We start from the raw sequence: 288,358 nt of genomic DNA, 5'->3' as shown, positions 1-288,358 counted from the left end.
CTCATGCGAGTTTTTACTTATATGCCTAAACAAGATGACATACATCTAGAATATTCCAGGCAGAGCATGAGTAGGGTCCCGAGGGAGAGGACCATGAGATGATTTTGAAGCAAGCAGGGACCATTGCATCAGACTTCTGTCCGTGAGGACTTTGTGGTCACTGTCACCAGGTGGCCACCAGTATCTTAGATGCTGCCCGCAATGGCCACATAGACCATTTTTATTTGAAGTGGGGCACGATCTGCCTTCAGCCTCTTTCTTGCTCATATCTGTCCTCTCTCCTACTTCAAGGGACTGGTACCTGGGCCACAGTCCCAGAGGCCTTTTGTTGCACTTTAGAGAGCCCTCAGGCAAGATTTGGAAGGTTCACAGGGAGCAAAAGCTATTCTCCAAGTAGACAGCAGCAACCTCGATTCTATACTGTGCTCCGGGAAAGGTCCTCTCTCAGCCGACCGGACCTCCTCCTTACTGCTGCCGACTGTGAATGATGACCACTGATGACAGTTTCTGGCTATTCCTGGCTTAGGTGGTAGTGCTCAACTTCTGGATTCTCTGAACTTAATCAGGGACCATTCCCAGCCCTCTTCCAGCTTCCCAAGTGCTTTGTAAGTACCCAATTCCCCGTTTTAAATCCCTGCCTGATATACCAAGAGTGGTTTCCGTTTTCCTACCTGCCATTGATTACTAATGAAGATCTTTCCACATATTCGTTGGCCATGTGCTGACCTGCAGGGGTCATTTGCTTTTCACTTGAGGATTTTAACTGTTTTAAAGTGTTTTGTAACACTTAAAAATTATTTGAAATCAGGTATGATCAGTACGTAGATTAAAATTCAAATGACAAATGTTTTCGACTAGAAATTAAGCATTTTAATGCTTAAAAAGTGCAAGCCTCAGAACAGAATAAACAAGCTATGAGATGTTCCTGGGGTTCTAATTGCCATTGAGCCAGCTGATTCTTCCTAGTGGGGACTGTCCTGTACAATGTGGAGAGCATTCCTGGCCTCTACCCACTAGATTCCCATAGCACCCCCTACCCAGTTGTGACTACCAATGCTATCTTAGATGTTGCCGTGTACCTGCCCCCACTCCCTTGTGCTAAAGATGCTGCCTATGACAATCCACCATATTTACTTGTGTCCCAAATTCTCTGCACGTAAGAGTCCTAGTAATATGATTCCCCAGCATGCTAGGGGTCACTTACTATCAATAATGATGTTCTTGCTGCAGTCTACCAGTGATAGAAGTTTCTTTCAAAATAGGAATCTAGAGTTGGGTCTGTCAACTGTCATGGGTATGGTTGCTCTAGAGGAAATTGCTAAGCAAGTATCCACAGGCTAGGTGGCTATTCTTTTCCTTTCCTTTACCAGTGTCCTGGGATTATCTTCCATGTAAAGGGTACCTCATTGAGCAAGTTAACCCTGCAGCTTAATACCACTGGAAGATTCTGGGAGCCAGCACAGAACCTGCAGCTCAGGGTCACCCCAGCTCAATGGCAAGGGATTTGGAGTGTTCACGCATTGACAATCAGTTCCTGGCTATAGTGGTTTCCAGGGGGCAGATTTTCAGGTGCTTCAGGGATGCGGTTCATGCAAGCAGAGCAAACGAGTGGTTGGAGACAGCTGTGTGTGAAGAGGGAAGATGCGGTGGTCATCACCTGCACTAAAATAGGAAGGCCCAAGGGCGGCATTTAGCACCTGCTGTCATGAATCACTGGAGTTCCTGTTACTGGAAACTGGAGCCAAAACTTTCTGGATCCCTGAGGGAATATGTAAAGTCGTTGGGATACGAGTATAGTTCTATATGCTGTCCCTGATGGCCAGGAGGTAATTGCTTTACAGATCCAGGTTTGTACTTGAGCTCAAAGTGGGGATGCAGATTCCTGCAGGCAGCCACATAGGAGTTCTAGGGGCAGAAACCTAGGTGTATATGGTGAGGTTCATTGAGGGACATTAGACCACCCTTACGCAACTGCTGCAGCCACTCTGGAGCAGAGGGAGGTTGAGAATGTGTGGGATGCGCAGAAAAGAGTAGAAGTCCACATCCCAGCATTCCTATTCCTAAGCCTTTGGATTATTCCACATTTTATGAGGAAGTTCTGGCATCTTAGCTGGTGGAGATGGGACTTTGGAGACTTGCAAGGGCACTTCCTCAAGTGAAGTCTGTCGGGATCTTTAAGCAGGGGGTCGAGTCTTCAGACAGGTGAGAGGAGATCCTAATGCATGATGGAGCTTGGTAGGATTGGGGAGCTTGCAACTGAGTAACCCAAGATTTAATTTGAGGGAGTCTAATTTTACAGAGGAGCCCTAATATGGATATTAAGCTAAGGGTTATGATTATTTCATCACTAGAAGGATCAAAATCTGGGTTTGATTTCATAATACATGGACTCTATAGTTAAAGAATTTCTTTTAGGGAAGTCTTAGAAGACTTTCAGTTCTCTAACAATGTCTTAGATTTTCCATGCAAGATATGAACTTGTCATTTTCAATTCTTAGGCGCAGTCAGAAATAGCTTCTTTTTATTTTGGCATCAAATGTCATGTAATTCAGGGTACAAAAGCCTTGGGCTGGGGGCTGTGTGCGTACATGCTGTATAAATCACTGTAGGATTTTCAAGCAGTAATTATTTAATTCAGGGAATCACATACCCAATGAAACCACCCAAATGTCTAGAGCACAAAAATTAGGGGGACAAACTCTGACTTTGGGTTCGCTGCCATAGAGAGCCAGATGGCAGCTGCTACGCAGAGTTTAGGTCCTTAAGGAAATTGCCAGAAATTTCACAGCTCTTCTACAAGCCTGGGGCAGGATAACAGCAAAACTCGGAGGACACTGAAGTTCACATTTAGCAAATAAGTACATTAGAGATGAAGAGAGATTCTGTCTCAGTTTCACATTTCTAGGCTTTGCATGAGCATTTCTCATTAGCAAAATGTAAATTATGTCTATGATCTCAGAGGTAAGGGACTCTGGCAGATGGAGTCACTAGACTTCTGCAGCCCCCCGGGAAAGCAAGACGAATTCTGGTTGTCTTCCCCCAAGCAAACAAGAGCCAGCACAGAGAAATAGCAAGTATGTTCCCGAGTTTGCAGAGGTTCTGAAGTGGTGAAAAGGGAATTGAACAGGAAAAGCAGTTTTTACTGAAGAATTCTGATCTTACACTTTGTTTTGTTCAAATAGATAGATAGATAATGGGGTTTTAAGTCATTGCTTAGCATTTGCAGTTTTGAAAGCAATTGTTCAGAAAGATGTCTTATCAATTATAATTGGAGACATGAGATTCCCATTGCTAAATTTGTCAAGTGCTTATTTTAGAATCTTCTATTTATAATGTTTGCATCTTGGCCAAGTTTAGTGTTTGATAAATCTTAGAGCTTCTTCATTTTTGCTCAGAAAAAAGTGATTAATGGCTTCCCAGTATCCTATACCAAAATAAACTGAATAATTTAAGAAGCTTTAAATATAAGGTAAATGATTTAATTTAAAATAATTGTATTTCTCTAAATTTAATTTCTCTTTTAATAAAAGAAACTTTTCTACAGAACATTCAGACTTGAATAGGGACCAAGAGAAAAAAAAGCTTTGAATAAGGGAAAAACAAGTAAAAATGTCAATCTTAAAACTCAGTTGAAGCTCTCTTCAAGCTGAGAGGACAGCAGGGAGTGGGTAGTCCAGTTCTCCTTACCTCCTCCATGACCTGTAGTAAAGCAATTATGAAAATATTAAATTCTACAATGTGAATAATCAGAAAGCGATTAAAATATGTACTATAATACAAGTGGGAAATTTAAAAATTCACTTTGATAGCAACCTCTGATTAGGAAACTAATTGCATTAGGGAAAACATTTCTTTTTGTAGTAAAGTGTTAATAGGTTTCAATAATGTAATGGTAATTACTTATCTCACCTGTGTAACACCTATAAAGTTGCTAAAAACAAAACTGAATTGCAAGTCTGTTTTATGTGAGACCATGCAAAGATTTAAGTATGTGCACTTCAGATGAAGTTTTAGATATCTGCACTAATGGTTAGTTTCTTCTGTTCATGTAAAGGATTTTTGTGAATCTTTCTGTAGAAATTCAAGCATATATGCATTACTTGGTTTGTTATCAGGAGCATCTAAACATAACAATATGTACCTTATATACTGTGTTATAATAAAATGTTGGATTTTGTAGACCTAAGTGTCATAGAAAGTAAATGTACATATTAAAGAGTTAATCCATATGCCTTGGAGTAGGTTTCCCCCCAAAAAAACTTTTTTCAGTCATTTAAATTAGTACTTCCAATCTCTTCCCTTCTCTACTTCCCTTCTCTCCAGGGAGTACTGAAAAATGGTCGAATGCCAAAATCGTTTGTGGAAAACTACTTTTGAATTTTAAAGGTTATGACTTGTTCACATATGGAGTAATATGAAGATAACTGGCTAAGAAACAAACACCAATGTCATCTTTCTTAAGTGAGGGAAGTCTGATCAATAGACTGATGGGGAAGCACTCTGCTGCAGCTGGGACCTTTGGCAATTCAGTCCTCTGCAAAGCAATCAACCCTGGCACAACTTGTCAAAGGCTAACTTTTCCCAACTCTGGAAATTAACCAAAGGCTTATAGTGGTATGAGGAGCCTGTTCAAGAAACATGGCTAGATCTCAAATGAGGTCCTGGACATTTTCACTTGTTCCATTCCCGTTTCCGTCTCAATTCCACAGAAGTCCTGCAACTAGGAGTGCTTTGAAAACCAGCCATCTACGGGGAGGGGGAGGGGCAGGGGGCTCCAGAAACTTCACCTGAGAGTTTACCATTAGACCTGAAGTGCCACAGGAAACTTGGGCCAGGTTTCTAACAGAGCTGAGAGACCAGACACAAGCCAGGCTTCATCAAGATCAGGCCAATTCCTGTGTAAACAGAAACTGACATTGAGACATCTGTTGCCTAATGCTCAGACCCCCTCCAAAAAAACAAAAAAACGCAAGAAGCAGTCATTAGACAAAAGGGTACATAAAATATTCATGGATACCCAGTGCCTTAATCAGGACTGGATTGGGGCCTAACTAGATTTATAAGCCCCTAGACAACAGACACCCATTGGCAACCCTCTTGGGACTCCTCCAGCAGGCGCTCTGCTTCTTTCTATTATAAATCCTGTTCCTTTGTTCTCACCCTTCACCTCGTATGTTCAAAGAATGAGATCCACATAGAACCCACCCAACGCCACACTTAGTGCTACATTCTTACTCAAAACCATGGAGGACAGAAGGTAATGGAATGGCCCAGAGTGTCAAAGGAAAGAGACTGTCGCTCAGGATTCAACACCAAGAAAAAAAAAAAAAAATCCTAATACAAGTAGTTAAGACTTCCCAGGTCAAACAGGTGCCAGTATGCCTGCCCTATAGGAAACACCAAGAAATCAGAGGAGACAGTAGCACAAGTCCACACAAGCAAATACAGACCACCAGGACACACAGCTGCCCGGGGACCATAAAAAACAGTGAGTGTGTGGTCTGTTTTAATATTTTTTCCGCACGATTAAAAAGACAAATTCATCCAATTCCAACCAAAAGTCCAATAAGCCATTTGTGGATATTGACTGGTGATTCTAAGGTTATAAGAAAAAAAAAGCCAATGAAATACTAAGGAAAATGAGGTCTGACCTTGTCAAGACTTTGAAAGCTCCTGTGACCAATAGAGCACACACTATTTGTGAAAGAATAGACTTGTAAATCAGTGGAGCAGAATAGAGAGCCCAGGGGCAGATCACTCAACACAGGTTACTCATCTTTGTGAAAAGGCCCAAAGTCAAAGGAGAAAGGATAGTCTTTTCAACAAATGGCATTGGGATAACTGGATAGGAGAGAACATCCAGATGCAGATGTCATACCTTCCCCGACGTCACTTCAAAACTGAACATGGACGTAAGGGTAGTGCAAGATGGCAAAGCTGTTAGGAGATGATCAGCGGAAGGTCTGCAGGATCGACACCTTGACAGGGGTTAGGGCAATGCCAGAAGTACCACCCCCGGGGGTGGGGGGCAGTGGGGGGGTGTTCAAAAAGCACCAATTTGTGAGAGATTCTCTTAAGATAATGAAAATGTAGCCAGACTGGGAGTAAAGTCCTTCATGATGTTTTGAAATTATTTAAAAAATATATACAGAACTCTTAATAAGAATTCAAAAATTGTCAGCCGCCCCCCCCCCAAAAAAAACCAACAACACACCAAGCTCTGAACAGATACTTCAGCAAGGACGATACATAAAAAACAAATAAGCACATGAAAAGATGCCCCATATACTTGCTTTTAGGGAATTGCAAGTCAACACAATGAGTTCCTGCTGTACAGACTATTTGAAGGATTAAAATCCAGCACAGAGACTATCAAATACTGGCAAGGAAGAGCAACTGGACCTCACACTCATTGTCGGCAGGGAATGTAAAGACAACGCCTTTGCAAGCTAGTTTGGCAGAGTCCTACAGATGTAGGCATGCTACTACCCAGTAACTTTGCCCATGAGCATTTTCACCCAATTGTTTTGAAAGTTTACATAAAAACCAGCATGTGAGTATTATAGGAGCTATCATAATTGCCAAGAACCAGAAGCAACCATGGTGTCTTCCGTGGAAGAAATGGATAAACTGGTCCATCCATACAACAGACAATCATGCAACAGTAAAAGCAAAATGTATCCTTGCTTGTATAATCTTACCAGAATGGATTCTACCATCATGTAAAACTAAGAATCAAAAAAAAAAGAAAAGCACTATTGAGTTGCTGAAAGGCACAAAGCAATCCCAAATGTATGTTGCCAAGTTGAAAAAGCCAACTTAGAAGGTTATGAACTGGGATTCCAGTTACACAATGTTCACAGCAAGACAGATCTATAGAACTGCAGAAAGATTAACATTTCCTGGGGGTTAGGGGAGTGAGGGTGGGATAAGTAAGGGACGCACTGGGAATCTTCAGGGTGGAGAAACTAGGGGTGTGATGCTTTAATGGATATGTGACATCATTTGTTGCAGCCCCTGTCTTGCTGTGCTGCCATGGTGTTTCATCTTTATTGTCCTCTCCACTCACTTCCCGTCTCACGAGAAAACCACCCGCTATAGCTTGGATCTTGAATGTCCCCCAGAGACAGGGGTTAAAGGCTTGGTCTTTAGCCCATGGTGCCATTGGGAGGTGGTACAGCTTTCAGGAAGTGAAACCTAATGGAAGAAGTTAGTTCACTGGGGGTGGGCCCTTTAGGGGGCTCAAGTCACTGACCCCTTCTTCAGACACCATGAGATGGACAGGTCCCCCTGTGTTCTTGCCATGATGTGTTGTGCTGCCAGGGGCCCAAAGCAACAGGGCCAAGTACCTATGGGCCACATGCAGTGATGCCAGTGAAACAGACTTTTCTTCCTCTTCAACCAATTGTCTCAGGTATTCTGTGATAGCGTGAGCATCTGTTGGAATTACTTTAATATGTGTTAGTCAGCTTTCTATTGTTAGAATGTGTCCAACCTGTTAAAGTTATTAAAAAGGAAATACGTTTCTGGGTTACGACTTTTTTTGTGACTTAAGAGACCTGGCAACTGAGTGTAATATGGTATCCCAGATGCATTCCTGGAGTGGTAAAAAGACACCAGGCAAAAATCTAAGGAAATCTGAATAGTCTGTGGATGTTAGTGTGTTAATGCTGAGCAATAAGAACATGACCATATGAGCATGATCATACTAATGAGAAGCTGTGATGGGGGATATTTGCATATGTATATAAGGGAATTCTCTGAAGTACGGGCTCCATATTTCTATACTGTATTAAAACCAGTCAAATATAAAGTCAAGGCTGAGGATATAACTCAGTGTTGGAGCTCTCACCTAGCATGCACAAGGCCCTGGTTCAATCCCCAGGAAAAAAGTGCAGGAAAAGAGTGTCTAGGACGACAAGCAGAAAGTAAACACTTAGGAAATTGTTGACCTGTTTGTAACATTTAGCTATAACTTGTATGATAATAGCATGAAGAAATGCGATGAACACAGTTATAAGGTTTTTAAAAATATATATTGAAGTCTAGTTGGTAGATCTGAACTAGATTAAGATGCTAATTATAACACTTGAGACGACCACTAAAGAAAATCTAAAATATAGACAGTAGAAGGAAATACATGTGATGTGCTGGAAAATACCTAACCTAAGACAAGGCAGCAATGGGAAGAGGAACAAAAAGATGTAAACAATTAGAAGTAAATCCCATTTTCTACTTAAACACTTTCCCCCTTAATTCAGGGTCAAGGCATGCATGACTACTAAGCCTAATAATGTAGCAATGCTTTAGGATATAAAAAGCCACGTACAGAGTTATATTTCTATATGCTAACAATGAATTTGAAAATGATTTAAGAAACTGACTTCATTTACAATAACATCAAAAGGAATAATGAGTAACTAAAGTGCAAGATTCAGAGAAAGTAGACAAAAAAAATTGACATCTCGGGTCCTATGAATTAGAATTAGAAGACTGTTGTCCATGTAGCAATAGTCCAAGTTGACCTATGTATTTAATGCAGTCTATTAAAACCCCAGCTGGCTTGATTTTGCAGAATTTTAAAAACTATCCTAAAATTCATAGGAAAATGTAAGGTCCCAAAATAACCAAAGCAATCTTGAAGAGGATAGTTAGGAAGTTCATTTCCAAAACTTACTGCAAAAATCATATATTACATAACAAAAGCAAATGACTAAGTGTAAAAATCCAGTGAAGGACGTGAAGAAGTTTCTCCAGATCAGACATCCACAGGGAAAACACATGTATGAAGAGGCATCCTAGCACCGTCGCCAGGGAAGTGAGGATCAAGTCTGGCAGGGTCCCACATCATGTCCACCAGGGAGGCCGGAACTGCAATCAACTTCAAGCACGTGAGAGTTGGTCAGGGTGAACTTAATATGTACAACCATAGAAGTCAGTAAATTAAAAAAGAAAAAAGGCACAATAGCAAGTATGAGGAGATGGAGAAATTGGAACCAGCTGTCTCTTTCCTGACCATGTCTTTAGTTGTCATCTTTTGGGAGACTTTTGGGAAGCTTCTTTACACTGGCAGATACTCCTACGGCTCTTGTCTGATCTGTGTCCGGTTTATTCCTACAAAGATAGCTCTTTTCTGGGAGCAAGCACCCAACCTGGAAAGTTAAATTTGGGTGTCAGGTGGGACACAGAAGCAGCAACTCAACCCACGTGAAGTGATAGCAGCTAATTTCTTACAGGGTCAAAGAAGAGGGTGGCAGATGGCTCCCTATCCCCTGGGGGGACATCCAGGACAGGCATGATTATTCATCACAAGTTTAATTGAGCGTTCTATGTTTTTATTTGTGAAGTCTAGAAAACCTACTTTCAGCTGCAGCCTGGTTGTAGTTCTGGGGAATGAGAGAAAGGGGTCCTCTGGGTTGAAGCTGTTCTTGGGATTGAGAGCATTACCCAGTCAGGTTTCCCAGTGGGATTTGCTAATTGGTGGCATTTCATGGGGTCCCACTATTACCAAGAGTTGTCACTGTAGCGTGTTTTGCAGTCCACGGGGCAAGTTGAGGAGGTGATGTCTAGCTGTCTCATGGTGCCTCAGCTCTGAGGTTCTGTGGCTGCCCTGAATATGTAAGGGCAAGGGGCCATGAGACCCCATGGGTCCTGCCTCATGGTGCATTTGGTCATGACCGACCCTTAGCAGTGTGATAAAATAAGAAGCATGAAGAAAAGGTGAGGGAGTCGCTTAGGAATATGTTGGACTATTTCCCTAGAGTAAACAGAATTCTTATTACCAAAATATATAGGAACCATTTGACAATAACCTAGTGAAAAACATGAAGAGAAATGCTAGAAGAGACCCCAAATTCACCCAACCAAGTAGGGGCAAAGATTTAGTGAACCATCTCAGAGGTAAGAGAAAGGGCTGTCATGGAGTATGTATACAGTGAGGAGTTAAGACACATGGAGGATCCCCAATTATTGAAAATGAAGGTGGCTCCATGGGGTTTCTCTAGCCCCTGGAGGAATCCCCTTTGCTGTACCATTGATGTTTGAGTCCCAGTGGCCTGCTTCATAGTCTAGGATGGTCCTGACCATCCCTGTGCCCAGTGCCAACAGAAATGCAGGCATTGGGCAGTTCCTGGAGTGAACCTCATCTAGGTTCCCCTGTGCTGGAGCCTGGAGGTCATCCAGAGTCACCAGATCTGTCAGGAGAGCCTGATCCCAGGGTCCTGTTCAACAGGTAGGTGGCTAAGCCGCCTGGCTTTGTGATTGGTGGGCAATACTAACTAACAACTGGAGAATGGTTTGAGGTGAAGGCTGCAGAGATCCCAATTATTTTTACTGCCTTAGCAGCTAAAGGTAAGTTTAGATTTAGCAAATAAAAACATAGGAGGCCTGGTTACATTTAAATTGGAGATAAATGATTTTTAGTGTAAGTATGTCTCATGTAATTTTGGGCAGCCGAGTTCAAAAGAGATGTACTAAATTGGATTCTTCAGTTTGGAGATTCTATTAGCGTAAACCAAATTAAACTGCAATATACTTAATTGGTGCTAAATAGAAGCGAGTACAAGGTTGAAAGAAAGTTTAACACTGCCAAGAAAGCAAATATAGTACATAAATTGGTGACCAATTATGTACATCCATTCAGAAATTGTAGACTGCTGGTGTGAAGAGAGGCCCTTCTGAGCTATTTCTAGTTTTTAAATAATTGGACTGAGACCCCATGTGAGACCAAACATCATCCTGTTTTAATTTTAATTTTTAAAATAAATCCCAGGCAGTCAATATAGTATGGTGAGTAAGTTCTTTAAACCTCCCATGATTCCAAAATAGAAACGATAACAAGACAGCATTCAGAAGTGACAGCCACATACAGAAGGCAGGATGATGGGTGGCCTGCTGGGAGTTGGATTTGGAAATAGTCAGGTGGCCAGCACTCTGCAACCTGAGCTCTCAGGGCCCTAAACTCTGCATGAGTAGAAACCAAGCCAGGCCTCCTGCAAATATGGGTACGGTGGGAGATTCAGGCTTCTAAAACATCACTGTGGGGTCCCTTCTGCATTCACATGGAACCTCATGAACACCCAAGCCTGACCATGCAACCGACTCATCCTTACAGTTGCCATAGGCCAGAGACGTTGTTCAAGTTGATTCCCTTCCACCATCCAAGATCACTAGGGTGGAGTCTTTGCTACTTGGCTTGCACTCATAATTCCCAAAAGGCTCATGATGATGGATTACTGGGCCATACCCCACAGTTTCTGATTCAACAGGTCTGGGGTGGGGCCCCCAGATTCCCATTTTCAGTTGATTTCCAGGAGATGTGGATGCTGCTCATCTGGAAAACTACTCTAGCTCTACCAGTGCTATCAATATGCCACCTACAACCAATGAAGGGTCCTTGTCAACTGGCTGGTCAGTGGGCCACTTTAGAACATCCTATTCTGGAATTCTGCTTCCTAGGACAACTTTTGGCTACAAGTGTCCTAAGTGGATTTTCCCCAGAAGCATGAAAGGAAGGTATATGCTAATGATTAAGAAAATGCTTCCAGAAGACAGCAGCAAGGGGGCAGGGAGAGCCGCAGTCGGAAGGAGAAGGAGTAAAGGGAGTGCAGTTCCAGGGAGATCCCAGTGTAGTGGGTGCTGAGCCTCCTCCACCAGGATCCTCCTCCCAGGCTCAGTGTTCCCATCTCCCCCTTGCTCCCTGTGTCGGCTGCTAACAGTTGCCCTATTTTCAGGGGAATTTACCTCTGTCAAACCTCCCCACTTGGGAAGGCTTACCGCAGGCAGCCCTACTGGTCAAGTCCAGCGACTAGCTGATTAACTGATATCAGTACATGAGGACCTGGATCCCTTGATTCATGGCAGGACCAACTTCGTGGTATGTCTAGGGATTCCCAAGCCCAGACTCCGGTTCAGTGATTCCCCAGGAAGGACTCAAGTCAGAGATGCTTATGCTCATGGCTACAGTTTATGACAGTGAAGTGATAAATTAAGGTCAGCAATGAAAAAGGTACATCAGGCAGGACCCAAGGACAGACCAGGTACAAGCTCTCTCTCCCAGCACAGGAGGAGTATTGCCATCCAAGCAAGCTCACTGAGCCTTGGGGTTCACAGTATTTATTAGCAGTGGACATGAACATTATTGCTAAGTAATCTTGAGGGGAGGATGCTTTGACAGGAAAAGCCAATACAGATAGGAGTAACTAATATACTGGAAGGAGAGTCACCCTTCACTTCTAAATCATGAAGCTAGTCACACTTGAAGAAAGGATGTGAATAAGATGTCACTGGGTGTGTCTTCCAATGTTCAAGAAGTTTTAGGGGTGGTCTCAGCCTGGATCATGGTGGCATCCATTTGAGGAGCTGGTTCTTGTACTCAAAATTTACAACTGGATTATCAAGGTTGAGGGTTGAAACTAATTCCACCTGGGTCAACCAGTTTTGCAAGGGTAACCCAATGTAGGTACATGTCCCCATTGTTCCAAAGTAAAGATTGTGTGACTCAAACACCTCGAATTTGCTTATATGGTATTCTTTGGGACTATGATACCTCAATTGGGAAAATCTTAATTGGTTCCTCAGTTTATTCTGTCTCAAAGACTTTCCAATTGAGGCAAAAATCACAGAACACAAAAAAATCATCATTTATCTAATTGTAATACTCTAATGGCTAACATCAGTATACTTGAAACATTGTAACACAGCCATGACCATCAATGGTTCCAGAATTCTTTCTTCACCTCAGAAGGAAACTACGGTTTTATGGATTTGAATTACAGTGGCGTCTCCTTTCACCTAAGCCTGAAGGACTGTTCGACGTTTCCTAAAGCAGGTCTACTATGGATGAACCCCCTTTGTTTTTATGAATCTTCATTTTCCCTTCATTTTTTGGTGGACAGTTTTGCCAAATATAGAAGTCCCCACTTATCTACATGGGAGACGTTTCAGGACCCCTTCATGGATGCCCGAAACTACAGATAGTAGATACAGGGTTCAGTGTGTTTGGTATATGACATTTTATAAGTTGGGCATGGTAAGAAAACAAAAATAGAACAATTACAATATACTACACTAAGATTCATGTGAGTGGTCCCTTTCTCCAGAAAGCTTGCGTCACATTCACCCTTCTTGTGGTGTGGAAGATACAATGCCTGTGAGAAAATGAGGAAAGAGATACTGAGGTGGTGTTCAGTCACTGTGCAAGGTTACTTGAACAGGAGGCATGTGATGTCATGAGTCTTCCTCTGAAGACCAAGATGGATACTAAGTGATGGATGGATGGGGAGCATACTCCATTTTCTGATTCAGCAGGTCTGGGGTGGGACCCCCGAATTCCTATTTTCAGAAGATTTCCAGGAGATGTGGATGCTGCTCGTCTGGAGCTCACACCTTGAAAACTACTCTACAATGTGGATGTACTGAATCATCCCCTTGGTGAGATGGGTCAGGACGGGTCAGGATAGTATGAAACATGCTACTCACAGGGTGCACAATTTGAGACATGCTTGAACTACTGCATAGCATTTTACTTTTCACCACTGTGTCATCTTGCTGCCTTCTAGCTTCTGTAATGAAGAAATGGTTAATTTGTGTATTCCTCGTAAGAAATGAGTTGCTTCTCTTGATTTCAGGATGTTTGACAATTTGATTATGATGCTCTGGTATAGACCAGAGTTTATCCTATCTTGTATTTGTTGATCTTCTTGGATGTGTAGATTCCTGTATTTTGTCAATTTTGGTAATTTATGGCCTTTAATTCTTCCAATATTCTTTCTGCCCGCTATTCTCCTCCCGCCATGTGGCTGCTAAGATCTCCATTCATTTAGTGCTGTGGTTTAACTGGGAGGTGATCCCAGAACTCCTGTGTTAATGCAGGAATTCTCTGAGGTAGATGATTGGATTGTGAAAGCTACTACCCAGTTAGTTCTTTATTGTTTGAATAGACTGGTAATATAGGGGTGGGATGTGGCTGGAGGATGTGGGTCACTGAAGGCGTGCCCTGGAAGTATGCATCTTCCTTGGGGCTCCCTCCCTGCCCTGGGTCTGCTTGCTTGATCCCATGATGGGAGGGGCTTTGGCCTGCCACGCCTCTCCCTCACATATCTGTCTCACATTGCTCCACAGCCATGGTGCTGGTAGAGACCTCTGAAACTAAGCCCCAAGCAAACTTTCCCTGCTCTAAGCTGTTCTGAAGTATTTGTCACAGCAATGCAAAAGCTGGCTAAAATACCTTAGTGTTCAGCTGGTGACTTAAGGATTTCCTTAAATGCCTCTAGCTGAAAAACCCCCCAAGACCAAAAAAACAACAAGAACTCTTCTCCAAGTTTTTGCCAACTGGCTCTGTTAGGCACCCCATTTACACTTAGTCGACAGCATTTACAACTTTGCCTTAGCTTCCATTTCCTGCTTGCACAGGGTCTAAAGATCATCCAGAGGCCAAGTGTAGGGTCTTCTCAGGTCTTTTCTGAACATGAGTCCTGTCCCTACATGTGTAGGGCATTCTATACTCCCCACTATACATGGGAACTTTCCAGATTCTTATGTTCTATTACAAATCTCCCCACCACACTAGAAGTTCTGTTTCTTATCTATTGCTCCATCAGCCAACATTTTGACAATGTCAGCCACTTCGTCAGGTAAACGAAGGTGAGACCAGGACAAGCCCTGGAGCTGAAGTCCACCAGATAGGTAGATATACACAATCACAGTTCTTTAAGAATGAAGCCCATGCTGTTCTCTCTGGTACAGGTAACCTCTTCCAGGGATGTGGGTTGCTGTCAAGTTGGGGAATGAGAAGGTAATAAGCAGGAAGGGTCAGATGCCACAGTTCTTCTCTTAATCAAGTCCAACATTTTAAGTTTTCCCGTTTTTGTAAGTTTCATTAGCTTCTAGAATTAAAAAATTGCTTCAGATCGCTCTTACCAGCATCTTAGTTGCACTGGTGGAAGGATGAAGCTGTAGATTTCCCGACTACATCACTTGCAGTACTCGCAGTGACTTCACATTTTAACTGCTGACCAGGCTCTAGTGCACAAAGGAACCAGCTTTACAAAATATATGGGGCTGTCCTCGTGGTTGTAAATTTAGGGCCATATATGCCAAGCAGAGAACTGATGTGCCAAGGAGAATAAATGGATCAGATCCTTTCTCCTATGGAAGATCGTAACACCTTGAATGTGGCTTGCTCTCAGTCCTCATTCTAGCCATCCCCACAGCCCTGGCAACCACTGCCAGGAGAGACTTACTTCCTACCAATACCACATTCTTTAGCTTAGAAATCTTCCAATCTGGATATCTGCCATTCTCTTACAGGCTGTGTTCAGCAACCGTTTGGTTAGTAACCAAGGGGAAGCTGTGCAAGCTCTCCTGTAGGACTCCAAAGGGTCCTGTGTTTCTTCACCTAAAGAGCCCAAAGCTGTCAGACATGGCCAGTTGGCAAACTCTAAAGCCTAGCTTTAAGTTGCTCATCTTCCCGAGAGCTGGAGAATCCTAAGCAGTAGTAAGGGAGAGAGGAAGACGGGGAGAGGGATGTGGCAGTTCTGTTAGAGGGGACCATCTCCTTGGATTGACTGTTTAACAGACACCACCAGTGACCAGACCTGCAGTTTTGTGACCCAGTTTACCTATGAATCCCACAGATCCAAGGATGAATTTAGTTATGAAAGAATTCAATGAAGGGCTGGCTTGAGTCAAGATAGAACAAGGCCCTTGCCCGATAGGAAAGAAGAAGTTCTTGGGTGGCGATTTATGTTTAAGGTATGAGATTCATGAAAAAAAAAAATCCGATATAGAAAATGACAACCCAATGCACTTGGATGCTATTAATATTTTTGAAAACCATTGTAATGCAAAAGAAAATCCACCTTTATATTCAGGCTGATAGTACATTAACAGGTGCCCACGGTGCATTATAGATAGCACCTAAAGGAAAAGGGATTCATCTCTAATGCCCAAGATACAAGCCCAGCACAACACGTCATTAGCCATCTACCCATGTCCCTTGGGTCCCCGTACATCAGGCTGTGCATTAGGCCGATTTTCCTGGATGACACCTGTATCTTAGGAGGGCTGCCCACAGGCCACCTTGTCTGCATGCATAATGCGCTGAAGTTCTTTGGGATGACCACCCAGGAGGCACATGTTAGTCGACAGCAGATACATGTCAGAGGTATGTTTAACCCAGCTTCTTGACCCAGGAACAGTCCAAAGTGTTTTATACAAATTCCTGGAGGCTCCCTGAAGGATCACTCTCCTCATTTGTGTGGTAGCTGGCTCATTAGGACGCCTCTTACTGGCTGCCTTCCTTCTCCCATAGCACCTCCCCACTACCTGACAGTCCTACTGCATTTCAAGTAAACCCTTGTCTCAGGGTCTGCTTTTGGGGAAATCCAGATAAGAGAATTAGACAATTCCATTAAGGCCTGGCTGGGGTGTAGCTTAGTGGTAGAACATTTACCTACTGTGTGCAAGGGCCCGAATTTGATCCCCAGAAACCATGCCTGAAGATTTGGTCCTGGCCAATGTAAGAATTAGCTGCTTAAGAATTAGATGGCATTTTTACCCATGGCATGTGGCATTTAAGAAGAGGGGATAGGTAGAAGAATCGTCCCAAGGAGTATTGTCAAAGGCCAGACAGCAAGTGCTTGGGACGGTGCTGGTCATACTATACGGGAAGTAAATTTGGAGAAGGAATAAGGCAGAGGCTTGTCTGAACTATGATTTGATTATTGGGCTTTACAACGTGATGTAGGGGAGGTGAAAGGGACTTGAAGTCAGAGGAGAGGAGGTGTGCAGTTGGAGGTCCCCTCTGTTGGGAGTCCCCCCGGCTCCAAAGACCAACTTCCCCATCCTCCAAGAAGAGTTGTCCAATGGTGAGCCCTGCTGGTTCACATGATCCTTACCCACCAATCAGAGCCCTGCTGGCTCACCTGATCCTACCCACCAATCAGACTAGCCCTACTGGCTCACCTGATCCTTACCCTCCAATCAAAAAGCACCCCATGCCAACTGTCAAACCACCCCTGGCTCTATAAATATGCAGAACTGTTCCTCAATAAACGGGCATTTGTTCCAAAGACAAGCCTTGTTCTTTCACCCTCTAGCCGCTAGCTCCGGTCTTTCCACAGCTTCTATTAGTCTCTCCCATTAGGTGCTCCATGGGAGCATCCGTCTTGTTCTGATGTGTCCCTGTGCCTGGAACAGGATCTAAGGCATAGCAGGCACTTGCATTAGGTCAACAAGAATTTGTCCTCTGCAGCCCTGTGAAGTATTACTTGCAGAGACCCCTTATTTCCTAGGGGAGGGGTGAGAAGCATGATTTCAGACAAGCAGGTCAGTGACAATGTGGCTTACGGCCACGTGGCTGCCAGTGGCAGGACAGTGCTGAAGGCTTCAGCTCATGCCGTGCAGGTACAGCAAGGACTTGTGCCTTTTCACCAAAGGAAATTGGTGAAGATTCTACAAATAGAATTTCTAGAAGTTGAACCCAGGGCCTCATGCCTACTAGGCAAGCACTCTACCACTGTGCCACATCCCTAGCCCACCTCTATGGGCCAAGGCTATTCACCTGGTCTGGTCATCTACCATGGATCTACCCACTTGCTTAGCTACTAGCAGGATACTGAAGTAGCTATTGGAATCATTAGCTCATCTCCTCTCTAGCAGGTTAGAAACTTCTTATTTCGATCAACGTCTACTATGAACCTTCAGCATGGACACAGGGACGAATGCCAGCCCTTCTCGTCACGCACACAGTGTTAAGTACATGAAGTCTTGTGGCCCCTAAGCCTTCAGACTAAGTAGCCCCAGTGTAAGCTATCTCCACAGGAGACATGGCCCTGAACACCAGAACATGTTCATGTCTGAGGCCAAATGACTCATTTTCCGTTAGATATGATGGCTTGGAAGTCTCATCGTTTCCTGTGGGACTCCATTTGGCCACATGAGATCCACTGAAGATCAGATCACCTTTCCACCTGGGGTGGTCCTGCTAATGTCACTGTCACGTCTCCACTTCCCAGGGAGTTTTGTAAGTGTGCATCTTCAGTGCTATGGACCTTGGTGACATAATCTGCCAGGGACCGAGCATCCCTCCCTGAGACAGGACTAGTTCTGTGCTAGTTCACAGACTAGTTCTGAACCCAGGTCAATTCTAGGGTCAGTTGACCCCATTAACTGCAAGATCCTATGCATCCTGGACTCATCAGATTCCACAGGAAAACATGGGTGTTACTAGGAAATTCTAACTCAGAAACACACATGCCCTGGGAGCACATGGCCCCAGACTTTAGATTTCACAGCTAAAACTTGAAGTTTGAGACGAGATCAGGTTATAGATTTTGGCAAGACTAAAACTGATCTAGTTAATGTTGTATTTCAAAAATATGCCCCAAATGCAGAATTCAAGATTGTGCTGCTCGTATGAGTCACAGCATTTGCCTTTTTTTTTTTTTTAAATTTTGAGGAACATGAGCAGAGATTGTTTGTGCTGGCAGAGGAGCACATGCCGTTTGAGAATCATCTTTTCAACAGGCAAGATCCTCTTCAGCATCACCCTCCTGGTCTCTGACAATTCTAGTAGTGCTCACCGTGGAAACAGAGGGGCCAGAATGGGAGCTAGGCTGTGACCGTGGTGGAAGGGGTCTGGAAAAGCCCCCGACTCGGCCACAGGAAAGGCCTTAGATTGTGGTACTGCTTTCTCAGGCAGCTTTACCATCTGCTCTAAGAACTACCCAGGGAATGACCCTGGCCTAACCCCAAGACCTGGACTCGGTCACTTTCTAGAGTTCCTCTATTTTCCCTAGTAAGGAGCACTGGACCCTATCCAATCCCATGACCAGCTCCAAAGGAAGCTAGCTTCCTTTCCACTGTATTCTTCCTGGGAGCCCCTGGGTTTGCAGAAGTGGGAAGGTCAGTAACACATCACTTAGGATCCTGGCATGAAGCCACAGGGGTCTTGCTAAACCTGGACAGTTCCATGCCCTGAATCCCAGCACCAAGTAATAGCTGCATTCCCATCTAATTAGAAGACCTGGGACTCCATTGGTTTGGTAAACCTCATGGAGTAGAGAGAATGATGCCGACAGGCTCCTGTGTTCCCAGCCATGGTGGCCCAGGATTGTAGATTCATGTTGCCACATGTTCACTGATAGACTATGGAGATTGGGAGTTATAAAGACAAGTTCTGTCCAGGCAAGGGGAAGATTAACCAGAGTTTAGCCGACATTGAGTCAAGTTTTAATGGACCCACAATATTTACCCGAGTTACAGGAGTAAGCTCATGCTCTGTAGTTGCTATTTGATTTAATAGCACTGTTCCCAGTCGCTACCCGCCCTCCCCCTCAGCTGAGGAACCTCTTACAAGGTCCCTGGGGGCAGCCTGTGTTTCCATTGTGACCCCTCCCTTCTCAGCCCAGGCATGTTAGTGTGGTTGTATTTCTAAGAGGCAAGGGCTTTGATGCTACTCATTTACTACCCAAATAGCCAGCACTGAGAATTGTAGGCCACACCCTGCTGTAAGCATCCTCACCCTTAAAATTGCCCCACGATTCATTTGGGTGAAGCAAGTAACACACGGACACTTTCCATAGCCGGCTGTTGACCAACCAATGGCAATGATACCCCTCACTGTTAACCCCCACAAACCCCAAGAGCCATTGAATGAAGTCGCATTCAGGACACAGGCAACGCCACACAGCTACTTTCCTCCTTATGCAAGGGAAGGAGGAGTCCCCAGTTAGAGAGCTGTCTTCTAGCCTAGGGATCACACGACAGCTATGTTCAGAGTAGCCCACAAGGTCCACTGTAACAACTGCCAGGTTAGATGGAGACTTACAAGGGGGAGGAATTAAGTGAAGGGCATCAGAAAAAGCTTTGCTTCTGCTCTCCTGCTTGGGCACCAGGCTCCGTCCCCCAGTATTTCACGACACTTCCTTGTGCACTCATGAAGCTCCTGCCTGGCCCTGGTTTCCGCCACGTGGAACCCCTGGTTGTGGCCATCTCCACCCTGCTTTAGTTTTACGTCAGTAATCCAAGCTTTTCTCTGACTTTTAAACTGGGGCTGCTCAGTTCCCCCAAATCCTTTCTAAAAAGGATAGAAAAGGACAGCACAGTGAAGAAGGGCTCGGTGTTTGCAGGCGCCTGTGGTGGGACCTCCCTGGAGTATCCCTCTGGGTCTCATCAGAAAAGGGCCGCCACGCTTGCAGACTCCCAAGGACAGGAGACGCGGTTGGAGAGGGAGAGAGCTGGGGAGACAGGCTCCCCAAGGAAAGGAGGTGGCCAGAAGCCCTGACACTTCAGTCTCATGATGCTCCTGGAACTAAAAGCAATGCAAGTGGATTTATAGCGACTGCAGCAACATCAGGGGCTTAAGTGCATAGAGACCGGTTAAAATGGCACACGTGATGCGACACTGGAAGCCAGGAGTGGGATGATGCCATGGTCATCTGAAATTCTCCCATTTCTCTGGAGAAGAGGCAGGAGTCCTGGTTTATTTTAGATTTTGATGTCGGTGTTATAAATCCCTAGCAAAACTATCAAAGCAGCTAATGCATGGAGGGGAAATAAGGGAAAATGAAAGTTAACCTAATTAAAAGCAGTAAAGAGCATTGGAAATTAGTTTATGGGCTAGAGTATGCAATGTGATGTTAATTAATTCACACTATTTACACTTATCAGTAAACAAAGCTCACATGGGACTTCTTCCATGACCCTCTGGATCCAGGGTCTCAGGCTTCACTAGCTGCAGTCTGTTCTGGGGGACAACAGGCTATGGTGTAGCTCATCCTCTACTGCAGCCCAAGGGCCTCAGCGAGGGCTCTCTGCAGTACCTGACGTGGAACAAAGCAGGACTTCACCTCCATTTCTTAGTCAACTCTGGCGTCTTCTAGTTTGGACTAGATTCCTCTGCAAGTAACCAAGAAGCTGCTTTCTCTAACTCTCCCCACAGAGGCCAGAGGGGACCAGTCTGGAGCCCCTCTGGGTTCTTCAGGTTTCTGGAGCATCACTGGACTGGGTTCCAACCAGGCAGGCACTATGGACAACTGGGCTCGGTGGTCAGCTGGGCTCTCGTGTGGCTCAGCCTGGTTATACTAGTGGAATGCTGGGGTCGGACCTCCATGGCATCCTGCCACTGAACCAGCGACCTTATGCAGTGCTTTTAGGAGTTAAATCAGTGGCATTCCCAACAGAAGATGCCACTGCCTCCCTCCTATAGAGCCTGGAACATACTGTTCTGCTTTCCTAGGACAGTCCCAGGCCCCATCAGCATCTTTGTGGGCATCTGTCCCCCTTTCCTAGATGGGGCTAGCTTGAGTCAAGATGGCTCCTCCACAGGAGAATCCCACTTCCCTGCTCCTAAAGCTCTATTGGACTTTGAGGACAGGAAGAGAAGCAGAGTATAGACAATGGAGCGAGGAGCAGGATGTATCTGCCATAGCTGGAAAGATGGCTTCCAGTCTGCAGCCCATGTTCCCCTGGGGGTTCAGTGAAGGGTTAGGCAGGATACTGGGAGCATTTGAATCATGTTTTATACAGTAATTATATATTTGAAGTAGGAGTTCTTATAGCCTATCATACTCTTCACATCTATTTCAAGAAAACACTATTTTTTACATAAATGGCTATCACTTTAGTGTTTTCTATTATAAAGGATATATTCCTTTCCTGTGCCTGCTTAGCACAAAGGAATGCATCAGAAACTGAAAGCAGGTGGGATGGAATTGAAAAAACGTTTGCTGGTCTTTTATTCAGCCTTTTAATGTCATTTTTCCCCCCTTCAACTTCTATCACAGAAGATAGTTAGCATCACCAAATTCAAGGTCACATAGAAAAGGTAAGCAGCCTCAGCAAGACCAAGAACATCTGGTATGTCCTCCCCACCTCTTGCGCCTATGCGCAGTGCACATGAGCCCGAAAAGAGGTCAGGTAGGTGGAACTCAAGGAGGCTGTCACCTAAAGTCCAATGCCAAGTGGGAAGTGGGAGCCCTCCCCGACACCAGGCTCCGGGTCAGAGGTTCCAGTGGAGTGTTCCCGAGCAGCCGTCAGAGCTCTGCACTCTGGTAAGCATGTACAGCAAGTCCGTTCAGGATCGGCCCCCCTGGAATGGCAGCCCTCGCTAGACCGTGTGTTTCCAGCCAGAGCAGCCCGTCTTCTTCATGGAGCCCGACTGCCCCGCCCCCTCAGGTGATCCAACTTCCTTGGAAACAGGACCTCTTGAGCTGTTTAACTTGGGCGAAGACATGGTCTGCAAGTCCTGGAGTGGCCAGGGCTATGGCAAGGCACAATGGTGCCAGTGTCCGCCGTTTGGAAGTGGGTGGAGTCATCCCCTGGGTGGGCTTTCTGCCCTGGGCACCAGCATTCCTGGGCTTCTGTTCTGCCGTGTATGAACTCTCCTGCACACATTGCACCTCAGCCGGCTCTGGCAGCATCTTCCCCAGGGTCTCCTTACCAACTTCCAGGTCAATGATTGTTTCATCCTGAAAGGAAACTGGTCCAGCCTTGATTGGAGTCCGGGGAGTGGCTCCTAGCCTCACAAAGCCATCTGTGGCTGATTGCAAGACAAGTGCTTTTCACAGCTGGAGACACCAGGCCTCCTTCCTGCCCAGCTTGAGTCAGACAGGGCAAAGGAGGCTGGGCAAGGCGCAGAGCAGGAACGGAGTGTACTTCTTCCAACCATGTGTGATGTGGAGGCTGAACCTTCCCAGGGATGCTTGTTCGTGACCTCAGTGGACTCCTCTGGCCCATGGTACAAAGACCTTTGATTGGAAGCTCCAAAAGCCTGAGGCCTCTCCATCTCTGGAGATCAACTAGCAGTGGAAGAATAAGTGCCACTACTTGCCTTGAACAAATCAAGTTTATCATGGTACCGTTGTGTCTGGAGGACGCCTAGAGTCTGCTGAGGTCACAACCCCACTATTTTGGGAGAGGCTTCCAACTGAGAAAGAAGCTGGCTCTGCAAGCCTTCAGTGCTTCTGTACAAAAAATTTCTTACTAAAGGCTGCCATCAAATCCAGATGAATCGGTGGGGGCACGGGGTGGGGGCACGGGGTGGGGGCACGGGGTGGGGGCACGGGGTGGGGGCACGGGGTGGGGGCACGGGGTGGGGGCACGGGGTGGGGGCACGGGGTGGGGGCACGGGGTGGGGGCACGGCCTTCATGTTTGACCAATGTCACAGGATGAATCTTGACAGCGTCATGGTACCCGAGAGAACGAAGACAAGAGAGGCCACATATGCCATGTGGTTCTACTCGTAATGTCCAGGACAGGCACACAGACAGCAGACTACTTTCCATCTGGAGCAGGGTGTGGGGAATAAGCCACTGCCGATGGTGGTATGATTTGAGCATGCCCCCCAGTGTTCGCATATCAGAAACAGGACCCTCGGTGTAGATGTTGAGGGGTAGGAATTTTAACAGGCGACGATTCATTCCATCATCATGTGTCACGGTTTAGATGAGATGACCACCAAGAGCTTATGGGAGCAAGAATGCAGAAGGTTTAGAGGTGAAATGACTGGGCTATGAAAGTCTGAAACTAATCAGAGCATTAATCCACTTGAATGGATTAAGTGGGCAGCAGCCATTGGTAGGTAAGTAGGTAGGGTGTGATTGAAGAAGTAGGTCTCAGGGGGGTGGCTTTAGGGTATACATTTCTAAAATTGTTCTCATTAGGTCTTTTGTTCCCAGCAAGGAAAAAGCTGACTAAAACCTCAGGGCAGTGGGCGACACCCGCTGCAGTGACAAGCTGCAGTTCCTCATTCCAACTCCCTCTTTTAAGTGTCCCCCAGAGAAAGCCCACCAGAGGCTGGGAAGCCCTTCTGCACACGTGGAGAAGTGGCCGTGTGGTAGACACCGAAGGGTGTGGCTTGGCTCTTCCAGGACAAGGGCATTGACAGCCAAGGAACTGCCAGACACCTTCCAGGGCTCCTCTCCATATCTAAGGGGAAGATATATTCTCCCTGCGGCCTCTGTCTGCCAGGATTAGGGCTGCAGTTCTGCAGGGCCTAGAGTTTGAGATGGTAGGCGAGGTCACCATCACTCCCAGGGGCTCATCTCATGGAAAGAGGGGCCGTGCCTGCTTCAACACCTTGGTTTCTAGACCGTTTTCCCTATTAGGGTCAAAGACCATGTCGCACTCCGACAGTGTAAGTCCTGTACCCAGGAGGCTGGCATCTGTCTTCAGCATTACCTCTGCACTGGTGCTTTGGCTGCATGTGACAGGCCATTACTCTACTTCCTCAGGACTGCCATGTGTGGAGCCAAGGACACGGTGTGGCTTGCTGTAGAGCCTCAGGGACCCTGCAAAGGTTTCCCTGGGGCTCTGCCATCAACTCCACAATTCCCTTTCCCACTACTCAACTACAATCCTTAGGGTCTGCATGATCGTGGCCCAGGCATCAGGGCCCTTTGCCCCACTGCTGCAGAGTCCTTTCCTGCTCAGCCACACCCAAACTGGAAGCCTCTGGAGGAACACTATAGCTGGGCTTGGAGAAGGGACTTAAATCCTTAGAAACCTGCCAGGCATTGTGCTTCAGGGTGGTCACAGGTGCGAGTTGCTACAGTTTGTTCTTCGTCATTTAAGTAGTTAAGGGCAGATTGCAAAAGCTCTTTCTGGAAGAGTCTCCCCCAGCCTGAGATACGTGTGTTCCCCCGAGGCCACCTGCTGGCTAGCCCTCTCCTTCTGTAGGACCACCATGGCTCTGGTGGTCTAGCTAGCTATCAAGTCCTGCAGGACTCAGTCTGCTCGAGAGACAGCGCGACAGTGGGGAGGTGCACAGTTGTGGAACAAGACAGAAGGCATATTGAGCGTTCAGTGCATTCACATGATTCTCACCCTCCCCCCACCCTTGGGTACAAGGTGGCACATTTTATGAGTAGAGGGCGCACACGGGCCAGCTGCAGCCATGATGCAGGCCTTCCTCATCGAGCTCAGTGGTTTAGTCATTTCACTGGTTCTTCTCCTTTCTTAGGAACAAAACGGAGAGGTGGTAGGGACACCCGCTCCTGCACCCTTGGTCTCCTGAAGAGCAGCGTCTCACTGGGCCTCTGTGTGCGATGTTTGGGTTTGTTCTCTTGGGGAAGGAGTCAGTTCGAGTACCTTCTTCACCTGGCTTACCATGACATCTCTTACCTCCCAGGCCAAGGGCCCAATGTGAAGTCACTGCTGCTCAAGTCATTAAGGGACCAGAAAGTTGACTAGGTGTGTCTGTAGGCGCAGTGGACCCATTGGGAGCTCACCTTGTCCACGTGACCACTCAAACTGGCCTTTCAATGCTTCCATCTTACTAGTAAGCATAAGGACAGTAGAGAGGGACCAGTATAAACTCGTGTCCATCTCCAAAAAAAGGGAAGACACAACTATTCGAAGGACTTAACTGGTTATAAGACTTTGGGATGTTGGCCAGATCCTGAGACTACACTGTGGCATTGCAGAATCTTTCTCTGGGTGTCTCATATGTTTCTAGTCAGTGAGCTCCGGCTCTAAAACCCTCTGGGGTTCTGGGATTAGAAGAGAGATGGAGCCTATTGTGGTCAGTGCCTCGGCTTCCTGTTCTCCCTTATTCATGGGGCAAAAATAACTGGCCAAGTATTGTTCTTAGCCCATCTCCTACCCCTCATCTGCCGTCTTTGCAGGTCATGACCTCCTGCTCACATGGGCATCTTGCCTGCCATCAGGTGTCAGATGCTGGGCCTGATCTCAGCTGTGTGGCTGGGGTAGGGGCGTGGACATGGCCGTCAGCAATCTGCTCTGTGGGCATCTCTTGATCAGTCCTGGCTGCCCAGGAGCTGCCACTGCACTTGGAGATGCTGTGTCCTCCCTACAGCCTGTGGGACACGCGGTCCCGTCCTTGGCACAGATACACCTCCGTCCAGCCTCCAGCCTCACAGCGCCCTGTCTTGCAGCATACCCAACCACAGCCCTTCATCCTTTCTCCTGTGGCAACCCCAATATCTTAACCAGATGAAGGAAACGGGTTTCCCCAGGCATCAGTGCCACCTGGCAGTGAATTTGCACCATCCCATGGGGTCCCTCCTGGAGCATTAGGTCCTGCATTCCAAGAAAGCGCAGAGTCAAAGACCCGTCAATTCCAGACCCGAGCGGCCTTCCTTGCACGCCAGCCCCGGTGCACGGTGCGCTGCACACCGCCTGCCTTCAGCTGCCATCAGTGGTCTGGTTTCTGCCGAGACCATTTGCCTTGACAATTCCCTTACCTGTTTGTCTCCTGGACACATTCCATGGGGCTCTGAGCATCACTCCAGAAGGGAGGCTGCTTGGTAATAACCCCTGGCCTCTGTCCCCTGAGGCTGCAGCACACCCTGCCTTCAGAGAAGGCCAGGTGGGCACCCGGGCTGTGCTCCAGAAGCCTGCAGAGTTCTCGGGGATGCTGGCCCGAGCCCTGCTGTGCAAAGCTGAATGACTAAGAGTTAAGGCCCCTTGGGCCTGTTCTGTCTGTGGAAGAAGTGTCCTGGGGAGAACCTTAGATTTAGAGAGCCTCATGAGCATGAGGTTGGCTTTCTTAGCATGAGGACCACCTTGGCTTTTGTAGCCATAAGCAGCCATCTGACATGACCATGGGTATAGAGGGCAAGCCAGACTGGCCCCTCGTGCTGCTCCCCCTCCTTCTCGTCTGGGCCAGGGATTGGTGTACCCTCATCTCCCCGAGCGTTGCACTCACTCTCACCCTGGCCGAGTCAGGGGGCCCATGGCTCTGCCCAGAAGCCTGTTTCCTATTAGTGATGTGTGGATATTCAGACTTGCCATACTCCTCAAAACCAGAGAAGTGCTTTTACCTCGCATTTCCCGGAAAGAGAAACAGTGGACATTTCAAAACCCCCTGTAAGATAGTTCAGCACTGGACGTGGACTTGGACGTGAACAGTCTTGACCTATCTTCTACTTCATTAGCTGAGGTCCTGTGGAGGTATCCCTCAGCGATGGGGAAACAGCCCCCAGAGCTGGCTCAAGACCCCTCTTCACACGAGGCTCCTTTTTGCACAGAGACCAATTCTCTTAACGCCAAGAGCAATAGAGAGGAGCCCATAGACCCGGGGACTCTGTCAAGCTGAGAAACATAGGTAGGAAAACCCGAGCCAGCAGCAGCCACAGCAGAGCCGACACCTCGCAGCTGGCTGAGCTGCCGGGGCTCCTTGTCCCCACCACCTGCAGGTCATGTCCTGGCCACTCGCCCACAGCGTCCTGCAGAAGGACAACTTGCTGCTCCACTTTTCTTGCTAATCAAGTTTCCTTTAACTCAACTGCCACGTGGTGTGCGCATTCCAGGGACCATCAGCACATAACTAAGCTATTTGTACCAACTTCCCCTTTGCTCCCAGTTACTAACATTACATCTGAAATATTTCTATAGAAGTGGTAAACTAGGCCTATGTTAGCCTATAGGGGCTTCTCACATCCTGGCCATAACGAGCCTCTATGTTCATACTCTATTTTTCTATTTCACCATAAGTTGGAATTGGTTGAATCTGCGTAGAATTGTGATAAGTTAGGAGTTTTTCTGGGCAAAGTGCTTTTAAAATTAAAGTCTCATGTCAAGACCAATTGCACCTGGCTCCAGACTTGCCCAGTAAGTGAATCCTGTAAAATGATGTCCAAGTCTCCAGTTTCCCGATTAACTTAAGGCTGAAGTTACTTATGCCCAAGTTTCCACATGAATAAAGTGGATTGAGAGTAATGGCCTATGGAGTTTATCGAAAGACTTAAGGTAAAGTACTGACCAATTAAGTGGCTTGTGTTTTCATTCTGCTATTAACAACACTGCCTGTGGTGATTGATGATGATAATTTATTTCTACATAAACTGCAGTTCCTTATTTCCAACAACATGATGATGATTTATGGCTTTATGCAATCAGGTAGAAGAGAACCATGGAATTTAGCATTTTTCTATAAAGTTAATAAACTTTATGATAACGTATAAGGTGTTAAAGCTATTAACTTTGATTTCCAGTACCCTTTTTGTACTTTATAATATTAAATGGAGGGAAAAAGAACTAAAGAATTTGGTTAATATGGAAAAATTGGCAGTTTAGTAATATACCAGTTACTATAATCATGTTTCTACATGTTTTATTTCTGCCAAGCAATTGATACATTCCAGTGAGTTAGAGATGTTAACTCTCGCCCCTAAGTACTTGGATTACCTTAGTTAATGCTTACTTTGAGGTTAAAAAAAAAAAAAAAACCACACTGTGAAATCCTCAGACCTCACACCATTTGATGTGTTTCTTAAGCATACCCCCAGTCATCTGGACTCCCCCCTACCCCCCCAGTCACCACTATCCCAGAAGTTTGCCTAGGGACTTTGGCAAATCCGCTTTTCTACTTCCTTCTAGGGGATCACTGTTGGGAAGCCCTGTCCCCACTACAGGCTGCTTCTGCATTTTCTATAACTTCATGTAAGTGAGGTTGTATGACGAACCTTTGTATTACACTTGTTTTTGCAGTTATTGTAGGAGTTTGTTTTCAATAAGTCTAGGAATTTTATCTAGAAATCCAAGGTTTTGGCTTTTGTTTAAAAAAAAGCCAATAACCTAGCAACACGGGTCCTGAATTCATATACAGCACACGCAGCTTTAAACTGAGAAGCTATTTCTCCCTTCAAGAGAGCCAAGTGCCTTGACTCGCCATCCATGGCCCAAGCACTCTTCCTGGGCCTAGACCCCCTGCCCAGCTTCAGGGGTACTTATTTGTAGTCACTGCATTTAGGAAAGGAGGATGGAAATCACCCGTGGGACACATTCCCTGCAGTTTCTCTGGTCTGAGCCAGTTCAGACATGCAGCATTTTGGCAGGGTGGGGTGTCTGGACAGGGTACCTGCATCGTAGGCTTAGCAAATTGGAAGTTTTGTCCTCAGAAATCACTTCTAGTAGTATTTCAGGATTTGAGTGTTGACCAGACTCAAGATAAAGACTTGCTAAGCTACCTCCATAGAGAGATCAGCTGACAGTTTAACTTTGAGTGAGATACACCTTTCCAAGGTTCATCTGGGGACCTTATTCTTTGAATTTCCCCAAGCACAGCCAGCCTCCTCTTCAGCTTCTGTGGTCCTCCTGAGCCTCTATGGTTGGTCATTCTAAAACACAGGCCACATATCTGAGATCAATGCAAGAGTGATTTGATCAGGAAAGTGGTACTTTCTGATCAATGACTCTTGATCACTTCCTGATGAAAGGTGAACAGCACCCAATATGGGCCAAATCTGTTTTATTCTTTTTAAACTTAGAAGTTGATTTTTTTTAAATACATAACAAAAGAAAACGATGACAGTGGAATGTATTAGTTCTTATGAAAAATTGTGTTCTATGTGTGTAATATCTTCGTGTAAAGTATGTTTATGCCAATTCTTGTCTTTATACATGTACTTTTTTGCGGTACAATTCTTATACATATACCACAATTTTTCATCTGTTTGTATATAAAGTAGGCTGACACCCAATTCGTGTCTTCATACATGTACTTTGGATAATGATGTCCATCACATTCCACCATCCTTGCTAATCCCCTGCATCCCTTTCCCTCCCTCTTCTCTTCCCTTCCCTATCTAGAATTCATCTAAACCTCCATGCTCCCCCTCCCTACCCCGTTATGAGTCAGTCTCCTTGTATCAGAGAAAGCATTCGGTATTTGTTTTTTGGGGGATTGGCTGACTTCACTCAGCATCATCTTCAACACCATCCATTTGTTTCAACATGCCCAAGGGATGAGGCGAGATGGATACAACACAGAAAGGTACAGATCCTCAAGAAAAGGCTCGCCTCTTCTTGGGTCATGTCCATAAATTTGACTCAGTGTCTCTTGTAACTGCTGCAATTTATCCCCCCTCTTGCATCTCTAAAACCTTTTCTTTCTAGTTCTATTTAGGAACTGCCTTACAGGGAGGAGGAAATAAAAAGCACAGACCGTTTTGATTTCTTGTTCCTACTTTTAAGAGACAAAGAACTAAACATCTTAGTTCATCCAATATAAAGAGTATAGCTCTTTATTAATTTCAATGTTGCCACTTCAGAAAATGCAGATTTTGTGAATTTTCTCATGTTCTTTAGAAATTTAGTTAAACATGCACTGCTGCCATTTGGCATCCAGTTTACCACACCTGTCAATTCTTGGATTCTTTCAAGCCGTGAAAGAGTTTACTTAGCACTAGACAATCATCTCCTGGTATGTCAATCATGGCATAGAAGGGCCACTGTATGAAACTGAGCAAGAGGGTTAGGAGCAACACCCTACAGCACTGAGATCAAACCTACATTTCACACCTGTAGGTCCTTAGCCAAAGAATTCCTGAAAGGCGACTTCAAATATGTGGAGGTGCAGGTAGATCTGAGATTTCTCCTTTTGACTTTTCCTAGAGCAAAAAGTCCTTTTATCTAGCTCTGCAGAGTACATTAGAAGCACATACCTAACATGGCCTACTGTCCATGTTTTTTGAAGAGAACTGCATTTGAGTCTGCAACTTGGGAACCTCACGATGGGGGAAAACTACATAAAAAAAGTATCAGCTTTGGGACACTGGAGCAGGCAGAGCTTGTCATGTACCTCAAGCCTTTAGTCTTGTTGGTACTCGAGTTAGGATTTCATTAGTCCACACAAGTAGATTTTTTTGAACAGAGTTTGGGGCATGGGGGTCTGGGAACCCTTCTGTCTGAGTGTATGGAACTCAAGCCAGGAAAAATGCAGGTTTTGGATCTTCCCATCTACCATGGACATGACTCTTAATCCTCCTGCAGGATGGAGGGAAGAAGTCATATCTAGAGCCTTGCTAAGGTTGCCCTTATTCCCAGAGGGGTCACCAACTGTATATTATCCAGCCTTCTAGACAAGTGGGCTCCTCTAGCCCCCTTGTCACTGAGGTTGGCAGGGATCACGGAGTTTTATGAACCTGCTGCTCTGAAGTAAACCCCATCATACCCGCACACTGTCCCAGCTGCTCCAGGGTTTTTCCTTCCATTTCTGTCAACACTACCCATTCTCCAAGGCCCACCGCACTTGCCACCACAGTCTGGTTGGTTCTAGACCCAGAACGCCCCCCTTTCCATGGGCTTCAGGCACTCATACAAGGCCCTGTAGTGAATCAGTGATCAACAGAATTCTAGGTGTGTCTTCAGACTGGCTCCGTCTTTCACAACCAGCTGCCCCAGGTAGGTGCTAGCGGTCCAGCCTCGACTTTTCAGGGTCCCGTTGGAATCTGAGGGAGGGAGCTCAGTCTAGTCCGACTCCTGGTGCTTCTCACCTCCTTATCCCACGGATCACAATCAAATGGAGATCTTTCCAGTTGGCTTTGCTCACCGCCTTCTTTCTCCATTCATACCAGGACCCAAAGGGCTCATTGAGGAACAAGCAGCATTTAAATTTTCCTCATCCCATCAGCCAACTCTTCTTGCTCTCCCGCCATTCGATTCTGTCTTACTAAGCCATCCTCCAGCCTCATAACAGGTCACACTATTCCAAAGTGTGGCGACTCTCCACTGAGAGACTGTTAGAAGACTTACCCTGATGTTTTTGTAGTGGGTTGAACCCAGGGGATGCTTTACCACCCAGCCATCCCCAGCCATTTTTAGTTTGAGACAGGGTCTCACTAAGTTGTTTAGGTTCTTGCTAAATTGCTGAGGCTGCAGGAGGATTGCAATCCTCCTTGTAATCCTCCTGCCTTAGCCTCCCAAGTCAGTGGGATTAGAGGTGTGCACCACTGCAGCTAGCTACCTTAGCACTTCTTTGGTCTTGGCAATTTGTACCACTTCATACTGATCTGTGCTTACTAGTCCAGCCCAGATTCTCCACAGTGAGGTTTCATTTTGAAAAAAAATGAACAGACCTACACAACATGGAAACTATCAAGTTTGTGTGGGTCTCTGAGGTAGATCCTTCTCTCTGAAACTCGGCTGACATTACTAACCATTCTACATTAGTATCCGAGAAAAGCTGTCCCCCTCTCTTGGGCGAGCTCCACCGTCCAACATTCCTGTGCATCTTGATCTCCTTAAAAGCTCTTAGTGCCATGGAACAGAGGCTAAGAGGTCACTTCTGGACGTCAGCTCTGCCAGGGCCTCATTTGAGCCACTTTCCCAAGCCGTGCCTTCCTCAGGAGTCCAACATCCACTGAGGGAGAACGGTTGGGGCTGTGAGAGGATCTGGCCATTCTGACCCCAGGCCTGTGACCCTCAGTTCCCCTGCCCAGTCGTGCTTCCTCCCCCTTTCCCCAGTTTCTAAGCCTACTCGACTCCTTATCAGAGACTGCAGCCTGTGACATATGGCGACGACAGACAAGAACCAAAACCCACACTTGTCACCTTGGCTTTTTGCATCTTCTGCGTTCAGACATGGTGAGGCAGTCTTGCCGTGGCACCACCTTGCCATGGCTCAGGTCACCTGAGCATGGAAACCAGTGGAATCTGTAAAGGGCCAGCACTGTCTGGATGCCTTCCACCCCGTCACCTCCTTTTGGCCCAGGGCAAGTGAAGACAGACCATCGGCGTCCTCACCGTTGCATCTGCTCCAGCGATAGCCAAGTGTGCCGTCAGCTCATCTCACACCCCTTTTACCAGGTAAGCTGCAGCCCTCTCACTTAGCTGTGATAGATTTGAAAACTCAGGACATAACTCAGGAATAGAGGAAGTTGGAAACACAGGCTGCCGTTGTAGAGAACCAGTAACCTTTCATTTATTGGTCGGCCGTCGTCCTCGACTGACTATTACCTATGGAGTTCCAGCAAGAAGCATTATGTGCTAGCCCGAGTGTTGCCTTGCCTAGCAAAGAAAACCAAGCAGTACGAGTTCACACACTGATGGCCAACATTTAAACTGGATTGTTGGGCCCCGAGAGATGAAAAGGGGCCTCTGGGGCGAGGAAAAGCACCAGGTTTTCCATCTGTCACCCCTCCTATGGGAATCCGAGCTTGTGGGCGAGTCACTGCTCTGGAAGTCATGGGCAGCCCCAGCGTGCCTCATTTTGGGCATCTTCAGGAAGTATGGTCCACCGGAGGGGAGGTGTTGGGCTCACACAAAGTCCAACAGTGACTCCAACACACCGGGTAAGTCGGTGCTGGGGGAGGGAGCAGCCAGATGCAAGCCTGGTGCCTGTGTAAGTTAGTTGGAGTTGGACACTGCTGTCTGGGGTGAATAAGCATTATTCAGTCAGTTTTTAGATGGGAAGATTTTGAATGAATTAAGCAATTCTTGCAGAGTAAATAGAAATATTTCTAAGTCGAACAAACTCACTATTGTAGCCCACATAACCCACTAGTATATGTCTCTGATGGAACTCGGTGGTCTCAGTTGTTAGAAGGTTGGAGATTGGGATTAATGATGGGAGAATTCAAGTGCTAGATGGGATCTGTGAAAGAAAATCTCCCTCCCAAAGCCATCAGAGGAGGGGCTGCGAGGTTGGTTCCCGGGTCAGGCCCAGAGTTAAGGTCCAGTACCGAGTGTGGTCTCAGCATGGGGCTAGACTGGGAGGGCCTGGCACGGCTCCCTCAGGTGGCCCCACTGCTCCCACTATGCGGGAAGGTCTTCCAGCCACACAGCTCTCCTGATCCTGGGGTCAGGTTCAGCTGCTGCTCCCCTTCACTTCCTGTCAGCCCAGGGAACTTGGACAGCTTCCTGTAGGAACGAGGTGTGGCACCTTTCCCTGTTGTCACTGCTGTTGCTTCCTAAGGGCCCCTAGGTTTGTCACTGCTCCCAAATGAAAGCCCTGTGTGGTCCTGACAGATGGCACAGAGTCGGCAGCTGGCTGGTGGCGTGTGACGCGTTGCTGTGGCTCTCACCGCCTGTGCCCAAGGCCTAGGGCAGAGTCTCCTCACCAGTGGGAGGAGGGGATGAAGCATCAGTCAGTTGCACAGCACAGCCACAATCCGAGGACACACACCGTCTTTGTCACTTGTTTCAGTGCCTAAGGAGGACCCTGGTGGTTGAAAGGAGAATGCAGCAGAGGTATAGCAGGTCACTAGATAGTGACCAAGTACCACTGCAGCCACAGAAAAGGACAGCGCAGTGCTGAGGAGGTCACAGCTCAGGTTTCATCGTCCTGGGTGGAGCAGGCTATTCTCTACAACCTCCGCATAACGTGGCTGAGTGCCTTCTACCCTGCAGAAGTCACCACCAGAAGCCACTGCAAGGTGGCTACAGGAGGACATGCTGGTGGGGACCTCAGCCATGAACAGGCAGCAAGTTGATCAAGGTTGGTCTGACACAGGGAACTGTTGACAGGACAGGTAAGGAATGGCCCTAAGGAAAACCTGATGGAGGGCTAGGAAAAGGACACTGGAGGACAGTCTTCACACCTGCCTAGGGCAAGGAAGCCGCCCCCCCCCCCCCCCGCCCGCCTTCCATGAGGATAGCGGCAGCAGACCCGATGATGAACTTGCTCACTCCCCTGCAGCAGGGCGAGGCTGCCCAGCTGGGCATTGCTGCCTTGTGCACCTTGCCCTCCTGTCACAGGAAGTCCCTTCTGCCCCCTGCAGACTGCAACCGAGACTCTGGTAGGGTCTCTCCATCCAGGAGACACATGGGAAGGGCCAGGACAGGGCTGCAGGGACTTCACACCCAGGATGCTCAATGCTTTGACAGTGGTGGACCAAGAGTTCCTCAGTTTAACAGGTCGACTAGTGCCAAGATGGACAATTTCAGCAGGAAGCCGAGTTCCAGACAATCAAAAGCCCAAGGCATAGTCCAAGGTTATTTCATACCAGGGGCCGGGGATACTTGCTCCACCTGACAGTAAGAAGCACTGCTTGGTAGACTTAAGAATTGGAAGGTGTACAACAGTTAGAAGTGCTGCTCAGACACTGAGCAAGCTGCCGTTACCAAGCTGGACAGAGCAGGGGAAGGCTCTTGCGGGCTTGATCTCAGTGCATATGCAGTTGTCATCTAAACCCTAGTGGGGTGATCAGACCACAGGAATCTGGAGAAGTGTGATGCCCACTTCTAGCAAATAGTCCCCATTTAAGAGTTGTCCTTGGTAGAATGTGGGACAAGACTGGCTTCACAGATCTGTCTAGGAGACTTGCCTCCAAGGCCCTCCCAGAGCTGCCCTTTGGAGCTAGTTTCTGAATGCATCTCTGACCAGCTACAAGTGGCAGTGGAACTCCTGGCTCCCTGCCTTTGTCACCAAGGTCAGTAGCCTCCCAGGTCATCAAGACCACCTTTAACTGACAAGGAGATGTTCGAGCAGAAAGGACAGCAAGATTTGAGGGTGTATCTGCATCTCACTGCAGAGTACCCCCTAAGCTGGTCTCTGAAGAAAATCCACCTGACCAGTCACAGTTCGATGGTGGTGGCAGCAGCCCTTACAGATCTCCAGGCAGAAGCCAGGTGCCCCATCTACCTGGATGACCTGGGACCTCCAGTCACCATCAAATGTGGGCACGATTTCTGTTGCTCCTGCATCCAGAAGTCCTGGGAAGATCTGCAAAATAGGTTTCCTTGGTCTTGGTCAGTGTGAAGGAGGGCACTTCAGGAGCAATACCCAGCTGGGAAGGATGATTGGATTTCCAAGCTACTCCATGTCAGTATGAGAAGAGGGAGAACAAGACAGACTTGTATGAGGAGCATGATGAGGTCTTGGCCTTTTTGTGAGGAGGACCAAGAGCCATTTTGTGTCTGTGCTCAGTCCCCTGACCACCAGGGCCACTACATGAGGATCATCAAGGAAGCTGCCTCTCACCACAGGAGAGCTTAAAAGTTACGTTGAACCCTTGAAGGGGCAAGTAGAGTGTTCAAAAATTCCTAGTCACCCAGGACCAAGGACAATTAGAACAGAGAGAAGATGGAACACCAGAGACAGATTACCCTCTTAATTTGAGTATCTGAACCAGTTTGTAGAATATGCTAACCTTAACAGAACTGCCTGTTGCTCAAAGAAGAGATTGAAAAGAAACTCATTGTGAACAGGAGAGTATTTTCAGGCCACATTTCCAAGATCAAAGGTCCAATAAAATCGGGGTGGCAGAGAAGAGCATGATGTCAGAAGTGAAATTGCTGATGGATGTTGATAACGTCTCCCACAGTGAGACAGCCTCAGATGCCCAGGTCTTTCCCTTCTGGTTAAGGAAAGGATGCAGTCTTCCTTTACAGTTTTTAGCTCCAAAGAAAATGAGTAACTTCTCCAAACTTCTGTCTCTGGATCCCGAAACAGCACATCCTAGTCTGCTCGTCTCCAAGGATGAGAAACACGTGACATTTGTGCAGAGAGAAATTTGTTCATGCAGAGAAACTTGTTCATCTGAATCTAGTAAGAATCATGCCTTATCCAGTGGTTCTGGGTTCAGAGAGGTTCAATTTTGGCTGGCACTGCGAAGTCCAAGTGGAGACAAGCCTGAATGGACTGTGGAGGTTGGTCAAGACTCCATGAGACATGGCCACTGTCAGGTCTGGGCAGATGCTGGACGGTTCAACTGCATAATGGTGTTTACGCGGCTTAGTGCACTGTCCCAGTCACTCTCTAGTGGAAAAAACCTAGATGGATTGGCATTTATCTGGACCTAGTTGGGCGAGATTTCCTTTTACAATTTGGACATCAGGTCTCACATCCATTCTTTCATAGATGGATTTTTCTGAAGCATTGAAGCCTTGGGTTGGTATTGGCGATGATCCAAAGCCTTTTATTATCTGTGAGGTAGCAGACTATGCAGGGTGAAGCGCAAGATGCAGCATTGCTTCATCTTTCTGCCATTTATGGCTAAATAAATGGCAGTGAATCTAGCAGTTTTTTTTTTTTTTTTTAATTTGAGGCAAGTCTCACTATTGTCCAGGCTGGTCTCCAATTCTGCCCGTCTCCTGCCTCAGCTTCCCGAGTAGCTGGAATTATAGTTGCACATTCACCATGCCTGGTCAGCAAAGTATTTGTTGTACTGTGGATTGAACCCAGGGGTCTTGAAATGGTGGCCTCGAGCAGTCCTCCCACTTCAGCCTCCCAAGTAGTTGGGCATGTACTACCACATCCAGCATTCTTTCATTTTGCTCCAAAGGAACAGATGCTGTGGGAACTGACAGATGTGGAAATGACCCGTGTTTCTGGAGTTAAGATGTAAAAAAATTTGAGTTGCAGGATTACGAAGTCAACTTTTCAGTACTTATGGCCACCAAGGACATCAGCAAAAGCCTGGAATTCCTAGTTGTGGTTTGGATAGAAGATAGTCTCCAAAAGCTCACGTGCAAGACAGTGCAAGAAAGTTCAGAGGTGAAGTGATTAGGTCAAGACTCTCAAACCACAGGAGGATTAATGCACTGATTGGGGTAACTGGGTGGTAACTGTAGACATCCTGGAGGCACGTGTCCAGTGACCCATTTTGTCCTTGGTGCGGAGCTGTCCTTGTGGCTGTAACCTGGGCCACTGTCTTTTGCCATGTCCTTCCCCTATGAGGTTCTGCCTCCCCTAGGGCCCGGCACAGCCATCTGCAGACGAGACCTCTGAAACCATGATTGCCAGATAAGCTTTTCCTCCTTCAATTGTGCTCAGCAGGTCTTTTGACCACTGAGACAAGAAAAGCTAACCATGGCTGAAGAATTGTGAGCTGGATGTCAGTGATGTGCTGCATGAGTTTCTCCAGCAGATACAACGTAGAATCGTCACTTAGATGATGGTAAGGCTCAGGACTGGAAGGCCCAGGAGACGTCTCACAGAACCTCAGAGGTCATGGTGCCTGCTGCTTGAGTTCCATCTTCATCTTCTGCCTATGGCTCTATGGGGGGAGGCAAGGGAACCCTGACAGCATTTAAAAAAAAAAACCAAAACCCCACACTAGCTCTACCTGAAGAAGCCGAAACTGATCCCACAGTGTTGGGGCGAGACCTCTACCCCTTCTGATGCAATCCCTCAGGCAGACTCCTCACCAACTGAGGACTTGGGCACCCGAGTCCAAGGAAACCAGAGTGACAGGACATTGCTCTGGACTGGAGGCCAGCCAGGGAGGGTAACTACTGAATTGCAAAGGTCTTCTACTGACAGGTTGTACCCAGTATCAGAAGCATATAAAAGTCTTGTTTCCAAATGTGGTATAACCCTCATGTTCTGAGCTTAAAAATACAATTCAGATGCTACAGAAAAATCAAAGTTCTCAAAGGCTATAGTTCTGAGTGACAGAACGACAGAGTTGGAAATCACAGCTTTCCTGTTTAGACCACAATATTACAGAATTATTGTAGTTAATGAAGCTACCCAGGTCCAAGAACATCACAGAAGAGGGATTTCATAATTCAAACACAGGCCTCCCAACCCTGGGCTTCTCCCGACTCCATCTCTTATCTGCTGTAGCTCGAGTTGAGCTGCCTGACTGCTATAATCAAGGTGGCTGAAGTCATTTTTGGACTTTCCCTTCCCAAGGGCTATACCCCAAATAGGGTCTGTCCAACTCTGCTGCCCACGTTACCCAGTACTCATTGTCTGCCAGATGACACAAGCTCCGAGGCATTGCTGAGGCCTCAGAGGACCACACAGAAAACACAGGGCTCCCTGAGCTCAGGGGCTCAGGAGGGACTCTAGTCAGGATCTGCAGGGAATAATGGGAGCCCAAGGGGACTCACAGTAATGTCACTCTGAAGTCTTGTCACCCAGAGCAGTTTGACAAGCATCAGAATGTCCAGAGAGCTGGTGCAGAACAAGCTGCCAGGCCCTCAGGCCTTTTGCTTTAGGAGGATGTGATGGGGTTGGCGATACCTATTACCAGCAAGCGCTCCAGGAAGTCTGGGAGACTCCCTTGGAGAGTCACAGGCACAGAGTTGAACCATCTGAGGCCAGGAAGAGAACAGGAGCCCTGCTAGGGTTGGGGAGTCAGGAGGCGTGGGATAGATTCTAGAGGAACCCTAGAGATGCCCTCCTTGAAATACAGCAACCACCATCAGGGACACAGCCAGCTGGAGAAGACTGCTGGCACACTGAGGTCACTTTGACCCTCCACATGGCCTCACGTGGGACCTCCCATTGGGCACAATCCCCGAGAAACAAAGCTCATGGGGAACTGGAGTCAGCACTCAGAGGCAGTAAAGGTGCATGAGGGAAGGTGGAGATGCGAGAGACACCCAAAAGGTTCCTGTCTGCTAAGATGCATCTTGGGGGAATTTCCAGCAGCCAGTTATTTTAGAGGAGCCGCTACCCTCGACAGCACCAGGTCCAGTCCTCCCACTTCTCGGCTACGCCCATTGTGAGATGCACCATCCTGTGCTTGGAGTCCCATCTCTGCACCAGCAGGGGGCCCTGGGGAGACCTGCCCTCCTGGAAGCTGCAGAAGGCTGGCACCAGCTCCTTCTAAAGGCTATAGTTCAGGCCGACTAGCTGCTGCAGGCCCAGCTCGACTTGTTTTGAGGGGAAAAAAAAAAAAAAAAAAAAAAAAAAAGATCTCTTGTCACCATCCCTCAAGCTGGTGCCTCTGCCCACCTTCCTAGTGCCGTTTGCTCTGTGTGCCCCAGGACCACGGACATCACAGAAGCTCACCTTATCCCGACATGAGATCCACCACTGACAGGTTTATGGTGGAATCTCAAGTTCTTTGGGGTCTGGCTATGCCAATCTTCCCATCCTTATGGTCAGCAGGTATAAGACCCCCCCCCCCCGCCTCCAGTGACCTAGGCCTAAGGAGGGATGTCAGACACTATATGGGCCTGGCCACAGCCCCTCCATGACCTCTGGGAGCCCAGCTCTGCACTTTGCACTCCCATGACCCAAATCTGACTTTTCTAGGCTGGGAAGGACAGGCCAGTGCATGGCTCCAGAGGTGGTGCTTGACACACCTGTCCAAGTGACGTGTATGAAGGGGTATGAAGAGGTGCCCGTCATTCCCAGGAAGTGTCTGGCCTATGCTCAAGGTGAAGTTGATGGACACCCATGAGGTTTCCAAATGTGGGACTCGGTGTATTAACACTTTTTCTTCCTGCTGTGTCTCTGGAGAGTCCCTTGGCCCCCAAATTCATTCAAGTTGACCTGTTTGCAGATTTTATGAGCTAAAGGAAAAGCAAGGCAATCCCTATTCATGTGGCCCTCAGTTCCATCCTTTTCTTGCACTTGACAATGGAAGTACTGCCGTAATCTTAAGCCTTCTGTCCGTTTGGCAGTGTCTGAACCAATTCCACTGTATGTGGGGGTGAAGTTTCTGCCCCATTTGTGGATAGGCACTGAGACTCAGGAAGCTAGAGCCTGGCCCACAGAGAGAACCTGCTGCCAGACAGGTCATGTTCCGTGCACGTTGTGCTTGTATAGGCCGCCGGTGGAGGCCCTATCTGTGGGGAGCCATTCTCACACGTGACTGGGCGACTCCTGGTTTGTGTCTGAGCTGCTCTGGCTGTGTCGGAGCTTTCCCGGCCCTCTCCTGATGAGAGAACCCGTCCGTGTGGGGGTGTGACTGACCACTGACCCCCGGGGGCCCAATCACTGACCCTGACCTTGGAGTGCAGCCCCCCTTCAACCTTCATCGGATGGAATTTTCCCCTGAATTTCTTGTTCCCCAATAAAAGGCTACTCCCTGGCATGCTTGCTCTCTCTCCTCCTAGCTGCCCTACCGGGCGGTTAGAGGTGAGAACCAGAGAGGGGAGCCGTCTCGGACCTGGTCATAGAAAAAGGTAACTGAGTCTGTTTATTTCGATCTCTGCTAGCTAACTTTTATGCCAAGAACTTCCTTAATGAAACCAATGCGCTGGCCGCATGGTGGAATTGGCGCCCAACGTGGGGCATTCTGGATTATCTTTATAGCACACTCCCACTCAATCTAGCTAAAGATAAAAATAAAGATAAAGGAAGTGGTGACAATTTGGGTCACAAAAGTACCTTGAGATATTGAAGGAAAGAGACGTTAAATTAACTAAAATGGGAAATTCAACTTCTATGGATAAGGAAATGTATCTAACTATTTTAGACAGTATAATTAATCAGAAAGGAAAACATAAAAAAAGCTCAGTTATTACAATTCTTAAAGATTGTAGGTGAATATTGTCCTTGGTTTTGTGAACAAGAGTCTCCAGATTTACTTACTTGGGAGAAATTAGGAAGGAAGTTACAAAAAGTTTGTCTTTCAAATGAATTACCTGGAGGCATAGACAAACTTCCAGAGCTGTCCAAGTTTCCTGAATGTTGTCTTTTTGAATATATGGGCCAGAGTTTGTGGCCCCCTGAAGACCTGCTAAAAGGCATTCAAGGAGCTATTAAGTATTCAAATGGAAAATCCACCTGAGGCTAGGTTAATTCCCTTTCCCTTAAGCCGTTTAAAAACAAAGGCACTAGGGGCCAAGCCAAAGGTTAAAAATGTGAACTTAAACTTGCAAGTTCAGGCTAGCCTGCAGGGAGATTATAGAGAGCAGCATAATAGAGGGGAAACCTCTGAGGTCCTAGAAAGTCCTCCAGAAGAGGTAGACGATCTTCCTGGGGAAGAAAATCTGGAAGAAATTTCTAGAGGGGCTCAGAGTTCTTCTCTGCTGCGTGGCTTACAAGCCCAATTTCAAAATGGCGACAGTGCAGAGTCTGACCATGACTTGCAATCAGAGGGAGAAGAATCAGACGTTAAATTTCAGGACTTAGAGAAATTTTAACAGGCTGCGTTTAACACCACCTGGCCGAAACACAAACTTCCGGTGGGCCCTCCCCTGGGCCGAGAATAAGTACGTGGTCGCGCAATGTGACGTTATCGCGCCGACCATGGGGGCCGCCATCTTTAATTTTACTGGATCGAGACAAACAGTTTCTGTACAAACCCCTAATGATTTTCAAGGCCTTTAAGAGAGATTAATTGGCTGAGGCCATCCTTAAAAACTAACTACTTCCGAGTTAAGTCCTTTATTTCAGATGTTACAAGGAAATCCTTCTCCAACCTCTCCATATCAGCTGAACTCAGAGGCTAGAACAGCCTTAAAAAGGGTTGAAAATGCAATTAAAAATGCACAGCTTACTAGAGTTGATCCTAAGAAATAGTATATTTCTTAATATTTCCAACTGAGCATACCCCAACAGGAGCCATATGGCAAAGATTAGGAGTTATTGAGTGGATTTATTTATCCCACTCCCCTCAAAAAAACATTAATTCCTTTTCATGATTCTATAGCTCAATTAGTAATTAAAGGTAGTACTAGGATTTTACAATTAATTGGATCTGAGCCTGATATAATTATTCCGTTTTCTGTTCAACAGACTAATTGGCTTTTTCAAACTTCTAGCTCATGGCAGATAGCCTTTGCCGATTTTCCTGGTCAGATAGATAGCCATTATCCTCATAAGGTTAGCCATTATCCTCATGATAAGGTTATACAATTTGCATCATTAACGTCACTTATTTTTCCAAAAATTGTACGTGCACATCCTATAGATGAAGCTTTATCAGTGTTTACTGATGGTTCGAGCTCAGGTAAAGCAGGTTTTTATAGTCGTTTTCACACAGAGGTAATACAAACTTCTTCTGCCCAAAGAGCAGAGCTTCAAGCTCTGATTTGTGCCTTAAATTACTTTTCTAATGAGCCTATTAATATTTATTCTGACAGCTTATATGCAGTCAGAGTTACTAAAAATATTGAAACCTCAGTTATTGAGTATACTTCATCACAAGAGTTATTTGAATTATTTCATAATTTACAAAAGGCAGTGCTAATTCGAAAATACCCATGTTTCATAGGACAATATGGGCTCATACTAATCTTCCAGGACCCTTAGTTTCAGGTAATTAAAGGTAGAACTAGGATTTTACAATTAATTGGATCTGAGCCTGATATAATAAATTAGTAGCTTTTTGTCAACAGATGTCTTCATATTACTGTGCACTAGCTTCCCATTCCTTGCATCAAAATGCTTCTAGCTTACGTAAAAAATTTATTACTAGAGATCAAGCTCCATCTCTGCCATCAGAGGTAGATACCCATGGATTAAAACCAAATCAAATATGGCAAATGGATGTAACTCATATTCCTCAATTTGGTAAGCAATGTTATGTGCATGTCATAGTGGATACTTATTCTAGATTTAGATACTTATTCTAGATTTATTTTTGCCACAGCACATTCTAAGGAAAATACTCAAAATGTAATTTCTCATTGCCTAGCAACTTTTTCTGTGTTAGGGTGCCCTATGCAGATTAAAACAGATGATGCTCCAGCTTACGTAAGCTCTTCTTTTCAAGAATTTTGCCAAGAGTTTCAAATTAATCATAAAACAGGAATTCCTTATAACCCCCAAGGTCAAGCCATTGTGGAACTAGCTCATTTATCTATTAAGCTTCAATTAGAAAAACTAAAAGGGGGGGATAGGGTTGTGACTCCCCAAAATAGCCTTAATCATGCCTTGTTCATTTTAAATTTTTTAAACTGACACTGAAGGTCACACTGCTGCTGAGAGACAAATGTCTCCCTCAGTAACAGGCCCTTTAGGCAGAGTTTTGTGGAAAGATTTACAGACCGGTCAGTGGAAAGGCCCAGACCCGGTGCTTATATGGGCAGAGGGCATGCTTGTATTTTCCCAGAAAGTGCTTTTCGTCCTATTTGGGTGCCTGAACGTGCTATCAGACATGGAAGAGATAGAACCCAGATTCAAGCAACTGAGGATCGACCCGGAGGAGCCCCTACCCAGAAGGGGAGATATCGGAAAAGGATGAAGAAAGACCAGATTGACCCAGCCGAAAAGCTGATTTCATGGAAAGACGTGAAGAAGCTAACAACCCAGGCTTCCCGAATACTTTGACACCTAGGAGAGAACAGGACCCCAGTGATGATGGTAGCAACAGTAATTGCCCTGCTGGGCTGTCAGGTAAAAGGGGATCGAGTAGACACTTACTGGACATATTTCCCAGATCCACCCCTGGTACATCCAGCTGTGTGGACTGGAGAATCTATTCCAGTATTTACTAATGACTCATGATGGGAGGATTTACAGATACTCATATTACTCCCAATCATGTGACTAAATTTAATTATTCTGGCTACAGTGCCCAATTACCTTTGGGTTGGTCACATGATAAACATGCTGGCTGTCTAGAAGTATCATTTGAAGAAAAGACAGTGATTGGTAGACCTAGACTGACAAATAATTCTATTTATGGGGACTTAAAACCTTATACTAGATCAGTAATTAAGATGGGACTTTCCCATAATAAGCCAGTCATTTCTGCAAAACCTCCACGGATACACCACTGTCCAAGTAGTTCTACAGTTGAGATCGGCACCTTTCCTAGATGGATGGATTGTATAAATCCCTTTCCTGTACAACATAAGGTGTCTAAAGATAGTGGGTATATTTTAGACTGGTCTCCAAAAATTGATAAGACAGTTACAAAAAAAATTCTGCTATGACACCTGCAGGATTTGTTAGTAATATTTTGACTTATAGTGAAGGTGGTGTTCAAAGGGATATTTGGCGTTTGATTGTAAAATGTAAGAATTCTGAGGCAGCAAACAAACCTTTACCAAAATTTGTTGGCAAGAACTGTAAAGAGGGATCTTGCTATGGCTTACGAGCCTGTGTCCAATCTCCTTATGTTTTAATTATTGGAAATGTAAAAGTTAAATGGATAGATATATTGTTACTTGTAATAAATGTAACCTAACCAATTGTATTACTAGGTATAATGGAGGAAAAGGAGTGCCGATACTTCATCAGCCCTCTTTCGTTTTATTACCTGCAAGTATTTCAGAGCCATGGTATGCCGATACTGGTTTACAAGTCTTGCAGCAAATTCATGCCCAGCTAGCAAGACCTAAACGTGCTATTGGAGTTATAATTGTTGGCGTTTTGGCGCTAGTCTCTTTTATTGCCTCAACTGTCTCTGCGTCTCTGACATTGTCTCAGAATATTCAGCATGCAAAATTTCTTAATAATTTAGCTCAAAAATACTTCCAAGGCTCTGCATAATCAAGTAAATATTGATGAAAGGATTGAGACTAAATTAAACGCCTTCGAGGTGACTGTTATAGACATAGGTAATGAACTTTCAGCCTTAAAATTTAAAGAAAGGCTTAAATGCCATGCTAATTATAAATATGTGTGCGTTACAACTGCCAAGTACAATGCTTCTCTCTGGGATTGGGAGAAGGTTAAAAACCATTTGTTAGGTATTTGGCAAAATAGTAATAATAGCTTGGATATTCTGGAACTTCATCACCATATCCAAGACATTCAAAATAATAGAGCCGATTTTTCAGATCCTTCTTCCTTGGCTAACCAAATATTAAAGGAGTTAAATGGATTCAACCCTAGAAATACTCTTAAACACTGGACCTGGTATATTATTGGATTATTCTCTTTGCTGTTAATTCTCTTTTGTGTTGTAATCATAGGATGGCGAGTCTTCGGAACAAGAATCCAGAAACTCCAGAGAGTGAACCGCCGCCTCATTTTTAAGAAAAGAAAGGGGGGATATGTGGGGAGCCATTCTCACACGTGACTGGGCGACTCCTGGTTTGTGTCCGAGCTGCTCTGGCTGTGTCGGAGCTTTCCCGGCCCTCTCCTGTTGAGAGAGCCCGTCCGTGTGGGGGTGTGACTGACCACTGACCCCAGGGGCCCAATCACTGACCCTGACCTTGGAGTGCGGCCCCCCTTCAACCTTCATTGGAATTTTCCCCTGAACTTCTTGTTCCCCAATAAAAGGCTACTCCCTGGCATGCTCGCTCGCTCTCTCTCTCCTGCTAGCCCCGAGTAATCCTTGCTGCCCTACTGGGCGGTTAGAGGTGGGAACCAGAGAGGGGAGCCGTCTCGGACCTGGTCATAGAAAAAGGTAACCGAGTCTGTGTGTTTATTTCGATCTCTGCTAGCTAACTTTTATGCCAAGAACCTCATTAATGAGACCCATGCGCTGGCCGCATGGTGGACCTATCAATGTTACCTTCATCCTCTGTCCTAGGCCCAGATGCCTTGCTGTGCAATGACACGTGTTGAGCCCCTTTCCGTGGCTCTGGAGTCCAGGCAGCTTCAGTTCCCATCAAATAGCAAGCTTGTTCCAAGGATGATCTAGAGCCCCAGATCTACTCCAACAGCAAGCAAGGCCAAAGTGAAGAAGGCAGAGGCCAGTGAAGGTTACCTGAAAGCACCATTTGACCTTTAGATGAATTCTAGGTTCTGACAGTCATCTCTCTGACACTTTGTCATTCCAAGTGACTTACTCTGGGCCCCCTAATGAGGGCCACTGTAGGTATAGAGCCATTATGTAATATATAATATATAATCACTCAAAACCCATCTGCCCTTCTGTCCAGCTCAGTGCAGATGAGCCATTCCCACACCGTCTTCCTGTGTGCCCCCCCCCCAGTTGAGCTGACATCAATATTCTCCCACCATGCTCCATGGAGTTCACTGGAGCTCCAAGTAGCTAGTTAGTGGCAGTTTGTACCTGCCCTTTGGTTTTCTGCATCTCAGACTTGCCGTGTCCAACTCCGGCTCTGACTCTTCCCCACACAGGCTGCCTCATCAAGCATCTGAATTGGTCAGTTCTTCCCTCACGGTATGCTAGAGTCCATCAGTCCCCTCCGCCATGCTGCCTAGACTAAGCCAACACTTCGCTCCTTGATGACTACACCAAGTTTCTGACTGATCCTTCTACCACACAGTCACTGTGTGCAGCCAGGGAATCATTTAAAAGTCAAGCCACATCACTCCAGGCTCACCAGTACGTCCACATCTCGCTCCAAGTGAAAGCTGAAGTGCTTACACAGGCCTCACGAGGCCTTGCGCTGTCCCTGCTCCGACTTGAACCCTCAGCTACATGCATGCTGCTCTGTCCCACTTCACACAGGCCCAAGCTCCCAGCTGGCGGGCGGCGCTTGTTCTCCCGGCTCCGCACTCCCCAGGCAGGCTAGCTCTAGAGGGTTAGGCTCCGTGGTCTAGGTTGCCTCACTCCTCCTCAGGGGTAAGTCCTAGTACTAAATTTTTGTCTCTTAGATGAAGGAAGTAAATACAAGAGGGAAGATGGTCCACAGGAGACATTGGTGGCTTTAACTTTGTGGCTTGATGAGTAACATGCTCTGTTATAGCCACATGAGGGGATGCTCTAGGGGCAGTGAGTCCAGCTGGGACCCCAGAATAGGAGGCAGCTCGAGTAGGTCGGAGAGGCACACCTCCTGTGGCTTCTGCTGCCCAGTGAAGCCCTGGGGAGAGTCAGCCCTTATTGGGCTTCCGGGAGCCTTGGTGCCGCCCCCACCTCCAGGGCACATGAGGCTTGCTCTTCGGCACATGGCTGGCTTGCAGCGAAGGAGATGGGACTCTTCCACATGGCACCTTCCTGGGCCTGGCCCACTACCAGGCTTGAGCTGGTGCTGCAGCCAGGGTCTTGGCCCATTCTCCTGTGGGCCTCACTGTCCAAGTGTGACCTGTCCTAGCTGTCCTGGTCTGTAGACTTCACATCATCGGATGACACCCGAGGCTCAAGTTGCCGTCAGCTCTCTACACAGCTGGAAAGTTGTGTAGTGTTCTGCCTTCTCTTTAAGGGGCACAGGGCTCCCAAGTCCTCAGCCACACACACGTTTTCCTTGTTCATAGGGCACAAGGGGGATCAGGGTCTTGCTCATGAAACAGGCAAGAGAAGGCCTGGATAGGTCCCTTCAGCAGTAACAGAAGGCTAGCACTTCAACTCCATCTTTACTGTGCATTTTAGGGCACTAGCAAGGGTCCCTGGACAGTCAGTGCCTCGGAACAGGTTTTGCATTTTACTCTAGTCTAGGAGGGCAATTGGGAGGAGACCTGCCATCATTTGGTCTGTGAAGATGTGTTTGTATTCTAACCTTGCTGCTCTTGCTGAGCAAGAGGCCCTCATGTTGTAACCTCAGAGGATACCCTGGTCCTGGCTCAGAAGGGTGGGGGAAACTCCAACTTTAAGCATCCTATCACCTGCCACAAAGATTTTAGCTTGAAACTCACAATGATGAGTATCTCCACTTCTTTTGTTTACTATCTTCAAAGCCACGAGCGACTCCCCTGGCCGCCCCCCAGCTGATTCAACGTGGCTAAATTAAGAACCATTGTCCTTCCCGACTGCTCCGGTCAGAGGGGATTTTTACTGCAGGTTGCACAAATGGAGGATCTACACATACAATCTACACTGGAGGTAAGAATCATCTCTTCCAGAACTAATTGACTTTTCTAGACTCATCCTTGCAGCCACATTTAATAGTCGAGTTAGAAGTCACTGATTTTAGACTATATTCATCCAGTGAGTTTAAAGGTCATAGATATTCCCTACAAAGAGGGAGCACAAATTTGTAAGAAAGGTTGAGTTAGAACTCTGAGGGAAAGACGTAAAGCCAGCCAAGGGCTCACCATCCGTGTGCACAGAAGCCAATGCCACAGCACCAGCTTTTACAAGAAGTTATTAAAGGTTAACCGATAGTGATAGGAGGCAAGTTCAAATCTGTCTACAATTGGCCAGTGGGGTTTAAGGGCTTTGGAGTTGATGGGTGTGATGTTTGTCTTGGTTGAATGCAGTTAGGTCTTTTAATGTTTTCGCTCCGTTTTAAATTCCAGGTCACACCCTTGCTCTTGGATGTAGCTCCCAGTCCCCAAACTTTTAGCTTGAACCTTCTAGGGCATACATGTTGTGCTCATCCTTAGGTTAGGCTTTAAGGTGCCTGTCCGATGTGTTCTGTAAAACATTTCCACACCACAGTTATGAGTGAGGAATTGAATTCCTATCAGGAAAATGCTGAGCCACATTTTGATTTGTGTCCTAGAAAGTGGGCAGGGACCCACTAGCATTGGAATAAGTAAAGGCGGTGGGTGTGCCCGAGATAAGGCTGGTCATTGCCAGCCAATGCAGCCAAAGTTAGGACTCACCTCCCATGGAGTCCTTGAGACCCCTTTGATTATGTCTTGGAAATAGTTCTCAGGTCCTTGAGATACTCCTGAGGTGTAACAGACACCCATTTACAGTTGTAAGCCCCCTTTAGTAAATATCTAACAGGACTTTGTGGTCTAACATGGGCTCGGTTTCAGATATAAAGGACAAGGTTTGAGGGTTAAAGACAAGGCGACAGCCACCTTCTGTAAGTTTCATCGCAAATCACTATGGTCAGGTCATCTAGGGCCAAGGACTGCTTCACCCTCTCAATCTTTCTCATTTCAGATTAGGTTTCTGGTCATCTCTTCTGAAAGAGAAAAGATGTGTTCAGGGTGAGGGGCTTGTCAGTATTTGGGGAGAAAGGTCTCTAACATTTCTGTCATGACCCATGGTTCAATCTTTCCATTCACTGACATAGGAATTTTAACCTAAATCCATTGGAGAGAAATACTGCTTGTGTTCAGAATGCCTAACATTTCACACCAGTACCATTACCCTTACCTCCCCTTGAAAAGGAAGTTCAGTTATAGCTGCATATCAAACTAAGTCACTTGCAGCAATCACTGGAGTCATTCAACTGTAGTGCAGCTATTTTGCCTTTTAAATTCTGCCTGTGGACACCACAGCAGTGGAGCTCATGGAGACCCTTCTAGCCCTCTCTGCAGTAATGAGGGACTGCCCTTCTTCCCTGCAGAAGGGCACTGCCCTCCATTAGCAGTGGGGTGACCATGCAAGCTGGCGCCGAGATTGGGCAGAGCCAACTCATCTGGGAAACGGATGGGATTGGCCAGAAGAGGACCACAGGAAGTATGTTCAGGAAACATAGCAGGGCCACAGGGCAGGGGTCAAGTGTCCACAGAGCTAACATGTTGGAACATACCAAAATGTAGAATCACAAGGGATAAGTCCTGGAACCCCCAAGGCCCTGAAGTCTAAAGCCACCCGACACCAAAAGCCACACATGTTGCAGCTGGAACAAGGACGCAGACTTGACTCCTGAAAAGGCATGTCAAGTTATCAGGAAAGTGAAATACTCCACTGGACACTTAGAGATCATCTTGAACAGATGAAAAAAAATCTGATAGAAATAGGAGATCTCGGGAGGAAACATTTTCGTATTGAAGGGTATGAAAAAGTTCAAGCTCACTGGATGAGCAAAATAGCAAAATGGAAATGAGAATCCACGGATTTGTAGATCAAGAGAAGCGATAAAATCCAGACTGTATTTAAAAATACACTTTAAGAATACCCATGTTTAGATTCCTGATGTGCTTCCCCTCCAGTTGTAGGTAGGGACTTTCCTCAAACCAGATCTATTCTCCTCTGTTCCAATATTGCCACATAGAACTCAAAATATTCTAGGACAGCAAGAGATGTTCCCCCAGGAGAGTTGAGTCTCCAGGTGAATCTGGCCAGTGGAGGGAGAGCAGTTGCCTTGGGCAGGACATGTGCAGTGCTGTGCCATCCCATGTCACCACTTCAAAGGCCCGAGGACAAGCTGGTAGTCTGTTCCTAGCATCCCCTTCTAGTCTACAGGTTTACAGGGCAGTGTGAAGCTGCATTGCTACATTCTTGAGGCTTGGGGGGTAGGAAGAAGGGCCTCCCCACTGCCCCTGAAGCATCCTGAACACATACCTCAGGGCAGGTACATTCTCCAAGCAGTTCCTGACTGTGGGGCTGGAGGTTCTGGGTTCTTGGGCAGCTGGGACCTCAGGATATGTGACCAAGTGGGACTGGACACCATCATTGAGAACATGTGGTTTTCCAAAAGCCAAACACATTGCAGCTGGAGGAAGGATACACCAGACTTGACCAGTACCCTGTGGCGGTGCCTTGTGCCTGAACATGCTCTTCCCTGGTCACGGCTTTGCTCTCCTGGGTCAACATAGACAAAGCCTTTCTAACTCCTCAAAGCAAGAGTCTAAGAACTTGGCTTCACTGGAGATATGCAATAAGGGTTCTCTAGGGAGAGGGGTACCTCAGTCACTGGTGGATACAAAGATTGGGACCCTTACCTAAGGTAGACAAGGGAAGAACAAGGGGCTGCCTTTGCTCTACCCAGTAGAGACATTCCTCATTGTGCAAGTTGGATGTGAGGCGTCCCCCCAAAAAGTCTTACATTAGGCAGATTCAGTTCAGAGCTGAATGATTAGATTATGAGAACTGTGACCTTATCAGTGGATTAATCCACTTGATGAAGTAACATTTGAATGGATCATCGAGTGGTAATGGGCAGGTGGAGTATGGCTGGAGGAAGCAGGTCACTGACGGCATGCCTTCGGAGTCTATTTTGTCCCCGGCACCTCCCACTCTGCTTTCCAGCTGCTATGAGGTGAGAGATTGTCAGGCTGGTCCTTCCATCATGGCGTTCTGCCTTCTGAGGCCCAGTGTGATGGAATCGGCAGACCACGGACTAAACCTCGAAACTAAGCCCAAGTAAATGTTTCCTCTAAGTTTGTATGGGCTTGGTCACAGCAATGAAAAACTAGGACATCTTTGTAGGTCCCTGGAGTCATGGAGGACATGACATGTGGGGCTGCTGCTCAGATGCAATGAACAGGTCATTCTTGGAGCTCCTGTGATTGCGTGGGACCCAAGTCCAGAGAAGGCTTTGCTTTATGTCTGGACTGATGAGCCATCCTGCCATGATGATATGGTCTCAGTGGAAGCAAGTCTGGTAGGGACAGTTGCTATATGGATCCAATGTATCCAAATGAAGTTTCCAGTTGGATAGTCACAGCACACACTTCAGGAAGAGAAGAGCTATGGTTACTTCTGCCAGCAAATATTGCATAACTGAAGATCAACTCCTAGCTGGTTTCTGGGTCCTGCTAGCCACAAACACCTAAGGGCAGTTTAGAGGTGCCTGGTAGCTAACCTCACGTGAGCCAAGTGCTATTTGAAGTTCTGTGTAGTATTGAACTGCTCAGGATTCCAATGCCATGAGGAATTATAGAGTGGTCAGGCTCAGACCAACTTCACTAGCAGGAAATTCAGATGTCTTGGTGCTTGATCTTATACTGAGCTTCATTTTCTTCATCTCATTGCCAGGTTACATGGGGAACCACATGGTTCCAAGCATTTCTCCACTTTATCTTTAAATTCACGGTTCTCCATATTTACAGAAGCCAGATTCTGATCACAAAATCTTGGGGGAAAGGCCAAGCCAATGCCCTTTGCATGTTCCAATAAGAGGTCAAGAGAAGGCTTTCTGCCACTTTGCCTAATGTATTTCAGCTCTACTCCTTAAGGCCCACGTGGGTGGGTTTATAGCATAAAACTTGAGGTCTGCAAGGGCAACTTTGGTAGTTCCCAATACCTCCTACCTATAGGTTGTGCCCGATGACTGCATCACTCATAGGACTTCTTACCAAGTAATGTGTGCTGCAAGTCTTGGAGGAAAACATCTAAATGGGATTCTACCAGGAATTCCAAGTTTGGATCTCCATTTCTGATGTTAGGATGATCCTGTCAATGTTGACCAAGTTGTGATCAACTGCCAAATGGAACTGGCAGCTCCGTGGCATTGCTGAGGCCTCACAGGACCACACAGGAAATGGGGCTCCCTGAACTCAGGGGCTCAGGAGGGACTCTAGTCAGGATCTGCAGGGAATAGTGGGACCCAAGGGGACTCACAGTAATGTCACTCTGGAATTTGTCACCCAGAGCAGTTTGATAAGCATCAGAATGTCCCAGAGAGCTGGTGCAGAACAAGCTGCCAGGCCCTCAGGCCTTCTGCTTTAAGATGTGATGGGGTTGGTGATACCCATTGTCACAGGCACAGGGTTGAATCATTTGAGGCCAGAGAGAACAGGAGCCCTGCTAGGGTTGGGGAGTCAGGAGGCATGGGGTAGATTCTAGAGGAACCCTAGGGATGCTGGCCTTGAGGTACAGGAACCACCATCAGGGACATAGCCAGCTGGAGAAGACTGTTGGAATAAAGTGACCTCAATGTGACTCCACATGACCTCACGTGGGACCTCCCATTGGCCACAACCCCCAAGAAACAAAGCTCATGGGGAACTGGAGTCAGCACTCAGGGGCAGCAAAGGTGCATGGGGGAAGGTGGAGATGCGAGAAGCACCCAGAAGGTCCTGCCTGCTGAGATGCATCTTGGGGGAATTTCCAGTAGCCAGTTATTTTAGAGGAGCCACTACCCTCGGCATCACCAGGTCCAGTCCTACTTCTTGGATATGCCCATCGCGAGATGCGCCATCCTGTGCTTGGAGTCCCATCTCTGCACCAGCAGGTGGGGCCCTGGGGAGACCTGCCCTCCTGGAAGCTGGAGAAGGCTGGCACCAGTGACTCTCCAGCGCCCATGGCTCCTTCTATAGGCTACAGTTCAGGCCAGCTAGCTGCTGTAGGCCCAGCTCAACTTGTTTTGAGGAGGAAAGAACTCTACCTCTCATCATCACCCCTCAACTGGTGCCTTATGGTCAGCAGGTACAAGACCCCTCCCCGCCCCCTCCAATGACCCAGGCCTAACGGGGGATGTCAGACACTAGATAAGCCTGGCCGCTGACCTCTGGGAGCCCAGCTCCTCACTTTGCACTCCCATGACCCAAGTCTAACTTTTCTAGGCTGGGAAGGCCAGGCCAGTGTGTGGCTCCAGAGGTGGTGCTTGACACACCTGTCCAAGTGACGTGTATGAAGGGGTATGAAGAGGTGCCCGTCATTCCCAGGAAGTGTCTGGCCTATGCTCAAGGTGAAGTTTGATGGACACCCATGAGGTTTCCAAATGTGGGACTCAGTGTATTAACACTTTTATTCCTGTATTTTGAGAAGTCTGTAGTGCCCCTTGGCCCCCAAATTCATTCAAGTTGACCACATTTGTGGTAGATTAAGAAAAGCAATCCCTGCATGTTTTTTGGCCCCCATTGCGTCAATCTCATAACCCTGCGGGTGGACATCAGTTACAGCATTGCCTGCTCAGCAGTGTCCGACCAGGGCACGAGGAGAATTTCAAGATCTTGCTGCTGGCCAGATCGTTTTCTGGGCATGTTGTTCTGGGATAAGCTGCATGAGGAAGCCCCATCAACGTCCCTCAGCTGGAGCAGGGGTCCTGTGTGTCATTTTGTCCTAGACCCAGCTGCCTTGCTGTGCAGTGACAGATGTGGAGTCTTTCTGTGGTTCTGGAGTCCAGGCAGCCTCCGATTCTGTCCCGAGGACCGAACTTGAACTTGGACCTGTTTACTTTTAACTGATCTTTTAGTTCTACTGAAAGGCAAAGTGCTGCTGAGCAAGATTTTAGGATGTCAAGCATGGGTGCTCGGAGCCTTCGGAACCAAGGCCAGCCTGGCCGTAGCCCTGGAGGGGATGGTGGAGTGTTTGAGGACATTGCCCTATAGCTTACTGACACTGAACCTTCCAGAATGAAGGTCTCAGAATTTTCTTGGGATTTGCAAGAGGCCCGTGGGACTTCCAGCCATTCTGAGAATACCTCCAAGGAGGTCGAGGGGAGGCAGGACTCGTTCCCAGGCAGCTCAGCTTCTCCACTGCTACCCACACCCAAACCACTGCTCCCCTTCCTGTAGTTCCCTCCAGAGTCTTGGTTTTGGTACATATCCATTTACAGGAGTAGTTGAACAAGATCTTTCCATCTGAGGAATACCGATGTCTTTATCCTGCTTTCTGTCCCTTAAAGACAGCATGAGGTTTCAGAAATAATCCCTTTGGTCTTTCTATCCAGGCAAAATGTTCTTGGAGGCAGTGGGACCTCTTGAGTAGGCAGAACATGGTGGAGCTTGCAATTAAGCCCTCACCGAGAGGCCAGAGGAGGGACAGAGACCAAATGCCACAGTCTTGGCCCAGACAGTGACACCACAGACTCATGAATGAGTCATGTCTGAGCTCAATCTTCCAAGTGGCTTATTTCCTTTTGTATCTTGTTTAGATTAAAACCTTGGACAACTTGATGTTTGGTCCCTGACCCCACTTGGAAGATATTTTGGCCAGTTTCTTATATGTTTGGGGATTGAACCCAGGGGCTCTTAGCCACATCCCCAGCCTTTTATATCTTAGAGACGGGGCCTTGCCACATTGCCGAGGCTGACTTTGAATCCACGGTCCTCCTGCCTCAGCCCGACAGCTTCTGGAATTAAAGGCAAGTGCCATGGCACCAACTCTTTCCTTGAGTTGGGGAGGGTGGTGTTCCAACAGGATTTGAACATGCAGCTGTGAGGCGAGGATGTCTGGACCAAGCAGGGCAGGGATGCTCCCGCCCCGAAGGTCTCTGCAGAGCAGGTGAGATGTCCTTTCTAGACTTTCATCTTTGGTACCTATTGGGTGTCAGTGGGATGATTAAGAAAAAGCAGGTAGACAGAAGGTCATTGATATTCCTTATGATTAAGAGCTTCTGTGACGGAAGGGATTTGAGTGGAACTCGGGCTCTAGACCAGGCTCAGGAAACAGTGCTATAGGACAAAGAAAAGGTTGAAACTCATGGTCCCCATGCCCGATTGCCTGGATTCTCACTAGTGACAGCCACTTGAGTGCCCTGGAGCGTTTCAGTGGTGGACACCTCTGCTCAAGAACAGGAGTCCCAGATTCTCATGGGTCCTCATTGATTGGGGCGGGGGGGGGTGTGTGGAGGTAATCTTGGCTTGCCTCTAGTGTAACTGCACCTGCCATGAGGATTGCAGGGGGAACCTTACTCTTCCTGTATCTTTGTTGTAGGCATTGGACAGGAGCATGTTTTGAGTGTCCCTAGTACCTCCCCCCTCACAAATTATGTAACTTTTAAAACAGTTATTTCTGTCCGCTTCAAGTATTCTGGGAGCTACTCCTTCTCATTCCTCAAGAATGTCGCCCCCCCCCCCCTCCCGAGCACTTTGTTCATCCCACCTAGAGGCAATTCCCCTGGCTACATGGAAACCACTTTGACCTCTAGAGAAAGTATCTCCCGATTTTGACCTGCTCTTCCTGTTGTGCTATTTTGGCATTCTGTGCCACCTACCCCGATACACCTATTCAAAAGAAGGTATCAGCTCCTGAAGGGACAGCCACTGGGACAAGGGTTCTCCGTGGGAACACTTGACACTCCCAGCTCTGATTATTCAATGCAGTCTCCGCCAGCACCGCTGCCCGTCTCCCTTGGTTTAACTGACATGAACATCCGTCACTGAAGACTAAAGTAGAGCTTAAGATGATATCAATAGCAACTTGCTTTCAACATCTGTTCACTCTTTTGCATATCAAACCCACCATGCCTGGCTTCTGGCTTTCTCCTGTAACTCTCCCACAGAGGCTTTGCCAGGTCTTCCCTCAAGGTGTGCTAGTAGCCGATAGGCAGACTCGGGACGGGGCTAAGTCCCAGAATGTGTAGGGATGGGAACTGAGCTCCTAGCTGGTCTCTCCCCCACTTTCTCTGCATGGAGCCAGCGAGAGCTTTCAGGACTCGGGACACTCACCCCGGTATATCTGCATTCGACTCCAGGTTAAAGAAGTCCAACAACCAATAAAAAAAAAAGTAAAATACAATGAAGCTCAATATATGAAAAAAAGGGGAAAAAAGTCCTTTCGAAGGCCACCCAGTCTTTCATGGTCTCCGCCCCTGCGACTTTGAGCCCCCTGGATGTGGCGCGTGCCTCAACCCCTCCTCCTGAGGGCACTGTTCCCATTTGTTCTGCTGCTATGCTCCAGAGTGTGCCACCGTTGAGCAGGTCGGGCTCTGCTCTCAAGGTCATACCAATTCTCACTGGCGGGAGTGTTCCAGGAGATGTGTTTCAACAGACGTTCTTGCTATTCAGATGAGGGGACTGGACACGAGGGGAGTGGGCTGTGTCTCGGGGTGGCAGGGCCGAGGCCCCCAGCACGTGCCTGCTTCCGAGATAGAATTGGAGCAGCTGCAATGGAGCCGCTCCTTGAGGCGGCTGCTAGGGGAGAAGGCCAAGTGCAGTGGGCAGGGACCACAGCGGGGGAACAGAGCAGGAGAACAGTCCGAGGGTGGGGAGGGCCCCTGGGGGCAGGATTCAGCACCCTGGGGGAACAGTCTAAGCAGACAGGTTTCCAGAGCGCTGGCTCTGGAGCGGTTTGGGCTCTTCGCAGTGTTTTCAGGACACCGTCACTACGAGCCATCTCGGTGGCACTGAAGCTACGAGTCATCAGGAAGGGTTTACTCTGAGCTCACTGCTCTGGGGGTCAACAGTACTTGCATTTTCCCATCTCTGGGACCCATAGGCAACACAGCATTTCTGCTCAGTGGGTGGCAACAGGGTGGGGGCGCCAACAAACTTGCCGAAGTGTTCTGAGAGGGTAGACTGCAGAGCCTGGGGAAGACAAGGTGCTGCCCTCTGGGATCCGTGGCTCCCCAGGCCAGCTCCCAGTCTGAGGAAGTGAGCATGCCGTAGGCCACCTACCAGCTGACACGGCTTGTGTGACCATGGGGGCCTAAGGGTCATGCCACAGCTAGCATGGCCTCCCCTCCAGTGTGTAGTACAGGAGACTGGAGGGAGTTCTCCATTCTCTAGCTCCTTAACGTTGTATTGGCGTTTTCCCTCTTCCCGGGCACACGATCCAAGTAGCACTGGAGAGTCCGGTTCCCCGGCCTTCAGCCAGCCGTCCAGCAAGCATAGCTGCCAAGAGGTCTTCCCACAGACGCCACCCAAAGTCACTCCCACTGGATATCTGATGGCCATCACTGCAGAAGAAGGGTAGCAAGTAGCCCCAGCCTTGGCTTCAAGGGACACAGCCCAAGACAGGCAGACAGAGGCCAGGTTCCCCCCTGCCCCTCGTTCCAGTGCCTCGGTTGAGGAAACTTATTGCCATTTGTGTTTGGCTGCTATTTTATTCCCGCTTTCCCCCGTTATCACTTTTCTCCTGCTACATTTTGATTTTAAGTTTTATTCTAGATAATGACACCATCAACAAGTAAAAATGGGGAGATAGTTTGGGCTCTTTAAACCTTCTCAGTAGCATTGGGCATGAAGCCCAGCACATTGATAAGGTAGGGCAGGGGCTCTGCCACCGAGACCCATATCCCGCCCCACTGAGATCATTCCTTACTTCAGCCCTGTTCAAACCTTGGCAGACTCATCAACTCAAGTAGGAGGGGAGGTGAAAGCCCCAGCAGATGACCCCAAATAGGCAGGGCCAGGGGGCATGGAAGTCTGACCCTTAGAAAATGACTCCCATGGCAGTAGCAGAGAGAAGCAGACGTGGCCACAACAGCCTGGGGACTCAGGGCCGCCATTCTCTATCAGATCATATTGGTGACAAAACTGGAGGAAAGTGCTACAAGAGCAGGGACCTGTGACTCTGGTATCCATCCGCCTTTCCCCATGAAATACCCCACACTGAACCACCGACTCAACAGAGGATGGGTGCTCCAGACCCGCTACTGTGACTGGAACATTCAGTCGCAGACATGCTTTCAAGTAACAAAGGTAGTACCTACAGAGCTTTAGGGAGCCCCCAATACCCAGTCAAAGCTTCGGTTCCCATCAGGGGTAAGCACAGATAATGCACCCATCTCCCCACTGTCTACATTCCACCTGCCTGAACTACCTGAAGGAGCGGTTCTTGTGAGGCCTACAGAGAAAGCAGGTCTTTTGGAATCTGAATTGGAACATGTCAAAAGCCACTAGTCCCAAAGAAGCCACAGGGAAGCTGTCCCGGGATATCGACTTGTTGTGCACATGAAGGTGGAGGAGACACCCCTCACAACAGATGCACAGAAATAGAAACAAGAACTGAAACAGGGCAATATGACCCTCCTAGAAGTTTTTAACTCTAGTAGGAGATCCCAAAGAAACTGGCAGAAATGCTGGACAAATAAGTCATTTTTTGAGAAGCTCAATGAAACTTGACAGTTGACCAAGGAAGACAAGACAGGATATGAGCTTTTCAATAAACTAAGAAACTAAATCTTGAAATCTACACAAAACCGAGTCAGATAAACTTCGTTGAAAGCCTCAGACTAGATCAAGCGGGAGATCAGAACTTGAGGACAACTCTGCCAGAATAGAGTATCCATATAACAGCGAGGAACACACAGGATCTCTAGATACCATTTAAAGATCAACCTTCTGAGTTGTTAGCAACAGAGGAAGAAGATCTATATGCTGAGGGCATAAAGTTCTCTTAAGTAGCTGAAAACTTCCCAGATGTTGGGAAAGATGTGGACATCCAGGTAAAATGTACATTTAGAACCCCAAATAGACATGACCAGAAGAGAACCTCTCCAGGATGTCGAGGTTGCCAAGAATGAATAGTCAAAGTTGCAAAAGAATGTGAGTGTGATAGTGCACACCTGTAATCCCAGCAGCTTGGGAGGCTGAGGCAGGAGGATCATGAGTTCAAGGCAGTCTTAGCAACTTAAGTTGAGGTCTTGTCTCAAAAAACTGGCTGGGGATGTGGCTCAGTTGGTTAAGCACCCTGCCTTCAATCCCCAATACAAAAAGAAAAAAAAAGGTTTCAAGAAAGCAGTGCCTGGTTGGTCACACTGAAAGTCAAACCCATCAGAACAGGCTCACAGAACAATAAGGTTATGCGAGCATGGAATTTCATGTGTTTTAAGTCATGAATGAAAAGTTCTCACCGACTAAGATTATTGTATTCCTCAGAATCAGGAGAAATAAAGGCCTTTCAAGATCAACTAAAAAATTCATGACAAGCATTACAGAAGATATTTAATGGAATCCCACACCCAGAGGGTGAGGATCAGCACAGTTTCAAGATCCTAGGAAAGAACAAGTCTACCAGAAGATTAGACATGCAAATGAGAGATAAGTCAAATGCTTTCACAGTGTAGTAAGCCATCAAGCATCCAAGATGAACAGTACAGGAAAAAATGAACATGGGATATTTAAAACCACTCAGGTAAAAGAAAATGATAGGGACCTACACTAACAATGAATGTAAGTGAGTTCAGTTAAAACTGACCGATTAAAAGACAATACCCAACAGCATGCTGCCTGCACCTGACTCATCTCTAAGAGGGTCTAAGTGAGAATGGAAAATATTCTAAGCAAATAGAACCTGAAAGCAAGCAGGAGTAGCTGTACTGATAAATGATAGAGTAGACTTAAGCTAAAATCATTTAGAAAAGCAGAAAGTCACTACATAAAGTCATGAAGATATTATAAATATGTATGCTCTGAATGGCAGACTGATCCAGTTTTAAACACATTACTAGACATAAAATGTAGACTGAGTACAGTAGAGGATGACTTCAATAACCTACTCACCATTAAGCTACTCAGACCAAAGAAGTCAAACTATACTTCCAGATCAAGTGATCTTAAGACACCAATAGGATATTCCATCTAACAGCTGCAGATTATGCATTCTTTTTATCCCATTAAATGGATTCTAAAATAGATTAGGCCATAAAACACATCTTAAGATATTAGATGAGGGGGAAACATTGAGATAAAAGTGAGGTTTAGAATGTGATCTTTGAATTCAGGAGGCCATTACACAAATTTTGAGGGCGGGTGGTTATTTCAAACTGAGACCAGCTTGCTTTTTGCCGATAGATTTCTAAGGGTTTGGGGGTGGGGGCAGTGCTGGAGACGGAACCCATGGACACCGTCACTGAGCTACATCCCCAGACCCTTTAAAGTGTCTATTGAGACAAGGCAAGCCTTGGCAACTTGTGATCCTAAGCTTGTGATCCTCCCGTCTTGGCCTCCCAGGTAGCGGGGATTACAGGTGTGTGCCATATGCCTGGTCATAGGTGCTATTTAGTCGGAGATGGGTATTTTTGCCATGAGTGACAGTGTTCCTCTACATCACAAAAGGTGTTGTTTCTTTTTAATAAGGGTTTGTTGACAGGATTTGTATAGACAGTTTTAACCTGGGACAAAGGTGGATCCTACAGAGAACCCGAGTGACATCCTCATGATGAGATCCCATGGAAGAACTGGCTGCCTTGAACCTTCCTGCTTAGATCGAGGACTTAGTTACGAGCCTCATGTTCCGAGCAGGCTTATGGGTTCTCACTCTTGTCATTAGTACCAGTATCCACATGAGAGTTCCTCTAGTTGTATGCAAGATATAGGATAGGTGAGGTAGCAGGTTCCCCAGAAGGTGTTCAGAGCAAATAACTATTTTGCTTAAAGTGAAAGCATCAACAAAGGAACCATCTGTTCCCTATGGTCATGTGATCCCACTCAGGCAGTTATCCTGCCATTACCTACAGCATCAAGATTCACCTGGAAACAGGTGGTATGGCCAAGGCCAGCAGCAACAGTAAGAACCGAGGACCACACCATTCCTGAAACCTTGTTAGTGTCCCCTTATGTGGCTTTAAGATTCTCAGCTTTTTTTTTTTTTAAATGTGAGAGTTTAATATTTCAGTTTTTGGTGGACAAAAGTCTTTGTTTTTATGTGGTGCTGAGGATCGAACCCAGGGCCGCGTGCATGCCAGGTGAGCGCATTACCGCTTGAGCCACATCCCCAGCCAACTTTTCTTTCACTCAAAGAAGTTAGACACCAATTTAGGCACGCCCCACACTGAAAAAAGTTGAAAGGAGCAAGTCCTTCAACCCAGGTTGTGGTTAGCTTCAAGCTGCCCAGTGCTACCCTGGACACATGACCTTCATGCAGAAGCTGGAAGAGAAGCAGCACATGATCCATCAACCACAACTTCAAGTAATAAGTAGTCAGTTCCAAAATCCGAGTGAAAGCAAGAGCTGTTTTGATCCAAACCCACAGTGAGAGCCCAGAGGAGGAGAGACTCAGTTCTGGGGATGGCACCTCCATCCTCCATTCATTGTAGCCCAGTAAGTATACCCAGTTGGCTGCCACAGTGACCATTCTAACATGGCAAATAGAGGCAACAAGAAAGCCGATTCTAAGACCTTGTGCATATATTGACACAACCTCATGTATTTTGGATATCCAACAGCTACTTATGATCGAGTCAATCTTCGAAACATTCCAGATCCTAGATCTTAGTACTGCTGCAGAGCCACAAGGTAGCCTGAAATCAGACATTATGACGTACTGGCAAGCATGTTGAGCAATGGCAACCATCATACACCAAGAGAAAGCACATCCTTTTGTGTGACTGGGGTGACACCATAAGCCAGAATCTATTAGTGACAAAGATTTTACTGCAGGGTGCACACACACACACACACACACACACACACACACACACACACACAGAAGAGTATACGCATGCTCACCAGCTGTACTCCCAGCCTGGTTAGGAGCACAAATTGCGAAGCGACCAAGCTTCTGCCCAAATGCCGCTCCACACCAGAGTGGGTAAGCTGGAGCTGTGCTCTGCAGAGCAGAGCACAAGTTGGAACTGGAGGTGAGCAGGTCCTGCTGCACACAGCATGCCTAGGTCGGACCAAGGGCACCACCTGTAGATGGAGCCACTGCACGCCAAGACAAACACCGTCGGCATCAACTCGACATTTGGGGACAGCGAGTGTGGAGGTGGGGACAGCGAGTGTGGAGGTGGGGACAGCGAGTGTGGAGGTGGGGACAGCGAGTGTGGAGGTGGGGACAGCGAGTGTGGAGGTGGGGACAGCGAGTGTGGAGGTGGGGACAGCAGCTGGGGTGCTGGCAAGGTCCCTGTCCTCCCCATTGTGGTTTCATGTGTGTCCACTTGAGTGTTCCAGTCTCACTTTTCGTGAGGGCACTTCAGAAAGGAAGTGTAGACAGACTGGCGAGTTTCCAAACACCAACTTGGGGAGCCTACCTCTTCTTGTGGTTACTCCCATGAACTGAGGGGTCTCAGTCTGGAGAGCTGCAGACCTCTCAAGGAGGTGACTCAGGCTGGGCTTGCTTCTGGAGCAAGCAGGATTCCTGGGGCTCCAAGATCTGCCTGAGAACTGTCCTGGGAGATTCAGTTGCAGAACCTGTGGCCACCACCTGCTGCTCTGGATCTTGAGGCCTCACGGGTACACGAGGGGATACAAGATAGGCCTTTCCCAACCCTGCAAAAATCTTAGCTTCCACTTCAGCCTTACTTCTGGTAGTGCCCCCGTGGGTGCCCACAGCATGTAAGAATGCATTAGAGCCACAATTCATTGGCTATAAAAAGTTTCACCATCACTTGGCTAAACTTACTCCTCTGATGCGAGTTGCAGCAGGCTGTGCTGAACACTGCACTTTTCTGCAGCACAGCCCTCGTGCCTTGGGTAGAGGCTCAAAGGCCGACATCTTAGAGCCCATTCCTTTCAGTTGCTGTTTCGCTTCTACAGTGAGAAGCTACACCTAACCCCTCGGGATGCTGATCCTGTTCTCAAAGCCCTCGGTTGGCTTCAGCTTCAGGCCTTCTGATGGAGAGTAGTGAAGGGGGCAGGGGACTAGCTGCCTCAAAGGAGCAGTCAGTGCACATTCAGAGAACCGATATGTCTATCATTGTCCCATTGAGACCCCAATGAAGGGGACCCCAATGAAGGGGACCCCAATGAAGGGGACCCCAATGAAGGGGACCCCAATGAAGGGGACCCCAATGAAGGGGACCCCAATGAAGGGGACCCCAATGAAGGGGACCCCAATGAAGGGGACCCCAATGAAGGGGACCCCAATGAAGGGGACCCCTCCTAGCCTGGCTTCTATTACCCATGGCGAGGCAGACTTAAACCCAAGACATCAGCAAAGCCGTCAATGAAAAGGAATGTTTACCGTTTCCAAACAGCAGAGCTAGATGGTCATCCACTCCCCTGGCTTGGGAGAGTCAATAAGTCAGAGCCAGTGTTTGACACACACAAGGGAGACTTGAAAGAGCAGGTTTTTTTTTTTTTTGTATTTGAGGCCGGTATGTAGACCATGTTAGTTTCTTCAGTTTATGCAACATTTTACATTGAAGTTACTCCCTCTGCCCTTAAAAAAATTCCAAAGCCCCCTGTGGTCCTTTACAGAAAGCCTTGTGTTTGGCCAATCAAAGCCAGTGAACCCACTTCTTTTAGTGGTGGCTTCGTGACCTTGACCTCACCCTTGCTTCCCATTGTTGGGATTTTCTGCTAGTGGCACTGAGCTCTGGGGACAGTACATGCTGGTCTAATCATGTCCCCGATCTTGCACTGGGATCTACCGACTCGATTTGCAGGAGTAAAAGCAAGTTCTAAGAACAAGTTTATTCCCCGTACCCGTCTAGCCACAGGCAGTTTTGCTCGTTGTGTTAGGTTGGTACTTTAATACCAGTTAAAAGCCGTCGTCTACAGAGCCAGGCTCCCACAGTCGGGAACCTGGGAGAACTGGGGACTCGAGGATCATGCTGTTCAGAGCATTCTTCTCACTCACAGCCCACCCCAGAGGTGCACCGATACCCCAAGAATGGCACCAGGCTCACAGAAGTCTTTTCACAGCTGTCCTGCGATGGCTCCAGAGTCCGCTGGGCAGGCGATCAAGGCCGACACCTTGAAAGCGAGTTGAAGACTGAAACAAAGTTTCCAGAACAGTGATCTTCCATCACAGAATTGGATCAGGAGCGAGACGCCACCCTTTGTTCAGGTGACAGGGATGCTTCTTGCTCAGTGAGAGATTATCAGGAGACACAGGTCTTCAGATAGGTCAAGAGACAAGTTTTTAGGGGGGCAATTGGTAAATGGTGAGTAGGATAGAGATGAACTACCCCAGAGGTCCTGAGGCCTAGCTCTAGAAGCCAGGATCAGGGACTGCGCCATGACCCCCTCCCTTGGGTGCATGATAGCATTGATGTGACAGACTAGTCCACATCACTAGGAACCTGTCGTGGTTGTCTTTGCTTTTGAACACAAGCAATTGACTCAGCCAACTGGACTGATGCTGGAACGGAGGTTAGAAAGGGGTTCTCAAGACCCGAGTCTCAAAGGCATCCCCGGCCTCCCGTCAGTGTGGACCCAGCCATTGTATCCACACGTAAGATGCCTTATGTTTGGGCAGTGCCTGGGTGTCCTGCCATGAAGACAAGGTGTTGACCCAGCCACAGAATACTCTGCCAGATGTTAGGTCACCCTGTCCCCATGTGGCACAGCTCGGCCAGATGTAGCCATCTTCAGAGGCACAGCTGGCATAAGCTTTTGGCGTGGCCCGATTTTCTGGACCTTACCTCACCAACACCTCGGGGTTGTAACGCTCTAGCTGGAGGACAGGTCCCTGTTTAGGTCTGGTGACCTTAGCATCCAGTCTAGCCCAGCAAGGTGGCACCCAGGATTTCGGGTATCCTGACCCAGAAGGCAGTCCCCACCTGGAATACACAGCCAACACCTGCGCTTCACGCCATGTCATGTTTCGTGGTGCTCATTTGAGAGCAAGTCCTTCCCTAGTCAGAAACGGGGACAATCAGCCTCACTAGGGCCCCTCAGACATGGGATGGGCCCGACTCAGCAGCGTTGCCATCCGACCTCATTGACCAGGAGCCAGCCTGAAGCAGAATCTGGTGGCATGTCATTGATAGCTATCCTGACACCCAGGCTCACCAAGTGGAGTTTAGGGTCAGCAAGGAGGACCCCTGTAGCCCCAGGTTCCAAGTCCTGCCTTTGGTGTCCCAGTTTAGCTGCCAATGCGCAGAGGTCAGGAGAACAAGGAGGGCCCTGTGTGGGGGCTTCTCCGTAGGCCCGGGCCCCGTGTGGGGGCTTCTCCGTAGGCCTGGGCCCCGTGTGGGGCCTCTTATAGCACTTATCTAAGCTGGCAGTCACACTGGTCTGAGGACCAACTGCTACTTTATAGCAGATACTACTTACAGCTCCTGATCAGGACTTTGCACAACCATATCTGTTAGCATCAATAATTTCACTTGCAGTCAATATAGGCTTTTTCCAAATGGAATCTATGTAGCTGCTAGGCATGACCCAAGCCCCAGGATTGTAAGCCACAGGGAACACAGTTTTAAAGGGCCCATGAACATCTTAGCCTATCACTTCAGTGCGTTTTTTTTTTTTTTAATGTGACAGTGGAATGCATTACAGTTCTTATCATATGTAGAGCACAATTTTTCATATCTCTGGTTGTATACACAGTATATTCACGATTTGCCTTCATACCTGTACTTTGGATAAATGTGATCACATTCCACCATTATTAATGGCCTCTTGCTCCTTCCCCTCCACTCCCATCCCTCTGCCCTATCTAAAGTTCATCTATTCCTCCCATGCTGCCCCCCACCCCACCCAATCCCACTATGAATCGGCCTCCTTGTATCAAAGAAAACATTCGGCATTTGGTTTTTGGGATTGGCTAACTTCACTTAGCATTACCTTCTCTGACTCCATTTACCTTCAAGTACCATGATTTTCTCTTTTATTCTGTTGTGTATGTATGCTACCTTTTTTAGTCCATTCATCTGCTGAATGGCATCTAGGTTGGTTCCATAGTTTAGCTGTTGTGAATTGTGCTGCTATAAACATTGATGCGGCTGTGCCCCTGTAGTATGCCGTTTTTGAGTCCTTTGGGTATAGACAGAGGGATAGCTGGGTCAAATGGTGGTTCCATTCCCAGATTTTTTTTCCATTACAATTTTTATTACACATACCAGTTTCTCATCTGTTTATGTGTAAAGTATGTTGACACCCAATTTGAGTCTTCATACATGTACTTTAGATAATGATGTCTATCATATCCCACTGCCCTTGCTGATCCCCTGTCCCCTCCCTTTCCCACCCCTCTTCCCTGTCTAGAATCCACCTATTCCTCCCATGCTCTCCCTCCCCCCCCCACTATGAATCAGCCTCCTTGTATCAGAAGAAACATTTGGCATTTGCTTTTTGGGGATTGGATAACTTTGCTTAGCATTATCTTCTCCAATGCCATCCATTTACTTGCAAATGTCATGATTTTATTCTCTTAATGCTGAGTAAAATTCCACTGTGTATATGCGCTAGTTTTTAGAAGTCCATTCACCCAACTGAAGGGCATCTAGGTTGGCTCCACAGTTTAGCTATTGTGAATTGTGCTGCTATAAACATTGATGCGGCCGAGTCCCTGTAGTATGCCATTTTTAAGTCCTTTGGGTATAGTCCGAGGAGAGGGATAGTTGGGTCAAATGGAGGTTCCATTCCCAGATTTCCTAGGAATCTCCATACTGCTTTCCATATTGGCTGCACCAATTTGCAGTTTCACCAGCAATGTATGGGTGTGCCTTTTCCTCCACATCCTCACCAACACTTGTCTTCATAGACGAACTCTTCCTATCCCTAGAGATTAGTGCTCTGATGTGTGATGGGTAAAGATTGCTCCCAAGATGTAGGCTCTCTATTCATCCCAGATTGTTTTTGCTGAGAAGGCTTTTTATAGTTTGAGTTCAACCCATTTGATTCTTGATTTTAATTCTTGCACCACAGGAGTCTTAAGGAAGTTGGGGCCTAATCCCACCTGATGGATATTAGGGCCCACTTTTTCTTCTATTAGATACAGGAGCTCTGGTTGTAGTCATTGGTCTATTTTGAGTCAAGTTTTGTGCATGGTGAGATAGGGGTTCTCTCTCATTTTGTTGCATATGTATTTCCAGTTTTCCCAGCATTATTTGTTGAAGAGGCTATCTTTTCTCCAATGTATGTTCTTGGTACCTTTGTCCAAGGTAAGAGAACGAATTTTGTGGGTTAATCTCTATGTCTTCTATTCTGGAGCATTGGTCTACCAGTCTGTTTTGGTTTCAATACCATGCTGTTTTTGTTATTATTGCTCTGTAGTATCATTTAAGATACCTGCTTCACTCTTCCTGCTAAAGACTGCTTTAGCTATTCTTGGTCTTATTTCTCATGATTTTTTTCTATTTGTATGAGGAATGGTATTAGAATTTTGATCAAACTGCATTAAGTCTGTGTAGTGCTTTGGGAGTACAGTCATTTTGATAATATTAATTCTACCTCTATCCAAGAGCAAAGGAGGAGATCTTTCCATCTAAGATCTTCTTTGATTTCTTTAGGGTTCCGATTTTCATAGATCTTTCACCTCTTATTAAGTTGATTCCCAAGTATTTTTGGGGCTATTGAAATTGGGGTGGTTTTCCTCGTTTCCCGAGGATTTGTCACCGATACACAGAAATACCTTTGATTTGAGGGTGTCGATTTTATATCCTGCTACATTGCTGAATTCATTTACTAGTTCTAGAAGTTTTCTGGAACTTCTAAGGTCTTCTAGGTATAGAATCCTATCAGCAAGTAGTGCCAATTTGAGTCCTTTTCCTATGTATATCCTTTTTTCGTCTGTCTAATTGCTCTGGCCAGTGTTTCAAGGACTATGTTAAGTAGAAGTGGTGAAAGAGGGCATCCCTGTCTTGTTCCAGTTTAGAGGAAATGCCTTCACTTTTTCTCCACTTACAATGATATTGGCCTAGGGCTTAGCGTAGACAGGAATCTCTCTACAGACTGTTATCCCTAGTTTTTCTAGTGTTTTGAATATAGAGGGGTGCTGTATTTTAACACCAGGACACAGGTGAGGGAAAGATAAGGGGCTGAATGAGGTCCAGATAAACCCAAAGCCATGGTAGTTGAAGCCAGTTGTAAGGGGCCCACCTTGGTGCAAAGTCTTTCAGTCCAGTCCACTTAGGTTTTGTTCCAAGATGAGCGGCCTCATACCTGACATCAGATGAGATTCCCAATTTGAGAGCACTGCCAACCCTTAGTACTGTGGATACAAGTCAGGGCAGCAAATAGACTGTTATCCTTTACCTGTGCTACGTGAACCTGCAAGCTCTGGTTTTTACTGGGAGACACTTGAGAGCCTTCAGCTGGGATGTTCTAAGCACTTTTTAAACTAGCGAGACCTGATGTTCAGGTTTTAGATTGTTTGCCCTTAACTCTTAAAACCTGAGGAGTCCCCTCAGTAGGATGGGACACACGACTCATTTTGCAGAGACCAGACATCTGAGCCGGCACACGCAGGCTTCTGAACTAGCCGTTACAAGTTTCGTTTCTCTGTAGGGGCAGTAAGTCTATTCTCTAGGACCTTAGCAACCCCCAATTCAAACATGAGGAGCCCACCAGCTTCTTGCAGGATTGCACCCACTGGGCCCCGATGCGTCAAGACACTAGGAATGTTCACCTCCCAGGCACACACCACCATCTGACAAGTGGCCTCTGCATTTACACCTCACAGCATTTGACTGTGGCAAGGGTGGTGGGTGCCGAGAGCAGTGTAAAGTTATGGGCACTAATGTGAGTGATACCAACCATCAATCCAGCACTGCATATGCTAATGTTAGTGCTAAGCTAAAATGGGGGCAGCTTAAAGCTTTACGGTAGTCTTTATAACTGTTACTTCATTGAAGATTAGAAACCGTCTCCCAGTGACTAGGTCCTTTGACTGCAGTCAGTCATTCTCAAAGACTAAATCTCTCTTCAGTACAGATGTCAGGATGCTGAAGCCAGAGCAGAAAGCCAGGCTGTGACCAACGGGGACGATGTTCTAGCTTTCCCTAAGCACATGAGTTGTGCTGCATCATTTTCTGCACCAGAAGGTAACTTCGGGACATCAAATATAGTATGTCGGTGAGAGCGAGGCTCACTCTAGGAAGCTCACTGAGGCCTTTCCTGGCCCTCTGCTCTTGCACATTCTCCAGGAGCAGCATAGACACCATCTGAATTTGAAGCCAGCTGCACCTGCTGGCTGTGTGCAGCCCCAGGGAGGGGCAGTCTCTAGCAGTCTAGTTAGCATCTCGCTTCCAGCTGGGCGCCCCTTCCCACACCCGCAGAAGTCGTTCAGCTGGCGCCCTAAAATTAGGCATGCTGAGCCAGATCTGAGAAAGCCTCGGGAATGATCAACTCTCCCGGTTTCTCAGATGAAGGCAACTTAGCATTAATGCAGGTAATAAGCCCCGATTTATATGGCTATGAAAGCCAAGCCAAATCATGTTCACTCAGCTCCCGGCTCAGGGACCAAGAAGGAGCAGACTGAACAGGAGTGGGACTAACTCTCCTCTACCTGTCACTAGTTATTGCCTTGGGAAGTCCCAACTTGATTTTCTTCCGTTTTAAGATAGACTCATGTGCTACTGACGGGTGTAGCAAAGAATGAGAGAGGAGTGTGGAAACATAGCTATAGGCACTGGGGTCACTTCTCAATGGCACAAATACTGATCCCAGTAGTACCCAGGATCAGCAAGGGACATGGAATTCCCTGGGTCAGAAGTTCTGGCATTCTGCCCTGTGCAGAGCCTTAATGGAAGTCTTACTTTACTAGGGTTTTAGAGTACTAGGAGGTCCTCAGCTGTCTGCTAAGTCTGGAACCCAGATGGTCAAGTACTTCGAATGATGACACACAGCACTAGCTATTCTTTGCTAATTGGGGAGACGTGTTCAGAAGGGTTCCTATGGCCGGGTGCAGCCCCAAACAACCTGCCACTCCTTAACTCTTCATTTTAGGAGTATTTAATCCACTATGTTGAGAAAGCCATTCACTGGCTAGAGAATGAACCAGAATCTTGAACTTTAGGTAAAGCTGTGGCCAGATCCTTGCACATCTCAGTTGGGTCAGGGGACCCATCTTTTTGGGGTTGTAGGGATCAGGTAGTTAAATGGCTGACCCGAGATGACTGGGTTGGGTGTTTTGTTAACACAAGCCGGATGCTCCCAAGGAGCCCGGGAGGTGTGTCAAATGAAATAGCAAAGAGAAAATGCCGCAGGGCTCCTAGTGTGGCAGCTGCTAGCCTCGCTGCCCTGGAGGGGTCTAGGGTCTCGGGTTGAGCTCCCTAATGCCTGGCACTTTCCCTTTGAGCTGGATTTGAGGGATCGGATCACCCCGATTCACAGAGAGCACACGCTCTTTAGCGTCTCTCCTGCAGGACTCCTCTACCCAAGCCCTCGTCTCCAACTTCCCAGCTTTGGGGGTCACGTGATTTGCAGCAGCCCTGCCCACACCCCCAAACACGGTTACTCCTGGTGAGGAGGCGTTTCCCCTCATCTCCACCCAACCAGGTTGTCGGGGCTCCAGCCAGCTCCTTCCCAGCCTGCTGTTTTGCATAAAGTAAGCTTCACCTATGGCTCTCAGAGCTGAGGACAGATTGTTGTAAAGCCTTTTTGTGGGAAGGAAAGGAAGTCGTTGAGGACAAGGAGGGTCTTTTGGGGTCAGGGGGCCTCTGGCAGTACCAGGGAAAGCAAGAAACCCAGCTTAGCTTGTTCAGGAGCCGCACCAAGAAGGGTCTTTTGTTTGGCTGTAGTCTTGGGCTTTGAGAGAGAGAGCTGAGCAGCTTTAGGAAGAAAGGATCAAAGGAAGAGCAGACCTCACAAGCTCCAGAGAAAACCTGGGACCCACCCTACCACCCCAGCAACCGGATAGGACAGGCAGAGTCTGGCACACCTCAGGGCTGCAGCAACTAGTCACCCACAGGGGCAGCTTTTGCTGGCCAGGAAGACCGAGAGAAGGGTGTGCCTGTAGCTCCCTAAGTATACTTCTTCCGCCCCACCCACCTAGTTAGCTGGAACCACAAGCACCTGGCCCACAGTGCCTTTCTGCCTATCCCGTCCATGAGCCTCCTGTTGGGGTTTTTGTGTTGATGAGGGGCAGCAGCTGTGCTGGTGGTCAAGCAGGGTTAGGGTGAGGATTGCACACCACTCTCAGAGGCTCAGCAGCTAACTCCAAAGGAGATACTCACCAGAGACCCTCACCATTAAGACCATTAGTGTTAGCCAGCTGGAGGGTCATTCTGGGAGAGGAACTTGAGGATTCAGGTAGGGTGATCAATTTGTGCCCACAGGTCCTACTGTTAGCACCAAAAATTCTGCATAAATCCAGGTGAACTGGGAGGTGGTTTACCCCAGCAGAGAAGGACAGGACAGCGAGAGTGGGCTGGTGACTTTGGACTGGCCCACAGCAAGTAGGGTTGGGACAGGCAGCAGATGGAAGGAAACATTCTGCAGCAATTAAACACTCTTGAGTTTTTCTAAACTTCTTAGCCTTAAAAGTTACCTGAGATAGATTCCAACTGAGTCTGTTTACATAGCAAGCATTTCCTATTACCCTCAATTCAAAGTATTTTAATATTTGGTAGGAAGGCTAGAGTTTTTATGAGATTTATTAAATGGATACCTTTGAGCATTTATTATGAAAAAATTCACCAGTTGTGTGCACAGAGATTATTTTTTAGAAGTTTTATCATCTGCTAGTTGAGGAGATAAATGTCAGATTTTTAGTGTTAGGATTCTGCAGGCATAAACAAGAGTTGATCCTGCAAACAGAATGCAAATGGCTAGAGTTAAGAATTTAGAATATTAACTATGCAAAATGTGTGGGTTTGTTTATTTCATTTTGTTTGTCCTCAGGACTGTGAAATACAGTGAGTTTGATGAATTAATAGTTTTTGTTTCAATTCAACTTTGGTGTCAAAGCATCTGGAATTACATTCTATTTGAAAAGTTTCTTGTGATTGGCACATGAATTGATGATTGTAGCCAACAAACTTTAAACTTAACATAGAAGGACCCATTTTTACCTTTCTTTGTGTAATTTACATATACAAACAGTGTAGCCCCTTTGAGTACCTTTAGTTCACATTCAAAATAACTTAATGAGATTCTGAACTAAAAGAGAATACTAATCGCTTGAAACAGTGTCACCTGTTCCTAGTACAATGAGCCAGGTGAGACTGTGTGGCTCCACCCGCTGGGTGCAGGCTCCTCCTCCTCAGCTCCCCACCTCCCTGCCTCTCCAGGGTTCCCCTGTCCTGAGGAGATTGGGCTGGTTCTACTGTGAGGCTATCTTTGCTTCTGAGGGAAAGTTTGGCCCTAGTTTTGAAGTGCCTGTGGGCTGACGGCAGAGGTGTCTCTGAACTACAGATGCAGGGTATGTGACAGGGGCCTAACTGCTACAGATGCTTCTGCATGTTGTCAGAACTGGCTGTGATTGTCTGGGTGATCATTTCCCAGTGTAGACATGTATCAAAACATCACCTTGTACATGGATAATATCTGATTTTTATCTGTACTTTGCATTTCAAGAGAGCTGGAGGAAAAAGGAATGGGCTCCAAGACTTTGACAAATGACCTGGTGGTAGGGTTGTGGGACCAGATAGACCTTCTACCTGTCCCTGTGGCCTGACTTTGGATTTTAAACACCAAAACATGAGCAACACAGGAAACCAATTGCTGAATGTTCCAAACTGCCCTAAGTAATTTTGCAATAGGAGTTTTTGAAGTCCAAATGATTTTCCCCTGGGCTTGGGTGACCTGAGCTCATCCATTTGCACAAAGGAGATTTTCTGCAGTTGGTTCTTCATGCCTTGCTCAAGAGGTGGTTTAATGCCAGTGATCAAAGAATGATTGTCAGGCCGCACTCTCAGATCAGGGCATCTCCTTGTCTTTAAACATTTATTTTACACATTTGTTGAGCACCTCCTATGTATGGGAAAATGATATCACTGCCGTGAATAGCAGCCCGTGTAATAAACACAAATCTCTGTGTTCACAGAGCTTACATTTCAGGAGGAAGTAGATAATAAGCAAATGATATGTTTCCTTGCTTGTCAGATGAAGACAGCATTGCGGAGATAAACAAAACAGAGCAGACTGATGGGCTTGGGGCTGTGCGTGGGGTGCAATCTAAAACACGGTGGAAAGGTGGCATCAAGGGAAGGCTGAAGGAGTGAAGCACTGACCCCCGTATCTGTGTAAGGAGAATAATTTAATCAGGAGGAACCATTTGTGCAAAGTTCCTTGGGTGGAATTGTGCTTGGTTCCAGAAACAGCTATTTTGCCTGCATCTCTTGAAAGTGCAGAGGGGAGGGGTTTAGGGACTGAGATAAGGGGGGATCTCCATTGCCCATGGACCTTTAACAGTCCTTGGTAGTACTTTGGCTTTTCTTATAAGGTACTTGGAAGGCCCTGGACAATTTTGAACACCACAATCTGACATGTTTACAAAAAATAGCCACAACAGTGTTTCTCAATATGTATGTGGTCCCTGAACCAGTTAAGCCTGGGAACTTGTAAGAGGGGCGCATTCCTGGACCCACCCTGAGCCTAATGAGTTAGAAACAGTAGCAATCTGTTTCAACAAGCCCTCCAGAGAGGAGACAAATGACAGGACGCCCAGTTCAATTTGAATTTCAGATCAACAATGAATAATTTTTAATATGAATGCTCAATATTGCATGAGCCACACTTATTCTGAAAAAATCACTCATTGTTGATCTGAAATTCAAATTGAACTGGGAGCCCTATGTCTTCACTCACTAAGCCTCCAGGTGATTCTGATGCACACTGAGGCTTGAGAACTACTGCTCTAGAAGTGGTCAGTGTCTTACCCAGGGGCTTTCCCTTGGCCAGCGTGGTGTGTCAGGTAGATACACTACTGCAGGCTCCCCCTCATCTGTGCCTGTTGACTCTTGATGGCTTTCAGCTGCCCCTTCTGCAGACACTCCCCCTAGTGACTAGAACCACTACTGGTCTGTGGCTAGTGACTGACGGGGATTACAAAAAGCTGGATCTCTGCCTAGAGGTCTGCCTGAATGGTGCTGTCTGAAGCTCAGAGTCCCTCTTCACACCTCTCCCCACCGATCAAGCCAAGGCCCTCCTCACTCCTCTCTTTCTCCTTCCCTCAAACCTTTGCTGATTATTTTCCCTGAGAGTACTTCTGTAATAAATCACATGCACTGAAAGTTTCCATCAGGATCTCTGCTTCCAGGTGACCTTGCCTAAGGCAGAGGGTCACTTAGTTGTTTTGAGGATAGGCCCTTAAGGGAGATAAGTTGACATTTCACTGCCAAAATCTAGTGGTTTGAATATGGTGGTTGCAGTGGAGGGCTGGGTTAGGGTAGGTTTGAAGATACAGCCAGCTTGATTTGCTAGTGAGTTTGGATAAGATGAGAGAGAGAAGGGGGTTGAAGATGGTGCCAGGGGTTTTGCATTTAATGAGGTAGATAAAACTAGAAAAGGAGCAGGTTTCTTGGGGAAAGATCCAGACTTTGGCTTTTGCATGATAGATTGCAAATGTCTTTCAGCCATGCAAGGAGATGTGTTAGGGAATCAAGTGGATACCCCGCTCTGATGCTCTAGATAAACTTGGGGGCTTTCAGTGTGCAGATGGTAATCAGAACCATCTTAGGGGTAAAGATCACCCCAGCTGAAATCATGGAGAGAGTGCACATGTTGAAGTCGTGAGCTGTTCCCTGATCAAAAGGCCAAGGAGGAGCTAAGAGCCACACAGGAGAAGGCCAAACAGCGTGTTTCTATGACAGAAGGCAAGAAAGCCATCTTGGCCGTGTTGTAAAGGAAATCAATTTTTAACTCCTTATTGAAGTTTATAAACACCATTTTACACCCCAGGATGCTTCCCACCCCCACAAACATTCAAACACAGGCACTCACACGTGTATGCTCACACACACCCATCCTGGTGACCACCACCAATACCTGGCACCAAAGTGGCAGTGGTTGAAGAAGAGATGAGCTGGGGGAGGGAGGGAAGAGGGTGGAGGAAGGAGGCAGGCACCTCCAGGTGCACCTTAGGTGCGTGGACCTTTAAGAGAAGGAATTTGCATTGTGCTGGCCTAGGTTTGCAGTGGTTAGCTACTGTGGGACCAGGACCTGATTGGGGGCGGGGCAGACTCTTAGAGGATAGGTACAGACTTGGGACAGGAGCTCTGGCCCCTGCCTGTGCCCAGAGGCTTCCCTGAGGTCTGACTCTGTGGCTCTTGCTTTCAAGCCTGCTCCTGCCTGTCCTGCATGTGGTTAGTAGTCCTTGCCTGGCCCAGAACCTACCCCGGGCTTTCCAGGGAGCTGGGTGCTACGTTCCTGTCGCTGATCTGCTGTGCCCTCTCCATGGCTGATTTAAGATTTCCTGTGAAGACCCTTTGGTGGCTGTTTGGCTACTCCTTCGCTGGACAGGTTATTTCTGCTTTGAAGACTAAAGAGATGAACTGATTCCCTTTGAAGAGTTCATCCTTTAGAAAACACCCAGAATACCGATTCTCACCCATTTCTTAGAAGGATCGTCTGACAATAATCCAGAAAGGCTTTGCCCTCACGGACACAAGGTCCCCTTGAGTGTTCTGTGGCTACACAAGGCTGAAGGAAGGGGTCTGTTTTCCTCAGTGTGACCTGGGTTCAGAGCCTCCGGGGAGTCGGCACCACAGGCGCGATGGAGAGGAAGGGACGCAGGCTAGAGTTTGCTTCCTTAGGACTCGAGCTGGGGCTCTACTGTGCTGAACGTGTCACGCTGCTGTTCTCCCGAGTAAACCAGGATTGGGGTGCAGGGTGTGCGGCTCAGGTCTGTCTTAAGCAGAAGCTACCTCCAAGGGCCGATCGGCCTCCCGCTTTTGCACCTCTGGGATCAGCTGTCCTTCTTAGGTCTATGCTGGTCCCCAGCTGCTCCAGCGGATGGCGAAGCACAGTGAGGACACCAGGGCCAGATGTCTTGGCACCATGTGGGCTCTGCTGTGGAGTGGTCTTTGCTCTGGCCAACCCGTCAGCCTGAACGAGACTTCCTCAGGCTGCACTGAGGCCTCTTTGTGCACAACTCCCTTGGTTCCCTCTCTCCCTTCGTAGGTGTCAGACCTGAAAGCCCCCCACACCTACTTAGCCCCCTCCCTCTGTGTCCTTCAGACTTCCCCTCCATGGCCCCCTGCATGCTTAATTTCTTTTTGCCTCTGCATCTTGAAGGATGTGGACAGTCATACTATACTCGGAAAAAGGCCTATTTCATTGGTGTATAGACCAGTGAATTTTCACAATTTGCACACACCCATGTTAGCAGCACACAGATTATGAGAAAAACGCTACCAGTCCCAGGAAAGTGCCTGTGTTCCCGTACAGTTTCTGAGCACCATCCTGACTCTGAACAGCAAGATCTTGATATTGAAACCTCAGAAAGACACTGCATGAAAATCAGGAAAATCAGAGACTGCTGCATCTCTTGGGAACAGAGGCAAAGACCTTGACACAGACCTGCACGCTGGCTAGAGCCACTTGTATGTGATAATACACCTAGAGCCCCGGGGCTCTTTCCTCATAAATAAAATTTAAAGGTGGTGGACTTCAAGTGCTTTCTTACCAATGATGACTTCGTACCATTCCTGACTTTCCACTCCACCCCTCTGGACATCCACTCTGATTGTCAGGAGAGTTTCTTCATGTGTTAGCTTGGCTAGGTTGAATGACAGTCACCAGGAAGTCAGGAAAGCACTGATCCAGATACCACTGAGAATGAGTTTGGAAGATGTCAAGTTCATAGTCAGCTGACTTTAAATTAGGAGGATTATTCTGAATGAGCCCAACTGACTCGGTTGAAATTCCTTAAAGAAGGCATAGCCCTTTCCTGAAGTGACATGCTTTTGTGGCTGAACAGCATGCCCAGCGGGTTCTAGCTGCTTGAGATCTTCCCTTCCTGCGGCCTTCTCTGTGGTCTTGGAACTTGCTTGGCCAGACCATGATGGTGAGTCTTGGCTCTCTCCAGCTCCCTACACATGCGTCATCCCACCATTTCTCTGATTGAAACTTGCCTGATGTAATCACCCTGTTGCCAAGGCAATTATTCTACTTGCAATTTTCCAAAAGCCTTTGGGTGACACTTTTATTTTAGGCAAAGATGCAGCTTCAGTTGCAGGCTGGTTTTGGAAACCAACACAAGTCGGACAGTCGAGCTCCCTGCTCTCCTATTTTGCCCACTTGACATGCAATCATGGGAGAGACACGTACATTCTCTGGGTCTGTCTTTTCTTCTGGGCACAGTTGGAATGTCAGAGAACTGTTCCCTGGAAGGTCCCAGAGGCTGTCATTCCCTTGGGCTTCATGACATCTGTCAGAGCCCACCAGTGAACAGAGGTGTGAGGAAAGAGGCAGTTCCCTGACCTTGCCTGCTTAGTTCAAGGTGCTCCTTGGTCCAATGACCTCTTCATTCATCATGTCTCTTTAGAGTTTGGCTTTTTGCCAAAGCAACGAGCAAATGTACTCTTAAAAAGGTGAGAATAATAGGGACTAGTTTGAGGGTGGTAACTGCATGTCAATAGACGGTGATGAATGGTACATTTAATACAATCGATGACAAAGTTATGGATCTTATTATTTAGATTCACTTCACTTGCTCAGAGGCTCCAGAACATGAATAATGATCCTTTTACAGTTTAAGGGTCTAACCTTTACTTGGCAAATGAGATTGCATAAAGAGTATTAGGGATAATTTAAGGGACAAAACAGACACTTTTGACGGGAGCTGGTGACCCAGAAGTGATAGACTTGCCCCCCTCTCCCTGTTCCCCCTCCCAGGCCTGCTGACACCTGCATTTCCAGGACCCTTCTCTCACCTGGGGCTTGGCTCCCACCATTCCTTCCCATGGTACATCCTTTCCTTCCAACTGCTGACTTTGACCTTGGGCAAGTAACGGAACGTCTCTCAGCCTCAGGGTCCCTCCCTGTAAGACACAGGAACAGGACAGATGAGTCCTGAGGTCCCTTCATTCCAGCTGGAAAATTCTCTGAGCATGAAATTTGAGTATGAAATTTCAACATCTCCTTTCTTTGAAAAATAGAAAACAGAGTAATGAGAAAACAGCTTTGGCTCATTATTTGAAAAATGAGGGATTGGGAAGATTGATGTGTTTGCTCAGAAGAAAAATAAGCTTAGATATAGGATCTGTAAAGAGAACCTTTATGAAATTGTGAATTTTTCAAGAGGAAGAAGTTACATACTCCTGGGGCTGCTGCTTGACAGGAGGCATATAAGTTATTTATAGCCCACGCCAAGAGGAGGAGAGGCAGGGAGACAGAGTGCCCAGGAATTCTGCATGTGTCATGCACTTTGTTTCATCCTGCTACCTCCCCACTCCCACTCCTGCTGCGATGGTCACCTTCTCCCTTCACCTTGCCATCTGGGTCACCCTCTGACTCTCCATCCCACAGTCACACCCTTTGTCCCCCTGGCTCACACTCTTCTTGTTCAGGCCAAGGGAGTGCTGCTTTGCCAAGAACCCCAGAAGTACCGGCACAGGAAGTGAGTAAAATGCCAGTGGAGGCTGCGAAGATATATACATGGATTTAGATCCAACCAATATTCATCACTTACCTACTGGGTGCCAGGCTTTTGCTGTAGCTTTGAAATACACTGACTTACCCCTACCCTGTGGTAGAGGGTAGAGAATAGTGTGCACCCCCCCCCCAAAGAGGTACATCCACATACTGCTCCCCGTAAACTCTGAGTGTTCTGATGACTGGGAAAAAGGGCCTTTGTAGATGTGACGACGTGCAGGATCTCGGGATAAGACCCTCCTAGGTAATCTGGGTGGGCCCTATAGCCAGTGACAAACCACTCATGAGGATGAGGCAGAGGGAGATTTGGCACATAGAGAAAAGGTATAGACAATGGAACCCACAAGACAGAGACTGGAGGGAAGCAGCCTCGGCTGGGAACACCTGGGGCTGTCAGACCTGGAGAAGGCAGGGCCTGGGAACGTTCTGAGAGCCTTCAGAGACCATGTGGCTGGCCAACACCTTGATTTCTGACTCTAGCCTCCAGAACTGTAAGAGAATAAGTTTCTGAGGTTTGTAGTTAGCCAGGTGTTACTTGTTACAAGAGCCGGAGGGCAGAAATCCATATGGGTACAAGAGGGAATAACCAAGAAGAACTCTAACATCATTGGTGTCAGTAATCTCCTGATATTTATTTGCAATGAGATCTCTTTTTCAAGTCCTGCTTCTTCCTTTCTAATGGAAACTAGCTTTTCTTCTGAGGATCTGTCCTTCTGAGTAGCAGTGGGCCTCAGGGGACGCTGACCCCATTCCACCTTGAGGGTGAACATTTTTTCTCATGAAGAAACATGGTTGACGAGTGATTCGGGGAAGTCTGATGATGTTAATGGAGAATCAGGGGTCCAGGAGCCGTCACTGGTCATAGATGGAGCTTGTAAGATTGTTAAGCAATCTTCCTCCTGGTGGCATGGCAAACCCAAGGCTGAGGATAACAAAGGAAAAACAAAACCAAAAGCCAACCAATCCAACAAAAGCCCAATCTTGTCCTTTTAGAAGCTCTAGGACTGAAGTCTGTTTTGCCTCTGGGTTTAGTATTATGAATGCTGATGCGAGTTCTTATTTTCATGCTGTTTTGACTGGAGATTGATTCCTTTACCAGCAGCCTGAATCCTCCTGATGGGTTGGAATCTCCCCTTTGGTAACTTGCCTCCTGTTTCCACAGTTGACCTTCCTGAGAGTCCCTAAGGGACCTCGAAGAATTGAGGTGCAACAAATGTAAATCAAAACCAGGGATCGAATGCCACTTCTCTTTTAGGGATGCAAAAGTTGGAAAGGAACTCATTTCTTTGGATCTGGGGAACTGTGGAAGTTATCCAAGTTTATTTTGTGAAAAATTTGAAGACAGTATTTTGTTTCACTTTGAGGATAAAATCAGTTTCTGTATCCAATGATGTACAATTTTCATTTGAGAATGTTTACGTACCAGGAATCGTCCAGAGACCATATAATTTGCACAAAAGTCCATCCAGGCATTGGTCATTTTACATGTGAAATTTTAAGTACAGAGTTCAAGTATCCTTTAAAACTTCACATGGCTAATAACTAGTGGAGGTTAGATTCAATCCCAGGACTTCCAGATTCCAAAAAAAAATGTTAATTAATTGTTTTCTTATATATCAAATATTTGCAATATATCACATGGTGACATTGTTTTGAGCATTACTTTAAAGGAAAATATTTTAAAAGAATGGAAAGAGTCTTGATCTAATTTAGCATTCCATTGAAGTAAATCAATGAAGATTAATAGTTCAAATTATTATCTTTAAAACAAAATGGTGGCCAGTACATTTGGAATAAGAATATCTAACAATGCACAGGTTGGCATTCTGAAAATAGCTTGGAGTTAGTTCTGGTTCAGTCACTTATTAGAGCATTACCTTGAGAAATTCAAGCTCTGTAAATCTTAGCTTTTGCATGTGTATAAAGGAGAACTGACAGTAGAATTTGTCCCCAGCACTGCTCTGAGGATCCCATGTGACAGTGCATGCAAATGGGCCCTGAGAAGGAAGACAGCCATGTTAAGGGCTTTAAATTTTTTTTTTATTATTAATTGGGGGCCTGTCAGGAGAGAGAACCCATACAAGTTATTTGACAGGAAGAATTTAATAAAAAGAATTGTTAACTAGGTGCAAAGTTGACTTAATAACCATAAGGATAGGAAGGGCACTCTATGTATCACAGAGGTAGGACTCATAGGGCTCAGGGACCCAAGAGTAAAGGCAGGAATGGGTCATGGGACTTTCTGGGGATGGGACTGCCCAGCTGGTGCTCATGTGTCAGAAGGCCCTGAATAAGCTGTCAACTGTATTCAGCAGCCCTGAGGAAGGGACAGTCACTGCCAGGTGATGCTCACAGGGACAGGAGATACTTGGGAAGCTCCCAGGGAGCACACAGGAAGGAGCAAGCCCCTTTTTGCACCGCCACCTCTCAGCTCACTGTGCTGCCTCTGTTCCCGGAGCTTATATGGACCCTGCTGGCCACAAGAAATGGGGTCTGCGGTCCCAGTCCAGCACCATAGAGCAGAGTATTGCCAGGTGGGTGGGAAGCTAGGGCACGTGATTTCATAACTGACATGTAACATCTTTCCAAGTCCTGCAAGAAACTGCCATTTCCACTTTGCATCATAGAAATTTATTGCTGAGAGACATTGAACTTTCCCAGATTCTAGCCACTATGTCCCAGATCCAGGATTATAATGCAGTTTGCTTGGCTTAGAAAAATTCTCTGGCAATTAGCTTCTAATTCATTTTATTTCAAATTCAACTACAATATTCAATAAATATTTTTTAGTCTTGATGTTAGGCACTAGTATATGGAATGGAGATACGGTAGTGAATAAATCATAATCTATCTCCTTCTGGAATTTATAGTGTCTAGGAAGCTTTATAAACACATACTCATAGGCACACTGTTTTGGGATTAGATTCACAATTTTAAAGAATTTAATAAATCTTATGAATGTATGCGCAGAAAATAAACATGGTAATATTTTAATATTAGTGGACTCTGAATTCTGAATTTTTAACAGTCTTCTGATTTGCTGCCTTCATTTACCTTGCTTTTTCTGGGTTGTTAAAAACTTAGCCCTTACACATATGTATGTGTGCACTGTGTCACTGTGTCTACACACACACACATACACACACATACTCACTCTTGTTTCTTCTGTAATTTCAGTGTGTATATTTTTTGTTCTTAGTTTTATTATTTTAATGTTGGTTTCTAATTTAATTATGGTGTGGCAAAAGATCATGAACTGCTTATTAATTCACTAAACCTTCCTTGAGATTTGTTAGAGGGAGAATGTGTGTGTGTGTACGCGCGTATGTGTGTTTACTTGCTAAGTTGTATTACTTCTGTTCTAAATATATCATTACATACCATTTTTTTGAGGATTTGTGCACATTTTCTTCAATTTTATATATTTTGAGGTCATTTTGTGCATAAAGTGATAACAGGGTCCTGTGTGATGCTTTTCTTTGTGCACTGTAATTGTACACAGTGGTGGGCTTCACTGTGGTCAGTTGCTCTCCCCAGAGCCCCTCATTTCCCCTGCCTCCTACCTTCCACGTTCCCTGGTCTCCTGGTCCTCTCATCCCCTTCCACTTCCTCTTATTCTTTTGTTGGGATGATCTTTTTTATTCTTTTAATAGCTTTTCTTTGGGTTGTTTTTGTTCTGATACTAAACATGACTAAGTAACTGTCTAGGTTACCTGACTATAACCTGGTTGTTTTCTGTGTTCATTGTCAAGTTACATTTCCTGAGTGACTGTTTAACCCTTAAACCTTGCTCTTATGTGCCGAGGACCATTACACACATAAACTCATTGAGCTTTCACAACTCTCCACAGGATGGCTATCTTTGTTATGGGTCAGAACATGGAGGCAAGCTCAGCTCAGGACCACGTCAATGACAGAGCTGGTTTAAATATGCGTGGGACTGGGCTTCAGAGCTATGCATTCACCCATACTTTACATTGCATATAAATTAGGGCCTAGTTGTGATTAAAATTTTGGGTTGACAGTAATTTCCCTCTAGCACTTGGAAGATATTATTTCATTTCCATCTGCAACTGTTTCCTTGCTGATGAGAAATCTGCTCTCAAACAGATTTTTTTGTAGGTAATCTATTCTCTCTGGAAGGCTTTTAGGGTTTTCTCATTTTTCTTTATGTTGTAAAGTTTTCTGATATCTATGCGTATTGCTTAGAACTTAGGAAATTTCTTCCACGGTGAGAGCCTGTGCCTTTTTAAAAGTCCTTCACTTCTGGAACATTCTTGGCTATTATCTCCTTTGTCAACACCCATTTATTTCCTTCTTTTGGCACTTTCATTACACAGATGCTGGAGGTTCCCGATCTCGCCTTCGCCTCTCGCCAGGTTTTTCATTTCCTTTTTCATTTCTTTATCGCTGTCTATGGCCTCCTAGGTGATTTCATCAGCGCTGTCTCCTACGCACCGTCTCTTCTGCCGGATCTAGCAAGACGCCGCGCCCACAGGAGAGGAAATCACGCTGCAGAGACACCTGCTCTCTGAGTTCACCGTGGCCCTGCTCGGTGTCCACGGTGCGTAAGAGTTGCTCGGTGGATGAAGCAAATGTACACAAGCACAGCGGAAAGTCGTGCAGGCGCAACAAGATGAAGTCCTGTCCTCTGGGCCTCCCTGGGTGACACCTGCGAGCGTTGAAAGACGCCAGTCAGGCGCAGGGAGACCGAAGGCCATGTGGTCACACTCCCGTGGGAGCTTTGGAAAGGCCATCTCATAGAAACAGAGTAGCCTAGAGCTTACTGGAGGCTGGGGCCAGGGACAGGAGGAAAGGGAGAGTTTAGGCCATAGGTAAAAGTTGGCCAGGTAATAATTTCTGGTGCTCTCCTGCAGAATAGGGCAAGTGCACTGAGCAGTAAGTTGCTGTATATTTCAGTACAGCCAGGAGATGATTTTGAAAGCTTCATCACAAAAGAAATGATAAATGTTTGAAGTGACAGATATGCTAATGACCCTGATTTGGTCATTACCTAATGGACACATGTATGGAAACATTATGTTGTAACCCATAAATTTGTACAATCACAATGTGTCAAAAAAAAAAAAAACCCAAAACATTTAAAAGAGTATCCTAATGTGGTTTCAAAAGATCATTTTATAAAAATATAATTCATGTACCATGAATTTCACCCACTTAATATGTGCACACTGATATATTTTATATTTCAGGTTCACAGAGTTGCATCACTATCACCATAATTTAATTTGGAACATTTTCATCACATCCAAAAGAAACTCCAGCCCCATTAGTCATTCTCAGTCCCTCCCACCTCCTCAGTCCTGAGCTTGACCCATCAACCTTGCGTCTGTGTAGACTTGCTTGTTCCAGACGTTTCAGACAGATGCAGTCATACACTTATGTGGCAATTTGTGCTGAGCTTCTCTGACTCGGCATCTCATCTTCAAGGTTCATCTCTCCTGTCTGTGAATTACTACCATATCCTCCTCACGGAGGGGATAACATTCCCTTGGATGGACATATCACATTCTGTTTCTGTTGATAGACATTTGTATTGTTCTACTCTGTTATGAACACTCATGAACAAAGTTTTTGCATGGACACCTTTTTATGTTTCTCGGGTGTATACCTTGGAGCAGGATTGCTGGGTCATTGGTAATGCTGCTGGACTTCCTGAGGCTCTGACAAACTGTTCTCCAGAGTGGATGCACACTCTTTTATGCTCCCACCAACAATGGATGGGGGTTACAGTGTCCCTATCTTCTCAACAACACTTACTATTGTCTGTCTTTAATTGGCCAGGCTCTCTGAGTGGGTGTGAAGTGGTATCACACAGCGGTTTTGTTTTGCATGTCTATAATGACTGATGATGTTGAACAGCACTTCATGTGCCACTGGCTCTTCCTGTCCTTTTTGGAGAAATGTCTATTCACATCCTTTCCCCATTAAATTATTTTTCTCTTTTTATTATCACAAAAGTTTTTTCTTTGTATCTTTAAAAATATTTATTCTAGATAAAGGTCCCTTAGCAGATACATGATTTGCAAATATTTTTTCCCATTCTGTGGCTGGTCTTTGCTTTTTTGGTGGTTGAATTTTAGCATGTTTTAAAAAATTTCATTGAAGCCCAGTTTACCTAATTTTTCTTTGGTGTTTTCTTTTGTGTTGTACCTGAGAAACCATTGCTTAATCTAAAACTAGGAGTATATATGTCTTTCTTTTCTTGTACAGGTTGTATTTTTTTTTTATTTAATTTTATTGGTTCTTCTTAGTTATACAAGACAGTAGAATTCATTTTGACAAAATTATGCAAGCATAGTTTGATCTTTATATTTAGATCTCTGGTCCACTTTCAATTAGATTTCTGTGAGTGTGGTATGAGGGAAGGGTTTAGCTTCACCATTTTGCATGTGAATATCCTGTTTCCCTAGTGTTATTTGTGACAATACCATTTTCTCCACTGAATTATTCTGGCATCCTGTTGAAATCAATTACCATAAATGTCCGGGTTTATTTCTTTACTTTCAACTCTGTGCCATCAATTTATATGTCTGCCCTTATGTGCAGTAATACACTGTCTACTACTGTACCTTTCTAGTAGTCTTAAAACCAGGAAGTATAAACCTTCAACCTTGCTCTTGTTCAATCTTGTTTGGGCTATTTGGGGGTCCCTGATCTATTTAAAGCATCAACATATGCAAAAAAGCCAGCTGAGCTTTAGAAAAGGAATACATAGAATCTGTAGATCGAGTTGGGGATTATTGTCATTTAGCAAAATTAAACTTGCTGATCCTTGAAGATGAGATTTTTGTTACATTTATTTAGCTCTTTAATTTCTGTCAATACTATTGTAATTCTCAGTGTACAAGCATCACCCTTCTTTTGTTAAATGTGGCATTGTTTTGTGCATTTGGGTGCTCTTGTAAATGAAATTACTTTCTTAATGGGTTACTCATTGCAGGTGTAGAAATAGGACTGATTTTGTAAGTGTCTGCAACACCGGTGAACTTGTTCATTAGTTTTTGTAGTTTTACAGTTTAGTGGATGTCTCCATTTTCTGGATCCAAGATCATTTCATCTGCAAATATAAGTAGTTTTACTTCTTTCTTTACAGGAGTTTTGTGTAGTTTTTGTCCTAACAACACTGGCCGGAATGGAATCTGCATTAAAACATTGAAGAGAGTGGTGCTCTCAGATTTCCTTGCTGTGTTCCTGCTGAGGGCAAAACTCAGTGCTTTATGGCCAAGTGTGATGTTAGTTGTGGGTGTTTCATTATGGACTTTATTAGGCTGAAGTTTCCCGTTATTCCTAGTTTGTTCGCTTTTTTTTTTTTTTTAAATCATGAAGTGATGTTGTGTTGTACCACGTTTTTTTTCTGCATTTAGTGTGAAGATTATATAATTTTAAAAAATTTTATTAATAGACTATATTGATTGATAAGTTGTAGCCCAGGCAGTCTTCTCATCAGCAGGGGTTTTAAGCCACTGATTATATCCTGGGAGCATCCTGCTGGTCTATTGCTTAGAATGGCAAATGAATGATCAAGCTAAAAAGTGAACAGTCTTATTTGGGAAAGATTCTTTAACAAAGGTCAGCCTTCCCTGACCTGGTCATTTGGACCCTCTTTTCATGAGGCTCTTGTTTCTGTCTGAGCCAAGAAAAATCCATATATGTTCACCCGCACCATCAGCATGAGTGACTCCCAGCTCTGGTTTCGGCTGGATTTCGGGTCTGCTATGAGTCTACTCTACCTGGGCTCTTATGGACTAAAGGTTATAAAATGCTGGGAATCCGTCTGACCTGGACCCTGAGGAGCCATGGGGAGTTTATATAGAGAGAAGAGAAGTGATGGTTTTGGTGGCTGTGGTGTAGGGTGGACATTCTCCAAGTGAGGGTCGTGGGCCAATCGTAGTAGCATTTCTGGAACTTGTTAGAGATGAGAATTTGTGGGTCTTACCCAGATCTACCATCTTAGTCTGTTTTCTGTAGCTAATGCAAGATGCCACAGACAGAGTAAGTCATAAAGAAAAGGGAATTATTTGGGCTTATACTTCCAGTCCTATCTAATGATGGCAAAGGTAGTGGGTTTTCTTTTTTTTCCTGACAAAGTTCTAAGGTGGCACAGGGCATCAGATGGTGAGAGACAGGAGAGATAGGAAGGATACAATAATTTAGCCAAATAGGTTTTTTTAATAGACCCTCACTCAAGAAAACCCGTGAATCCATTCATAGCATGAATGGATTAGTTCTTTTGAGAGGGTAGAGCCCAACTCGCCTCTCCAAGGTCCCACCTCCTGATATCTCATAATGGTTTCTGACATGTGTTTTAGAGGGGTCAAACCATATCATATCAAGCCGTCGTATCTTCTGAACCAGAGTGTGTGTGTGTTGCGGGGGGGCGGGCAGGTGAGGGACTGCATCTGGAAGGGCCTGGGCTCCCTTGTGTGCTGAAGCTGGAGAGTCACTGGAAGAAGAGAGCCCCTGGGAAAAGCCTGGGAACTGTCAGAGGCGGGGGCTCTCTTTAAGTCAGGGAGACGGAAGCAGAGAGGACGGAGAAGTGCAGGGACAAAGACAGGCTTGGGCTGTGGTGGAGGCAGGGGTGGAGGGAGGGGTGGAGGACAGTTCTGGTTTTGAGCGGGGGTGATGCAGTAAGGAAAGGAGGAGAAGCAGGATCAGGGCAGGAGGGCCATGGGTCTGTGGGCCTGACTGGCCATATGCCTTGGAGTTGGGGGAACTTCTTGCAAGTCCCTGACCTTTCCAGCCATGTGACTTTCCAGTGAGTCAGCTTAGGCTCCCTGAGCCTCAATTACTTTGGCTGCAAGAAGAAACTATCAGCAGTAACCTTCTTGGGTTGTCTTGACAGAGAGAAACAACACCACCACAAATTGCTGCTTGTGAAAGTTAGGTGACAGTCCTGGGACATCATGTGTATCTGCAAGGACTTCAGAGTTGACAAAGGACTGAATCCAGTCCCCTGCTTGCTCTGTGTTACTTGGGAGGCCTATTGAATGGGTCAACAGCTTCTCACCTTAGGGTCCTGGGGGGCTAAAATGGGGGAAAGGAATCTACCTCAATGGTAGTCATACGAGTTGGCGTGTGAGGAATCATCAACCCAGAGCCTGCCACTAGTAAGTGCTCAGCAAGTGCCAACCACTGTGGTTACCATATTGAGGACAACTGGTTGGATTTCAAGTTCACAGTGTGAATTTCCAAGACTTCAGTTCCCTGAGGACCCAGGCTGAGGTATGAGTCACCTGGCTTGCAGCTGTCACACCGTGGTGGTTTGCTTTCGAGGGTCACAAGGCTGGTTAGCACACAGGGAGAGGCTTCAGAGCTCAGGGGGCCTTCCTTCCTTATGTGAATCTTCTTTTTTGAGGTGAGTGTGCTGTTGGATCCTCAGAAATGGGAATGATAGAGCAAATATGCAGGTTCTGTTTTGAGTGGATCCAAAGAGCCTGAAATTAATTACAATTTTTTTTTCTTTTTGCCAGATATACGTACCATGGGGGTGTGGAGACACATTTTGTCATGAGATCTGCTGTTGTGGCAGAGTCGGCTCTTCCTTGGTCTCCCCAGTGGACCCCCAGACATCATGCCCTGCTTTCAGCAACATCATTAGAAAACCCATCTCCCTCCCCTCTGCCACCACTGCCACTGCCACTTAAAGTCACCCAGGGAACCCAGCCGGAGCCCCCTGCTCAGCCTCTAGTGGTGCTCAGCCATGAAATGTTCACTTAAGTACGCTGTGGAGGTGCTCCTTCTCATCTCCATCATCCACATAGGACTCCATCTGTTATTCACACGCTCTAGTCATCTCCCGCCTCAGAAGGGGCAGATGATGGGTGCTGTGCAGCCCAGGGGTGAACAGTGGCTTCTGCTGATTTTCCCTGCTCCTGTCTGCCTCTGCACAGCCCTGGCGTGGCCTCTTATCCATCTGCTCAGCAACCTGCTGGCTGTTGTTCCTCTTCCCTTGATGAAGTGCAGCCCCAAGTTCTAAGTGGGCCCCTCGTCCACTCACACCCCTGCAGGAATCTGCATCTCTTGGGGATCAATTTCAAACTTCCTAGGGAATGTCCTAGGTCCAGCACACCCTTCCTCTGGGCCGTGGCACCGCATCCACCACCTGCACACTCACTTGGAGCTCCTCTCATGACAGTGCCATAAAGCAGGCATTGCTGGTCTCTGAGTTCTTCCGGGGCCCATCCCTAGGCTCTTCTCAAATGCCAGCTCTGTCTTCAGACAGTGATCAGGAGTTAAAGGCTGAGCACGTGGGTAGAAATGAAACAATGGGCATCTTTCCTGCTCTGACCAATATAAAATAGTCAGAGAGAAGTAGGCCTGCCCGGTTTGAAACGCAAATGACTGGGCAGAGGCCATTTGGTCAGTATAGGGTCGGGCGGAGGGAGCTGGGGGCTCCTCCCACACACCGATGCCCACTCCAGTGTGGCACTTGTCAGGCAAGGCAGCCAGGTGCAGATGTATCAGGAGGGCAGCAATCTGTCTGGGTGCTGCAGAAGAAACCTTGCCACTCATGACTGATGTTTGCCCCGGGCAATGGGGTCTGGTTGGCTTTGCCAAGCACTCAACACTTCTCAGTCGCCCACTCAGTCTCCCAAGCTTTATAGTCCCCCTTTCATCAAGGGCTTGGGCTTTTGTACCTGCCTTGTCCACCCATCAGGGTCTCCTGGAAGCTCATTTTCTGGATCTGTTCCCTACTGGTATGAGGTGGGAGGCCTTAGACAAGTTAGTTAGTCCCTAATTTGCCTCAGTATCCTCATCTGTCAAATAGAGTTATTTTGAGAAGTAAATGAGAAAAACAGATGAAAATGCTTACTACTGTTGTGCCTCGGTCCATTGTAAAATTTTCAGTAACTATCAATTTTTATTAATAATGTTAAATTGAAGTAAGATCCAACTGGAATGATGTATTTGGAAACATTTTGCAAGCATATGCATACAATGGATCCACCGCTGGGATTCCACCTGTTGTGTTCTCATCAACATCTGGCACAGACACAGCAGAAGTGTCCCAGATTACAGATGAAGAACCTTTGCACAGAGATGGATGAACCCGCCCTGGGTCTCCTGGCATCTGAGGGCACAGTAATTCCTACACTGCTGTAAGTTCTCTTTGAATGTTATGGGACCTAGGGGCTCCCCAAATGCCTGAATCTCCAAGTCAGACCTTCGGTGGGCTCAGTCCCTCCCCCATGTTGTCACATCTTAACATTGTTTTACTGTGGTCCTCTTCATGCACAACTGCAAATGTCTGTGGGTCGATTTAATTACTCTGCATGGGTTGGTACAGACTCCAGCCCTTTACCATTTTTCTCAATAAGTTGAATTTCACTCAGGAGTTGCTTTGTTGAAAACTCTCTTGTGGACTGAGAAGTTATTGAGAATGAGTTTAAGGCACCCCATGAGATTTTTCATCTCCCTGCCTTCCTGCTAGACCCTGAGCTACCTTCACAGTGCTCTCACTTCTCGTGGTGATGTTCCTGTCTCATGCAGGCCTCTGACAAAAACAGTCTACCCCATCGCCCTGTCTGCTGAAATGGTTGAGAGGACCATGGCTGCTAACTTGAGCTCTAGGTTCAAATACAGAGCCACTAACAGTCTTGGACAAGATGGTGAATTTCTCTGTGAATCTGTTTCCTCTTCCAGAGGATCTAAATAATGAAGCCAAGCCACAGGATTATTTTGAATGTTGAAGGAGCTAGAGCCATGTTTCCCAAGTGTTTTGGACTGTTCCTCCACTTATGCTTTTTATGATTGAACAACCTGAAATCCCTTTCATAATTTGCAGATACCTTATAATAAGCAAAAATTCCATTTCACTGTATGACAAACTGTCAGCAGGTATTATTGCCTATTTATAGGTAAGTGCAATTAAATTCAGAGTGTTCTTAACCTCCTCTCAACGTCTGAGGGCCAGAACTACACATCCAATCTACCAGCTCCTGACTCAGGTCTAAGCTGCCCACTAGAGGTGATAGCTGAGCGGGGACCAGCCTGACACAGGTGCCCTCCCTGCTGACACTGGGTGATGGAAGACATGTAGGTACATGTGAACACACTTGTTTTTACCTTTTCTGTACTTCTAGAAGGGAGGAGAGGCTCAAAACTGAATTCTATCAGTTTATGCAAGGTAATACATCTTACCTCTTGAGCCATTTGTAAAAGAAGTATTTAGTTTTTGGAATCCTGTGATTCTAATAGTAATTCTAATAATAACTGGGTCCTCAAAGACTTTAATTTCTCATTCCCTACTCCACTGAAATTTTATCACTTGATTTTTTAGAAATTACACCTAGTGAAAGTGACTCATGTTTATTGGGCCCATTTTTTACCTGGAATGAATATAGTTAAGATAGAACCTCTCTGAGTAGGTTTTACTGTTATCTGATTTTGCAGATTTGGAAAATGAGACCCAGAACTTTTAACGTGCTTGTTCGATACGGCCAACTGTTGGTAAGTGCTAGAGCCAGTTTCAGATCAGTGCAGACTGGTCTTCACCTCTAAGCAATTTATCTTAGCTGCCACGCAGTAGGCATTGTCTGGATGCCTGGCACTGGGCTGGGCACATTCGTATATTACTGATGGTATTTTATAGCAACTCAAAAAGGCAGTGAATCAGATGGAACAAAATCTGAAAAGCAGTTGTCATTCCAAGTATTTTAATAAACTTTTTTTGGGGGGGGTGGTTCTAGGGGTTGAACCAGGGCCTGTGCATGGTAGGCAAGCATTCTACCTCTGAGCTACATCCCTGTCCCTTTTCCGGATGTTTCAGAAAGAGAATTTAATGTAGGGGACATTTACAGAGATGATTACAAAAGCCAATAAATCAGTAAGGGATGTTCAGCCAGCCCAGATTTAATAACCCTAGAAATCTCCTACCTTCATTCTTCTGGAGAGACAAGATGAAGAGGTGCTGTTCCTGGACCAAGGCCGGTGTTCCTTGATGACAGTGGGGACCACCAAAGACAACCCCCCCAGGTAGGGTATCTCTGTGGGGATGAAGCTGCCGTGGAAACTCTGCCTGGCCACGCAGAGGAGCAGTTCAGGCCCTCTGTGCGTTCAGTCCCATGGCCTTACCAGTACGTCTCTCTGGGTGAACACAGGTGAAAGCCAGCCTCCTGGGGACAGCCTCTTTGACAAAGGCAGGACAGGGGAGAGCAAGGAACACACTTAAGGGGGCTCAGATCCAAGAGAGCCACAGTCCATTTCTTTCTGGCATTCTCTTTCTTCTATCCATTGACAGCCCTCTGAACTCGCATGCATCTGCCTAGCCAGGCAAGGACATACAGTGTCAACCACGGCAGACGTGAAATATCACAGGTCAATGATGCCGACGTCAAGGATCTTCCCATCAATCATATATGATCTACATTTTGAGGTGAAGCATCAACAGTGCTCTTTATGCAGAATGGAGGCATAGGATTATAAAGAAGCCATTTATTCACATGCATGTCTCCAGTTCCCATTATATGGCCTGGTGGTGAGACCATGGTAGATACTGTTACTTCCTTCTTCCATCATTTCCTGGTACTTTTATCCTCAACCAGCCTCTCGACCAGGGTCTTGTGATGGGGAAATGGTATTAACATTATCAACACTGGTATTTAAACACACCAATTTTTCCACCTAGTGTGGTTAGATCTGCATTCCTGGCTTGAGGTCTGACTTCTGGTGGGTTGCTGTATGCTGTCACTGGTGCTTACTATTGGGCATAGACTCTCTAATGAGTGCCCACTGACTCCCGGATGCCACCTCATCTTCCCTGTCCCGTTCTGCAGCAGCCAGCAATTTCCCTGTGGTGTTTAAATCAATCATCCTAGTCATAATGGAAATCCCATCTCTGCCTGGTGTTTTATGACATGAGGAGCCCAAAATAGCCAGGTGGTGATTTCAGCTTCCGGTTTAATTAGACCAATTTTGTGTCCCATAATGAAAGAGTTCTTCTCCTGGGATCTAAATCCTCTAACTCATCAACACCCAAAGTTTCGAGACAGGAAGTACAAATTTGCCAGTGGATTATTAGGTGTGATAGTGATGGAGCAGTCTTCATTTTCTGGATCTGTGTATGTGGCTTTGGAAGAACCAACATTATATTTTGCTCACTAGCTCAAAAATATATCCCATACAGGGTCCTAACTTTGTAAGGTTTTATCCTAGTTAGTGCCATTTTTTAGGCTTCGGTAAGACATTGTACCTGTCTAGCTGGATATAGCTGCTATAGGTGTTAGGTAGACCAGGAAGTGCAATGATCATGAGCCCATTTTTTTTATTCTTTGGTGATGAATTCTAAGTCCAAACATGCTACACTGTGGGAATGAATGAAAGCTTGTGCAAGTCCACAAGCAGCTAGAGTCAGTGGAAGCTTGGTGTATAGGAAAGGAACATCCTGACCAGAATATGTATGCTTTTCCGTGATGGTAAATCACTGCATCTGCCATGATGAACTGGGTTTAATGTGTCCATCTGCTACTAGGTGGTGGGCTCATCTCTGCAGGAAATCACCCATGCTGGACTCAGCTGTGGCTTGGGTTATCAGCAAGTGCATCCATAACTTGGGTAGCAATCTGTCTAAACACATGTCCCTGGTTTTGAACCCACGCATGACCTCTATCTCTGCCACCAGAGCCACTCTGGTGAGGAAAGATGCTGACTGGCATCATAGCGTGAGTCATCTGGTCTACCTGATTGAGCATGTCCCCTGCATTGGTGTTCATTGGTGGGCAGTCACGTATGCCAGATGTAATGCAAAAACATTGCATTTGGACAATAGCCACAGAGGAAGAGAAGGGGAAGGAGAAGCTGAGGAAAACAGCCCTATCGGTGGCACCAAGAGAAAACCAAAGCTGAAAAAAGTATAGTAACTGCTCAAGGACAGAAAACTAGAAAGAGAAAAAATTGGAACCTGAATATAATGTCTCTGATTCCAAGGCCACGTTGACTCCAGACTGAGTATTTTGGTGGAATTGCATCGAGAAAGAATCCATCATGACTCCACAGACGCAGCTTGTGCTGAGCACAGGGTCCTTACATCACGATGACAACTGCATTCATTTACCCATTGCTTTTTGGACCTGCACCTGCCCAGCTTCTGGACTGAGGAAGGGCTGGGTTTGGGTGAGCCAGGCTATGGTGCGCTTTACCTGGTGTGCAGGTATGTCTTCTCAGGGGCGGTAGCCCTGGGCATCACTGTGGCTGCTTCAGTCTGCACAGAGGCAGCTTTGGCATGGCAGTGTGTGGTGCAGGGAGGGTTAAGGGAGGGCTCAGAGGCTTCACCACAGGGAGCAGATGGCTTGGTGGACAGTGTTTTTACACCAAGGATACAATAGGTAAAGCCTCCGAAGACCCCAAGGCCATGGTATTCTGGTAGCAGGTCAGATCCTAACTGCCCAGTGAATAAGCATTCTGGTTAATGATAAAGCGGCTAAATTACAGGGCCAATTCTGTGGTAAGGACAGAAGAAGAGCAGAGCAGACTGCCTGTGCCTATGTTATCTGCTGGGCACAAGAAGGCCTAGGCCTGGTGCTAGTTCGCCACTTCAGTCCCAATGCCCATATTCTCAGTGATTCGTGGGGCTTTGGCATAAAGAAGAATTTGCTTTATTTCCCAAGTCATCCAGGTCCCTAAGTGATAAATAGCCCTGGAATCTTGGTCTTTTGAACAATGCCAGAGTGTTTGGGGAGAGCAGGCTGCAGGCTGCTGTGTGCGGAGGGTAGCTGTGTCTGCTGTCCTGCCAACACGACCAAGGGTACAGAGTCCTGCTGCATGCTCTACACCCCTGTGTTGACCTCTAGTGGGATTCCTGCCACCAACTCTCCCACTGGTGACATTCCTGATATCTTTCCTTTGGAAACACAAGCTACTGTTGTGCATAACAAACTCCCCTTTAGATTGATAAATGAAGCAGAACATTCTATTATTATAACCCACTGTTAGTCACTAAAAATAAGAAAAATGGGATGGCTTTCCTGTTTTACAAGCAAAACAGATTCTTGACTGCAGATCCAGATGGTAGATCTGCAACTGGCTCCGTCTTGTGGAAGGAGACCAAGACCATCCGCACCTTTTTTCTGCTTAGGGACTCTTGGACGTGCCAGAATTTGTACTTTATAGAGACATTGCTCTAGGAAACATTGTTGAGAAATATAATCCTTACCTTCTTATGCCCCCCAACCTAAAATACCAGAATTCTTATTTAAGACCTATGTCAGTTATCACATATAGCTTAGATTGTATCACCATTCCAAACTTAATAAAATCTCTGAAACTATTTTTACTTTGCTGGTAGAGATTAATGACTTGCTTCTACCTCGGGCTGGCTATAATACATCCAGTGTCAGGGTGCACAGTCAATAGACTGCACACATGCTCAATTGAGTTGGGATGTGATATCTGGGGACATTTTTTTAGCATGCATCTATTGGTATCCAGATTATATTTAGCCACTCCATTATTTTTGGAGGAAAAAGAAAATAGGAGGCTTTTTTTTATTATATTGTTGGTTGTAAAACGCTTCTCTTATGACTCTGTGACTTCCTTTTGAATTGAGAAATCTTTGCTAACATTTTTAATTGTATGCTTCATATTTGCTGTGTAATTAATGTAAGTTAAAATATGTAATATTCAAAGAAAGCATCTATTTATTTTTAAAGGCTCTTAAAAATTATAGAGGTCATAAAAATGAAGGCCTCCTCCAAAATTCCACATTTTCACCAGTTGCTCCTCTGGTGGGATAAGCCATAAGCCCAAGCTCCATGGATTGCAGGGACCTCACCGAGCCTCAGTCTATATGGATAAGACAAGGTCTTGTGGTTTCATAGCCTTTGCAATTTTAATTCCATGTACATTCTATTAAAATCATTCACACTGAAACAGATTTTCTTATGAAAACTTAACCTAAAAAATTGGCTGTACTGGCAGGAAGATAAATAGGTAATGTCTAGCTCTCCTCCAAAGTAACAGAGTCAGCTCCGAATCAGTAATGAGCTTGGAATAGGTGAGGAAGAAAAGCCAGGCTAGGGTAGCTGGAACATGTGAGTGGGAAGCAAAGTGCTGGGCAGGGAGGAGGACACAGTGGGGTAAGAGCCCAGACTGCAGGATCAAGAGTGGGTGGACTCACCTGATGTCCACAGACATCAGCTTTTCTGCTTATAAATGGGGACTTGATTCAAATTTGTATTTTATGAATTTGGAGATTTCAGTGAAAGTTGAAAACAAAAAAATGGATGGGGAGGGTCTAGAACCACCGTTGGATTGGGTACCCATTGCATATTCTGTCAGACGAGAATATCAAATCCAAATCAACAAAAAAAGTCTAATGATTTATTAAAACTGGCATTTCAGAAGAGATCACAACACCAGAAAATCAGTGGGAACATAATCTAAGATTAAATGAATTTTTATTTATTTAACAATTTATGTAGCACTTTGTTATGGTTCAAATATGAGGTGTCCCCTAACAAGCTCATGCGACAGACAACATGGGAATATTCACAAGTGAAATGATTAGGTTACGAGAGCTATAACTGAGTCAGTGGATTAATCCTTTTGATGGGTTAATAATTTGAAAGGACTGCTGAACTGGGGGTAACTATAGGCAGGTGAGGTGTAACTGGAGGAAGTAGGTCACTGGGGGCCTGCCCTTGGGGATGATATTTTGTTCCTCTGATTCTTTCCCCTCTCCCTGCCTCCTAGCTGCCAGTTTTCCTCCACCATACCCTTCTGCCATGTTGCTCTGCCTCCCCTTGGGCCCAGAGCGATGGAGTCAGCCAGTCACAGACTGAACCTCTGAAACCACAAGCCCAGATAGACTTTTCTCCTCTATGTTCTCTCGTTAGGTATTTTGTACACAGTGATGTAAAGCTGACTAATATATACTTATAACGTGCCAGATACTGTTCTAACTGCTTCACAAGTTATTGTAATAAATTATCTGTTTAAAGAAAATTATGTAGGAATAGACAATTATCTTTATGCCCTTTATTAGTCCTTAAAACAAAATGATATGGTAACATCACTATTATCATCTGCATTTCACACATGAATAAAGGGAGGCCAAGAGGGTTACACAATGTAACCCAGGCCGTGTGGCCACTATGTCGTGCAGCTGGAATTTATGCCCAGTCTGGCTCCAGAGCCCTCAGCATTCCTGACCCCTATGCTGGGACATCTGCCATTGCTCTTAGCTGGATAACATTAATGTTTTGTCATTCTGTAAAAATCTTCTCATTGTTGTCACTGCATGGTGAACTGGGAGCACTTTCATCCTGGTCTACACAGGGTTAGGTAGGGGGGGACTTGGGAATCAGTGCAGTGGATTTCGGCCTTGACATTTATTGAAGGAACAGATTCAGTCTAGTAATGGAACTGGTGTGCTGCTGGTAGGTAATGCACCTTTGCTTGTATTTGTGGGTTGAGCTTTTTTTGAAATATATATGTGACTGCACTGCAAAGCTCTAAGCAAGCAAATCTCCCTCTATGCACTTTTATTTAGCATCTGCTTATACCTTTGATAAAGCACAGATTAGTCTGGTTCCTGTGTCTCTTTAACTTTGAACACTTGCAGCATTTATTCAGACTATGTTTTGAAGTTAGCAATATATCCTTTACTGAACCATCAAAGCTATATCTTCTTACCAGACAAGAAGGTCTAGTAGTACCTCCTTCATCCTTATCAATAATGCCCCTAAAATTAAGGCATCATGTTTATTTGCATTTTGCAGGGGTGCTAGGGTTTGAACCCAGGACCTTGCACATACTAGGCAAGTGCTCTACCACTGAGGTACTCCCCCAGCCTTACTTGTAAATTTGCCTACTGGAGGGTGATGGTTATGCATGGTTCATGGGAGCAACTGGGGTCTCCCTGCCCCTGACTGAGATCCATGCACTATATGCTCCACATCTCTTCTGCCTACTCTGGATACCAATATTTAGAATTCTGTACATTTCCAATGATGAGATGGGGTGGTTAGGTCCAATATTTTAATTATTCTCAACTTAGATTATTATTAATAGTCAATGGGAAAAAATAGATTAAGCTGTGGCCAAGTAAATATGTTCTGTAATTTGGCATTAGAATATTTCAGGTTATTTTTCTTTGATTTCATCTTAAAATAGCCTTTTTGCTTGACTCAGGCTATTAACCTCAGTGGGCAAGGAATTTATCCTTTTTCAGGGGTACAATATTTTATGCACAACCTGAATTGCAGAAAAATCTGCCTGTTTCTTGAGGCTAGGGCTACCATAAAATACAATTTTTTTCTTATAAGAAATGAAAACCTTTGTTAGGTCTTCAAGATCTTTCCTTACCTCTTCTCATTATAGTGCTCCAAGAGAATTTCCTGATGATTTCTCCATATATGGTCATCAACTCTTTGAACCCTGTGCCTGGCTCTGTGTCACTTTATCCATGTTCCAATGGATGCCTAAACACTAATGGATGCCTAAAACCTTGGATAGTACCAAACCCTATATTTCTTGTATTTTCCTATACATATATACTTACAATAAAATTTAATTTATAAATTAGGCACAGTACAATATTAGCAACAGTAAGTAATAAAATCATTATATCCATACACTGTAATACAAGTTTTGTGAATGTGATCTTTCTTTATCTCAAAATATCTTCTTGTACTTTCACTTTTTTTATTTAGAAGAAGCACTTTAGAAGCTTTCCTTTGGTGTCTTCAAGTTTCCAGCATCATTGCTCTTGTACTTTGGGGCCATTATTAAGTAAAATAAGGGCTACTTGAACACAAACACAATGGCACTGTAACGGTGGGTCGGATACCTGAGATAGCTACTGTATATGATACCAGTGGGTGCGTAGCATATACAGAGCGGATATACTTCATAAAGCAAAAAATCACATCTCAGTGCAAGATTTTGTCATGATACTCAGAATGGTATGCAATTTAAAATTCATGAATTGCTTATTTCTAGAATTTTCCATTTAATAGTTTCAGACCAAGGTTGACTGTGGATAACTGAAACTGCAGAAAGCAAAACCACTGATAAGGAGGGACGGCCAAAGAGGCATTCCTCATTTCATTGCACTTCACTCTATTGTGTTTTGTACATGGGTTTTTCACAACTTGAAGGCTGGTGGCAACCTTGTGATGAGCAGGGCTATTGGCACCATTTTTCCAATGGCTTAGGTGATCATGAGAATTTTTTAACAATGATACATTTTTAAAAAATTAAAGCATATAGATTGTTTTATAGGCATAATGCTATTGTACACTTAATAGGCTTCAGTATGTTGTAAACATGACTTTTATATGTACCAGGAAAACAAAAAATACATGTGACTGGCTTTATTGTGATATCTGCTCAATTGCAATGATCTAGAACCAAATCTATAGTACCTCTAAGGGCTGCCTCTACTCTCTACTCCTGCCAGCCCTAGGAAGGTCTTAACACACATAGATACATATCGACTGACTGACAGGTGTATAAGAGATCAACACATATTGAGCAATAGGAAACTAATGGGATGGATGAATCCAGAAATAAATTGGCCTGTTGCATCCATACTGGTTTCTTCCTTATTTTGTTCAGAGTAGACAAAACTATTTACTGTGAAGGAGAGAGACTTGGGCCACTGAGGAGTACAACTGAAGAAGGGCTCATGGAGAAGTTCGAGGTGTTGGACCTCCTCCTGTGTACCTGGGAGAAGAATCAATATAAAGAGCAGAACAGTCCCTCCTAGTCACGGTGTGCTAAACAAGTCATGCATACTAATGGGTCCATATTTTTGCTTTCATGGTTCTTTTGCTTGAAATGCCTCTGTCTGTTGGCTTTGATTCTAGCATTACACCAGAGTGGAGTCTTTCGGTGCCTTGCCCTTTTCCCCATATTTAGAAGCAATTGCCAGCCATTTACCCCCCAAAAAAAAAAAAATCTCAAGGCTTCGGTTAAGGTTTCATTTAGAGCATTCGTTGGTTCTCCGTGCCACTAATGGATCAAGTTCTCTTCCAGGGCACAGAAGTCTTAGGAAGTGAGGTCACTGATGATGTGGACAACTCTGGGGAACTAGGAAAAACGTAACATTCCCATGAAGGTAGCTCAGTGCACCTGGGACGCAGGATCATCTCCTTAGCAAAGAAATCTGAAATCATATCAGGCATTAAAAGATGATGAGACTGAGTATAGAAGTGAAATGTCTGGCTCGCTTTAGGTGAAAAAGGACACATTTTTGCATCTGTTCTTTCCAACTCATTATAGTATCTCCCACAAGTTCAACAAATTAAAACCTGGCTTGTTTCCATCTCATTAGGGATCAATTTGCATGAATTATAGGTTTGCATTATTCAAGATCTGTGTTTAATTACCAGAGTTGCATCAAAAAAGAAAAGGAGAAGAAACAGGAGAGTAGCCCTCACCTCACACTTTTTATGTTGGTTTCAAGTTTGGCTTTTTTTAACCAAAGCATGTAAAATATTTTAGGATGAAAAGCTGCTGAGAAATGAATGAAGCTCTTCTTGGAGTTTACAGCCTCCTCACAACTGAAATGCCTTCCATCTTCCTTCTGCCTATTCAAGTCTATCCCAGGGCAACCGCCTCATCCTCAGAAGGAAGCAGAAACTGATGAGAAGCCAACAAGCTCTCCTGCACCACCTGGCTTAAGGCTGCTCCTGCTCCAGGCAGGGCCTGTGCTACTCCCTTCCTCCCCTCTGCAAGCCCACAGAGCATGGACTGGCATGGACTGGTCTTTCCGTTTCATGTGTGTGGACCTTGAGGCTAAGAAAATGGAGTGACTTCCCAGGGCCTGGACAGGGAAGCAGAGAGGCCCAGATTGAGATCTATTTCTGGCTGAAACCAAGCTTGTGGTCCATGGAAGAGAAATTGGCACATACTGTTCTTGGGGATGCGTGCCCTCTTATTCAAACCCGAGTGTCCTCTGATTCCTCCCTTTTCCGCCTCCCCCATCCCTATCCTTTCTATATCAGTGTTTTCCTCTTCTCTTCACCCTCCCCCAGACTTGCCTTCTAAGAAAAGAGAAAGCAAGGGCAGAGTCAGAGAGCCCTCCTTGAATTCATCTGTGAAGTTAGGCCTGGTTAGCAAATCCAGAGTGTAGACAGGAGCCACTGATACTAACGAGGACCCAGAGAGGGAAAGTGAACTCTCAAATTGCCATGGCAATACAGGCCTCATCCTGAGGATGACAGCGGCCATCTCTGGCTACCCAATGTTCTTTCCTGCCCACTTCCTCATCCCAACCTCGGGGACCATGGAGTGTAGCAATGGAGAAGACCTTGCCCATCAACACAGCCCCCTTCACTTTACAAGTGGAAACATGAGGGCCGGAGAGGGGAGAGCTGGGTCCCCTCAGAGTCTGCTGGTGCTCACGATCTACTGTCAGCCCAACAGCAGCCATCTGGGCTTGGTATTGGACTGGTAAGCTCTGAGTTCTTATGGCTTTATTTACATAATGAAGTGCCAAATGGCCCTTGCTCCACATTCCTCCCCATGTTGTTTGGAAACAGTTTGTTCTTTCAATACCAGTGAAGTTTTTTTTATTGTAAAATGAATCAAGAATGAAAACCTAGGTGGAATCCACAGAAGGATGCCCTGTTTTCCTGATCTCAAATTCCGGTTCCCCAAGCAAGAGGCTCTTTGTTCTGGCGATCTTTTCCCAGTGCTGTTTTACATATCTACAAACACACACACACACACACACACACACACACTCACACTCACGGCACTGTCACAGGCTGGATTGTGACTCCCTGAATTCACATGTTGAAGTCCTAACCCTGGTGCTCCAGAAGGGGAGGTATTTTGAGATAGCTCTTTCTAGAGGCATTTAAGTGAAATGAGTCATTAGTGTGAGCAATACTCAGATCTGTTGGACTCGTAAGAAGAGGACATTGGAAAAAAAAATCATGGAAAGAGTGGGGACCATGTGAGGACATGGGGTGAACAGATCACCTGCAGTCCAGGAGAGGGGCCTCAGAAGGAACTAGCCCTGCTGACCCTTTGACCTCCGACTTCCCGCCTCCAGAGTGGTGAGAGAATAAATCTCTGCAAACTAAAATCCAATATCCTTTGAAAACAAATGGTATTATTCCATACTTGTGTTTTGAGCTTGCTTTTTAAAAACTACTTGAGGTATAATTTAGATACAGAAAATGTGTTTCATGTCATGAGTTTGGACACTGACAAACACCCTCAATGTCACCACCACAGTCAAGGAAGGAGACACATCCATCGCCTTCGAAACTCTCCTATGGCTCCTTTGTGGATTTGTTTTGTTTTGTGATAAGAACACTTAAGCATGGGTCACAATAGTCTGTCACAGATTAAGTGTACAAGGCAGCACTGTCAGCCATAGACACCGGTCTGGAGCAGATCTCCAGAACGTACTCATCTTGTGTGACCATAATTTCATGGCTACCCATCAGCTCCATATTCACTCTCCCTGGCCCTGAAAAGCACCCTTCCATTTCCTGCTTCTGTGAGGGAAATGATTCGAAGCTTGTTTTTTTCATTTACCATAACAGGGACATCGCTGGTAGAACTTATCAATCTTTTCAATCTATTGCTGTCATTTGTTATAGAGCTGGAGTTTGAATGCACCGTACATATCTTCTATTACTAAATCACTGTAAGTGTGTTGAGATCAGCATAATAATGCATGCCCAGTGAATTTGTAATTTCATCTAGAAATATTTTCTGAATTTGTCTATCAGAGACCAAATGACAAGAGCAAGTGATCTTGGGATCAGAAGACTGTGTTGTGCCCCATACCAAATTCACATGCTGAAGCTCTAACACCTAATGTGACTGGTATTTGGTGATAGGGATTTTAGGAGGTGATTAAGGGAAAGTGAAATCATAAGGGTCTTAAACTGATAGAATTGATATCCTTAAAAAGAGAAGGAGAGAGAGAGACAGAGCTAGCAAAATATCTGCCAGGTAAGGCCGCAGCAAGAAAGTGGCCATCTCCAAGCAGGGAAGAAAATCCTAACCAGGAAGCAGATTAGCCAGCACCTTGATCTTGGACTTCCAAGTCTCCAGAACTATCTGTTGTTGCTGTGCCCAGTCTGTGGTATTCTGTTATAGCAGTCTGAGTTGGCACTTGATGGAGTTATCTTGGCAATGTAAAGAATTTATTAAGCTAGAAGTTCCTCTCTGTGAAATGGAACAATGATACTCCTCACTTTGCTTCTTTTGAAGTGTCTTGAATCGGAAATGGTAGGCAAAGCTCCCTGCATTTGGGAAGTTTGCAAAGAAAACCAGTGACCCTTCCTGTACCCTGAGAAATGCACTCCCACTCATCAGAATGTAACCCTGTTGGGAGTAAGGAGTATGCATAAAAATTCTTTTGTGTCCTTCATTGTGCCCTGGCTGGAGTGCAATACACTTGATACACCACCAATGTTCAAGGTCATTTCTTCTAGTACTTAACATCACATGTGGATACCATTGTCCACACTCCCCTGGCACACTGATCCCTGGGCAGTCGTCACAGCTCTCTTACTGCACACCCTCCTGACACCCTTGCCCCTTCTCATTTTGTGGCTCCTTCTTGGAAAAACTCCAGACCTGCAGAAAAACATTTTCCCTGCACTGTGCCTCCACCTAGGTAGCTAAATATGGCAGGAAAAAGCAGAAGGACCAGCAACTGTGGCCTGACTTTGAAGGGGTGGCTCTGGTGACCTCAGTGTAGTCCCTGGGCCCCTGCATCTCTCACTGGCCTATGGTGCTCTCACTCCCTGATCAAGTGCACACTCCCCCCTCCCCACAGCCTCCAGGGAAGTTGCCCTCATCTTCTCTTTCAGGTGACACCATTCCTTCTAGGCTGAAAAATAGAAGTGATAACAAAACGATTCCCTCCCACCCTCTGTGCCTAGCACCACCTGCACCCGTGCCTTCTGCTTCTTCCCAGCACAGACATGTGCTCCCAGCACTCTCGGGGCCAGCACCCCCTTTCTTGCATAGTGAGGCTCCGGGTGTCCCCTGGTGAAGACGTGGTGATTGTCCTCTCTGCTGGCTGCATTGTTTCCACTGTTCTAGGTCACTCCTAATACCCCTGGGAACACACTAATGCTCCTCCCCTGGAGAGCCCCGGAGGAGCTCACTCTCCCCTCCCCAAAGTGCTCTGCTTTTTACTCCTTAAAATAGTGGTCTACTCCTGATTTTTTTTTTCCAATTCTTTTCTTCTTTTTTCTCTTAAACACATTCTGAGCATCCATTTGCCACCACTCTCTAAGGAAATTGCTCTTGATAAACTCGACCAGTTTTCCATGCTGTGAAATCCCATGGTCATTTTTCACTCCACTTCTTAAACGGCAAGTAGCTCTTGAAATAACTGATTTTTTTCCATTTCAAACTGTTCCTTTTTATTTAATTTTTTTTTTAACTTTTCTTCTAGGACATCACATACATTAGTCAGGGTCTTGGCAGATACAGATGAAATTCTGAGCAGGGAATTTTTAAAGAGACATAGCAATAAATGGGCAATTTAAAGGAGGGTAATAGGATAGAGATATTGATGTGCCCAGAGAAAACTGGTCCAGAGGTGCTACTCTCCTAGACCTGAGGGGCTGGTGGGGGAATGTTGCTGCCCAAACCAATTGAGAGTTGGAGTCAAAGAAAGGGTGACCTGGGTACAAGTGTGAAGGGTGGGCTCAGCCCCATGGGCAAGGAGGCCCAGGGGTGAGCACAGCAGCACAGCCTTGCAGGGACAGTACAGTTGGAAGGGACAGGGACTGGGTGGCCAGCACACTGCATCTCTTCCTGTTCTCTCCTGTGCTGGGTTCCCCCACCTCTGAGCTGGACTCCCAGGACCCAGGCCTCTGCTCTCTGGGCATTTCCCTGATGGTGTTGTTTGGTCTAGTCTCATGGATACCTCTATCTTCTCATCTCCTCTACCCCTGCATTCATATCTGCAGTTGGGCTTTTCCTCTGAAACCTTCCCCTACATATCTACCCGGCTGCTCAGCCTGTCCTTGGATATCAGCTTGGTGCCACCCATGAACTATGTCTTAAATCCACCTGCTGAGCACCACCCCAAAGTCTGCTCCTGCCCAGACTTCTCCATCTCAGTTGGTGGCTCCTTGACCTTCTGGCTGCTTGGCCAAATCTCTCAGTCATCCTGGCAGCCTTTTCCTCTCACATCAAATATCCAATTTTTCACCAACGATTTTTACTCTACTTTCAAAATAGTTGAAAAGCTCAACAGTGCTTATAACTCAACTGCAGCAGCCTAAGCAGTGGATGTTAGGTGCACTGCTCAGACCCCCACCCCTCAGAATGGCTGCCCACCTCCCTCAGCTGCAGAACAGCTAGCTGGGGGCTGAAGGCTCTCAGTGAGCCTCTCTCTGGGAATGGTCCTCTGCCTGTGTCAGTCATACCTGCACCTTAGAGCCAGCAAGCCCCAGTGCCTGGTGTGGGGCTGACTAGAAGGGCCTTCCAGCCTCAGAATCTGCGGGATCAGAGGAGGCCCATTGTAACCACATTTCCATTCAAACCGCTCCTCTGCACGCCCTTTCTTCCCTCCTGACCATGTCCTTCCCCTTTAGTGCAATCTCCAGGCAAGTTCCTGTGTGCAGATTTCCATGCTGGGGTCTGGAAGCAGAACAGATGCAGGACAGACTCCTCTGTGACCTCCCTACTATCCTTCTCGTCCACTCACAGCCTATCCTATCCCTAAACACGGCAGCAAGAACACAGCATTTCCACAAAAAGTAAAAATAGAATTACCATATGGCCAGCAGTTACCCTTTTGGCTATCCCAACAGGAAGGACTGAGAGCAAGGTCTGGAGAAGCCATTTGCACACCATGTTCACCACAGCACTATCCACAGCTGCCCAAAGTGGAAACAGCCAGGTGTCCCTCCTTGGGTGGATGGATAAGCAAAACGCTGACCACCTACAGGCGGAGAAGGATTCGCCTTAGAAAGGAAGGCCATCTGACAACTTCTCCATCAAGGATGAACTTTGAGGACATTTTGCTAAGGGAAATAAGTTGGGGACAAAAGGACGATTGCTACCTGATTCCACCCAGGTGTGGATCCTGGAGGACTCCAGTGCACACACAGAGAGCAGGCAGGGTGGAGGAGCTGGGGAGGATGGGCTGGGGAGGATGGGCTGGGGAGGATGGGCTGGGGAGCCGGTGCTCAGTCTTGTGGGATGAAGAGTTCAGGGGTGGGTGGGTGGGCTCCAGGCCACCCATCCAGATACTTGGATGTGTTGAAGGTGGTAAATCTTATCTTTCATGTAATTGACCACAATTATTAAGTTCTATCAAGTCCCCCAGCTCAAACCTCCTCAGCGACCTTCTCCTTTCAGTTAGAGTGAACCCAAATCCTCACACTCAAGGTCTTTGGTGATCTGGGCCCTTTGCTCTGGACCCCTCATCCCTGCCACAGCCCTTGCAAGGCCCTGACACTGCAGGCACTGGCACCCTGCCTTGCTGTTCCTCTGCCAGTAATCCCTGGCGCTGCAGTGTTTGCATGGCTCCCTTCTCACCTCCTTCACACCCTGGCTGGACTCACCTCCCTGGCCCTTCCGGATCCCCTGCTTGGTGCCAGTCTGCCCACCAACCCCGTGCCCCCAGCCTGTGCTTGTGCCTCTGCCCTTTGGACAGCACTTGGTTTCCTCACAGACTTTAACATGCCATCATTGCCTCTGTCCTCTGCATGTCCTGGGATGTCCTCAGCCAAAGACAGGCATGACAGTGTGAATGGAGGCCACACTCTTCCTTCTTCATGGCCGTGTACTGTGCTGGCAAAGTGACCAGCACAAAATAGGAGACACATAGATATTTGCAGGATGAATATGTTAGGAGCTGAATATGTTTTATTGATGACATATAATTTGTTTAGCTCTTCTCCATATTAAGAGAGTTGAGAGTTTTTTTTTTAAACACAATCTTTTGAAACATGCTTTTATTTTATCAATTTAATGCAGAAAAGGGTTAATGAGCAAATACGTTCTGCTCAAGAGGGAAACTGTCTTAAGAGGATGGGTGCTTCTGTGACTCGTATGGAAATGCTCTTTGAATTTGCTTCTCGGGACTGAAAGAACAGAGACGAGATGTTTTTGTCCCAATTTTTGGTGCTTTTGGGCTGAATCCCGGGAAAGGGAGACAGAAGTAGAATCCCGAGTGCTGTATCTAGCTGCATGGCAATGTTTCCAAAATGGGTGATCCAAGTAGGTCCCCCTGGAGTAGACAGGAGGGAAGAGTGGTGGCATTTAATTGGCAGGGACAGAGAGCTTCCACTGTCACCTCTGGACCACTGCTGTGCCACAGCTCTGCTTTTATCCTAGTGTGCAGCAAACATGTGCATGAGGGGGACTGCCACTCGTTACGAGTCCTCCCAGCCCTGTTGTCGAGACTCAGATTCAGTAAAAGGACCTGCTGAAGATTGCACCGTGGTTTCAGCATGTGATAGATCTTCCCAGCTGCGGGCTGAGGGGGAGAGGGGGATGAATTATTTATTTTAACTCCAAGTTATTGGACCGTTTATCAAAATAAATGTGAAGTCATGATCCATTATGCATCCCCGATTATTCCATGTGAAGGTGTTAATGGGTTTTCCTGGACTGGGAGAACTTCAGCTCCCACGCAGCAGCCCCCGTCTCTGGACGGCCCTGTGGACCTGCAGGAAGCTCACAGACCCAGGCAGAGAGGGCTGTGTGTGCCGCTCGTTAAAGTGGCTCCTTTTAGATAAGTGTAAGGTTTTCAAGTATGTGAAGTGATAAAATCTTATATTTTACTCCAAATGTGTCCGTTTATAACTTTTATTTTTCAAATTCAGATAGAGGAAAAATTAATCTTCTGGATTTTTCTTAACTAATGAAGGCAATCAACTTAATTTATCAATGTTCCAGACCCTCTTGTTCTAGTCAATATGGATGAACAAAGGGAATGAAGATAATGAACAAATCCATCACTCCCGGAAGCAGCCTGCGTCCCCCAGGAGTCCCTCCCTCGCGCCCCTCCCCCCTCCCAGGTTCCTAGGCAACCGCTGATCTGCTTTCTGTCATTATAGGTACTGAATTTTTAAAAAGGAACCCTGCAGTATGTCCTCCTTTTGTTTGGCCTCTTTCTCTTGGTGTAATTATTTTGAGATCTGTCCATGTTTCTGTGTCTGACAATGTTCCTGTCTCTGTCCTGGGTGACATTTGTTGGGTGAATATGCCAAAATGTGTCCATCCTTCCTGGTGTTCGCAGACTTCAGGTTGTTCTGGGGTCTGCCTGCTACAAAGGGAGCGGCTCAGTACATTTTTGTGCCATTCTTCATATGGACACATACTTCCCTTTATTGGGGGGCAATATTTGGGGGTAGGATGGTGGTTCCTATCGCAGGTGGGTGTTGATCTTTCCAAGACATAGTCAGATGGTTTTCAAACCACTTCTCGTGCCTGGCAGCTGCATGACTGTGGCATGAGGGTGGAAGGGCAGGTGGCAAGCTGCCTCTCAGCGCCTTGGCGGTGACAGCCGTGAGGGCTCCATTCTTCCTGCTGGACAGGGTGGGAATTCCTGCCTCCAGGCCCCCATGTGGGTAAGGGTGGGGGTCAGGACACTCCAGCTGGCCCCCCATGAGAGGTGCAGGGAAACTTGTCACCGCCGGATGGGTGGAAGTCAGGCTGGCTCCCCTGTCTCTGACGATGAGGGCAAGGGGTGCTGTCAGTGCAGGTTGTCAGGGATCAACGTCCTGTCCCCAGTTGGCCTTCTCAGCTACTGTATGGGAGGAGGTCCCTTTTCCGGCCTCCAGAGGCGGGAAGCCTGGCTCCCCTGCAGCCTGCGCTGGAAGGCAGGGAGCCGTGGTTTCTACTTGTTTGGCTGGAGTGAGGTTTTCTGTCTCACCCGTCTGCCTCTTTCTTGGGCCTTTGGTGAGAGAGCACGGGCTTTCCATTGGGGTGTTTTGGGGTCGTGCTTGCTGGTGCTTCTCTGTGGCCATGGCAGACAGAAGACCCAGGGGATTACTTCCTGTCATTGCTGGGGCCCCGAGGTTTCTAGTGGAGTGCCTCCTTCTTTCCACTGTTGAGTCGTCCTGTCGATTTTCTATACAGTCAAGCCTCTGTATCCATATGTTCTTTATCTGCAGATTCAAGGAACCATGAATCTAAAATGGTAAAAGGTTTTGTCTGTCTGGAACACAGACTTCTTTCTCATCGTAATTTCTTAAACGATACAGTATAACAACTATTTGCATAGCATTTGCATTCTATTAGATATAAGTGATCTCGGGATGACTTCACACACGCAGAGGGTGTGCAAACACTGCACCATTTCACATAAGGGACTCCAGCATGTGGGGAGTTGGGTAGCCACTGGCCCTGGCCCCACCCCTGTGGCTACAGAGGAGGACAGCCATGCTCAGGTTTTTCCGTACACTTGGTGGGAGGGACAGGGAGAGCACCTGTTTGTCCTCCTGGAAGGGGAAGGCCCCATAGTACTGTTTTAAAGTTAGAACTTTAAATTTCTAATTGACAAATAATTTCTGTAGTTACGAGGTACAGTGTGATTGAATCAAGCTAAGAACAGATCCTTCACCTCACCCCTTATCATTACTTTTTTGGTGAGGACATTTTAAATCTACTCTTTGAGCAGTTTTGAAGTGTTCACTATATTATTAACTATGGTTATCTTGCTGTGCACAATACAATTTTTTTATTGTTTCTTGCTAGTGTTCAGAAACACAATTGATCTTTTAAATATTGACCATGTATCCCACGGCCCTGAGAAACACACTTATTAATTTTCAGGACGTTTTTGTAGATGCAATGGAATTTTCCATGTAAATTGCCACAGCGTCTGTGAGTGAAGATGGTTTTACTTCTTTTTTCTTTTTTTTCAGTATAGATGCCTTTATTTCTTTCTCCTTTTTCCCCTTGTTACATGTGCTGAATGTTGGACATAGTGAGATGTTGGATAAGCGTTGAGAGCAGACATCCTTGCCTCGTTCCCACAATGGGGACAAACGTTCGGTCTTTCTTTGTGGAGGGTGATGTTAACTGCAGGGTTTTGTAGATGGCTTTTATTATGTTGCAGAAAAATCTTTTATTCCTACATTGCTGAAAATTTTTTTTTATCAGAAATGCATGTTAGATTTTGCTAAATGCTTTTTCTGTGTCTAGTGAGGTGATTTCTCTTAGCTTATTAATATGGAGAACATGATTGGTTTTTTGAATGTTAAACTGGCCTTACATCCTAGAGTGAATCCTAGTGGGCTATTGTATATTATCTTTCACATATTATTGAATCTGATATGCTACCTTTTGAAGTCTTTATATTTCTATGAACACTTATTAGCTGTGCATCCCAGTGGGCTCAGCGTGCTGTTTCCACGCATGCACCCGACAGGCACTGACCACGCTGACTTCCTTTCACCTGTCCCCTCCCCGGCGTGCCAGTCCCATCTGCAGAAATCCCTCCCCTGCTTAAAAGCCAGTCTCGTTTGGCTTCCACATTTGAGGCAGAATGTGTGATACTCGTCTCTCTGTTTGTCTTTAATGTCCTCCAGTCCATCCGTTTTCCTGCAAATGATGATTTCATTCTTCTTTGCAGCTTAATCATACTCCAGTTTACTTGCCACATTTTGCTGCTCATCCGATGGCGAGCGGCTCCACTGGCTCCCTGTCTCAGCAGTGTAAGGGGTGCTGCGTTTCTGTTTGGCTTGGTCTTGTTGCCCTGGACCCATGAGGGCAGAGTCCAGGAGTCAGGCTGGGATACCTGGAGAACGCGCCAGAGACTCCTGCGCCCCGACCTCCACAGGGACGTGGGAGCCTGCAAAGGAGGTTTCATGGGGCATTTCAATGCCTTTCCTTTAAAATTGATAAAACTCATCGAATAGCAATCAGAAGGATGCAGAGGAAAGTGAGAGAGGGCCCAGACCGAAATAATAGGAGTAAGACAGCTGGCGTCACGATGGTTCCTTCCCTGCTGCTAGGTCTGCCTAGAGGGCTGATCAGTTTATTGATCGTTACCCAACTCGGGATCTATTGATTCTCTCTCCTGTGTTTCTTTTTTCCAATCTCACTAATTTTTGGCTCTCTCCTCAATCCCTCTCTCGGTACTTTGGATTTAATTTGCTTTTCCTTTTCTATTTTCTTGAGGTAGAAACTGAGGTAATTGATTCTTTTCTAATACAGGTGCCTACTGCTATTACTTCTCCATTAAGTGCTGCTTGGGAGTTTCCCATAGCACTGGCTTTTTTCCTTATTTTCAATCAGTACAAAATACTTTCTAATTTTCCTTGCAATTTCTTTTTTTTTTTTTGACCATAATTAATTCACAATTCTGTGACTTATTTTCCTACCATCTGGGGATTTCCCAGATATATTTCTGTTATTGATTTCTAATTTAATTCCATGGTGGTCAGGAAACATACTCTGCATGATTTGAATCCTTTTAAATGCATTTAGACTTGCTTCTAGACCCGAATAAGGTCTGTCTTGGCAAACAATCCCTTTGTACTTAAAAAGAATATGTATTTTACTGATATTGGGGAGAGTATTCCATAAAATCAGTCAGTTCAATTTGGTTGGCACTTTGGCCCAGGTCTTCTGTGTCTTAAGTAGTGTTCGTTCAATTTGTTGTATCAGTTATTGAGGACAGGCGTTGAACTCACTGAAGGTAAGTGTAGATTTGTCAATTACTCCTCTTAGTTCTATCAGGTTTTGCTTTATGTTTTGAAGTACTCCTTTTAGGCAGATATACATTTAAGGTTTTTATGTCCCCTTCATAAATTGACACATTTATCATTACCAGTGATTCTTATTAACTCCATTAAGTTAATATAAATGTCATGTATATTATAGATATATGAATCTTGCTAAAATATTTTATTAATTTTATCCTTATATATTTTATTATTTTGATTTTGTTATAAATGATACCATTTCCCCTTATTTTATTTTCATTGAGAGCGTTTAGAAAGGCAGTTGATTTTTGACGGACTCATTACTTGGAAATATATTATTTAATTCCCACATTTGTGAATTTCTGGCTTTTTTCCAAAACTTCTCAGAGTCCAATCCATGGTGGTTGGCCAACATACTTTGTATGGCTTCACTTCTTTTTAACTTCTCAGAAGGTCATGTGGCCCCTCCACTCTGCCCTCAAGGGCGTGCCCCTGGGAGGATCCTTCCTGGGCTTTGGCTGCAGGTTCTCTGCTCTCTGCTGGGTCCCTCTGGCCTAGTTACTGCAGTCACCTATTTTTCTTGCTCATCTTCTCTCTGATTGTTCTGTACCTTGTTGAAAGTAGTCAATTGCTTGCTGGATTGTCTATTTCAACTTTCAATTCTGTTAGTTTTTGCTTCATGATTGTTATTTTGTTTTTATTTTGTCTTACTTCCACTGTTCAGTGAGTTTTCTGGAGATGAAACCCATAACCATGTTTTTTAACATCTGCTTTAATATTCAGGTTTGCGGAAGCCACCTGTGAATTACTTGAGGGTCTCCCCTCAATATGTCAAACATGGAGATTTTATGTTTGACCTTGGGAAGTATCTGTGGCTCCCTATGCAATAGATTGCCTAAGGCACATGACCTTTATCTCAAGACATATGACCTTCTTCATCTCCACTCTACTAGAAAGATCCCTCACAGTAGCTGGGAGATGTCCAGTTCCCGTTGGGAACTAGACAGCTCACCTTCTGCCTTTTTTTGGTGAAGAACATTCTGTGGAAGGCCTTTGATGTTCTCTGATATAAATAAAGCAAGCACGGGACCCATTTTGCCTTTTTCGTTTAGGAGTTTGATTCCTATAGTCAGCTAGCCGGTCCCACCCTCGCTTTTTGAAAATATTTCCTGTGTCCTGTGGTTTTTTTCATCATTCTACTTTGCTTAGCTCTTATTTTGCAGCCAGCCCATTCCACCAAGGGGAACCCCATTTCCACTGCCCACGCAGGATGTGGGTGGGACAGGTTAAAACACTTTATTTTAGATATTGACTAAAACTCAGATGAGAGAAGGTACTTCTCTCATCTAAACATCCAATGCAGGTTTGTCTTAGTAATTTGTATCAAAGTGAGATCAACAAGTTAAAGTTTCTTCTCTTACCTTGAGAGAATAACCAAACTCCTTAACACAATAATCCAAAGAACACATATAAGAGAAAAGCATAGAAAATTGCATATACACAAACAATAACACTCAAAACGACATTAATATGGGAGATGAAGTTATTTTGCCTCAATGTAATAGTTAACTGCAACCTGGATGGGCATAACTGTGACAGGACATGACACTGACCTGTGCCTGTCCTTACCTCTCCTAGTCAAATGGACATAGGTTCCTCCTGAGTCTGTTTCCAAACATTGAAAAATCTTACTATTGTAACACACAGCTATGAACTTGTTTTCTTTTGCCTAGGCAGAAACCCAACATTATATACCAATCTGTTGTGTTCTCTCCTTCTACAACTCATCAGGGAACTCAGAACTTTTTGGACGTCTTAGGTGGACCTCTGTGTTGGATTGCAAAACAAAAGAGAGGTCTTGCTTCTTTGCAGAGCTTCTGAACAGCAGGAGTATAATCCATTTCTCTCTTTCTGACTTGCTTTGACCCATAGAAGTCCATGATGTCATTTTAAGCCTGGCACCCAGCGGAGTTACAGCCTCTTCCACTCTTGGAATCCAGTTGCCATGGCAACAGGTCTGGTTTTTGCTGGGGGCTGGGGTCTGTGTGGAGGAGAACGGTCTCTGCTAGCCCTCAGCATCGGGAGCTAGCCTGACATCAGGAGCTAAGCTGACCCTTGGCCCACCTCAAGGTCAGTTTAAGCCCCACCAAGAAGGCAGAACTGCCCATCTCAGTCCAGCCCAGATTACAAGCCCACAGACTCAGAAGGTCAATAAGTGGGGTCACATTAAGCCACTGTAATTTGGGGTAGTCTGTGTGTGGTAAGGGCTGATTAAACCTTCTCCCCTAGAACATATAAAACAAAACTTATTTTACAATGCAGTCTTTCCAGAGGCGAGAACAATCAGAAAATTAACTATGCTTTTGTTTATACATTTTTTTCCTCAAAGCAAGTTACATCTTTCCTTGAATATATTTAAGAACACCAGACTCTTAGTACTAAATATTACTGGGGTAACTTTTTATGGATTTTTAAAATTAAATATATTTTAAGTGATACATAAAAACATGAAATTTATATATATTTATGAATTGCTATGCAATGTTTCCATACATGTATTACCTTGTCATGTTCAGCTCAGAGTCTCCCTCAAATAGTGATGATGTCTTTAGAGTGAGAACACTCTAGACCCTTTCTCCTGGGTGTTTCATACATACAGAGCATTATTTTCACCCACGGTTGCTGACCAGGCAACCGCAAGTCAGAACTCCTGCCTTCCGTCTCACAGTGAGCAATTGGTCAGCCTCTGCTGCCCCTGGCAGCCACCTGTCTGCTCTCAACTCCTGTGACGTCAATGTTCTGACCTTCCCCGTGAGTGAGATCACAGGCTATGGGTCTGCGCCTGGCTCATTTCCTACTGTGTGGCTGTAAATATCAGAATTGCACTCTCTCTTTTTGGGGCTGAATAACATCCTGTGGTGTTTGTCTACTACCTTCTCTTGATCCAGGCATTGGCTGGTGGACACCCAGGCTATTTAGAGTTCTTGGCTGCAGTGAAGGTGCAGCACAGGTGTCTCTTGGACACACTGCTTTTGTTCCCCTGGGGGATACTCCATCAGCAGGGTGCTGGGTTAAGGCAGTTGCATTTTTAATTCGTCTAGGAACCTCCCTGCTGCTCTCCATGGTGCTGATCTAACTCGCACTCCACCGTGGTTGTCCTTTCCCTCCTGTCTCCTTTTGTCTTTTTGATAAGTCTTTCTTCATGGAGAGAGGTGGTAGCACATTGTGGTTTTTGTTTTGCATTTTCCTAATGATCAGGGACATTGTGTCACGCACCTGTTGTCCATTTTAACAATTTCTTTTGAGAATGTGAACTTAGGTTTATTACCCATTTTTAAACAGGTTGTGTGTGTGTTGCTATTGAGTCCTTGGAGATCCTTATATATTTTGTCAGAAGTACAATTTGCGAATATTTTCTCCTGTTCCGTGGGTTGTCTCCTCACTCTGATGATCGTTTTCTTTGCTGTGTGGAGTTTTTTCAGTTTGATGGATTTCCATTTGTCTATTTTTACTTCTGTCTCCTGAGCCGTTAGGTCTTGTCCAAAAAATCCTTGCCCATTACCATGTCCTGAAGTGTTTCTGCAGTCATACTTTTGCAAGGTCTAGTCTAGCAGAACTTATTGTCAAGGTAAAAGCACATCAGCTCATATGCTAATGAGAGAGTAGACACAGGTGCAATCTTGGCTCATGAATGTGATTTTCCCTTGTGCAGTGAATACGTGTTGCTGTTTGGAGGCTTTATCCCCATGTCACATGTGAAGCACTAATGTTTCTGTGGTTTTCCTTTATCTATTAGTTTTTTTGTGGCTGCTGCAATATAAAAGGTCAAAGCTGTAATTAGTAAAGCCCACTGTTCCCAGCTTTCTTTAAAAAAAAAAAAAATGGGCTTGTTTTGTCTTCTAGTACTGTTATGATGACATTTTAAAGTAGACTTCCTGTTTTAATCTATCTGAAATTAGTTTTATGTTAGGTGAGAAGCCAAGTTGACTTTTCTCTAAAACAAACCAATTTTCAAAGAGCCATTTCATATTTTAACCTGCTTATTTGAAATGCTACCTTTAATATTCTGAAACTTAATAAAAATGAGTCTGTTTGTGGATTATCTGTTTTATTCCAGTTTTCTGTGTATTTTTAGAATAGTACCACACTATTTAAATTACTTTAGGTTTATTACCTTTGCTGCTTGGAAGGATGAGTTGCAATCAGTATTCTTTTCCAAAACATCTTGGCTAGTTTCCCTGGGTTTCATTTTCCCAGATAAACTTTAGAAATACTTTGTGAAGTTTCACAACATTACATTAAGATTTAGTTTGAAGTTGTATAAACATAACTTAATTTGAAAAGAACTGACAGTTCTATAATATTGAACATTCCTATCCAGGAACATATTACAGTTCTCTATTTATTCAAATCTGCTTTATGTCCATCAATAAACTTTGTCAAATTTTAGTCTGTGGGAAGGTGGTATTTTTGGTTCATTATTTTGTTTGTTTTCAAATAAGCTGTGTTAATTTATTTTAAGCTTTGTCAAGGCATTTCAGCCTTTTGGTTGCTCTTAGGACAGACTGCTTTAATGGGCTTAATAGCAATGTTCAGGTACCCCGGAAGACGCCATTAAGAAATGCCTAGCAGGGCAACTTAATCAAAACTAGTCTCTGAGACCCTGTCCTGTACTCCCTTTATTAGCTTCCTTTGCATATTTGCATGTGTTTGAAAGTAGAAAATTACATGCCTCTTAAAAGCATTTTAAATGACATATCCCTTGGCCTTCTCACTATACCTGTACCATGCCCTGAGATGCTGCACCTTTGGCTTCACACATTTCATTTTCTGGCTCTTATGACATTTTCGGGTATCTCAGGGTCCTGGAGGCACCCTCTGGTCCTTCTGCTGGGTTCACTCAAAATTTCCCAGGACTCTCCTAAGATGCCTGCGATCACTTACGTCTCTGGGCTCTGACATGGCTTGTGGTACACTGTCCTGCCCTCTCCTTGTCAGGGACGTCTGTGTGGCTCGCCAGTGATTTGGAATGCCTTAAACCTTGGGTAGAGGGGATGACAGCCAGGAATGAGACAGATACAGAGGTGCCATGTGTCCCTCCCACTGCTCTAACACGCCACCAGCCAGCTCCCAAGGAGTCCTAGCGCCACCCAGACACTCCCCTGTCTGCCCCACGTGCTGGAGCATCAGGGAGGGCAGGGGTCTAACTGGATGCTCCTTCCTGTGGGTCCTGTGGGTCCTGTGGGTCCTGTGGGTCCTGTGGGTCCCAGACTGGCTGTTCTGCTTGGAGAAAGGATGCTGTCTGCACGTCTAGGTCACCTAATCTGAGTGTGACAAGGTGGGAACTCTAATTACTATTGACTGAGATACATTTGTAACATCATAGCTCCTTTGTCCCCAGGAAAAGGGAAAGCAGACACAGATGTGGCGGTCCTATGACTAATAGGAGTATGTCCATGCTGCTCAAAGAGAACTACGGAGAACAGGGTAAATCCTTGAAAATAAGAAAGGTTTATCTTAAGCCACTTGGATGTTGAAATGGAAATGGCTTTTTGGAGAGGTGGCAATCTCTTCAGCAATGTGGGTATTTGAGTGTGGATGGGATGCTCCTGGAGGGAAGAATTTGCTCAGGACTCACCTATTTTAATTTCCTATAATGTTGAGTACCTTGGTCTCTATTTAAGCAGCCCTGCAGGAGATCAGAACTCCTGTAGGCCCCAGGGTCAGATGTACCTGGGGTGAAGTCCTTTGCTATCATTTACTCTGGGGCAAAACCCTTCCCTCATCAATTGTAGGCTCCCCTGCCGTAAAGCAGAGGCTGCCCGTGTGATCTCTCTTCTGTAGTAGCCTCTAGGGCTGCAGTGTCCAAATGCATGAACTGGGGGGCTTAAACAATAGGTCTTTATATCTTTGGAGGCTGGAGTCCAAATCTAGGTGTCAGCAGGTTTGGTTTCTTTGAGGCTTCTCTCCTCGGCCTTCTGAGGGTTGTCTCTCTGTGCAGGATCCCTCATGCTTCTCTGCATGCCATAATCTCTTCTTCTTATAAACACACAATCAGAGTGGATCAGGACTCTCCTAATGGCCTTATTTTTAGCCTCTTTGTCTTTCTAAAGACCCACTTCCAGATGCAGCTGCAGGCTGAGGTTCTGGTTTCGGCGCCTCTGCAGGTTCCTTTTGGGGTCTCATCCTTGTACCCTCAGGTTACTTTTTGCTCACCTGCCCTGCCCTGGTTCCCATTCTATTACTACCCTGGACACAGAACTGAGTCCCTCTTCCTGTTGGACTGAAATAACCAAGCTGCAGCAAAGCCTGGCTTGAGGTCTCACCGGGGAGATGAAATGTAGCCTTCAGAGCACACAGTTCACAGTCATGAGTGTCAATTATTTTCCTTTTCCAGTGGGTTAACCAGTGAGCATTCCATTCCTGCTTAAATACCTCCATGGCTGGAGAGCTGACCGTCTTGTCAAGTGGAAACTTCCATCTTGAGCATTTGTGTGTATAAAAATAAACCTTTCTGGTATGGAAAAGGAATGTGATCTCAGAACCCCCAATTCCCTAGTGATCCCTCAGAGCAGCAGGGTCTTGTTTCTCTCTGGCACCTGGGCCTCTGTTGGGGCAGCTGTGTCCTGTGGTTGCTCTGTCTTTCCCACCTGCTCCCTTGAGGACATCAAGCCCCCGTGCCCCACTCCTCCTCTTCCTTCTTAGACCTCGTTCCCAGTCTGTGATCAACCCCCTCCCACATGTGCAGAGATGCCCTTTGTTTGGGCACTTGGCCCCACACTAACCTGTGCAGTCCCTCTGTGCCTTCCCTGCCAGTTAATGGCCACCTCAGGGCACCCTTCCTAGAAGGCAGTGTACAGTGGGACCATGGAGGCTCATCCCTGCCTCAAGAGGCTCCCTAGGACCCCATCCCATATTCCCACCACTCTCCTACTGTGAGGGACTCTGTTGCACAGAATGTTCTCCACCTTCATTCACCAGGCTAAAAACTATGCGTCTCAGGTGGGAGGGGAGGGGCAGGGGCAGGAGCAGGAGCAGTTTCCAGGCTCAGTAAGGTCCCCCCTGAAGGAATGCATGGAGAGATGAACGTTATAGAAGACATGCAAGCATTCCAAAGAGTTTTGTGCCTAGTGAGTTGGCCCCAAGATCACTCGGGTAGTCTTTTCCCAAAGCAGTATCTAATTCAGCACACAGTGCTGATTCCGGCTCACTTCCTCTCCAGCTCCACAGAGGCTTGTTTAAAATAGTGAATGCTTATTGAATGCTTGCTGTGGACCAGGCACCAGTCCAAGTGCTTCAGTCACATTGGCTCCTGCGATCCTCATGCGTACCCTCCGAAGAGGAACCCTTGCTACTGCCTCTTCTATTCTGAGGAAACCGAGTCAAAGCGAGGTTAACAACCTGCCCAAGGTCATCTAGGTTGTTGCAGGAAGGCTGGCTCAAGTTCAGCATTCTGTACCCAGAGCACACAGCTTAAGCCCCACACTGCTCTTCCCCCAATAATGCAGCAACCTAAACTCACCCAAAACTTCACCGTCAGAGATGTCTGGAGTCCTACTGTGGGGTGTGTGGTTGAGTGGTGCTGAGAGGAGGCGTGGCTGCACTGGGGAGAGATTGCCCCCAGCAGCACAGGCCTGGAGGTCAAAGGCCAGGTCCCTTAGTCCCACCCTCACCCCAGCTACAGTCCCCTCTGCCCAGCTTGTTCTTGTGTTGGGCTGTGACCCAAGGTGGTGGCTTCATGTTTTCCATCTGATCTCTGAGCACTACTTCTACCTCTGACTTCAGCTTCCCTTTCTTTATCATTAAAAAGTGGGGTCTGACTACCTACCCCTAACAGCCAGGCTGAGCGCTGACTTGGGGCACATGGTCAAGCTGTCAGCACAGTATGCAGAATACAGTGTGTACCTCAGAATTGTCAGCTGCCAGAAGCATCACCATCATGTGACCGCACTTCACAGCTTACATCGTCTTGTTGGAAGCAAAAAATAAATTATTAAAACCTGTATTCTGCAATAGTATTTTTCCTGTTGCAAGTAGTGATACTGAATTTCAGAAATCACTTTTTTCAAGGAAAAGTAAGATTTCCAGTGAGTTTATGGGTGACCTTAGGTCATACAATGGAATGGATATTTGTAAACCTTGCCCACCACAATTTAGACTTTGAACCTGGTCCGCAGTGTGATAGTATTAAAAGGTGAGGACTTGGGAAGAGATGCTCGCCCTTATAAAAGTGGCCCCAGAGGTCTTGCTCTTTGACCACACTGATGCCCTAATCTTGCACTTCTGGCCCCTAGAACTGTGAGAAACGCATCTCTCTCACCCACAAGCCTTTGCTGGAGGTGGTTTGTGAATTTACACTTGAATAACAAAGAGAAACTCACCATGAGAAGATCTGGGCAAAGAGCATTTTAAGCTGAAGAGGCGAGGCCTTTGGAACTGCTTAAGACAGAATGAATGCCTGTCCTGGATCAGGGCAAAAAGGCAAAGCCCAGAGAACATGGTTCCTTTTAATCATATCAAAAGGACAGTGTAGCTGACAAACTGTTAATCTATTTCTCAATGACATTTATTTTCAAGTGTCAGAACCCCAAGTGAAATTGACTTAAAAAAAAAAAAAGAAAGCACTGTCTGGTCCACTTTGGGGAAAGCAGGTGGAATCAGCAGAGCGCCCCCAGGATGAATGTCAGCAGCCACACTTCAGGGACTTGATCTAGGCTACAGCACCCAGGTAGGTGTGCCCTTGCTCCTGCCATTGCACAGTGGTGGCATCTTCTTTCACCTCCTCTACAGGGTGCGTCCCAGCGCAGCCCCCTCGTGGGAAGAGACCTTCCCACCTGAGTAGTGAGCCCAGGCATGAGTGCTGCTTGGCCCTGCTTGGAAACGAGTGGTGCCACCCCACAGACCCCACAGGTCCGAGGAGCCCCTGCACAGGACAGGGAATCTGCGCTTTGTTCACACACTTGGAACTGGGGGCTTGCAAGTCCTGTAGAGGGAAGAGCCAGGTCTGCTTTGTCCTTATGTCCCTAGAGCTGGCCCAGAGAGGCAGACCTGGGAGGGTGTACAAGAAGGATTGCTGCAGGAAGAAATAGAAGACTACGTGAATGGAAGTTAAATCTGCCCCTTTCCTGTAGCAAGCTTTAAGCCTTTAATATGTAAATTTGTCTGGTGAATCTCCCAGTGGGAATGTGAGCTTGCAATAAAGGAGAGGAAAGCTGAGCCTTCCAGACAGGAAATAGCAGGAGAAAAGGCACAGCCTGTTCAGGAAGTCCTAAATAACACGGAGGGAGCGCGGCCCGGCCCTAGCGGCAGAGCTTGAAGTGGCAGCAAGGGCCATATGGTGGTGGCCTTAATCAGGTCATTCCAAGGGCTGCACATCTTTCTGCCAGGCAGCGAGGACCTACGGCAGTCCTGCTTGTGATAACATGATGCGCTCTGTGCTTAGCAGTGTTTTAAATATTGTTTGTTCTTTCCTGAACCTTTTTTGGATCAATATTGTTTGTGCTGACTTCTGAAGTCTCTGTATGCTTGCGATGCATTCCTTGCCTTAGCAGGGAGGGGAATAATTGAAATGTTTGTCAGTGGTTAGGAAGGATCCATACTATGCAATTGGTACAGCATTCAAAACAATAAAAAGGGATCTTACTGACATGGGAAGTCGGTGAGGAGGTATTTAGTGAAACCGGGACAGTGAGGGAGGATGGCAAGAGCAATAACATGCTGTTCTGGAAAGAAAATGCCTTTCTAGGGGAAGATCTGGATGGAGACAGGGAAACTTCACAGGGCCTGGATGGGGATAGCCATCACAGAGACATGGTGGACCAGGAGACCAGGGATGTTCTCCAAGGGTCCAGGAACTCTGGAAATTGAATAGAAATCAATGCACACCCAATTTATCTTTTTCTGATAAATATAATGCTATGGTTTGAATATGTATGCCAAAAAGCACATGCTGGCAACTTAATTCTTCATGCAGTGTTGAGAGGCGGGGCCTTATGGGAGGTGTTTAGGTCACAAGGGCTCCAGCTTCAGGACTGATTATTGCCCATAATAAAGGGCTTGAGGCTATGGGTTTGCTATCTCTGACATGCACATGCCCTCTTGCCCTTCTGCATTCCACCATGGGATTATACAGCAAGAAGCCCTCACAGAGACTGAGAGCAAATACTGGCCCATGTCCTTGGACTTTCAGCCTCCAGAGCCAAGAGCCAAATTAACTACTATGTATAAATCACCCAGCCTATAATATTCTGTTATAGCAGCAGAAAACAGACTAAGATAGATCCCTTTACATCTATCCCCTTTTAAAATGGGACACCACAGACTCCCTAAAGTGCTCAGAAGTAGGACTGTCAAAGAAAAGTGGCATCAGATTCCAGTAGACTGACCCCTTAGGATGCTGAGAGGGTCGATTTTCTTCTCTTCGTGGACATGGATTTGATTGTGACAGACCGTGGCTGCTATTTAGTGCCCCATAATCAGATTGTTTTGGCAGAAGGATACTTCATGGCTAATTGGCACAGGGAAAGCAGCAGGAGCCAAGGTGCCCAGCCAGGGAAGGGAGGGTAGAAATTACAGAGGGCTGAATACTGAGAGGTGCCTTTGGAGACATTTAAATGGGTTTGAGAGAGAGCCTGTCGCATCTGGTTGTTGTGATAATTAGATTAGGAAGCAGAGAGATGGAGAGAAAATATCCAGTGCAATCTGCACAGGCTCTGCCAGGGGCCTGGGAGGTGGATGGGAAATAGACCATCTGCAGTGGTGACCTCCAGGGGCTCACCCTCGTCACAGCCCAGAGCCAGAGGCGTGCAGGCTCCAGGGTCCTGGAGGGCACCTTTTGCAGCAGCTTCCAAGCTCAGTCCATAGAGTGTCTGAGATGTAGAATCCTCTCCTGGGCTTTTGTGGGAATGCAAGTGCCCTGTTCCCTCCCCTGAAGGTTTCAGGCCAGCAGACCTGGGTGTGGCTCCAGGGAGCTGTATTGTGGACAGGTTTCTGGGTGGTTCTGGGGTGTGTTTGGGTTAGAACTCACTGACCTGGTTTAACACAGACATCTGAGAGATCCAGAATCGAGGGGAGCATGCCCATCTGTGACCCACCCACCTGCAGCAATGCCACGTGGGCCGAGTTCCACCTCCGTCACGTATAGCTCAGTCTTTGTGGGAAGCCCAGCTTGAGTAACTGTACTTCCTTGGTGTGTCTGGGGGATGTTTTGAGTGTGTCCTCCAAATGTCTTGTGTTGGCTGCTTGGTTCCCCGCATGGCCATGTGAAGAAGTGGTGGATCCTTCAGGAGGTAAAAGGTGGGGCCTGGTGGGAGGCTCCAAGAATGGCCCCTCCCCAGGCTCATTGGCTTCCTGTCTGGTGTTATGATCTCCCCTTCCCGCAGGTCCTCCTGCCATTGAAATGCCACCTGCCATGAGGTGTTGCAGCCATGGGGGCTTTTGACAGAACCGGTGCTCTATCAGCCCCCCCACCCCCAATTGTGACTGATAAACCTCTTTGCTTTCTAAGTTACACAGCTTTAGTATTTTGTTGTAGTAACAGAAAATTGACTTATACCTTACTGCATTTGCCAGAAAAGGATACTGAGATTCTGAGAAGACCAGGGATGTGCCAAGATCATGCACCGCTTGTGAATAATGAAGAGGAGAGAGCATTGCTGCCGCCCAGGTCATTGCTCTTTGGGGATTTCCTACCATGGGCCACACAGCCTTCATGTTCTTGGCTTGAGGATCCAGCTCCAGCCCTCCTGCTCTCTCACCACACTCTGCAGGCAGTGGCTTAATCTGTGGAGAGAAGAGATGGAAACTCTAAACACCTAATTTCTGGTTTGTAATTCTTTGCGTTAAATCATGGAGTTTCCCATCAATAGTGTTTTAATCCAGCTCACGTGCTCCTGAAAAGGTGGTTTCCCATCCAGAATCTCCATTTTCCCAACCAAATCAAGAAGGGGTAGGGCAGAAAGCACCGAGCTTCTCTCCAGGGCTGACTTTGGACGTTTCCCGGTGGCTGGGTGCTGGTATTGAAGGGTGCTGTTTCTCAGGTATCTCGTATTCATGGTCGTGAACCTGGATGTCACCTTTAGGCCACGTTTATTCTTTCATGACATTTATGAAGTCTAGTGTCAGGTTCACAACCAACTCCTGTGATTGAGACCAGATTTGAAAATGGGCTGGGACAGCAGTTATTTCACCCTGTACCAGTCAGGCTCCAAGCAGGAAGCAGGTGACACGCTGAATGTTTTAATAACAGGTTCACCGCATGTGATTAATGAGGTAAAAGTCATCCTTCCAAAGCATATGATTCAGTACTTCCAGTGCACTCAGGGAGCTGTGCGCCCATCACCACTGTTGACTTCCAGGCCACTCTCATCACTCCTGAAAGAAATGCTCCACTCGGTGCCACCAATCTGCACCTTCCCAGCCGCCTCCTGGAGTCTCACAGCCAGGGTTTCCCTTCATTGGGGTCTACCCTCGAATGAGGCCAAGATGCTGCTGTGCTCCATTTTCAGATGATTCTAGAATCTTGAGCAGAACCAAGACCTAGGTCTTTTCCTTCCTCAGTAAACTGGTCATGGGGGTTCCCCCGAGGCAGTGAGTGGGTGCTCAGCAGAGAGAGAACAGGACGTGGCAAGTCAGAGCCCCTGGGATCTAGCTGGTGACTTACTGGAGCCTCAGGTCCTGTGAGCCAATCCACCTGACGATGGTGAGGTGGCCCTGGATGTCAACTCTGTGACTCCTCGAATCAGACAAGAGCCCCGCCACCACTGTAACCCATCCAGTGACCACCACTCAGGTTGCTGGTCACTGGATGGGTCACAGTGAGGCATTTGCTATCTACTGGTGCCTACAGAAACCTAGAAACACCCAAAAGAATAGTGTCTTCAGGGATGGTATAACCTCCTGCTAAACTTCCCCCGGTTTGGGCCGCGATGCCTCCGTGGGGCCTGCCACTGCTCCCCAAATCATTTCTGCCCACCCCAGATGCTTCAACAGCATCTGACCTTTTGGGTTGTTTGTCCAAAGCGCCAGACCAGTTTGAGTGACAACTTGAACATGATTTGTGCCGTTTCTTCTGGTTCTGAATCAAAATGGGCAGCTTTCCAGTTCCTTGGGATATCAGGTCAGAGAAGCTCGACTAAATGAGGTATATGTAGGCTGTGAAATCCAGAGACTGCCAGGCATCATGCCTTTTATGGAGGAGGAGGAGGACCTGATCAACAGCCTGCACTTCCCCTGGGAAGAAATAGATCAACAGGCCCCAGGCCACTGGACTCGCTAGATATGTCATCCAATTTTCTGTGAATTGAAGATTCCGGGAGACAGCAATTTGGATGGGCTCTTGTGGGCAGTTCCACTGGTTTCTCCTGAATTTGCTCATGTGCCACACTCATCTGGCAATTCACCTGGGGCAGGATGGTCCAGATGGCTTCGTTCACATGTCTGGCAGGTGGTGCTGGCTCTTGGCTGGAGCCTCTCTCATTTTGGTCTCTCCTCCTAAGGAAGCTAGCCCAGGCTCCCTCATGTTGTGGGCTCCGGTTCCGAGAGCCTGCAGAAGCTGCAGGGCCTCTGGGTTTAGAGAAGGACTTCCACATTGGTGCTGTTGCTACATTCTAGAGGTCAGAGGAAGTCACAAGCCAGCTCAGATTCCACAGCTGGGGAGGAAAGGGAGTAGCTGACTTTCTCCTTGGGAAGAGCAGCGAGCTGTGTGGCAAAGGGGCCAGGCTCGGGAGGAGAGGCAGGGCTGTTGCTCGCACCCCCCACTGGGTCCCAAGGATGTGCTCAATGCAGATCAGCCTCTGGGGCACAGAGGGAGGCCCAGGACGTGGGTGACATCCTTCGTGGCCCTTGAAGAAGACCCAGGGGAAGGTGAGCAGGAGGGTGCCTTCCTGGAGATAACCTTGGATTTTCTCTAAATCATTTATAAAGCACATCGCTGAAAGCACATCAGTTCATTAATGGTTATTAACCTCAATTACCGTGACACATCTCTGAGCTCACTGAGACACCCCAGAGGGCTGACAGCCATATTTGGGAAATGATCTTCCAGACAACTGGGAATATCTAAGAAGGTGCATTAGAAGGCAATTTTCCTGGAATTTGTGTGTTCTGTTCTGGACCAATGATATTTCTACAATTTAGGTCAATCAATTCAAAAGAGAGTTTAGTGATATAAAAATAAAATCAGATTATTTAATCTAGCTATGAGTAATTTGAATGTATTCCCGTGTTTGTTATTTTTCCTCTATGGGAATTCATGGCATGTCAGGTGTGTATGTTTCAGAATGGTGGTTAATCACTAAAGGTAGAAATTATTTTGAACAGTCATGCTCTGTAGAATAGTAGCCGCCCAGTGCCGTGGTACCTGAGCTCTGACCCACGTGGTCTCTAGTGTGTGGCTGGGACAGCGTTATCCAATCACTCAGTTTTCTTACCAAATCTTGGACATGGGCCATGGACTATGAATAGCGGATCTAAAATTAGTAAATCAGGCTTTTATTTGTTAGCTTTTAGAGTGATAATTCTTAAGAAATTTCAGGCCAATTCTGCTCAAGATATTACTAATATTAAATTTTCAAACAAAATTTGAATTTAATGCAACAGATACACAAGTAGAAAGACAAAGGTAAGTTTGATAGAGATTCATAAAAATCCCATTTCACAATAAATCCCTGAATTTTTCAAATGATGGATTCTCTGTAACATTGATTCTAGTGGTTTCCAAAAAACTTCTTGGTCAAGAGATCTTTACAGGAGCATAAACAGCCTTTGAAAAAATTCTGTTCCTGATCTTCAAGAAGCAAATTCAAAGCTCTGTGTTTCAAACCTTCTAATATTTAAACATCTGGATATCACATGTTTGTTTTGCTTTTTAGTGTAATTCATTCAACAGACACTTGTTTTGCCCCCGAGTTCTTTCAAGCAATGGAGAGACATCAGTAAACAAAATCAAGCAGAATTCCTGCCCCCAAGGAACTTGGGTTTAATGGCAATGCAAAGGCTCCAAGAGGTCCTTTGAATAATTTCACTGGCAAGTAATTGGATACCTATTAATCTAAGATGTCAAGACTCTAAGGAGTTAGCTAACAAGAAGCCCAGAAACAAGCAGTTTCAATATTGATTTTAATGTCTGAAGGATGTCATTAACTCGGGCCCCTTTTGGTCCTTGTGCTCGGCAGTACCCTGAGTGGTGATAGCTTCCCTCTGGTTTCAAGATGGCTGCCATAGCTCTGAGCCCTCTGTCCTCACACCATAGCTCCCCAAGCAGGGATCCAGAAGGGCAGTAAGAAGGATTTTTCTCTTGCCAGTCCTTGGGGGAAAACCTTTCTTTTTTTTTTTCTTCTTTCTTTCTGGATTGAAGAAATGACTTTATTCAGGTTATTACAACACAGAAAACATTTATTAATGTGGAAAGACAAAGAAAATGAGGGTCCCTGTGGGTTTTAGGGAGACTGATAAACAAGGGACCCAACCTGGAATCCTATGGACGTTACAGGATATTATCATCCTAGTAAGGAAGGATGGAGGCATGTATTTTTAACTGCAAATATACAAAAGCAAGGTGTTTTGTCCCCTGGTGCTCTTTGCTGGGCCCTGAAGTCTCAGAGAAAGTCCAACATTGTCAGTCTCCTCCATTTGTATGGAACAAATGAATCTCAGATCTATCACCAGAAAACTCAGAGGCAGTCATGGGCCTGCCGAGTGGGGTGAGGCAGGCTAGAGGAACGCCTTTCAGTGGTTCTGGGGACACAGTTTAACTAGTTTCATAGGAACAATCTGTTGAAAGGTTAATCACATGGTCAGTGGTTCTAGGGGTCTAGATCCAGAAATCTTAAAAGAGGGATGATGACATGCCGCAGTCTGGCTGGGCACAAATCACGAGCCACTGAAGCAGGAACAAACTTTATTTCTGAACTCCACCAGCACACTCCACACACGCTCCCCGGGAACTCTCCCGAACGCCACCCACGCGGCTCCTCTAGGAACCACCAACAGGAAATCCCTCCTCCAGCACTTCCCCAACCAATGGGAACTCTCCGGGAATCCCCATGAGAACTCCAAAGTAGCAGGCCAAGGTAGACAGCAGGGGTCTAATATACACAGCTTAACATAACCATTATCATCTCAATGGCTTGCTGGGTCACCTCTCAACCACTCCATTCTGGCAAAAATGCCATGCGTCATTCGGGTCTCAGCAATGACAAGGACATCTCTCTGATGTCCGGTTGTGGACTGTGAGTGTGATTAGCTCTGTGGATTCCAAGAGGTTGGTAGAGGAAATCCTTTGGTCGTATAGCACCACTGCTTAGGTGTCTTGAAGCTTTCCAGCGACAACGGGGGTGTCCTTGGTGAAGTCCTGCTCACCTAGGTAAGAAACCTTGGTTTTTGTCAATAATCAATATCTAATAAAATCGGCATAAACATAGAAGGCTACTTTGTTAAGACCCAGAATCTTTGCTATCTTGGTAGATTGTATGACAAGAAGGGAAAGAAAAATATCGTATTATTTCTTTTAAGAGAAAGCCAATACACTAAAAAGAAAAATCACTAACAGAAAATGAATTCAAATTTGTTAACAGTATCATATTTGATAATAAAGTTCTTTTTAAAAATGCTGTGAATAAGACTGCTGTAGGTAGCTCAGCGGTAGAGCATTCGCCTGATGTGTGCGGGATTCAATTCCTAGCACCAAGAAAGAAAAAAGCGTTATAAAAAACAAAGTCAACCTTTAGCCAGCTTTGACCAATAAGAAGTAAAATTCCCAAATCCTTCATAATTTTTATAGCCCATACATATCCTTATAACACAACTTTAAATGGCAAAAATTACCAGATCCAAATATACTCTGCCTCTCTATAGCATATAAAAGGTGAAAGCATCTAAACTTAAGACTATGATAAATAATTCATGTATCAATATTTGAATATCCCATAAATAACTCAATTTAGTATCAGTCCAAGGTTTTAAGTTACCTAAAGATCTTGGGAATTATCTTTTATCTGGCATACTATGAAATATAATTGCTGATGGAATAAATTTCTCAATTATTCATGTGTAAATACAAATTTACACTTTTTATGACTTAAATAAGCTGATATTTCTTCTACTCAGTGTTTATCAGTAAACCTATGTACATTTAGAAAGAACATATCTAAGTAAAATAAAAATATGTCAATGTAATTTAAACTGTTAAATAAGAGAAAACTGATTTTTATAAACTAAAAATATATTAGTCTTGTTTGCCAAAAATTTACCTAATATGTGGCTTGAGGGAAAACCTTTCTTGGAAGCTCAGTGAACCTTCTCCTCAGGTCTAAGTAGTCAAAGTTCGGCCCAGGCCAGTGCTACCCCGCGTCACCCAGAGTGCCTTGAGCCAACTATGGCTCATATATAGGGTAAATTACTGCCAGAAAAAGAAATCTGATATCTGTCAGTCAGGACTAAGAAGGTGACTGCTATTTTGCTCAGCAATCTTACCCTTAACTTAACCACATTCTTGTTTAAACATTAGGGACTTTGTATACATTATAATTCTCCAGTATTTAGTATCAACCTACTTTGTATACATTATAATTCTCCAGTATTTAGTATCAACCTACTTTGTATACATTATAATTCTCCAGTATTTAGTATCAACCTGAAGATGAGTGAGTCCTGCCTTTTTTTTCCCTTTTTGATCTTTTAAAAAAAATAGTTATACATGACATAGAATGCATTCATGCACTTTGATATATCATACATAGGTGGGATATAATTTCTCATTTTTCTGAGTGTACATGTTGCAGAATCACATTGGTCATGCAGTCACATACACACATACAGCAATAATGTCTGTTTCATTCTACTATCTCTCCTATCCCCACATCCCCTCCCCTCCCCTCCCATCACTTCCCTCTACCTCATCTAAGGTAATGCTGTTCTTCCCTAGAGCCCCACCCCTCCTTATTGTGAATTAGCATCCACATATTAGAGAAAATATTCAGCCTTTGGTTTTTTGAGATTGGCTTATTTCGCTTAGCATGATATTCTCCAACTCCAGCCATTTACTGGCAAATGCCATGATTTTACTCTTCTTTAAAGCTGAATAATGTTCCATTGAGTATATATACCACATTTTCTTCTTCCTGAAAAAATTTACACTGTTGAGTGCAATAAATCAACTAGGATGTTCCATGGAGTTGAGGAATTCAAAACAAGTTTGGGGGGTTACATATTCATTTCAATATTCCTATGCAAACATTTATATTTTAGAGAGAACATCCTCTATTTTACCTTTACATGTATCCAGGAACACTGTCATGGGTGAGCTATGTCACCAACATGGACCAAACACACACAACAAGAACCAGCTGAAGAACTGGTTCAGGGCACAGGAGCCTATTCTGGGCCAGGGTCCTGGGGGTCGGCAGTGTCAGAGCGTCATCCTGGATGGTCAGCTTGGGGTGTCAGCCTGGACATGCTCGTCACCGGCAGGAGAAACCGCACTCTGCTAAAGCCCAAGGGCAGGGATTTGGAGGTTCTTTGTGATTTTCCTGGGCAAGGCTGGTGACGAGTGACCAGGGGATGGGGCCAGGGTGCCATTGTGTCCAGTCACAGGGTGCCCTTCTTCTGATGGGCCTCGAGTGAGGGGGTTGCTGCATGGGGAGCTCACGGGCCTGGTTTTCCCCCTGAGTTTGCGAGGCGCCTGCGCCTGTGCTTCTGGTGAGCAGACAAGTTCACGGGTCGCTCCTAGCAGCACGACTTTATCCGTCTGTGCCTTACGGTGGTGGTGCCTGGCAGATGGTGGTGTTGACTTGTACAAAGAAGGTGTGGAGTCATTGCCCCTCAGCCCTGAAACTCAGAATGGAGGGCTCAGGGCCACCTGCGGCTTTTAACCAGGGCAGCACAGGTTCAGGCACCGCCTGAAAACCGCTGCTCTGTCCGTGGTGGAGCTGCTTGGCCGGCGCCCGGCTGGCTCTCTGCACCTCTTTGCTGGGTTTGCTACTTTAGAGTCACCAATTATACTTAATTTGGCTCATTTCTATCCACATATCAGTGAGTTTATCTTTAAAAAAATTCTTGATTAGCAAATAAGAATCATATGTATTCATAGGGTGCAGTGTGATGTTTGATACACGTATACGCTGTAGAATGTCTAACCAAGTTTTTAAATATATCCATTACCTTATGTACTTATTTTGTGGTCAAAATATTTAGAATCTGGTTTCAGCGATTTTTAAGTATATAATGCATTATTATTCAGTAAATCTCGTGAATCTCTTCCTGTCTAACTGAAATCTTATATGCTTTGATCTCATTTCTTCGATCTCCCACCCCTCATCCAGCCCCGGGGAACCACCATGCTGTCCTCTGCTCCTCGGAGTTCAGTGTTTTCAGATTCCAGATGTAAGGGAACTATGCAGTCTATCAGATACTCATCTTTAATTACTTTAATATTTTTCCTTTTCATCAGAAATCATTATTCAAAACCTATCTCCTCTGTCAGTAGTGTAATAGTCAACGGTGATGACTCTGCTTGATAAGCTTATTAGTTCTCCCATGTCAGGTGAATAGATCTTCCACACACATTGTTTAAGAAAAGGAATCAAATGATTCCAGACTTTTACAGTCTCTTTATGAGAAGGGGGAGGATGATAATAGTTCCAAGTTTCTTCTCCTAAAGATACATAGTTCCTGACATCCATTTAAATATTATGGAAATCGAGTGATGTTCTCAGCCCAGCTAGGCTGTGGAACGTGTCTGTCTGTGCAGGCCCCGTGTCCACATGCTCCCCATGTGCTCCCCATGTGCTGTCAATAGCGTCTCTTGGCTCCTCCCCGCTGATGCACTCAGAGCAGAGCACAGCTGAGAGGGACCCAGGACAGGTCAGAGGGAGAAGAGGGCAGGCGTGGTGGTGCACAGCTGAGACCCCAGTGACTCCAGAGGTTGAGGTGGGACGATCACAAGTTCTAGGTCAAGCTTAACAAGACCCTGTCTCAAAAAATGAAATAAGAAGAGCTGGGGATGTAGCCAGTGGTGAAGGCCAGCCCCCAATGTGAAGACAAAGAGGAGCAGCAGGGAGCTGAGGGAGACCAGGCCTGGCTGCCTTCAGGCCAGCGGGGTGTGGCCGGGTCCTGTGGCACCCACTCCTGTGGCAGCAGCTCCTGCTGGCTTCCAGAGTGGTCCCCACCTCTTGCTGTTGTCCACCCATGGAGCGTCCCCCTCTCCTGCTCACCGCCCTGTGGCCTTCCTCCGCTCCCTGGCCAGGAGGTTCGCCATCTCCCTGTTCACCCTTCCTGGGTGCGGCACCAGTTTTCTGTCTGACCTCCACTGACCTGCAAGTATTAAAGGAAAGAAAGAAAGAAAAAAGAAAAAAGAAAAAAGCCTTCGGTGACTGAAGTTCAGATTCCTCCCCAAACACGAAGTCGCCGAACTCTGGGCGTCTGGGGAAAAGCCCTGGTGTTGCTGTGCCGGTCCGCGGGTGAGGGGCTGCTTTCTCTGCAGTGTGGCTGCCTGGCGTGTGAGCCGTTCCTTTTCCATCCTCTTTCCAGGGCTCCATCTCTTGACTCTCAGAAGCTGTGGGTGAGTGGACGTTAGCACAGAGACCACTGAAGCATTACTGAGAGTGTTTGAGATGCCACATTGCCCAGGCTGGTCTCCAGTTCCTGGGCTCCAGATGAACCTCCTGCCTCAGCCTCCCAAGTAGCTGGGGCTACAGGTATTCCCTGCCATGCCTGGATAACGAGTATTTTGAATAAGTGAGTGACATAAACCACTTTTCCCTTTACAATATAACTCTGGATAATCATCTAGGAGCCTGTTGTAATTACCTGGATGGGAGATTCTTGAGATTATAGATATCAGGACACACACACCTATACTAAAAGAGTATACCTCAAACAAAAAAGTCAGCAGGTCTTGATGACTGGTTAGATGCAATGAGCAAAGAAAAGGATTCAGAGACGAGCAGAGAAGGTAAAGATGCAGGCTGGGGTTGTGTTGCAATGAACCTCTCTGTAGGGCAAGGGAGCGTGTCTGTGGTAAGCGAGAGAGACCCTGGAAGGTTTCTGAACAGGCGAAGGCGATCATTAGACACGTGATTTCATTCCTGAAAGACAAATGATATCTGTTGGAAACTTACATTGAAAGACCATTGATATGACTCTATTTAAAAACAGAGTAGTGTAATTGAATTTAATTTTTAAATTTCAAATGACAACATCTTATTCCAGAAGTGCAAAGATGATTTAACACCAGAACATTAATTAAGGTAATTTAGCACCTTAATTACTACATATTAGTAATTATTTGAGGAGGAAGATGACATGGTGTCATAAAGAAGGCATTTGGCATCCAAACATTGTGGAATGAAATTCGACAATTATTTACCATAAAGACTCCTAGAAAATAGTGATAAAAGTAAGTCCCCTTGGTTAAGAAGTATTTGTTTTAAAAATTATAGTAAGCATTGTGCTTATGGTGAACTGTTAGAAACAGTCCTGATGACAGAACGTGCATACTTCCTACGGGCCTGTCTATTTAATGCTTTCCTGGAGATCATAAATAGCACAGTACAAACAGAATTTTTTTAAAAAAGAAATAAGAATTACACGGGAAGAGAGAACATTGTCCTGATTTACTATGTAGAGAATCTAAGAGAATATACAGAAAAACAGAACGGCCTCCAAGAGGTACAGGATTCCTGGCTGCTTGGTCAACGATGCTGGATGCAGTTTGAGCTCACAGAAATCAACTGCAAAGCTGTGCTCTGATAACAAGTCGTCAACAGCTGGAGTGGCAAAACAACCTAGTTATTTGATTAGATAAATTGCAAAATCTAGCAGAACATCCAAGACTTCATGTAGAAACTCTGGCACATTACCAAAGGATAGAATAGAAGATGGAATGAACAGTGATATGCACTATGTTCATGGAAGAGAGAATTCACTATAGTAAAGATCTCAACCATGACTAAATCTAAAAATTTAATTAAATTCTACTCCAAGCAGATAAATTCTTTTTTCTCTTGGGACAAAAGTGATTCAAAAACATACATATGAAAGAGAAGATCCAAAGTGTCAGATATCAAGTCATATTGCAAACATGGACAATTAGGATAATGCACTATTAGGGGCATATTTTATATATCAGAGAGCTGCCATTAAAAATGAGTTCTGAAACAATAGTGCTAAATATTTTTATATATGCAAAAAATTGAATTCTTTCTTTATACCATAATAATTCTAGGCATATGAAAGACCCAAAAATGAAGGGCAAAAATTTAAGCTTTTAGAATAACATTTAGGAAAACCTATTTATGTGTGTATAGATGAGAAAATGTTTCTTAAACAAGCCAATAAATACAGACCATGAAGGAAAAGATCAATACACTAGGCTAAATTAAACTTAAAAGATTTCTGTGTAATGTGACGGCATAAAGAAAATTAAAAAAAAAAAAAAGCAAGCCAGTAATTGGGAGAAGATATATGCAGTATTGGTCCCTGGAATGTATAAATACTGCCTCCAAATCAACAGGCAAGACAGACCAAATGGAAAAAATGACAGAGGGTATAATTCATTGAAACAGAAGCCCAAATGACCAATAATCTTACAAAGGAAGACGAACAACTTCACTGGTAATCAGAGAAATGCAAATAAAAGCCAAGTTGAAATGTGCTTTCATACCAAACAGATCATCCAAAATCGATACGGCTTGAAGGATGGAAGGATGTGCGGCAGGGATCTGTAGCAAAGCTTGCTCTCCTCAATGCTAATTAGGAAGCAGCTGGGCATCACGGAGTTAGGTTGGATATGCCCCTGGTTTTCAAGTCACTGACTCCATAGCTGTGTATTAGCCCTTCTTATAAAATAGAGATAAAAATGCACATGTCACATGATAAAATGGGAAAATAGAGATTGGACAAGTGAGACTAAGCTACAGTAGTCTGTCCATCTGTCTATCCATCCAGCACCTCTCTTCAGCTCCACACCTATTTATCCAGTACCAACTCATCTTTAGGTTGCCCATCTGTCACTTATGTGTCTCCCGTGACCGTCCACGTCCCCTCCTCCACTGGCTCCTGGGCTCACTGCAGTTGGGCTGCTGCGCCCACTAAGTTTGTTCTTGGGAATGTCACCCACTGCTTCCGCTGTCCAGCCTCACCCTGCCTGATCTCTGGGCCGCCTCTCCTGGGAGACCCTTCTCCTGGTCCTGGCATGCTGCCTTCATCTGTCCTCACCTCCCTGGCCTCCTTTCCACTCTCCACCCCGCTCCTCTGCTGCCTTGCTGTTCTCCAATGTCACCACCTCTCCTAGTCCTTCTGCAGCCCCGTTCTCTTTAGGAACTCCTTGGATTGCATGGTTGATTCTTCCTCTGGTCATCTCTCTCGGTAGTTTCTTCCAGCACACCGTGGACCCTGGATCCTCAACACCTCCATCCTGAGGAGGCTACGACCTCCCTGCTGCCCTCATCCTTTCTCTATAGACTTCCTCTTCTGTGCCTGATCTCCAAGGATGTCCCCACTGGGCCTTTTCACCTGACATCTGATCTGTCACCACAGCCTATTGATTAAATCACAAATATCTTTGCAAATATAATGAAAACTATGGGTCTAATAAGGTTTAGTGAGTAGGCATTGCTTCCAGAGGACTGTGCTAAGCAGTTTTGTATAGTTTATTCCATTTCATGGGCATAGGAACCCCATGAGGTGGGCATAAGGTTCTTCACCAGGTTTTCAGACCAGGATAACAAGGGTTAGTGATTTCTCGTGTGGATGGCAGGCGTCTCTTACTAAGGAATCTGCCTTGCAGAGTCACCAAACTTCTTAAAACAGCAGATGCCACCACACAGGGGTTCCCATGGCTGTAGGGTGACATCCACTTCTTTGCAGGATGCTGATTCTTGGTGAGCACTGCCACAGCTGTCCACAGATTCTGCTGAGAGTCTGGCCTGGGCTTGCTGGCACTCAGGGTGCCACTCCCAGGCCCTGCCTCCCTGCCTCAGTTCTCCCACCTGGCAGGCTCTTCAGTGCCCCCTATTGGCCACCAGAAACTTGGTGAGGTCCATGGAAGGACTTCTATTTATAGATGTGCTTCTGTTTAACCTCTCTTGTTCTGGTCGATTCTGTGAGCTTGGCATAGGACTCCTGGCATGGGTGGTGCCATGTGGTGCCAATGCCCCTTCAACACCAAAGGTCCTGTTCTTTCAGCCGCTGGGAAGGTTGTTGGCTAACTTTTCCACTCTTAGCCCTTGGTGGTGGCCTCACGAAGAGAGCCATCTGGCCCTGGGTCATCTTCCCCACTGTCCAGGTGATTCACACCCAGCGGTTGTTCTCAGGGTTCTCTGAAGGCCTGACCCACTCTATCCAACTCAGGCCAATTCTGAAGGGTTATCTTGGCTTCAGAGCTCCCAGAAGCTTCCACTGAGGGCTTGTGGTGACTCCTGGTGGCCTGACTGGCATTCTTTCCTACCCCCTAGATGACAGTGCAGGTGCCGGGAGCACTCTACAGTGCGCCTCCTGAGCTACATCCACTTCAGAGCTGGGATGCTGGACCTGGGCAGCTACCTGGGGGCAGATTTGGGTTGAGCTCAGCACCACCAGGCTTGAATCAGAGGCCTGGAGGTGGGGCCTCCAGAACTTGCATTTTGGGTATACGTCATCTCAAGTGATTCCTGTGTCTGCAGAATCCTGGAAGGAAGGGAGATGAGCTTGGTGCCTGCAGGTCTGGGTCCCAGCTCTAGTTCTGCTGCCTTATGACTCCTGGCAAGTCACTTACCCAGCAAAGTGCTCCCTTGTCTGAAAAGCAAGATTCCTTCCTGCAGCCTCCGAGGACTGTTGGAAAGTTTGAGTGAGATAAATCTTGCTAATCATGTTTCTAAGAGCTTAGCACCATGCCACACACAGCACACAGTTGGTGACTGCGAGTCTCTGGCCCTTGACAGTTGGAGGGATGTGAGAGAATAATCAATGTGATCTGAGGTTTGCAGAATACAGCAGACAAAACCCTCTTGTCCCACAAGGTCTGGGCTCCTGCTGCTTGAAATTCTTTTCTCTGGCTGAAGGCATTGTCTCGTACCCTTGTTAACATACTTGTGCCCTCTGGGTAAGCTGAACTGCCACTCAACCCTCCTGTAAGCTTTTCAAAGTCTGGGCATTGCAGCTGCTGTTGTTAACCAGACTCTCTCCAGGGCGGGTTGAGGAGGATCCAGACTTAAAGGTGAGGGCTACTTGGAGTGGAGCAGGCTAAGGACGCTCAAGGGGTGTGGGCTTGGGGAAAGCGAAGGGAGAGGGGAGGAGATGACTGCCTGTCACCAAGATTCTGCACCTGATCTGTGGGTCCTGGGTCCTGCAAGCACCCGGCTACTACTTTTTAGGAGTCTTTCCCTCCACCACCTTCTCTATTTCCTAAATCAGACCTGAGGATCTCAGAGTCCTGTTATCAGATTAAACTCCCAGAGAGTGACTTTGGTGTCTAGAGCATCATCATCACCTTGAAATGAGAATGGAGTTGGCCAAGGATGCTGGCAGCCGCCACCCACTGCTCAGCGACACCTCGGACATGAGCCGGGCTCTCATTTTCAGTCCTGAGATTACATTTCCACCCTTCCCTGAGGTTCCAGCTCCCACACTCCCCTCCCCACAGGTGGGGATGATCTTCCTGGGCGGGTACCGGCACCCAGTGCCACCCTCTCCCTCCTGCCTGTTTCACTCTGCCTTAGGATAAAGGTACAAGTGTGGTGGGTCTTCTCTGCAGTGCAGGCCCAGGTCTTCTGTCCCTGCCCCGGAAGGGGAATTTTCTTGGGCTTGGCTCCTGATGATTTCTGAAATTGAGCTGGACCATCTGGGAAAGGGACCTCACACCTCTCCTTCAATTCTTGAACTCCCGCCCCAGATTTGTCCCTAGGTTGTTGCTTGATTTGGAGCAGATGTCTCTGCTCCTTAGAGGCAAGGGTAATGCACTGCAGGCCCAGGGTCCACCCTTGGAGCTGTCTACAGAAGTGAGCAAAGACCACCTCTTCGGGAGCAAGTGAAGCTGTTTGTGCAAAGCTCGCTGCAGCAAGGGAGTGTCTCCATCACGTATGTTTGGCAGGCAGAAGAGGGGGAAGACTTGCTAGTGGACAGAAGAGCAGGTCCAGGTGTGCTCTGACTGGCGGCTGTTGTTGGGGATGCAGGAGGCTAGCTGACTAGGAGCAAAGCATCCTATGGGACTGGTTGGAGGGCCATATTTGACTTTCCTGGTCACTTCTGAGTGGAAGTGGGAGCAAAGATTAGGGAAGTTGGCAGTCCTGGACCAAGTCCTGACTGTGTAGTGATGGTGGCTTCTGAAGAGCTTTGGTTTGGTGTCCCTGGGTGGGTGCCACAGGGGTTGCCCTTTCAAGTGCTATCATTTTATGTGACCTGGCCATTCTCCATGAGTATATTTAGTCTCCCCTTCCCAAACTTGGCTGCATGCTGGAATAACATGGGTTCTGAAACCTGCTTATGCCTGGGGGCGACACCTGGGCCCCAGCTGCAGAGATTCTGGCTGAAGTATCTAGAGTCCATTCTAGGCCTGGGGGTGCTTCCATGTTCCCTTAGGTGATTCTAATGCCAAGGTTGAAAACTACCTCCTAATGGAGAGGCCATAAAAGGCCAAATAGTAACTATGTTAGACTTGGTGAGCCCTATGGCCTGCACGGCAACTGCTCAGCTCTGCCATTTTAGCATAGAGGCCCTTATGAGCAACACGTGACGAATGAGGGTCCCTGTGTCCTGGTGAATCTTAATTCATACAAGCAGGCAGAGGGCTAGATTTGGCCACTGGCTCTGCATACCTCAACTGCTTCAACTGCCTAATCGTCATTTGGGGCACTTGCCCACAATTCTTCAGGAGCATTTCCTGGACTCACTGTCAAGCTTGTGACTGTCAATCTGCAAACCAAAGGCCTCTGTGGGTCTTGACTCCCAAGGGAAGGCGAGATCCTCCTGGGAAAGGGCTGCACCTGTTCTATGACCGATATCTGTGTTGAGCACCATGGTTGTCCAATAAATGGAAGGGCAAGGGAGCTTCAGCTCCACCCTGGTGCAGATCTGACCCTGTGAGCAGGAATCCCAGAGAGGATGTGAGCCCGGAGCAGCACCTCCACCTGCCAGCAGGCCTGAGAGTGTCTCAGTCATCCCAAAAGAGGGTTGATGCAAAGATTGTCCACTGGAGGAGCCCCACATTGGAAGGAAAAGCCAGATCCGTGGCCCCTGCTGCCTGTTTTGGGTTTTGACTGTCAGCTAGGGCTTGAGACAGAGTCGGAGGTGCCGCAGCTGAGCACTCCAGCCGGTGGCCCTCCTCATGGCGGATAGCAAGCTCCTGCTCCAGGAGAGGGTCAGTACAGCACCATGGCTGGGCAGAGAGGATGCCAGTGACAGAGACAAGGCTGGGCCAGAGAAAGAAAGGAGGAAGAAAAGAGTAAAGGAAGATAAGGGGTGCATGACTGGGAGCAGAGAGGTTTCCGGGAAGTCTCCTGGCAGACTTCAGAGCTTCTCGGGTGACTTGAATTCTCCCCTCCAGGAGTCAGGGCTCCCACCAGCTCCATTGTGTCCTTTGGAAGGGGCAACCAGGAGCTTCTTAGAGTGATGACAGCGTCAGGATACATACCTGTGGAACGCCTTACACGACCTTCTGTTTTATGATGAGGACATCACCATGTTTGTTCAGTCTCCTATTTTATGAAGCTCTTTTCCTAGACCAGCTTATCTGAAGTCAATCAAAATTTTGGGGTACAAACAGTACCATTATGGTTCCCGATTTTCAGGTAAGCAAACTTAGGCAAATCCCTTCGCCTCTTGGATCACCCCAAGACTACATAAGTTTAGCTTGTAGAGGCAACTGCGAGAGACCCCGAACATGCCCTGCCACCCCCATGCAGTGTCCTGGCTCCTCACAGGGGCTGGCTTCCTCCTCTTCAGCAGACACTCAGAAAAGCAGCAACAGAATTTATTTTAAAGGGATAGAACAAAAATCCCCAAATAGTCTTGTATCTGATTATCATAAAAATTAGATTTTGGGATCTACTTTTGGGTTGTACTTCTACTTCCCTGAGAAAGAGAAATAATAATAAAACCATGATGACCAAAGACACTTAAGGTATCAGATCAATAAAACATAGCCAAGACACTCAAAATAATAGCAGCTTCTTAGTGAGGATATCTAAAACAAAGCAAAAACACTCCCCAGCCCCCCCCCCAAAAAAAAACCCTACCTACTGTCTTTTTTGTTCTTCCCTTTTTCTAAAAAACGAATAAAGCAGCCGCCGATTTTCTTTGAATAGATTTGTGAAAAATCGTGTTTCCTTCCATCCTCACAGGGTGCTGCCCTCTGGCAGGCAGCTGTCCTGGCACCTGGAAGGTGGTGCCTTACCCTTGCAGCCCTCCTGCGGTGGAGCGCCAAGCAGAGTACTGGCCTGCACTGAAGCAGACGTTCAGACCCTCCCTGGCAGGTGAGCCCGGGTCTGACCACTCCACGCAGCTGTCTTCCTCCAGAGCCAGGACTCAGAGTGAGAAATGCAAGCATGACACTGCATACAGCACCTCACAACCTGCCTGGAAGTCGCCTCCCATCACCTACACCCGGCTCACTCATTAGTGAGTCCCTAAGTCCAGCCCCTGCTCAGAGGAGAAGCCTAGCCAGGGTGTGATATCAGGATGCAGGGGCCAGAAGGGCCATCTCAGAGGCTGCCTCCACTTCTGTGTTCCGAACCAGAAGATAAGTGGAACCCAGCTAAGCCCCAAAGAGCCCAGAACCGCAGGCAACCTAGAGACCCATACGTGGGAAAGTCAATGATACCTTGGTGAGTCTTGTACCTGATGAGTATCATGAAAATTGGTTGTCATTGCAGAGAAAGTTGGCTGAAGTTCTTAATCAAAGGAAAGCTTCCTCTCTCCAGAACTTTCTACCTGCTGATTTTTCTCCACAAAAATATATACTATAGCATATGTGATAAAAGTACCCAGTAGACTATATAAAACATATTCTATGCTTTTCCAATTGTTGGTTTGTTTATCATTTGACTTCACCTTCCAGAATGTTCATGCCAGGAGGGCTGGGATTTTTGTCTGTGCTGTCCCCAGCTATATCCCCAGTGGCTGGAGCAGTAGAACAATGTTTGCAATGCAATATTCCCTTTGCAAATATTTGTTGAATGGATGAATGGATAAATGCTGATGTAAGAGACAGGTCTGGGGAATTATGGATGTCAAAGAGTTTCTCTCTTTGGAAAGAACAACAACTGCATTGGATCGATGAGCAGCAGCTTTAGAGACATCTCCAGGGAGATTTTTTTTCTCACTTGGGTGAGATGCTCTGCCCCTCCACAGGCTCTGGGCTCTTCAGGGTAGTTCGCACCAATTGAGATCCATGCCAAGTTGACCTCCTGAACACAAACTTCTTCTGTGATGCTGAGTCAAACAGTCGGGCACACTGATGCCTATCTGTCTCCCGGGGCTGCATGGCAGCGTCACACTGGCAGCTCAAAGCAATGGGCACTTGTTATCTTAGAGTTATGGCGGCTAGAAATTCAAAATGCAGGGGTTGCCCAGGTTCCCCTGGAGAGGGCCTGCGGGGGAAAGCCTGCCCGAGCCTTTCTTGAAGCTGCTGGTGGCAATGTTAGGCTTTCCCCACTGTGGACATGTTTCTCCAATCTCTGTCACCTCCACGTGATAGTCTCCATGTTTGTTTCTGTGCCTGTGTCTCTTTCCCTGTTCTTATAGGAACGTGATTCATGTTGGATTAGGACCCATCCAGTGATCTCACCTTGACCTGATTGCGTCTCCAGAGAGCCTGCACGTTTCCAAATGAAGTCACATTTGCACATCCTGGGGGCTGGAACTTCCATCTATCTTTGGGGGGGCACTGAATTCAACCCATGATGGCGTCAGCCTTCCTGGAGTCTTAGTGTGCTCAGCGAGACAGAAGGAAAGAGGAACGATGCAGACATGTGGAGAACCACAGGGCATTTCGAGCAGAGGAAGGAGAAGAACTGTGGCCCAGAGACATAGGTATGGCTCACAGGTGGAGCTGCAAACAGCTTGGAAATGCAGCCGAGGAATCTGTGCAGGGCCCTGCAAGGCCAGGCAGAGGGGCAGCTCTGAGGGCCAGGCTTCAGAGCTCCGACTTTTGGGGACAGAGGAAAGGGAACCATTAGTCCCTTCCGGGGTGATAGATGCCGGAACTCTGGGGTAGCACATGAAGCTGCAGGTTCTGTGGCTGTGGCTGTGCCTGGGAGAGTGTGAGGGCGAGGGAAGGGCTGACAGAGCACAGGCACGGGCATCCTGGTCAGGGTCAGGCAGACAAGGACGGGGGCCTGAGCAGGTGGGGACAAGGCATGAGGCTTTCTCCTGAGGGGCTGGAGTGCTTTCCACGGGGAATGACATCCCAAGAGAGTTACTGCTGAGTGATTTTAGAGCCCAAGCCACATGCTCCAGCAATAAGCTAACATACATCAGGGAATAATGATATATATTCTTGGTATATTATGCTTGCACACTAGACTTCTGGAAAATCAACCTGTCTCATTCATGGGTTCAATTTTGACTTGGTAAATTCTCTCTGTTCTTAAACAGCCTTTTGCAGACGCCTGTCCTGGGTTGCCCTTCGGGTCAGTCTTCAGGACACCAGGGGAAGGGAAGTGGAGGGGCAGAGAGCGCCTCCGGATCCAGCTCAACTTCAAGGACACCAGGGTTTAATTAGCGGAGAACAGAACGTGGGCATGAGGTAGGCTGGGCGGTTAGGGCTGGACTGAAATCGATGCGGCGTCTGTGCAGAGATCACCGCGGCCGCATAGTGTTAGAAAACTCCAATTAGACAAGACAGCAGCGCCAAAGCCTGGTTAGCATTCCAGGCAGGGGCTCTAACGAGCTCGCTGCCAGCAGCACAAACAAATGACCACTCGGAAAAGGGCACTGTCCTCGGAGGGAAGGAAACCTTGTCAAGGGACAGGAAATGGAATGACTGAGGAGACAGCCCTCACCCGAGGGGGGGGGGGGCTTGTTGAAAGTTGCGACTATAACCCTGCATGACTGTCCTTAAAACCTGAGCGTTCGGTTCCCGGGCGTCCTTCAAAATCCCCCCAAACAGCCAGCCCTGACGCCAACCAAGGGGCCCTGCAGGAAGGGCATTGGGAGCTCCGGGCTAGCCACACACCTTCATCCTTGGCCTCCCCCTGGGGCCACCTCCTCTAAAAGCCTTTTGGGGGAAACTAGTGCCCACTGTCCTTTCCTTTCTCTGGAATTTTAGGAAATTCAAAGTGCACCATTCAGAGCACATTTCCAGGGAGATACTGAATCTGGATACTAGTTTCTGATTCTATTCTAAGCTGCCAGGATTTGCTGGTGGGAAGAGTGAGTCTTTTCAAGCCACTGCAGCTACCTAACACCTCTCGGGATTTAATCACTGTCGGGCCCTGCTCTGATCATCTGCTAACGCAGGCTCTCACCTCGAACACCCTCTGTGCAGACAGGGACACTTACATAACGTGGCCAAAGGCACAAAGCGAGGGGAGACGGCCAGGCTGTAAACAGGAGCCTAGCAGCACCAGAGGCTGATCCTAAACCTCCACACGCGGGGCTGCAGGCTGCCACTGCGCCTGGGGCCCCTAGGACTTGGGCTAGTTCCTTCCTACCTTTGAGCCACAGGTTTGGGTCAGGCACGCCACTCTGCCTGCAGTCCCTAGGTTCTTAGGGTAATGGGCTCTGGTGGAGACTCCTGTGCAGGGGGCAGCACTGAGCCATGTGTTGCAGGGGGCTGACTGGCCACTTACTCTGCAGAAATCAGAACTCCATAGGCAGAGGGGAGAGAAGGGAGGGGGTGGGCTTGGGGCAGGAAGGATAGTAGAACGAATCGGACATTATTACCTTTTGCACCTATACGACTACACGGCCAGCGTGATTCTGCATCACGCACAACCAGAAGAATGAGAAGTTATACTCCATTTATGTATGGTGTGTCAAAGTACATTCTACTGTCATGTCTAACTAATTATAACAAATTAAAAAGAATCAGAACTCCTTCCTTGTCAATTTGCACTAGGAAAGACATAGGGCCATCGAACTTCAGTGGTAAGGCCCATTGTTTCCCCTGGTTCCTATGCACCCCTGGCCCCCAGGTGGGTATGTATGGAGCCCTGAGGTGTGAGCTAGGTTGCCCACAGGAGCAGCTACTCTTGCAGAGGCACAGAGCTAGGGTGGAAGAGAAGATGGCGGGAGACGGAGCCCAGGGCCTGGAAGACCTCCCTCTCTGAGAAATCTGAAAATTCTCAATTCAGATTTGGCTTAGGAAGTAGTTATGACCACCTATTTGTCCACGTTGGACAGTGAAAAGCATCTCCCTAATGACACGCCCCCTGGACTTGTAAATGGTCATCAACAGAGGCCCCCTCTGAAGTCGTATGCATGTTGGGAGCTGGCCTGGGTCAGAGCTCTGAGGAAAGCAAACTGGGGCCCTTGGGTGTAACAGTGGACAGGCCTGGAGGTCAGGAAGGAGTTCTCTCTGAGAAGAGACCTGGGGGAAGGTGGAGAAGAAGCCGTCGACTGACCTGCTGAACACAGGTACCCAGTGGCAGCGCTGGGGCTGATATGAGGGGGTGCTTGGCAGGCTTGAGAGGGAAAAAGGAAAACACAAACTGTGGAGTGTGCCAGAGCTGGGAGGGGAGGGAGGGCGCAGGGGACACAGCGCGAGGTGCACTCAGGCCCCGCGATAGATTTTAGATTTAAATTCCGGTAATGTGGGACGTCTGGAATAACCTTTGCCATTGAGCTGTCTGGTCATAAGTCAGTGAGCTGAGGAAAGTAAAAGCAGACTCACCAAGGCCCTTTGAAACCATGGCGTGGGCAGGCCCCATGTTTCAGTGGTTAGAACAGAGACGCCGTCCAGGTCTAGTGTCTCGCCATCCTTGCTGCTGGAGAGTTTTAAGAAATGAAGCGATTTAGCAGAGGCCTGCTCCATAGCAGTAGTGACAGCAGAAAGCTATTGGCATTGTGGTGGGCCGGGGGCGCTTCACATGTATTGATTGGCTCATTCCATCCCCACAGCAATCCCAGGATGCAACAGTCACAGGATCTCCATTTCATAGAGGGAGAAAGGGAGGTACACAGAAGTTGCAATTGCCAAGGTCAGCCCTGTTGGTAGGAAAGCTGACATGTAAACAGTATTCTGAATTCTTAACTACCAGGCTCTACTGACTTTAAATACAGAGTAGATCTGGGCATATTTCCCAAGTTTATAAAACTTGGGAAATAGTGTATTTGCTCAATGCAAATTATTCTTTCTACTCTGAGTTTTACCCGTGTTAATATATTTTGTTCCTTTTTAAATACTGCATAGTATTCCAGAATCAGATGTTTCCCAATTTATTACTGATTCTTCCGTAGATAGATACTTGCATGGTTTCTAATTTTTTCTCTTTCAGGCAGTACAAAGAACATTTTTGTCTCCTTATGAACATGCCTCCCTTTAGACATTTCTAAGTGTCTCCGAGCTCCCCATGGTTTCCCACCTGTGGCTGTATGCCAAGGGAGCATTAAAGCCTTACATACACATGATTTCGTTATCTATTCTGGGTTTGTTTGTTTCCTTTGTCTCCCAGCTGGACAAGCAACTCCATGGTGCACGGGGTTTCAGAACCTCAGGCTATGCCAGACCTACCCCCAGAATCATGGGACCTTCCACATTGGTGCGTTTGATCGAATTGCTCTCAGAGTCCCCTCAGTTTATACTCCCATCTGGATTCACGGAGTCCTGCAGTTAGCGCCATCCTCCGTCACTGATGTTGTAGCGCACGTTCATTCTGTTTTGGGCAAATTCCCAATATCATTACTATTTTCAAAGAACAAATATTTGACTTTGATCTTTTTCTGCTTTTGCATTTTTCTATTTTATTTCCTCTCCTAGGTCTCATTTTTTACTCCAGATTCTCGAGAAGAATTGGTTGACTTATTTATCTTTTCCCTTTTCTAACATAAGTGGTGGAGAGGTTATATATTTCTCTCTAGGGATTGCTTTTAGTTGCACTGCAAAAGTTTGGGTGGGTAAAACATTGTCTCTTTAATGTTCAGTTCAAAATACTTCCCTTAAAAACACTTTTTCTTTGACTCAGATTACTTAAAAGTGTATTGTTTAATTCACAAATAGTTGGTGATTTTTAAAATGATATTTTTGATATGTATTTCTAGCTTAATTTTACTATAATTACAGAATTAATATGAATGATTATGATCCTTTGAATTTTGCCAGGGTTTATTTGCAATCCATTATGCGAGGAAAGCTGTGTGCAGCGTTCAATATGTGTCAGATGACTTGAGTTTGCTGTTTTGTTCTGATTTTCTTTACCTCTATGGATTTTTTTCCTCTGCTGGAGCTATCAGCTATTGTGAGATGTGTGATAAAATTTCCATTATCATCATGAATTCCTTTATCTTTCCTTTTAGTTCTGCAAGTTTTTGCTGTATATATCTTGGAGCTAAATACAGATTCATAATTGTTATTTCTTCCTGAAGTTTAACCCCTTTTTGCTGAAGGAAAAATATTCTTTTCTAATAGTAATGTTTTGTCTTTAAGTCTGTCTTGACTGATATTAGTATAGCTGGGCCTGTTTTTTTTTTTTTTATAATGTTTTCATGATATCTGTGGGCTTTGAATATTCCTTGGCTCTTTTAATTAAGGTATAACTCCTACAAGCAAAAATATTGTTAGATTTGCTTTTACGTATACGCTGGTGATCTCAAAGCCTTAATTGGAACATTTCCTCCATTAAGAATTGAAATAAGCCCTACTGTGCTTGGGGTTCTATTGGCTTCCTCACTATTGATTTTCTAAATGACCATTTATGTATTGCAGGTCCCCTTCTCTCTCTCTCCCTCTCTTGCATTGGAAAATGATTGTTCCCTTTATCCTATTGAATGGTTAGTTATATCTGCTTCTGTTTTTTCAGTGTTTACCATGTGATCAGAAAGTGGCCCCTTGACCTGCTGTGGTCTAACATGGCAGGAAAACACAAAGGTAGAAACTAGAACTTGAGTCCTTGGAGGTCCTAGCCCCATGAGGGGGCTGGGGAGAGAAGTGGTCTGCGTGAGGTTTGTAAGGCACCAAGGTTGCCGAAGGAGACATCCCTCCCAGGAACTCCACATCTAACAGAAGTAACTAACCAAAAAATGAAGAGAGCATAAAAATACCTCAGAAAAAATAGAGAATTTAGTATGAGCACCTCTTCCCTAAAGGCCAAAGGATGTTTTCCAGCCATCTCTCATGATCCCAAACGGAAATCCATCCCCCAATGATCCCACGTGAAAACATGGATACACGGGCCAGAATGAAGCGCCAAGCTCAACGTGAGTGTAGGAGCGAGGTTCCTGGAAACGACGCAGGTCGGGGCAGGGAGCAAAAAGAGCTGGAGAGTTTTGAACCCCTGGATGCGGAGGAGGTGGCTGTGGACAGGTTAGCCCTGGGCATCCCTGTGCTGTGCAGGTAAGTCCTGGCCAGAGGTGGCTGCGCGGCTGCAGATGTTCCTCAGACTCTAAGCCTGCGCGCCTGGGGCTGGGTGCGTTTTCTTTAATGTGAATCACATCTCAGTAAAACAGATTTAAAAAGGAACAATGGACTAAAAGCCCCTGTCCAGACACCACCTGGAGTGGCAGTGGGTGTAGGATGAGTGCCTGGGCACAGGGCTGCTTCCCAGGTCCTGAGGGCCCGTCTTCCGTCCTTGATCCTTCTTCATTTGTGCGAGTTTTGCTTTATATTTTAAAGAGATTTTCTTGTATTCTTTGTGATGAACTCACCCATTGATTGTTTGGGTTTATTCTTAGTTAACCTATGTTTTGCTGCTGTTAGTGAGTGAAGCTTCTTAAAATCGACATGGCTGCCTGTTTTGCCAGGCAGTTGGAAATGCTATTCATCACGGAGTGGATTTCTCTTTGAAGTGTCTCTCCCAGTGCTTCATCTCCCTTAGTGGAGAGAGAGGCCAGTGGAATTGTCGGAACTGTGAGGTCCCTTACAGCAACGTGACTATGTTTTTTCTTTTGTTTGGGCCTGCTAAAACCTTTGAGAATGTCAAGGACGCTTTTAAAATTACATCACCAAAGACCTTTCTATTTCAGCTTAAAGCAGGCCCGGTCCCTGTCTGGGTCACATTAGGGCAATTTCCTCTGCGATTTATTCCTATTGTCTGAAACAGCGTTGTCTGCAGAGATTTTGCTTTAAAACCTGGAAACGAAACACCCTTTATTTTCCTCTTAGAACACACAAAATGTACTGATGCAAAATATTTGTAAGATACTGAACTGTATAATGGGAAGAGCAAAATCCCCTCTCACAGAGAACCTCTCTAGTCAATTCAGCATCCATTTCTCCCCCCCTCTTGGTGCTCAGACTATTTATACGTATTTACACAGCCAACAAGCATCAGATGATGCTCCATCCTGAGAGGCAGGCTGCTGCTGTGTTATTTCACAGAATTGACTCATAACTGTTACCCTTGCTTGAGGACCCCCCTCCCAACAGGTTTAGGATGAAGGCCTGGCCCCCGGCATTCCCCCAGGGGCGTTGCCCCAGGTTGTGACCTGGATCCATCTTCCTGAGCAGGTGTGCCCTTCAACTTTGAACTTGGGGAACCTGCTGTTCCCTCCCCGCTCATGGCTCTCAGCCTCAACCCTACCCTCATCCCTGTCGTTGCCTGGTGTGGTGCCCAAGGACCTGAATGTCAGTCCCTCTTGGCATCCCATGGCTTGTCCTTTTCTGAACCAGGATGCTCTGTCTCTAGTACAATACTTGCCTGTTACCAGATGCCTTTGTGACCAACAGGACTCACGGGGACAATGACATATGGATCTGTATTTTTTTTCCAGGCAGCATCTCATACATTATAAGTAAACTTTTGATATTGTGAATTTAGTTATTGTTTTCTCCCATCACTCTGTTATGGGTATATGCTGGCTTAGGGGCCAGTCCTGACCTCTTTAGTGAATTCTTCACAGCCACCTGTTATATGACATATCACCTGAGAGTTGGGCGATTCCTGGCCTTGGTCTTGGGGATTTGCTGTGGAACTACCATTGAGAGGTGCCCCATATAAGACCACTGGATAAGGAGTTAGGGGACTGGCTTCTAACCATCATTCTCTTCTACTTACTTTGACTTTAGACAAGTTGCTTTGCCTCTCTGATCTTTAGTATTATCTATAAAATGGGGGAACTGAACTCCAAGTATCAAAGATCTAAAGTTTAAAACTTTTTATTGACATGACAGAGTGGAATAATCGGTCTCTTTCCCCCATATTTCTTATTGGTGCATTCTAATTGTACTTAATAGTCAGATTCCTTGTTATACACTCATGCCTATGCATACAGTATAATTTGGCCAATATTATTCCAGGTATTTCCCCTTGAATAATCTGTCTTAAGAGAACAAGTCTGTAAATTTTTACAAATGTGTATAGTCATGAACCTGGGAAGTCAGGATTCAGAAAATTCAGCCATTCTACCATCTAGTTAATGCCCATCTCCTATAGGCAAACGATCTTCTGACTTCTTTCATCACAGACCTATTTTCCAATTGACCTGAGTAGACTAACAAGCCTCGTGCATTCTCCTCCTGTTCCTGGCTTCCTGTGCTGGGCTCCTGTCTGTGTACCTGTCCACATTTCTCTGTGAATCAGCAGCTGATCACATCCTAGTCTTATCTCATCGTAGGGGTATATCACCATGCATGCGGCACAGGCTATGTGCCAGGACTTGGTGACCTTGGTTTTTCAGTTGCAGCTATTCTGGTGGGAGGGAGACAAAATATTGGCTGTGATTTTATCTGCACTTCCAGGATGATGAGGGATTCTGGGCCTTTGCATGTGCCCATTCACCATCTTGACCTCTTGTGAGGTGTTGTTCAAGTCTTTTACCCATTTTTCAGTAGGACTGTTAGTCTTATTAGTGATTGCAAGAAGTTCTTATAAATTCTGGACACAAGTCCTTTGTCAGACATTTGAATTTTGATTACTTTTTCCAATCTGTGATTGACTATTATACTAGCCCTTTGTTGGATGAAATGAACCTTCTAATTTTAATTCAATTAAAAATGCTTTGAGCCCTCAGTCCCTATTCAAAAGATATTTTTCCTTATCTAAGAGTTATAAGATTTCTTTTATATTTTCTTCTGGAAGCTTTAGAATTTTAGCTAATGTTAGTTAGGGCTATGATCCATCTTGAAATAATTTTTCTGTATCGCATGAGGAGGGGGTGATTTTTTTTTTCTGCTGCACTTGAAAAACTCTACTGCAATGTCAAATAACAAATGATCCATCCCTTGGTCTGCTCATCTGTCTGTCGGCTGCTCTCACGTGCTGTAGCTTTATGTTACATCTTGGAGTCAGTCAGGCAATAGAAATAGTCCAGCTTTATCCTCAAGATTTTTTTCCTTTGGCTATTTCAGGTCTTTTGCATTCTCATATATTTTTAGAAACAGCTCAGCCCATCTTAACCATAACTTAAATTTAGAATCACTAAATATTAATAATAAATACTTGGGAAGTGTTACTATGTGCTGGGCAAGATGCTAAGTGCTGTAGGTTCATGATCCATCACATTTACTCTTCAAAACCACCGTTAGAAATGTGTGCTATTATCAAGATCCTTTTACAGATGAGAAAATGGAAAGCGAAGATAATGTTCAAGTTTCAAACCCAGTCGTCTCTTTCCCCAAATTCAATGGTCCCAACCCCTACTCAAGTAAACCCTGCAACTTTTCAATTCATGTTTTAACAGGGACTTGATTTTCATTAATCACAAATAAGTGAAGTTTCACAGACATCAAGGATGGAGAACAAGCAATCAGTCAAACCCCCTGGGAGGACCCGACAGAGTGGCAGTGAACACAGGCACCGGCAGGAGTGACTGGCACCCCTCCGCTGAAGAGAAGCCAGGATGGATCCTTGGTGAACTTCACTGTGAATGTGAAACACTTCCTTCTCCTACCGCGCTACAAGCTGGGTCTGCATATGCGTTGCCTTCATATGTATAAGCCTCATTTAGGGTTAATCTCAGTTCTAAATCATGAGGAAGTCTTTGTTGATACTTCGGTGCAGTTGGTAAAGGGATTGTGGAATACACAGTGGCAGAAAAATAGTGTTTGGAAATGACTTCAGATTAGAGGAAAGTGTGAAGATTCAGAATCTCTTTGGCTTCAAAGCTTCAATTTACCTAGGTCTCTTGTGGTCCCGAGTAGAGACAAGGAAGCCTTCTGAAGCATTATGTGCCAAGGAGTGTCTGCAAGGAGATCCCACTTCACACCCATCCCGTGGAGTGTGAAGGGTCACTCACTCGGAGAGGTGCATGTGTCACCCAGAAAAGGCTTTGCTACAGACTGCAACAAGGGAGGGACACCTCTTTCCAAATGCATCCCCGCTAGAGTTTGGAGATGTGCTATTGACAACTAAGAGCCTCCTCTAAAATCCTACAAGCAGCTATGTGACCCTCACTGTGTCCCGATTCTCCTTTGAGAGAGAAAAATTTCCATCCCATCCAACTGAGATATACTGCCATGCAGGCTCCATTCCTTATTCTGTCCTTTTGGATGAAAAGGACAAAGGCAAGTGCCCTCTGTGTGGCTGGGCTTCTCTACTGCAGTGTGCAGCCCAGCCTCCCCAGGCATGAGCGTGATACCTGCTGTCCACTGTAGCCTTCTTCACGGGGCATTTCATTTCCTACTCACAAGTTCCTGTGGGTGTATCAGTGGTGTTTTCCTTCTCCCCATCATGTTGATGAAGAGGGCGTTTGGGGTTACAGATGGTGATGTTTTAGGACTCTGAGTCAAAGACACAGATATTCCAGCAGGAAGCCTACGGGCAATGGGCTTTCAACCCCTGCAGTTGTGACCTGCATTTTCACATGGGTGCTAATGGCCTTTCTTGGAAGGGATCAACAATTTTCATCAGCTCATCTAAAGGGAATCCAGGACCCCACAATGGGAGAGAAGAGAGAGAGAGCGCAGCGTCTTGGGGATGTGAGCATAGTGGCACCTGCTGAAGCCAGGAGGCCTTACAAAGGAGACTGAAAGGAAAATTAGTTTTGTACCAAAGACCACGACCAAAATCTTCTGTGTTTGAGCCGACATTTCCTGATCCTGGGTTCTGACTTGATGGGGGGTTCTCCCCTCTTCTCACCCCACCTGCAGCTCTTTCATGAGGTAGAATCAGAGCTGTCTCTAATGAAAAACTTGGAAGAGAAGACGTCTCACCACTGGACGGTCACAGCCTCAGAGAGCCAGTCTTGGGAAGACGGCAGCTTTCTGCCATCCCTGCCTCAGCTGTGGAGGGAGTTGGCTTCAACTCCATTGCCCTTCCTCTGCCTCCTGCCCACCCGACAAGCACGCCCGGGAAGGTGAACGGGGTACTGAAGGAGCCCGTCACTCTGGTGGGTCATGGCCGGCCGGTCTCAGGAAGTGCTGCAGCCTGCCGGGGGCTGCCCGGGCACCTGATGGCAGGACTCTCTACTCCCATTATTTAGAATTCAGAGCCCAGAGGCTCTGGAAGCAAAGTCCAGCCCTTTTCACTCTTTGGAAATGACCTTTCTATTCTGTGAGATCAGAAATTGGAGTAGATGCTTCCCCAAATTGCTTCTGGCCCTTAGATTCTCTCTGCTCCGGCCACATTCTCTTCAAGATGAAACATCAGAAAGGGTGATCAGTTTTCCAAGATCACAGAGTGAGTGAGTGGAAAGCCTGGGTGAGGACTTAGGTACATGAAGGGAAGAGCCGGTTTCTGAAGAAGGACGTTAAGCCAATGATTCCGAAAGCGAGTTTCCAAACCAGGCGGCACGCTTCCCTTCTGGTCCTCGCTTCCTCTGCATGTGGCCACCTTTACCAGAAGGAAAGGGGACATCCACAGCAAGGGACCCAAATCTCAGCTACCAACTTTGAAGTTCACGTTCATAGGCTGGGGCACCTCTATTTGCCAATATATAACTAAGAAAGGAAAAGGGAACTTCCTCCTTGCCAGGGGTCTTTCTCAGAGAGGAGAGATCATGGCAAACTCTCAGTGGGAAGTCCTTCATTCCTTCCTGTGACCGCGTTCCAGGGGGCTTCTCTCCATCGCCCTTCCTCACCGCCTCTGATTTCATCAGCAAGCGAAAGCCCCTTGAGCACCTTGTCATTTGTCACAGTGCACGGTGCCAGGGACGCGGTGTGAGCCACCCAGAGTGAATCATTTCTCTGGAAGGACAGCTCGCTTGTGAACAGGGTGGGCGCTGTGGCAGGCTCTGGGACAGAGGTCTCCTGTGCATGTCCCATCTTGTCCTCCCCACTCCCAGGAGTGCTATTCAACACGGAGCTGCTGGGTGAGAGATACTGCGCGAACCAGCCAGGACCAAGGCCAGGCTCCGCAGCCACCAGACCTCCCTGAGGAGCAGGACCTACCGGACCTCAGTGTCAGCGTCACTCAGAAAAAGAAGCAAGGTGTCAGGGAGCCGAGCCAGCTCTACCATCAGAGAGGTGCACGGAGATCTCACATCAGGTGGGCCTGAACTAAGCCCCGCCCGCCTGCCTGAGGGCAAGGAGATTGTCTTGTTTTAGGCCAAACTAATATGTTCTGGAGGGTGCAAGGCTGGGGAATAAGCTGGTGAGCTTCCTTCTTAGCATTGTTCAGTGTCTTAGTCTGAAACTGTCTCATCCCAGGGCCCCTGGGGTGTGTTTCCCAAAGGGAAGGGGGTCATGAAGGAGAAACTCTGCTAAGCCATTTGCTGAACCAGCTGTCAAGAGCACTTAACATTGTGATTCATCTTTTTTTTTTGTATTGGGGATTGAACCTATGCGCACTTAACCACTGAGCAACATCCCCAGCATGGTTTTATACTTTATTTAGTGACAGGGTCTTGTTGAGTTGTTTATGGCCTCGCTAAGTTGCCGAGACTGGCTTTGAACTCACAATCCTCCTGCCTCAGCCTCCCAAACCACTGGATTACAGGCATGGGCCACCACACCACACTCAAGACTGACTTGTCTTTTGGAGATGGCCCCTCTGTAGGTCCCTTGGATACTGCCTGGCTTTAGGAACTGGGAGCTCAGTGGCCGACCTCAACCAGCTCTTAGAAGTAGCTGGGATTCCAGAGCATATAACCAGTCAACTCACTATTTCCTGAAATAGCGGTGGGAGTGTCCTGAGTGGGTTTGATAGACCCAACCTAATCTTTTCTTAAAATTGGGAGCAATTTCGCCACAAAGCCATGAAAAGATAATTTCGGCTTTACTATAAATTACTGCAAATTCTGAATCTGCTTGGAGTGCCTTCCCGTGCCTTGAACTCACCCATGCCTGGCTCTCTGACCAGATAGCAGCCCTCTCTGAAACTTAGTGACACCTCATAAATATTGGCCTTCCCTGGCCAGACAACGACCCTCTCTGAGGCTCTAATGGTCCTCATAAATTCTGATGTTGGGGCCAGCAAAAAATGTAAACTGCCATTAGTGTGATGCTTGTCAGAGTTCTGTTGTCTGTAACCCCTCTTTGTGTAACTTTCTGGGCTATAAAGCTGGGCTGCAGGAAAGCTGGGGTGCTGTCTTGTTCCCGCCGTTTTGGGAGGGAGAGGCAGCCCGGCCGGTCTAAATAATATGCTTGCTTTAATTTGATTTTAATTGGAGTCAGTGGTCTTTTCTTGCGTCCTGGTCAAACGGGTTCTGTCTGGGCCCTGAGGTTGAAGTACACCATATATACCAGCCTGCGTGGAGACAGCTCTTCGCAACTTACAAAGCACTTAGGGAGCTTGTTCTAATACCGCCACTCTCATTTAATACTGCTGTGTGGGTATTGTCGCCGTTCTCCGAGCGTGGGGCTGAAGCCCAGTGTGGGTCCAGTGACTTGCCAAGTGTCAGAAAGGAAGTGGGGCCATGTTTGGAATGCCCCGGTTCTGGATAGCCCCATCCTGTTCTGGATAGCTCGATTCAAGGCAGGCAGCCAGGCCTGCGTGAGGCCTGGGAGACATTCGATGCATTCCTTCAGTGACCAAAGCCCTTCTCTCGTGGAGCTTGTACTGCTGTGTGTTGCGGGGAGGGCAGGACTAAGGAAGGTTCTATAAGGAGAAGGAAAGTGGTAAGGAGCAGGGGAGGCAAGGGCGCCCTCTCTGTGCAGAGGTCTTGGCGAGTACTCCAGGAAGAGGCCTAGGGAAGGCAAAGGCCCTGCAGAGTCTGGAGCTCAGGGCTCCAGGAAGCAAGAGCCCCATGAAGCTGGCTTAGAGGGAAGGATGGAGATGGGGCAAGGAGTCAGTCAGCTGGAGCAGCACAGGTGGCCCAGGCTGGCCAAGATGGATCTGCAATGTGTTCTGGGTGTGCTGAGAAAACCCAGTTGGCATTGACCACATTCAGATAGTTCAGAGAAACTAGAGTTGAGAGTCTGGGAGGAGAGAAGGTTCTTAGTTTGATCACTGAGCTACGTACCTGAAGCTCTTTTATGTAGAGGAGGTATCTCCAGGTGCAAGCAGTAGATCCAGGAGAAAGGGGCCAGAGGACACAGGGGGACAGAGATTCTGCTTTCTGTTTGGGCCCAGATGTAACAGATTGTCAAAGACACTGGTCATGGGAACTGTGAGCGGCCTCTCCTCGAGGGTGTCCAGCAGCCCAGAGAGTGTCCATTTGCCCAGCAGGCATCCTAGGGCACTTGTGAATGGAGGGGGAGGTCAGGTCAGACAGCCTCACATTTCTAACCTCATCCCTGGGGATTTGAATATGTTTCTCTATTCAAAATTCTCAAGCCATGTTCTTGAGATGTGTGGGCCGACTCTTCCCTTTCTGCTTCTAAACACATAACTAGCAGTCCCACTATTGACTGCTAAAATAGCAGTTGACTTATTAATCGGACAAAGCACAGTTATAGCAGGAAAGTTCACATTAAATGTATTCTAAAAATTCTGGAGAAAGTTCCTCTGTGGGTCGCTTGGATGCTGCTTGGCCTTAGGAGCTGGGAGCTTAGTGGCCAACCTCAGCTGGGCCCCTGTCTTGATCTCTACTTACATTTTCTATCTGCCCTATTGCAAACTCACCCATTAGGCAGTAGACATCTGTCAGTCAAAACATGGATAGATAGGGGTCCGATCGCTTGATGGCATATGGATCTCCTTAGGTATAAGAGACAACATTCCTCATGACTGGGGCTGACACATAAACTTAGTGTGCGTTTTCCTTTCACCCTCAGTACCTCAGCCAGCACCTTGTCCTACAAGCCCAGCACCGTCTAGAATCACAATACAGAGCTCTGCATTGCATTGGTCCAGACCAAGGGTTCCTGTACCACTGCCACAGGAGCAGGTGTGTGGCTCCTGTGATTTACTGGTCCTGTGATAGTCCACTTCTAAATGGTCTGGTGTATCTAAATAGCCCAACAGTATACACACGAGACACCAGCTTGGAAATGACACCCTTCACCCAACAGACATTATAGGATGCTGTCTCTCCAGTCTGTACAAGTCACAGGTCGGGGAACCGAGGGGTGGAAGCAGGAGTAATCCTGTTCTCTGTCACTCCCAGGGACCTGTGTGTGAGGACTGTGCACTCCCATTCCTGGAAATTTAGCCTCCATGGGTCTAGCAGTCCTACATCTTAGAGAAAGCTTCTACCCGGGAATGCAGTATGAGTCCCACTAAGTGCAACATCTTCTGCATGATTACCTCAGACTCCTTGTGCCAGTTGATGAGCCAGTGCAGGGAATCTGGTGCAATTGATGCTGACCAGTCCCCAAGCACTGAAGATGAGGAATCTAGCGTACGTGGTAGAGGACAGAGATGATGGATATCATTCATAGCCTTGGGACCACTGGCAAGGGCTGTGGTTCACCCCATTAGATTTCCTTTGTAAATTTTTCTAGAAATGAAACAATGGGAACTCTGGGGAAGCTACACACATCCGAGTGGACCTGATATAGGAAGAGGGGGAGTGAGAGGTGCAAGAGGTGGACTGCAGTGGGCACCTTTGACATCCTGCCATTTCACAGGCCCCCGAGATGTTTGTCGGCTCACAGCTGGTGCTACATTGTTCTCTGGCAAATTTCCCTTGGTCTATGAGAGTTGATGGCCCAGATACATTCAGGAAGTCACTATCCTTCCTGCACCAGTGTCCATAGCCAGGGACTGGGCCAGTTCCAAGGTGGGATGATGGCACTCTTGCCACAGAGAGGGACAGGCCACCGTGGCTCTGACTGAGGCTACTCCACCTGAGCCCTCTCTTTGCTCTGTCCTGAGCTCTTCCCTCCCCTGGTTACAATTCCTAATATGAACACTTGCTCTAACTCTGTTATCTCGTTGTGATAGTTAAATCGCACCACTGTCTCTCAAGACTGTAACCAGAGAAGAGGGGAGGAAGGCTGAGCCTGCACAGGCCTCTCTTACCTCTTTAGGGTGCAGTGTCCTTAGGGTACCTCGATCCTATAGATGTGCTAATAGATGGCCACACGGGTTTGGTTATACATTTTCTGTAAGCTAAACTTTATGTTTGGACAAGGACTTTGATGGCCTGACTTGACTAAAAGAAACAAAGTTTTCCAGTATGCTACTGTGATCTGCTTTTTTTTTTCCTTCAAATTCCATGGTAATCACTCAGGTCTTCTCCCATTTAGATTTCTAACGAGTTGAGGTCAGAATAAGAAAGTAGAAAGCATCAAAATAGACCACTGGTGTCATTGCTGACTTGGCTAGAGCAAAGCCACCCAAATCAGGCCTTTATTGTACTTGGAGGGCACAGCCAAAGTCTGAGATTAAAAGTTAGTCTTCCCTATTTGCATCAATCCAGATCTTAGGCCCTTCTCTGGGAAGAGTTAGAACCATACAACTGCACCCACACCCTGCCATCTGCACGGTACGCTCAGTCTCAATGACCCTTCCTCTGAGCCGGATCTGTGGATGGACATTATAATAAGGGAGTTCTGTGTGAAGTGAGGTGGGGACAGGTGGGAGGCTGTAACCCATCGTGTGGGTGGTCAGCTCAGGGCCTGTGGGTCTGCTTGTGGCTTGTGCTATGGCTGAGGTGTGGGTTAGGCCATCCTCCTCCACTTTTTTTTTTTTAAAATTGTAGTTGGACGCAATACCTTTATTTTATTTATTTTTATGGGGTGCTGAGGATCGAATCCAAGGCCTCACACTTGCTAGGCGAGTGCTCTACCGCTGAGCCACAACCCCAGCCCCCTCCTCCTCTTTTTAAAGCAGCCTTCTGAAGTGCGTGGCCTTGAAGCTCACACAAGGGAGAGGACAGCTCGAGTCCCCCTCTTATACGCCTCAATGCCACCACCTAGGGGGGTCTGTCACTCCCTCTCACAGCCTAACCCATAGAGGTGATGGGTGGCGCCCTGTACTGGTAAAGGGCCAAAGGTGGAGCTCTCAGGGCCCAGGAGAACTCAACTCCTGGGAGCCCTTGAATTCTCCACCATGAAAAATGCATGCTGAGGGCCTAGTGTGGTGTCTGGCCCCAGCACTGGCTCCCCTGCTCTCTCCCAGCCTCCTGACCCATCACACTGCCATCCACCCTGCGGCCCACCAGAGAGGCTCACCCAGAACTGCTGAGATGTGACACCAGGACCCACAGAGCGGAAGAGCAGCCTATGGTTTGCAGAGCGTTTTGCCAACGGTCAAGGGCGGGCAAGGACCAGGGATGCAGGACCAGCTCAGCTCACATCCCTGGCCTCAGTGCGGTGTCCACTGGTCCTTAGTAAACACTGGTGGCTGAATTTGCCCAGTGAATATTGAGAAGGATAGATGGGGTCTGTGAATAGGGCAGCGAGTGACCTTGGGCCTGCGGTTTGGATGAAATGTCGGGACTAGAATAAAAATCGAGACACTTTAATAACACTAAATGCCAGGCACTGGACCAGGTTCCAGCAATGCTCATTGTTTATTCCTGACAATAACCAATAAGGTGCATTTGGTGATTGTGTTTTCTGTTCAGAGATAAGGAAGGAGGGCACTTGAAGGTCATGGAGCAAATGAGTGAGGAGTGAAGCTCTGACCCCCACTCTGTTGCGACACCCAGCATAGATCACAGAATGGACAGTTACCTTCAGGTAAGAGGGTTAACAACAGCGACTGCTCTGCATTTGTGCCCATGCCAGGCTGTATTGATGGGGTCCATCATGGGTATATGCACAGAGCAGGTGCCCGTGGGGTGCAGTTGCTGTTGTCTTCTTGTGGGCCAGCTCACCACGCACCATTTGCTGCTGGCAGCAAGGCTGCCTTAGCATGGGGTCTTCTCCTCCCAAGGCTGGTGTTGGCGCTCTTTGCATGTGCCTGCACCTGCCAGAAATGTCCTTGGAAACTATAGCCCGTCCTTGACCAAACGGCCCCTCAGAGTAGGTACCTTCTGCTGATGGTGCATGGTAAGTGGCTGTGGGGCCAGCAGCCAGGCGTGGAAAGCCCTCTTAGGTAATGGTATAGGCTCAGTTGTGTCCCCCCCAAGTGCATACGCTAAAGTCCTAACCCCTAAGTTCCTTAGAGAAGGGCCTCATTTGAAGATAGGGTCTTTGAAAACAAAGTCACCAGAGTGAGTCCTGGTCCAGGATGACTGGTGTCCTTGGGTCACAGCACACTCAGAGCAAGACCATGTGAAGACACAGGATGCAGACAGACTCTACTCCAAGGACAGGGCCTGGAACAGATCCCTCCCCCACTGCCCTCAGCAGGAACCGCGGTCTGGAACTTCTGTGCTCCACACTGGGAGAAGTAGCTGTCCAGAGCTGACCACCGAGGACCCAGGTCTTCCTCCCTTCCTCCTTGAAGCTTTATTCCTGTGGCTGCTGACCCTCAGGTGGTCACAGAGGGAGGGAAAGATGGCAAGGTTTCTTCTGGTGTGGCCTCATCTGCCCATGCTCCTTAAAGATGGGACCAAGTTGAATCAGCCAGAACTAAGTCCCACATGGCCATCCTGCTACAGGAATCTGGAAAAGAAATGTGGACTCTGCACCTTTCTCTCCAAGTCTCAGAGGTCTGCAAGTAGGTAGAGGGCAGATGGCCACTAGTGCCTAAGGCTCAGGGTCTGCAGCATACATGGGTGTACGCTGGGTCGCTAGGTCACAAGCTCAAGTGGCAGGGCTCACTGTGGAGCTGGGCCACCTGTTAAGTGACAGGACCGTCTGTGGTGTGGTGCTATCAGGCGTCCATGTGGCAGGGCCTGGGCTCATCTGTAGGGCCATGTGGGCCCCTGGCAGGGCCTTCTCCTCGCCTAAGTATTCTGAGGGCAGGCTCCCTGGCTGTGCAGGATAATGGCCCTGTGGACTGGTGAATGAGACCTCCAAGCCCAGGGAGGGAGGCATCCTCAGGGCTGGAGGAGAGGAGGCCTCCCCCAAGTCTGCTCTGCAGCAGGAGTTAGTTCCTTTCAGGCTTTTGGCCCCTCTTCAATTTACAGTGTGTTTATTTATCCTCCCGAGGCATAGCCACACACTGTTGGGAGATAAGGCTAACTAATCAAAACTGCTGCACATCCATAACTCCCTCTGTCCCCAAGGAGTTCCCATGACTAGGAAAAGCTCCTCCCCAGGCTCCAGAAGGCAGAGAGAAGCAACTCACACACAAATAGGGCTACTGTCATGCACCTGTGGCCAGGCATCCAGGGCCAGTAAGCCTTGCTGGCTGGTTTGGAGGGCTGGAGGCCAGAGGCTGGGACTTTCTATCACTAATGATGCTCTTTGGGTCAGGTAAGCACTCACCCAAGTGACGTCCAAGTGCAGAAAGAGCAGCAGCCGTCTACTTGTCTGATTGCTTTTATTATGTCCAGAAGGGTGGGCAGAAATCCTTCATTGTGCATTTTGATCTCTCCAGCGTTTCCTTTCTGTGCCTTCACCTTGTTTTTAGACTATCCTTGGGTGGTCTTTATGACAGTCAGTTAAGCAGCTGGCTCTGTGTTGGGCTGGTTCAGTTTGGACTTGAATTTCCCTTGGTGGATGGGTGGCAGCCAAAGCCCAGCCCTTCTGTGATGTCCTGGGCTGTGCGACCTGTCCCCCCACCCCACAGCCTTGAGCCTTCGATTTCTCCCTGCCGTAGCGCATACATGGCTTCTCACTTTAGAGCTATGTATATCTTCTCTTCTGGAATGGAATTCACCATGGCAACATGGGAGGCCACAGCCAAATCCTGTCACCTTGCTGGACCCCAGTTCCTTCACCCATGAAATGGAAATAACACCCTGCTCTTCCCCCTGTCCTTGCAGGTCGTTGGGAGAATGAAATGAGAGAATATTGATTAAGACACATGGAAAGTGGAGGGAAAAAACAAAGAGAGGACGGGTTTCTGGTCCCCGGGCTTGTTCCATACTTAGAAGTTTCACATTTTCCAACCTGAGGTCCAAATTCCACCCAGAAATCTGGAAATGTTCCAAGCAGTGCTCGACTCGAAGGAAACAAAACACTCAGGGTGAATTATACTCAGAGCTTCCACTTTCTGCATAAACTTGGGTGAACAAGATTCTAAGCGATTTTAAAATATTACCTTGAAATAACAAATGAAGGCTGATATTTGGAGTAAGATATCAAATACGTTTGCATTTTTTCCAAATAACTTCCTACTCTGCTTAAGACTCATTTGCTCCCTTGGGGGCCTTTTAGGTGAGTTGGTGCAGGATGGGGGAGGAGCCCTGTGGGAGCGGTGGAGTGGAGAGCATGTGTCACGCAGCCATGCTCCTGGGACCTCCTCCAGGACCTTCCAGCAGGCCTTTCCCATCTGTCTCCGACTGCTCCCAGCCCAGCCCCGTGTCTGTCACCACAGCAAGAGGCAGCGTCCTATGAGCATGACAGAGTGAGAAGGGATAAAAATAGAGGCAGAGGAAGGAGCCCAGGCGCTGAGGCTTTGCACCGTCTCCAGGCTGCCATGAGGACCTGACTTCAGAGAAGAGATTCCCGACTTGGGAAACAGCGTGCACTCCCAAGGTGTCCAGGAAGAACCAAAGAGAACCGCTAAGGACCTCGAGATGCCCAGCGGCTGCCCAAGATCACTGGGCTCCAAGGGACGGGAAGGGGCAAGTACAGCTTGAGCCACCGAGTCACCTGCCATCTGGGCTGTCTCTAGGGCTCTTGCTCTTTCCACGCCAACGACAATGGAAATGCCCATCCTGGCCTTGGCACACAGCAAGTGCTCCATGCCACCATTTCCTCAAGATGACTGGAAAGAACCCAGTTGTAGTCATCAATATTCCTGCATTTCCTTTTCTCTGTGTTTTCTAGAGGCTTCCAAAGCCTTCTTTTCTACCCTCTACCCGTCCAATCCTTTCTTCCTTTGGAGTCTGTTGCTTTCCTTACCATGAACCATCTCCAGCCCTCCCAGGACAGAGGTGCCTCTCCTTGTTCATTCTTGCCCTCATCCCCTGGCTCCCCGCACACTCTCATCCCTTTATCCCAGGATCCAGCCATCCAGCACAGGGTTGGTGGTGCCACTCTGGTCATTGGGAAGGGTGTGATGGTGAAGGAGACTTTCTCAGTCTCACTCTGGGAGGGTGGCAGGCAGAGGCAGGCCTGAGTAAATCCAGGGCCTCTGCTGCCCAGGGTGGAGTTGGAGTAGGAACAATGACTTGCAATAGCTTTGAAACAATGTCCCCTTCAACACTTATGTTTTGGACAATTTGAACAATGACATAGGCTTGTACTTTGCGATGTGCACACTGGAGAGGAGGAAAAGGGGCTTCTGTGAAAGCCCGGTTCAGGCCTGCACTGGGTGGTGTGTGATCCAGATGGCCCACCTTAACCTCAGCTGGCATGCTAGAACTGATGGGCAGAGTTCAGAGCCCTTCTGATGTCTCCTCTCACTTGAGTGACACAAAATCCTGCAAGTCACTGGTTAGTATCCCTGCTCCAATTACAGGGAGACCGGAGGCCAGACAGGTGCAGATGTTCAGTCACGGTCATGGACATGGGGGTGGTGCAGCAGGGCCGGCGTGGGTGTAGAAGGGATGCGGATCTGCTATCTGAGCCGTTCCTGGGCTCCACACTCCCCAACCCGCTCGCTGCAATGCACTACTTTATCTCATGGTGAGAGCAAGATTCATGAACTGTGTCTTAAAAAAGCTTTCCGCCTTTATCTTACTGCATCTCTCCGCCGCCTTTGAAGCGGCTGCTCACTCGGGCCTTTGATATTCTCTGCTATCCTGCTTCCTTCAGGCCACAATCTTCTGGTTATTCTCCTACTTTTTAGGCATTTTTTTTCGTAGTTTTGAATGGGCCTGTTACTCCTTTTCCTCCTCTAAAGGTCAGGGCACCCCAGAGCTTTCCCCTGAGCTGGCCGCCCTCATTCATGCCGTGCAGCTATCCCGAGGACCGCGCTGGCCTCGCGACTCCACTCTCCCGGGAGCTGGGCTCTCCCTGTAGCTGCCCTGTCTCTCACCATCTCCAGCTCTGCCTGCTGGGCATTTGCACCCGGGTGTGCCAGCCGTGCAATTAACCCACCATCGGCCTCTTTCCTGGTCTTCTCTGTTTCTAACCTTTCCCTGGCTGTGCAGGGTGGGCCCCTCTGGGGAGAGGAGTGAGCCAATTGTTTCTAAGTGCTTGCCATCCTGTCGCCGTCATGGTCATCTCTAGTGTGTGCAAAAACCTGCTCCTGTTTTATGCACTGTAGAAAGGTTAGCAGCCTCTACCCACTTATGCTAGTAGTGCCCTGTGTGTCTTTCATTGCTGTCATGAGAACACCTGAAGAACAATTTAGATAAGAAAAAGTTTATTTGGGTTCAGTTTCAGAGGAGGAAGAGGAGGGGAAGGAGGAGGAGGAGGATGAGATTGGGTCCACCTCTGTGAGCCTCAGTTGTCCTCAAGGAAGGAGACAATGTGAAGTAAACTCACAGAGGGTTTTGTAAGCTGTAAGGTGTTGCCCGGGCTTGGACTTTCCTGGGAGCTTTGTTCTGAGAGTTGGGATGGGGGGCAGGCAGAGGGGCCTGGTACTGGATGGCCTGGGAGGTACGCCTGTGTCAGCGGCAAGTCCTGAAGCACAGGAATTAGGAGAGGTGGGATTGGGTCATGCCTCCTACCCAAGGCCAAATACTTCAGATTCTGTATAAATAACTACTTTTAAACAGAAGGACGTGTACTCAAGTCAATGCTCTGCTGTTGCCATTTTGAAATAGATTTTAAAACCTATTTAGAGGCTTTTCCTGGAAAATTGTCTATATTTTTGAACATAGACATGTTTGTTGAACTTGTCCACACTGTTGAAGGGCCCCTGCCATCCTAGAGCCCAAAGTGGTTTATTCCAAAATGTCACCATGTTGATCTTCTGCGCTTTGGTTATTGGCCCTAAAGGATCCAAGGAAGAGCTGGATGAAATGGAGTCTGTCATCCCAGCACCCAAGCCCTGGGTCTGGGGCCCCAGGTGCTCTAAGGTCAAGGCTTGGGATCTATCCTTGACAGACATTTCCTATTTGATCCAACCCCAGGAAAATAGCTTCTTGGGAAACATTTTTCTATTTTCAAAATCTCTGCCGTAAGGAAGTCTGAGGTCTGGCAGTGAGACCGGCCACGTGCCCACCCTGGCTTCATGGTCTGCACTTAGCTGCTGCGCAGGCACAGGAGGCAAGGCTTGGGAACCACAGAGGGAGGTGAAGCCGGGTTCAGAATCAAGGATATTCCTTCTCTGCTCAGAGCACTAGGATGCCCAGTCCTCCCCACGGGGACCAGGCATGGGCCTCTCCCTCTTGCATCTTCTTGTCTTCCTTTGGGGACCTCATGCTACACCAGAACAAACTCAGGGCTTGGGAAGTTGGTTCGGGCTCTGCCTTGAAGGAGACTCTCAATCTCTAATGAGTCTCCTTGCGTCTGACCTCAGTTTCCCCAGATGTGCCTGTCACCTGGCTCTTTCACCTGTCACTTTCAGGAGCTAGTACCAGAGGAGTTGCAGAGTGACACTTGGCCCTGGGATGGATGCTGGGAGACTTTGCTATTTCAGAATTTGCTATTTGCCTTTTCAATTAGAAGACTCAAAATAAAGGAGAAGTCAATCAAATGTAAAGAGTGTGATTTGGGGGTGATATGTGCTCGGCAGGGGGAACCATGTCTGATGTAACTCCTTCGTCTGGGAGCCGGTTCACATGCTTTCCTTCTATCAGTTTACTGGGCAGTGTCACCCGCTGGCCCAGCTGATGAGATGAGCAGGGTTCAAAGGAGCTTCTGTATCAATAACTAAGAAAATGGCGAAGAAACCACAGAGCACACGAACATGAGTTTCTGAGAACGAGGACAGGACGGCTTGGTGACCCCATGGGTCAGCTCCATGCTGGGCAGCGCTGGAAAGAGCAAGAGAGGGAGCACCCCTGAAAACCCCCTATTTATTGGGGAGAAGACATTCAATAGAATATTCCAGGCAAAGGGTAGGGTTTTGAAGGTGGAGTCTTGCTTGGTGACGTCTTGTGGTCAGCAGATTGATGGACACCTTGGCAAGTCACACCCATCTCAGGTGCTGTATGGGGTCACAGGCAGAGTGAGGGGAAAGGCACATCTGTGTCATGCAGCCCAATCAGCATGCAACGCCAGACCAGTCGCCTCGCAAGCTCAACCGCCCAGCTCACACATAGCCCTGGATGGGTCGCGACAGAAGAGGGCTGGAGAGCAGGACCCCAGGGAGAAACAACCGACGACCTTCACACCCTGAGACTGAAACCACACCAAGTTCCAAGCCACTTTAATATTTTGGACCATGGTTGACCATAGGCTCACTCCCTGGGCCTGGTTGTCACCCGATTCCTCCCAGCTGAAACCGGGGAAGTAAAACCAGAGAGAAGGGACCACGGCAATTCCAACTTCACACAGATGCTTCTATACTCGTTCCCCAACTTGTCAGGCAAATATCACCTGGACACCCAAACCAGATAAGGATAGGTGAGAGGGAAACATTAAGACTATAGAAGCAAAAATCCTAAACGAGAAATCATCACACTAAAGTTTAAGTCATTTGCCCAAGAAATCATGAGTTACAGGTGGCTAACTCTGTCACCTGATTCCTTCTCACAAATTCCCCTTGGTCCTCTCCTGGGGGCAAGCTATAGCCTGGCCTGTTGCTAGCTGCAGGTCTACAGAGAATGATTCCTTCTACCTGAACAGGAAGTGATGGCCAGGCAGCTCTGGCAAAGCCCAGAGGGTGCAGGACCCTGGCATCTGGAGCACTCACACACGAGGTTTCCGCAGGCTCTGGCCTTGGAATTCCAGGACCACAAGAATTCTGTGGACACTCAGCCCTCAGGGTCCCTAACCTCTACCTATCTTCTAGGTGAGAAACCAGAGGGCCAGCAGGGTCTGGCAAGGCCATTGTTAACTCCATGACTGCTCCTTCCAAAAGAGGCAACCTCCTTCTCCATTGACGTCTTCATTTCTTTCTCAGCAGAAAGGTGTGTGTGCCCGGTGTGTCCAGGTTGCTCTGCCAGCATAGAAACTAGAGGAGTAAGCCAAAGGCACTGGCCTGCCAGGGGAGTAACCAACGGGGAAGGGAGGGAGCAGCGAGCGCCTGGGGAAGGCAGGTGGGACAGAAGGCACGCAGCAGGATTCTGCCTGTGCTTGGGCCTGAACATTCGGCCAGACAGAGCCCAGAGGGGTGGGCTGACGCTGGAACTGTGCTGAGTCCGGCTCTGGCCCAGCTTCCCAGGGTCGGGAACAACTGATTTCAATCCAGGGGCCAAACCTGATCTTGGGAAACTGAAAGCCACTTTGAATGCACACCATGTGGCCTGTGAGCCAAAGACGCAGCTCAGATGTAACAGGAGCTATTGAGCCCATTCTGAATGATGCATGTTATAACGTGTAGGAGAGTGTCATTCCATGTTACCCTCAAAGTTAGTCTGGGACAATGGTGTCCTCCGTCCTCTCCAGTGAAAAAAGAATCAGCACAGGCGCCGAGAGATCACATGGCTTCCCCTGAGGCCACAGAGACCTGGTGGCACAGCCAGGTTCACGGTTGGGTTCACCCGCCTCCCAAGTGCCTGGAGCTGCTCTCATCTCCACCACTCACCTCCCCGGTTTTTGGTCTGAGAATTCTTGTTCCTCTGCACGCTGCATTAGCATGTCATTATGATTTCTGGTACTCCAAAGTTAATTTTCACAAGAGCCATTTTAAAAAATGAGCTGCATCTTCTGTGCTTTGTTAAGGACATCTTTGTTCACTCACAAAATTACTTGCTGATGGCAGTCGCTAGGGTAGAGGCAGGTCAGGTCCTAAGATGCGTTTATAGGAGGAGCGAGGCCTGGAGCTTCGCAGCACAGCAGGGTGACTGGGGGCCACACCAGTTCATCACGTGTATTTTAAAAAACCAGGAGAGAGGCGTTCATGGGTTCCCAGTGCAAATAAATGATAACTATAAGGGGGCGGAAATGCTAATACTCTGATTCAATCATTATACATTGTGAACTTGTATTGAATTTTCACACGATCTTCAAACTAGATATAATTCGGTGAAAAAATAGTTAAGACAATAAAATCATTCTTCTGTGTTTTAATGTGTTTTGTAGCTCACAAGCCATGACTGCAACTCTTAACGGTTAGGACTGACGGTCCCAAAGGAGGATAAGAGGTCAAGACCAGCAGATATTGAACAGTGAGGCAATAAGGTTGAAGTTCAAGGTCTGGATGGTAACCTCTTTCTAGTTTTAGCACTGTCCCTTACTCAGCAAAAATACCCATGTGAGAGGATTATATTTGTTTTGGGGCGTTTTGCAGATTCATCAAAGGTGAATTTTTATGTGACTTGGCATGTTGTATTCATTTCAACAAGGTAACATGAATTATGTTGTTTTGCTCTTCTATGTCATTACTGGATTTTGGTCTGCTTGGTCTATCCACTTTTGAGAGAGCTATTTTAAAACATTCCTTTATAATTGTGTGGCTTTAGATTGTTCTTCTTTCATCCCATCAATTTTTGCCTGTGTATTTTAAAACTACAATCGTGCGTGTAGATTTATGATTGTGATTAGCCCTTTTATAATGATTAAACGTCCTTCTTATGTCTAGTGATACTTCTTGACTTAAAGTTTACTTTTCTGATGTGAGTGCAGCTGTTTCAGAGAGAGAGGAGCTGATTCAAGCATGGGGTCTCTGCTAGGTCCAACAACACTGAAGTGGTGGCTTTTCAAACGTTTCAGAGCTGTCTATTAGAGAAGTCTGTCTCTGCTTCAGAGTCATCCAGGCCTATGCTGTGGCTCTTCTTTGGGGACTCCACATGGTGTCCTTGATCACTCCAGGTGTCTACACAATCGAATCTCCTGGCAACCTGGACCTGCTGAGAATGTCTGCTCTGGGTCCTGTTCAGATATGGTGTCTCCAACGTCCAGAGCTCCTCCATTGACCCTACTCTTTTTGGGTAGAGACAACGAGTTGCCCTTTTCTCTGAGAGGATGCTGTGGCATGCCCCTGGTCACTGATCTTATTAATGTGGTGGCCCTCTGAATCTACCTCAAGTTCATTGCCCATGCTCTTGCATGCTCCTATCACACGGAACACAAGATACCTTGCTACTCACTGCCACCCAGGTAGAGTTGGAATAATGTCACTGATCCAGTGGAGCAGTGTGACCACCTGCAGAATATCAAGACAGCTCCCTAATAACTGTATACTAATATAGATAAGGAGAGCTGCACTAGCCCTGGGGAGAGAGTGGATGTTTACTTCTGTCCCCTCATGTGAAGGCTGCTTCATCTTCACCGCTGATAGAATACGTCTCCCAGATCAATAACCTTGAACAAGTGCCACAATCTGTCTATTTGTTCCAGTAAAGAAACGACTTCTTTTTTTTCCCTTTTTCTTCTTTTTTTTTATTGGCTGTTCAAAACATTACAAAGCTCTTGACATATCATATTTCATACATCAGATTCAAGTGGGTTTGAAGAAATGACTTCTAGTGCAGCATTTGTTATCAGGAGTAACACCTGCTTAAATTGTCCACCATAACCAGACAAGACCTCCCTGGAGTCTGCAGGAACCAGGCAGTAGCCTTGAGTGATGAGGGGGACAATAAGCCCTAAGCCCTTCAGTTTCTGACCGTTCTGTTAGTTTCTGCAATTACCCCCGGTGTGTAGTCTTGCTTCTGGTAGACAGCCTTGCCCAGGTTGGAGCACATCGTCCTAGACTTTCACGTATGTGTCCATTGTTGCTATTGTAACTCTGCATGCCAGGCGTCAAATGAGGGTCTTCAACTGCATGTGGGGCCTACTTATGTGAATGGTTCACTGTAGATCCTGGGACATTTATCCCAGTGTGGAGCCATAGGTGCATGGAATAGGATAGGACTTGGTTGAGAGCCCATTGATCCCCACCCTTAGTAGGACACCTCTGTAACCAAAGGCCCATGATGGCATTTAGGGTCTCTGGGTATTAATGTTATCTGGGACTTGTACCAAACAGTCCTCAGCTATCTGTCTATCCCTCTTCCACTATCCCCAGATTCCTTGGTGAATCATTGCAGTTCCTTTTGCGAGAATGGCTGGGAGACTTCTCTAAAACTTTAGCTGTTGGGTTCTTCAAGAGACCTCACCTGGTTTTCGATCAGCGGGCCATGTGTGGACAGACACAGACCTGGCACCTAGACAAGAAACTGCTGCTTGTAGTTTTCCATCGTGTTGCAGGACGTCAGCTCTGCAGTGAGCTCTCAGATTTAGTTATTGCACAAGTTAAGTGACACTTTCACCAGCTTTCATTTTTTTTTCTTATTATACAAATTTACTAACCTTTGAGTTCCCCATCCGTCTTTCCCCTGGGAACATCATGACCTTTAGCCATCATTGAATCCCCCTGCAGATCAGAGGACTCGGATGACCTCTGTGGCTTTGAAGTCAACTAGCTGGCCTCAGTCTCTTGACTGCTGTCATCATGGAGTCCTCATCACCACTGATGCTTGGGAGGCTGTTTCCATGGCAGCCTCTCCTAGGTCAGTGCCACCTACAGGCCAACCTTCCTTTCTTTCTTCATGAGTCCCGACGCTGACATGTGAGATAGGCTGAGGCTGGTGCACTGGTCTCCTTTGCAGCCACTACTATTTGTTCTTTAGGCCTTGGGCCTGATCTTTAGCGCACTGTGCATTGAGATACTGAAATGAGAATCTCCTTAAATGCGTCTTAGAGGTCTTCTAGCTTTCACAGCTAGCCTTGAGCTCACGGTTGGCTGACCTATATCCGTCCTTTTCTTTTTAAGAGTCACAAAGGAGTTAACAAAAGCCACAACCTCCACAGTCACCCCTGCCCTACCCCATTCACACTGTAGACTTCAGTACTTCCCCCGTATCTGTACCACATCCCAATAAGCCATATGTGGATGTCTTTGAAGCTGTGTTGTCAACTCTCTGCTTGCCACCATAACTGGGTCCTGTGCCATCTAGGGACACAATGTCCACATCCCCAGCTTCATCCCTAGGATCTGGTTTTTTTAAGGTCACTCCTGCTACCAATTGCCTTGGCCTCATCCATTAAAACCAGAATCAAACAACAGCTGATGTGCGTGCGTTTTATTTGGGGATCGTGTTGTGTGGGGGACAGTGGGGAGGTAGGGTTAGCTCCATATCCAGCCAGCCTTTCTGGGAGCCTCCTGTCTGCGGAGCACCCTTCAGGGGTGCATCTCTGTCTGAGCAGTGTGCCCGAGGGATGAGAGCGAGAAAGGCTGGTCGTTGGTTTCTGCATCCTAGCCGTTGAGGATATCCCTGAAGATAGGATTGCTGACTCGGAGTTCTGGGGTTGGGAGATGTGGATATGTTTGTTGTCTTTCCCTATTTTCTGAATCGGAGAAGTGCTGGGGTCAGAAGGTAGAGGTGTGGCTTATACCCCCGAGTCAAGAGCGATCAGACCTTGTGAGTAAAGATGGAGGCAATCTGCAGCAGCTGGGTGACACAGCCATGTGTGAAACAGAATGTGAGACCAAGGGCCTTGACATAGTATGCAGAGGTGTCCGTGCAGTAATACGAGGGGAAATCCAGGGGACCTTGCTGTAGGAATGGCTGGATCTAGGAGTGAAATAACGTTTCCTAGGCAAGGCCACTATTGGTCCCTCAGCTCTGTCTTCTCCTGGGTTGGTTTCATTCAGACTCTTTCCTTATGATGGCAAGATGGCCAATAAGAAGCTTGCCTTTCACATCTCATCTCCTCAGCAATCTCAGAGAAGGAGACGACCTTTAAAGGAGCAGTTCCAACAAGAGTGACCAACCAAATAACTTCTCCTTGTTTCCCCTAGAACAGCTGGAGACACCTGGGGAGCCAGGGGCCCTGCTCTCTGACTTTCTCTGTTCCTTGAGAGTCCAGGGTCTTTGCCTCTCCTGTGCCTTTTAATCACCACTTGGCAAATGCTGGGTGGGAGAACAAGTGAAGGAACGACTCTTATTCCATAGTTCTTTTAGGGATTTTATTTTCCTAAAGAGAAATCCCAGTAATTTTAAGCCAAATCAGGTAGGCAGACTGGGTTAATTCTTTGAGAAATCTATGAAAGTATCTGTCCTTCCTAACTTTGGGTACACTATATAACTTGGCAAACTACTGGTCATTTTGGAAATTACTCTCTGGTTTGTAATTTATTGGTTATACAGATAGCCTCCTTGGATATCCGGTGGGAGCTTGGGTTGGGAATGATTCATCTCATTGGGGCTGATTGTTAATTTTTAAGTGACATTAGAAGCAACATTCAGAGAAAGGCTCAAAATCACCATTAGTTACACAGAGTGTTAATGAGCAATTACTCTAGGTAAACAGAACCTCTGTGCCAGGTCAGATGTAATGAGCCAGGAATGGTGTCCAGGTGTAGAGCAAAGGGTGACCAGGGGTGTGAGGAGGCGTTAGCAAGATGCCAGGGGCATACCAAGGGGTCCACGCCAAGAGTTCAGCATGTCACTCAGGCAGGACAGAGTCTGCATAGAGAGATGGAGCCTCTGCCTGAAGGATTTCCTGCACCAGGAGGCAGTGGCTCTGGAGGCAAGTGGACGAGCAGTCAAAGCCCTTCATCTCTACTCCAAGTTCCTTATTTCCAGATATGCAGAACTACACACCCAGGGCCCCAGAGACACTGAGTGACTCGCCCAAACGTGGGCTGCTGGCTGTGCTCAGAGCACTGGCCAGCACGTGCTGGTACCTGGTGGATTCAGTGCCCCTGCCTCCTCAGTCTCTGCTTTTGAAACCCGTGGCTCCATGGTGGTGAGTCTCTAAGAGCAGAGACTGAGACGTTGGCCTCTGTGGACCAGGCACAGTGTTTTGGGCTCAGGGGTGTTCAGGAATTGCTTATTTGTTCTCTGATCCCCGTCTCAGCCCTCCTGGTGTCACTGCTGGACTGACTTGGTCAGCAGCCCCCACAGCAAAGGTGAGGAGTGAACTTGAACTGCCTCTGAAGATACAGGCCCATGCCATGCTGCAGGCACAGGGAAGTGGGCACTGGAGAATGGAGTGGTGAGATGTGGGTTCAATTCCACAGAGACTTGAGACCCAGCATGCCTGCTCTCATCTTCCTTACCTGCAATATGGCAATTAGCTGTTTGTTTTTATAATTAATGATGGTATTGAACAATTCCATCTTCAAGTAATCCTAATGTTAAATTGCTTTTACTTCAAATTGCAGAAATTCTCAGAGCTTCTCTTACTCTACTGGGCATTGTGAACACTGGGAGGAGCCCATAGCAGCCACAGATGTTCCTGGTCTTTGCAAACATTTGTCAGGGAGCGTCCTAAAGGATCAGTGTTCTTGGAACACTTTGGAAAATCTCACAAAGCCCTTGGTAGGTGCTAAAAATAGCATTTGCTCTTAGTGTTATTGTCACAATTATTACTATTGTTTTATTGTTACTGAAATAATACAGGGACTGGGAGCTGAATGACCCTGAGATCATATTTCAGAATTCACAATTTTCCAATAGACTTTCATACCAGATCTAGCCAGGCCCGTCCCCTGCGAATTTCTCTAGCTTCAGAACATACAAACCGAACATAGACAAATCCCTCCTGTCCTTGCTAATTAGAGTGATGGATGGTGGAGACAGGACTGGGCCACGCTGCGGTAAAGATGATGGCTTTGCTTTTAATTAACTGTGCAGGGACTTGAGGGGCGCTAGGGAAGTGGAGCAATCTTCCACAGCACACTGCTCACTCCTGTCCGGAACATACCGAGGCTTTCAGGCCCAGCAACCAAAGAGGACAAGCATGCAGCTGCAGACACCACTCAGTGCCCTCAAACCTCGCTCTTCCTAGGAGCCAAGAGGCACAGACAGACAGGAAGTGGGAGATTCTCAGCACTGGGCAGCCCAGCCTTCCTGCAAGTCCTCCTGGGGCAGGACTGACCATTCCTGGGACAGTTTCAGTCCCCAATAGACGCTTAACTAATGAAAAAGGGTTCAACATTTATGTGCACATTCTTGGAACAAGGGAGTGCATTGGGCCTTTAAGTCCCTCCAACACCCCCGGTCCCTTGGTCCCTTGCAGTTTTAGAAGCAAGCCTTGGGTTGGGCTGGGCTCTCAGCTCGAGTCTGCAGTTCACTTGTGGGAAATCTGGGAAGATCCCTTCTCCAATCATTTTTCCTTTCCTGGGGATTGGGCTGGTTCTGCTGTGACAGTGTTTGGGCTGTGGCTGGCCCTGAGTAGTTTATCTCAATTCAACAGTCACCTATCAGGTTTGGGGCCCTGGGATGTGTGGTGCAGTGTAAGCCTGCTTCTGACTTCAGGGAGCTCACAATCTGGACAAGAAGGTAAACATGTACATGTGACTGTCAGGTCCACACCACACAAGTAACTCAAGAGAGGCTCAGGGTGTGAAGGAAGACACCCCAGCTGGGATGAGCAGGCTTCAGAGGACATTCTGAGGCTGTGGATATTGAGGAGGAGAGTATTTAGTGGAGTTTTAAAAACAAGAGCTTCTTGTGCTTAAAGAGACTTGCTCAGTCAGAGCTTCCCACAGCTCCTTGCTTTCTTTCTATGCCCCCCTCAGTGGGTGCAGAGGCCCAACACTCATTTCTTATAAAAACCTTGCATCCCTTTGGGTTGGCCAGCTCCCCCGTATGGGCACACTGCACAACTTTGGATTCCTGCCTTAAATCCTGCTGCCTCATTGCTTGTTGATTTTGAAGAAAATGAATTAAACTTCCTGTGCTCAGTTGAGAAAGCAGCCGGCAGGAAGGAAGATCCTGAGGAGGCAGGGATTTAGTGCCTCAGGTGGGAAGCAGGGAGGCCAGCCAATCACGGAAGCTGGCCTCGTCTCTCCAGGTGCCAGCACATCCTGTCTGTCTCCTCCAGCTGGGGAGGATGTCCTAAAACGCAGCTCTGACCTGCACATCTGCTCCTGGGCTGCTTCCCGCTTAGGCACCATGAAGCCCAAGCTTCCCTGCCAGCCCCCTCCCTGGCCCAGCCCCCCCCTGGCCCAGCCCCCTCCCTGACCCAGCCCCTCCCACCCAAATGCGGAGCTTATTCCCCACGTGTAGGTGCGCTGTCCCCCCAGGCCTTTGTTCCCTCTTTTGTCCCTCAAGCCCTGATCACCCAGCCACCTTGCCACTGCCCAAGTCTATACAGACAATGTCCCATGGGGGACACCTTCCCAGCCTGCTCTTCTGGGCCAGCAAGGAGCCAGGACTTCCTGGAGGGTCCTTGACCTTCCTCTCCATCGATACCATCCCCTGCCGACTTCTCTTAGTCTTATGACCCTGCGTTTCACACTTCACTCACTTGTCTCTCCCATTGCACACTCTGAATGCTCTGGGGGACACAAACACGGCTGGGGAGAGCTCACCTGCAATGCCCCATCCACCAGGCACCTCTAGCAGAGCCTGGGACACTCCCTATCACCTCTCTGACCTCATCTGTGCAGGATGCCGCAAGGTTGGGCTGGAGCTGGTGACGGCGGCGGCTTCCCCTGCCCTCCCTCTGTGTCAGGGTGGAGAGACAGATCTCTCTCCTCTCTTCCTGCCCTTATGAGGCTGCAGTCCTATGGTACTAGGGTCGCCTCTCAGGACTTGACTTAACCATCACCAACCTTAACATCTTGGCCTTCAACTATGAAGTTCAGGGTCACGTTTCAGTCCTTGGCACTCACAGGGCCTTCTTGACCCTCTTCCCCAAGCGATGAGCTGGTGCCATGTGAGTGGCATTGGTCCTAATTCTCATGGTGATTATTGGTGTCACTTCCTCAGTGTTTTCTGTTTTCAAGGTGGCTTGCCACAGCCACAGCATCTTCTTTGTCAGGGATGAGTTTGTGAGGGTATGTAGGGACATGTAGTGGAGCTTCAAGCTCCTCTCCCCCCTGATCTCAGGCTTCAGTTCTCACCACCCTGTTCCAGAAGGATGCCCTGGCCTGCCCCTGGACTCCACCCTAGCCTTGGAAGCCTGACCTTTGTTTCCAACAGCCCTGTTCCTCTCAGGGGCTGGAGTCTGGCTGCCAACCCCAGGTCTCTGCTGTCTGCTGAAGTGGCCACCATGACTCTCCCCACCCATGCCTGCTGGGAGTCAGGTCTCCAGGACCCTCACTCTAGGATGCCCAGGTGAGTGAGGTTTGGTTAGGGAGGGAAGAAAGTGGAATCAACCTACCCTGTTCCAGGGGATCCATGAACTGCGATTAATGTGTTCCTCGTGCACACTTTGAGGTTCAGAGAAGTCAAAAACTACCTTGAAATCACTCGGCTGATAAGCGACAGAGGCGGGATTTGTGCCAGGTGTCTGCCTCTGGTGGGACATGCTCAGCTTAGGTCTCCTCCCTGGGCAGTGCACCCATGCCCACCTGCTAAGCACCACTGATGTCCCCTTCTCTGAGATTTGTCCTTGCCAGGGAGGGAATGTCCCCTCCCCAGGACTCAGTGCCAGGGAAGATGGGCTGGTAAGGAAGAGGGTGCCAGCCCCCTTGTCTAAGGGGGGGCGGCTCTGCTGAGACCCTCTTTCCAGGGGCCAGGCTCAGCTCTGCCCCTCCACCTGCTTTCCTCACAGGTTTCTCCGAGCAACATGCCCCTCAAAAGGCCATGAGATGCGGAAGCCCTGCCTCAGCCTCTGCTTTCAGGGAATGTGACCCGAGAGATTCCCAGACCAGACCTTTCCCCATGCCACGTGTGGGATTCGGCACACTTGGATGTATTGCCCTGGGTCCAGGGGCCTGACCCACTCCTGGAGATGTACCCTGGCTTCTAGGAGGTTTGGCGAATGGATGGCTGGAGGATAGAGGAGGAGGGGTGGGGCGTTTCTTCCTTGGCCCCTGCCTTGCTCTGGCTCCCTGGGTATGACCCTGCTGTGCCCATCTTGTCAGCTGTCCGACTCTTGGCTCCAGCTCTGACCTAGCTCCTTAAAAACTCAGTCCTGCCTTCCCTATTCTCCATGGGCCCACCCATTGCTGCTAGTCCCTGGCAACTTGACATCTGAGCTGGTTCTCTTAACCCTAACAGAGTTGGGAGCCTTCTGTAAGAGTGCCTTAATTCAAAGTCTCTTCAAAGACTCCAGATCGGATGGATATCTGTTTCTTGCAGGGCACGCTAACTGCTTTGCTTTCATCTGACAGATCTACTCAGATTGATTGCCCATGGCTGTCCACAGTGATGTGTTTAGGAAGAGTGCTGTGATCCATTAGTGATGTCTGTCAGTGTGCACCAGGGTAGGCATGTATAAGTGTCATGTTTTGGACTTCTCTGAGCTGGATGGCCCTGTCTCTGAGATTCCTTTTGGCTCCGACTTCTAGGATCTATTATTTATGAAAAAAAAAGAGATCAATTTCCTTCCAGAGAAGCCTGAACAAGATGATGGAGTTAATGACTGTGGCCAACCGGCTGACAGCTTATTGGCAAATGAGACATCGACACCGTGGGAAATTATCTCCTCCGTGTGGCCAATTAATCTTGACTTTGTGGCTCATGCACTATCAGTACTGCTGTCAGTAATGGACCACCAGGGCAGAGGGTGGAAGGGTCTTTCACGGGCTTTTGGAACCAAGTGCAAAAACGTTTGGGGGCCTGTTGAATGCAAACCCTTCCAGTTACAGGTGGGTCTGGTCAGACCACAGACAGTAGAGTGATTTGCTCTGCAGCCTTTGTAAATGCATATCTTTATTAAAGGTGCATTTTGATCAGTTACTGTGGGCCAACATTTTGTGCTATATGTTCTGCAAAGGAATAACTCCATAGCCTTAAGGTTAGCAAGGGTGAGAGACCCTAAGCAAAAATCACAAAAATAAACGTACACTTTTATCATTTAAACAAAATTCAGAAAGTGAAGAAGGGAAGCAGGACTACTTTAGGGTGATGTTCAATTATGAAAAACCTGGACTGTGGTGGGAGGGGCCCAGGTGGAGAGCTGGTGGATCGGTGGCTCAGGCAGTGGGGACAGAAGACACAAAGATCCTGCGGCAGAGAGATGAAGGAATGGAGAGTAGGCCAGAGAATTTGGACTACAACAGGGATGAGGAAAAGTCATCATGAAGAAGAGGAGTGGGAGACAGGGTCAGATCAGCAGCACACCGGGACGTGGTTAGCTGGACGTCTCTGAGGCTGGATCCCTGGGGCCAGTGGGCAGGAGCCCCGTGCAGAACATGGGGAGGTGCAGCCTGTGGTTCTCATCTGCACAATAGAGATGCCAAGTTGTGTCCCTGTCATGCTGGGGGCCCCATGGGGTTCTGTGTGGGAATGCAGTTTTTAAACAAGGGCTGTGAAGTTAAAATGGCTAACTAGTAGGCCATCGGGCTAAGATGGCTCCAGTATCTGGGTTCCTCCATGAGCAGGGGAAACGTAAGCTCATCCTATCAGAAGTGGCCGGTGAACCTCTCCCAGGTCTTTCCACTTCAACCTCTCAAAGATTTGTCTTTCTTCTGCAAACACTTTATAAAATCTTCTCTCCCCCCCCCCCCACTGGAGTGTTGAGCTGTTCGTGGCTGGTGCTGTGTGGTCAGCTACACTTCACATTTTAACATGCAGAGGTGTATTGTTTAACAGTCTGCAGGAGACTAGGTTCAAAGGAGGCCACCTTTGCTGTCCCTCCCTATGTGGCCTGGCTTTTCACTTCTTGGCTGATTCTCTCTGACCAGCCCTCTGCAATGCTCTGCCTCTTCAGCCAGCCCCAGGCCATGTCTGCTCTAGGTGCCAGATGTGAGCTCTTGCCCTCTGCTTCTTCTCAGGGCTCTCTGTGTCCTGATGCTAATCACAGGTAAGGACCTTCTCTGTGGAGACTGAAGGTCACCAGCCACTCAGCTCCATTCATCCACACGCCACTGTCCCTGAAAATGGCATCTCGGGCTTCCAAGCTTTCTCTGAACGTCCAGGTTTCTTTTACTCTCTGAACTTCTACTCACCCTTCAAAACTCGGTGACCTGACTTCCTCTGGGTGCCGTGACGGCTGCCTTGTCAACCCAGGGGATCCCTGCAGAGGGCCAGGCACGAAGCCCCCGTCCTGTTCCTAGCCTGTGTCTTTCCTGGCACTTGCTGTTCCAGCACAGGGCTCCCTCCTAGGAGGGACCCATTAAAAGTTCATAAACCATGAATATGTGAGCGAGTCGATGACAAGATGTTGGGGACATTCCTTCTAAAAAACACAACTAGAGAGCAGCCCCCTCTGCCAAAGCTCAGCTGAAGAGTAGAGCTCTGTCACCCTCTGGGAAGTTCTTCCCACCATGAAGAGAAAATAATAAATACATAAAGATTCATTTGTCTTCCTCTGCTGTCTGACCATGGAGTCCTCCAACCCCCTGCTTTCCAGCTAGCAGCTCAGGCACCAGAGTTGTTGTACCTGCTCCCCACCATGGTGAGCCAGCCAGCAATAAATCCTCAATTAGCAAGGAGGAGGATTGATGGAACCTGTTCTCCTCTTCCTCTACTTTTGTTCAATGCTCCCTGTAAACAAGGCTGCGTGGCTGGCATTCAAGAGGAAGGAAAATTGAATTTAAAGTCATTTAAAACTTGCCATGATTAATGTCATGCCAGGTAAGCAGTGAAAAAGCACATTAAAAGAATACAAAAATAATTCTGCTCTTCGGCCTGCGAACACTGTCTTTCTATGTGCATATGAATATATCACACAGAACCTTCTGCATAAACAGACGTGAAACCATGACCCTCATGTGATGGCAGCTCACCATCTCTACAGGGGCAATGGATTCACACATGACATACCTACTGTGAGCCCCCAATGCATATCATGTCCCTGGGGGACGTGGCCTTTGCAAACACTGCAAATACTTGGCAAGAACCACCCATGGAGTCAGACAGCCCTGGCTTTAGCACTGAACAGAATTCTGGGATCTTACAGGCTGGACTTGATTGTTTGCCTTCTCATTGGTGGTAATACCAATCATAAATGTGTTAGGATTTTTAAAAATTCTGATTTGTTATATATGACAGCAGAATGCATTACAGTTCATATTACACATATAGAGCACAGTTTTTCATATCTTTGGTTGTACCCAACATAGAGCTACACCAATTGTGTCTTCATACATGTACTTAGGGTAATGATGTCCATCTTATTCCCCTGTCTTTCCTGCCCCCGTGCCCCATCCCTTCTCCCACCCCTTTGCCCTATCTAGAGTTTGTCTAGTCCCCCACACTCCCCTCGCAACCCCACTATGAATCAGCCTCCTTAAATCAGAGAAAACATTCAGCATTTGGTTTTTTGAGATTGGCTAAATTCACTTAGCATTATATTCTCCAACTCCATCCATTTAATGTGTTAGGATTTATGAGATGCTGTAAATGAAAAATTAGCAAAGAAACTGGCATCTATTAAATATTCAGTTAATGAAGCATAGGTCTATTTATCCACCTCCATACTATATGTGTGTTTGTGCATGCACTTGCTGCATACCATCCTTGAATTGATACCTTATATAAGGAATATAGAGTTACTGTGTGTGTGTGGTGTAGGGGGCTGTGCATGCATATATATTGAGTTTAGAATGACATTTCAACAGTTTTATTTTGGCCAAATATTTTAAAATATGTTACCACCTAGACATGATTCAAAACCATGTTCGGATTTAGACAGCTCTGCATTACATCATGTTTTCACAATGTTCTGTAAGACATTGGACCTCACTGAGGCTCCTTCTCTCCCTCCGTAAAAATGGGAAAATAGGGAAATTTACATTAGAGTGCTTGTGCAATTCAATGAGACGGTCTATTGGCTGGCTCACTCATTCCCAAAGCCTTCTCTTGGTGTCTTTCTGCAGGGGATGAAAATGCAAGGAAAAATGGGATGGGGTTCCCACCCTAAGAGGGTCACCTGTGATCCACACTGGCTTATGAACATGCCGTCCTCTGTCTTTGGCACCTCCAGGGCAGGGGTCCCGTGAAGGGTTTGGTAGTTTGTGCAGGTTTACATTGAGTTGTAACCCGGAGCAGGAAGGAGAATTTAGTAGGTTTCTCTCCTATAGCTCTTCTTCCCTACCAGTTCTTATGGTTGACCCACTCTCTCCCTTCTTTATAAAATAGGGAAGGTGTTAAAATGGGTGTCAGGAAACTGTCATCCTTTTCTTACTGTGTCCTGGATCACCACCACAGCACCCAACCAATCCTGCAGCTTGCACCCCCATCCCCATAACTGAGGTCAACTCGGCAGCCAGAGTTAGAATTATAGAATGTCGATCTGCCCTCAGCCAGCTCCTCTGCTGGGCCCAGGGCTTCTCATCTCTGAAGGAAATTTCCTTTAAGTTGTCCCAGCCCTGCTGGGTTCCTTCTTGTTCCCAGAAAAAGCTGGACTCCTTGGCCCCTTGGGAGTGGCTCTGTCCTCTCTGCCGCCATTTCCTCCTTACTGCCAGATGTTGTGTCAGTTGTAACCAAGGTGGGTGGAAGGACCCCTGCCTCCACCTGACACCAGGTGGGAAGTTGATTCCTTTGAGAAATGGTGCAGCATCGAAGGTTCCATGTTGATCTTGGTTGTTGGCAGAACAGATGTTCCTGGTGGCAGGAGCTTGTGAATGGGACCCTTGCTATTGGTCACATACATAGTCGTCATCCTGGCCTCTATGAGTTCATTGTGCCCATGGGTCCATAATGCCAGCAGAGGAGAACATCAGTGACCCTTGCTCCAGGCACAGAAGGGCCTGCCCAGAGCCTCAGGAGTCACCTTTCTCACCACAGATACTTGGAGTACCTTAGGGTCTTTCTGTTCACAGGGCCCTAGTGGCAGGGCACGGTACTGCAGCGGGGACATGCTGCAGAGCCTTTTCCTGGACAGCCTTCTGTGTCACATGGTAAATAGCCTGAAACAGTACAGGGGTCCCTCAGGGTCTGTGGGGACTTGGTTTCAGGAAACCCATGAATACTCAGATTTCAAGTTCCTTATATAAGATGGTGTAGTGTTTGCGTATAACCCCCCCCCCCCATCCTCCCACATACTTCAAATCTTCTCCGGATTACTTAGACTACCTGGGCAATGTAAGTGCTGTCAGTAATTGCTGTTCTGTATTGTCTGGGGAGTGATGACAAGGAAAGTGTCTTTACATGTTCAGAACAGTGGCAGTTAAACATTTTTTTGTGTGTGATTTGTTGGATCCATGAATGTGGGGGAACTGCTTCCTGAGGTGCAGAGCCTGAGGAGGGCTGCTCTGCTCAGATGGTGGGGAGTGGAGGCCGTCACTTGGTGTTTTTCTTTGGGAGGAAAGAATGTCCCAGGCCATTAGATCCCTATGAATGTCATGGCAGAGTCCTAAAGTTCAACATGGTTTATTTACTGCTTCTTAGAACGTGTGTTATTTTACAGAGACCATCACCAATCCTGCCATGGGTGTGCACCTTATGCAACCAGCAAGATGTCATTGCCCGTCATCCCAGCTACTCGGGAAGCCAAGGTGGGAACATTGTGAGTTCAAGGTCAACCTGGGCCACTTAGGGAGATCTCAGAAAAAAAAAAAAAATTGTCACCTCTTGTACACTTGTATATTAATCTACTGTGATGTTCTTTGGAATAAAGACCATAATATTTTAGGGATTTGAGAGTTAAGATAGCCATAACAAGACTCAATACTGTAAGTGTATGCAGACATCCTTCTCAGAGGAAGGGGAAATCCTTTGGGTTGTTTTCCTAATGGGACTGGGAGAGAAGGCCTTCACGAAAATCAAAGGTGCGAACCCCATCCCTGGGGTGCCACTAAGGGCTTGAAACGACCCACTCACGACTGGGAGAAGATTGTCAATCTTGAGGAAAAAACAGCCACAAACAGAAGAGAACATACTAGATTCAGCATGCATGGCCTCACCCATGTGCACGAGATCAGTCACGTGCATACTCTCGGGAAGGGTAGAGATTGAAAAGGGGCAGGAGACACTTTTGGACTCTGCTAATGATCTCTTTATTTGGGTATTGGTATTGTAAGTGCTTGGTTTGAAATAGTTCAATAATCTGAATTTTATTCAGTCTTTTTGTAGGTAGACTGTACTGATAAAATCTATTAAAATGGGATCTCCTTATTATAAAATAATCATCAGGCATTCCCTTGCTTGAAACCATTCAGTGGTTTTATTGTACTTTTATTATACTTGTAATATACTAGAGGAATATATAAGTACCCTGGACAGGTCTCACCTTCTTAGCAGGACATGGCTCAGGCAGGGCAGTAGGAGCAGAGGTCAGTTCGTGGAACAAGATCCTGGGGTTGGAATCCCATTCTACATGTACTAGCCAGGCTGCTTAGCCTCTCTGTGCCTCTGTTTTTCCAACTCTGAAGTCAGTCCTCAGAGTTATTTTGGCTCAAGTGAGATCATACATGGAGTGCTGAGAATCTGTCATTTCATAGTAAATGTTCCTTTTATTTCCTTGAACACATGGAGATTTTTTCCCCTACAAAGGACATTTTATTCTCTATTTCCTCTCCTTGAAATCATTTCACCCCATTTTAAGAAATTAAAAAAAAAAGTCTTAAGAGTGGTTTCCTTTCGATCAATAGTTGGTAGGAGCTCAGCACCTCACCCTGGGTCACCTGGACTGTGAGTGGCAGATTCTAAACCTGAGCTCTCCTCATCGATATTTTAGTCTAGGGCTCTTCCTGTGGTAACCTGTTCTTTCCTTGAAGAAAGACAAGTCTAAGTTATTTTTGTGCATCTTCTTGTGGCACAAAAAGCACAGGAAGGGTTTTGATGAATTGAATTGTTTTCTTGAACTGACGCAGTTCCTGAGTGAGCGTTCAGTTTGGTTTAGGAGACAATACATAAACACTCAAAGTAAAATAACAAATGTATGTTTCTGTGCTGTAGAAGAAGAGCTTTCACACAGCATGATTAATTGCCCAGTGATCAATGCAGACACTGTTCAAGTTCAGAGAAATGAGAGTCGTGCTTGGGCTGGGCTGCTGCTCAGAGAGGACCCCTGGAGGGCGGGCCCTCTGCTGCATGGGCTGGGGGGCAGTTGGCAGGGCGCCCAGAGAGATGGCTTCCAGGCTGCAGAGCAGCACGAACCTAATAAGCCCAGGGGTGTTGAGGGGACAGCGCAGGAACCAGTGTGGCTGGAGCCTAGTTTTACCCAGGAGAGTGAGTGGGAGATTTGGTTGGGAAACAGAGGGAATTTGAGTCCCTAGAGAAAGACAGGTGCTAGAAAAAGGAGTTTAACTTTATGCTGACTTATAACTTCTTTTTAAAACATTTTTGTGGCACTGGGGATTGCACTCAGGGCCTTATGCAGGCTAGTCTAGCACCCTACTTCTGAGTCACATCCCCAGCCCAATTTGTTTTCCTTTTTGTAAACAATTTTATTGACACATAATCCAAAGACAAAACACCTGCATGTGTTTAACGTATATCATTTGAAGAGCTTGGGCATGTGCCTGTGTCCAGGACACAACCACCATGATCAAGGTAATAAGCAGACCATCACCTCCAAATCTTCCCGTGGCTCCATTGTGTTTTGGGGAGCGGGTAAGAGTGCTTCTCATGAGATCTATTCAACAGAATTTCTAGTTGTTTGGAGGACACGTGTATTAACTTGAGCACCAGGTTGTGTAGCAGATCTCTAGACTTGTTTATCTTGAAACAAACTCCTTTCTCTCTTCCTGCAGCTCAGGACATCTGCCATCTAGTCCCTGCTACAGTGACTGGACTACTTTAGGTACCTTATATATATGTAGAAAGCCTTCTTGACATTGGCCTTGGCAATCATTTTTTGGATATGCCACCAAAAACAGGCAGTAAAAGCAGAACTAGACAAGTGAGACTACATCCAATGAAAACACTTTTGCACGCAAAGGAAACAATTGTGGGAGTGAAATGGAAACCGAGGAGTGGGGGAAAATATTTGCAAATAATGTATCTGACAAAGTATGAAGATCCAAAATATATAAGAAATTTCTTTTTACATACTAAGAAAATGACAACACACAAAACTCTAAATAGCCAGCTTGGAACAGGAATGGGCAAAGGACTTGAATAGATTTTACTTCTAGAAGACATAGGAATGGCCGCCAGGTTTATGGAGAGATCCTCAGAGTACTGCAAAGACATGCATAAGACAGCAAGGGTGACAGTGGACAAGTGCATTCCAGGTGCCAAGAGCAGAGCGCTTCCGGGGGGCATAGCCATGAAGAAAACCGAGTTTGGGGCCTGGTTACTTAGCTTAGATCCTAGGTCCACCACTTAACACCCTCAGCTGCTGCCTTCTGAATCCAATTGCTGTGGTTTTGCTAAGGGCACATTTTCCATGCGCCTCTTCCAGCCTGTAATAAGGAGGAATTCTGCAGGTGTATTCATAGGAGGCGCTGCTGTTCCCCTGCATGATGCTGGTTGTAGATGCTGGCCTGTTTCTCAAACTGTACTGGAGAGGCAAACCGACCCTTGTACTCCCAGAATGACATCTGCCTGAGAGAATTAAAGAAGATTTAAGCATATGTAATATATACCAAATTTGTAATCAGAAACTGAGCATTATCAAGCCCTGAATGATCTAGAGATTTGGTGCAATCCCAATCAAAATGATAATTTATATGGAAATGCAAAGGACCTAGAATAAACCAAGCCACACCTGAACAGTGAGGAAGTGAAGGACTAGCACATTCCTCATTTAAAATCTCAAGCAGTTTAGAAGCATGACATTGGCACAAGGATAATGGACTATACCAATGGAAAAGCAGAGTGCCTAGAAACATGCACACCCGCGCTGTTGCCTGGATTCACCGGAAGGCATCCCAGCATGCCAGTGCACAAAAGGGTTGTTTCTCAATCAATGCTGCTGGGTCAATTGGATGTCCACATGGAAAGCGGAAACCTTGGCTTTAGGTATGAAGGTAATATGGAACATCGTATCTAAGAGGCAGAATGTTAAAGCTTTCGGAGTAAAACAAGAGAATATCTTCATAGTCTTGGGTTTCTTGATACTGTTACAAAACAGGAAAGACCACAGCAAAATCCTACCCAGAAACTAAACAACTCTTTCATATACACATAGGTACATTTGTATACAGTTATTTATGTATGTACTACAGATAATTTAACTTATGTGTTTTTCCTCAGTCACTCCTGGGGTTTGGGCTTCAACAAACACATGGTTGTTTGGAGGACACAGTTCAGCCCATCACAGATTCCTAACCATATCTCACTCACCCATCAGGCCTCTGAGTGGCCCATACTGGGCAAAGTTGAAATGCCAAGTCTAGAAATTAGATAAGGCCTTGTGACGTGGTCTCTTGTGCTCATCTGATGGTTTTGCAGGTACAAGGGGGCTAGCACCCCCTCATTGTCTGCCTGTCTGTTTTGCCCCTGAGGATGCTGTGTTCAGCATCATCTCTGGCAGGGGCTACTCAAAATTCTTTGAGGGTCAGGCCCTAACTGGGAGCTACTCTAGTCTTGCCAGGAATGGGAGCCCCTGGCCTAGGGTGGTCAAGATGGACCCCAGCACCAACGATTTCATAAAACCTGTGCTGTTGGTGAGCCACATTCTTTGATGCCCTCCTCCCTCAGTGCAGGCCCACAGAGGACACCAGGGGCTTTCCTTTGAAATTCCAGGGCCGTTGCAGGTGCTGGGTCCTCTGGGCCTGCTCTTGAAGGCCTTCATGCTGGGTCTTCTCTCTCCGTATAAGCATCCATTCCCACTTGCACCTGCTTCCGATGCTTGGGAACATCTTTTTCCACTGTCAGCAGTGACACTTCTGTGCTCTGTGTTCTAGGAGCAACTCTTGCTGTGACCTAGTGGCCAGGAAGGGGAGGGTGAGTCCTTGGAGCCGAGGTCTCTGCACAACCTTCCAGCATGGAGGAGGAGTGGGCCAAGTCTGCTGATTCGGAGGATTCAGAGCAAATCCTTGGGGGCATCCTCAGGTCAGGGTCCCAGGCTTTCCCAGAGAGCATTACAGACCTGACTTGCTTGGGCCTCTCACAGTCTTCCAAGGTCAGTCTCTCTACCTACTAAGTCCTGGACTTGGCCCTGTTTATTCACACTCCAGTTGCAGGAGATGAGAGTGTCTTTGCTTCTAAAACAGGCTTTCTGGCATTCACATCTGGCTGTCAGCTGTGGGTTTCTGCTCCCAGCTATTTTCTATCTTTCTGAAAAACATCTGTGACACTCAACCAGTACCACCACCTACGGTTATCCTTACAGACAAGTCAAAGCCTCAAACGAAGGCTGTCCCAGAGGCTGGCACATTCCCTCCACCTCGTCTCCTTGTCTTGCTCACACAATTCCTAGTAATTGGTACAGGCCGAGTTCACAGAAGCAGACCCTGAGTCAGAGTTTGGCGCTCACAATACTTACAAGGACACCATGTGTGAAAGGAAGGGCAGGGAGCAGGACTGGGAAGAGGAAAAGGGCCAAGTGCAATGAAGATTCAGCACACCTCAGCTGGCTGACCTGCTGGGCAGTTCTGGAGCAAGTAACGCCCATCAGAGTGTCCCAACTGGGCCAGGATGTTGGGACCTTAGTGCTTCTACTGCCTCAGCCACCATGTTTGAGGCCAGGCCCTTCTGGGGACAGTCCATACCCAGTGATTCTGCAGCTGAGGTGGACACTGAAGGTGCTGAGTGTGGAGGCTTCCTGCTGACCACACTGCTTGATGCTGGGTGGGAAGGCCTCTGGGGAGGGGTCTGGTGTCTCTGTGGCCACAGTGGATAAGGTATGCATGATGTGTGTTGCGTGTCGATGCGTGTTCAGGCACTCAGCCTTGTGTCCTACTGAGTTATCCTGGGCTTCTGGGGATGGTGCTTGCAGGAAAGGGGTGGAAGAGATGCATCAGGAGCCCTGTGAGCCCTGGGGTCCCTCTGCACCAGGGAATGCATATGGCAGGCAGGTGGGGAACTCAGGAAAAGATCTGCTGGCACTAAGTTCTTTCCTCCCTCCCCTCTTTTTTGAAAGGAAGGAGGTTGGGGAAGATGCATAGGCAGGAGCGCCCTGGTTGAAAATAGAGAAAACAAATGTCATTAACTTTGCAAGGTTTCCCCACCATCTACTTCCAGGCATCCCAGGGTAGTGGCTCCATGACTGGCTGCATGTCCTGGGGCCCAGAAGAGAACAAAGCTCTTCGGAGAGCGGTGGGTTTGAATAATTCCTCATCTGAATGCCAGTCTTGGCAGCCTGTGGGGTAATTATCCACCACCTAAGCGCTGCTCTTCAGCCCCCAGGCCGGGTTGCACAGGGTTACCAGGCGCCTGGTGGCCAAGGAGGCCTCAGGCCTGAGCAGCCTGCATGTGGCTCTGGGGCCCCATGTGGCCAGTCCAGAGCTGCTGTCTGCAATCGAGCTTGAAAGCTTTTTTGGAAGCGTTACTCAGGGATGGCCAGCACAGCTGCCAGCTCTTCCAGTCAGACTGGAGCCATGCCATGACTGGGGGCAGCTCAGATGTGGTGGGCACGAGGGCTGCAGCGACCAAAGGTGATGAGGACAGCAGGGTCATAAGAGCTACTGGGCATGCCAGGCCCTGGGCTGAGCTGTAAGCCTCTCTTTACAAAAGCTGTGAAAGATGGCTCTTAACCTCATTTTAAAATTTAAAAACAAAACAAAAACAAAAACAAAAAAACCAGTTTATTGAACATTTACCGCGAAGTACAGTGCCAGCCCTTGAGGTGGATTATGCTGTTCCATGCTCTCAGCTTCATGTTGTGAAACTATCATGAACAAGATGAGGAAACAGAGGCTTAAAGGCAGTAAGTAAATATCTATAATTGAGGTAGATTTTAGAGCCAGGTCTATGTGATTCTAAGCAACTGGCTAAAATAGTGGTGTGGCAAAAGATGCCACCCTAAAACCTGCTATCCCAGGGAAGAGCACCTGGCTGAGAATGGCAGGTTGATTTGGGCTTTAAAGCGGGGCCTTGACTTAGCCAGGTAACACTTTGGGTTCAAATTTCTGTACGTTGTGCCTGGGCTCAATAATGTCTACCCCGACACCAAGCAGCTGTCATGCAGAGAAAGAATGAAAATACGATGCCTTCCAGACACAGACCACCACGGCTCCAGGGTGGGATGTGACAGTGCCTAAGTCCTGGAGGGAAGCAAAGACCCAAGAAATTAGCATCCTGCGTTGGAATGTGGCTCAATGGAGGACTGACCCTGTCTTGACCTCTACCCCAGATCAGCCAATGAACGGCACTTTTGTGCATTAGTTTCCCCACCTAAAGATGGGGACCCAAGGCGTGGGGAGTGAAGTCACCCGTTTAAGGAGCTTCTTCACTGATCAGCACACACAGCCTGCATTGTCCTGGTTACTAAGTGCGTGCAAACATGTTAGGCATCAGGGTGTTCGTGACTGTCTAGATGAGAACGGTGACAGTGACGATGGTGAAGAATATGGATAGAACAAGAGACCCATAACGCTGCTGCTGCTGACAGTGAGGATGATAATGAAGCACGACACCTTTGCTAAGGAGAGACATCACCATACACCAGGTGCACATTATGCAGTGGAGTAGCTATGATCCCATAGAATAGTCACACTCTGGTTTGGGTGGTGTCCTGGTGGGGCGACTGAAGCACAAAGAGGCCAAATGGCTTGTCCAAGGTGGTCACAACCTATGTTCTTCCTCAGAGAGCAGTAAGAGAGCCCTGGCTACACCCAGGAGGTGAGGGGTACAGGCTGGCAGAAGCAGCTAGCCCTTCGTGGAAGACAGCAGCCTTTGTCAGCTGTGTGGTCCAGAGAGTCAGTGGTCTTTGGGGGAGTAATCCAGTGGCCTGGCTCCGGCAGAGATGCTCCTGCAGAAAGCAGAAGCAGCTTAGAAGACACCAAGGAGGAGGTTAGGAAGGGACCCGATCAGGTGAAGGTCAAGGTCCCTGGGCTTCTTATTTTCTGGAATTCTGTGATAACGTTTTAATGTTTTCAATTGAAATTCCTGTACTTTTTGCAAGAAGCAAGATTGGGGTTAATCTGCTATCAGGTAGAAGCAACCATTTGCGTGTTCTCTCTGGGAGAATGTGAGATTTACAAAGTCAAATCTGATTAAGGTGCACAGACTTTCTCAAGGAAACAGCGATTATGCATCATAATGAAAAGAGCACAGCCCAGAAAGGAGAATTCACTAATTGTTCTTTGCAGCTGGGGGCATCAGGCCCCTTTTGGTATCAAGCTTATTGTCTGTGTGTATAAATTTTCCAAATTCTCCCCCAGTGGCCTGGCAGCAGAAGAATAAATAAGAACACTTTTTTCCCCCTATAACCTTTTGAAATGAAAAGGAGTCCCAGTTCTCCTCTGAATTTGGCTTAGCAAAGACTCCTGTCTAACACATTTGTTGCCCTAGGGTGTCCCCAGGGAACCAGGTTTACTTAGGAGGAATTCATTGTCTTGAAAGAGCAGGAACAGGGACATAGGCTTCGTTGGGAAATAGCTGTCAAATCAATTATGCCATGATCAGATTAGCAGCGTCAGAATTCTGTATCTCTCACCAGGTCAGCATTTCCAGGCCCATTGATTTCACAGGGAGAAGGGGAAGGAGAGAGATTGCCAGGTTTTGGGTCACCCCTTCCCTCCCTCCACAGAGCCTGGACGTGTAGAGCCAGGCTCAGGAGCCTCAGACAGACACTGCTTGGGAAGAGGCTGAGACTCACCTCTCAGGTCCTTCCTGCCCACACCAGGAAATAGCCCCCTGCTAAAGGATCCTGCTTTTTTGAATACTGACCTTCTGCCTTGGTTGGTCTGAGATCTGTGATGACAACCCAGTTCTCCAAACTCCTTCCCATCAGTTTTCCATTCCAAAGGGACCTGTGAGGCAGGACTGATCTGTCCCCTTAATGGTCCCCACTTTCCCCGGTCCCAACTCCCATCCCTCTCCTGCCTCAATGGCCTGGGCCTGAGCCGAGCCCTTTAAAAGCCTGACTCCTCAAACTCGAGACCTACCTCCGATATCCCGTGCTTGGAGACATCTTGTCTTGTTCACCTAATCCCAAAATGCCCATCCCATTTCTCTCTGGTTACGACTCTTTCACAGTCATGGCACCAAGGACACTCAGCAGTGACATCATGACTTGGTGACAGACTTAGGGTTTGATATCTTCACCTCAGGAGATTCCAAGTACCCAAAGCAGAAGTCACATTCATCTTTCTGCCCTTCTCTCTTCAGTGGCCTCCAGGCCTGACTGGCCCTGGAGCTGGGCTAAGTTGTATGTTGCTGGGCCTCGATTTCCTTTCACAGAAGAACCATGATAGTGCCCGCCTCTCCAGCTGCGGTGTGGACGCTGTTGAGTGGACAAGGGAAGCTTTGAAGCTGGTTTTACAGAAAGTCTAAAAGCCATGTTGATCTCTGTGGTCACCATCTTTCATGCAGCAAGCAGGGCAACAATATTGTGCAGCACAGGTCAAGGAACAGGAACGAGTTAGGAGAAAGCAACGACCCCATCAACAAAGTCAGCCTTCATTGCTCCTGTCTGTCTCCTTTGAGGAAACAAGGTGTTTGAAAGTGCCTACACATAGGGAAGATGGAGACAGGGTCAAACTCATGTCTTCTGCTTAGTTTTTGACATTGGGCCATTGCTCCTTCAACTTCTGGGAGCCTGTATTTTCATATGAGAAATGGGGACAGGAAAAAGAAGCTCAGAGACGTGAAATAATTTTTTATAAGGTCCCCCAAGTCAGTTTGTAGAGGTGGGACCCAAAGGAAAAGAAGAATTTGCAGAAGACCCTTTTCAGTGCTCTGTGCCCTGATCTACTGCAGCTCACTTCTGATTTCTGTTAAGAGAGGGATCATTTCCAAGTGCATGTCACAAGTTCAAGTACACTACGGGGTCAGTTGAGTCACTAATCTGAGAGAAGCAGCCCTGAGTAGAGAGAGGTCTATACATATCAAGTGATGCCCAGAGTTGGGGGTGCTGTGGCAAATGTTCTGTGCCCATCCTATGGAGCCTTGGCTCCACCCATAGTAGCCAAGTGGGCAGGTGCAAAGAGGGTCACCAGAAAGTCTTACTCCTAAGGCAAGCTTGACATCTGGATTCTTATGACACATTTTCACCATCCAGTAGTAGTATCTAAATCAATTTATTTTTAAATACCCAGGATGGATGCAATCTAATCTGGAGGTCAGTTTGACCTCTAGCTACCACTGTTCCCTGTTGCCCTAGAGAAGATGTTCTAAAAGAGCCTTGGCTAAGGGGTAAGCCTTGGGGCCAGCACATCTCATGATCCACTCTACTGTGAAAGGGCTCATCTGCTGTTGCCCATCTGGGAAACTGTAAACAGGTATGTGCCCACAGGTGTGGGCCTTTCTGTCCTGGATGCGGTGCTCAGACTGAAACGCAGGTCACATGGCTGGCTCCCTGCTGGCTTTACCCTGCTCTGATGGTTTATTCTAATGACATCAAGGGAAATACCAAAGATGTCTTCCACTCACTGAAGGAGTCAGGACTTGGCACATGTTGCCATAATATGTTTGCACACCACCCCAAGAGTCAAACAGCATCACCTTCAGTTTCCAAAGGAGTTCCTCATTGACTTGGGCCTGCACATAAAGCCAACCCATCAGAGAACAAGCTGGGCCATTTCCCTCCACTGGTCAGAGGGATGGTGTTTTGCTGCTGGTGTGAGCTGAGGGAGGCACCTGTGGAGCTGCCTGCTCAAGCTGCTGGCCTGTGCCCTGCCCCATCCCATTCACGATCACTCGCAGATGTAATCTTTCACTTAACCGCATGACTTGATGGGTTTCGTGACAGTCTGCTCTGGATGCCTCTCATCTCAGGTCTCATGGATGGGCACTTCTCCACCAGGGCGCGGTCACATGCCAGGGCTGTTTCATGTGATTTTCCACTAGACTGCAAGACCTCGTGGTATACACCTGGGGCCTGTAGCCTAATTTTCACAGGAGTCCACCACATACTCACCATAGCACCTCTCCCACTGCAGTTCCCTTTGATATAATAAGGTCTTCCAGGCCAGATGGCCCAAGGCTCTTAGACTGCTGGTGATCCCTGCTCTGACCAACTCCATGCTGACCCTCTACTGCAGCACTCTAAGCACATGGCTTCCTGTAGTGTGCACAGGTGTGACACCTGCTGTTCACAGTACCTGAACAAGCCTCTCAGGTGCTGTGCCTCCTCCTTAGTGGTAGGAGGTACAAGGTACAATACTTTCATTTGGAGGAGAATCCTGGCATGCCCAAGACCACTGCATGGATGCAGAGTCCCCTGGATCTGCAGGAGGTTTACCTCCTTCCCTCCAGAGCACATTCGTTTTACCAAGGCCTCAGTGCACCTGCCCTTCTTGATCAGCTCCTGCACTGAATGTGATGACCTCCTCAGAGTGGAGGACACTCTGCAGCCTGCAGGCCAGGCAGGCCATGCCCCTGGATGGTGCTAACATTGTGAGAACATGTCTCCTGCATCTTGCACCCTGGTGTCAGGTCCTGCTGTACCCTACTTAGATCTGGCAGCTGCTTCTGTGTGTTAAACAGAGAAGCCCTGTGTGTGTGCTGGGTGCAGGGGTGGGGAGGGTCAGTCCCGCCCGCCTGGGCTGGTTGGGTAACACCGTCCTCCTCAGGAGATCAGAATTCTGAAGCCCAGGCAAAGAAGCAGGGAGAAGCCCGATCAGTTGTGAGTGATGTGTGGCTTTTTGTCTGCCATACACTTCTGTTTCATCTTTTATTTGGCTCAGAAGAGGAGATGCAGAAGGATGTGATGCCATACAGCAGGCTGCTCTTGAAATCCAGCTCACTTATGGCGTCAACTTTTCCAGGTGGTCATGAGTTCAAGACATGGGCTGTTTAAAGGGTGAATGTGGCAGATGCCACAGTGGGATCATTTTAGAGCAGCCACACACTCTGATAGTGACTTAAACATGCAAGTGAAACTACATAGTCCCCGGCCCCAAGGTTCATGATCTTTTTAGGACTGATGACTTGACAGTACCAAGATGGGGTAAACTGAGCCCAAACCCAGAACCAACCTGGGGCCAGGTTTAGTTTTTATTCTTTCTTTGCTATGTCATTGAATACCTCAAAACCTAAGTGGCTTCCAGCAGAAATATCTGTATTTCTCACTCACAGGTCCACAGGCTGCAGGGGGTTCTGCTTCTGGCTGTGGTCTGGTCCAGATTTGCTCTAGTGTTCCTGTTGGCCTTGGCCAGCAGCTGCCCATGGTGTCTCGGGGTGAGTGGCAGGAAGGTGAGAGGAGCAAATGAAAACTTGTGTTGGAGAGACCCCTCAACTCCTGCAGGTGAAACGGAGCCACTGCCCTCCCCACAGCCAACATCAAGGCCCCAGTCCCACGGCCAAGAGTGTGGATGCAGCCCTCTGATGGGGACAATCAGAGACACTGGCCCGACTCCCCTATATCCTCGTGTTCAATAAAATATACCAGCTTCTGGGAGACTTAGAGTCCCCTTGTGGCCCCCCGTTCCTGCACTCCTCACATGGCTGTAACCACCTTTCACTGTTCTGGAGACTCTTGGAGGCAGAAGCTGGTATGGGAATGTTGTTTGCCTGGCCCCAGAGCCCAGCCCATCCTCAGGAGAGGCCCGTGTCAGTGTCAACTGCCCGGCCATCACACCCTCACACCAGCTGCCGAGTTTGTCTTCCTGTTGCTTCCTCCAAACTGCAACATTATTCCTCTTGTTTGCGCATATTCTGAATCACCTACTTGAAATAAAATTTTTCTTGCTCACATCTAGGCATCCTTTTGTGCTACTGTACAGAGAAGCAGGAGCACCTGCCTCAGAGCATGCTATGGTGCTTAATAAATGTCAGCCCAGCACAACGATGGTGATGGCATTGGCATGCACATAGGGCCTGAATGTGGGTGGGCAACCTACATCACCTCTCTAAGTCTCTGTTTCCTCGTCCGTAAAATGGAGACGATAGCTCCCAATTCACAAAAACTATCCTGAGGATACAGAGAGCAGCCGATTTGGAGGGACTCCCGCAGATCACCATGTGGAAGGCAATTCCGCGAGGTCTTAATGATATTGGATAACTGTCCCTGTTTGTGTTTTAGACTGAAACAATAAACTGGTTTGTTGATCTGTGGTGAGAAGTGGGGTATTTGTTTTGTTTTTTTTTTTATTGACACAGCTGCTAGTGACAGCCTGCCCCAGGCCAGCACTGCCAGATGATGTGATGAGGTCTGCTGGTCTCTGCTGCCAGCGTAGAGCCCGCAGTCTGTCCATTCGTTCCGCCTGTGCTGCCAGGCTCCTGTCAGGTCACTGGGGTCCTCGTGTGGATGATTGCAAAGACAGCTGCACATCGTGCCCTTCTTTGTATGTGTGGCTTCACAGCATGATGTTGCACAGAAATCTGGGTTGGCTGTGGGGCTTATTCTGACCAGTGAGAGAGAGCGCTCCTGCAGGTCAGATTCCTCTCTTGCAACACTGCTGCCACGTGACAAGCTAGAGTTAGGTGCTGGATGGAGAGACACGTGCGGTCCAATCTCCCTTACTGCATACCCGGCATCCAGCTTCTCCCCACTGCAGAGCTGCTAGCTGGATGGCAGCTGGGCACGTGAGCCAGCCCAGCCAGAGCAGAAGAACAGCCTGGCTGAGCCCAGCCAAACCACACGTGCCGAGTCATGAGCTAACCCAGCAGGTGTTTTGGGCCACATGGTTTGGGATTATCATATAGTGAATGCTGCTGATACATTAGGCATATCTGGTCTATACCATATACCATCTGTCTGGAGGTGGCACACACCTCAACAGGTGTGTGACGTTCTGATAAATGCAGAAGGGGACTGTCAGGTCTCCAAGACCACCCTCAGGTTTGCCAGCTTATAGGAGGACTCAGTTCTCAAAGTCTTTGTACTTGTGGTTGATTTATGAAAGCGAGAAGGATGTAGGTTAAAACTTGCTGATGAACAAGGCATGATGGGGGAACCCAAGGGAGAGCAGCATGAGCTCCCAGCTGTCTTCTCCAATGGAACTGCGGAGTGCTCAGTCCCCCCCCCCCCAGCAATGACTTGTGACAACAGGATGAACTGTCAATCAAGCTGGCTCCCCTGAGCCTGATGTTCAGTATTTTTATTAGGTGCCAGCGCTTTCGAGTCTGACCTAAGCTACTTGGCACCTTGTCAGGAGGTCAGACGGACATGGTGTACCCAAAGCCTCAGGCATAGGTCACCCACAGCAGATGCCCTTGCTAGCCCAGCCTGTGTGGCGTGGCCCAAGCTTAAGGCATGCAACACACTCTTCTCAGGCAGGTGCTCAGAGGGCTTGCTGGTCCAAGGCAGAGCCTGAAGGTCTGCCAGGCACACAGGTGGTGATGTGTCTTGGTTAGTGACAAGCACTCCATTAGCAGGAGTGACTGCAGAGGGGCGTTGTGCACAGCTCAGAAGGCAGGCGCATGCTGGTTTAGGAGCTGCACATGAATGTCATAGTAACCTCTGGGCACAGGACAGCCTTGGGCATAGGTCTCAGGCCACATTTCCTCTCCCCTTGGCCTCAGTTTCCTCCAGGGAAGAGTGAGATGAAAGTCACCCCCATGACTTCACGTGGGCTCACGGTGCTATAACTCTTCACACTTGGAGTGTTGATTGATGTGAGCCCAGATTCCTGAGAGTGCCCATTCAATGTCATAGATTGAATTTCCTTCGTTATTACTCTAATGACCTTGTCTCCTAGTTTACTCAAAATGGAGATATAATCTAATTTCAATCCCTAGGTAACTGGAGTTGATGCACATATGGAAGAATGACCCAGTACCATAAATCCCTCTGCAGCTTGGCCACCCCTTCCAGGTGGAATAGGTGATCATCAGGTTCATCTGTTCACTTTTTTATTCATCCAACACACATTTAGCCTCGGCATGTACTGGACACAGGGCTAGATGCCAGGAGCAAGTAAATGAAGGGACATGATTCTAAGCATCACTCATGGGCTAGAGGAGGAGAGTAACAAGTGGGCAGCCATATGCAGGGGAGCTCAGGAGCTTGATATTGTGTAGAGCCCAGATGAGCTGCCACCCACAGAGGACTGCAGAGAAGACTTAGAGGAGCAAATTGAGTGTGAGGTTGCACAAGGGCTGGAGGGAGGCAGCGGGGAAGGGGGCAGCACCTGGAGGCTTAGGGCATTGACAACAGCACCCCACAGACTAAAAACAACTGGGGTGCTGACCCAGCACTCCCTCGGTCCCCCTAGTGTGATCCTGGCAAGACCCCAGGTCACTGGTGTTATCTTTCCTACAGAACAACAGACTCGGTTCAGCCATGTTAGAAGCAGACAGCTAACATAAGTTCAACGTGGAACTTGATGAGAAATCTCCGGGCCTCCAGCTGAGAGCCAGGTAGGGAAGCACTTCCAGGAGACCAGAGCTGGGAGGGAAGGCGCGGAACAAGGCGAGTCGGCAGGGTGGTTTCTGCAAGGCTGATCGTTGCGAGGGATGAGAATGGAGGCAGACCCTGTGGTCCAGGAGGAGTGGGGCCTGAAGGAGGGGGAGGTGCACCCGGAGGTAGGGAGTTGGGGGGCTTGGGGGATGCCACTGTGCCACCGGGTGGGCCTGCATGGGTCATGGTGTAGGAGACAGAGGGGTTCCTGGGTTCTGGTCACAGCTTGAGATGTGTTGGCTCTCTGGATTCCAGAAAGTCCCCAGAGCTCTTCAGGCCTCCATCTCATTGATGGAGGAGGCTTCCTGGGATCTCCAGTTGTTGAGGTTTAATCCAGCTGAAGTATGTTAAGCAGGGGAGGGGACAGCTAAGCTAATGAACGGGTGAATGAATCAACACTTGGAGAACCTTGAAGGGGGAAGGATCAGGGAACAGAGCCCTGGGCCATGCACTAGAGACCTGCTGAAGCCTCCTGTGGAAGGTCCATCCTTTAGCATTCTGATCCTTTACAAACATTGAGCTGCATAATGAAGATACCAAGTAGTGGAGTTAGGGAGCAAACTGAGGTATCATATGTCTTTGGTCAAGAGACTTGCATTTCTTTTTTGTTGTGAAATGTTATTAGTGCATTCTGGTTACAGCCCCAGTATTCTGTTTCCCTTCCCCTCTTCCTCCCCGAGCCTCTTCCTCTATTGTTCATTTATTTTAATTGGTGCTTCATCCTATATGAAGGTGGAATGCAGGGTGATCTGTTCATACATGACGTACCATCATTCCCCCCAGTCCCCTGCCGCTCCTCTGCTGACCTCCCTTCTGTTTGAGGCTTCCATTTCTACTGGGCTCAGAAAAAGCTCGTGGAATTCACCTCTCGGGCTCACTGGGAGCAGCAGCATAACACATGTAAAGCACACAGCCAGGTGGAACCCACAGGTTTAAAGTCCTCTGAAGACTTAACACTTTCCAGAGAAGAGCTCAGGTGATTCTCACAGGTTCCCTTTGGTGGATGTCAATCACATTTTCATGGGAGAAAAAAAAAAAAAAACAGGGACAGATAAAAATGTTTCCTTAGGGTCAGGAATACCAAGATTCCACCTTTGTTGAGTTGAGCCTGCCTCCATCTTTTACTCTAGGCCCTCCTGGCAGAGAGAGCCTATGTCATCATCTCAGGCACCTCATCCTCTGTGTTGTGGATTTTGGCCATTTCTCCTGGGGAGCGCTCCATGACATCCGAAGGGAGTTAAGCAATTTGTCAAAATTCACAGATGAAATGGGGCAACCAGGGCTAGAATTCACATCTCCTTCCTTACATTCAGTGCTCTTTTAATTACACAGCCCGGAAAAATCTTAAGTCTTGGAAGTGAGCGAAGTCCTGGGCTTTCTCTTACCTGGACTTGGAGGTATTTAGAAAACCCTGTGGGGTTATTTGATTTCATAGGCATCTGACCCCCTCCAGCATCTTTCACTGTTATTTTTCAATAACAAAAACTTGAGGGAAGAAAAAAACAACCACCACCACTGCTTCTCTATGGAGATGGATTTCATTTGGTGGAGAGAACAGTTGATCCCCCCATCAAAGGGAATAGCCTACTTCAAATAGTACATTTTGCTAGCATGGCCAATTTTATCTATTGGCAAATTCATTTCAGAATTCCCGATTCCAGATTATGATTCTTCACATTTTTTGAAAACTTAAATTCATTAATTAATGATGGAACCAGTAAGATGTTATTAAAATCTTTGACATGTGTTCATTACATATAAAGTCATAATTTTGTTATTTTGAAGGAAATAAATGTATACTTGAAATAGGGAAGCCATGTCTAAGAGATTTATATGTATACATGTATAAATATATTTTTTGTATCATTAAATGTCTTTGGTTTATATATATGCTTCTCCAAATGCTAAACGCACAGCTTTACCATTTTTTGTTCTAACATTGTACATTTTAATGTTTAAATGATATTGTCCTAATCAACAAAAACTCTGCCATTTTATGTTTGGGCAACAATGAAAAAGAATTCATTGTCTTTTAATATCAATTTTTATAACCAAAATTATGTACTGCTGTTCTGTGTGTTTGTGTCTGTGTGTGTAGAGCCTGGGTATACATACGTATGTGTACATGTTTGATTTCATAACATTCCAGCTCTAGGTGCCCCAGAGCCACTACCCACAGGCCCTTTACCTAGTGGTACTTGGAAACACCTGCAGATAGCCGTGTCCTACCAGCCTCCTTTATTTTCACCAGAGACCTCACAGGGACTCTCCCTATGGTGGGTCAGGAGCTGCTCTTGATGTGCAGGTGGTATCCATTGGGACTGACCATCGAACCCAGCTGGCCCTGGGGAAAACAATTAAATGTAACTGTGGTCCAGTTAAAACTGAGGACAGTCACTAGGCAGAGGACATAGGGAGAGCAGAACATTTGTTGGGATTCTGTCCTCTGCCTGCTCTTGCTCACCTCCACCCAGCAGGTAGGGATCGGAGGGTCTGTGTTGACACAAGCTCCTGTATCCTCTGGACTATCAAGGGCAGGGATCCTCAGATGCTAGGGCACAGAGTGCTGGCAGGGTGCGTCCAGCTGTGTTGGAGGGAACTAGAAGTGGAAGGAAAGCCCCTTTCACTGCACAACCCCGGGGGCCAGTCCCTGAGACAGGCCCCTGTGCTGTGTCATCTCAGTCATTCCTCCCCACGTGGGGTGAGAAGCCTGGTCCCTGCCACCGAGATGCTCTGTACCCTAAAGTGCCGGGTGGCCAGAAGCGAGTCCTCCTGGGTGGCTACCGAGTGCCATCACCCCAGAACACCAGGAAACTGAGGAAGTGAAGTCACCATGTGAGAATCACTACAGCATGGTTTCTGTTTTATAAAACACTGACACATCAAGCCGTAACGCGCTCGCCTGGCATGCGCAGGGCGCTGGGTTCGATCCTCAGCACCACATAAAAATAAAGATCTTGTGCCCACCGAAAACTGAAAGATAAATATTAAAAAAAATTCTCTTAAAAAAAAAAAAACCCACAAACAAACACTAACAAATGCAAACCCTCCTTCTCTTCTCCAGATCCTGTCCCAGAAGGGAGAGAAGGCAGGCTTAATCTGCCACCTTCATGTCATTTCCTTTCCCCTCTGGTCAAGCCTGGTGGCAGGATGTGTTGGCTGTCTGGACTCCGAAAGTCCCCAGAGCTTTTCAGGCCTTGGTCTCATTTCAGAAGAAGTTTTAAGAGCGAAATGCTTCAAACTCAGTTAATGAAATAGATTTTAAAAAAAAAAAAAGAAAAAGAAAAGACCACCTAGATGTTTTAGACACGGATTTCAAGAAAATAGCCTAGCTTGTAAGGTTATTGCTGGGCACTAAAATCCTTTTTCCTATGTGAAAGCTGATAATCATCCTTTTTTTTTTTTTTTTTTTTTAGAGAGAATTTTAATATTTATTTTTTAGTTTTCGGCGGACACAACATCTTTGTATGTGGTGCTGAGGATCAAACCTGGGCTACACACATGCCAGGCGAGCGCGCTACCGCTTGAGCCACATCCCCAGCCCCTGATAATCATCCTTTAGAACTCTGTGCTCCTTCTGCTAATATGACAGAGAAGGTCACACTCAGGGACAAGAGAAAAACATTGGCAAGACTAGAGGAGACCCTTGGTTACACACACACACACAGCATTTCTTTAGTTCAAGTACAACTATCACAACACCTGTGCCGAGGCAGGCATGAGATTTGAAATCGAGAACAGAAGAGCAGACCCTCAGAGACCATCTCTCATGAATCTCAGTGTCCTGATAACAAGGTAATAAGTGGAAGGACACGCAGTGAATATCATGGCAAACTCTCTGGGAGCAGAGAAGACTCCTTACCATGCTTGGGAGGTCACACCTCAAAGAAGCCGGCACATGAGCCAACTGAGACCCAAAAAAACAAATCGTTCACTCGTCAAATACAGGCCAGTGTGTCCCAGCCAGTGCCCAGTGTGTCCCAGGGTTAGAAAACACCATGAGCAGATATCAAGAAGGGAAGCAGGCAGTATTCCTTACCACAAACGTCAACCCCAAAGTCATTACACAGAGCACAGAGGGGAGGCGGGGTGGGGGAGAGTAGAGATGAGGGGGACGGTAAGCACCTTTGTGCTGGGGAGGACTGGATCATCCAATGGACGTTTCTGGGTTTTCGTTATATCCAGCACAGTGGACACCATAATTTAGCCCTTCTCCAAAAGGACATGGTTTAAAGGCAGAGAAGGTCTGAGATGCTACAAACCACAAAGACAAACTGAGCAGGCATTATGATCAAGAGATTTCTAGGAGAGGGAGATCAGATGGTAAAATGGTAACTGAAGTTGAGGCTTGTTTAGAAGGACACTAAATAGAATAACCAAAAAGATATGGCTTTGGGAAATCATTAAAAAAAAAAAAAGGGAGGTTCAACTCCAGGATATATACAGAACTCAAAAAACTAACAACAAAAACCAAATAACCCAATTAATTAATGGGCTAAGGAACCAAACAGACACTTCACGGAAGAAATACAAATGATCAAATATATGAGGAAAATATTCAACATCTCTAGCCATTAGAGAAATACAAATCAAAACTACACTGAAATTCCATCTCACTCCAGTCAGAATGACGATTATAGAATACAAGCAACAATGTTGGTGAGGATATGGGGAAAAAGGTACATTCATACACTGCTGGTGGGACTGCAAATTGGTACACCGAATCCCACCCCTATGGAAAACAGTGTGGGGATTCCTCAGAAAACTAAGGGAACAAACATTTGATGCAGTTATCCCACTCCTTGGTTTATACCGAAAGGACTTAAAATCAGCACTACAGGGACACAGCCACATCAATATTTATAGCAGCACAATTCATAAAAGCTAACCTATGGAATGAACCTAGATGCCCTTCAACAGATGAATGGATGCACAGTGGAATATTACTCAGCCTTATAGAATGAAATGATGGCATTTGTCAGTAAATGACTAGAACTGGAGACTAATCATGCTAAGTGAAATAAGCCAATCCCAAAGAACCAAAGACTGAATGTTCTCCGACATGCAGATGTTAACTCACAATACGGGGAACTAGGGAAGGGTAGAGGCAGTTCAGATTAGAGAGGGGAGTAAAAGGAGGGGAGGCTGTATTGGGGTAGGAATGACAGTAGCAGGAATCAGACATTATAACCCTATGTGCACATCTGATTACATGATCAGTGGAATTCTACATCACATACAATAATCAGAAGTCATACTTCATTTATAGATGATGGGTCAAAATGCATTCTACTGTCATGTAAACTTATTTTTTTTTTTAGCAATTTTTAAATTTGTTCTAATAAGAGATTCAATATAAAGAAGGAATTACTGGAAAACGTAGCTAAATAAAAAGCAAGTGTCATCCCATGCTCTGCTCGGTTCTGCTGTGAGCAGTTTTGTAAGAGAAATAATGTATGGACTGTTTAGTGACTTGAGAGCGCTAAAACAATATTCAAGGAGCCGCGAGAGGCAGGATGGGCATGTGTTAGAGAGCCAAGGACTTATGCAAATGAGACATCTTGAGACAGTTCTGCTAACATTCATAAGTCAAGGGAAAGCAGAATAAGCAGTTTGCTTTATAGGTAAATATACACTTACCATAAGAACCAGCAATCCTACTTCCAGGTATTGATCTAAGAGAAATGAAAACGTACGTCCACAGGAAGACTTTATTTATAGCATCACAGACTGAAATGGCCCACAAACTGGAAGAGGAGTGAAAAATTGTGGGGTGCCTATGCAGATGGTGAGGTGCCTACAATGCAATACTAATACAAAGGAATGGACTATTGATACACACAGTGCAGACAGACCCAAAGCACTGTGGCCACTGCACAAGTCAGACGCAGCGGACCAGATACTGTGCGATTTCCCTCATGCTAAATTCCCACCAAGGCGGCCCCCTGTGGGATGGGCCGACTGGCTTTGGCCAACAGGAGGGAGTTGGGTGGAGGTCTTGATGGCGAAACAGCCATCGGGGACTTGTGAGGGTCATGGAAATGCTCTATATCTTGAAGGTGGGGGCGACTCTATGGCCGTTTGTCAAAATTTATGGAATGGTACCCTTAAAATTTCTGTATAGAGTTGCATTTAAAAATAGCCATGAAGTCAATGAATTTTAAAACAGTATTAGAGGTGAAAAGACACTTTCTGAAATTAATCAGATTAGGCACAGCTCAAAAGGAAGGAGTGACTTGGATTACAGATTCAAACGCAGCAACAAGAAAGGAAGGAGAAGATACAAAAGGATTTTCTACCATGAAAGGTAATTAGAAATTCTAACACGCGCCTAATCAGTTTCCTGGAGTGAGATAAAATGTAAAAGAAACCATTTGAAGATGAAATGGCTGAAATATTTCTACTTTAAAGACACTGAACACACATCCAGAAAGCATAACTCATAACGAGCCTCCTAAATAAGAATTTATACCTAAGCATGTGGCATTAAAGCTGTGAAAGAGCAAAGATGAGATTCCAAACATCTCTACAGACAGGGCATATAATTTACAAGGAGACAATTAGAATTACAGAAGCAAAATTGGAAGCAATAAGGGAGTGTTAAAATATGCTGAATGAGGAAAAACCTGAGAACTGGGAACTAACAAAGCTGCCTCTCAAGAACAAGTATAAAATATAGACGCTTTTGGATATAGGAAAACAGTTTATCACTACTCAAATTAACTGAAGGAATTACTAAAGCACACACTATAGAAAGAAGAAAAACCGACCCCTGAAAGGCTACGATGTAAGGAGGAGCAGTGGATAAACAGGGAACGGATAATCACAGAAATGTGTGTCGAGAGCTAACAGTAATGACAATATGTGTAGGAAGGACAGACCGCAGCAGAACTGCGCGTGAGCTGCAGGGGTTCCAAGAACTAGGCTGCTGCCATGAGTGCAGGAAACAGAGGGACGTTTTTGATCGACTTTAGGATTTATGATAGTATAAGGGACCATTCCTAAAAATGAAAATAACAGGAAAAGCATGAACGGGTTCCAAACTGGAAGAAATAGAAACCAAAGATGCAGAAATATTAAGACTAACAGAGAACAAAGCACACCTAGAGGAAAAGTAATCGAGGAGATGTTTGGTAACAAAGCGAGGCCAAAATGACAGAGGGGCATGGGCCAGAGGGTAACATGGGGACCAGCTCCCTGGAAACTAGGAACCATTGCTGGTGCCCCCAGCGGCCTCCCTCTGGGGCAGAGACCACTGCAGGGGTGTGTCCCAGGGCCGCGTCTGATATACTACAGTGTATCATATGACTGTTCAGGACCAAGTATGTTCAGGTGCCATTATGACCCCTTCTGTTATCTGGAACTCACTTACCCATGACAGTGTGGGGACGGCATATGGAGAGAGAGAGAGAGAGAGGGGGGGGGGAGGGAGGGAGAGGGAGATCAGCAAAATATAATGGAGAGTTCGTTAAAACTCAGACTAGAGGAGTGAATTCCTGACTGTGGGTCAGGCCAAGACTTCTTAGGTGTAACATCAACAGCACGAGTTAAAAAAAAAAAAATTAGATTGGACCTTATCAAGATTAGAAACCCAGAGAGAATTCTTGCTTCACAGGACATCAAAAACAGTGAAAAGGTAACCCGCAGGATGAAAGCTGTTTGAAGAGCCTGACCATATCTATGATTTGCAATCTAAATAGGCAAAGAGCTCTTATAACTCAAAATCAAAAAGACATAATTTAAGAGTGGCCAAAGGATCTGAATAGATGTTTCTCCAAGGGTGATAAACAGACTTCTAGAAAACACATGAAAAGATGTTCAACTTCAGATATTAAGGAAATGCAAATCAACACTCTGATGAACACTGTTACTCTATGCCTGTGTGCATGGTCACCACCAGAAAGAGACAATATCTGTGGAAGGGTTTGGAAAGAGTAACTCTTACACACTGATGGTAGAAACATAAAAGGGTACATTTCACCATGGAGGACAATCTTGCTTTTCCTCAGAAGTTTAAACAGTTACTGTATGACCCAGCAATTCTACTCCTAGATTTGCATCCATTGAAACCATCCATGTCCATGAAAAAAACAGTCTATGAGTGTTCAGAGCAGCATTATTTAAATAGCTCCAAAGTGGAAACAATCCAAATATAAAGTAGTTAAAGCATAAAACAAACAAACAAACAAACAACAATGCAGTTCATCTGTACAATGGAATATTACTTATTCAGCTACTGCAAAAATGAAAACTTCTAGAAGAAAACAGTAGGGAGAAGTTTAATGACACTGGACTGGGTGATGGCTTCTTGGGCGTGACACCAAAAGCACAGGCAGACGGGAAGGGCATCCTGCAGGAACCTATCTGCAAATCACCTGCAAAGGGGCAATCTGGAGCACAGAGCTGCTAACAATAGCAGAACATCTAAAAAAACTCAACTGAAAGATGCATAAACAACTTGAAGGACATTTCTCCAGAGAAGAGTCACCAGTGGCCAGCAGGCCTATGAAAGATGTTCAATGGCACTTATTGTCAGAAATGCAAGGAAAAGCCCCAGTGAGCTAGGAGTTCACAGCGGCCCTCCCCAAGCCAGAACATAACAGTACCGCAGAAGACGGGGAAGTGGGAGCCTCCAGCAATGCTGTGGGATTGTGAACTAGAGCAACCGCCGAGGAAAGCAATTCAGAGGCTCAAGATTAATTAAAAAGAGAACCACTACATGATCTCATGATCCTACTCCTAGGTGTACATCCTAAGGAAGTGAAAGCCAGATCTCAAAGAGTTTTGCACAGCTTGTCAGGAAAAAAAGAAAACCTCACACATATTACATGATTCCACTTATGAGGTAGCTAAAGTGGTCCAATTCATAGGATCAGAGAGTGGGGTGGCTGGGTAGCAGGCACTCTGGAGACCTGTCTCACAATGGGAACACAATGCTACTATTTGTACTATTTGTATTTGAGGAAAAACTTAAAAATTACATGAAGTTACCATCTTAACCATAATAGAAATATTAGAAAAAGCTAAAAGAATGAATACATGACTTTAGGACAACGTATTTTAAAAATGAGAATAAATCTTGAAAATTTGCCATAATTCACCTGAGAAGGAATAGAAGTCAGGATTGTTCTATCTCTATTAAAGAAAATTAAATTTATAGTCAAAGTCTTCTCTGAAAGAAAATGCCAGATGCCGATTATTTTCAAAGCAATTAAAACGAAGCTTTGATGAAACCATCAACAAACAGTACAGACAGGTCAGCTACTCAGTGTGTTCATGGACGGCCACCCTGGGCGGGGAGGTAAGGCAGGTGGAAGGGAGAAGTGTGAGCCTGTGTGGTTAGACCTGGGCGACGGGGTGGACCTACAGACCCAAATGGCCAAACCAAGACTTAAGGGGTGGGGGGCAACGCAGAACAGGTCCTGCTCATGACAATAATTCAGCAAACTGTCCTGCAGACACCTGTAGTGACTTTTGAATACAAGTGTGCCTCTACCTGTTGATCCAGGTATAGCTGCCGCAGCGGGATCCAGCTCACCCACAACTAGGCAGATCCGAGATGGGACTGACCTCCCCAGGAAGGTGGGCAGGGCAGGTTCTGGGGTGAGGAAGCATTCCAGGTTGAACTGCATCCCCAAGACTCTCATGCTGAAGCCTCGAGTCCCAAGACCTCAGATGTGAGCTTACTTGGAAATGAGATGTTGCAGATGAACTTGGTTAAGATGAGGTCGAACCAGAGCCTCTGTGCCCCTCTCCAACACAACTGGCATCTTCTTATAAAAAAGGGGGGTGGGGGGGAGCGGGGGAGCGGGGGAGCGCCTGGGTGTGCGTGCGCATGGGGGGGCCTGGGTGTGCGTGTGCGTGCGCGTGGGGGGCCCTGGGTGAGAGTGGGTGGGCCTGTGTGAGAGTGGGTAACCCCAAGAAACCAAAAGGGAAGATGTCTGCTTATGCCTTCTTTGTGTAGATATGTGGAGAACATAATATTCAAAAATCTCTCAATTTTGCAGAATTTTCCAAAAAGTGCCGAGAGGTAGAAGTCAATGTCTGGGAAAGACAAGATGGCAGCCATGCAGTGATTGGGAAATGAGCGGTTATGGACCAGCTAAGGGTGGCAAAAGACCCCAATGCCCCCAAGACATCACCACCTGAATTTTTTGTTCTGTTCAGAACTCTACCCCAAAATCAAATCCACAAATCCTGATCTCTTTTGGGGATCTGGCAGAAAAGCTGGGCGAGATGTGAAACAACTTGAGGGACAGCATAAAGCCGCTGTCCATCACTAAGACCACAGGGCTGAAGGAGAAATAGAAGGACCCTGCCGATTAGAACTCTAAAGTCAAGTTTAGTGGTGCAAAGGGTCCTGCTAACGTGGCCTGGGAAAAGGTAGAAGAGGAAGAAAGACGAGGAGGAGGAGGAGAGGGAAGGATTAAAAACAACAACAAAAAACCCATTTCCTTGTGATTGATAGTCACATCTCCAATAAGAAATGCATCAATTACCCTATGTTCAATTCCAGAATCCGTTCGGTCATATTTTAACCTGTCAAAGTGCTCTAGTAATTGTTAGTGGTTCATATAAAGTGGCCCTGTGTGTCCAGAGCACCCTGAAACTGTATCAAAGTTGTCCATGTTTTCAAACATTTTTAAAATGAAAAGGCACTTGTGTGTTCTCACTGCGCCCTTTGCTGTGGGCATGTGAAGACGTCTCTGGCATTTAGAAATAATTTTACGAGGTGGTGTTAACTATGTGGTCATTGGCTACAAATCCTCAAGTATCCACTGTACCTATCCATAGTCTGTTTAAAAACAAAACAAAAACCAAAACAAGAAAACCACCACTAAGGCAAACTCTTGATGCTCCCTGCTTGGGGCAGGTGCACTTCAGGGAGGCTGTAGGAGGCTGTAGTTCAGGGCACAAACCATGAGGCTGGCCCTGCAGACATTGCCGTGGGCACCCATTCAGCTTCAGGCCATCTTGGTTTTGTGTACAGTGATATAGTTTTCTGCTGCTTTTCTTAGCTGTGGAAAAAGGGGTGGGGGTAGGGTCAGATGGCATGAAAAGTGTTTAAAGTTTACTGCACTTAAAAAAAAAAATACAAGCTTTTTAAAAAAACAGTAAACCCTTTATTATCAGCAAAGAGCCACTGCATCTACAGAAGTTCAAGAATCTTCTGTACTTAAACATTTGAAACATTGGATGTTTTGTATGTTTAGAATGCTGAAATATTTTTGAAGTAGTATTACATTTTTAAAAGTTTTTTAATCCTTTACAAAAGGAGTTGTTACCAACTTGTGATTTGTGCAGTGGGTACAGGGAGCATGAGCCAGTGATTTTTTTTTTTTTTTTTTTAATGAAACAGTAAGTAACAGTAATTCTGTACCAGGACAGCTTGGCATAGGTAGGGGCCAGTCTAGTGTCATGGCCATGCATGGATCCTGTGAGGGTGTGAGCTGTGGTCACAGTTTCAAAGGCATTTCTTGTAAGATGTGTGACCAAAGCCACTGCCTTAGGGTGTCCATTCTGTCAGAGCACCTGGTAGCCTTGCGCTCATCGCCAGCAGCGGGCAACTCCTCCTGTGCAGTCTCAGGATTCTGAGGCTGCCTCTGGGGGAAAAGTGGAAGAAGTTGCAGTTGACTGGTGCCATCTGGCACTGGCACAGCTGGGAGCAGTGGCACATGCTGGGGTGCAAAGTTCCCGACTCACCAGAGCTTCCCTCCCACGATGCACAGGTGACCACACCAGCTGCTGCCTGAGCAGCAAGAGGCAGGTACCTGCTCAGCATCGCTCAGAGGCCCAGCAACAGGAGCCTTGTCAACGGTGGCGTGAAACTGCCGACCATCCAATTGACAAAAATTAATAGGATCTATGGAGTTCACGGCCGGCAGGGGATTAGATAAAAAGGACTTTTCATATATAGCTGATGGGATTATAAATTACTGCAGTCATTTCAGAAAGTAATCTGTTCTAAGAAAATTAAAAAGACAACCGACTTTTGACCCAATAATCCTCCTTAGGCAAGGTATACCACAAAAATAGAGTCACCGGCATGAAGAATGTATTCGTAATGGTGTATTTGCAGTAGTTGTGTGTGTGTGTGTGTGTATGTGTGTGAGAGAGAGAGGGAAAAATGCAACAGCAATACACTTGTTACACTGCAATTTGGTTTTTCTTTTGGTAGAAAGTCAGAAACAAAAAAATCTGTACAATAACATTGATTTTAGTATGAGATTGAGAAGTCTGGAAGACAGACACACTCCTGTTACAACACGACAGTATTGTTGTGCTTACTGTGATGAGTTTGTCCTACCAGAGACAAGGTAATGCGTTCAATCCAGTGGGCACATTCAAGAAATGGATGCTCACTCTAGAAGGCTCCAGAAGATGGTTTAGTGGGAAAAATACCCAAGTCCAATTCTAAGTGATGCCATCTACTCCCATCATGGGCTTGCCTTGTCCTTGGAGATCTAAGCTGCCCTTCCTTGACAACAGCCCAGCCATTCCAGGCAGAGGTTATGTGCCACACAGAAGGTTCCCTCCCCAGCACAGGACCCAGTCACAGCCCTGCTGGCACCGAGTTGCAGTAGGAATCTCTTAGGTAAACCACACTAGGAATTTTACAAGACATTATTTCCTTAATAAGAGTCCAGAAATAGCATTTTTAAAAAGAAATTGGAGGGAGAAAAAAAATAAAATATCAACATTCCAAAACAATCACAGGTGGAAGAAGGGGTTCCTCACTGTCTCCTTCCCCCACCCTGCAGATAGCCTGGGTGGAGGAGGAAGGACATTCACTCAGAGACCTGGAGGTGAAGTCACTGGCTTTGGGCAGTAGGGCACCTGTGATGGAAGAGAGCCCTGGCTGTGGGGACCATGGGAGGGTCAAGGAGGAAAGGAACTTCCTCCCAGGAAGCCCTTGAGCTGGGGGTGGGGGAGGTCTTGAGGGGCTGGGGGTGGGGGAGGTCTTGAGGGGCTGGGGCTGGGGGTGGGGGAGGTCTTGAGGGGATGGGGCAGTGGTCAGCCAGCCCTACCATTTCCTCTCATTATAGTGGGCAGGATCGACTCTGGATCCTTTTGCCTAGCACCCCTTAGTTTTGGAGAATAGTGTCCAAGACCACATGGTATAGGGCAGGGGCCATCTGCTTCTCCTAGGACTTTGTGGACTTCCAAAATGCAGACTAGTGACTCCAGGCAGTTCAGTGTTGGAAGCGGGAGGGTTCTGGGTTCCTGATCTAACCTTCAGCAGGCTGGAGATGGAGAGTGGAGGACACTACAGGAGGAGCAAGACAGAAGACAGTCAGCAGACTTGGCATTAGCACGTGACCTGGTGGGGATGAGGGTGGGATGCATGGGAGGCAGAAGAAATTCGAGCCAACATTTATCCAGTCCCTCCCTGGTTGAAGTCCTTGGGTTAGAAGCTGTCACTGCTCTTACATTGTCTAAGGCAATGCTGACCCTGATCTCAGGCCCAACTCCAGGGTAGCCTCTGGTCACTCAGGAGATGACCATGTGCATTTTGGCCGGGAAGAAAGGTCCCAGTCAGTGGTGTGACTCATCTGGCCTCAAGGTCTGGGACCTGGTACCTAGCCACAACAGGGTCCTTTCTGGGAGCATTTGAAGCAGCAGCATTCTTTGGGGAGAGACCCCAGGGGCCAAAGTCATTCTTCCTTTGGACTCAAGGACTGGCAATGCTGTAGGCAGCACCTCCTTCCAGAAGAGAGGGCACCTGGAAGTGGCCAGGGAGGTGACCAGGATGGTGGCATGGCTGGGGCCTGAGCCATACCCCTGCCCTCTGGACACTCCAGTTTTATGGTCAGCAATCCTGTGGAGACAGGGCCAAGTGGTCACTAGCGAAAGCCCCTCTGGGGTTTGTACCAGTGGTAACTGTTAACCCTTCAGAAGAGGCCGATTTGTACCAGGTGCCAGGATTCATGAAGTAAGTGTCCACGTACATTCAAGACCCCCAGGGGATGCCTGGAACCACACCTAGTGCTTACAGGGCTCAGTACTGTGTGTGTTTTTCTATATACACATTATGATAAAGGTCATAAATCAAGCAATGAGAATAACAAACATTTTAATACTATAATGAAGTCATGTGAATGATCTCTTACTGCTAAGTTTGAGGTACAACAGTAAAAGCATGGATTTCTATAATTTTACAGATGCAAGATTTATTCTTTATTGTAGCTCTTAACCTCAGTGTGTTCTTTTTTTCTCTTTATCAAGAAATTCACCTTTATGCTTAAAGGAAGCATTTTACAACTTCTCTTTGGCAACCCAACTGCCAGCATCACAAGTCTTGTGCTTTGGGGCCATTAATAAAGTAAGGTCACTTAAATAGCATTACTATACCATAACAGTAGGTCTAATAACTGAGATAGTTAAGAGATTAATAGGTAGGTAGCATAGACAGAGTGGATACACTGAGCAAGGCAGCCGATTCACATACTCTTACACAAGGGTGTACAATTTTATCACACTACTCCGAACAGTGCATGATTTAAAATTTACTTTTTGTGTTTGCAGTTAAATGTAGGGAACTGAAGCTGTAGAAAGTAAAATTGTGGACAAGGGGAATGACTATTCTCCTACCATGGTCAAATGTAAGCTCCCAATGGGCTGTTGTCCCTGAATGTTTAGCTGGAAGAAGGGCCACACAACTGGTGCTTCTGAGCCTGTGTAGATGGCTCAGCTCACCCCCGCTTTCTGCAGCCCCATCTCAGTTCCTCTTCATGCTCTAAATATTTGTCAAGAGTCTTTCCCTCTCCTGGCAAAAATGAGGTAGCGAAAGCCAGGCAGGCTCATGCGATTTGTCAAAGTGATTGATACTGCCCAGCAGAGGGCCAGGGCAAAGGCTGCTTGCACAGCAGACGGGGAGAAAGATTGCTATCTACAACACAGAGGGAGACGTACAATTTAAGAAAGGAGATTGATTTTTTCCTTAAACAAGAGGGATGGGTATTGCCACTCCATAGCCAGGGCTCTCCCTGGGAACTGCAGACATAACTTTGAGTCTTTCTTGCTTTCCCAGCTTTTGTTCTACAGACTTGTGTCACAGGAAGGCAACCTTGCCAGAAGCCCCGACTCGCCTCCCGGCCTGGGCCCCTCCCCTCCAACTGTCCCCAGGTGGACATATTGCCATCTGGGTCTGGGCTGCAGCCATCATGGTCAGGCTGCAGGGGACCGAGAAAGATAGATTCAGGGTCATCAGTATCTGACTGGGCACAGAAACATCCACCTCACCTTCACTCACTGAAAATCTTCCCGACACTTGTGCTGCTTCGTGAGAATCCCAGTTGTGAGTAGGAAAACCTTTGATGATTTTCAGGACACACAGGGTACATGGTTTGTGTTCATTACAGTTTATTTCCTCCTCTTTGCTGTGAGCCCCACATTATAAACTAATTTCTGTTGAAGTCCCCAGTGACTTCTTCCACTATGTGGGGCCATCTCTTTGTTGCTTATTGATCAGACACTGATGTTCAGAACAAAATCTATCAAAAATGAAGCTGTGCTTACCTTCTGATCAAGTAATGCTGGTTTTAGCAAATTATCTGAGACAGAGCAGTAGATACATTCAAGGATGATTGTGATTGTTGCAGTATTATGGGTAATATAAAAACAAAATATCTATTCATGGGAATAGTGAGAAGAAACAATATATTAAAAACAGCTTTCTAGTGCTTAGAGCAGCATCTGGCAAGTACTAGAATATACTCAGTGGATACTGAACAAATGAATGCACAAATAAGATACAATGTGACCATTTCAAACAATAGAACTAAATCAAATATATCAGATGGCTAAGATGGTTAAGTGAGAAGGGGAGTTGCAGAACATGTGTAATTTGTTCCCTTGTAAAACAGATTTCTTCCCCTCTCCCCACTTCCCTCCATCCCCCTCTTTAAGTATCTGACCTTCACATGCACTGAAGTTACCTGTGCGACTGCAGCAACACTATGGTGGTAACTTCTGAAGCAGGTTTGGTAGACCTGTGCTTTTTCATTCAACAAAACATTTGACAAATGTACACGAAGATAAGCGGATCTCAGATCTTCATTGCCAGTCCTAATGACCACCTAATGAAAACTCCACAGGGGGATGCATTATTTCCATTGAAACTTATGTTATTTTCACAATTAGATTGTGCCAAGATGAATATTCTGTGCATCTATCATTGCCTGTTGAGACTGTATTAGCAGATGCAGACAAGCACAAGAAGCTTTTCATGTTTACACTTGACACTTTGTTTCTTGATTAATTTCAAAACCATGAAGTGGCTCAGCCATTTGACACACTGAGGCTGGGCAAGCCACCTCCATTATAATCCCAGTTTCTTCCTCTTGAAGGAGGAGTATCCTCCCAAGGGTCACTGTGAGCATAGGATATAGCTATGAACAGGAACTGTGCACAGAAGGCTCATGGCAAGCACAACAGGTCAAAGACGAGCTGTAGGGAGATTTGTGGCTCAGAGGAGCGGGGAAGAGAGCACGTGGCACAATCCAGGAAGGGATATGATCAAGTAGTGGCCACTTTCCTCTGCACCTTCTGAAGGGAGGAAATTCTAGGTCAAGGGGCCATGTCTGGTGAGGACATTCTTGCTGTGTCTTAACATGGCAAGAGAAAGTCAGAGTCCTGAACTCATTTCTGTAGCAAGTTCACTCCTGCAGTAATGAACCTCGTCATGTAAGAGCAACATCAAGCCACTGATGGAGATGGAGCCCTGGTGACCTGTCACTTCTCAACACTGCTGCATTGGGAACTAGGTTTCCAGCATGTGAACGTAGGAGGACATGTTCAAACCATAGCAGTCACCCACTGGGGATGGACGGAACCCTAGAGGGAGGCAGAATTAGCCACAGATGAGAATGGGCAGGGGATGCAGACATCTCGAGTCATTTACTGATCTTGCATACCCAGGCTGGGAACCAGGAAAGACACAGGCTGTGGGTATGCCCAGGTGGCTTTGAGAAGGGCAAGTTAGTGACAGTTCCCAGTTCACTTGAACAGAATGGGACAGAAAAGACACTGTATTTTCTCCTTTGGTTCAGAAGGAGGCAATGAACAGCTTTGAAACCTTTTTTTTGAGGGCGGGGGGATACCAGGGATTGAACTCGGGGGCACTTGACCCCTGAGCCACATCCACAGCCCTATTTTATATTTTATTCAGAGACAGGGTCTCACTGAGTTGCTTAGCATCATGCCATTTCTGAGGCTGGCTTTGAACAAACCTCCTGCCTCAGCCTCTGGAGCTGCTGGGATTACTCATGTGCCACCGCACATGGCACTTAAATGTGGAGACAGGATGCTGAGTACAATTTCCCCCCCCCCCCCAGTATCCAGAAGAGAAAGAGGATCCATGAAACACTCCCCAGGGTTCCCCATGCACTGGAGGGGCTGGAGCCCCTTTCTGGTCAAGCTGCTAAAGAACCCAGCCTCAGGTCTCCTGCAGAGTGGAACATGCTGCCCATTTGGGGCAGGATGTTGAGGGAGTGGACAGTTGCTAGCCCATGCGAAGTGGCTGTGGTTCTTGCTTCTGCTCCTGCAGAGTTTTGAGACTGAGTAGGTCACAGGTGGACACTGCATGAACTTCATCCATGTGTCAGACACTGTCTAGCCCCTGAGAAAATTCAACATGGACAACCCCGTACAGTGCTTCTGCTGGCCTCCACATGAAGCTGTTTGGGTTTAGACGAGGTGCCTTCCCAAAAGCTCAGATGTCACTGTGAGCATAGGATATAGCAATGAGCAGGAACTGTGCACAGAGACAATGCAAGGAGGTTTGGAGGAGAAATGATTGGGTCATAGCCTTAATTAATTCCATCAGGTATCAATTCACCGATCAGTAACTGGAGGCAGGTGGGTGTGGCTGGAGGAAGTGGATCATTGAAGGTGTGGCTATGGGGTATATATTTTGTATCTGGAGAATGGAGTCTCTCTCTGCTTTCTGACATCATGTGAGCCGCTTCCCTCCACCACACTTTACTGCCACAATGTCTTGCCTCACCCCGAACCACAATGAATGGAGCCAGCCTTCTATGGACCAAGACCTCCAAAACCATGAGTCCTCAAATAAACTTCTTTAAAATTGTTCTGGTCAGATCTTTTAGTCACAGCAGCGAAAGAGCTGAGTAAAACAGAAGTGAACGCCTGGGCAGGTGAAGGATGGCTACCCACAAGACCAAGTTGGCCAGGCCACTGACCGTCATTTGCTCAGCCTGGAATAGTCCAATTTCAGGAGCAAAGAGGCATGCACATCTGACTTTGTTTTGCTAGACACAGATGCAATTTCCTCAAAGCAAATTGTGTAATTTAAAGGAAACAGATTCTAACCAAAAACCTCATTTTTATGTGTAATTTTCTCTACTCTTGAAAAGAAAATGTAGCAAAGAGGAAGCTGTTATTATAGAGAATTGAAATAATGGGTCTTTGAGGGCTCAAAAAACTCCTCTATTATGTCTATTGTTTAAGTCATTTCTGAGTCCTCCATAGGAAGACTACCAGGGACACTGGTGAGGGGGAGCCAGGATTAGAGTTTCTCATGTGGATAGTGCCTCTGAATGTCTTGGAAGGGCAGAGCCAACTCAGAGCACTTTGAGGTCAGGGTTGCAGAGTAGCCTAGACACGTGTTGGCCAGACCCACTGGCAGAGGCAGCCGACTAGTGGTCTGGTCTTTGGATGACAAGAGGCCAAGAAGAACCCATTCTGTAGTCTTGGAACATGTGGAGCTGTAGGAGTTGATAGTAAGGAATTCACGCCTGCTCTGTGGGTAGTTCATACCTTTAGACAGCTTCTTTGACTGTCCAGGTAGGACATGGCTCATTTGCAAATCATGGTTTTGATTTCATTTCTCTGTTGGGAGATCACTCAAGTTATTTCTTGGTTTTTCCATTTGGAAAACAGATACAAAAGATGACTTTATCTGAAACCTAAGAAATCTCTGTAGCCCCATGGTGCTTTAGCTAAATGTTCTGTGAGGTGTATATATTCCCTCTACTATATAGTTCATAAAGTCACTGGGTTATATCAAATATACATGGCCCAATAGTACACATGGATTGATCTATGTTCAACTTTACTCTCGAAATAAGAAAAAAGTAACAAAGACAAATATGTTATTATAGATTGAAATAATGGTTATTTGATATATAGAGGGAATTTTTTTAAATCCTCAAACATGTAGTCCAATAGTTTTAATGCAGATAGACATCTCTATAGATATGTCTATGTACATCTAGATGTTGTAGGTTGCCAGGTAAATACACTTCTATTCAATTAGTCCTTCATTTAGTTGTTTAATCATACATTACTCATTTGTAGAAAGAGCTACCCTGTGTCCTACCACTTTGCAGACACCGAGAATAGAGCAGCAAGGGGAGACAGATACCTACTTTGGGTGGGGGCAGATCTTATAGCAACAGATGCACAAGTAGATTAGCATGTGTCAATTAGCATGCAAAGCAGCAGCATGTTGAAGGTGGTGGGCTGTTTGTATGGGGTGGTGTCTGAGCACATGCCCTGGGTCAGGCCGCTGCTGGAAAGTGGACTTGCAAAGACAAGGCCCTGGACTCCAGCACACGAACTCGCCATCACAGGGCAGTGGTGGTGAGGAGGGGAAAGCTGTGCTCAGTATGGTCTTTCTACCTTAGCACTGATGCTGCTGCCCCAAATACATGAGCATTCCACCTCTTCCATTTTCAGCCTTATTTTAGTCATATTTTTCACCGCCATGACCAGCACAATTGTAGAGGAGGAAAAGTTTATTTGGTGGCTCACAGTTTCAGAGGTCTCAATCCATAGACAGCAGGCTCCATTACTTAGGGCTCTAGGTGAGGCAAGAAGTCATGGCGGAAGAGTGTGGTGGAGGGAAGCAGTTCACACGGTGATCAGAAAGCAGATGGAGATCTCCACTTGCCAAATACAAATATACTCCAAAGCCATGCCCAGCACCCGACCTACCTTCAGTCAACACTCAATCCCATCAGGTGATTAATTCACGGATTGGATTAAGGCTCTTGTAATCCAACCATTTCTTCTCTGAACCATCTTGCATTAGGTCTCAAGGTAAGTATTTGGTACATCCTTGCAATTTGGGGCAATGTTCTTGCTTTAGCAGTTGCCTGCTCCTGGCTCCAATCAAGACCATCGGGGCCACAAGAGGAAACTCTTGTCTGCTTCAGCCATGGTAAGACTTTTCCTTCCAGTGTTTTTCCTTAGAATCCTGTTGGGTATCTAAAGTTCGTCTTCACAGGTGTTGATAGCCGAAAAGTGAGGCTTGGCCAAACCCTGGAGTGACCTAGATTTTAGAGAGGACTGCCTCTGAGCGACCTTGGTGCAAAGCAAGTCCCTCAGCCGAGCGCGGCTGCATGCACCAGTCAGACAGACCATCTGTGTCATTTCAATGTTTGTTTACTGTATGGAAATCACCTACAAGCTGATGGCACAAGCCAAAATAAAATTCACTCTTGGACAAAAGGGTCAGGATGAGATGGTGGTTGTTACACTTCTCTGTATTTTATAATTTTCCCACAATAAGTCATTTGTAAATAAGTCAGTGAGTTAAAATAACTTTAGAAATTTCAGATGTCTAGAATTTGTATTATATACAAATAGAAGTAACCATATTTTTGCATCTTAGAACCATTGGTAGTGCCAGATAATCTGCTTGGACCAAATTTTACAGTTTTGTTTTGTAAAAAATGTCAAAGTGCACTCAGGAGAACTGTGTGTGTATGGGCATATGCTTCTAATCATGTCATGTATATTTTGTTCTTTTCATTCTTGTCATCCTGTTAGAGTGAAAAAACAGGGAGTCACTACCTATTTACTTTGGGTGTGGGGTCACTGGTAAACAGTTGATCTGTTGGGTCTCAGCCCCTCCCCCCAGTCACAGGCTCTCTAAGCATTTCATGTTGATTTCACCTTTCAATCATTTTCTTCCAAAGCCTTTCCTGAAACTGACTATCCTGTGCAGGAGAATGAGAATAAACCCTTATCTCTCAATGTGCACAAAATGGGTCCACTCAAAATGAATTTGAGACCCAGGAGTTAGACTGTGCAAGTCCTAGAGGAAAATAGGGCCAATGCTCCATAGAACAACTTTATCAGTAGGACCCCTACAGCTCAGAAAAATACCAGGAGTTAATGAACGGGATGGCATCAAGTTAAAAAGCTTCTGCGCAGCAAAGGAAACAATAAGACAACATACAGAAATGGGCAAGAAAGCTTTGCTAGATGCTCTTCTGACAGAGGATTAATATCCAGAATATACAAAGAACTCAAAAAAAGAAAATCAGTAAATGAGCAAGTGAATAGACACTGCTCAAAAGAATACAAATGGTCAACAAATATATGGAAGAATGACTAACATCTTTAGCAATTAGCAAAATGTAAATCAAAACTACACATATTTCATCCCATACCAGTCAGATGGCAGGTATCAAGAATACCAACAATAAATGCTGGAGAGGACATGATGAAAAGAACACTCACACTGTTGGGGGACTGTAAAGTAGTACGAGCACTATGGAAATCAGTATGCATGTTCCTTAAGAGACTAGGCATGGGACCATCCCATGACCCAGCTGTACTGATCCTTGGTATTTATCCTAAAGAATTAAAGTCAGTGTACTATAGCGATACAAACCCACACACCCACGTTGATAGTGGCTCAATTCACCATAGTCAACAACGGAACCAGCCTAGGTGTCAATGGATGAATGGATAAAGAAAATGTGGTGTATATATAAACACAAAATGGAGTTTTATTCAGCCATAAAGGAAATTGAAATTGTCATTTTTGGGAAAAAAATGGATGGAACTAGAGACCATTTTACTAAGCAAAATGTGGCAAATTCAGAAAGTCAATTGTCCTGTGTTTTCTCATATGGAAATTAGAAAGGTGTGTTTGAAGGTCTCAAAAAAAAAAAAAAAAATCAAAGTGGGTGGGGAGCGGGAGGAGGGTGGGGAACGGGAGGAGGGAAGAAAGTTCTGGGGAAGGATGCTGGCCAACTTACCGTTATATTGTGCTGTGTGCATGTATGAATATGTAACAACAAACCCCATCATTCTTTCTAAATATAATGCACCAATAGAGAGTATGAAAAAAGTCTTCCCTTTTATTAAGAACTGGAATAATTTTATTATCTTCCTGTTACTACATTTCCATTCTTCATTAGTTTCTGAAGGCCTCACTTTGGTTGAGCAATTCATTGAATTTCAGATTCCCCACAATTGAAATATCTATAGCAATGTGGAAATTTTCAAGCAGAAGCCAATAGGAAAATGTACCTAACACTTGACTTCAATGATTTTTGTCTTTTCCGGCCTTCCCCCAATTTGGGGGGGGCACAGTGAGGGTGAGTGTATTGCAAAAGAAATCCTAGACAGCATGTTCTTTCTTTTGTGTATTTTTCTACCAGATGGTCAGTCCACTGCATTTCAAAACTTGGATTTCTTGCTGGGCGTGGTGGTGCCTGCCCATAATCTCAGCAATTATGGAGTCTGAAGCAGGAGAATCACAAGTTTGAGTTTAGCCTGGGCAATTTAGTGAGACGCTGTCACAAAATAAGGGCTAGAAATGTAGCTTCATGGTAGCTCAGTGGTAGAGCACTCCTGGGCTAAATCCCCATTTAACAAAAACCCCACAAAACTTGGTTTATTTTTGTTGTTGTTATTATTGGTACTGGGAATTGAACCACCACTGAGCCAATCCCCAGCCCTTTTTATATTTTATTTAGAGACAGGGTCTTGCTAAGAGTCAGAATCTCCCTCTCTCACAGAATAAGGGAGCCTCTGTCTCAGCAGTCTGGTTTGGGAAGGACCAGCTCCCACCCTCATACATCTGTCTCCCCTCCCTTGTGTGCATCCACACTGGCCCTCGTTCTGGGGCAGGGAAGAGAGAAGCCAGACGACTCTGTACTCCCTCATCTCCCACTGCACTCATGTCCCGTCTCTGCTGCTGGTCACTGCTTCTTGTCACTGGCACTGTGGGCCCTTCATTCCCTCCCAATCACAGGCACCTAAATGTTCCTTCAGGTACAATTTGTTATAGCAGCAAAAGGAAACTCATACATTTACTAGTTATCATTATCACAAATTAAGCACCTTAAACCAACACAAATGTATCATTTTGCATGCCTGGTATTGGAAGGACCACGTTCTTTCTGCAGGTTCCAGGGCAGGATCTGTTTTCTATCATTGCCAACATCGACACATCGAAGGCATCCGATTCCTTAGATGGTAGCATCTTTCTCCATCTTCAACCTATAATCTCTGCTTTTAGTAGTACATCATCTTCTGACTGAGCCTCTTCCTATATAGAGAACCCTGCGAGTCTATTGGGGTCAAACAGCCCAGGACCCTCCCCCATGCTCAAAGTCCTTGACTGTATGTTCACCAGGCCCTGTGTTAGATGTGTCCACAGGGTCTGGGTTAGGACGGGGCACCTTCAGTGGACTGTTATTCTACCCACTAGACCAGCACGTGCTGTAGGGCAGTTACCCCCGCAGCACCTCCTTCCACATAGCCCCGAGGGCACGGTGAAAGTGTCTGCTCACTGAGGGCTCTTTTCAGGTTTGGTCACTTGATCCTCCATCATAGAAGTCCCTCCCGCTCACTCTGCCCACCTTCAGCCACATCCCCTAGGGTTCACCCAGCCACTCTTCCCCCTCCCCTCCACCCCCACCGGTAGCTTGAAGAGCTTCCGGAGGCTCCATGGCCCATCCCGTCCAAGGCTGGTGTCATGTCCTCCAGCCCCCACCCCTCACTGCTCCCAGGTGCCACCAAGAGTCACCCTATCCGCCTCTGCTTCGTCTAACCAGATTGCCACTGGGAACACGAGCTCCTTACTGTTCATCTTGTCTGATTATTTCTAGTACCTAGAATGTGCAGACCCATAGTAGGGGTTTGGTACTCATTACTGTTGTCTAAATACGCACGGCCCCAGGAAGTTCTTGTGTTGAGCCCTGCTCTCCAGCGGACAGCATTAGAGGGAGGAAATCTGGGGAGGTGTCCCAGGCTGTCCATGCTTCTGTAACAAGCTGCACGCTAGTTCTGTCTGGTGAAGACTGCTCAGTCTCCCAGATACGCCTCTGAGGACCACCACAGCCTCTGGAGGGAGGCAACGTGTCCTCACCTGGCAGCGGGGGGCATAAAGGGCGAAAGGGGCCAACTCTACCTAACTTCTCATAGCAGCCCTGGGCTATTCCTGAGGTTGGGGTCCTCACAACCTAGATGCCGCCCCAGAGGCCCTACTTTCCAATATTGCTGTATGGGGATGAAGTTCCATCCAAGATTTGGAGGAGACAAGGACATTGAAATCACAGGCGGTGGTCAAGTCGTGAAGGTTCTGCCCTCAAGAGTGGGATCAATGCCCTGGTGAAAGGGACCCAGAGTGTGTTGGTCAGCTTCCTGTGGCTGTAATAAATACCTGTGAAGATGAACTTATAAGAAGTTTGACTTGCAGTTCTGGGGGTTTCAGTTCATGGTTGGCTGGACTCGTTTTGAGGCAGCACCCCATGGTAGAAGCCAACTTCAGAGCAAAACCATTGCCAGGAAGTGGGAGACAGGAGGAGGAGGTGCTGGAGTCCCACTATCTCCTTCAAGGGCACACCCCCCAAAGACCCAAGTCTCCTATGAGGCGCCCCCCCCCCCCGACACACGAAACTTCCACCACCTCCCAAGAGTGCTGCAGGCTGGGCCTCTGAGGGATACATGTCTAAGCCACGGAACAGTTAGCTGACCCTTCTACCACTTGAGGACCTCATGGGAAGGCATCCTCTGCGAGTCAGTGCAGGCCCCACCAGATGCTCTTTGACCTCCGGGTCTCCAGAGCCATGAACAATACTGTTCTGCTGTGGGTACACTATCCAGGCCATGGTGTTTAGTTATAGCAGCTGGAGCCGACTAAGACTCGATTCAAACTTGCCACAATGTTCTAGATCCCTTGTTGGTTACATTAGTAAGATAACTGCCTGTGAAGCTCATCCTAGGACCAGGCTCCCTAACAAGTATGGTCCCTGGCACCTTACAGATGGACACACCTAGGGGACACTCCACCCAGATTCTCAGCAGCAGTGGGGGTTTGACTGACACCCACTTGATGGAGATGGAAACCCAGTTTAGGTTCTACAAAGCCCCAGGGGCTCAGCAGGGCTCAGCCCCTCCTGCTCTCACGGTGTCACCTCCTGGCTTGTGAAGAGACTGCATTGTAGGCTCCTTCCCCAGAGCAGAGACGCAAATCCCCTAAACATGAAACAGCAACTGCGCAAACCCAAACAAAAAGCCCACGTCACTCGCTCCCCGTGACTCGCACGGATTCACACCCCCACGTGGCTTGTAAGGATTGTGACAAGTGCAGACTGCCTGGGGCCCTTGTGTTGGTTTCCAACAATCAAGTGTTTTCATTAATGCCGTTTTCTTGCTGTTACTACTATAAGATTAATTTTAAAATGCTTATTTTTTCCCGTCTCCTCTGGATTCCAAAGTAAAAAGCTCTGTGTTCAACTTAGGTATACACATGCACACTTCAAGGAAGCCTATGTGCGTACACTTAGGCTTTTCAACTGGGGCGGCCTGGGAGGTGGGCGTGAGTGCTGAGGCTGGGCAGGAGCCTGTGGTTTGCAGGCAGAGACGATGCTGTGGGCATGAGCCAGTGGGGTCTTCCAAGCAGGGTTTCCTGCATTCTCCCTGCCTTGGCCTCCTGCCCTCCCAGCTTTCATCAGGGCAAGATCAAGATGAACAAAACCCGGGTCTCCTAGGATTTCTAGGCAGTTTCAGACCCACTGCTCTGTCTCACCGGGGCAGTCTGGTTCTACAGAGCGAGTTGAGAGAACTTGGCTGTGGACACCCACAGGCCTCCAGCAGGCCTCGCTCTCTGACCTGCGAAGGGAGCCTCAAAGATTAACAAATGTGTCTCTGGATCCTTGCTTCCATGCGGGAAGGGGTAGGGGTGTCCCGATTTTATGAGCCCATGAGAAGTGGCCTGGGCTGGCCTGGACAGGTCATTCAGTCAGTCCATTTTCTCATGTATATTAAGATATCTTTCTATGGGTTCTTTTGAAGAACTGATGGTCCTGAACACCTGGACACCTGTGGGTCCACGGAGCAAGGCCCATGGCAGGAGGTCAGGAAGCAGACAGTCTTCCACCCTCCAGCTGTGGCTCAGGAGGCGATTTAATGGTTCTCAGCCTTCAGTGTCCTCTTCCAAATCTAAAGGTGTCTCTGGTCGACGAGACTCTCATCCTGTGTGGCAGGCATAGCACACCTGCCCTGCCACTTTCTCCTCAAGCTGAGAGCTCAGGAGTCCCCTAGGAAGGCAGAGCTTTGCCTGCCTCCAGGGCAGAACCTAATCTGGCCACTGTCAGAGTATCTCTATCAACCCCAACCAACCTCAGAGTCTTTCACTGAAAATTTCAACCCCCACAGAAATAGAGAAAGCCTGGTTTCACATTCTGCAGCCTATTCTAGCTCACGGGAAGCGTTACTTGGGGGAAATTTTAGACTTTAAGGTTTTGCCTCTGTTGATGAGGTCCTGAGTGGCGACTTCAGCTGCAGGGCAGGAGTGCAGAAGGGGCTGGAGATGGGCTTCCAGAGTGGAGTCTGCCCTATGCAGCCTGGGAATCTGCTTGTGCCTTTGCACCTCACTTTCCTCCTCTGTGGAGTTGAGGAAATGATCTAAGGAGCAGGGGGATTGAAAATATGGAGTACATGGGAGCCGTGAAGTGTTTTTTTCCTTTATGGTTTAAAAGAACAGGAGTTGCCTCAAAGACAAACAAGCATATGAAAAGGTCCTCCACAGATGATGGCGTTAGGGCACTGCACAACGAAGTGACACCCAGATTACGCCGCTTTTCACAGTCCAGATTCAGGACAGACAACAGCATTAGCTGGTGGGGATTCAAGATGGAGCAGCCATTGGGAAGGGAGTTTGGCCATCTCTCATACAGCAGAACATGCTTTTGCCATCCAGTTTTGCAATCATGCTCTTGGTATTTATCCAAGGGCACTGAGAACTTGTGCTAACACCGAAATCGGCTCACAAATGTTTACCGAAAACTTGTTCATAATTACTGAAATTTGGAAGCTACCGAGATGTCCTTCAAGAGATGAGAGAAGTAGTCAACTGTGGAACACCCAGACAGTGGCATACCCTGAACCATCCAGCCACAAAAAGACATCGGAGAGCAGTGAAGTGACACTGCTAGGTGAAGGAAGCCCATTGGAAAAGGTGACCCGTTCTGATTCCAATCGACATTCTGGAAAATAGAGACCAGTGGTTTCCAGGGGGTTGAAGGCAAGGAGAGAAGCAAGGAAAACTAGCAGCACAGAGGATTTGGAGGGCAGAGAAACCTTCCTGTGTGACGTCATAGCATGCACACATCAGTATGCATTTGCCCTGACCACTAGAGTGAACGTCAGCAACTGTAGATGTGTCTGTGGCTTCATTGATGGAAACGAGTGTCCACGCTCATCATGGTATGGTGTGTTCATGGTGGTGCCGTGGGGAGATGGCCCGTGGGGACTGCACTTTTCTCTTAGGTTTGCTCAGCACCTAAAACTGCTCTTAGAGGGCCCATTAAAAACAAAAAAAAAACCTCAAGGATGCTTACCCAAGCCACGTGATATGTGTTCAACACTAGAAATTTTTAGAACGAAAAATTTTTAAGCAGTAGCAACCTAAAACTTCATTTAAATGACAGTGTCGTTTTCAGAAAATCCACCAGCAAGGGGCGAGTCCTTCAAGGCCCAAACTAAAGTAGCTAGAAATGAGAATTTAGAGTCCCAGAAAACCAACGTGAACTAGTCACATTTAAGAAAATATAGTATGGTTGAATATTCAGTGAAAAACTTATTCATAAAGCTCCGAGTTAATGGATTTTATGGGGTAGTAAATGTTTCTTAAATCTTGGAACCGAGTCTAAGATTTAAATGCCACTATTTAATATTAGTACCATAAGCTCAGAAATTGAACTAAAACCCATTACTCTTCTCATTGAATGCATCCTCTTAACTACTATAGCTTTTCATAAAGCCGTGGCTGCACTTTGTGCAATGCATTTGTGAAAGGATCTGTTATGACCAGAATTTGTGGTTAAAATAATCACCTGGTGAAACTTAAGCACCTCCAAGTAACAGAATACAACCCACTGGCCAAAAAGATGGGCTACCGCCACACTCCACAGGTGACTTTCAAAACCATTGTATTGGTTAAGAGAAGCCAGACACAAGAGAACACTTATTATGCGACTCCATTTGAATGACATTAGATAAAGCAAGTTAATCCATAGTGACAGAAAGCAGGTCAGCATCACATGAGCTGAAAGGGGTGCAGGAGTGAGGGAGCCCATTAACTGGAAAGGGCCCAGCACTGACCCACCGTTACGGATCTTGATGGTGCTGATGGCTATCTGGGTGTGTCCCCTCATCTCACTCCAGCTGCCATAACAGAATACCACAGCCGGGCAGTTTCCACAGCTCAGCAGACAGGCAGCCAAGGAGGAGACCCGTGCATGATGGAGAACCTCCCAAGGCCACGGGCCTCTCATAACAGTGTTGAACAGGCTGCAGGACAGTGGTCCTCGTCTTGGAAGTTAGACAGGTGTCCTTTTAAAGTTCCTTCCAAATCAGGGACTTTGATTCTGCCTCCTGCTGCATCCCAGTCTCCTCTTCTTCAGTCATACATGACGACGTGAGCAGCCACCCTGGTGTGCCAGGGCCATAATGTCACACCACACAAGCCTCGTGACATCTGAGGTGGAAATCTACCCATTTTCCAGATGTTGCTACTAAGGTCCAGACAGGTTGTCCATCTTACCTGAGAGCACAGTGTGGGCACAGGGGACAGAGGCAGAGCCAGTGTTGAGTGACAGAGTCCTTGCCCAGAAAAGGCTTGTGCTCAAATAAGCATGGCGTGGCTCTCGGATGGAGAAGCTCCCTGGCCACCCACCTGTCTGCCTGGGCCCTAATAACCACCCCCACGGCTCTCTGGGTCAAGCTCCGTGCCTTGCTGCTTTGATCACCGTGCCCCTTACTCATGGCCAGTGAGCACTGTCATCTGGCCTCTATTATTGAGGAATCCCATGGGATTTTTGCAACAAAACAGCATCTCTACTGCTCTACTGCCCTTATGCCCTGGGAGGGGGCCACAAGCACCTCAGTGAACAGGCACCCTCTCAGTTCATGTCTGTGTTGGCTGCTCAGAGGCCAGTCCACTCACCCGAGTCTGCCAGGCTCTAGTACGTCCATTTCCAAACCATCTCCAATGTCTCACATCACTTTCCACCTTTCTCACCATGCTTGTTCTTTCAAGATCCAAGAGCCATTGCAGCGGGAGAGGGTATTGCTGGCAGGTTCACTGCCATACACCATGGGAGCATACTCTTGATTGGTTCCCCTTACCCAGCCTACTGGGTCACGCTCCTCGATCCAGTGTCTTACTGCATGAAGTCCGCGATGCTCTCCCAACTCCTGCCTCGGCAGGTCGGCAGGTCCTAACGCTGCCCCTTTGGTGTAGAGCCCCTCTTCTCTCCTGGCAGCTCCAGCTGTGCTGTGCCTTAAACCTGGTCATTGGTCCAAGAGCCACTGGGGGCCGTGGAGTGCACGTTTCCTTGCGATGCAGAGGTCCCCACACCATCTGCAAGCCTCTGACAGGGAGCGTGGACCCAGTCTGGCAGCCCAGAGGTGGAGCGATTTTGAAGTTAGAGATTTTAAGTGCATTAACTAAGATGGCACATCCCATAATCACGTGGCAGTCTCCTACCGTTGCATCTCGGCCCCAGAATTGCTGTGACGGACCTCCCAAGGTTGACAGCTGAAACTCTTCTGGAACTTCACTGCTCTTATAGTGAGGCCCCAGGCTCCAGCCTTAGATTCTTCTCCAGCAGCCACCATGACAAAAGCTATGTGCCACCAAGGAAAATGACTGGATTTCAAACTTGGCATTTGGTTACTGACAACGTAACTTCAGCCTTTCATCGTCTTTCTCCAGGAAGCCACATAAGATGGCTAGGAGAACTTAGGAGATGGGGCTAGTGGCAGGCCCTGCGAGCTCAGACGCACCCTTGTCTGGCAGTGTGCCACCTCCATGTGCATCTGACATCTTTCTGCTTTGTTTTTTCCAATCCTTTGTTTCAGACTCTGCTCATAAGGGAAGCTGTATTAATGCAGGTGGCACATGGCCCAGAGTTCTTTGTATGCGACTAGGGCCTGCTTATGTGGGCTCAAGAGTGAAGCTAGTCACAGGTGATAAAAACCCATTCAAACTGGATGCCATTTTAAAGCCCGCCCTCCCTCCGTCTTGGGCTCACATAACAAATCCCATCGTGCTGCATTTTGAGCAGCCCCTGGTTAGGGTGGCTCCTGTGGCGAGTCGCCTGCGTTTCTGGATTGACCTCGTTCTCTTGTGGGCTCTACCGGGAGGATGGAAGGGTGGCCACCAGCAGATGCTAGCTTAGTTCCTAGGCTTGGGAATCTAGTATAAATGAATCTTTTTTTGAACTCTTAATTTTAGAAGATCTCTGGTTGGCCCAGCTTTAGGTTAGTGAACCCCAGGGCACAGGGGAATGTAGGCATATGGCCTACCCAGTGTCCTATGCCCCACTTGGCTTCCCGAGTTATGTGGGGTTTTCCAGAAGTCAGTACATTACTTAAAACAAAAAGACTCAATAGACAAAAATAATGGGAAAGGCCAGAGACAGATTTGCCTGGACTTCCAGTTTGAAGATGCTTTTGTAAGGCAATCTGTGTACATATTGGCATCTGTTAGCTCAAGCCATTCTCAAGTCCAAGGCTCTGATCTTCATGAACGGATCATTCCTATATTCACGTTGCAGATGTGGGAACTAAAGGTCAGAACTGCAGTGTAGGTCATGTGACTGAGCATTGCTATTAGTCTAAACTACAAGTTTCAAAGACTTGGTATTTAAAGTATATAACTTAACATTTGTATCAAATACATGTGCATGCAATACCCTGGATGTATTAAGTAAAATATACTGCTTAAGTAGTAAAATCGGGTGGAACTATTTTACTATGACTTCTAGGAAATTTAAAGACACACGTTTCATGTGACATTTCTATGGGATGGTGCTGGTTTCAGAGTCGGGCAGGCACGACTGTTCTAGGGTAGGGATTGGATGGGCCTGGGCATATCTTTCCTAGACTACCCTACCAAGGTGCCAGAAACCGAGCGGCTTCAACAATAGAAGCTCATCATCTCATAGCTCCAGGGGCTGGGAATGTGGTCTATCCTCAGTTCAAGACTGAGGCGTTGGTGGGCTGGTTTCTTCCAAGACCATGAGGACCCGGTTTCTGGAAGTCATTGCTATTCTGTGCCCCGTAGCACCATCAACACCATGTTCTTCCCGCGACTCTCCGTCTCATTCTCTCTGCCTGTTTCTATTTCCAGATGTCCCCTTTTTATGATGACCAAAGCATGTTGGATGGGGATTGCCCTGAGGATGCATTTCCAACTCCAGGACTTCAACACGTGAATGGGCGACACAATTCAGCATGTAGCACCAGGCTTTTCTGACTTCAGCGCCCATGCTTTCCCAAGACTCAATAATAGTCCAGGCAAGAGTGTGATGCGTTCTGTGCAGAGAAGAGAAAGGGGATGAGGTGAAGGGCATCAGAACCAGATTGGGAATGTCTAAGAAAAGCCTCATGAGACACACAGGGATGGTGGGGGGGAGCTGGTGGGGGGGAGCTGGTGGGGGGGAGCTGGTGGGGGGGAGCTGGTGGGGGGGAGCTGGTGGGGGGGAGCTGGTGGGGGGGAGCTGGTGGGGGGGAGCTGGTGGGGGGGAGCTGGTGGGGGGGAGCTGGTCTGCCATCTGAGACACACCTTTTAGTAAGTTTTGTAAGTTCTCTGGGTTTTCCTACCATTTTGTCCTTTTGGACGGCTATAACAAAATGCCACAAACTGGGTGGCTTATGAATAAGTTTATTGTGAAAATTCTGGAGGCTAGAAAGCCAAAGATCAAAATACCAGAAGATAAGAGGTCTGGGGAGAACATAATTCCTGGCTCACAGATGGCACCTCTGGCTGTATCCTCACATGGTGAGGAGATGAATTAGTTCTCTGAGGTCTCTTCTGTTAGGGCATATATCCCTGTTATGGTTTGAATATGAGGTATTCCTGCAAAGCTCCCATGTCAGAAGTGATTAGGTCACAGCATTCACAGTCCAGTCAGTCCACCCTAGTTGGAATGGACTAACTGGATGGTATCTGTTGGCAGGAGGGGTGTGTCTGGAAATGGCTCACTGGGTGGCTCACTGGGCGTGTGCCCTGGAAGGGTGCATCTTCCCTGTGGCCTCTTCCCCCTACTCTGCTTCCTGACCCATGGACTGAGCAACCTCCCTCATTATGTTCAGCCTCATCTCAGGCCCAGAGCAAAGGAGTTGCTCATCTATAGACTGAGACCCCTCTGAAATCTGGGGCCCCAAATAAACTTTCCTTCTAAGTTGTCCTCGATTGGCACTCTGGTCAAAGCAGTGGAAAAGCCGACTAGATCATTATTTGTGAGAGATGTGCTCATGACCTAATCATCTGTTAAAGCCCCACCTCCTAATAATGTCTCCTTGGGGTAAGGATTTCACACAAATTTGAGGGGTCATAAGCAATCAACCTCTTGCATCCTATCTTCCTGCAGGCCTCTGTCTCCCAGAGGATTTTTTTTTTTTTTTTTTTGGCAAGCCTCCATTCCAATCCACCTCTGAGAAGAGGTTGATAGGCATCTGGGGCAATATTATCTGGTCACATTCAATCCCAAAGCAGCATAATTTTTCTTAAATGAAATACCCTCATGATCACTCACTTCCCTCTTGAACGTTTCCCAGTATAGATTCATCTCCATGCTTGCGAAGTGACTGAGGCTGTTGGGTCGTTGCTATTTTGGGGTAAGACAGAGATGTACGAGGGGACCCTGGGAAATAGAGGTTGCTATCTTTACCCTGTTCAGACGTTGTTCATTACGTACACTCAGCAAACGATAAGCAGGCTGCAGAGACGCCTGAGCCAGCTTAGTTCCCACTGCTAATTTGGTCATATTTTTTCAGAATGCTGATAGATTTTATAGCTTGAAAATATTGTTTCTTCCTGTTGTAGCAGCTCATTTGGATTCATTCATTCAGTTCACTCGATACAGCTGTGGGGAGCTGGGGTACACTGTGGGGTACACAAAAGCATAAACCTTGCCCTCCAGGATCTGAGTGGCCTTTACCCTGAGAAGGACTCCATTATTTAAGTGAGGTGTCATGTGGAAGTCCCCACTGAGTATAACCGTCTCCCTCACCTCTTCCACCCCCCCTTCCTTAGGGTTTCAAACCTACTTCTTGCTAGATGGTTCTGATCCAGAACAAATTTTGTTGCTCTCTTAATGTTAGTTTTCTAAGTTGTAAAGAAGGGATCAGGGCTGGTTTTCCTGGAGAACGCTCCCAAGGTTGTTAGACAAGGTCATCTACAGAAACCACCTGGGGTGGTAAAGAAAAATGGAATGCTTGCCCTGTCATGCCCAGTGGGTTTTGCAGGTAAAAATACTGCTTTATACTCTTCTCCATAAGAGCCAAAGAAAACAGGGAAAGGAAAGTGATGATGGAGAGGAAAGGAGGGTTTTTCCAGAATGGAGTGAAATTATCACAAATAACTCAGTCTCCCGTCTTCTTCCCCTTCCCTGTTCCCGGCACCCGTGGCTACCCTATGCCATGACACCTGGATTCTGAAGTCTGGCCCAGATTCTTTCTCCCAGGCACCATGTGTGCTTGTTCCCCTGCCCTCTGGTTCCTTCACCGGGATGGCCCCCCAGACACCTGGAACTCGAGGTGTCGATCTTGAATGCATTACTGGCTCCAACCTGTTCCAACCTCAGCTGTGACCGAGTACCCAGCTCTGTCATGCCAGCACCCCACGGGCATCCTGAGCATCTCCCTCTTCTCAGCACCCAATAAATGATCATGTCTGGGGCCTTCTGCACTCAGTGAATGAATGAATCCCGGTTCTATGTCTGCACCCTGGGGACAGCCCAGGCGGCCTCTCCTTCATGTCTTGAGATGATGGCAAGTAAACCATCAAGCAGTGAATCTTACTCAGTAAAGCCTCGCCCTCACTCGTCTCCTACGAGCGTCACACACGTAGAGGCGGTGTTCGATTCCTGTTGTCTTCTCCAGTCCTCAGTTCTCCACCTCAAAGTGGAGTCAGACACTTAGGGGTAGCTACTATCACAGAACAGCTCCTCTACTCGCCCCCAGTGGCTATTGGCATCCCACTCTCTGGGGAGGGAGCCAAAGCACACACCACTCCAGCTTGCACAGTGTCAAACAGATTGGAGAGGAGTCAGGTTTCTAGAACATTCTTTGTGCTTGCTTCCTGGAGTAAAGGGACTTGCTCAGAGCCACATGGAGCCTTATCATGAATCTAACAGCCCTTCCCCAGCTCCTCCCTAGCAGCGAGTTCTTCCTGCCCAAGCTGAGCTCTGGTGGCCCAGCCCTCTCCACGTACCACTGGCAGTTTGCATCTCGCTGGCTCATCCAGTTGGGCCAGTGCTCAGCACTGGGGTCTGACAGACTCGGCTCAGCAGTCTGGACATAGACAAATTATACATTTGTCACAACCACATTCTTACTGAGCTTCACCCATCGTCCTAGCAGTGCAGCAGCAGAGCCCAATATCATTCTGTGCCCACAGACAACGGGGATGGCTAGACTGAATCAGACGGCCCATGTTCTGCCCAGGCTGTCCTCAGTGTACTGAATCCCATCGTCTCTCTCAATTGCCTTCTGCCCACCACCCCTCCTTGCTCTGGTTCCCGTATAGTGAACGAAGACTCCTGTGGGACAGTGGCCCGACATCTGAAGAACTCAAAGTGATTTCCATGCCTTGTGGAGGACCAGTGTCAGCTCTGCCTCTAGGGAATCCAAGGTGTGGGGCCTTTTCCACGCTCTACGCCCTCAGAAACAGCCAGAGCCCGGCCAGGAGGGAACAGAGACCATACTTGCTGAACTACACGCAAGGATGGCAGGAGGCACCAGGACGAGGAGTCCCGATTATCTTATTCACCGAGCTTCTAGTTTGGGCCAGGATTTCTGCTGCCTGTTTCACGTACACTATCTTGTGTATGCTCGGAATATCCCCGAGCTAGAGGTGTCTAGTTGCCCTTGCTTTTCAGATTAAGCAAGCGAGGCTCAAAAATACATAGTCATGTTGCTAAGTAGTAGGGCTATGACTCATTCCCAAGCTTTTCTGACTCCAAGTCAGGAATAAACAGTGCATTGGTATCAACTCAGTCAAACGCCAATCCTCTTCTTTGGATGGTGTCCCTTGCTTCTTTTCCTGTATGTCCTTTGATCTTTCATTCTGCCATCCAAAATTGTCTTCCCCGGGGAACCTCCCTCCAACAACCCAGATTCATATAACCTGACCACGTCGGCTTTCTACTACCCAGTTCCTGCCCCGCGGGTGTGCGGCTTGGCACGTGCCCCAAGATGTCATCACCGCATTCTACCTGCAGTTGAAATTCAGTTCTTGCCTTTCTGATGGGCAAGTTTCTATGCTGCTCAGCTATCGCAGGGTTACACTAGGCTCTTGGATTGTTGACGAGACAGAAATAACCCGTGTCCCCAAGGTTCTCCATCAATGATGGGCTGTCCCGGGTACAGGGGCTGCCTTCCATTGTGGGGTCTTTGGAAGCAGGCGGGTCTGAGTCCGAGACTTCACCCTGATTATTTGAGTATTCATAAAGCAAGGGCTAGGTATAATTTCCCAGTGTCCCTAACTGTTGGTCAACCCAGAATTCCATCTCATGATTTTGCCATTTCAACAGTGTTATGTAAATGGCATCGTGCAATAGAAAACCTGGAGGCTGGCTTGTTACCCAGCGTAGTCCAAGTTAGTGCATGTACCTATTTTTTTTTATTTTTTCATGGTATAGATATACTGCAGTTTAAGCCATTCATGTTGAAGGATATTATTTTCAGTTTTAGAATGTTATAAATGCATCTTCTGTGAACACCCACATAGAGGTTTTGTGTGAAGACAAAGGTTTTCATTTCTGAGATAAATGCCCTAGAGCACCATTGTTAGGTCCTACTGTTAGAGTCTAAAGAATCTGCCCACTACTCTTCTTAGTGGTCACACCATTTTGTGTCCCTGTTTACCTTACATGAAACATCTGCTTTCTCTACATCCTTCCCAGTGTTAGTATTGCCCCTTTTTGAAACACACCTCGCCAGCGTGCCGGGAGATAGCCCCGTTTCCCTAATTGTTGGTGCTATTGAACATTTCTCATGTTCTTATTTGCTGTCTGCACATCCTCTGGTGGTATGTTTTGTGTTTGTTTTTTCCCTGTTTTCTAATTGGGTTGCTTGTTTGTTTTTCCATGTCAAGTTTTGAGAGTTCCTTTTATACATGGTTAAATATAAATTATAATTTTATATGAATTACTGCCTGGGGTTCAGAGTCCCAGCTCCCCCTTGGCCCTGACCCCACCCCAGAGGGGAGTGGAGATGGGGTGCTTGCTTGCATCTTGGCAAGAGGCCCTCAGACCAGTCCTTGGTCCTGGCTCTGGGGGAGGCAGTGGGGCCACAGTCCCTGCCGTGGTTTGAGGCTGAAAGGGGGCGTTTCAGGAGGTCGCCCCTCACCTGGTCTTTGGGGAACCCAGGCTTTTGCTAGGCTGGTCTGTTTGTGCTGCTCAGCTCACTGGACCCTGAAGAAACGGATCGGAGACAGGCCAATCGAGGATATTTGAGACCAAAAGGAAAACCTAGGACTCGGGATCCAAGGTAACTTGGAACCAGCTAGGGACCTCACTTTTTTTTTTTTTTAATGTATAACCCTCAGGGTTTACAGTTATACTCTAAGGGAAGAAAATAGAAGTTTGTCTATTTTATCTTCCCAGAGGTAGAAGCCTATTAGAAATTTTGTCATACAAACAGTTCAAGACAATGCTTGGGAGAAAAATGTCAACGTGTACAAAATTCTTCTTGGAGCCTCTTTGCCAGATAGACAGAAATGTAGCCAGCTGATAAAGGGCCTGGGCTTATGGTTTTCAATTCCCTGGAAACCATTACTAGCCATGTTTCTTCAGCCCAATTATTTCACCCAGGTTAAAAAATTGAACTGTCTAGCTGTCCAGCGAGCTCACGGTGGCATTCTCATGGGCTAGAGTGGAGAATTAACTTGGATTCTTGACGGGTGGAATTCAGCTTCCCGCCAGAGGGGGCCTGGGCTAAGGAGCTGGGAACCATTAGACGTCTGTCATACCACCCGGCCGACTGTGCAAATGTGGATTTGCAGAATGCTAAAGATCCAAACAAAACCCAAGCCAAGTGTGTTTTGCTAAGGGCTGTGTTAAAAGTCAGTTCGGCAAACACAGAGGGTAGTTTCAGGCTCTCATTTGACACCAAGCTGGAAGGATCCTCTGGCTGTGGGGCCGACTGAGGAAGGGGAAACTCCTGGCATTTGTCATAGCAGCACTTTACCTGACTGTGGTGTTAGGACAGGCTGGCACATGAGAATGAGCCGCTTATTTCCTGCAGGGCTGTAGGTTTCCTGGGCTCCCACGTGGGGCTGCTTCAACTGGAGGGCCAGCTGATGGGAAGGTCCAAAAACTTTCATTCACACATCCTGTAGTTGTTGACCGGGCATGTGGCTGCCCGTTGTCCTGCAGGCTGACTGGCATCATTACAAGGTGGCCTCAGAGCCGAGTTTCAAGACAGCAAAAGCAAAACAGCACTGCCTCTTGGTCTAGGCTCTGGAGATTGCTCGATGTTCCCTCCTCTGCATTCCATGGTATTGGAAGGGCAGCCTCAGTTCACCTTGAGGGGAAACTGCCCAAGCACGAGACTCAGGCAGGCATGACAGTTGGGGGCCACCTCCTATGAGTCTATCCACACTAATACCAAGATTAGTTTCACCATTTTATCAGTGTGCAGAGATGCTTAGTAGTTTACAGGAAACTTACACAGCAAACCGGGTAAAGAATTCAAGGTAATGTTTCTCTTATGTTCAAGCTCCTATGATCCTCAAAGTCTGCACATTTCCTCATGTTTTACAGTTTATAGAGTTTTCTGATAGTGATATGATCCCTATGGATTTGTTTGAACTTCACAGAAGCCTGCTTAGTTAAATGTAGTATATTTTGGATATCTACCCACATCTCTGCTGGAGCAACTCGAACGAAGTTTCACAAACTGGGTGACTTAAAAAAAAAAAAAAAAAGATGTCTCACAGGAGGCCAGATGTCTCACAGGAGGCCAGAAATCTAAAATCAAGGTTGCTTCCTTGTGAGGCTGTGAGGAAGCATCTGTCTCATGGTCCCCTCAGCTCCCAGGTGTCTGACCTTCTCATTCCGTGGTTTGTCGAAGCATCACCTGAGCTTGGCCTTGACCTTCTATGGCATCCTCCCCGCGTATCTGAGCTCAGTCTTTTTTCAACAAGGACACCAGCCCCAATGGACAGAGACCCATTCTCCAGCATGGGTCATCTTAACCAAGCACATCTCCACTATTTCCCAATAAGGTCACACTCAGGTTCTGTGAGCTAGAGTATCATATGTATCTGAGGGGCTGCAATCCATCTGACACCACAGAAAAGTGGATGCTCCACCCACACTTTATGCACATGTGCAGTGTTACTTCTCTCTGGGACTCCAGAAAAGGAGTCCCAGAGAAAAGTGCCGAGTTAGTGAAAGTCATACAAGTCAACACAGGCAGGGACCCCTGGTTCCACCATACACCCTTCATCCTCACATGCCACTAGAGACTGTAAAGGGCCCTTTGGTGAGACGTCCCAAAAATCATAGATCATTTATAGCCTCAGAACAACTGTACTCTAAGATATTACCCCCGAGTCTAAAGCCTGACTGGCCTTCAGGCTCTGGAGCGGCTATTGCCCCCAAGACAAAAAGGTGTGGGTATCAAAAAGAAACTCAAGAATGAGTCCAACCACCAGGCAGATAGTCATCATGCCATGCTGCTGGTGAACAGCTCTGCTAGGCCAGGAGCTAGCTCTACTCAGTAATACATGGATGCTAATGTGGATTTGCTAGTAATTACTTTCCACCTTAACCAGAAAGGTGAGAGGAGGAGAAGCCCTAACAGAACCTGGCAGTTATACCGAGTTAAGGTGGATGAGTTAAGGGCAGAAGGCTAGAACTTGTGGGGCAGAATGTCAAAGAAGGGAGCGGCAGGGGGAGGCCTCTAGCTCTGTAGGGGCCTCCCTTTACTCTGGCCGAATCTTGAGCAGGGCAGGCATTTGAGGTCAATTCTAAGCCAGGTGAAAGAATCCTGGGAAGTCAGAAGGTCAAACAATGCCTGGAGCTCAAACAGGGCAGTGATAGGTCACCTTCCACCAGCATAGGTGGAAAGATGTTGTCATGCCCAAGTGTTAGGTGGCGTACTCAGTGTATTGCTTAGAAGGGTGAAGTCAGCTGTAAGTCCAGGCTGCTTGGGATCTACCCCTTCAAAGCCAAGAAGCCTCAAAATGAGCAAGTTGATCAAAACTTAAGTGCACCCCAGAAAAAAGCCAGACACTTTTTAAAAGGAACACAACAAAACCTAGCACAAAAGCAGTGTCTAGAGTCCAGTAAAACTTATCTTCCCATTTTAGCAGGTTGGATATCCGAGAACTGGAAGAAAAAAAACTAATAGGAAGAGATACAGGAATGACAGTGATGAGATTATCAGATAAGACCATTAAGACAGCTGTTCTAATATGTCCCACATATTCTAATAACTAAGGAGAAAAATTTTTTAGAAGAATTGAAAATGGAATCAGAAGTGAATAATGAGTTGGTATTCACACCAAGAAAGAAACCAAGCTTGAACACAGCAGCAGTGACTAGAAAATGAAGAGGAGGAAAGCAGGTGAAGAGCCTCAAGAGCTGCTTTGGTGAATGAAGTATTTGATAGATGTATTGAAGTAGTCATGGCTGAAATGTTTCCAAACTGATGAAAACCATAAATCCAAAGAAACAGGTTCAAACTCCAAGAAAAAGTAGATGAGAATCAAATCATGGTAAAGGAAACATTAGTTTTTGTAGAAACATGGTAAATAACAGGAATTTTAGTAATGATCAGATCTCATTAAATTTTTCTTGCTTCTCCCCAAAAATCATTCAGGTCCTCAAATAGGCCCCAGTGCAACTCAAAAGGAGCCTATCAGGTCTGGACACCCTCTCGGGGTCAGCACGACAAGACACCGTAGGGCTCACCAGAGGAGTGTCACCCACAGGTGGGCATACTGCAGATCTTTGGTTTGACTATGTCCTACCGAAGTTGATGCATTGGAAACTAAGTCCCCAAATTCACGTTGATATTCAGATGTGGGCCCTAGGGAGTTAAGACCAGCTGAGGTCATGAGGGTAGAGCCCTATAGATTCATTAGTGGCTTTATGAGGAAAGCAAGAGGCCCAAGCTCACGCTTGCTCTGGCTCACCATACGATGCCCTCTGCCATGCTAGGGGGCAGGAACAGACCTGCTAGTGTCGGCACCTTGATCTGGGACTTCAGTCTCCAGAACTGGGAACCAACAGTACTTTGTAAACCAACCAGTCCAGCACAGAAAATGGACCTTGGCCAGGCTAACCTTGGCCAGAGATCTCAAGGTGGACACCACACACATGCATCATGGTGTATGCATGCCCATAAGACCCTCAATGGGACCTCCATGCAGATGCCTAGGAACATCCAGGGGCATGACCCCACATAGACAGTATGCATAGCACACAGCATGGAAATCCATGGACCCTCCAGAGATCAGGCTGGGAAGTTTCCATCCCTCAGAATTAGCCCAGCACTGACACTGAACGTGTGCATGTTCCAAGCCTTGGTCCTGAAGGAGGGACCCTTTCCTACCTATGGGCCTTCCTTCTGCCCCTCGCACTTCCACAGTGGCCTCTTCTACCTCAGCCTGGGATGCCCTCCTGCTCCCCCTTGGATCTGCTGGTTCTCAGCCACCTGGCATGTCCATGGCTATAATAGGCATGCCCACCTGAGAGGGTTCCTAGGGGATCAGACTGCCATTTGGTGGGGGCTGAGGGTGGTGAACAATGGGCTTGGGTCAGCCAAGTTGCCCACGGGGATAAGATAGAAGGTGCTTTGCTTGCACAGGTAGGAGGGAGGCAGGACACCCGCTCTCAGGAGGGCTTTCTTGGGGATCTGGATGGATGCAGCTCCATGGAGATCCAGCAGCAGAAAGGGCATTTGGGGAAGTTGCAGCAGGAGCAAAGGTAAAGATGGAAAGGTGAATGGGGACTCCACACGCTGCCAGGAGTGCACAAAGGAGGGGGTGAGACGATCACTCGGGAGCAGGCAGTGTGGGTGGCAGCAGGATGAGGCAGGGCTTGTGGGATGGGGCACTCGGCTCTTCCAGCTCAGAGATTGGGGCTCTGAGCAGAAGCCCAGCACTTCTGCAGAAAGCTATCCTGCTAATCACCCTGAGGTCACAGTGCAGGAGGGACTGCACCATCTTTGGAATCAAATGGCCCCAGCTGTGCCATTGGTCAGCTGGGTGACCTCAAGTTACCTCCATTTAGTCACACGCTTTGCTACATGTGAGATGGGTGTTTAGCACAGCCGATGAAGCCTGCCTGTGTCCAACTTGAGCTTGTTCCTCTGAACACCCAGCGCCCCTTGCCGAGCCTGGCCTCTGAGCATGGAGACCTCGGGCTTCTTTGCACATTTGCCTTTTCACCAACATCTGAAGATCTCTGGATAGCTCGAGACCCTCACAATGGGTCCCATGGTGAGTTTCAGCTCAGTCTCTGGTGACACCTACTGGTTCTTGGCCCGTGGGGAGATAGCCTAGAGACATTCGAGATCACAGGATGTTGGGAGCTGGAGCATATGAAGCTTATGACAGCTAATGATAATCATGCCACTCTGGGTCACCTCCTGCTGGGCCTCTCTGCAGTCGGGATTTGGAGGAATCTAAAAAACACAGGTTGGGTTAAAAAGATTGTCCTGCTTAAAGCCTGCCCTGGGCTCCCCTTACACACAGTCTGTTAAGTAAATTGCTAAGGAAGGAGGCACCCCAGTAAAACCCAGGTTTCTCCATGCCTCACCATGTCCTCTCCCTGTCCTATGCTGTCCTTGACAGGGATGTCTCCTGGGCTCATTTGTGTCCACGGTGCTGCTTCCGCACAGCTTCCCGACTGGCACTTCCCCAAGCCCCGCCTGCATCAGGCTGCACGACTCCAACAGCAGCGGTCCCAGGTCACCGTCATTGGCCTGGGCTTGGTTTCCTTTGGTGTGGCTCTCCCCTTGTGCCAGTCCCATGAGGACAGGGCCCACCTTTCCTGCTGCTGTACCAGCCTGGTGTGCACACTGTAGAGACAGGCGCTCGTAAGGCAGGCCACCCTCTCTGCCTCAGGGAGGGAAGCCGAGGCAGGAAATGCAGCACCTGTCACGTGCAAGTTCTCAGGATCAAAACCTGGTCACTGTGCTAAGCCCCAGCAATAAATAAAGGTACGAGGTTGTGAGGGAGGGATCTCGGGCACGCTTGCCCGATAACAAGGGCCGACATGAAAGACTCCGCCAGGACAGCCTTGCAGAGGCCACGCCACCTCATGTGGAAAATGTTCTGCAAGGACATCTACTCAGCAGCTATCTGTCTGACCTTGGACAGAAGCCACCCTTATCAATCCTGTGGCCAAGGATTCTTGCTTCAGAAGAACTTGTGTAATCCTTGTTCTGCCTTTAAAAGTCTCTTTGTATACCACCCACGTTCACCGTGATTTCCGTTGCATGTTTGCCCCATGTTAAAGCCCTCCTCGCTTATATTCCCAAACACCAGCATTCTTTTAGAGAGTCTTATGCAGGCTGATCCTGGAAAGCCCATAGCTTCCCCAACCCAGTCTCCACTGGCTCTTGCCATGGGTGTGTTTGGTTGCCACAGATGGAAACGAGTCTGTGTGGGGGTCACTTGGCAGAGAGAAACTTGAGCCCAGGTCTCACTGTTCATACCAGTGTAGTCACACCTCTGGCCTAGGCAAGGGCTGCTGCCATCTGTCCATCCCCAGCTGAGCACATTTTATCAGGTCAGGAGAAAATACAGCCCTTCAGAGCATACAGGTAGCTGAACCGCGAGGGCTGCTGGGAGAAGGCCCCAGGGCATCATCCAGGCAGGCTGCATCTGCCTGAGCCAGACTCAATCTCATGGTCTCCTTTGTACCCATCCTGGGTGCCAGGGTATCATTGGAACCCACCGACGCCATCAGCGTGTACTCATTCAGTACCTACTGTGCACCAGGCACCATCTGGGGCTGGTTGCATCTCTGAAAGCTGCTTAGGGCTGGAGGGCTTTGCCCCCCCACTCACGTTTGTGGGGCTGGTCAAGGCAGCACATTGCGGTGTTGCCAGAGCAGAACTCCCCTACTACCACCTGGTCCCCGTCATCTGAGGAAGTACTGCTGGGGCCACGGAGCTTGGCCTGAAGAAAGGGGGTTCTTTATTCTCCCCTTATTTGACTCCTAGTAGAAGGGACGGCTACCTTCCTGTTCCCCAGTAGGGGGACAGGCATTGTGTCTTGCACTTCACCACATGTCTTCTCAGCTTGATGCCAACTGCTCTGCAGTGTGGAGTTTGCATTTTCCTCGTGAGGAGATAAAGGGGGGAGACGCTCTCGGTTCAGTTGCTCAGCAGCAGTTAGTCTGAGGGGTCAGGAGCCAAGCTCAGGCTCTCAACACCCTTGGCACAGCAGAGATGCCAGTGGGCTCAGCGCTGCCTACCATGTGGCCCTCGGACTCGGACGACCAGTCAGTGCCTCCTGCTTCCCTTCTGTGCGGTACTAGTGGGGCTATGGTGAGGACCAGCTCTGACCCTTGGTCACCCTTGTGATTAGTGCTACTTCCAAGTCCCCTGCAATCCCGGGTTGGCCAGCCGGCCTCGGAGTGGTGGGAGGACTGGGCTGTGTGTCTGCTGGTCTGAGTCATCCCCTCCCTCCTCTGCCTCTCCCCTGCTCTTGGAACATCATCCCTCTCTGGTCAGCTGCACTCAGCAGTGGCTGCCGAGGGGTGATGGATGAGCAGTGAGTGGTTCCTGTCTGCCCCAGTGGGCTGCAGGCCTCCTTCCTGACCCCTGCTGGTCCTGCCACCTCCACCCCTAAGCCTCAGATGCATCTGAATCTTATGAGATATCTGTGCCTTATCTGTTTAAATATTGACAATCCAGGTCTTCCACCTATGAGAAAACTGATACGCAGAGTTCTAATGTGTGCAGGGAGAATGGGAATCTGCCGCCTAAGATAAGGGGCCAGGGCCCAGGGGACACTTCCTGGTGTTCATCTCCCACTGCTGTCTGACCTGCAGGGATAGCCAGGCAGGGCAAAAGCAGGGACAGGTCAGGGGCGGTGTGTGCCTGCCCGTTCTGTGGACGGCTAGTTGAAGCTGCCTGCACACAGGCCGTCTTAGACACTGCTGTAGCTGGGGCTTCTCTGCCTGTACCACACCCCGCTTCCCACCTCGGCCCTGAGGAAAATGGGGCCAGGGAGTCCACGGCTTGCCTCAGTCCACAGCTGACAGTGTGAAGGGCTGCACCCCACCACCCTGGCAGGTCCCTTCACTGCGGTAGACACTTGATTTCTCCTAGTAACAGGAAGCTCACACCTGCAGAGCCATCTTCCTCACCCCCAGGACTAGGAGGGCTTCAGTCACACAAGATACAAGGGAAATTAAAGCACATGGGTAGAGAAGAACACGGCCCTAGGACACACTTCTGTAGACAGGCTTACGGCAGACAAACCCTCATTTTCCCTTTCAAGATTTCAAGGCAAAAACCAACCCAAGAACAAAGTAGGTATGATCCTGAATCCTGCTAAATCTCTTTTGTTGAAAGAAGATATTTCCGATTTCTCCTCAGTGGTTGCTGGCTGAATCTGTGGCTAGTGGTTACAGCTGTGCTGTAGTCAGTCGCTCCTGTCCCAGAAAAGGGGGCATTGCTCTTCAGACTCAAGCCTCCTAGAGGAGTAAACTTGCCGCCTAGGCCCATTCAGTCTCCTGGGAAATGGTGATCCGAGGAAGAGAGGGGACAGAGCTGCCAGGGACAGACACCTGTTTCTGGGACTGGAACACATACACGGGTTTATTTTTTCACATAAAATATGCCTCGGAATCAGGGCTGCTGATGTTGGTTGTGGGGCCCATAGTGCCCGATTCTTTTGGTCCACCCACGTGGTAACCAGAGGGATGGAGATGTGGCATGTGGAGCTACGGCAGCCAACAGCTAGGAAGTGGGGAAGGTGCCGTGCATGGTCACGGCTGGACATCTTCCCAAGGCAGGCCCAGCTGACCTGTCCTTGTGTTTTGTAGATCGCATGACCACTTTTAGCTTCAAGGGGATGGGGAAAGAGATGGATTGTGACTGGAGTAGACATGGATCAGCCGTGACTCATCACTTGGGGATGAGCACAGTGACATCTTGAGCCAGATCAGTCCTTTCAGCAATGGGAAGCCCGGTGGGGCTGTTGGGCTATAGAGTAGTCCTGCTGAATCCAAGCCGTGGGCATTGAAGAGCCAAGTGGGAAGCCCCATGTGGAAACTTGTACTTTCATCCTTTTTTCCTCTTATATTACAGCCGCTTGCCAACTTCTGTGTCATCGAGTTGTACCGCCTACCCAGCCCCATCCCGCGCAGCTCAGGTTATCAATGTAGTCCATTCTACTCAACCAAATGTTTACCTGAGGCCATTAATGCACTTGGTCTATCTCCAGGGTGCAAATCAGACCCAGTGCAATCCAGCCTTGTCTGAGGACCTTCCAGTGCTGTGTGTCAGTTTAATAAGTGCTGGAACGATCCACACAGCAGATCCCCCACCTAGCCCGATTTCTTGTATCCATGTTCTAATGAACCCTGGAGGTGTCTTGCAGGCAGGCACTGCGCCTCGTGTGTCATTGATCTCTGCACCCGGGCTGAACATTAGCCCTGTGTCTTACATCCCCCAGTCTTGGCCCAGTGACTGGCATATACCTGGAGCTAGTTGTGAACACTTATCTAAGCGAGTCAACAAGGAAATTAAGAGATCGCTATCCAAACTTTGGAAGTCTGTTTTACCTTTCAAAGTCTTGGCCAAGATACCTGGGATATAATTATAGAGTAAGAGGGGCTTGGGTGTTGTATTAGAATTACCAGAAAAAAAAAGGGTATATTACTTGTAAGAAGTATGTAGGTAACTGCAGAGGCTCAGAAGTCCCAGGCAGTGCCATCTGAAGCTGGCATAGTTGGTTGGGAGTCCCAGTCTGACAGCAGAAGACCGATTTTCAGCTCATACCATGGAGCAGAGGTGAAGTCCCCACCACTTTGCCTTTTTGTTCTCACTCAGGCCTGCAACAATTAGATGAGACCCACTGTGTTGTGGAAAGCCATCTGCCTGAGTGACTTGTTCTAACGCTAAACCCACCTGGGGCTTCCCTCAGACATGCCAGAACCAATCCTCAGCCAGTTATCTGGGCTTCCCTTGGCCCAGCGAGGTTAGTGTTAGGATTAGCATTTGATACCAACCTTATCTCCCTGTCAAGCTTCTGAATATGCCAACTGGAGCCCAGAGCTCATGTGGGAAGCCTGCAGAGGGTGGGCTTCAAGAGGCATTTACTCGAGTTAGCGCTCTCTCCAGCTACTTGAAGTTAGAGTTTCCCCAAACACCAGAAAGAAACTTGCAGGTCTCCTAAGGATGGAAACACTACCCAGTGCATGCATTAGGTCTAGAAGCATCAAAGTGCTTTCTTCCACCTTCATTTCCTGGACAGTAGGTTGAAGTTGCAGTGCGTAGAGAGCTTGAACTCCTCTGGGTGTGCAGAGCCAGGCCTCAAAGTTTTCCTGGAATGAGGTCTCTAGCTTTAGGCTCCAAGGATTTCCTGTGGTCAAGTATAAACTTTCCAATGAAATGGCTTTTAAGTGATATCTGACTCCAAGTCATTTTGTCTGTCATGCTGCCAAAGTTCAGGTAATGGATCGGCACAGTGTATAACCATCCATCAGTGCTGGGCCCAAGGTTTAAACCTGGCTCAGTTCAGGGCCCGAATGAGCAGCTCGTTGTTTCCAAAATGCACTAGTTTACTTGGGCTGCCGTGGTATGCCGCAGTCTGGCTGGGCACAAAATCACGAGCCACTCAAGCAGGAACAAACTTTATTTCCAAAACTCCCGTGAATGCCACGCACTTGGCCTTCTCTCGGGACACACCACACCAACCGGAAATCCCTTTTCCGGAAATCCCTCCTACCGCACTTCCCCAGCCAATGGGAACTCTCCGGGAGTCCCTGCTCCAAAGCTCCAAAGTAGCAGGCCAAGGCGGACAGCAGGGGTCTAATATCCAATTGAATACACATCTTAACATAACCATTATCATCTCAATGGCTTACTGGCGTCACCTTTCAACCAAAAATGCCATGCGTCATTCCTACTCAGCTATGGCTCTCAGTAGTGGTACAGGCCAAGTGGTTGAAACAGCAGAGAAGTACTGTGTCAGGGTCCCGGAGCCAAAGTCTGAGGTCAGGGCTGCTCCTGGGGAAGGAGCTGCCCCAGCCTCTCTCCTGCTCCTGCTGGATTCTTGCTTCACGGCACTAGATCCCCAGTCTCCCTGTGCGACTGTCTCATTCCTAGGTTTCCTTACTGTACTAGCCATGGTGGCTCAAGACCCATCCTGCTCCAGTACCTCATCTGAACACCACTACACACTGGGCTGGAGAGTGGGACCTCAACAGATTCCGAGGAGACAACTGAATACAAACCCACCCATTTTTTCTTTAGGTCTGTCACTCCTGGTGGTATCTTTCAGGGTAAAATTGGAAGATACCACTTTCAAAAAAGTGGAAGTGACCTGATCTACCCTCTACACATTTATCAAAGGTCCCTCGCAGGTCTGCTGTGAAATAAGAACTGAAAAATAGTGGGGGAAGGACGTGCCAAGGAGTGTACCGCCTACAAGACCCAGAGTCCTAACCGTTTCCAGTGTGTCATCTCATCCAGCTCCCCAATTCCAGGTGTACCTCTTGACATTTTCCCCTGGAAGCCGTCATTTCATGGATAGTATAGGAATCCTCTGTGACCGTTAAGCTGTGTCCTCAGGAGGAGGAGGGCTGGAACCTGCTGCAGGGTTCTGGGCTCCAGGTCCAGCCTTGCTTCCGATTTCTGCAGGCCACAGGAAAGAGACCATGACTCGGTTGTTTTCTAAAGTGAGATCACAAGGAAGAAAGATTCTGCGACAGTAAATTTATGTGCATGGCTGTGGTTTTGACTTGCTCCATTGGTCTTTGTATAATTTAGACACTTTTATGCCGTTTAGAACACAAGAATATGAATTTTGGTGGATTAAAATCTCATTTGTGGCCCTGCATCTCCAACATTTGCTATGAGCTCTCAAACGAGAGCATAATTTACTATTAGAACATTTTATCTAATGAAAAGTCCTGATCGATTTGGATCAATTTAGCTCAGGGTCTTTTTTCTTGGAGAGACAGTCTCCATAAACAAGAATCTTATCTCTACCCAGAATAATGATGGTGCTCAAATTGCCCCTAGGCGGAAAGTTGTCTGGGCTCCTTCAAAGATTCTAATGGCAATTCTAATTACACCCGTGATTTAGACTGATGGTCCTCTCCATCCGCGCTTTCAGAAGCGCACAGGGAGCCCTTCCTTATGGTAGGAGACATTCTATGATCTCCTGCTTATCCTCCCCGGCCTTGTCAGCAGCTCCTGCTTCAGCTGCATTTCTTATTTTCTGGACCCCGAAGTGGCTTCTCCCAGCTCCTGGCCTTTGGGCCACTCTTAAGTCCAACCAAGTGCCATCTCCTTGGGGAGGCTTCCCACCTTCCCTGGTCAGGAGCAGATCCGTGTGTCCCCGCTTTCTTGATCATTGCCCTCTGTTTGCTGGGTTGCTGCAGCTCAGGGTTGACCCTTCACTCTCCCCGGGAGGTATGCTCAGGTGGCCAGGGCAGTGGTGGGGGTGCTCTTGGGGAATGTCCACCGACTTCCATGCTTGGCCTCTGCAGGTGACCAAATAGCACCTGCCATTTTCTGGTCAGTGTGTCAATCACTCCTGCAAGAGCCACACATGTCCTCAGGCCTTTTGAAGGCCCTTTCTTTGGGCAAGGCACATCTTTCCATTGCATCCCTTCCCAGCTCACCATGAGTGGACACCCTAGTGCCCCCACTGCTGCAGTGCCCCAGGCACCAGGCTCCCCCTCGCCAGAACAAGGGACCATCATTGCCATCTCCACAGTGTCTGACCCAACCTCAGAATGCGAGTATGTCCCAATGAATTTCACTTCTAGGTATAACTAATATGCACTGGTCAAAAATAACTAGAAGGCCAAGAGAATAGAGAAAGACCACCAGGGAAAGGGAGAAGGGTATAGTACTGGAAGTTGAAATGGGACAAATTATGTGCGTTTTAGGAAAATGCTAAAGTGAACCTCACAATTGTGTGTAAATAATGCATAAGAAAGGGACTACAGAAAAAAAGGTCTATTCAGGATTGGCTGTGTTGAGCTGGCCATCCAGATAAGCCTTGAAGCCTCTGACCCCTGTGAGCTCCGAGGCTCCTGGGAGAGAAGGCCAATGGCCATCCACTGCACACAGAGCCATTCCTGTCTGCAGGGCTCCCAGCACAAGAGCTATCTTATCTACTCTCATGATCTGAGAAGAGAAAGCTCCTTCCAGGCGGGGCTGGAGCAAGAAATGGAGACCTTTCCCTGACAATTTGAGAACACTTGAGTAATAGGTGCATTTTGTAGACATCAAATGAATTTGTGCCCAGAAGCATCTGCACAGAGTCGTTTCCAGTAAACAGCCGAGTCTGTTATTAGCATCTATCTGGCCTCCTGGAACCGAGAGGTTCTGCCTGCTGTGGAGGAAAATGCTCTGTGTTGGAACCTGCTGCTTGCCAGCTCTGTGGCCTGGCCCCAGTGCAGTCCCATGGGGTCAACCAGTCCATTTCCCTGCTGCCAAGGGCCAACTTCCTGGGCACGTGTGAGACTTGTGTGTGCTCAGAATAGCCCATGCTCTGCTGGGCTCTTGAAATTCTTTTGAGTTTGTCTTGTAGCTGAAGTCTGCTGGGATAGTGGAGCATGTGCCAGAGGAGCCCTGGCTAGTACACGTGTGTCCACTGTTGCTCTGTTCGTCAGTAGAGTGCTCACCATGCCCTGTGAGCACCAGGAAACAGTGTCCACCAATGGCTAAGTGAGTGGGGCACTGGCAGCCCTACGATGTCACACTTTCCATTGGGACCACAGCTTGGATTGCCAAAAGATGCCGATGGCATTGTAAGAATCATGAGCCAAGGAACCCCGTTGTACCCTTTTAGTCACATAACCTCCCTGTATTAGCCAGCCACACACGCAGACAGTGGGGAGGTGGGAGGTAAGAACTCATGGTTGGATTTCCATCTAGTCCTTCCTAACTCACTAGTAAGCCAGAAGTTCTTAAAATGTACAGACGACAGTTGAAAATAGCAAGTATCTTCAGGCTTTCATAAGAACTATACACACGAGCTGAAACACTAGGTGGATAACCTTGGTAGTTCTACATGTTAGTGGAATGCTCTGATATTTGTATTTAAAAGTGACAATTCTTGTTCACACTACCCCAAAGTAGTCTATAGATGCAGTGTGATCCCTAACAAAATACCAGTGACATTCTTCGCAGAACTGTAATAAGAGACCCCAAGAATTGTATGGAACTGTAAGAAGTCCTGAATTGCCAGATGAAGAGCAGAGTAGGTATATTGACAAGAAAGCCATGGTCAGAATATGGCCCCAGACAAGACCAGGCCATGAACAGAACACAAAGGCCTGGACATTCACCCTCACGTCCCAGCCAACCCATCTCCATCAGAGGAGCAGAGAACGGGGCCCGAGGAGAGGCTTCCCCAGGTTGTGTTGGACGGGCATCCGCATGCCGAGGAATACAGTTACACAGCCAGTTAGAAAGATTCGCTCAGGGTGGTCAGAGGCTGGCCGGTGGGGGGATGGGGCGCAACAGGGCTAGGGAAAGCAATTGCTAGGCGCCTTGTTACGATTACATAGGAAAGAGGCTCCAAGGTGCCCTGGCATGGTAAGGTGACAGGTGACAATTGTGTGTCACTCATTAGACATATAGAGCATAACAGAACAAAATTGGCACTGCACATTATAAAGGTGACACGTGAAACCCATGCTAATTGCTTTTTCTTTAGCTAGAATTGTATTAAATAGCAAGTAAAACCTCCTATGAACATGCCTAAGGGACTTGAGAAGAAGCTTCGGATTTTCAGGTTTATTGGCACCTTTTTCCCCAGGGTTTAAGGTTTTATTAAGAAGAGGCTCCCTATTTTCTTTGTATTGGGTCCTGCGAGTTATGCAGCTGGCCCTAGGTCAGGGACAAAGGAGATCAGCTGAAGAGTCCCACTCTGATTCAGTTCTAGGACTTCCACTTACCAACCATCTTGCCCAACTTAATTATTTCAAGTTGAAGTACAAGTGCAGACACAGCACAAGTCTTAAGTCGGGCTCTAGACTTTCGGGTTCCTCTCAACAACCCCACCCTTCCTGTGGGATGCCAGTTCTCATTCGTTCTGCCCCAAAATGTACCTATCACTCAAGTGTTTTCAAGTTGTCCCAGTGGAAAGGGGCAGAACCAACTAATTGGTTAATCCAGTTGACTGGATAACTCCAACCCCGGGCCAACGCCTGCGACACAAACCACCTTCACTAGGAACTATTTCAACATCTCCCGAGGGCACTTCAGGCTTCCCGCCCAGCTCACTCCGTAACTGGCTCACAGATGGCATCTTTAACATGCCACTCTGATCATGTCTCACCCCTGTCATGTTTTAGAAGCCTTCCATGGCACCCTAGTACCCAGAAGGGTAGCGTCTTTGAATACCTTCATGTGGCCACCAGCCCATGCTGATATGGCCCCAGATGCTACCTGTTCTACTTCCCAAGTTAGTCGGGTCATTGTGAAGTGGCAGTACTTCCCAGGAGGAACTCTAGGGAGGATGGCTACATGGTGTTCCTCCACCTGATTGGCTTTTACCCGCTTTTCCAAATTCAGATCTGGTCTTGCCTCCTCCAGGAAGCCCTTCCTGACTTTATGTTTGCATAAGGAATATAACCCAGGTGTACTTATAGCATCTCTGCCATCACCTGCTTCACCGTGTCCATATCCTGAAAGGACACATGGTAGGGCTCATTTCTCCCGTCGAGCCTGTGGAGTGCAGAGATTTTTGTATGCTAATTATTGGGATCTGAGTAGAAGGGGTCTAAGGAATACCCTTTAAGTATCTTCCATTTCCGTCTTTAACAAAGTCTCAAACAAGCAGACACGTGACACTCTCAGGGCTGAGCCAGTGTCCTGAATGTGTGTGTACACACCACAGAGGGAGAGAGCGCCAGTGTTCCCGAGCCCTCTGTCTGAGCCACTACAGAGGCAGGGCAGCAAGGCTGCATTTCCAGGGCAGACCTGCTAAGGACGAGCAGAGGGGCACACAGTGGGTGCTAGCACATAGTGGGCACAGCAGGCCAACTGGCGACCACGAATCACCGACGACGTCTCCGGGCGACTTTGAGGCTTGAGCTAGACGCGTTCCTTTGTGTTTGCGTGAAGCAATTGCTCTTTATCTCGCGATGCTTACGCTGAATCCCATTTACCTCAGGGACATTTTTCATTTTCCTCTCCAGCTCTTATTTATTTCAGGCAATTCATCTTTTCTCTCGGTGCCCTTTGCTGCCACCTAGTTAATTGCTTGTTGTTCAAAGTTTTTCATGTTGAAGTTTACTTTTTTATTCTCTACTCAGGAATTATGGAGTTTTTTTTTTTTCCTTTCCCATTAGTAAAACGCACTGGAAATACAGCTTTGCTTACCTTTTCTTTCCCTTCCTTGACGACACAGAAGGGGAAGCTGTTGCAAGGAGAGGGCTGCTCCTGCGTTCTCCGGGGCCGACAGGGCTCACCTCTCCTCTGTATGCCCCCATCAGGATGGGGGCAGTGTCTCCACCCCACCCGCTTCGTTTCCTTTGGGGTCTTTGAAGACCAAGGTTGTTTACCTTGATGTAATGAGTTTCATTTAGAAATGGAACAATCTGGAAGCAAGAGTACTCAAAGTGTGCCTCGTAGCCACTTTCAGAGACTCAGCTCTCAGACTGGGGGAGTCCATGGTCTGGCCAGCACCTGCCTGAAGCCTCCCCCACATCACCGACCTGCTCCCAAGTCCTCTCCTGGGGCCGAGTGCTCTGTCCCTTTCCTGCTCAGGCTCCAACCCTCATCCTGCTGAGTCACACTGCATGGCTCTTACCCCTGCCTAAGACTCCGTTTTTTAAAGAAATTTTTACCTCTATTAAAAATTCTACAAGTTTCATGATAGCAGGTTTTTCGTCTCACTGCCTTTATTTCCCTGGTAGGAGCTCAGAAATATTTGTCGAGTAGGGAGCAAAAGGCAGGTTCTTGGGCAGAATTCAGTATTAGAATATACTTCCTGATGTGAAAATGATGTGTAACTGAGAAATACTAAAGTTGTTTATAAAATGGTGACCTACGGCTCCTAACAAAGCCTGGGGCATTGCCTAAAGGGGCCGTGGGGGCATCAGATAGCAGTTGCATAATCGTTCCATGTTTCCTGGTGGCGTTATTTCCGTTTTCCAGGTGAGGCAACCAAGGTTCCAGAACTTGCCAGAGCCAGGATGTGATGGATGGGGCCGAAACCCGCCTCCGACCCCAGGGCCAAGTGCTTCCCCGGGTGCTCACCCGCTGTTCCCTGCCTGCCATTTCTTCCACCCAGCACCGGAGTCCTGAGCCAGGGCGCAGCACCAAACAAGACCCGAGGTCAGACCTCATAGAACCGCTCATAGAAGATGGATTTCACTGCAAGAATAATGTCCGAAAGGTCCCTACAAGTCTCAGCAACAGCAGACCCAGTGCTCAAGAACAAATGTCAGAGGAACTTGGGTTCCTTCTGAGGGCGACCTCCCCGGCCTGCACTGCAGAGGCGTAGGTTTGGAAAATTGCTGTAGCACCATCACATTGGAGGGGAGAAATAACGATCGTGGCGGCCAGTTACAACAGTAATGATGATCATAATGGTGGCGAAGCGGCCCCGACCCGCTGTACGGCGTAATACGCTTTCTGAACCTCATTTTATTTAATTCTCACAACACTGAGGTAGGCTGCTCAGATCAGAAAGGCTCAGCTCTGAGGCGTTGCATAACGAGGCCCCGCCGCCCGCCTGGTAGCGACACTGCTTGCATTCAGACCCCGCCAGGCTCTCCAAAGCCTTGGATGCGCCAATTACTCCACACTCCCACGGCACAGTGTGTCCTCTATTAGCATTTTTTAAAATTACCTTTCATTTTATGCAGAACTGTGAGCCCAGTTCTTTCTCATGTTCCTCTGTTTAATATAAAATAATGACCCTAAGCCCTGCCAAACAATGAGGAAAAATAATGAATTTTTTAAAAAGCATAAGAAAAATGGAGAGGAGAACCAGATTGTTGTTTTGCTGGCGTGGCCCAGCCAGGTGCAAACACTAACAGGACACAGCCTGGCTTTGACCCCAGTCCTCACCTACTGTAAGGCTCAGGGTTTATTGGAGAGCTCTGCTTTGCTCTTTTCACAGCTTTCAGGAGGAAGGGCAGCCGAGTCTGCATTCCTTCTCCCACCGAAGATGCCTTGAAGGCATTCATTCTGTTTCACTTCATGTCCCACTTTCCATAGACCAGGGGATGGGGGCTGCTCTTGGAAGGGGCTTAGGACCATTTGGATTTCCCAGTTCTTCCCCAGACTCACTTCTGATGTCTTGTTAAAGGGTACCAGATAGAGCCCCCAGAGTCAGAAACGTGAATTTATTCTACTCAATTGTAGAAGTTTTACATTTGCCAAGTCTTGAACTATCAACCAAAAGTCAAGACAGAATAATTCCGCCGTCTGTCACGGTCAGACTTGCTCCACTCAGGACCCAGCAACAGCTGGTCTGCTTCCTGCCCATGAGCTCTGCCTTTGCCGTGTGGATGCACTCACCCAGTGAGGGACCCACGGAGGCCAGCTGCTTGCCTTGGCATCCTGTGCTTGGATCCGTCTGTCAAGTGTGGTGGAAGCTCCTTCCTTTTTATTCCCAATGAGGTTCCTTCTGTGGGTGCACGTGGTTTGTCCTGTCACTTGAGGACACTTGTGTCGTTCCTACTTATAGGTGATTATGAACAGTCACTGTTTATATTCAGATATAAGTTTGTGTAATGAGCGTTTTTCAGCTGAAAAACACTTACACTAAGCAGTGTGATTGCTGTTTTATAAGCTAAACTTTATAATGAACTGACCCACTGTTTTCCCAATTGACCCCACCATTTTACTCTCCTACCAGCAGCGTAGGAGTTTCAATTGATGTCCGTCTTACCAAGCCATATCTTCATTGTGGTTTCATTTGGGTTTCCTAATGACCAGTGAGGCTAATAAGCATCCTTTCGTGTACTTATTTACCCAACATGTATCTTCTCTGGATGAACACTACTTGGTTGGAATATCATTTTTATGTTGCTAGATTGTACTTAATTTTTCAATTTTTTAAAATAGCATGTTCTGGAGAGATAGTGGACTATAGTTTGAAATGTCTTGTGCGAGTTTTGCTTTGGGGTAATTCTGGACTCATTAAGTTATCTGGGGGTGTTCCCTCTCCTAGATTTCAAGAGACTTGTGCAGAATTTGTTTCATTACTTCCTGAAATGTCTGGTAGGATCCAGCCATAGATCCGAGTCGATAGTCCATCATCTGAACTTGTTATTCTCTTAAGGATTTTACTAATTCAATTTCTTCGATAGATAACCTGAATAATCCTCTCTCCTGAATAATCATGTCTCTCCTTGAATGAGCTTGGTTGTTTGTTATCCAAGGAGCTGGTCTATTTCTAAGGCAGATTTATGTGCCCAGGATTCTCATCCCGTTTCCTTTTCCGTTTGTTCTCCGAGGACTAGCAGCAATGTCCTCATTCCCGATAGTGGTGATTTGTATTTTTTTCCTTTTGATTTCTGGTTACTGGTTTATCAGTTTTATTGGTCTTTTAAGGAACCTACTTTGCATTTTCTGTGCTGCCTTCTGGTTCAATCTCATTTCTGCTGTATTCTTTTCCTGCTTTCTACTCAGTTTAGTTTTTTGATTTTCTAAAGAATTGTGAACTTAGGTTACCGATTTTTAGATCTTTCTTCACTTCTAACATACATTTAGAACTATCAATTTCTCCTCAACTACTTCTTTTGCTACGTCTAATAAGTTTTGGGTAGTTGTGTTTCCATTTTAACTGGCTTAATATTAAGGAGTCCCTTAAGACTTCCTTTTCTGCATGATATCCATACCTGCCCCCCTTGGGTATGGTCCTCTTTGGTTTGAGCATCGTTTTTGTGCATTTCTTGCTTGATTTTTTGTTTATTGTTTAGCCTCTCCCCCATTCTCGGAAAATGCCCATGACCACAGAACACACCCTGATCCTAAAGGTCAGGAATGTGGGGAGAGCATACAGAGGCCCACCCCCCCTCCAGAACCCGAGACCTCAGCCTAAGAGACAATGACTGAGCAGCAGCACCCAGGGAAGCCCACGGCAAGAGGCAAGGGAAAAATTAGGTGGAATTTGAAGCCCTGGTGCCCATCCATAAAACAAGCACAGAAAGCAAGCCCAGCTCCCAACAGATTAGCATAGTAGCCACAATGATGGCCTATTGACCTCAGTATCCATTGCTCTATGTAGTAGGGCTGTTTCACGAAAGTGTGCTAGGCATGCCAAGAGACGAAAATGGGACTCAGATGTGACAGACTTTGGAATTATCAAAAAATTCAGAATCGCCGATTTGTCAAAAGCTATAATGGAAATGTAGCCAGCATGCAAGACAAGACGGGTAATGCCGAAGAGTCAAAAGCTAAAGGAATCAGAAAGTTCTAGAAATCAAAACACTAATAGAGATGAAGACTGTCTTCAGCAGGCTAATTAGTAGCCTTGGTGCAGCTGAGCAGAGATTTAATAAACTAGAAGTCAGAGGAGATTACTCAAACCAAAATGCAAAGGAAAAAATAATTTTAAAACAATTAAAAAGAATCACTACATTTGAGAACTCTGGGGCAATACAAAGTGGTATAACATACAGGCATTCGAAAAACCAGAAGTGGGGAAGAGAACAAGGTCTAAGGAGTAACTGAAGAATTAAGGGCTGAAAATGTTCCAGAACAGGTGGCCCACCAGGGGGGGCCCCAGGGCTTCAGGTTCTCCACCGCGTATGTGCCCTCTCCGCTGCTCCTCAGCCATCCTGTCCTGCTGAGGTCAAGGTTCTGGAGTGCTGGTGGGCCTGTCTGCTCTCCACAGGTTCCTGGCCTTCCTTGAAGCACCTTGTCGCTAGTTCTTTAGCCCCCTCTCATTCTCCAGTGCCCTTGTACTGTGCTGAATGGACTCCCCTCTGCCAGCAGAGATGGAATTTTGCCCTGCCTCCAGTGGTACCTGTTCTGCATATGAAACTCTTGGTTCAGTGACAGAGAGGTCTGGCAGGCTTCATGACACATGCCCTTCCCTTCCCCAGCCAGAGCAGGCTTCTTCCAGGTCCTTCTGTGGCTCTGAGGAGGTTCCAGGGCGGAAAAGGGCCTATAAAGTTAAGGACCCTGTCTGAGACCGGCCCCCATGAGCTTCACACTGGCCTACCAGGAACCCACAGGAACACTGGTCTGTCCCTCGGGTTCACGTGGCACCCTGCTCCCGGGAAGTCAACGCTGGGTCTCGTGTCTCCCTGTTGAGCCCATCTCTCCAGATGTTTGAATGTCAGTTTGCCCTGACAGCTTAGTTCTGATGGGTCCAAGGAAAGACCGATTCTGTTCTCTTGCTGTAGGGAGGCAGTGAGCACTTCCTAGTTGTTTAACGTATCTCAGCTGAAACCAGAAATCCATCAGTAAGATTGTTTGTATTCACCCCAGACACTTGAGCATCCCGATACTGTGGCCTGAGGTCTTCCACTTTTCATAACTCTGCATCATTACCCATTCTGTCCTTGTGGGTCCTCCCAGGAGTCGATGCCCAGAATGGCTATTTTAGATTTATGGGGAGAAACACCCGTGAAGAATAAACGGGGAGGGGAAAAGCATGGACAAGGAGCCTCGAGACTCACAGCAGACCTGCAGAGGCACAGCTCAAGCTGTGAAGCAGCCGTGAGCAAGGGTCGCACACTGGCAGGTTTGTGTTGGACAGGAGCAGGCCACTAAGCCCCTGATCAGTCTGGGGAGGGCGAGTGTGGCTTCCACTGTGGTGGGTACACAGGGCACCATCAGGAGGGTCCCTTCCCCCCCGGTGCACACACACTCCCACGCACAGATGCACAGGACTGTATGACCCCAACTGTACCCACTAGACCTCAGCCCTCTCCTGCATGCTTCCGTCTCCCCAACCCCCTTTTTCCAGTATTCCATTTTCCTATTTACAAATCATATCTGCAGTGTTCCATCTGCACTTAACTTAAAATGAAGAACAGTCGATAAGCTTTTATTTTGCAGAATTTCAAGCTTATTTTCACTCAGTCCAATTGTCTGGCGAGAGGCTGTACCTTGTCATGTGTTGAAGTCATGGACATAATAATCACAGCTCTTTTAGGTCCTTGTCAGAAGGTTCCAGTGACTAAGCCCAAGTGTGTGTTGTCTTTTTCCTTCTGATGCTGTTTCTGGACATACCTGATATTTTATGAGAACTCTGAAAATGCACATGGAATGTTGTAGAAACCCAGGCTGTTGCCTTCTGCAGGTGAAGTGGATTTCACAAGGATCACCGGAAGCCGAGGCTGTGGTCCTACTGAAGTGGGAGTGACTCATGCCAAGCCAGTCAGGAGCTGCGTTCTCTCTGCAGTGCTTGAAAAGCCATTTTGACTTTAGATTCATTGCTGATCATGAGGATCCTGAATCCCCTGGGGATTATCCCCCTGATAACCTGGGGATTTTGCTGGAACCCATTCTCCCTCGTTGCTTGTAAACACCAACTTTTGTCTTCTCAGTCCCTTGGGATTATGCTTCACATTTCAGTGACTTTTGCTGAACCTCGTAGATTGGACTACTTAAAGATACCCCACACTGGGGAGCAACCTGCTGAGCGCTAGACCCACTTCTGTGCCCAGCTCCTCACTAAGACCTTGGGTCTTCAATGCTGGCTGCCTCCATGGCCCCACCTCCATCTTTCCTTGCATCTCCTGCCCTGAGGCTGCTGTCCTGTTCTTCTGCCTTGCAGCAGAGGCCTTTTGCCAGTTCCCTCCCTTATGTGGAATCTCAAACCCTCCCCTGAAGGTATGAATCAGCAAGTACACTTGAGGGAAATCCGTGCAGAATGTGGGATGATTTGTCTGCACTTTCCTCCCCAAAAAATCCTGCTTCCCAAACCCCGAACACTGCCACAGCTCTCTGAAGCCGTCAGAAGAAGTCTTCTAGCATCTTATCGTCCGTTCCTTTTGTTCCTGGCGATTACATTGCTCTGCTTCTAGCCTCTCCATCATGGCTGGAAGCACAAGGGCTAAGGGAAGAATTTATCATGGGAAGTGGCGTTTCTGGAAGACTCTAGAAAACACAGGGAGGTCACTGTGGGGCTCCCAAATGGAGCTACAACATGCAGGTTGCAGGTGGAGTGAAAGGCATGTGGAGAAATGGCAAGACCCGAGTTGTTCGGAGTGGTTAGAGAAGGCTACGTTTCATTGTGAAAATCAAAGAGTGGAACAAAATTGGAGAAGTGGTTTAGTGGCCACCCTTGAAGGACCTTGAATACAGTCGGGACTCCTTAACCTGCCACTGTGGGAAGCTACCCAGAGGGTCTGGCAGAGACTGAAATTTCTGAGAAGCTTCCTTTCAGCAGGTAGTTTCTTTAGTGTAGCGTCCTGGGGGCCGAGAGAGGCCAGAGGAGCCTGGAGAATGTCAAGAGGTTAGGAGTGTAGAGAGTGGCCCAGGAGGTGCTTGGAGGGCATGCTGATGACTGGGCGAGACCTTGGGGACCCTATAAGTTTTTCCCTAGTTACGGTGGCACTTCCCGTTTAGCCCATCGTAAGAACCTTGAAACAGGTGCTGCTTCTTTTAGGAGGGACTGTGGAGGCTTGTTTCCCAAGAATTTATGCAGAGGCCCACCGAGATGCCATGGCTCCTTCCCACATCATGATGATCAGTGTTGGCTTTCCCCCTGGACAATGGTCCAAGTCTGAAGGCAATTGCCCAGTGACTCTGCATCTTTCTTGGCAGAACTGGCACACCGTCCAGCAGGCAGCAAGCCCCCGTGGGAGCATTCTCCTTGATTAATTCACAAGCACCCAAGGACTGGCAGGTTCAGAAGAGATGATTTCAGGAGTCCCCAGGGGCGTCTGCTTGGCTCAGAGGGTGCTCACATTAGCTAATCACACAGGAGAGGATAAGTGAACCAAACGCCTCTTTATTAAATTCTGGGAGAAGCAGCCCAGTCGCAGACAGACTTGTGTTGGTGTGTCTGCCACATCTTCCCAATAGGCAGGCTATCAAAGGCTTTAGGAATACCTAGAACCTTGCCATGAATCCATAGAAGGTGAACTCCTAGCTCAGGAAAATGACCGCAGACATGCAGAATGTTTACATGCAGAGGGTTCACATGTGGTAGTGTAATTTGTGAGTGAAATGGGAAACAATTAAAATGCCTACAGTGGGGGGAGTCAGTGAAGTAAATTGTGGCATAATCACAATGAACCAGCATGTGATGGAGTCAAAATTACACTTGGTAATATAATTAATGAGATGCAAAATACAGACCATGTATTCATTTTACAGAGCAGATTGAAAACATGAACCACCATTGATTGATGGTGTGTGTATAAAGGGAGAGATTGGAGGAACACACTAAGACTTACTCCTTGGTGATGGTTTATGTTTTTTAAAATTTCTCCATTTATTTCATAAATTGTCGATGTAAATACATATACATATTACACTTAAAATATGCACTTACACATTACAGATCACTATGTGACATGTGGCTACAGAAGAGTTCCGAGATGGCCGAGTGTCCTAACGAAGGCCTTTTAGAGTCAAGCAGACCTGGCGGAAATCTAGACTGCCACCTTAGACTAAAACCCACAACAGCAACAAGAGAGTTCAGTTTATTCAAACACGGAGATTAATGAGAACTCTGGCACTTTTCGTTAGTCAGAAAAGCGTCTAATGATGGCGTTTGTGTTCAAATAAGAACTATTTTTGTTACTGGGGAAGATGGCAGCAGAGCCCTGCCTTCCTCCATGCAGGGCTCCTGCAGGTGGGATTTTGAGAGTCAGAGCACAGGATACTGACTAGAAGGACCAAATCTCCCTGGCCTCAGCCATGAAGCCACCGTGCCTTTGGGGAGAGGGTGTCCGGGCCCCGGGTATGCTTGCTGGACCCTCTGACCCTCATTTGTCTTCTGCAAATTCTTTCCTGTTCTGTGTGAAAGGCAGGACAGGGAAGGTCATTCTTTCTGATGACCAGGAAGTCTCCGCTTGGAGACTTCATTCTTGGGGACAACTCCCTAAAGACGAACTTTGCTTTCTCATGCAGAGCAGTCAGAAATATGGACAGATTCCCCAGTCCTTTCCCTAGACACGGCACCACCTCTGAATCCGACATGTGAAGTCCATTCTGCTTCAAGTCCTTCTAGAAGGACCCGTGGCAGCTTCCTGTGCAGGCTTCATCAACGCTTGCTTGCAGTTGGGTCTTTCTTTAAAGCAGCGTTTAAATCTAAGCTCGGCATAGTCTTCTTAGCTGACGATTTGGGGTGAGTCATTTCCTCTCCCTGGTCCTCTGCCAAGCTTGATTTCCCCACCTGGGAGGGCCTTTGTGCCTCATCTTGTCCAACCTCCTCATTTTTTCAGACGAACAAATGATCATTCCACCCCCAGCCCAACCACTCTGTGGCCTCATTGATCAGTCTCAGCCACCCTCAGCCCAGGCAGGAGGCAGTGGATGACTCATGGAGGGGACTGGTAATGAGCTCTGTGGCTGAACTGTCTCCCGGGCGGGTTGCTATGTGCTGAGGAAATTCACCAGGACGGAGTCTAATGCCCCTGGGAATTGCTTTTCTGATTTTCATTTTCTGTTACCAACCTTTGTTTTGCTAGTTAGAGTCGTGACTGTCCAGTGTTGGGTTCCTTCTCTATTCTGGGCAAAGGTGAGCTATGCTAATGCCTGATGGCCAATTCTCCCAGTGCTTCTCACATTAATGTGATCCCTTTCAAGAGCCAGGATGTTGCAGATTAGCGATTAGATTTAGATATTTAGAGATGATGAACTGTCTGTCGCACAGCTTCTAGTGAGTCGTACAAAGCAGTTCATGATTATTAGAATAATGGTTAGCTTGGAAGCTTATTAGATTGTTTCCAAGTTAAAATAACAGGTTTCGAGAAGGTGCATAGCAGGTGCGAGTCCACATGGCAGGAGAGCGTCAAGGACTCAGACCCCCCGCCCTCTCCCAGAGCAGAGAGACAGCCTTTCTGCACAGCATCTTTACCATTGCTACCACTGCTTCAGTCCCTCATTTTAGGAACTGGTGCCTCCGGTGTCCAGTGGTGCAGAGGTCTAGACACACCCATAGTTACAAAAGTCCGTTTTAGTCAAGATCATGCCTCCAAAGAGTCACCTGCAGCCCGAGTTGGGGGATGGACAGAGGTGGTCACAGATCCAGGTGGCTTGGGGGAGAAGGTGTGGGAGAGGCCACTATCAAAATGCTGGCCAGGAAACTCCAGGATTTGGTTTCCGTTTCTTCCACACCTGCCATTTTTGATCCCCTTGTTCATTTTGGCCACTTTCCGTCATCACCCATCTTGAGATATTGTGTCCTTTTGATCCTTGAAGAGAACTATGAGCATCCCTATGGTGATATGTGTCACTGTTTAGGTGAGACATTATGCTGCATGTACATCCAGGATGTGTGGATATACAGTAGATGCTTAATTTCTGATGAACAACTGAGCGAGTGAAAGCCGACTTCTGTCTGGACTGTAGACTCAGGGCAATCTGGGAAGCAAAAGGCAGTTCAGCTTTGTGGGGAGACTGGAGATGGATGCTGGCCTCCAGCCATCTAATGCCAGCTTTAACTCCCATTAGCAACTTATCCATCTGGAGTCAGTTTCTTGTTCCCTAAAACAGGATACCAATAGTGCCTACCTGTATGGTTTTTAGGATAGAAACATCCAGCACATGCCTGGCAGAGTATGTCCTGCATAAGTATTGGCTCTTGCTGAGGGTGCTACAGTGTGTTTATGGTTTCAGACGTTATAAAGATGGTTGCAGTCTTCTGCTCACCAGTCCCGACCTAAGCTGGCCAAATGTATCAGAGATGCAGAGGCTGCAATGGTCTCCAGGAGACCCTTGTCAGATGTTTAGTGTTTGATATTCGGAAGTGGGATACAATAATCTGATGGAGTGGGTCTGACTTGGGGATGGCCGAGTCTCTTGGGCTTAGAGTGAGGTAGAAGGTAGATGCCACTGGACTATGAGACTTATGAGTAGAAAAAGATGTGGCCTGGTTTTGTGGCTTTTTCCGAGTTGTGCCGTTTCCACCGTTTCCCTCCACCCCCAATCCCTGGAGAACAGACTGAACTTGGTAGAGGAACCAGAAGGGATGCCAGACAGCTGCCTCTTCCTGGACCTGCAACGCCCCCTTGTGGCCTGGAGCCCGAGCATGAGCATCCCTGCCCAGGTTTCTGAGCTGGTGCTCTTGCAGGCAGCATGCTCCTGAGCTGCCCCCGACTTCCAGGGTTGTTCTGCTTCCCCTGAGATCTAGAGCTCTGGGAGGAAAGAAGAATCCCAGATTCAAAGGTTGGGTTCATGTGACCGAGCTCATGTGTGCCAATAACTTGCAGGATGATCTGCAATTTCTTGCCCAGGCTTCGAGTCTGTTCTCTCATAGCTATACTGAAAGAATAGGTCATGCACATGGAGTGCCTTGAACATTTTGTGACATCCAGTAGATTCTCATTAAAACTTAGCGTCCTTGTCTGCAATACTTTCCTTTCTTTGCTAGATGAATTTTCTAGAACCCAAGGAGTGAGGCTTTTATCTTTTTAATAGATGTTACAGTCAAGTGATAAAGGTGATGGTTTGCAGATCTCTAAAATCTATGTTACACTCCCCAGGAGCTCATAAACTCAATTGAGAGAAGGAGCTAAGCAAGAAAATAATTATTTTTAAGACTGCTTCATGACATTTAATCTTAAGTTTTATTTTTAGTCAACACAGTAATTGTTAATATTTATGGGATAGTGTGGTGTCTTGATAAATGTGTGATGATCATACGAGAGACATTAGCATATCCATCAACTCGAATATTTATCATTGCTTTGTGGCGAGAACATTCAGAAATCCTCTAGCTATTTTGTATTCCTCTTCGCCAGTCGGGCAGTTTCCTCATTGTTATTCCTTCCTCGCTTCAGATGGAAAAGGAGTTAGTGTTTCTAATTACCACACCCAGTCCACGGGGCAGCACAGGGAGGGAGGTGACCATGACAGTCACAGGAGCAGAGCACCTCGGGGGTTAACAGGGCTCTGAAGTCCACCCTCACCACGAGAGGACAATCGGGAGATGAAATTATGTGTGCAAAGACTTTGAAGCCGTATTATACTACCCAATATTCTAAGCAATAGCTTAGATGAATATTTAAAATATTAGAATCATGCAGAAGATACTGTTATTATCAGAACTTTGTAGACAGTGTAGAAAGCATCCTAGTAGCTAGTAGAATTATATGATCCAGATGAATTATTATGCAGCTATTTAGAATTAGAAAGACTAAAAGGTGAATACATGTATGTAATATAATATAGATATGAGAATACAAAGTTGTACACATTTACACTTATAAAGGATAGAAGCACCACAGGAGGCCTGACATCAGGATGATATGACTTGGGATATTGATGTTTTGTGCTAACAAAGAAAGTTTGTGTGAAGATACATAATTTTATTTAATGATCTTAATCCCAATAACAAATAGCTTAGAAATGCAGCTTATTCTCAGTTGTGCAAGAGAAGACAATGACATGGGTTCAGAGGCCTCTTCAGGTTTGTGACATTTACTCTGACAGGTAGAAAAGCTCTGGTAGTCACTGGAGATAGAAGTACCAGGGGCCAGGAGAATGGGTTTGGCTGTTTAACATTAGGCCAAGTTATTAAACCCTTTGTGCCCGTCTATTGGCGGAGTTAGACTTGTAGGACCTGTGCTAACGGGTTCCCACGAGGGTTGAGTTACTTAAGTTGGAGAGAATTGTTTTAATTTTTTTATTATAAAAAACAGAGTGCATTACAATTCTTATTACATATACAGCACAATTTTTCCTATCTGGTTGAACACAGTATATTCACACCAATTCGTGTCTTCATACATGTACTTTGGATAACGATGACCATGATGTCCATCACAATCCACCATCCTTGCTAGCCCCCTGCCGCCTCCCTTTCCCTCCCACCCCTCTGCCCTATCTAGAGGGCACCTATTCCTCCCATGCTTCCCCTCTCTAACCCACTATGAATCGGCCTCCTTTATCAGAAAACACTTGGCATTTGTTTTGGGGGGCTTGGCTAACTTCACTTAGCATTATAAAAGCAGGCCCTAATCTTCATGTTGGATTAGGCTCCAATTTCCTTAATAAGACTGTTGTAGTGCAAAAGTTAAAACCAAGAGACAGTGGATTCGGACTATAAAGTTTCTTCTCAGCAAAAGAAGAAATCTGAGGTGAACAGAGCCTACATTCCAGGAGCAAATTTTTACCCTTCACAGGTAGAGCACTAATCTCTAGGATATATAGAGAACTCAAAAAGCTAAGCACCACAAAAACAACAAAACAAAAAACAAAAAAAAACCAATCAACAAATGGGCTGAGGACCTGAGCAGACACGTCACAGAAGAGGACATACAATCAGTCAACAGGTATGTGAAAAAATGTTCATCTCTAGCAATTAGAGAAATGCAAATCAAGACTACTCCAAGATGTCACCTTACTCCAGTCAGAATGGCAGCTATTACAAAAACAAGTGACAAGTGTTGGTGAGGATGTGGAGGAAAAGGCACACTCATACATACATTGCTGGTGGGACTGCAAATTGGTGCAGCCAATATGGAAAGCAGGATGGAGGTTCCTTGGAAATCTGGGAATGGAACCACCATTTGACTCAGCTATCCCTTTCCTCAGACTACCCAAAGGACTTAGAAAGTCTACTACAGGGACACAGCCACATCAGTGTTTATAGCAGCACAATTCACAATAGCTAGACTGTGGAACCAACCTAGATGCCCTTCAGTAGATGGATAAAAAAATATGGCATATATACACAGTGGAATATTACTCCGCAATAAAAGAATAAAATCATGGCATTTGCAGGTAAATGGATGGAGTCGAAGAATTTAGGAAGTAGGACTTGGGTGGGGGGGAAAAATCACCATCCTCTTTACAGTTAAGGTGAGAGGTGGGGAAACCCTTGGTCAAGGACTGGGAAGGTTACAGGGACAGATGGTCAAATCACTCAACTTCCTTGGAGAGTAACATTATGGGCATCTCTGTGTAAGGGTCATGTGGCCTCGTGCAGTTTGGGCTTTATCCCACGTGGACCTTCAGAGCTCCTAAGATGTAAGACAAGCCCATGACAGTGATCCAAAGCTCAGATTTGGCTGGGAGCTGGTATCACCAAGACAATGTTTCTTTAGCATCTTACCATAATACAGATGGCAAACACTAGAACTTTGCATGGATTTTATGCTCCCATTTTAGGCTGGCGACACTGAAAAAAGTTCAGCAAGCAAATAAAGGAAATTCAGCTGAATCTCATTGAGTTGACCCAGCAGCAGACGCGTTTGAGATGGCACAACCACGAGTATGTTGTATTTTATGGTTTGCTTCATTTTTCACCAGGGCCATAAACCTGGCTGGCGTGAGCATGGGGCAGGAGAGGTCCCTGGGCTGCTTTGCTCTGGTTTCTCTGAATGCTCCAGAACAGAATGTCAGCCATGCCAGGCAGTGAGTGGTGTGTGTTCTACAGCTGGGTCTAGAGAGACATGGCTCACCACGCAGATCAGTCAAGGAGCTCGGTGGGGGGGCGGGGGCGTGGGCAAAGACAGCACAAGGCCCAAATTAAGGGCAATTGTGAGAAACAGGTTCCTCTCAATTAAGGATGTTTGACCTCCCCTAAGGCCTCAGACAAGAACTATTCTGGGTACATTCATCCTAAATCCAAGTCACCCAAGATCATTAAGATGTCCTTATCTTATTCCCAAATATTTAATATCTTTAAGTCATAGGAAAAGTAGCACCTTTCTGACTTGACTTCAATGCAAGTGACCTTTCAGGGTTGGAGTGACTCCAGTAAGGCTATTGACAGAGGTGGCAGGGACCTGAAAGGCACTGGGACCCATGCCACTTAGCCCTGGCAAAGACCCCATCTCTGAGTGGGTCACAGACCTGTGTTTCCCATGGGCTTGATGCCCTTTTAAGTCTTACTTTTCTTGCTAAGTGGTTATAGCAGGAAGACAAGTCATTTGTAATCTCCAGGTGAATCATCAACTGGACAGATATCGTGTATCCACTGTCAAGCCTTTGTAAGCGCTGTATGGGATAAGAAAGGTAAGTTTGTCATGCTAACTAATGGAACTTGACACTCCACACCTGCATTCTCCTAGGAATGAGGACCCAATGCAGGTTCTTTCCTGGGCTGCCCACCTTCTGGTCTGGCAGAGGAAACAGTCTGACCAGGGAGCTGCAAATAAATGAACTTCATGGTGTGAATCCAATCTCATCTGGGCTACCTCCATGTAGTCCAGAGCCAGGGAACTCCAATCCCCTTGGCAGGAAGGACAGGCCTAGAATGCTTCTCAGTGCTGGAGCTCAGCAGAATTCAGCTCAGGGTTTCTTAATTTCGGCACTATTGACGTTAGGGCTGAAAAATTCTGGGTTGCGGGGCTGTCCTGTGCAGCCTGCCGACCAAACAGCCCCATGGATGCCTCAGGTCATCCATTCTGGCCCTGTTTGGTATCAAGTGGTACCAGCATCTCCTCTAAGCCCATGAGCTAAGGGACTTTGAACTAGAACCTGGATCTTTTGTGGCGATTTTCAGTGGGAGGTTCTGTTTGAAATCCTTAGATTCAAAGAAGTTTTGGAGCCAGAAGTGGAGAATGGAAATTAGTTGGTCCATTACTAAGTAGTTAGATTGTAAGAAGAGGGACTCTGACAGATATTTTCTTCAAAATGTGCCTCTTCTGTAGAGAGTATGTGTGGCTTCCATGTGCTGGGAGGGGATCTATGATTTCCTGGGCTCACAGTGCAGGCAAAACAGCTGGTGTGGACTGACAACCGACAGTCCCTTGCAGGTCTTCTCTGCATGCTGCTGGAAGGACATTAGCAATGGCAGGACAAAGACTTGTAGCTTAACTAATTGGTCAGCCACTCGATTTTCTGTGCTGCGATTTCTTGCCCAAGACCATGTGGACAAGTGCCACCCTCTTTCAACAAGGAATTCTAGTTTGTACTCTTCTAGGGTCTCTAACATTAATGGATCACTTCCCAAGCTCTCAAGCACTTAGGTTTCAACTTGCCCAAGGCCACAGTTAGCAGCTGATGGGGGTGGAGCCCATGTTGGGTCTGATCTTAGATACCCCATTCTAATTTGAGGACTTCACCACCACACTGGCCAGAGCTGGCTCTTGTTCCTTAAGATATCTCCAAGGTCCAGTGAAGTTTGCCTTTGAATTCATTTGAGATAAGACAGTTCTTAAACGTAGCATCAGAATCACCTTGATAACTTGTCCGAAGATTGCTGGCCCCCACCCATAGAACTTCAATCAGGTGGGCAAATTGAAACCGAGGCTGGTCTGAGGATTTGAAGCCCGTTTCAAGTGTAGCAGGGCATGTACACCTGAATGATGATGATGATGATGAGTGTGTGTAGGTCACTGAGGAGTTTACTTCCAGTTTGCCCCGATCCCAGTTGCTCACGCCTGGGTTCATCAGCACCCCCATCTCCTATTCTTAGGCTGCACATTAATGTGCATTATTCATGGTTATCGAGTTGGATAACTGTGGTTGAGTGCCTTCTATTTTTACAATAATTAAAGGGTTTAGAGGAAAATAAGTCGAGCTGCTTACGTGCCCTCAAAGAGCCTTGTAGATTGGGGGTAAAATGCTGGGAGAACAAGGATAGGGGCTCTGTGCCCTGTCCATGGTGCTGAAGGATTCATTGGAGAAGCTTTGAGCCTACAGGATCTCAGTCCCAGACAGAACCAAGTGGTTCTGTCCACACTTCCCTCTCCAGTTCTGACACTCAATTGCTTTCCAAGTCTACAAGGCCAATGAGGAGAGGGGTAGGAGGGGGAGCTGTCAGACCCAGGCTCCAGGAAGCAGGAGGTTCAGCTCTTTACATTCTCCGAGTTGAGTTTGAGATGGAAGGGGAGGCAGATGACAGATCCAGAAGCCCACTGACCACCAAGCCCGCTTTGAGGGCCTGTCTGCTGTCAGTGCTGGACTGGGCAGGAAGGACACCTAGGCCTGAGGACTCTGAACATGGTAGGTTTGTTCAACTTAATTGCATAACCCACAAGGCTAGGGCTCAGCCTGATGATCCTTGGAATCCTCACAGGCAGGCAGTTATACTGGTCCTTGCCTCAGGGGGACTGAAGAGTTGGCACAACAGACCAACGTGTGAACACTCATACATTAGTTGTACTGGCCCCTGATGAACTGTTAGTACTTGGATATCCTTTGGACTGAGTCACAGCCTCTTATTCCTAGTTCTTGGGGAGTCACCACAAGGTCCTTAAGTGTCCACATCCCCTTGACAGCAGAGTTGCTCATTTTTGTATGTTCAAAAGTCACATGCATTTGGCATTTGTTTTTTAGGGATTGGCTGGCTTCACTTAGCATAATCTGCTCTAATGCCATCCATTTCCCTCCAAATTCTATGATTTTGTCATTTTTTAATGCAGAGTAATACTCCATTGTGTATAAATGCCACATTTTTTTTATCCGTTCGTCTATTGAAGGGCATCTAGGTTGGTTCCACAGTCTTGCTATTGTGAATTGTGCTGCTATGAACATCGATGTAGCAGTGTCCCTGTAGCATGCTCTATTTAGGTCTTTAGGGAATAGACCGAGAAGGGGAATAGCTGGGTCAAATGGTGGTTCCATTCCCAGCTTTCCAAGAAATCTCCATACTGCTTTCCAGATTGTTGGTGGGACTGCAAATTGGTGCAGCCAATGAACAAGTGTACCCTTTTCCCCACATCCCCGCCAGCACTTGTTTGACTTCATAATGGCTGCCAATCTTACTGGAGTGAGATGGTATCTTAGGGTGGTTTTGATTTGCATTTCTTTGACTGCTAGGGATGGTGAGCATTTTTTCATGTACTTGTTGATTGATTGTATGTCCTCCGAGAAGTGTCTGTTCAGGTCTTTGGCCCATAGTAACTAAGAACAGAGTAGGGACGAAGAGCATGAGAAGATTAACATTAAACAGGGATGAGAGGTGGGAGGGAAAGGGAGGGAGAAGGGAAATTGCATGGAAATGGAAGGAGACCCTCAGGATTATACAAAATTACATACAAGAGGTAGCGAGGGGAAAGGGAAAAATAATACAAGGGGGAGATATGAACTGCAGTAGAGGGGGTAGAGAGAGAAGAGGGGAGGGGAGGGGGATAGGAAAGGATAGGAAAGGCAGAATACAACAGACACTAGTATGGCAATATATAAATCAATGGAAGTGTAACTGATGTGATTCTGCAATTTGTATATGGGGTAAAAATGGGAGTTCATAACCCACTTGAATCAAAGTGTGAAATATGATATATTAAGAACTATGTAATGTTTTGAACCACCAACAATAATAAAAAGAATACTCAAAATAAAATAAAAAAAGGTCACATGCATATCTTGCTAAAATGCTCACTGTTGGAAGTATGGTCCCCTGACAAGGAGCGTTGGCATTGCCCAAGAGCTTGTTAGAAGTGTAGCATCTAGGGCCTTACCTCAGACTTGTTGAGTCTTTGTGTGCTTGTTCAAGATTAAGAGGCACTGGCCCAGAAAACACTATTAGATATGCTGCACTCAGTATCTTTGACCATCTCTCGTTCCCTACATCCTCCTCCGCTGTGATCACTTACCAGTTATGTGTGTAATCATGAATTCAGTCAGGGCAGCAACTCCATGAGAGACTGGGGACTGGCAACTCTGGCCCTAAGCAAGTGGTGGAAGATCTCCTAGTGGCAGGGCCAGGAACTATGGCACAACAGGTATCAAGTGGAGGACCTTTGCATCTACAAATACCCTCTTGGATGTCTGCTGTGGATCTTCCAGATAAACAGGTTCCAGCCAAATTTTTGCACACTTGTGCATACCAAGACTATCAACTTTAAATTTGGGGGTGCATAGAGGTAATTCTTCCACATTTCAGTCATTTTCTTACACCTCTGTTGTAGACCTTATACAAGCTACTTTTCTTTTTTTGGGGGGGTAGGTAGTTTTTGAACAACATAACTGCACACTAATAACCAAGTGATCTCTGAACACGAAGTTATGAGAGCTAATGCTTAACTGGGAGAGGTCAAGTCCTTGCCTGCCCCTTTTCCTCTAGGTCTTGCCAAGGAGGTAGCTGTGGGTGCGGACAGTTCCTGTAGCCCCAGGTGCCGAGAACTGGGGTGTTGGTAAGTTTCTTTCTTGAAGTGGGCCCTTCCTGGGGAGTGCAGACCTAAGTACATGCAGAAGTTATGTATTTCAGATATGGATCTCATGAACCGAGCCTCTTGAAGAGGCACACAGAGCCCAAGACAGTGCCTGGAAGATGGCACAGGTGGCCTGTGTTGCAGGTAATGAAGTATCAGGAGTGGAATCAGGAACCTCTCTCCTACAGAAGTAACGAACTGAGCAGGAAAGCATGGCTTTTTAGAGGTGGATAAGCTGAGAAGGAATCAAAACCAGGGTCCTCCCTGGGGCCCACATTCGACTGCCCATCAGAAACAAGTGGGGTTTCTTTCTGACATTCTCAATGTGCTCCATCCATGATCTACCAGATTGAGAATGGCCTAGAGGGGTGTTGTAGGCTGGACATGGGGAACTGTACATTTCAGACCCTTCTAGGAAGTGGACATTGGACCAAGGTAGAAAACCCTGGTATTATTGTAGTCCCTGTGGGAAGTTCAAGTGGAGAATATGGCTGGTAATGTCACCAGGGAGCCACGGGGCAAGGCTGAGTGGTCCCTGTGACGATGACAACTCGGGGAAAGTCAAGAATGGGTGGGTTTCTCCTTGGGGAATAGTTCTCATGAAGGTAGGAAGGCAGTCATTAAAAAAATATGTATCCAGATCCTGTGAGGATTTAGAAATGAGATTTCAGCATTTAAAAAAAACTGGATACTCCAGCCATGTACAAAGATTCAAAATGAGATGTCCATTTCTCTGACAGCTGTGGAATTAAGCTACAGATCAATATGAGGAAGAGCTGAAGAATTCTTATGTTCTAATTAGACTTTTAGCTTCCAAATACATGAGTCTAGAAGTAACTTAGAGGGGATATTTACAAGTCCAAATCTAGTGAGTATATAAAAGCAGCACCTCAGTTTAGACGTGTGTAGACATGTTTGTGTCCCCACTGCGACCTTCTGTTCCCTGGTCAGACTCTCAAGGTCAGCCCTGCTCTGGGAGTATGTGACCAGCTAAGAAGACTCATGGACCAAGTCCTTCAGGTGACCAGGCCAAACAGCAGAGGCCAATGTGGGCCTGGGGCAAGCATAATGGGAAACATTGTTTTATCCCATAATGTCTGGGAGACAAGTCTGACCATTCCCTGGGGGTCCAGCAGATCCGAGTGACTTACTGATCAGGAGCCAACATGGGCTGTGGCAGAAAGGGCCAGAACAGTAGGGACAGGAGCAGGGTAGGATGGGGATGAAGCTTGTTCACTCCTTGGACAACACTTGGTGGAAAGGAATCTGCATGTTGACCATCAAAAGCATTCTTTCCTGTCCTTAATGTCACCTTTGTGTCTTTCTAGACTTTCTTGATTGGCTTTAGAGCCTGAAGAACACCTAGGCCCCCCAGACCTCTGGACTTGTCAGGGATGCTGAAGTATAGGTGCTTGTCTAAGATGGTCTAGAGAAGGAATCCTGAGAAGTGGTGAAATTGGTGGCAGAGAGGAAACCACATCCTGTGAGAAAGCCCTTCTGCAAATTGCACCTGGATACCTTCTTTGGCCAGCATCACATTGCATCACCAGGACAGTCTCAGAATTCAGGGTGCACCAGCATCCTCTGGAGGTCATGTTAAGTGTTTGAAGGTGCTCCATCAGCTGTATTTAACCAGCATTCCAGGTAAGTCTGACTTGGAAGGTCCAAGGACTACTGAGCAGATCCACTCATTTTTTAGTTCTCTAGGAAGCAGGAGTAGCATGACCTTAGCACCTGGTCATATATGGAGGATAAACAAGCAAAGGAGCTTCCCAGGATTGGTAGATCCTCCGGCCAGCTTTGGATAAGTCCGTGGCAGGTGTCAATGGCTTAGGAAGCCAGGTCATAGACAACTAGGAGTCTCAGGGTAAAGTCTGCTATCCCAGTGAACATCGAGAAAAGTCGAGATGGTACAAAACAGTCTACAATTCATTCTGAACTGCATGATGTCCTTGTTCTCATTTTAGATGATTTAATCATGCCTTTCATCACAAAATTTTAACTAGAGATCAAACCACGGTATTCCAGGAACCCAGCCATGCCACCATCTTGGTTAGCATCGGTCAGTCGGAATTCTACCTAGGGGCTGGACACAGGGTCATTTAGGGATTGAACCTTATTTTCCTTAAGGATTGAGAGGAATCTAGACTTTTCTACTTAGCTAATACAGTGGCAGAGAAATAGTATATGTGTATCAGCCAAGCTATATTTTATGAATATCACTGATTTAATATCATTTCCCATAACTAATATGTTAATTAGCATGGTCAGAAAATAAAGGTGGTCAAAGATATACAATTTAAACAGATAAATATCAAGTGAGGAAATAGAAGCCATCAAAAGCTTACCAGCCAAGAAATGCCCAGGACCAGATGGATATACAGCCGAGTTCTACAAGACCTTTAAAGAACTAATACTCTTCAATTTGTTTCAGGAAATGAGTTTGGGATTACTCTTTCTATGAGGCCAGTATCTTTGTGTCTTTGCCTGGTTTGGGGATCAAAGAAAGACCAATTCAGACCAATCTAATGAACATAGATGCAAAACTTCAAGATTCTGGCAAATTGAATACAAAAACACAAAAAGATTATGCACCACGATCAAGTGGAATTCATCCCAGGGATGCAAGGTTAGTTCAACATATGGAAGTCAATAAATGTAATTCACATCAATAGATTCAAAGAATCATGATCATCTCAGTGGATGCAGAAAAAGCATTTGACAAAATTCAGCACCTTTTTATGTTCAAAACACTAGAAAAACTAGTGATAAACAGGAACATCAACTTCGTAAAGGCTATCTAAGCTTCAGGTCAACATTATAAACAGAATAATTGAAGGTATTCCCTCTTGAAATTGGAACAAGACAGGGATACCCTCTTTCACCACTTCTAGTCAACATAGTTCTTGAAACACTGGCCAGAACAGTTAGACGAAAGAAATCAAAGGGATTTGTATAGGAAGAGAACTTAAATTAGCACTATTTGCTGAAATTATGATTCTATTACCTAGAAGACCCCAAAAATTCCAGAAAGCTTCCAGAACTTGTAGATGAATTCAGCAAAGTAGCAGGATATAAAAATCAACACCCATAAGTCAAAGGCATTTCTGTATATCAGTGACAAAGCCTCTGAGAAGGAAATGAGGAAAACTACTCCATTCACAATAAAAAAATGATACTTGGGAATCAAAGATGTGAAAGATCTATGCAATGAAAACTACTGAACCCTAAAGAGAAATCAAAGATGATCTTAAAAGATGGAACGATCTACTTTGCTCTTAGATAGGCAGAATATCAGAATGACCATAGTACCAAAAGCACTATACAGATTTAATGCAATTCCAATCAAAATCCCAATGGCATTCCTCAAGAACAGAAAAAACAGTCATGAAATTCATCTGGAAAAATGAGACCCAGAATAGCTAAAGCAATCCTTAGCAGGAAGGACGAAGCACGTGACATCACTATACCAGACCTTAAACGATACTACAGAGCAATAGTATCAAAAACAGCATGGTGGGGCTGGGGATGTGGCTTGAGTGGTAGCGCACTCACCTGGCATGCACGGGGTGCTGGGTTCGATTCTCAGCACCACATAAAGATGTGTCCACCAAAAACAAAATATTGAAAAATTCGAAAAGACAGCATGGTATTGGCACCAAAAAAGACTGGTGGACCAATGGTAGAGAATAGAGGACAGACTAACCCACAAAACTAATTCTTGTATTAGACGAAGGTGCCAAGAACACACAGTTGAGAAAATATAGCATCTTCACCAAATTGTGCTGGGAAAACTGGAAATCCATATGCAACAATGAAATTAGACCCATCTCTCACCATGCACAAAACTCAAAATGGATCAAGCACCTATGAATTAAACCAGAAACTCCATCTAAAAGAAAAAGTAGGCTCTAATCTTTGTGGGATTAGTCTCCAACTTCCTTAGGACTTCTGTAGCACAAGAATTAAAACCAAGAATCAATAAGTGGGATGGAATCAAACTAAAAAGTTGCTTAGCAAAAGAAATGATCTGAGGTGAACAGAGCCTATGTCCTGGGAGCAATTTTTTACCCCTCAGAGCACTAACCTCTAGGGTATACAAAGAGCTCAAAAAGCTAAGCACAGAAAAAAATAACCCAACCAACAAATGGGCCAAGGACCTGAACAGACTTCTAGCAATCAGAGAAATGCAAGTTAAAACTACTCCAAGATTTCATCTTGCTTCAGGCAGAATGACAGCTATCATGAAGACAAACTAAGTGTTGGTGAGGATGTGGGGGAAAAGGCACACTCATGTACTGCTGGTGGGACTGCAAATTGGTGCAGCCAATATGGAAACTCCTTGGAAATCTGAGAATGAAACCGTCATTTGACCCAACTATCCCTCTCCTCGGATTATACCCAATGGACTTAAACAGCATACTACAGGGACACAGCCACATCTATGTTTATAGCAGCACAATTCACAATAGTTAAACTGTGGAACCAACCTAGATGCCCTTCAGTGGATGAATGGATAACAAGATGTGGTATATATACAATGGAATTTTACTCAGCAATAAGAGTATAAAATCATGGCATTTGCAGGTAAATGGATACAGTTGGAGAAGATAATGCCAAGTGAAGTTAGCCAATCCCCAGAAAACAAATGCCAAATGTTTTATAAGGCTGACTCATAATGGGGTAGGGAGGGGGAACATGGCAGGAATAGATGAATTCTAGATAGGGAAGAGGGAGGGAAAGGGAGGATGCAGAGGATTAGCAAGGATGGTAGAATGTGATGGACATTATCCAAGTACATGTATGAAGACACATTGTGTGTCAACCAACTTTATATACAAACGTGAAGTTGTAGTATATATGTGTAATAAGAATTGAATGCAAAAAACCCACAAATTACATGTATAAAGACAAATTGGTGTGAACATACTTTATATACAGAGATATGAAAGATTGTGCTCTATGTGTAATAAAAATTGTAATGCATTCTACTGTTGTGTATTAATAAAAAGGTGGTCAAGCTCCCACTCTAGAGATGTAATTTGTGGTTGAAAGGCCACTTGACTATCTGATACAAACTCCTTAGGGCAACGCTTGCCCCTTGAGCCATTGCTTAAGCCAACTTGTGTATCCTTTTATAATTCCTCATAACAAAGCAATATAAATGAGTTATGTATGTCATAACCTCCATTTATAACATTTACTTGGGTTTTTAGATAATCAGATGTAGTAGAAGGTATTGCTTCACTTTAACAAGCAAATTAGTCATGAGGGATTAAGCAACTAGCTACGGACAGTTAGTTGTGAAGTTAGAATACACTGTACTCAACCCAAATCTGCCACTGAAGTTTGAGTCAGTTGAGGATGTAGAAGTGACCGTCACACTACAGTTGAGTAACATTGAACAGGCCACTTGCCTTTCTTCGGCTTTAGTGCCCACAAAAGGACCAAGACTGAAGTTATTTGCTCTGACAGGTATTTGTAAAGCCAATGGAGAAATGCCCGAGACCTCTAAGGTGACAGACATACACCCCGAGGGTAGTGATGAGGACTTTGTTCCCAGAATGGCCTGTTGTCATCTTCACTCAGCACTGAAATGGTTATGAGAGTGAGCAGGCTGGGGCTAGCCTGGCCTCTCTGAAGCTTGAGGAAATGCAGTGGCAGTCATCTTTAGAGTATAATCTAGCCAAGTCGGGTTCCGAGGCTCTTGGTGGGGACCATTTAGTCGGGATATGTGCCTGTCTCCCTGCGCAGCAAGCCCACCTCCCCACCAAGACAGGCGAGGTTCAACTCACTGGACTTGCCAGTCATTGCTATCTGGAGTGAAGGTTTCCAAGACTTTAAAATATAATTGCAAGAATTTACTTTGATCACTTTCATGTAATATAGCAGCATGTTAGATGCTTAGAAACTAGAATAACCTATAATCCCTTCTTCCTTCATGTCAAAGTTTACATTGTTTGGTCTCAGGACGTTCTTGCAGATCTTTTTTTTTTAAACAGATAAAAATCATGCTGTACATTTGATTTTCTATCCAGCTTTTCTGGCTCACTATTGTATTTTTCCATGTTGCTCCAGAGTTTTCTTAACTCATTTAAGGAGAGTATTCAGTCCATTGAGTATACACTATAATTTATATACCCATTTCCTTATTGATTATTTAAGACTCTTTCCAGTTTTTTCCTATTAAAAATAATGCTTCAGTGAGTATATTTATACATAGAGGTTGCTTTTCTTTGAGATAGAATTACATTCTTGGGCTCAGTTCCCAGAAGTAAATTATTGAGTTAAAGAATATGAATATTTCCATGGCTCTGCAAATGTATTGCCAAATCTCTTTCCAAAATATTCATTACAATTAATCAGGTTTTTACCCCAGTGATACTGTATTTGTTTTTCCCTTTGTTGGCAAAAATATTGTTTGTTGATCAATAAGTTTTCCATCGATGAATCTGAACTTCCTAGTATCTGTACATCCTATTTCTCCTCACTTGTGGAGACTTGGATGTGACATTAGTGTCACCTCTGTGTGCCATGGGTATAGCTGAAGACTCTGCACAGAGCACCCCAATGTGGGCACACATGGTTGGGGAAGGATTGGAGCCTCCAGCTTGTGGTGGAGCAGGGTTTGGGAACAGGTGAGCTACAAAGGTCAAGAGGAGGGTTGCGATAAGTGTCCACGAAGTGGTGTGTTGAAGTGACATTCACATCCCAACAGCATATAAGGCCTGGGAAGCAAGATCCCAGTCTGCAGCTGTAGGCTCATCCTTTAACCCGGGTGGGTAACAAGGGCCTGGTCATTCACCTTCTCGGGTATCCACTGAGCATCTGGCTCCAACTTTCAGTAGTGGAGCATGAATACCACAGCATTGTGGAAGTCCAAGACCTGCCAGTGGCACAATGGGAGAGTCAGTGGCTATAGGAGCTGGGTCTCAAGTGGCTGATACTTCACATGGTGCTGGTTATGTGGGGCACCCTCAATGAGCGTTGAATTAGCAACTCAACTAGTGGCAAGTTGGGTGTGAAGTTCATATCCTGGTGCACATGTGAGGAGTAAGATCGGGGGAAGGGGGCTTGTGAAGTGACTTCAGGTGAAGCAGGTCTCAGCAGCTAGGAGATGGCAGACAGCCTGTTGCCGGCGGGACATAAAGTAACTGAGGCCCCAATTGTTTCCCTAGAGGACCAGCATAATGGCACTTCCCAGGGCCTGATGAAGATCGGCAGAGTTCAGCTAGCAGGCCTTCCCCTCCCTCTCCTCTTCCAGCAGGAACTGAAATTATGCTTATCAAGTTAATTAGTGCAGCCAAAATATTTTGAAGCCATAAATCCGAGCATGGTGGAGCCGATAGGGATGTTAAAGACAACCTAATTAAACCCTAATGTTTTAGAAGGGGAAGAACTGAGGTCCAGAGAATCCCGATATTCAATGCCATAGCATGAGCTGGACGGAAAGATCAGGGCTTACCATCCAAGTCTCCTATGCCCTGGCCTGGGCCCACAGACCGTGAAGTACTAGATGGGTCCCAAATGACATCTAATGCTTCATCAACCGATTTGCCTGCCTCTTCTGCCAATCCCACTTATTATCCATATTTGGCCTCAGTCCACAGGCATCCTTGGGAAGGAGAGACTCTAGAAGGAGAAACCCTGGGAATGGCGTGTGGAACCATCATGCCAGTTCAAGGCTCAGAAACAGTTTGGCTCAGTGGACCCGACAGCATATAGGCAGGGTGCAGTGATGTTGCCCCCTGTCTGTCCCTCACATCCTTTAGTGTAAAAGTAAGCCAGATGAGAGAAGAGCCATCCACTTGTAACTGTTTCCCATCTGTCCATGATGGCCTTGGGCTGGGTGTCCCCAGGCCCCTCCCAGCTCTGGCATGCCATGATCCGATGTTAGCAGTTTTGAATGCTCATGCTTCAGCCTGAGTGAAGCTTTCATCTTCCCCGAGGGAGGACAGTGCTGGGCAGGTGTCCAGCCTTGCCTCGGCAGAGCATGCTGGCTATGTCCATCCCTGGATCCTCTTCAACAGCAACATTTCAGGACATTAGGTGCAAAAGTAGCAGAGCCTAGCTCATCTGTCTGGCTTTTGATCCAGGCTTAGCAAGAGGAATAGTGGTCCCTTTGGACCAGGTGATCAACTTGAGGGACTGCAGACAGACAAGCGAACAGCCACCATGAAGTACCCTGAAAACCAGTTAGGACGAGAGGAATCCACTACTTAATATGGCTACGAAGTTACAAGCCCTGGGTCTCTGATCTAAGATGATCATGTTTTGCCCAAAATATTTGTGCCAGTTGGCAAGTAGATTCACAAGGGATAAGGTTTTAAGATGTTCAGCACCTTATTGAAAAGCAGCTCAGGTTTAAAGAAACAAAGTTCTAGCAAGATTGCAAGAGCACTGCCTTTGGAGTAGGAGCAACTGGGTCTGCCCCCTGCCATCCCCTGGGTCTTGATTTGGAGAATTTGATGTTTATAACTCTTCACTTTGAAGTCGAGAATACTGCCGAGATGGGTCCTTAGGATTGAATTGAATGAGTGTTAAGATAATGTAGTTGGTACCTGGTAGGTGTTCCGTAAATACTTGAGTTTTGAAGCAATTGTAGTCCTAATCCAGGCTGATATGAGTAGCCTCATCTTTTCCAATTCCAAATTTATTCATGTCATCAGAAAAGAAGGTACACCAGGTGACAGTCATGGCAGGATTTAAAACAGGTGTTAATTGACATTAAGTATGTTTTGTTTGCTGGGTGATGGACTAAGTGCTAAGGAGACAGATTTATTCACCTGTCCATTTGTGATGATTATACACAGCCATGCTGATAATCAAAGCCATGGCCTCATGCATGCTGTGCAAGTGCTGTACCACCAGCCCCATTTACTAGGTGTTGACTGACCAAAGAACCTACCATCTCAAACCCTGGAAATGGGGTCCAATGACATTTCTGTCTCTTTAATCGATGCATTCACAAAGTCATAGCTTGAGACCTCAAATGGTGGGTTATTAAACTGTTTGGGAAAGTTGCTTTTATAACTAGTTAGTTGCATAATCTCAACTGAGGATGACAAAGCACATCTTATGCTATAACACTACTAGGTGAATCCTAAGGGCCATGGGTGTCCTTTGCTTGTGACACTTGGAGAGAAAAGGCCAACCAACAGAATCCCAGGTAACATGACTCCTCTTAGGAGGAGCCTTGGACTTTGTGGGTCACCTAGTAACACTGAGTTTTATCTGTGGGCTTGAGGTTGCAACTAGGTTTGTGTCTACCCTGAGAGATGCTGTCTATCATACCAACTCCAAGTCATTTTATGGGACTTGGAGCAGACTAGGGTTGTTACTGTGAGCTTGTGGGATGAACACTCCACACTGCTGTAATCAACCTCTTTGGTCATTTCCTAAGTGTGGTTATAGCCCTTGTTTGCCAAGCCCTGTGGAGGAAACAATACTGAGTCAGATTTAGGTTGTGCTTAGTCTGTTAGAGAAGCAAGACAGGTCAAGTGCAGACAGAATAAAGAAGCCTAGGAGAAGAACTGCTCAAGGTTACTTTGAGGTTATTTCTGCACAAGCTAAGGAGTATGGAGGTTGGTGGCAGTCGAGTTGGGTTGTAGTGAATATACCACACACTGTTATCCAACTGGTAGCTCCTTCCTATGTTCCCTCACAAATCCCGACTAAAACCACTCAAGTTAGGTACCCGAGTATTTTCTGTTTCACAACAAAACTTAGATATTGGACAGCTTGTCCGAAAGTGTGGAACTTAAGTAGGATGAAATTTGAGCCAAGCTGATCAATTTGCATCTCAAGTGCTCCTCCTAAGCGCACTCCTTGGCCTTTTGGTTTGGGTTGACCGATATTAACCCAGGAAGTAAGGGGGAGGAGGCAGGGTAGGCAGAATGTTGGGCCGATGGGGAGCGAGGGTGTGCGAGGCCTAGCAAGTGGGTTATGCAGGCTGGAGGGTCTGGATTTGATCCTACAGGCAGAGGAGAGCTGCTGCTTATGGAAGAGGAATGGCGGGAAATGCATCATGGTGGAATCCTGGAGGAGGGAGATTGGTTTGGAGAATGCAGCCATGATTTCTTCAGGACAGTGAGGCCTGGAGATGAGCAAGACCAGAAGGTGTGCCTTCCCTTGCTAGGAAAGCCTGCATTAGAGTGGGGCAAGGGCAGCTCACTCCTGGGAAAGGAGAGATAAGGCACAATTTCTGATGTGTTAAAGGTCATGTGCCCATCAATTCCATTAATGGATTCACAACACCACCCTACCTGCACATGCAGGTGGTGCCAACTCATGGATGACACCTGCTCATAGGAGCTAATAATGCTCACGTGCCTGGCATTTGCTTATACCCAACACTTGCCATCACACAAGCCACACCCACTTACCCATGCATGTGTGCCTGGCACATGAACACATGCCTGATGCTTGTGTTTATCAATCCCAGGATGCATTGTAAATTTAGTATCATGGAAAAATGTGTACATATGCAGTTCTAAGCAGTCCGTTCTGATTAAGGTTTAGCCAATGGACTTTCTGGACCTAGGCTGGTAGAAGGCACCAGAAGTTTTACTTGAAAGCCTTGGATTCTGAGGCTCAGAGGGGCTAAATAATTCACTCAGGTTTACAAAGCTACTAGACAGACCCTGAGCTGATTTTTATAGAAAAGACTGTCAGAACTGGAACATACGATTTATTCTTGAGATTACTAAGTAAAATAGTTCTTGAACTAAAAATGTGTATGCATTAACACTTAGCAGTTTCTCCAGGCACAGGGATTCTCTTTGATTTACTACAATTTGGGGCTTTAGTAAAGTTCTCATGTATTTTGTGTGAGACTCTGTAGGACTTCAAATACATTTGAGTTTTAATGCTTTTGTGTAGAATGTTCTCTGTATTTTGGCCTCAGATTTCTAGATTTTGCCTATGATTCAGGACTCTGAAGACCTTTCATTTGATTTCTGTCTCTCCCATCCCTTCTGTGTCAGATTTATTATTCTTTATAATGAGAAGCAGGGCTCCTTGGAAGGATAAGATTATTGGTCTGTAGCAGGAAATAGTGGACCAGAGGGCCCAAGAGCCAATATGGAGGGGCTTCCCTTTGCCCAAAGATGAAACTTTAGGTGATTATGCAGTTACAACTACTGGGAGCTTCTGTAGCTTATAACAGTACACTTGTAGTCAAATGCACAGAGATCCCCAATCAAAGCCATAGCACAGAGCTCATTAGAACTACTGGCTTCTAGGGCATTAACAGCAAGGAGTCCATGACAAGTCCTATCATTCCTAACTGAAGTGTTTTAGTGTAACCAAGAAGTCTAGCTGATGAGGAAAGTTTCAGTTATAAAGACGGCATTACCATTCTGCCGTAACTTATTATCCAGATAATTGCACCATACAATAATCTCCTATTGCTGGGACCAGATGGCATAGCAGACAGATAGCCGCACCTGAGCCATGACTAGCCACCTGCTCCCGAGATGTTGGCGCATGAGGCATCAGGAGCACCAGGTCACGTCCACGCCAAAGTTCAACTCCGATGGGTTAAAAAAGAAAAATTGAGAGGCAGCATCCTGAAAACCCTGTCCTTAGGCAGAGTTGTGACAGTGACCTGCATGCCAAGAATGCCCTTTTACATTTTCTAAGGGCATGAACATAAAGGATATGTGCCCACGACCACACAAGACCTTCATGGCCGGAAGTATCCACTATTCCCTTCTTTACAAGAAGGGTTCTCCACCTTCGGAGTTTTACAGAGAGCCTGCAACAGGGACAAACGTAGGTGACAGTGCATAGAATCAAGTAGTCAGACAATGTGGGACATGTTATGGAACATTTTGTTTCAATGAGTAGCATAAGCATTGGGACAGGAGCTAGACTTCTCTGGATGGAGGAACACAGAGGGCATGGCATTATCACTGGAGGACAGTGGTTCCCAAGAGTAAAAGTGGTAACTTAAGAACTACATGTAATCAACAAGTCACAGTTATATACGTTTATGAAGTACAGTGTGGTTAAGATAAATAATTTGGAATGATTAAGTCAACATAATGTATCCTTGCTCACTTTTTATTTGTGGCGAGACTTAAATTTACTCAGCCATTTTGAAATGTTACTGACTAGAGTCACCCCATCAGGCAATAGATGTAAAACTATTCTTATCTGAAACTTTGTATCTTTTGACCAAAAGGAACTTTGGGTCATCCCTATCCTTTAGTCATGCACTTTTTACTTCTGAGGTTTTTTGCATTCCATTAAGTGAGATCCTATAGCATTTGTCTTTCTGTGCCTGTATTATTTCACTTAACGTCTCCCAGTTCGTCCATGTCAGGGTTCCCTTGAGACAGCATGTTTCCATTCTGAAAATGTGCAGCATCTTCCCTAGCTACTCATTCATCGGTGGACTCAGGTTCTCATACTTAGCTATTACACATGGTGCTGCAGTGAACATGGTGTACAGCTGTCTGAATGGATCGATTTCATTTCCTTTGTATCAGAAGGGTTGCTGTGTCATATGGTTGTTCTATTTTTAGGTTGAAGAACTTCTGTACTATTTTCCATAATGGCTGTACTAATCCACATATCCACCATCAATGTACCAGAGTTTTCCCTGTGACCTTGCCAGCACTTGAAAAATACAGAAGTATACAACAAGTTTGTAGGTAGTGTTATGAACATGAACAGACGTCGTGTTTTAGAGTTGCATGCTGATACACAAAGTCACATTTTGAAGTTGCTCAAAAATACTTCAATAGATCAAGATTGGGGTAGAGAACGGAACAAATGGGAAAATATTGATAATGAAAACTTAAATCTCCCAGGTTCACAATGAGAAAATTTGTCAAGTGAAAGAAATTAAGCATCAGTTGTGACTGTCAATTTGACTAGGTCATGGGATGCCCAATACCACTAAACACTTTCTAGGTATGTCTGAGGGTGTTTCTGGGAGAGATTAGCGTTTGATCTGGTGGGCACCATCCAATGTTGAGGACAGGCCCAAAGGAAAAAAAAAAAGGTGGGGAGGAAGAAAAATGTTTGCTTCTTTCTGCCTCAGGTTGAGAGGTAGTGTCCTGCCCTCAGTAACCCAGTTCTTACATGTGGATTGAGCCAGAATCCACACCATTGACCCTCCAGCTCTGAGGCCTTCAGACATCACTGTTGGCTCTCCTAGGTCTCCAGCTTGCAGAGCAGATCATGGGCCTTCTCAGCCTCCATTGTTACATTGGCCAATACGTTAAGTACACAGAAGATCATGAGAACTTATGTGCATTGTTTCTCCTGTTGTCTGTTTCTCTGGAGAGCCCCAATACAAGTGTGCATGCGTCAGGTGAGACTGCTCCGCCCTGGGAATCCACGTCTGGGAAAGCCTGGTCCACGTCTCCATGCCATGCCTAAGCTGTAATGGGTTCCATGAGGAGTGTGCCAGGTCACTAGGAAACAGGAGCAGCTCAAAAACCTCTGATCTTAGAAACTGAAGGGTTAAAATTCTAACAAGCAAAAACCCAGAAACATTCAAGGCAGTTCAGCCTGGTAGTATGACATTGAGGCTGGAAGAGATGTTTAAGAGACAAGTTCATGGTAGCCATGGACTTGTCTCTCCTCTTCTCTCACCCACACAGGCTCTGGCACCCCCACCACAGGGACACAGTCTGTTGTCGGACCTACAGAGGCACATTAGCAGCCAGAGTGTGCAGATTCCATGGGGTCCATGCCAATGAGCACTTGTGTGCAGTGGCAGGTAGCCAGCCGACATATGGTCCAAAGAATGGTCCAAATGCCGAACATCTTTTTCACCCCTCATCTTCCTCTTCTATCCTTTTCCAACATGAAGGATGTCCTACAAATGGGCAGAACTTCACTCACTGTAAAGAGATGAGTGGTTCAGTGCTGGAGCAGAGTCATGTCCACTGGCAACTGACCTGACCCAGCTGCTCACACATGGAAGGACAAAGTTTAGAAGATTAGAAGTAGGAATTCTGAGATAGGTGGTTTTGTATGTGCAACTAGCAAGAAGCACAGTTATTGTTGACTAACCATTTTAAGTGGGAGCATTAAACCACTTGGCGAGAAAACTTGGCCAACTGACAAACTGGCCTCTGCCACTGGCCACCCCCCTATTGACTTGAGGAGCACAAAGACCTCCTCAGGTGATAGGGATAGAATTTATTGTGGCCAAAACACCCTCAGTACCCACTTACTAAGGTTCTTTAGCCATTTTGAGTTTGACTGCCGAGAGCAGGGAGAAAAGCCGAGACCCTGCAATGGGAGACCAGTTGGAGCCACACTGAGTACTTTGGGTTCCTTCCACCATAGAAGGGACACGATTATTCTGATACAAACAGACACATTCTGGGCAAGGGGCCCCTTTCCTGTGGGTTTTAAGCCAGAATTCTCGTGCAAGGCCTTACTCAACATTTGATCTGTTGGCTCTAGGTGATATGTCTCATTAGGTCAGGGTACCCAGAGGGTGGCAATCGTAGGACACCCAAGTCACATGACACGCTGTGTTGCCCAGGTGCTGCTCACACAATTGCCGAAGGGCCTGCCCTTCCAGCATTGACACTGGAGAGTTTGAGGGCTCGGAGAAACCCCTCTGGAGATGACTTTGGAGAATTATGTCTGCTTTATTTCATAGAATTAGCTTTTGTAGTGGGTGTGTGCCAGTTTTCATGTAACAGTCATGATTGGTAATGTGTATCACCTCTGGCCCAAGACCAGACACCGAGAGTTCAGAAACTTCCACACAGGCTGACCTTGTACCAACAGGGAATAACTTGTCAAAGGAGCAAGGAAACAGCACTTCAGTGTTCCGACAGCAATGCTTCACAATGAGCAGGGTAAGCATCCTCCATGAGGGTCCAGAATCAGGCCACCAACACCCGAGCAGGCATGGATTGCAGACAGCTAAGACATTAGCCCAGAGGCAAGACTGCAGAGAGCCAGGCATCAGTCTCCAGTTATCCAGATTCCATCGGAGCAGGGGGACATTTAAAGCCTTAACAGAAAAAAAGTACGTAGTTCTTGGAATAAAGGGGAAGAAGTGCGTCCCCTAAACTCCAAATGGCCCACTTGACAAATTTGTGCTTACTGACCCCACAGCTCTGGGCTTCATAGTGTTTTGTGTCCTGATCTCCAGAGGGCAGTACTTTCACCCATGAACAAAAAGTTATGCTGAACTTTAAGCTATAGCTTCCATCTGGGAACTTGGGCTGCTTTGGTACAGAGCAGCAGGCAAGAAGAGAAGTTCCCATCTTAGGAAGTCAGTCCTCAGGAGATGCTGCCTTATGCAGAGGAGGCAGGAGGAAATATGGTGGGTACCCAGCAATCCACCTAGCTACCTTCTAGAGCCCTTTTGCTGACTTGGGATGGTAAATGCACAAGTGCAGAAAGCCAGTTCAAACCCTCCAGGGATAAGAGGCTGGGTCACTACCAGGTGAGCCACTAAGACCTGCAGAGTTAGCCAAGAGGGCTGAAGGGCGAGAGGAAACGGTGAGCATTACTTCCATGCTGGATCGTCTTTCTCCCCACCAACCTTCCTTTCTAAGCCGATCTGAGTCAGGCCCAGTCATGGAGCAGCTTCTCCATGAATTTGCATGAAGAACAGTGCTTTCCCTCCCCTGGGCACAGTATCTTGCCTGCAGTCAGCTACTTAAGTGTCCAGCAGTATCTAAGTCCTTCACGTCCTCAATAACCACATTTCCCCCTCTGTCCACGCATGCCCTCTTCCAGGAGTACTACTCCTCAGAGCCCCTTTCTCATTTTGGGTGCATTTTAGTTGTATGTACTGGTGTGATTTCTACAGTTTGTACATTTGCATGTGTATACAATACTCAACAGTTTGGCCAATATCACTTCCCAGCACCCCCTCCACCTCCCACCTTTGATCTCCTACCCACTGATCTCCCTTTGACCTTCATGAGATCCACCTCCACCTTTTTCCTCACTCGCCATCCTTAACCTCACATGCCATCCTCACCTTTGGAGTTTGACTTACTTTAACATGATGGTCTCTAGCAAATGACCTGCAAGTGACAATTCCATTTTTCTTTATAGCCAAGTAGAACTTGTTTATGTACAGCACATATCCTTTCAACCATTGCTGGACACCTAGGCCTATTCCACAGTTTGGCTATTGTGAGTTGTGCTGCTATAAATATGGGTATGCATTCACTTCATGATGACTAATTCTGCAGGGCAAATACCAAGAAGTGGAACAGCTGAGTCATATGGTTTCATTTCTTGTCTTTTGAGGAGTCTCCATCCTCGTTTCCAGAGTAGTTTTACTAATTTGTAATTGCATTAGCAGTGTGAAACTCATTCTCCACATCTTCTCCAGACTGTTCTTGATGATTGCCATTCTGACTGGTGTGAGAAAATTTCAGTGTAGTTTTGATTTGTGTTTCCCTAACTGCTAATATTGAACACTTTTACATGTATTTGTTAGCCATTTGTATTCATCTTTTGAGAAGTGTCTGAATTCATTAGCCCATTTACTGATTGGGTTGTTTGCAGTATAAAGTTTGAGTTCTTTATATTCTAGACAACTAGGGATGTGAAAGAACCTACCTAATGGGAGTAGTTGTTTCCTTTGCTGTACAGGAGCTTTGGTTTGAAGGCATGCCATTTATTAGTGTTTGGTATTTCCCGAGCTTTCGGGATCCTATTGAGGAAGTTGCTGCTTGTGCCTAAAAGCTGAAGTGTTGACCCTATGTTTTCTTCTAGACATTATGTAGTTTCTGATCTAATTCCTAGGTCTTTGATCTGTTCTGAGTTAGTTTTTGTGCAGGGCAAGAGTTAAGTCTCATTTTTTCTACATATGAACCAGTTTTTTTAAAAAAAAAGTTAATTTATTATGAATTGTAATGCATTATGTTGTCATGTTACCCATAGAGCACAATTTTTCATATCTCTGGTTGTACAAAGTAGAGTCACATCCTTTGTCTTCATACATGTGCTTAGGGTAATGACCACCATCACATTCCACTGTCTTTCCTACCCCTATGCCCCCTTCCCTTTGCCCTGTCTAGAGTCCACTTAATCCACCCCCCCACCACACACAGCATATTCTGCATCTGCATCCTTAAGAATTAGGCCTTTGTTTTGGGGGGATTGGCCAATTTCACTTAGCATTATATTCTCCAGCTCCATCCATTTGCCTGCAGATGATTTTATCTTTTAATGCTGAATAATATTCCATTGTTTATGTGTACTATCTTTATCCATCTACTGAAGGGCATGTGGGTTGGTTTCAGTTTAGCTGTTGGGCGAAGAACCAGTTTTTTTCAGCACCATTTGTTAGAACAGCTTCCTTTCTTCAATGTATCTCTTTTGCACATTTGTTAAGGATCAGATGACTGCAGATGCACAAGTCTGTCATCAGCTTACCACTGGTCTAGGTGCCCATTCTCTGCCAGGTCCATGCAGTTTGTTACTCTGTAGTGTAATTTGAAGTCAGGTATCGTGATGCCCAAGCATTGCTTTTCCACGTAGAATTACTTTGGCTATCCTGGGATTTTTGTTCTTCCAGATGAATTTTAGGATGATTTTTCTAGTTCTGTGAAGGATGTCATCGATTTTGATGGGGATTGTGTTGGATTTGTATGTTGCTTTTGGGATAGTATTTAGACAATGTTAGTTCTGCCTGTGATGAACATGGGGGGCTTTCCATCTTCTGATGTCTCTCTTCCGTGTTCTGTAGTTATAGGGGTCTTCCACCTTCCTGGTAAGATTTATTCCTAGGCATTTGAGGCTACTGTGAATGGAATTTTCCCTATTTTTCCCCCCTCAGATTCCTTGTTGGTATATAGAAAGCTATTGATTTCTGTAGGTAAGTTTTGTAACCTGCTATTTGCCAGATTTATTAGCTCTTGCAGTCTTTTGGCAGATTTGTTTTTTGGATCTTCCAGATATAAGATCCCATTATCCGCAGACCGTGATAATTCAACTTCCTTTTCTATTTCATTTTATTTCCTCCTCTTACCCAATTGCTCCTCAGAGCCCTAAGAAGCATCCCACATATTAAGTGCCACATGAGAGTCTGCTTCATGGAGGACCCAATAGGAAACAGTCTTGGTCCAGTACTCCTAGATAATGGTAACATGTGGAGTCATGAGCCCCTCATTAAAGTGTACAGTTACTTCAGGGACTTGATTAGTGGTTTAGTGATATTACAGTTACATGTTAACTCATGAAATAGATAATGCTCCTTTGATCTATATGTAAACTGAACTCAAAGTTGGGTGAATTGTTCAGCTAGTAGTAAGATCTGCAATTGAAAACATGGGCCATTTGCATAAATGGCTGTTAGCTTTTTTAAGATGCTTTTTTGTATGTGAATTTTTTTAATACTATTTTCACCCTAGATGCAGGATCATACTTACATCTCATGTTTACTTACTCAAGTCTTAGTCAACCTTAATATAAAAATCTCTTGCTGTCTATTAATTACAGAATTGTCATTAGAAGGCTTAATTTGACAACTTCAAAATCTTTCCAGTGATAGTTTATGCTAATTTAAGAAATGACTTTGTCTATTAATAGGCTGTATGTGGAATTTTACAAGTTATACCAGACTTATGAGTTACTTCCTTTGATCTGCACAAAAAATCCAGTGAGGCATGATTCCATTTTTCAATCATATATAAATGAGAAAATTGCAGCTCACATCATTCCTCTCGTCCTGCTCCTCCCCAATCTCCCCACGTCTTGCAGCAACCAGTTACTGTAAAATAGTCAGCATGTTAACTCTAAACCCCACCAAATTCTTAGTGGATTAAAGCAAGTTTGTATCTCATCTCATTGTTCATTTGAGGACGTTTCAATAAGTTACCTCCCCAGAGGTTCCAAACCTCAATCATAACGGCCTATAAAGTCAGTTGCACATTGAACCATACTATGCACATGCATTGACAGGAAAGCAAGCCTAGAAATAAAGGATGTTCCCAAGCATTCTGGAATCCCTGAGCACTTGGTTTCAGGGTAACATGGGGAGGAAGGAGGCACATCATTGTGCTCAATATCACGATGGGAATGGGAAAGAGGGAGACCATGCTTGAGGACCAAGAGTTGTTTTCATTCAGACACGGGCTCTTTAAGACAGATACTGTAGGAAAAGGCCCACTGGATACTTTCCTACTTTGTAGGTGTAGCTTGGCGATGCAACATTTTTCTACTATGTGTAAGGCCCCGAGTTTGATCTAGCACTACAAGGGGGATAAAGACTTGGCACCATCTGGTCGGAGGGTAGCTTAGAAGCTCACAGCCAGAGGGATTGGGAGGAACCCTACGCACTCCAGGGGTGCACCCTCTACCCAGGTGACTTACAGCAGCCTTGATAAGGTGGCACCATACACATCCCTTACCAGAGAAGGTTCCAAACATGAGAAGGATGGCTCCGACCTTCTGGAAGCAGACGGGGCAAGTGTCATAAACAATCAACTCAGCTTTTGTCGCAGCCTCAGCTGAGGAATAAGGACTGGAGCCGCGATGTCCTCCAGGGCAGACAGGGGCTTGTAATCTCTAGCAAACCACCCTGATCCACTCTGGGCCTGTCTCCCCTGGTAGGTATTGTTTTATAGTACCGTCTTAAAGACCGCCTTTAAACCCAAGTGCGTTTTGATACGTCTGCAAACTTGTGTTAGGATGTTAATGTTCTTTACCTTCTATGGACAGGAGAAGGTGGAGGGAAATCCAGGAGAAGTTCATCTGGAGTCAGTCACATGGCCAGTGTTGTGTCTTGTTCTTGCTGTGAAGTGTGTCTACGTGTGCAGGTTTTTATGTACGTGCATCTGGGTTTAGATGGACTTCAATGAGGGTAAGTGGTTAAAGACTGTTGTCTTGCTCTTGGGGAACCATGAGGAGTGGACAGCAGTGTGGGGCAGATATGACTTTCCTAGAAAAATAAGTTCTAAGATTAGAAATGCATATAACTCCGGAGAATCAAAGAGATCAAGTTACAAAATATAGAACAGGTATGTTGCAGCCACACTGTAGAGGCGGCTGAAGTACAGTAAGGCAACTTACTGGAAGCTGCATAGGGATATATTTACAGAGGACTTAGTTCATATGATCTCCATGTAGAGGGTGGGGAACTGCAGATTCAAATACTGGGCTGTGTGCCATTTTATGCAATGTTGAGGTATTTCTGTAGTTAGATCCTCATGAAACTATCCCCTGGTTTAGGGGAACGAGTGATTAAGAAAGCAATCTGGCCAAGACGTTCTTCACTTCTAACAGCTTTGAGTTTCCTCCCACATGAGGAGCAGCCTCAGTGCAGACAGATTCAGGAAAGGTAATGTGCTTTCAGGTTCTACCTGCCCAAACTGGATGCCCCCAGCTAAAGAAATAGCCCAGGAGGGCAGACGGGGGTTTGTAATCTCTAGCAAACTCAGGCTACCCTGGTGTGTGTGTGGGGGGGGCGATACACTCCCGGATACTCTTCTGGCATCTGGTAGCCCAACCCCGTTTTGAGAAGTCCACCTCATGCGTGGCGATCTACCTGGCCTCTGTATGGCCCAGTCTGGGAAATGATGCCGAGCTACAATGAGCACACTAACTTCCATGTTTCAGGGGAACTCTCATCTCTTCCGTTCTGAGATTTGCTTATGACTATCCTGGCTGGAGGTTGGATCAGTTGTGCTCTAATAGGTCTTTTTTTTTTACAGCGGTCTCTTGGCCATCTACAATGTTCCCTGTGGGTAAAGTGGAAAAAGGTCCTAGTAGTCATGGCTCAGTTATCGAACAGCATTGTTTCTGATAATCAATCTCCATCCTCCTAGCCTCTGCTCTTCTGCAGTATGGTCAGCTTAATACCAGGGAACCCAGCTCTAACAGCATCTAACATCAGTCTCCACTTAAAGGAGACAGCGACCATCGAGTTCCAACAGTGCCAGTTCAATATCCTGGTGGGGAAGCAACTAACAGTCCTCTGTTCTCTAGAGACAGGCAGTTGATGGGGTTTCTAGGTGTGTATAGTAGATGGGTTCTAGATTGCCTTCTCAGATAAGACTTTGGATCACTTAGCTTTGAGCCACTTCA

The sequence above is a fragment of the Callospermophilus lateralis genome, chromosome 16, assembly GCF_048772815.1.
Source record: "Callospermophilus lateralis isolate mCalLat2 chromosome 16, mCalLat2.hap1, whole genome shotgun sequence".
Taxonomy (NCBI): domain Eukaryota; kingdom Metazoa; phylum Chordata; class Mammalia; order Rodentia; family Sciuridae; genus Callospermophilus; species Callospermophilus lateralis.
The sequence above is the reverse complement of the archived record's forward strand: the minus strand, read 5'-3'. Positions refer to the sequence as shown.